Below are 288,358 nucleotides of genomic sequence, written 5' to 3'. Positions count from 1 at the left end.
TTTTACATCTATGTTCATTAAGAATATCAGCCTATAGATTTTTATTTTTTATTTATTTATTTTTTGTAATATCTTTGTCTGGTTTTCGAATCAAGGTAATGGTGGCCTCATAGAATGATCTAGGAAGGCTTCCTTCCTCTTGAATTTTTTGAATAGTTTAAAAAGAGTAGGCGTTAATTCTTTTTTGACTGTTTGGTAAAGTTCACCTGTGAAGCCATCTAACAGGATTTTTGATTACTGATTCAATTTTATTAGTAGTAATCGGTCAGTTCAGATTTTCTGTTTCTTTTTAATTCAGATTTGGAAGATCATATGCTTCTGGGAATTTATTCAGTTCTTCCATATTATCCAATTTGTTGGCATATAAATGCTCATAAGATTTTCTTATAATTTTTTGTACTTCTATGGTGTCTGTTTTCACTTCTCTTTGATTTCTGACTTTATGTATTTGGGTCCTCACTCTATTTTTTCCTTGATAAATCTGGTTAAAGGTTTATCAATTTTGTTTATCTTTTCAAAGAACCAGTTCTTGGTTTCATTGATCTTTTGTATTGTTTTTTTAGACTCTATTTTGTTTATTTCTGTTCTGATCTTTATTTCATTCCCTCTACTACATTTGGCTTTGTTTGCTGTTCTTTTTCTGGCTACGTTAAGTTTAGATTGTTTATTTGAGATTTTTCTTGTTTCTTGAAGTAGGCCTGTATTGCTGTAAATTTCCCTCTCAGGGCTGCTTTCATTGTGTCCCATAGATTTTGGGTCATTGTGTTTTCATTTTCATTTGTCTCAAGGAATCTTTTGATTTCTTCCTTGATCTTATTGTTAACCCACTCATTGTTCAGTAGCGTGTTATTTAGCCTCCATGTGTTTGTGTATTTTGTTTTTATTGATTTCTAATTTTATACCATTATGGTCAGAGAGGATGCTTAATATGATTTTAATCTTCTTGAATTTATTGAGACTTGTTTTCTGGCCTAACATGTGGTCTATTTTGGAAAACGTTCCATGTACACTTGAAAAGATTGTATATTCTGTTACTTTGGAGTGGAATGATCTAAAAATATGAATTAAATTCATCTTGTCCAGTGTGTCATTTAAGGCCGCTCTTGTTGATTTTCTGTCTGGAAGATCTTTCCATCGGTGTCAATGGAGTATTAAAGTCCCCTACTGTGACTGTATTACTGTCGAGCTCTCCCTTTATGTCAGTCAATATTTGCTTTATATATTTAGGTGCTTTTATGTTGGGTGCATAGATGTTTACTAGGGTTATATCGTCTTTTAGGATTGATCCCTTATTATTATGTAATGTCCTTCTTTGTCTCTTATAGTCTTCATTTTAAAGTTTATTTTGTCTGATGTAAGTATTGCTACCCTAGAATTTTTTCAGTTACATTTGCATGAAATATCTCTTTTCATCTCTTTACGTTTAGTCTCTGTGTGCCTTTCGATCTGTAGATAGCATATGTACAGGACTTGTTTTTTTATCCATTCAGCTAACCTATGGTTTTTGATTGCAGCACTTAATCCATTTACATTTACAGTGATTATTGACAGGCACATATAATAGTTATTCTCATTTTATTATTCATATTTTTTCTTTGTTTGTTTTCCCCCTTCTTTTTCTTAAAGAATTCGCTTTAATATTTCTTGCAATACTGGCTTGGTGGTCATGAATTCCTTTAGCTTTTTCTTGTCTGCAAAGCTCTTTATCTGTGCTCTAATTTTAAATGATAGACTTGCTGGGTAGAGTAGCTAATTGGACCTTCTGTTTCATCTAATCTGCTGTTGATTCCTTTTAGTAAATTCTTCATTGCATTAAATTATTGATTAAATATTTAAAAGGCTTTTCTATTTAAAAGTCTATTCAGCTTTTCTATTTCTTTTTGAATTATATTTTCTAGAAGTATTTCCATCTCATCTAAAATTTCAATGTTATTACAATGAAATCATATACAGTAGTTTCATGACTTTATAAATTTATATTATATCTACAGTTGTTATATATTTTTCTTTCCCAGTATGGTTCATTTGTACCATCTTTTTTTTTTCCTGATCTTTTGCCTTTGGTGGCCATCTCAATTGTTTTCTATTTCATTAATTTTTGCTCTTATCTGTATCTTTTTTTTCTTTGTTTCTTCTTGAGTTCACACAGTTAGTTTTCTCTAACTTCTTTCATTAGATGTGTTAATTAATATTCAATCTTTCTTCTTTTCAGATGTATATATATGTATGTAGTGTATCTGTTATTTTCCCTCTGAAGTACTACTACTTTTACTATATCTCACAATTTTGATATTCAGTTTTCACCTCATCATTCAACTTCAGATGTTTTTAAATTTCCATTATGATTTCTATTTTGACCCATTAATAATTCAGAAGTGTTTATATAATTTCCAAACATAGGTTCCTTTCCTTAAGTTACATTTTTGTAATTTGCTTCCAATTTAACAGCATTTTGAAAGGGAATGTGGTCTGTATGATATTGATTCATTTGTTACTTTTAGATACTTGCTTTGTGGCCAAGTATGTAGTCATTCAAGAATAAGTTCATTGTATATTCTCTATTTGTTACATACAGGAAATGCTATGTTCAAGTTATTAAAGGTGCTGTTTAAATCTTTTATATGTTTACTAATTAATTGTTTGCTCGACCTATTTATTATTGAGCATTGTGTTAAAATATCTCACTATGATTGTTAATTTCTAGATTTTTGTGTGTGTGTCCTGAGCAGGGAGACTGTAAACCATTTTTTCTGGTTTATTTTGTTTTTTATACTTTTTGGTTGAAAAAAATTTTAAAGAAAAAAACTGTAGCAAACAAAAGGCCTTATAGTATACCTATACTAATTCTCTAGAACTTATGTAACAAAGTACTACAAACTGGGTGGCTTAAACAATAGAAATTTATCATTTAGCTGTTCTGGTAGCTAGAAGGCTGAAATCAAGGTGTGGACAGGGTTGGTACTTTCAGAGGCCTGTGAGGACAAGATCTGTTTCAAGCCTCTCTCCTTGTGTCTCTTCACATCATCTTTCTTCTACGTGTGTTGCTATACCCAAACTTCCCCTTTAATAAGTCATATTGGAGAAGAGCCTACTCTACTAACCTCATTTAAACTTTATTACCTCTGTAGAGACTATCTCCAAAGAAATGGTAGGACTTCCAACACTTCTTTTTTTGTGAAAACACAATTAACCCCTAATAGCACTTAATACGACAGGATTTCATAGAAGTGGAAAAAACAAATGAATTAAATGGAGACAATTTCTGGAGGAGATGACATTGGACCTCATTCCTGAAAGATATAGTTATCCTTCATCCTTTGATAGGGAGAAGAACTAGTTAATTTTCCCATCCTCTTCCCACTTTCTCTGGAACAATATGGGGAAATGAACGGTCTGGATGGACCAGGATACTTAGGAGGTCTGTCTGCCTAGAAATAAATGTTTCATTCAATGCTGTGAATATACACTGGGATAGAACTGGTGAGGCCAGCTGAGGGAATAGATAAAACTTGAACACAAGGAAGAATTTGAAAATACTGAGAATTGTCCTATAACGAAAATAGGCCATTCCACAGGTGAGGGCATGCCTAGAAGAAATCCAGGCAGAAGCCACAGAAGGGTTCTCACTGGGGAGGTAGTTGTATTAGACCAATTCTAGTCCTTGTGTGAAGTTCAGCCTAGCACAGGTACACAGAAAGAAACCTTGCAGGGGAGGATGGGCAGGAATAAGGAAATTAGGAACTACAACACTCCCACTGGGGGAGAAATGAAACCCCAAACCCAGGAAGGGAAGTTCCTTTCTAAAATTCACGGGGGCACGGGGAGAAGACACTTCCTTTAATGGGGAGGGTTTGACTTTCCAGAGCAGCGCTTTGCAGCCATATTTCGTCAGAGTCACAAAGTCCAGGCCCAAAACATGGGGACAAGAGTATGAGAATTTTGGCCTAAGATGAATAAATCTGGCCTCAGCAGCTGCCACCACTCTGGAAATTTGTATGTTGAAAGAATGTGAGCACTTGAGACTATTTCTAGTTCCAGCTGCTCTGCGGTATTAATAAAGGTCTAATTGCTAAAACCATGTGCAGTGGACATGGTGTTCATTTTCTTGACACATGGAAAATGTGGTTTGGAGGCCGAGCTGTCAGGCCCAAATCACCTCCAGACCCCGCCTGTTGCAAGCAAGCACATTTCATTGCCAGGCAGTACTTGCTAAGCTTGGTCGATGGCCTCATTATGGCTATTTGTATCCAACGCTGAAGCCGAGGTGACAGGTTAGAATTCCTGTCAAAGAAGCATGGCACCAAGCTTCCTTCCAGCCCCATTTCCCAGGTAATGTGATGTGGAGAAAGTCCATCATATCGTCACACCTGCAGATGAAGGAGCCATTTGTCCAATGTTTAGATCAGGTTTATAAGACATCCCCTGATTCTCAGCTGGTTATTTAATAAAGAAGAAGCCATCTTATAACGTGGAGACTCTCTGTAGACAGTTAGGCTTCCTGTGCAAACGGAGGTGGTGAAGGAGGTGAGGCCGTAGCTACATGTCTCTGCATCTCGGCAGGGAGAGATCCGAGTAGGCGCCATGTTGGTTGGGGACAGTTCCATTCTTATGGCCCCACCCCCCACACCCACAAATAGTGGTGGCTATCTCTCCTCCAAATATAAACATATTTTGCTACCTTATTCCTTCATGGAACCACAATACATATTCACACTAGGTATTCATAAGTCGTCTCATGCAAAAAATACAAAATCCATACACTTATAGTTTAATACTAGCTCCATTTTTTTTTTATGGGGAATTCCCGTCCCTAAATTCATTCACATTTAATTCATTTTTCTGGCTTGTAAAAGGAGTTCCTGGCTTGGGCTTTGTTCCTTGTTGGGCTTTTCATGCAGGCCCTGGACTTTAGTACGTTAAACGACCCTTATGAGAGGTTCTGTGCAAATATTGCCTGCTGATTTATGGGCCCACCCCCTGAGTTTTAAGAAACCCTGGATATTGACAAACAGTATGACATAGTGATTAAGAATCTAAAAACTCCACGGTCAGACTCTCTAGGGTCAATACTGGTTCTACCGTTTTTACCTCATGTGATCTTGGGCAAGTGTCTTCAACTGTGCCTTGCTTTTATTATATGTAAGTCAGGAAAAAATAGCAGTACTTCTGCATAAGATAGTTGTGAAAATTAAGTTACCACGTGTAAAGTGCTTTGTAATAAACGCCAGGCATTATTATCTCCATAGAAAGAATGTGGTTAGATCAAGAAAAAATGGGGTCCTAGTAGCACCCTCTGGAACACGAGGATTTAGCTCAACATCCTCTCCCACAGGAGACCCAATAAACACATGCCAAATTTACGTAGGTGTTTCTCAAAGGGCCATCCTGTTTCCAGTGTAACCAGTGTATTGTGGGCACAAAGTTGTTAAACAGAAAAATCAAGTATGTTCCACTGCTTGAGGAGTGGATGTTTGATAATGCTCAACAGGAAGTCCAACCTGAAAGGCTATTTACCTTGGAAGGGTCCTGGCCCACTGAAGCCAGAGGCAGCTCAAAGAGAGACAGATAGCCTTGATTCATGGTGAGCTTGGCTAAGATCCAGCCCAGATGAGGAGACACTGTCTTTTGGTTAAGGTGGCAGCAGGAAGTTTGCAAAATTTTTTGTGTGTGTGAGGGAAAGAGGTGATTCGACAGTGCCCAAATCTACGCAGTAGCCAGCAGGGACAGCTAGAGCAGTTAGGGGTGAAGAATATGCTTTATCCCCAAGCTTAGCGGGCTTGCTAGCAGAGACAACTGGGGTAGTTCACAGGCCAAGCCAGTGATTGGTTTAAAGCCAGGATGATGAAAGAGGATTCAAATGTGATCTGTGCCGAGATATCTGCTTGGAAGAGAGCTGTGTGCTCACAGTGGGGGTGCTGTGATGAGCTCCCCAGACCCCCATCAGAGATATGAGAGGACTTATTATTCCCTCAGGTGTCTGTCCTCTCTGGAGTTGCCATAACTGAGCTGCCTCAGTCAGGGTCACACCCCTTCCCAGGACAGCCTGGTCCAGTGACTGAATGATGCAGGGCTACAAAGGTCCAGCCCTTTTGCCCCAACTCAGCACAGCCCTGAAATTATCTTGTCTTTAGAACTCCCCACAAAGGCAGCTAAGGCTCCTGGGGTGACTGTACTAAGGCTTGACCTGTCACTCTGCCCAATCCTGTTTCCGTACCCTCCTGTCCATAGATGTTGACTCCAGTAGTATTCCCTCAGAGATGCTCCTCTCCACCTTGGCATCTCCTTCCCTGCAGACCTGGGACTCTATTCCAATGAGCCAGGCATGGGCTCCCCTGCATTTCCTAGCCCGCAGTGGGGTCATGTGACAGGGTTCTGACCAATGGGAGATGGACAGAGTAAAGTGGCTCAGGGATTTTTCAAAGAGGTTGGAGGCAACAGGTGTATGGCGGCTCAGACTGCATGAAGATTGCCGTGAGTGGAAAGTAAACCATTGTGTTAAAGAGAGTTGGGGTTTGTTTTCGTTGGTGTGTTTGTTTCCTTAACAAACCCTAGCTTACGCTGTCTTATCTAATGCATTAGCCAAACTCTTTCAAAACTTTTCTAATTCCAGAAGGAGAAGCAACCACACGTTTGTACCTAAATACACTATAAATATTCCAGGTTTGCTGTACGTGTCTGCTTAAGTTCACTGTTACGGAAGCATGGCATGGTCCATCCCATGCTGTAGGTTTAGTTATTCTCCGTAATAATATTGCTAGTGAATTCTTTTGTTATGTTGATACATTTTAGTTATTCTCAGTGACAATATTTCCAATGAATCCTTTGTGTGTGTGTGTATTTATAAAGTCCTAAGTTAAATAAGCCATTTCGGTATTTTAACAAGTAAATCTGAACAGAGTGGATATAACTTGAGAATTGCATTCAATATCCTAAAACCCTAAAAAGAAAAAGAGTAAATGTAGACACAAGTAAACATATGCACACCCACTGATTGACTCTTTTAACCAACATTAATTAAGCATCTATTATGTGTACCATGTGCCTGAGTTTTGCTACATGGGAAAGTCTTCCTAGCCTCAGGGAGCTCATTAACCAGTGGGAGAGGCAGACCTGTACCCAACTGCCGTTGGGACTCAATGTGACAGGGACATGCCAGAGTGCACAGGTGGCTGGAGGGAGAGAGGGATCAGGGAAGGCGCCCCACAGATGACTCTTAAGCTGCAACTTGATGGAAGAGTTGGGGTTCACCAGGCACATGAATGGGGGAAAGGGATTCCAAGAAGAGACATTGGAAACAGTGTGGGACATTCAGGACGTGACAGACTAGGGCGACCTAGCAGGGCATGATAGGAGACATGGTAGGTAGGACATGAGGTTGAGGTTGGTGAAAAAGCACAGGCTGGTTTCTGGGAGGTCTGTATGTGATGCTGTGGGATTTGGACTTCTCCATTTAGTCTTTCGTTTATTTATTACCATTTTTGTTTTGACCCGTTTAATTGTTGCTCTTCTGTGCTCTAATGCAGACACAATGTACAAAGGGGTACGTCATACACAAGAGGTAGAGTTTGTGGAATCATAAACTTCAGGCAGCATCAAAAACGATTTCCCACAGTTCTTACCAGTAGAAATAAAACCCCAGTGGCACATCCAGACAATGGAATATTATTCAGCACTAAAAAGAAATGAGCTATCAAGCCATGAAAAGACATGGACGCACCTTAAATGCGTATTACTGAGTGAAAGAAGCCAATCTGAAAAGGCTGCATACTGTATGATTCCTGCTATACGATATTCTGAAAAAGGCAAAACTATGGACACAGTTCAAAGATCAGTGATTGATGGGGGTGGGGAGAGGGAGGGCTGACTAGGTGGAGGACAGAGGATGTTTAGGGCAGTGACACTACCGTGTGACGCCATAATGATTATACATTAGTCCGAAAATAGAATATACAGCACTGATTTGAACAGTAATGTAAACCATGGACTTGGAGTGATTATGGTGTCTAGGTGTAGGTTCATCAATTGTCACAAGTGTTTCCTTCCCTCTGGTGGGGCTTAATAATGGGGGAGGCTATGCATAAGTTGGGGCAGGGGGTCTATGGGGAATCTCTGCACCTTCCGCTCAATTTTGCCGTGAACCTAAAACGGCTCTAAGAAATAGTGTATGTATAAAAAAAGAAAAAAGAAAAAAAGGAAAAGACCCGAGTGACTCTGAGCCCCCAGCTCCACATGGCAGGCACTTGGCCCCCAGGCAAATTCGGAGGGTTCTACAAGATGCTTTCTTACATTTATTGTTAAGGTGATAAACACATTTCACTTTGCCTAGAACTTTCCTGGTTTTAGCTCTGAAAGTCCTGTGATCCAGGAAAACCCTCAGTCCAAGGCGAACGAGGGTGGTCATTCAAAGGTGTGTTTAGGAATATGCCTAAGCTGCTTTTATGCTCAGGTCCTCCGCTTAAGCTGCCAAGCCACAAGCCACTGCCAAACCTCTCGGGGGGCTCTGATGGCCTCTGGCAGCTTTGGGCAGCCAATCTCTGTCAGGCCACAGATGCCACCTTTCTAGTTCTGGGAAGGACATAGCCCTCCTACTGTCACTTAGTTCCAGGCATGAATGCCTCCCCACCCCCCCTTAATTTCCCAGAGCCCAACAGAAGATTAACAAAACTTCAGGGAAGGTTGAAGGATAATGGAAGGAAAGTTCAACCTCAAGAGTAATCTCAATTGTTGGCACACCTCGCAGAGTCATTCTCAGTGTTCCTGGTACCTCCCTTGGCTCCGTGCTTACACTCAGCACCAGAAAGTTCAGGCCCAGTCACCAAATGGCTTTGAGAGAGAAAGGACGTCTCTGTCCCTCTAGGTTCAGGCCTGCTTCCCAGACAGGCAGAGACTACTACTGCCCCCCCCCCCAATATTCGTTCTCCTGCCTCCTTAGTAATAAAATCCCCATTGAGTCAGGGTGGCAAAGTACCCAGGTAAAAGACTATTTCTCAACTCCTTAGCCAGCGTAGGAAGTGTTTGGGGGACTTCAGAAAGGCCGCTTAAAGGAGAATTAGCTGGGAGGCCTCACCTTAAAAGATTTACACTCACGTACACTATTTTTTCCTCTTCCACTTTTCTTCTTTCCAGGCTGAGATGTAGATATGATGGCTGGTACTGCAATAGCCATCCTATGACCCTAAGAACAAAAGCCGTTCATTAAGGCTAATTAAACAGAAGAATAGAAGGAAGCCTGACAGTCCCTGGGAACCAAGGAGCTACCCTAACAGCTCTGACTGCCTACTTCTAGACTTCCTTTTAGGAAGAGAAAACCCCTGTCTTTAAGCCACCTTTATTTGGCATTTAACCTAATCCTGAGGTAATTGTCTTTGGGATGACTGACAGTGGGCCTGTCTCCTTCCCTAAGGAGCAATCCCAACCCCTACCACTAGGGGGTAGCCTTGCCCTATATGGCTTAACATGACACCTAGTATATCATTACAGGAGTCAATCATCAGCACGTCTGTGTAATTCAGTCTTAACTAACAGCGTGCTTGGGACAGTATGACCCAGTATGGCCTGAGCTGTGCCAAACTCTCTCCAATTCCTCTAGCATGAGATTTGGATCTCATGTTTTTCTTCCGTTTTTCTCTCCCCAGATCCTCAGCTTCTGTAAGCAATCCCCAGAACAAAAGAAAGTACACAGAGAAGCAGTTCTGACTTAGGCAAACACAGTAATTTGTAGTTCCAAACTACAAGAAGAATGAGCTTCTAGTCTACACAACATTCAGGTTAATGGTAATTACAATTTTTCAACAAGAAGCAGTACGTAGGTACGTGCTTTACATTTGTGTAAAGATACTCAGCTAGTGGTTCTAATGAAGAGAGAATCTACTCCAAAAGGATCATTGAAATCTCCACTTGCTATAAGGTAGAAAATTGCACATAAGTGACTGTTTTTTCAGTTTGCATTCATCAAAGTTTCAAAAATCTCCAGGCAGAGAGTTTCAATCATTAATAATCTGATTTGAGGGGACTAATTTATTTAATTCTCACTCTGGCTAAAGGCAAGTTGCTTTCTCAAAATGAAAGTACAGTACAAGGGCTATAAAAAGCCCACTCACAATTAACCAACAAAAAGATTTGTGGTGTGAGAGGTGGTTGTAAAACAATCCTCTTTTGACAGTTTCAGATTACATCACCTTGGTATCATTTGTACCCTCCTTATTTACCTCTCGTTTACATCCAGATACTGTAGAACTAAGACTTGGGGGTTTTCACCGAGAACTAATAATCCTGCATTTCTCTTCTCAATTTCCTTACTAAACTGCTTGCCACATGAGGTAAAAACAAAAAATGTGCCGATAGAATTAAGAAATAGTCACTTATTTCTCTCCCATTTCCTTAAAAACCATGCAGAAAGTGTTCATGTGTAATAAAATCAGTGATCACTGGTCAATCTCAAAGTAGGAGAAAGGACCAAAAACAACTCTCACAGAAACCGAGTGTCTGCTCCCTTAGGGGTTTAGGGTTTAGCAAATCAAAATACAGGATGCCTTGTTAAATTTGAAATTTTTGCAATATTTGGGATATACTTATACTAAGAAGTTATTCATTATTTATCTGAAATTTAAAGTTAGTGGAGTGTCCTGACAACCTTACTTAGGGGGAAAGAACCTGCCCCTGAAGGTGGTGGGGGAGAGCAGTAAAAAAATGAGCTTGTTCTGGAATCTACCCAGGGGACTGCCCCAGGGAAAGTCACTGATTAAAAACAAAGCAGCCACAAACCACGAGGCCTGTGGGCTGGTTTCCCACACTCAAGCCCCAAGTCCCTGGCATCGTATGATCTGTGTTGGTCTGGGACACCATGAGTCCTCTTCTTAGAGACAAGGCAGTCAGTTTTTATCAGGTTGTCCAGCTTCCCCTGTTGTCTTTCAGGAGGCAACTTGTCCAAACTTTGAGGTCAACAAAGATCTGGTTTTACTCCCTCCTTGAGTTTGTCCGCTCTGGAGCGCTCCATCTACTAGCTCTGCCAGGCATCTCTTTTCCAAAGGTACAGCTTATTCAGAACTTGCAGTCAGAATCCACTGGGGAAAGAGAGGAAAAGATAGGCACCCTCTCCCCTGGATCCAGTGAGGATATAGGTGGGCAGTGCCTTTTTAGTCTCCACACCAGGCTTTGCAGACATAAACACACGAATGCACTGAACACTGAGTCCACTTCAGAAGGGAATTACGGGTAAGCATCCCTTCCTTCATTCTCATTTCCTTCTGACATTAACCCTTCCATTTAAAGATCTCACCAACTTTAAGTTTCTTGAGTTTCACAGGGAGATACCTGAAGACTTAGGTCTTTCTCTAGGATTAGGTCCTCTCTTCAATTCTCTCCCCCTGCTGACTTAGCTCACTTGCCCTCAGGTTTTAGCCTCCTCCCCAAGCACTTTCTTCCTTAGGTCTTTACCTAAATATTTACCCACCACCCCTAGAAAAACCCTACCCTTATTTACAGGGAGAAGTCTCACTCCCTGAATTTATCCTTCCTCCCCATGCAAGATCCCAACTCTGTTTTTTAGTCTAAAGTAGCACCACTAAATGGTCAGGGATGTCCATTGCCACCCAATCTTATTTTTAAAAAATCCAATTATCATAGGTAGTTGTCTGGTCACAATTCCCTTTCTTTTTCCAGTATGAACTGCCAGCACACCAGATCTTTGGCTCACACATCTGTTATATCAGGCCCATAGACTATCTCCGGGATAAATGGTCTGAATCCTCATTGAGAGAGACTTGCCTTCTCACTGGCAAGTCAGTGAGCAGAACAGACTTTCCACAGAGGGACCCCACTGTGCAGAACAGACTTTCCACCCAGGTACCAAACAGCGTGGAAGAAGGAACAAGGCCACCTATTAACAGATGCTCCCTCGAAAGGCCAGGAAGAACTCTAGCCTGGACTAAATTATTTAGGTTCAACATGTCTCCTTCTGGGGCAAAGGGAATGGGAATGAGTTTGGTTGGCAGTTCTTCTCATTATGCAGACAACACAAACGTTTGCTGGGGCTTAATTTGGGTCCTCATTTTCTTTGGAGAAGCTTCACTGATTTCGATTCTCTATAAATTTATGAAGTTGCTTTTATAACCAGGCTACTGTAAGATTAGTCATTCAAACTTAGCCTTATTATTTCTACCTCATCTTATTTTTATTATAACTGATAGAGGTAAGTTCTACCCCCTTCTAATTTCCCTTTGTTCCTTCATCTCTTACCACTCTGTTTCCCACATATTGATTACTGGTTTCTGCCATAAATCTGGCTTTCTAGGACTCTAGATCTTGACACATACTGTCCTTTTGGTCTAAAATAATTTTTTCCCACCCCTCTTGCATCTTACCTACTCATACTCATTTTTCCAGAGTAAGTGCTGTTTTCTTATCTAGGCCATGCAGACCTCCTTAGCAGGGCCTCTCAAACTTTAGTATGCGTAAGAATCATTGGGAGACTTTTTAAAAAAAAAAAAAATAGATTCCTTCTCATCTCTGTCCCCCTCTACCTAATTCTGATTCAATAGGTTTGGGATGGGAGTAATTGAAACATTTGTAGGTAATTCTGACAGTGCTGCAGAACACACTTTAGGGACCACTAACCCAGGCTAAATGAAATCCCCAGCTCTGTGGTCCTGGAGCTCCCACATGCACTCTATCAAAACACATTGCTGTAAATATCACTTTAGTGTGTGTGTCCTCCTCCCTAATAGGCGGAAACCACAGCGAAAGCAGATTGTCTCCATAACATTTACTGCTGAATCCTCATCAGTTAGCACGCGTATCCCCAGGGAGGTAGCTGGCGTGCCTTTCTTCTCCCCACAATTATTAATAACTAGGTTGCTTCAACTTCCCATTGTGCTCTTCCAGGCTTCCAACATCTGTGAAACAATTCCCTGTATTAAATCTCCTCTGTTCGAAATACATAGCATGGTTTCTATTTTCCTGACGATGCTGACTATCATAAGTATTAATTGTAAAAGCCTCTCTTTAAATGCAAATAAGAGAGTTAAGCATTCACACAGTCCTGTGAATTATATGCATCCACATCGTTTTATTTATTCCTCAGACACTTGTTGAGTATCTAGTTTGTGTCAGAGACTGTTCTCCCACCATTGATAAAAAGATGAAAAAGACAGTTCTTGTCATTGAGAAACTCAGAGTGGGGGCTGGGGCTGGGACAGCCGAAGAGACAGAGATCATAGTATAAGGGCTGTGGGAGCACATGCTAGAAGGGGGTACCTAACTCAGTCCAAGGCAGGTGATGTCAGGGAAGCCTTCTCGTGCTACCCTGCGTGCCCAGCCGTCGAGAAAAGGAGGATTAGGGGAAGACCTTCCACACAGAGTGAAGAGCAAATGCTGAGGCCCAGACCTAGAGAGCAGGGTCCTTTCAGGGTTCTTTCAATGAGGTGGGAGAAGAGGTGGAGGTTGACAACAGCTAAAGCTAGAATGGTAGGCAAGGAATCAGAACATGAAGGGCAGCATAGACCATACTGAGGAATTATGCGAGACTTTGTCCTTATACTGAGGTCACTGGAAACCGCTGAAAATAGTGACTTAATGAAATTGACAGTTAAGAAGATATCACTGGCTGAAAAGGGAGGACAGCAGATTTTCTAGAAGCTATGAAAAGACTGATACTGATTAACACAAGTTAAGGTGGTAACAATTCTTTCATTCACCACACATTTAATGAACACCTACTCATCCTGAAGTCTGAGTAGGAGCGTGTGATAGAAAAGAGCAGGGATATGCCTTTTCAATGAAAGGGAACACCATTTGCATCAACATGTGGACTCAACATTCCTGGCGTGCTTAGGAACTAGCAAAGGGTCTGATGTAACTAGGCTACAAGGTAAATGAACTGGTTGGAAATGAAGTCCTAAGGCCCAATTATAAAGGAACTCAGGAGCCATGTTGACAATGACACGTTTAGGCAACGGGGATGATTGAAGGTTTTTAAGGGGGGTAAGGGGTTCATGAAATAAGATTCACACTTTAGGAAACCATGTCTGGAGAAAAGAATGGAAGAAGAGAGACTAGCAGCAAAGAGACTAGTCATGAAGCTGAGGGAGTAGTAGGTCAGGTGGACGCTGACAAACACTTGAACTCTGGGAAGTGTAAGGATGGAGAGGAGCCAACTAATCCTGGGTCAATATACGCCATCCTACAAAACATTTTGTGTTACAGCATCCCTTAGTACCCAAAGGAAGCCGCGGAAATATGCTTTTAGTCATCTTCCTCAAAACTTTGCTGAAGTCTGTTTAACTGTGTTTTAAAATGCATGCCCTAGCAGAGCAGTCTTTTATCTTCCCAAATTCTTTTGGAAGGCGTCCTAGGGAACAGACTGCATCGCTAAGGGAAACGCGGAAAGGGGAAATGTGAGGGCTTGATACAAAGTGCAAGTAAAATTCTCCATGGGATGTAGGAAAATAGCTTTTCAAAGAAGAAATGGGAGGAGGGCTGGGGTGGAAAAGTGGAAAAGACTTGAGGCTGAGCGAGACAAGACACTTGAGGAGGATTATTTTTTTTTTCCCCTATTGATTGACAGGGAGAGAGAGGAAAACTCTGGAAATGGACAGTCAGAGGTTACAAAGGCAAACACCTCCAGGAGCCAGGCAGGTGACATAAATAGTGAAGCAGGCCTTGGTTTAAGAACACAGAGGCACGTGGTCTATGCAAGACGCAGATGTCCACAAGCTCCAGTCAGTTGTTGTCATGTGGAAATGCAATGTTGCCAGATCTTGTGATTTTTCAAGAGAAGTTAGAAATCTAGATGTTCCTGTAAAATCACCCACTGTCTTTAATGTGGGTAACTAATTCAAATTTTTTTTCTAAATACCATGCTTGCCAAGTAAAATACATTGTGGCTGCATTTGGCTCTTGGCTGGCCAATTTGTAACCTGATTTAGAGGGAATGGGAAGGTTGTTGCTGAAAAAAAATCTCACTAGCCATGACAGATAGAAAGCCTACTTCTGCTAGAACATACACAAGTCATGAGAGTATACCGCTTCCAAAATAAAAACCTATTAAATCTACTGGTTAAGTTTGGAAAGATAATATAGAATGTACTGATATGTAAGTGTGGTCTTGTTTTGGTGGAAAAAAATTTATAAAGCTGAAGTAGAAGGAAGGAAACCAGTCCTCTCTGAAGGAGTCTAACATATCTGAAAAAAGTGAGGGTTGAAGAGAATGACACATTAGAAAAGACATGGTCTAACATCTCTTCCAGGACCTAGTATGGCATTAAAGTCAATTATTTCAATACATACCACAGACAGTAAATAAAGGGTTCTCATGACTCAATAATGAGACAATATCCCAATGGAATATGGACAAAGAATGGGCACAATTTCGTAGAAAAGGAAATATTATAGGTTTTTCGCCTAAAAAAAAATGCTTTGCTTTACTTCACTTATGTGAGAAATCCAGATTATGACAATGTTTTTCACCCATAATATTGCACAAAGTTAAAAAGAAATTTGGATAATGTGCTGTGTATACAAAGGTATTGGGAAATGACACTATCATACATGGGTGGTGGTGTTTTAAATGAGCATGACGGCTAAGGAGAGCAAATTGGCAGGATCCATTAAAATTAAAGATATATATGTTTTCAATCCTCAAATTTCTAAATCTAGGAATTATACGTCTATTCACATCTTTGTGAAAGACATGCCTATAACAATATTCACTAAGCATCATTTATAACAGCAGAGGATTGGAAATAAACTAAATGTCCATCAATATGGAAGTAAAATAATTGATGGCACTCCCAAACAGCAAAAGACCCTGGAGTCATTAGAAAGAAGCATCTCCCTTATGTACTGAAAGGGACACATCTCTAATATACTCGTGTATTAAGTGGAAGAGGCAAGGTTAAAAAGTGTAAATAGTATAACATTTGGGACTGCGTAAATATGAGTCGTATATACTTATATATGCACAGAATATCTCTATCTAGAAGGTATGAAAAGCATCTTTTAAAAAGGGATGCTTCAGAGGAGTGCTGGCTGAGTGGAAATCAGACATGAAAGGGGTTGGCTTTTTGCTGTATACTCAGTTGTATATGCTGAATTTTTGTGACATATATACACACATAAAATATATATGCAATATATTATATATTGTATAATGTAACATGTATACTATAATGTATAGAATATATTATTTACTTTATATTACCTATTAAAAGCAATTTAAGAAAAAAAGTCCTCACTAAAAAAAAAAACAACTCACTAACTTATTGTCAATCCTCTCTAAAACCTCCTATTACATTTAAATCCCAACATCAACTTTGGATTCAAATTACTAGTAACTCTACCACAACTTTGGCTATTGAAATAATTGTAGTTATTTTTCTTTTGCTATCTTAGATTCACATTCAAATCATTAGCTTTTCTATCCAACATGCTGGTGAAAGTACATCCAAACCCACACATGTTAAAAAAAAAAAAAAAAAAAAAAAAAAACAACATTAGACCTCAAAATAGAACTCATCTGTGTAGAAGTTCTGGGTCAGTTTCTTTGCGGGAGTCCAGACGGCTCCTGAGCTTCTCTCTGACTCATTTCTCTAAGTGAAATAAAATGATAAGGCAGACATTTAAATAACAATGAGCAAAGCTTGGGTCTGGTGTACTAGAAGTGGAAAATTTTATGAACTTATTATTTCGCACTATGGAGGAGTGCAGATATCTTTCTCAGCCAGGCACAGAAACATATAGAGGACTTAGAAACCCATTAGTTTCAGAGTGTACTGCCAATAAATTTAATAAGAAGTGAAAACAAGCTTATTTATTTGTTTTACAGCATTCTCAAGACTGCACAGAAAGAAACTCTTAGAGGAGTTTATATCAGTCAAACATTATTCACCAAATCCTCGACGACTTCCCAATCACCTATTAAGTGCTAGGGCACTGGGCTAGGTGCCATGGTAGGGTTACAATGATGGGTAAGGAGTTTATAATCTAATTCCATGCTTCCCAAAGTCTCCTCTGAAGAGCACTGAATACTCAGGAAGATTAATATTGTTACAAGACAAAAAAAGCTTTTCTTGGTAATTAAGAATCAGAAAATAAATTAATCAGAAATTAAGCAGTTTCATTGGTATAAGATTTTTTAGATCTTTTAACATGCTAATGCGCAATGTGAATCTTCTAGAAAGGGGCATAGTATGCAGCCTTTCCCAAACTTATTTGAACACAAGTAGCTCTTTGGTTTGAGCAGCTGGAGGGACAAACGTCTATGAAACATTAGGAAAGCAATAGCTTTAATGGAGAGAAAAACATGAATGCATGTGAGAAAAGTTAAATAGCAAAACAGAACTTTCATAAGGCAAGCTGAGTTGACTGCCCAAATGTTTGGCATGGATAAAATAAACAGCTTGAGTTCCAAAAGGGAAAAGATAGTCGTGACCTAGAGTTGAAAGTCTGGTGGAATAGAAAAGAGTGAGGCTAAGCCTTAAAGAAGGAAAGTATCAGTCAAAGAGGAGAAGCAGCTGAAAGTGACAGCTATTCGGAAGAGGAAGGAGACCAGCTTGGCAGGAGCAGAGGGTTCATTATGTCGAACGGAAACGGAGTTATGTCTAGGTAGGACTGGATTGGACTGCCAGCTTAAGTAATCTGAACCTTGTCTTACAGGTAATAGGGAGCCTTGAATAGCCAGCTTATAAGCAGGACACTGAAATGTTTAAAGTAGTCTTCTAAGAAAATTACCCTGGTGCTCATTTGCAGAAAGGATTGGAGGTGGGTGGAATGGATTGGGAAGGAAAGAGATGGAAGCCAGGAGCTAACTGTGAGATCAAGGTCTGGAGTAGGGATAAATGCAGACTAAGAAAGGGGTTTTAATGAAGAATTGACAGAACCTGGTGGCTGTGTGTGAAAACTATATAAATGGCTATCAGTGAATTATGTAGGTTTGATAGTCTGGGTGATAAGGAGAATGGGACCATTCACATAGGCAGGATAGTTTTGTAGATATCAATTTGAGTTTTGCTTTCTTGAGTTTTTCCTAACTAACCTTGCCACCTCCAACCCCCACAATGTAGGCAGGCTTTTCATACTTCTTTGCTTGAAGGATTTTTGCCTGAAGAGCTGTCAGCTCTCCTTGTCTTTTATAAAGCTGAAGCGCACAGACAGATGATGTTGGATATCCTAGAATGACAAGCAATAATAGCAGAGAAAGAAATTCCTTCCAGGTCAGGAAGAGAGTGGGCAGCAGAAGTGGATTCCAAGGGACTAGGAAAAGGGTCCCTTCCTGGGAGAAGTGTGCACCTCGTTCAATTCAGTGGCCACCCTTCAGAAAGATGGCTAGCTTCAGAGAGGACGATTGCAAGATGTATCTAGGGAAATCAGAAGCTAGGTCCATCCAGAAGAGCTGAAAATGTCCATGCCCCACATTTAAAAGTGTGACGCAATCAAGTGTGGGTAAGGATGAGGAGAAATAAGAATGCTAATTGTTATGCGAGAGTAACCCACGTGGCTATGCCTAGTAAAACTGAAGATTCCCAGAAATCCCCTCAGTAAACACCCTAGCAAAGGTGATAGGTGCAAAAAATGTCAAAGAGCAACATTGTCGGTAAGAGAGGAAAATGTGGAAACAGCTTAAAACCCAAGAGGAGAATGTTTACATAGTATATAGTGTATATTCACAAAGTAGACCTCTAAACGAACAAACGAGAGCAACATGGATAGATTTCAAAAAACACAATGTTGAATATAAAGAACAAGTTTCAGAAAGAAATTACCATTTACATCAGGATTCCCAATATGCAAACCATACCAAAGTATATTCTGTGTTATTTATGGGTGTACATGCAAACAAAGCAAAAGGGTGAAGCCAGCATGGGCTTCACAATCATTCAAGTCAGCATGGTGATTGCACTTAGGGGGAGGGGGCGGAAGGGAAATTGGATTAGGAAGGGAGCATAGAAGCTTCCACTCTATCTGTAATTATTTATTTATTTCAAAAAAATGTGAAAGGAACTATGTTAAGATCTATTCAAATCTAGTGGTGGATATACAACATATACAAATGTTTGTTATATTATCCTTTGTGTTTGAATTTCTGAAATGTTTCACACAAAAATATTTTTAAATCATTTTCACAGCTTTATTGAGATATAACTAACTGCATAAGTTTTAAGTGAACAATCTGATGTTTTGACATCGGTATACATTCTTGAAACCATCACTCTAATAAAGAGAATGAATATATCTGTCATCCGCCAAATTGTCCTCCTGTTCCTCTGTAATCACTTTTTACCTCTCTCCACCCTCTACCCCCACTCTGGGGCAACTAATGATCAGCTTTCAGTCTCTATTAGTTCATTTCCATTGTATAGAGGTGTAAAGAATTATAAGCATACAGTACAAACTCTTCTTTGAGTGGCTTTTTTCATTCATCATAATTATATAGATATCCATCTATGTTGTTATATCCATAGTTTGTTCTTTTTTGTTGCTGAGCAGTATTCCATTGTATGGATATATCATAATTTGTTTACCCTTGAGGTCTGAAAATCTTTTATAAATTCTAGATAGAAGTCATTCATCAGATATGTGATTTGCAAACATTTTCCCCAGTCTGTGCGTTCTCTTTTCATTAGCTTATCAATGTTATTCAAAGAATAGTTTTAATTTGGTAAAGTCCAATTTATCAATGTGTTCTTTTGTGGACTGTGCTTTTAGTGTTGTAACTAACAAAATCTTAGTCTAAGCTGAGGTCACAAAGATTTTCTCCTATGTTTTTTCCTGCACATTGCATGGCTTTAGGTTTTGTATTTAGGTCTAGGATCCATTTTTTAGTTAATTTTTTTATATTTGTATGATACCAGCTATGGATTGAAGGTGGGGTATTTTTGGTCTTTTTTGTTATTTATTTATTTATTTGCATACAAGATGCCTTATTTTTCGAACATCATTTGTTGAACCTTTGTGGAGCATCAACTACCACATATGAATAGGTCTATTTCTGTTTTGTTTTTTAATTTTGTTCCATTTATTTATTCGTCTATCTTTATGCCAGCATGCACTATCTTGATTCCTAATAACTTTAAAATAAGTCCTGAGGTCTTGTACTGTAAGTCCTTCGACTTTATTCTTTTTTTTTTCCCCAAGGTGGTTTAACAATCCTAGGCTTTTGGCATTTCACTATGAATTTTAGAATCAGCTTGTTAATTTCTACAAAAATAAAAGCCAGCTATGACTTCTGTTGGATTACATTGAATCTATAGATAAATTTGGGGAGAACTGACATCTTTACAATATCAGATCAATGGTCCTATTATTTTGGCCCTCTTTAAATTTTTTCCAGCAATGTTTTTAGTGTACATACCTTGCACATCTTTTGTCATATTATATTTACCCCTAAGCATTTCATCTTTTTGATGCTATTATAAATGGTTTTGCTTTTGGAATTTCAAGTTCCAATTGTTTAGACAACCTTGCAAAACTCACATTACTTCTAATCGTGTTTTTATAGAAAGGCTATCGTACACAGAAAATCCTGTCCTCTGTGAATATTTATTGCTTCATTTGTGAAAATCTAGATACCATTTATTTCTTTTTCTTGCTTGATGGCACTGGCTAGAACTCCCAATACAATGTATTCTGGTGCTTTTATGTGATGGGCAGTCAGATGCAACCACAAGAGGAAACACAGGAGAGTCTCAGAAAAGCAAAAGTTTATTATACTTCCAGGTTCTGGAAACAGGAGGCCCGGCACACCAGGCAGGGCAGTGTGGGGAAGCCCCAGGTGGTCAGGACGCAGAAAGCAAGAGGGAGGAGAAAGCCAAGACTAGAGCTTTTATGGGGGTTTCTGCAGGAAAGACAAGGTAGGGAGGGGTGAACAGTTTAAGATTGGTTAGTTTGAATAATTCAGCGGACTTTGGGCTATAGGGGTGGTCTCTAACCGCCTGGTACCTGATCCTGGGATGATTAAGGCCGAAGAATAGTGCCTCCTGGCTGCCAGCCAGATAAAGGAGGTTTGGCTCTGAATTGGTTAGTTTGCATATCAAACGAATGCTTCCAACTGAACCTTTTGTTAGGTCTGAGAATTGGCTAGCCCCAGCAGGGGCAGTCTCTCATGGCCAGAACCAGTTTTTTAAGATGTCAAAACATCATAATCTACAAAATAAATAAATAAATAAAAGTTTAAAAATCTATATGATAAATGTTAATAAAAGTGGTGAGAGTAGACATCCTTGTATTTAGTCTTTCCCAATTAAGTATAATGTTATCTGTAGTTTTTTTTTGTAGGTTCCTTTTATAAGCCTGAGGAGGTTCCCTTCTATTGTTAGTTGGTTGGTAACCCTGGCTTATTTTAATGGAGAAAGGTACTTAGAATCCAAGATCTGGGCACTATAGTTGCTCACTGCTATTGGGATGTTGTTATTCTCAGGCCCAGGCGCTGGACAGAACTAGGAAACCTGCATAGGTACCATAGGTACATACATAAAATGGTGAGCTCACGCCAGCACCTCTCCACAGGGTCATTCTCATTTTCTCCTTCCTAACGCTGCTTGGGCTCAGACACCTTAGGTCTCCTTCTCAGGTGAACACCTTCCTTAACCCGCTGAAACTCTTGACTTCTCATGCCTGCCACCCCATTGGGCTCCCTCCTCTGAGGATGCCCTTGTCGTTCTCCTTGGCCTCTGACATCTTGCTGTGGGGCACGATGACACACACACACACACACACACACACACAGAGAGAGAGAGAGAGAGAGAGAGAGAGAGAGAGAGAGAGAGAGAGAGAGAGAGAGAGAGAGAGAGAGAGAGAATCCAATCTTGTTCTGCCCTATGAAATGCCTTTAGGATAGAATTCTTCAGGATGGGAATAAAGGGGATGGTTAAGAGGAAGAGCTAAAAATATCTTTTTAATTAAAAAAAAAAATTCCTGGGCCTCAAGTGTGACGTGGAAGTAGCAGAGTGGTTAGAGGTTAAGGGACCATGTAAGTTGAGATAAAGAACATCTTGGCGGTCACCTGAAGCTTCATCAACGCTTGAGCAATGGTTGAGAAACTAGGAGGGTTCTTGGCGTACATAACCTTTGAGGGGTACGGATTAGACCCTATAACACAAGAGACTGAATTTCCTGCCAGCCTGGGGGAATGGGATTCTAGAGTTAGATTCATATTGATTTAAAAAAAAAAGAAGTGTAATATTTCTTGACCTCTTGAGTTCATGATTGCAAAGTCACATTTGCTACAAACAGAAACAGAGAAATTGGGTCAAAGGAAGAGTTTGAAGGTAACAGTAGAAGAACGGAACAGGCAATTAGACATGGGGAACTAGACCTGCAAAGAGAAATCAGCCCTAGAGGTTGGAGGTTTGATGAACGAAGGGTTGCCTAGGGCGAATAGTTAAAGCCATGTGAATAAGTGAGCTCTTCAAGGGAGGGAGGGAAGACAAAGAACAGTCCTGGACATAGGTCCCTGCCTTGGCATGTGCAGTTGGGGTGGTTGGAGGAAAAGTAGACAGCAAATAAGATTTCGATGGGCTCGGATATGTGGGTGAATCAGTTTAGCCCAATTGTCAGGAAGCCAAGGGAAGAAAGGGGGAGGTTGATAGCATCACGTGGTCAGAGAGGGAAAGCAAACAGACTGAGAAATCATTAGACCCAGAGTCTGAGAGATGACCTATGTCCCTGTAAGTGCAAGTTCACTAAAATTGTGAAAACAGAAGCCCACTTCAGACACTTAAGGAGAAAGTAGGGATGAAGACGCCTCTGAATAAATATAGATCATTCTAAGAGTTTGGCGATGAAATGTAGGAAAATTGAACAGTGGTTTGAAGGGGGAACCTGAGGAATAAGTAAAAGGTTTTCCTGATAGGAAAGACATAGGCTATATGTTTAATAATAACCATTTTCCCCATCCTCAAACATTACCATCCTGAAACATTTGTTACAATTCCAAAACTTTAGAGAGTTGATTCACTTAATTCTCTTACCTAGTGCAACAATGAAGAAATCTGCATTTAAAATGTAAATGATACAAGCAATAGATGTCGTTTTCAAATCTTAAGTACAAGTGGAAAAATATGATTTTTTTTTTTCAAAATCAGTGGTTCTAGCAATTGACTCCTTTTTACTTATCAATTGCTAACGCAAGGGAGGAATGGGATTGGGTATTGGGTGAGAGAGCTGTGGAGACCAGAGTACGTGAGATCAACTAGCCAACAGCCCAGGGCCTGGGCAACTCAGCCTCTCTGAGGCCAACCTTTAGGATCTTCTGCTGCCATGCCATCCAGTGTTGGAGGAAACTTACTTGTTATCAGCTGTCTATAATTCACTGTTCTTCTCTTTCTGTAATGCAATATGTCTTGTGCACAAGACAGTTTCAGTAGGGTCCTGAGAAAATAATGCAAAGGAAATGATAGAAACCTGTGTGGGGGATGCCAATACCCCAGCTCAGATTTTCACCAATTGGAAGCTGGTTTGGAGAGAACAATCTGACTAGAAGCAAGAAAATTAAATCTTTTTTTTTTTAATTAAATCTTAATCAACTGCAGACAGATTAGTTTTTCTAGTCTTATATTTAAAGTAAAAAAATGAGACTATAAAGAAACTGGAGCAGATGGAGCAGGATAGGAGAGAAGTGCAAACGACTCATCCTATAAAACTTTGCTATTCAGAGCGTGGTCCATGGACCAGCAGCATCAGCATCACCTTGTTAGGAAAGCAGAATCTCAGGTCCCACGCCAGACCCCCTAAATCAGAATGTATATTCCCAAGTGATCTGTATGCATGTTAAAGTTTTAGAAAGACAGCTGTTGCAAACATTCAGGAATTGTGAGGTGGTGGGTACGTTGAGAAGTTCTTTGAGGATCAGGCAACTAAGAGGCAAAACTAGTCTATCTGGAAGGAGTCATCAGTGGATTAGTGAGACATCAATCAGGGACTAATCAACAAGGATTTGTAAGGGAATCTTAAAGAGAAGAGGAAGCGGGCAACTCAGGGAAACTGAATAAACGGCTGACTGTAAGAATTGAGCATAAATCCTGTCAGCTTATTTGGTTGGCAGAAGGAGGGATCAAGTTTATCTAGGACTGAAAGGCTGAACCCAGAACAATGAGGAATTTTGCTTAGGCTGAGGCCCCGAAGTTTCCTGGGTCTTTGAGGAGGAGAGTTTGAACAAGGGATAAGGCTGGAAAAGGAAGAAGTGACCGGAGGACAGTGCTTGGCGTGAGAGCAGCTGAGACAAGAACTGGGCCAGCTCTATAAACCCAGCTCGCTTGGTCTTCCCTTTTGTACTAAGAACCCCCGCCACACGCCTCCCCTACCCCACCCCCGCACAGGGCGAGAGTTATTTGGACCCTCCTTAACTGACTATCTCTAAGCAAAAGCAAGACAGACTGGAGTACGACGTTCCGGAACACACTGTTTCCTGGGAGTTTGTATCCTTCCTGGAGATCGCAGTAGATAGTTACTCGTAGTGAGACCAGGAGTCGGGGGCACTTGGCTGGCAGGAGGCCCCTTGGGGACTTTGCTGGCAGGAACCTCCCTTTGTGACAGATGTGTGTCGCAGTCATCTCAGGTCAGCGTCCACACTTGAGGCTTGTACCCACGACACCTCCTTTCTGACCCAACCTCTGCCCCATTATACCATACAGTCGGGCCTGCAGAATCTGTCTTAAATGCCCGACACAGCTGTATTCCTCCCTCCTCCTGGTTTTCAAATGTTTGGTAGCTTCAGGACTATCTGAGAACTCTTGTAAAAAATGCAGATTCCTGCCCTCCCACCCCCAGGGCCCTGAGAGATTCTGAAAATGCAGGTGATGGTTGGGGGGCGGGGGTGGGGGGTGACCCAGAAAATACATTGGTAACAAGCACCAGAAAGCGATTCGGATTCAGACCAGTTTTCAGAACATTGATTAACACCTTCCTTCGCCTTCACCTCTCCGCTGTTCAGGATCTGACCCCTTGGGGCGGTGGAGGTAGTGAGGATGCTGCGTCCTCTGCGATACAGAGGGTCCCCTCTTTTCCCCTCTCCTTTGCAACCTCAGTTTTTCCAGGCTGTGTTCTCCTTGCCCCCTCTCTTGTCACACCTTCCCTCTGCCCTTTCCGCCGTCCCAGTGACCTTCAGGCAGGTGCAGGCATCCCATCCTCAGATCTTCAGCCCTCAACAGCTCTCATCTGCTCTAAATTCTCCCAAATGTGTTCTCTTTCTTGCTATCTCCAATTCCACTTTTGGAATTCTCCTCTCAGTTCCGGCCAGCTTTTACCCATCTCTTCTACAGCTTCTTTAGGTCTCCAATTACATCTTCAAGGACATAGTCAAAAGCCTCTTTATACTCCCCCTCCTTGACCTCCCAGCTGCATCTGTCACTGCCAATCATCCTCTTCTCTGAACATTCTAGCACTGCTGGAGCAGTCATTTCAAGGCTACCCCATATTTTGCCTTTCCACGGAAGCAAGGAGCCCAGCTCCTCCACTGTGAACAGATCTCAGGACTTTGCCAGCATTCATACTTGTTGCTGTGTCATATGCTTCTTTTAATCCCCTGAAAATTGGAACAACACCGGGGAGCCTAAAAGAGGAACTTTCTCCACCATCGGTTGGCTTTATTCAGGAAAGCTCCAAGATCCTGTCTTACAGTCAGGACCAGCAACCTAATTTGTGGGGCCCAGTGCTACATGAAAATGTGGATCCCTTGTTTAAAAAATATTAAGAAATTTCGAGACAGCGACAGCAGAGCATTCAATTGAGGGCAGGGCCCTTTTAAGCACGAAGCCCTGTGCAACTGCAGAGGTCACGTGCTCAGGAAGCCAGCCCTGCTTACAGTGGACCCAGCCTATTAGCTTCCTGACTATCAAGACCAGATAAGTTGGGGAGAACGTGGTACTCATTCAGATAAAATCAGAGCTCGCATTCCCAAGTTATCGGTTACTTTTCCCAGGGAAACACCCCTGCATGTTCACAGTCTTCACTTCTCACGCCTGTCAGCTCTCCCAGAGGTCTTGCCATCAAGTACAGGGTGTGTGGGGGGGGATGGGGGTGGGGGAGTCGTGTGAATGACGCCACCAAGTTCCTCATCAGAAGGAGGTGGGAGCAGCAGCAGGGCAGATCCAGAGCACCATCATCCTCCTTGTTGGCACTTTAAGTTGGAATACGTGAAATTTCATCCCAAATGCTGTGCTCTGGCTCTTCCCCATTTCGAGCCCCTAAACCCCGTAAGACCAGACCGGCGATAGAAACTAGAATCCCAGCAGCAGCAAATCTCCCTGCTTTCTTTGGGGCAGCGCCAAAAAGAGATAAAGAAAGTGTTGTATTAGGCAGCGGGAAACAGGCAAGGGACAAGCACGCCTTTAATAAAACAGACCTTCACTGGGGCTAAAATGGTCCCGGGCTGACCCCACCCTAAATCCTGGCAGTGTCCAACAACAGGAATTCCGAGGAACAAAGAAGCTGGCATTGCCTGCTGCATCCCATTGCACTGCAGAAACCCGCAAGCAAGGAATACATAAATAATATTATCCAGCATTTCAGCCGAAACTTAATTTTTTCGTCCAGACTATGCTATTCTACCTTCTTTGCCTCAAATTTCTGTCCTGTGACTCACAGGGAGGGCCTCGGGGACAATGAAATATCCCAGAGACCTAAAATAGGTCCTTCTCCCTCCCTCCAACATCAGGATGCATTTCCTACAGCATTTGTGTGTGTTTTTTTTTCCCTTTATTAACCAAGCATGAATGATAATATTGCCTGGGCTTAAGAACTCATCTCTGTCACTGGTAAATATAAATAATGAGCCAGGGTCAGAGGAAAGCATGCCAGGATTTCATTGATTAACGTCCTGTGCCACAGCCTCTCTTTGAAATTAAAAAAAAACCACTTTCAATGACACTGTACAGAAAAGGCATCGCACGAAAAATATTTCGGAGACAAGGTTGTCATTAAAGTATGCCAAAAATAGAACTGTTTTTATTTAACCATCCTCTCTCCTCTCGTCCGGCCCCCACCCTTGCAGGCCGTGAGGCTGTGTGCAGTTAAATCACAAGAATTACAGAAAGTATTTCCACCCATCTGAATTTCATTTCAGAAGCTTCAAATGCCAACGTATAGATAATGATTAGTTAATGTGTCTCTTTTCTCCTCTGCAAGGATAATTAAGGAAGCGATATGGCCAGACTTAAAATCCAGCTGTTTTAGTAATCTACAGGAGAATTTAAAAATTTCTTATCGAGACATCAGACTCTGCCCCACTGCCGGTGTCTACTTCTGTCCTTCACCCCAGCCTCCTGATTGATCTCGTGGCTTCCAGCTTTGTGCCCCGTTTTCATTGGGATACGGCCCCCTAACCGAATTTGCAAACTGGTCATCCGAGGGCCACACTCACTGCAGGCTTGTCTAGCTTTGCAAGTGACTTTGCTTGGTGTGGATTTTCGATCCTGAATGCCTTTCGATGGGGTCTGTGCTCGCTGCACGGCACCCTCAGCGTTCCCTCTGACCTCATGCTCCGCCCTTGGGAGCCCCTTCCCCTACACACTCCTCCTTCTGCTTTGAGGCCTCGTGAGACATTGAAGTTGTTAACACTGGTCTATGGAATGAAGTCGAAGCTCCTCGATCTCGTACTCAAAATCCTCTACAATGTCACCCCTGTCAACGTGCCCATCTCTATGGCTCCCAATTCTTTTACCTCTCCTGACCCTGGTCTCCTGCCAGATTATCCACCTCTGCATTGGGCCAGGATGGCTCGTTAGCTCACCACAACCCCCTTGCTTCCAATTCCCAACTCTACTTGAAAATTTGACTCACATTTCAAGGCCCTGTTAAAAATGTCGTCTTCTCGGTGAAGTGCTTGTTGCTCTTTACAGTTAGTCTAGTGTTACAGAAAAAGCAAGGACTCTGGCGTCAGCTAGGTCTGAGTTCAAATCCCAGTCTTTCATTTACTAGATAGGAGAACTTAGCAATTTTCTTAATGTCTTTGAAGTTCGACCCACTGATCTGTACAATGACAATGATGTATACTCCATCATAGGCTTGTGTTGCGTATCAACAGAAATAATGTATAAGTGCCTATGTAACTCCTGGCACAGGTTCTTCTCCTTCTTCTTTTTCTTCCTCTTCTTCCTCTTCTTCCTCTTCTTCCCCTTCTTCTTCTTCTTCTTCTTCTTCTTCTTCTTCTTCTTCTTCTTCTTCTTCTGCTGCTTCTGCTTCTGCTTCTGCTTCTGCTTCTTCTGCTTCTTCTCTTCTTCTTCTTCTTCTCTTCTTCTTCTTCTGCTTCTTCTTCTTCTTCTTCTTCTGCTTCTTCTGCTTCTTCTGCTTCTTCTTCTGCTTCTTCTTCTGCTTCTTCTGCTTCTTCTTCTGCTTCTTCTTCTTCTTCTTCTTCTTCTGCTTCTGCTTCTGCTTCTGCTTCTGCTTCTGCTTCTGCTTCTGCTTCTGCTTCTTCTTCTTCTTCTTCTTCTTCTTCTTCTTCTTCTTCTTCTTCTTCTTCTTCTTCTCCTCCTCCTCCTTCTCCTTTTCCCTTCCCCTTCCCCTTCCTCTTCCTCTTCCTTTTCCTCTCCTCCTCCTTCTTCTTTGCTTTTCTATTTTCACAGAACATATAACACTTTCAACGTTTGTCTTTCAATGAAGGTATTTGTGCAAATAAATGTCTTTCCCTTCTGCTGAATCACAGAGCAGGAACCTCATCTGTTACAAGACTGCATTCCCGCAATGCACAGCACGGACCTCCCACCTTGACACTCAGAGAGCATTTATCAAATGTGTGCTTGCTCAGATTGTCTCTTCTGCTTTAATCAAACTGACAATCATTTGTTTAGTTAATACCGATGGGAGAAATGGAGTGAAAAACTTTCTTAACTCATATAATATTTAGAATGTCTTTCCTCATTTTTAGATTTCTATCTGGATTATTTAGATTTTAATCCCCCCAAATTATAATATAATGGTAATAACTTATTATATATAATATATATGTAATTTTTATGAATTTTATGGTGTTCCCCATGTGTCAGGACCAAGTCCAAGTGCTTTTCTTTTATTCCTTATGTAATCCTCACAGTAAACCTGGGAGGTAGATACCACTTTTATCCCCATTTTACAGATGAAGAAACTGAGGCTTGGAGAGATTAAGGTTATAACTTGACTAAAGTCATGCGGCTAGCACAAGGTGAGTTTGGATCCAAATCCTGGAAGTATGGCTCCAGAGAACAAGATCTTTAATCTTGTTCAGCCTAATACAGCCTCTAACATACTACCACCAGATAAATTGTAAAGCAGAAAGTAAATGGGATTGATCCACTTGTTACTTTTTCTCAAGCAGTAATTTAACTGATGTTTTGACTGACTAGACTAGGTGTCCATGGGTGAGCTTGTGGGTCATTGCAAATGAGTGACAGACGCTTTGTCCCCTAGCTATGCCTGTAGCCCCTGGCAGGTAGTGCTGGGTGTACTGGAGGCCACTTGTCACCTCTCCTGTTAATCCAGGTGTAACTTGCCAAGGAAAGCTGTAGTAAACCACAAAGTGTGTGGCAGCAGACGGCCACTCCATGAAGGGTTCACAGAGTTGATCGTGGCAGTCTCAGGCCTGCAGAGCTCGGGACCACCTAGGTTTCCTCCTTTGCTCCTGGGGCTCCAGACACACCCTCCACAGTATGCTGCTCTTTTTGTTCCAGAATCTATGATCACATACAACTGTTTTCTACATTGTAATCAGTAGCAGTACCTCTCAAATTTTAATGTGCTGACAAGTCATTTGGGAATCTTGTTTAAAATGCAGATTCTCAGTAGGTCCAGGGATGCCTGAGATTCTGCATTTCTAACCAGCTCCTGGGGGATGCTGATGCTGCTGATTTGTGGACCACACTCTGAGTTATAAGGGTCTATGGAACACTAGCCTCATGAATAAGGTTCACAAGAGATGCTATCATCCTTTATAGCGGATCTCTTCGAGCCTGTAATGTGCTAGAATGGATTGCAAACCTTTATGAAGTGTCTAGAAGATGTGTACAGAATTTCCAGAATTTATTTGCACAAGGAACCCTGTTTAGTAGAATGTCTATTATCATTTATAGTAGTTAAGATTAGGTTCAATTTCTAATAACAGAAAGTCCAAAATAACAATGACTCTTTTCCCTTCCACATTAAAGAAATGTAGATAGTCTAGGGTTGGCGTGGCCCTTAGCAATGTCAGAGACCCAGGCTTCTGCTTTCGTGGGGTTCTACCCGCCTCAGCATGTGGCTTTCACATCAAGGTCAAGATGGCTGCTCCAGGGATAGCCATCACAGATACATAAAAATGAGCAGGAAGAAGGAAGAGCAGGAGAAGGACATCCACACTCTCCTTTCCAAAGACATTTCCAAGAAATTGCACACTCTACCTGTGCTTTCATTTCACTGGCCAGAACTTTATCACATGGCAAAGACGCAAGGAAGGCCAGGAAATGTGGTCTCTATTTTGAGCAGCCACATTCACAACTAAAATGAAGGATGACATTGCCAAGAAGGGAGCAGTGGATATTGGGGGGAAACAAGCTATTTCAATTACAGTCTCCTAACGAACTGGTAAAAATAGTTTGGGAAATGATGCTCTACTCTGAGCCTGTTGTTTTCCATGAAGGGTTGATGGGTGAGCCAGGATTGGGTGAGCCAGGACCTCCATCTCTTGGATCTTATCCCAGGTTTTGCTCAATTACTCCATGGTTCCTTCCTGTCCCTTGTCGCAGAGAGGACACCCCCAGGAGTCCCTATCTTGGCTGCTGGAAGCTGTTAGGAGCACCCAGCTTCCTCTGGGCTCAGAGAATACATTAGTGTCACAGAAGAGAGGCCAGGGCAACTGGAAAATGAAATTATGGGTCATTATTTTGTCATTGGACAGATTTGCACCAACAGGCAGATGACAGCATCAACAATTATATTATTCATGCAATTTTATAGTGAAGGCTTCTCTGTGAATTTCTCAATACTCCGTCCTTCCATTTTTGCTTTACTGTCTTTAAATTTTGATGGCCTCCATGGAGGCAGCGAGGCGCATTCTCTAACACTGAATCATTGAGCAGCGTCAATTATGTCTTAATGCTGTGGTTCCTGGATTAAATAAGAAAGGAAGAGAAGGGGGCTGGGGAGAGGGGGATATAACATGTATTGACTGCCTACTGTGTGCCAGGTGCTAGATTAGATGTTTCTATATTTATCTTATTTAATGTTCTTTGCAGTTTATGACACAGACTGGAAATGACCAAGCTGGGAGTGGAGCCGGGTATCTATGCCTCTAAAACCCGTCTCTTTTTCACCAAGGACAAAACAGAGGAGCTTTCTGCATGTTGCCTCTACTCTCTTTGTCTCCCCTGCTCCACCCTTCCTCCTCCCACATTCTTTCACACATTAACTTTGTGTTCATCTTTTCCCAGTAATTAGTAAATTATAACCCCCGTGTCTCAAATTCTTGACATTCATTTGCTGTTTCCCAGTAATTCATTCCATTTGGTATTTGCTTTGACAAAGACGCAGAAGTGCCGGCTAACACGGCAGCACTGCCTTGCTTGGATGAGGCTCTTCACCTCATTTATCACGTTGCGCTGCTGGTCCTGAAGTCTGACAGGCAATTCAGGCTTTCTGAATGCAATTCAGGCATTGATTTTAATCTATAAAGCTTTGGCGGCTGGGTCCTGGCTGCCATGGAAATGAAATCGCTTCTTGGATACTTTTCTACATGCTGTTGCTCACTGTTCTGAAATGCGGGACTCCAAGAGACCTTTCTGTACTTGTTCTGATGTAAAAACGTCCAATAGGAATAGCTTCCCAATTTGAACCATTATTGTGAGCATGGAAGAGAAATCTCAAAGAAGGACAAAGACATGGACTATACTTACACTCGTGGACCCACACACTGACTATATTGATTGTATCTAGTTAAAAATAAATTTTAAAATACAGACTATGAGGTAGCCAACACATTTGGTTTTCCGACCGGAAACCTTGAAACCTGAATGGGACACTGGGTGCCAGGAAGCCAATGGGGAAGATGGATGTTTAGACTTCTGTATGTAATCTGATTTTCTCTCACCCGCACAGAGGAAATTGGTGGCGGGAAACTGATTCTAAGATGCTGCTTTGTCAGAGTGGGAACAGGAAGAGTGAAAGCTTAGTGTTTACACTAAAAGTGTGGTGGCAGGCAGCTTTTGTTCCAGGGAATATGACACCACCTTTGTTTCAGTGGCCACAGAGGCTGCAAAAGGGGGAAGAAGATCAGAACTGTAAAGGTGATGTAAAGGCGCTCCACCAGCGTTCTGCTTTCATTTTCTTCTCCAGAAGGTTCTGGCTCTCTGCCGTTACTGCTCAGGGTGCCATTCATTCCAAATGCCATTCCTTGCTTCAGCGTTTTAAATGCTGGTGATGTTGGCATTCGCGAAGAATGTGACGAGGCAGTTGACATGTTGACACATATCCCTAAAAGGACAGAGATTTAAACTTTCAAAATAAGAATGTGTCCAAAAGTCAGAAACTTGAATAAAAGTAGAAAAAGAAAAGGACGAACCTGAGGCATTTCGAAGTAACAAATGAGAGTTGAATGCATTTGGGTCGCTTTATTTTTCCATGGGAGAAGGCTGTAGACATGATTCATTATATAGAGTTGGAGGGAACGTGATTGAGTCCCCAAAACATCGCTTCATGTAAAGTGTTTGGTAGCACATGGAACTTAGGCAACAGATGCTAGTCTCCACTCCCACAAACAGAGAAAGATGAACTCACAGAGTTTTGCAGGGGCTTCAGTGTTACCCAGTGTTGTTTAGAAAGTCATTGTGGCAATTCTACCAGCACTCAGAATGACAAGTGCAATATGATAGCAGTTCTCTTAAGGTTTCCTTCCAGCAAAGCCAGGCCGGGCTGGGAGATGTAGCAGACATCAGATGGCAACAGATCAGGTAAATGCACACTGACTGTTTTTTCCAAACTACAAATTGTGACTCTGTTTGTCATATATCCAAACAGTTGTGTGATGAAGTCCATTCCATCAAGACTCTCTCAGGGCAGTTGCTTGGAGCATAAACACAGATTGGCTAGTCACTGCTTTTTGACTTTCCAAATGGGGCCTTAGGAGTCAACAATAGGCAGGAAAGAAAAACTCACTTTTTATTTTGCCAATTCAAGCCAGCCCTTGTAAAACCAATCAGGCCACTGTCGTGTCAGCGATGGAGGTGTGAAAACTTGGGATAATAAGTTCAGGCATGGAATGAGAACCTGACCACATCTAAGCACCACCACAGTCATGATTCCCTTGCTCTTAAGGGGTCTGGTACATGTTATTCCTGCGCCAGACCCCCCTTTGGCCTCAGCTCCTCCCCTGTTGTAAAGTATGCACAAAAGGCAGTTACCTGGATGCAGACTAAAGGTGTGCTCCTTGTCTGCACTTTATTGGATTGAGGTTGTGACAAGCTCCCTTCCAGCCCCCATTATAGAGTACCCACAAGTGCCCCGGATGTACCCGGAGGTGATGAAGGCATTGTCCTGGCCCTCAGGTACCCACAGTGATGCTTTTCTCCCAAGTCAACTACCTTAATATTGGGAACAGCATGGCAGGGTATTAAATACTGGGGCTACCAACCTACTTCCTCCCCAGAAAAGACTCTGCTCAAATTCCCATCCTGATTTTTGGATGCAACAGAAGGAAGGAACTTGCAGTGATCCTTCCTTCTCTGAGAACAGCTCTGACTCACAGGGATGGGACCGCAGCATCCTGTCTGTGTCACATGGCCCTGTTTACTGCATAACTGACAGATCTAGGGGAAATGAACCCAACATGGATCAGTTGGGACCACCTTGCTATCCACAGTCAATCACCCTAGGGCAGGTAAAAATGCTACCAGTTTGCCCACAACTAGTAACTGTCCTTTAATGTGGTCAGAACCTTAAATTGGGATGCCTGACCTAGGTATTTCTATAGAATTAGAACTAAAAGGAAGAGGGTCATCTGTCCTCTGGAGATGGATACCACAGAGCAGGACCTTAGCGCTGGGAATAATTCTGTTCCCCACCAAGCCAAATATTCGGGTCTGCAATTCAAGGCAGTGATGCCCTCTCTCTTCAGAGATAAGAGACAGAGACAGAGAGTCCTGGGGACATTTGATCCTTGGGGCCCAACTGCCCCTTCACCCTTCTGTTGGCAGTTATAGGAGGCACCTCCCTGGAGGAGAGCTTCCCACAAGCTCTCTTTTGCCTGAGCTAATTAGTGTTGGGTTTCTATCGCTTGCAGCCGAAGTGACACATTGCAAATTTTCTCATCCTGACACCTGGCCCTGACCCCAATTTAGATGACCCTTTCTGTGTATATTTGCCTCAGATCATCCATTTGTCCTCTTTCCTCAAAGATGCCTCTGAGTCACAACTTGCTGTATGTGGCACCCAGGTGTTCAAGATTTGTTGAGGACACCATTCCCTGTGGCCCAAAGCTCACCACGGCATTCCTCTCCGCTGCTGCTGGTCACGTCCGGACTTTCTCTCTGCGGGTGGAACTCTGTGGTCTCCTGCCTAAACACCTCCCCGTCCTTCTATTACACAGCTCCCCCCCCGCCCCCCCGCCCCCTGCCCCCCCGCCCCGCCGCCACCCTCCCCTCCCCTCCCCCCCCCCCCACCCCGCGTCCCGCACAGACACACAGCATGGTTGCTTGGGATTTATGGCAAATTCTGGTGAAAAATTGGCAACTGTGCTCCCCCTCCATCCAGGACTCTGAACTTTCCATAGCCCCAAGAATTTTAATCTGCGTTCTTTCTTCTTCCCTTTCCTCTGTCAGCGTTAGAGCCAAACCCTTGGACAACTGAAAATTATCTCCTTTAAAAAAACAAAAACAAAAACCTGAGGGATCCTTGGTGTAAGGCTTCATTAGGGAACATTGGACCTTGATTTCAAGACTCTTTGGGATCTTATTTTGAAGAGTATGTCGAGAGGCCTTGATATTCTCAGGTTTAATACGAACCATCTCTCCTGTGGCAGACATTATTTTGGCTGCAGAACATCTGAATTTCCTTCCTGTTTGTGAAATCGGGGGTCGGGGAGACGGCACACAGTTCATCCTAGAAGCTGAAAAGGGCCGATACCCACTCCCCCAGCCTCACTTGCAGCTGGAGCCTAAGCACCCACAGTAAGCATGGCCCATCAGATGCACGTGTCTAGGATTTAGAATCAGAAGCTAATTCAGGCCAAGAAGAGGAGATCATGGTGGTGACGGCAAAGGCAGCAGCCACATCCAGTCTTCAGGGGCGGTCATGGCCTTGGTGCCTCCTATGGGGTCCGATGCCCAGCAGCAGGGCAGCACTGTCCACGTTGGATAACTTCTGTGGCACTGACCTTGGCCGAGGACTGGCTGGCTGTCATCTTCACTTTGTGCCTGCTCATTTTCTAAACCCAGTTCTCCGGCCTTCCCCAAGGATTCTGTAACGTTCCCAGTGCCCTTTTATACTCAAGTTGCTCGCGTCTAGAAACCATGAATGATGCACCTGCAAAGCATTCATGAGAGGCAGTAATTACTTTTTTCCTTACGGCACAGATTTGAAATACGTAATCCGGAAGGCTGACGTGTAGGATCTAGTTGCTTCACTGGTGAGTGAGCCTAGTTGATTCCCAGTATCCAGGGCTCAACACAACTTTATTCTTTTCTTGTGAAATGGTAACAGACAAATTCTTTCTTTTTTGAGGGAAGGGAGATGGAGGCCCAGCTGCTCAATTAAAGCTGTGACAGAAGTGATAGACATGCAGAGAAAGGAAGAGACGGTTCTTACCTAGAAAATAGCTTTATAAATGACTTAAGCCTGTGCATAAAATATAATCAGTCATCGATCTAACAGAATCACTTCAGTGATGCTTCTCCAACCGTATGGGGGAAATTGTAGTCTGTAGTGATCATGTGACGATTTGAATTATCATCTAAACTGGGATGGCGTGGACGGTGAAAGGAGATGCTAATAATGGAAATGCTGAGACCAACGGACATAATGGTCATACTAAGTAGCAGAGTGGAGACGGGGAGACTCTTGAAGGTTGTGGGGTTTATCAGGCACTGAGATGTCTGTGGTGGTACCTACCCCCTCCGTCCATCTTCCTCAACCATGTTCTAGTTCTTTATGTAGTTCTAGTTCTTTATCTTCAGGTCCATAGCTGGAGACAAGCAAGTGTCAACACGCCAGTCACTTGTGCGCACCCCCCATTCATGCATCTGGCAATACAGTCTACATTGGTGTGCATTCTTACAGGGGTGATTTCCATAGCAACAGTAGGAATATAAAAAAGGCACCTGAATGATGCTCTAAAGATAAATCACTCTCTAAGAGTTCCTTTATCTAGGGAATTACAGGCTATTGCCACATAGAATTTCTTTTCTCCTTGTCACATATATACATTTCTAACTACAGCTCACTGCCTTCTGGTTTAATTAATTACAAACATTTTAACCTCCCTTTTAGGCCAGAAGATAAAGAGAGATCCTTGATGGACAGCTGTGGTTCACAAGTATTTTATGAACCAAGAAGGAAGGAGGAAGGAGGCTTACATGTTTTGAGTGCCTATTTGGCACTTGGCTCTTTTACTTATTTTATCTCATTTTCATAGAAACCCAGGCAGAGCAAGGGCACTTCTGCAGTGCAGGCTGAGCCTGATGTGAAATAGGCAAAATTTACATCCAACATCCTATTCCTGTGTCTCATCACTGAGAAAGTCAGAGAAGAAAGATCATGAAGTGGTTAGAAAGAGAGGATCTGGGTGAGGGTGGAGGTGGGAATGAGAGGGGTTGGGTGAGGGCACAGATGTAAGGGGGAGCGCTGAAAACCCAGGGCTCAGGCTGGCTGTTGTGTCTCCAGTCCTTCACCTCATCAGAGCAGAGGGGTCAGAGGGAGGAAAGAATCGTATTGATTCATTTTCTGATCTGAGAGGTGAGACCCTGCAAGCTAAGCGTATTAACAAATTGGGACTTGCTTCCTTGAAACCTACCTGTCTGCCTCAATGAGTTCTCTCTCTCTCTCTCTCTTAATTTAAAGAAATTTGGATGCAGTGCTGTATTTTTATATAAAACATCAGCTCCCTACAAGAATCTTTCCATTTTCTTGAGACTGTGTCACCATTTTTTTTTTCTTTTTCTTTTGCCCTTTGGAGCAGAGCCAAAAAAGGTTTGTCTCACCTTTCCTTGAAAATTCAATTCATTCATTCATGCATTCATTCACACAAGTATTTATTAGTCTCCTCCTTTGTGTCAGTCATGATGCTTTAGACTGAGAAATGTGAATAGACATGGGTCTTACCCTCTCAAAGCTTTTCCTCTAATTGAAAGAAATCAATGAGTTATAATGATAAATTATATAATTATAAATTGTGACAAGGACAATGAAACAAAAAGAGTACATGATAATGTTAGAAGTGCTAGGTATGGCCCTTGTTTCCCCTTAAGACTTATCTATTTGAAGGATGAATGAGTTAACACATAAAATCACGCGCCCTATAGCATGAATAAGTTCGGTGACATTGTTTTCCTCCAAACGTATGCATGAGATCCATGTTCTGAAGAAGTGGGAGGATTCATGGAATTGATGGAAAATAAAGGAATAATTTTGGAACATTGGACATTGTTTGGTGGGCAAACCTGGTCAGGGATCTCCAGGAACTTTATTTGCCGAAAGAAGGCACCAGATGCCAGAGAGGGAGGGAGAAGGGCACAGAATGGGAAGCTAAGAGCACAGAAAACAGATCTGTCCTAAGACGGCTTTAGCCAACAATGCACACACCTAGAGAAAGGATGAATGTAAGGTATAGGGTGTGACCTGAAATTTACTTGTCATTAGTACCTGAGCTTTTCAAAGCTAAGTTTCAATGACTTTATGGTTAATAATGGACACAGGTGTTTGGCATTCTCTCTGAAACCAAGTAGCATCTTTTTTATTAGAGGTTTTCCAGATGGCTGCATTTGATTCTGCCAACTACACCAGATGGGAAGGGTTCCCTTACCTGGACTAAGTCTGCATATCCCTCCAGTTATTACCTGTCAAACCTGGACTCCTGAATGAGATAACGCAGGATACTATTAATTTAAATGAATATTCTTTTCTTCTTAGTGATGACTTAATCCCTGGTTATGATTTATTCCTGGTTATGTCCCTAATCCCTCTTTGCTCCCATATCTTAGTAAATGGGATCAAACAACTCAAAGTCTCTCCCCCTTTTCCTTTATTGTAGTCTGAAGCACAAGCCAGGACTAATTATGAGAAATCAACCCTTTGGTTTGCTTTCCCCGGGGTTCCACTTGGCCTTGCATGTTCCCCAGGATAAAAATACCTCCTAAGATGACAGCTTAGCCCATGCTGTTTTATCATTCCAAAGTAGAAGAGAAAAGAGAGAGTTTCCCCAGGGTTACTTGTCATTCATTTACTCATTCCACTGGGGTCTCTAATGCCAAGTCTTAAGAAAGGAGTATGGACCAGACCCTCCACTAAGCTCATGTAGGGCGCCTCCCTGGATTTAGAGTGGGGGAAGAAATTATGCAAACACTTCCAATTTCGGGTCAGTTGGGGCAAATAAAGTTCCTGGAGCTCCCTGACCAGGTTTGCCCACCAAACAATGTCCAATGTTCCAAAATTATTCCTTTATTTTCCATGCAAGGGCTGTTATCGTCTGTGAAGAGCTAATGTGACTTTCCTCTAGAATTTCCCCTTTTCTGAACTCAAGCAAGTTAAGTTCTCTTGGAGTCTGAATCTCAATGGGATTTCACTTCATGTAGCTTGAAACCTTTGTTTTTCAACTTAATTTTAACTTAAGATGTGTCAAGGATCTCCTTCTATGTGCCTCAGATTGAGTGATTCTGGCAGTGTAGAACTATCTCTTATAACATTTTATCTGCCGTGTAGCCTATATGAGGTGCGATCAAAAAAATGCAGTCAATGTTTAAATAAAAAAAACTTGTTACGGTAAAAGACACGTTGCCATTAATCCCCCTTAAAATTCTCCCCCTTGCTTCACACACACTTATCCCATCGTTCTTACCACTTTCTGAAGCAGTTCTGGAAGTCCTCTTTCATGAGTGTCTTCCGTTGTACTGTCGTGGCTGCCTCAATGTCCTAAATCATTTTGACTTTGGGGAAGAGTCAGAAGTCATACGGCGCCAGATCCGGTGAATAAGGTGGATGAGGACACATCATAATGTTTTTATTTGACAGAAATTACTGTATACCAGAAGTGATGTGTGAAATGGAGCATTGTCATGATGGAGGAAAATTTTCAGCACACTTTCAAACATGCCCTCTTTCAACCGTAGCTCACACCCAAATGACTGTACGGAACATGTTGAAACTTGTCACATACTGTTACTAAGTTTCCAATATTGAAGACCCCTGCCTTTCCATTGGATGGCACTTGGCAGCAGCATTTACTTTATGTTCTGATCATACCTTGTAGCCTTTGCAAAATAAAAGTTGAATTAATCATTCAAGTATAAGGCAGCTTCCCTGCATTCAGGAAATTTATGATCTGGTGAGAAAGTCACACAACACATAAAAACGATATATAAAGCACAGTCATCCATCAGTATTCACAGAGGATTGATTCCAGGACCTCCATGGATGCCCAAATCCACTGATGCTCAAGTCCCTCACATAAAATGGCATAGTATTTGCATATAACCTACACACATCCTCCCATATGCTTCAAATCATCTCTAGATTACTTATAATACCTAATACAATGTAAATAGTTATTATACTGTATTATTTAGGGAATAATGAGAAGAAAACAAAAGTTTGTACATGTTCATCATAGACCTGACTACATGTAACATGTCAGCAACAATGGAACTTTTTTCCCCCAAATATTTTATATCTGTGCTTGGTTGAATCCACAATTACTGGGGGCCAACTGTAGTGTGGTACAAAGGGAAGTGTTCTAGACTGGAAGTCCAGAGCCCATGTCAGAGTGGCTCTGCATTTGTAGATGGTGACTCGACAGTACTTCTCTGAACGCCCGTTTCTTCATCTGTAACACAAAGGAGTTGGACTCGGGTAATATTGGATGACTCCCTGTTGACTACCTACAGGCCCAATTCCACTTGTCTCCCCATCCTCTACCACTCCTGTCCAAACTACCACCATCTCATTCCTCTACTATTGCGAAAGCTCCTGGTTTCCCTACTTCCAGTCTGACCATCCTATAATTCATTGTAACAGCCAGAGTAATCATTTTAAAACACAAATTGTATCTTGTCATATGCCCATTCCCTACTACTCCAAATCCTCCAACAGCTCCCAACCATATTTAGAATAAAACACAAGTCACACAACAGGTCTTCTATGCCCTCCATAGCCGGACCTCTGATTATCTCTCTGACTTTACCTTCTTGTGTTCTCTCCCGCATCCACAATGGGATTACGCCTTTCTTTGCACAAACCATTCCTATACTCATTCTGTCCTGTTCTTGCATCTAGAAAGTTCCCTTCCCTCATGTCTTCTGGGCTTTTTGCCCCATGCACACCTAATTTTCTCTCTATTCCTCAGCGTAGGACCAGGGAACCAATGAGATAAGCAGCAGAAATCAAAATTGGATTCTTGAGAAATTAAGCGGAGGATAACATCAAGGTTTCTAATTTGGGAGACTGACGGAGGCAAGAAAATAGAAGATGAAGAACAGGTTTGGGTCACGTTAAAGGAACTTCTGGTGGATAGTTCATTAAACCCTTGCCCTTCTTTCAATCCCTTTCCCTTATCTAGGCTACATACGCTTCTTTTTTTAAAAAAAGATGGAAAGCATAGTCATGGCTAAGCTGGTTGCTGTGTTCAGTGTCTGGTCTGATCAGTCAGTGCCCTGCTCTGATTGGGCAGTGTCTTGCTGATCTCACTCTTAACAATTTTTTAAAAATTTTTATTGGGGAATATTGGGGAATAGTGTGTTTTTCCAGGACCAATCAGCTCCAAATCAAGTCATTGTTTTCAATCTAGTTGTGGAGGGTGCAGCTCACTGGCTCATGTGGGAATCGAACGGATGACTTTGGTGTTACGAGCACTGTGCTCTAACCAACTGAGCCAACTGGCTGCCCCTGTTAGCATTTTTTAATATCACAGCTACCAGGGGTCTTTCAAGTACTCCACCCCTCTCTTTGAACCATGTCTTGCATTATATTAGAATGCCATTCCCAGACAGAGCTTCTCAAAGTTTTCCTCCCAGGGATCCCTAAAGGCAGAAATTCCTAGATTTGAGTTGTGGGGACACCCAAGAAACAGGCCAAATTTATTTGAAGACTCTTCCTTTCAAGGCTTACAATTCATCAAAATTTGCATTCTGCTTCATACGAAATCTGTATGTGTTTTAATATAAAAATATATCATGATTTGCAGTTTATAGAATGGGCTTTGAAGTCAGAATGGTAAGAGTTTGGGGTACTGTCCTGCCACTCATGATTTGTATGACCTTGAGCAACTTACTTAGCTTCTCTGAGTCTCCATATTTCTCATATGGTGGTTGAGCACATGGTAAATATTCTATGGATTTTGAGCATCCTGAAGGCCAGAGTCTGTGTTTTGTCCATCCTTGTATTCCTCACAGAGACTAGAAAAGTGTCCTGTCCATAGATGTCACTTTATATGTGTTCATTCCTCTACATCAGACATATGTGCACCTATGGTTATCTTGTTTTTACCACTAGATGGAGAGCATGTATCCTAGGATTTTTAATCCATTAATAAGTGAGAGAGCAAACATTTGTCTATAGTGTCTTAACCAGACCAATTTATTTATTAATGACAATATCATTAAAACTAGCCCTCAAAAAGTACAATTATAATATAACAATTATAATAGGACTATTTATTCTTAAAATAATTGAAAGCAAAAGAAAGGGAGAAACACCAACTTCAAGATAGTGGTTACCTCTGGGGACGAGATAAACTGGAATTGGGTGGGAGTGGGGAGCTCTAAATGTATCTAGCAGCTAATTTTTTATTTTAAAATAGAATGTAGCAAAAATATCCAAAGATGTTAACCTTGGAATTGGGTGGTAGTGGTAAATATAAATGTATCTCATTATTTTCTGTATTTCTCTGAAATTTTTCACAACTGCAGATTAAAAAAAAAAAGTCAGGGAAAAGCCTCATAGGTGAAATTTATGCTTACTGCTTCTATCTCTATACGTACTGTCTAATGAGCTTTTCAATGTTCTCCTGAGAGAGCTGCAGCTTGGAACAGAAAAGTATAGCAGAACAAAAATCACACAGGCTCTCTCTACTTGGTCTTTGATGTTGCCACCCTCCGACTGACCCTTACATTTTGCGCTGAAGTTAAGTCCTTCAAAGGCCATTGCTTAAACTCAGTTGCCTAATTAGTTCTTGTCTCCAAATTGGATTGTTTTTAATGAATCTGAAAGATGTAGAAAAACTGTTTTTGAGTTATCTGTTCTGGTTACTACTACTATATCACAAACTACCCCCAACCGTAGTGGCACAAAACATCCCTTTGATTATGTTCGTGAGCTCTGCAGGACAAGAATTTGAGCAGGGCACAGCAGGTGTACTTCAGCTCTGTGGGGCCCATGATATGTGGGGCCTCAAGTTGGAGGACTCAAGCTGGGGAGCATCTGACATGATGGTTGCGGGCAGAAATCGTTGAGCAGTGTCATTGTCGTTGATACTGGCTGTTGGCTGAGACTTCAGCTGGCTGTTGGCTGAGCCATGTACTGGTTATAAACAAGTCACTGTGTTTGGCCCAGATTCGGCAGAGACTCCTTGCCCTTGATGGGAGGGGTATCAAAGCATTTGCAGGCATATTGTAAAACTATCACACAGTCCTCTTACCTCTGCTGTTACAATGAAGTGGAATTCACAAACCTTGACCCTACTTCCTCTTTGTCCACTCAAGTGATCCACGTGGAGGAACATTTGAGTGTATCCACTAAATTTTTTAGGAACTTCGTCAATTTCCTTGACCATGTCTGGGCAGCTCAGGTACAAAGTAATACGGTAATTTATTTGATTAGTCCTATTCCTTTGGAAAGCTGGCTATTTTTTTATGACTATGAAACATATGTAAATGTATATATCATAAACAGCACATATAGTAAAATTTTTACCATAAATGAAATATCATCCAAGGAAAACTTTATTAACTATCTATTGCTGCATAATAAATTGCTCTAAAACTTAGTGGCTTGAAGCAACAAACATTTATTATCTCAGCTTCTGTGAGTCAGTAATTTGTGAACAGCTTAGCTCTGCCTCTGGCTCTCTCACAGGGCTGCAGTCAAGATACGTCATCTGGAGACTTCACTGGGGCTGAAGAATCTGCTTCCAGTGTGGCTCATTCATACGGCTCCTAGCAAGAGACCACAGTTCCTCATTGGTTGTTGGCAGTGATCTTAGTTCCTCATAACGTGGGACTCTCCATAGGCTTGCTTAAGTGTCCCATGACATGACAGGTGGCTTCTTGCAGAGTGAGTGATCCGAGAGAGAGCAAAGAGGAAGCCATAGTACCTTTTATGTTCCAGTCTTTGTAAGTGGCACAAGGTCACACCTGCCATATTCTATTCATTAGAAGTGAGTTACTAAGTCCAGCTCACACTCACGGGGAGGGGAACTAAGCCCCACCTCTTGAAGGGAGGGTATCAAAGACTTTGTGATTAGATAGTAAGACTACTACAGGGAGTATGAAGGAGTGGTTTCTCTCCCTCTTTCCGGAATGGATCTGCCTGAGGACACCTGTCCTTTTTAATGCAACCAAGGTAGGGAAACATGTGTAGTTTCCATACGGAAAATTAGAAATAAGTGTCTACTTTTCCATTCAGACGGGAAATACACCTAGACTTCTCTCTTCTACTCTGCTCTATCTTTATATAATGGGAGCTGTGACTCTTGCCCGTAGAAGCTTATGGAATGCTTTAAAACACTGTGTATTTTACCTTTCATGCAGAATTGCGGTAATGTTATGATGTGGACATTCTCGTGCCTATTCCGACATCTCATTGACTCTAGGGTAAAATTGGCCGTCCAAATTGCCTGGGCAGGTTTGTCTTTCCTCAGACTCCATTCTATTACCTATCTTTCAAATCTCCAAACTTGAATGGTCAGGATGACAGATGAGGCTGTGCTTCCAGCCAAGGTAGATCATAAGATGTAGAAAAGTTGCCATTTTCCAAAAGCAAAACCCAGTGAAGTAATGTGCAACCCTGAGCAACTGTTTCTCCTTCTTAATGCGATATAGCAGACAAGAGGCAGTTACTCATTCATCTGAGAAAGGGGCACTTAAATGGCACCCAATTCGGATATCTAAAAGGAAGATCTGCTGTGATTCCTCACTTGGGAAATGCCGGTCCTGAGGATGGCGTAGCCAGGGAGCAGGACGGTGGGGAGAGGGGGGTAACTTACTTCAAGGAAAAAGTTGAATTGTATCTGGTTCTGGATCTAATTCCATTTGACTACTTAGCAGCAAAGATAAATTGAACCCACAGAGAAAACTGAAAATAGCATTTTCCTGGCAAATCCTTCAATAGGCTCAGTGCGTTTAGATTTATGAGGGGGTGAATGACCTTCTCTGCCATGGTTTTCACATTTTCGTTTTTTCAGGACTGATTTTCCATCTTGCCTAACCAGAGCCTAAAGTTGCTGAATCAAACAGAGCCAGTAGGTCTGAGTTGAGCTGGCTGGAACATACATGCACAGAACCGGGAAAGACAAATAGGCTTCTTTCTGAAAAGACTACCATGCAGAAGCCTACTCCTCCTGCACTCTGCTTGCCTCAGATCGTAGCCCTGAAAGACCACATCCCGGTCTTCCAGTTCCAGAGACACCACTGCCGATAGAGCAATAGCAGGCCTGGGGGAGTTTCCATCCAAGAAGCTGGCTGTGTGAAGAGGAAGGACAGCATTATTAAGTGCAAGGACATTGTTGTACACACCTGGTTCCCATCTGCCAAGGCTTGAGAAGGCTTGTGTGGTCTACTGGTCTCCAGCAGCCCCAGAGGAAAACTCAAAGTGCAAGTTTCCATGCGCTCGGGAAGAATTCAGAAACAGGGGAGCACTGATTAACCTTGGGATGCTTTCTGGGGGTATCTGGCAGAATTGACAAGAGAACATTGAGGTGCAAAGCAGCAAGACCAAGTGAGGGTCTGAACACTCCTGGTATGTCAGTAACCAGAGGTGAGAAAGATCTCAGGAGAGGCAGGGCTTGCTGGAATGCCATGGAGGTCCCCCACAGTAGGGCTGAAGGAAGACGAGAGAAAATCCAGAATTAACTGAACTCTAAGATGAAAAGACTGAGGAAACACAGAGCCTTTGTTGAAATGATTAAGATTGTATGTTCTGACATTAAGCACATTAAGTTTCACTATGGAAAATAGTGTTATATTTTTTGTATACCCAAGTTTGTGGCTTAAGAAAATTCAAACCTGCTTATAAATATTCCATTCTCTGTCTCTTCCTATGCTTTCCCCTGTTTTTCACACCATGCAGAGGGAGAGGTCTGTTTGGGGTTAGTGTGTCTCTCAGCAAATGACTATAGCTATGCAGTGTGAGTGACAGCACCAGAAAATCTTCTAGACCAGAGGCCAAAAAATATTTTCTTTAAAGGGCCAGATAATAAATGTTTTAGGCTTTGCAGACTATACAGTCTCTGTTGCAACTCTCCAATTCTGCCATTGAAGCACAAAAGTAGCCACAGACAATACACAAATGAATGGGCATGGCTGTGTGCCAATAAAGCTTTATTATGGACATCGAAAACTGAGTTTTATATAGTTATCATGTATTACAACATATTGTTCTTCTTTTGATATTTTTCAAACATTTAAAAATATAAAAACTATTCTTAGCTCACAGGCAATACAAACTCAGGTTGTGGACTGGATTTGGCCCACAGGCAATCGTTTGTCAATCCTTATTTTAGATTAGCCCCTGCCCCCTACACCAGAGAAAGGATTAATTTATTCAGGTTCATGGCTCTGGGTAAAAAGGTCCAACTCCTTAGGAAAATGCCCAGGAGATGAAAAGTCTGCCTGGGAATCACAGAATTTTTTCCCATGGGATTTCCCTGGGAATGGCCCTTTTTACATGGCAAGTGGCAAATTTTACACCTAACTTAGAAAAGCCATAGCTCACATTCAAACTGCTACTGTGTTAGCAGAAGGTACCAGCTGGGCTCTCAGCCCCAGAAGACAGGGCCTGTGTCTGTTTTCCCTGCTAGTGTATTCCTGGGATCTAATGTAGTATCTGACACGGAGTAGGATGTTGATTGAATGATTGAGTGACTGAAAAATCCTCTTTAACGCTTTTCAAACTGTTTACTCCATCTTACATGAGTTACACCACTCTCACTTTGAAAATGCCTATTACAATGATTTTGAATCCTCATGCATAAATAAAAGATTTTCTTCAAAAGTTGGACCAAGATTCCATGTCAGTATGAAACTGCAAAACCATTCTTACCTTTCTTGAAATGGGGACCTGTTTGCAATAAGAAGCTAAAGAAACGTAACTGTGTGTATCAGAGACTATCCTTAGTAAGGAAGGTGCCACCCTGTGCCTCTTTCCTGACACTAATTTTGACCTGTGGGGGCCTCCACCATTATGCCCATGACATGCAAAACTACCTGGGTAACGTACCAGGGCCTGTGACATGATACTGAAAAGCCCTCTGCTTTGTGCTAAATTGGCAGTTCTCCCCTTTTAGGCCACACACCATCTAGGCAGAAGAGAGCAAATTCAGAGAAAATCACACAGCTTTTGGTTACCTTAATTCAGCAATTTAATATGAATAGGCTTCATAGCTCTCCTTTTAAAGTTTTCTTTTTTAACTCCTACATAAATTTGCAAAGCAAATCATGAGAATGTGGGAGACTTCAGGATGATAACTAATGTATGGTTACGAAGAAGAGGCAAAAGAAAAAGATCAAAGATTAGTTTCTCTGAGCTGGGTGGCACCTTGGCAGCGAATCCTGGGAACAGATGCCGGCTGATTTGAATAAAAAAGAGCAGAAGTAGCCAAAGATAAGAAATAATTGGCTAAAAGAAACAAAGCCATACTTTTGTGGGAACAATAAAGTTTTCCAAGCAGATGTTAGAATAACTGACTTTTAAAAAACAACCTCAAGGAAAACTAGGAAATGGGAAGCATTGCTAAATATTTTTCCCCACAGTTTGAATTAAAACATGGTCACAGAAGAAGAAACCCTTTCCAAAGCCTCAGCAGGATAAATCAATCTAGTGGAGGCCTTTGTGTTCCCGGAGAAGATGTCAGAACCCATCCCAGGAAGAAGAAAGAAATGTTTGCGCAGAAGGTCACTAGAGCACTGTAAAGATAAACGCTGTTTGTAATGACGTGAAAAGGCTTCCAGGAAGAAGGGGAGCCAACGCGCTGTTTTAGGACCAATGGAAAAGGAAAAACTCTTCTGACTGAAAACGTTCAGAGTCATTTAGACCTTCTAGAAACTCTGTGAAACTTTGAGGGGAAAGAACCCAGGAGTATGATTACGGAAAAACAGTTACGTTATTGAAGTGTTAAAAGTATGTTGTGGATTTACACAGGGCTTGGTCATAAAAAAAAAAAAAATAACTGAAAAGGTTTCTGACAGAAGCAGAAAGCAGGGACTAACAATCCCTCCACCTGTTTATCAGTTGACCCTAAAAGTCCCCAGGATAATCAGATAGTCAAGGCCAGTGAGGGTATCCAGGAGTAGAGAAGAAAGAAGCTACCCTGCAATTTGGAAAACCTGGGTTCACACTTCAGCTTCATCACCTTCTAACGCTGAGAACTGCTACTTATCATTTAACCTCCCAAAGCCTTAGTCCCCTTGCCAGTTAAGTGAAGATAATCCTTGTAGGGTTATTATTAAATAAAATTGAGTGGATACATAGTCCGTGCTCAGTGGATGGCCTTGATTCTGTTGGATTTATATCAATTTAGCAGCAAACTAAATCGAGCACTTACTATGTGTAAGTACTTTGTTCCCACTGTTTTGACCTTCTCAACCGCCCTATGACCAGAGGGAACTGTTATTCCCTTTATATAAACGAGGACACCGAGGCTTGGAAAGGTTAAGAAACTTGCTCATGGTACAACATTATTAGTAATCAAGCCAGGCAGCCTGGCTCCAAGCCCCCTCTCTTACCTGACCTAACGCAGGGGAGAGAGAGACAGTGACTGGACTTATACCATCCTCTCCCTCTTTGTGTCTGTTTTGACACTGGGAACGAGATGAGGAGGCTTTCCTCTATTAGTACAATAAATAGCTGCTGACCTCATTCCAATAACAAAAGTTAAAGGGAGTGTCCTTAGACATAAAAGATCCAGTAATAACCAACACTTCATAGTATAGGCAGTGTTCTAGATGCTTTGTTAAACGGATTCATTAATTTTCTCAACAACCTTGTGAGGTCGGTGCCACCATCATCTCCACTTTATAGAGGCTCGGAACAAATATGTGGTGGAGCTTGGCTTTGGGCCAGCCATTGAAGCACCAAGGCCACACTCAACCATTAGTGGCACAGCTCTCAACTCTGGGCTTTTAGCAGCAAGCCAACAAGTAATTGTTGGTGCTGCCCTCGCCAGGTATTGGAGGTGGGAGGAGCAACGTAGCCTCACAGAGAACTGTAAATTGAATGGGTAAGAAAAATGATATTTGTTGACGGCTTATAATTTAAGTGAGTAGGGACATTTTAAGTGAATAATGTCCTGCCTAGGGTTCCAAGACCTCAGACTTCACCAAAGATAATAACAAGGGTATCTGAGCTATTTTTAATATTTCAGGATGCCTATTAGTATGTCACTAATCATAAAAAGCACAGTCTTTGTATATGGTCATAAAGCCTTTAAAGAAGAAAACTTTCAGGGAAAAATTTCATTTCTAGAGTTGAGCAAGGCTGCAAGAATTCCTACCCCCAGCAATGAGTGAATTTTGTCCTGTTAGAATTGAAATGATCCTTATGCGTGTCAGATTTGCCCTAAAAGAGAAGATACTCCATTCTCAAAGATAATTCAACTAGACTCAAAAACTTCAACAAAGAAGTTGCCGGCAGACATGAAAGGCAATTTTAGCCATTTACTTGGAATCACCAGTCACCGTAGGAGCAGAAGAGGCATTTTTCTGCCAACTGGTTGAAGCTCGTGCCAGAATGATCCTGCTGTTTCTTAATTGTCCTAAAAGCTTGTAGCCAGCAATTTCCCTGCCAAGCCTGACCTCACTTTCATGTTTTTATAAAACGCAGATCACAAAGTGTCCCATTGAGAGTGGGAAAACGAGAAATTACTTCCTTGTCCTTCCTCTCTTTGAAACTCACCACCTAATCTGTATAATGTCTCCCTATAAAATAATACATCCGTGGCCATCACAAAACCTTGGGTACCATTTAAAAACAAATCCTTGAGTGCCTTCTAATGTGTGATTAATCCTCATGGAAAACTTATAAGATAAGGGAGGGGAAAGCAGTGTCACTCCTCTTTGAGTGATAAGCTGACAGAATTGTGACTGAGGGACATAAACATTTGGGTGTGATGTATTAAGTTGTAAATTACAGATGAAATATAGAGTATGCTCTCATTTTTGTGAAAAAGAAAAGCCATAACTTTTTCATACCATACCATAACTGTGTGTGTGTGTGTGTGCGTGTGTGCGCACATACGTACTTGTGTGTGTGGCAGGGGGGAGGGGAGCTGTGAAAGCGTGGCAAGACAGCGTGGCAGCATACACTCTAGTATCACCCATGGTTACCTCCTCAGGGGGGTGTGAAATGGGCTATAAATGAGAATGTTTGCTTTTATATCGATGTACCTTTGTGTCGTTTTAATGTTGTACAATAAACATATATTATTTTCATAAATTCAAAAATAATTTTTAAAAAGGTTTAAAGCAAATGATGAATGTCCCACCCAAAGGATAAACTTAGGTCTTGCCCTCTAAGAACTCATAGTCTTGTAAAATTACAGAAAACAGTCCCTCACCAGACGATCTAAGATTAAAATGTACTGATTTTTATCCTCATCAAATAGCTTCCCGGGAGAGTGTTCTTTGTGATGCTTCTACCATTAGCTGCCATGGAGTGCTTTCACATGAAAGAGAGCTCCACGTCTTATGGCAAACAATCAAAAAGAACTAAAAAAAGACCAAATGACCCTCTGTGAGACCATGATCCTGGAGCTGCAGCCCTTGCTTCTTTATTTCCCATCTCTCTTTCTGTAAGTTGACCTCTAGCAGCATTACAGTCAGGTCACTGATTGGGAGAAGGGACTTGATCACATCGTGAGGCATATTGGGACACATCTCAAGGAAGCCTGGGTTAGGAGTAAGGAAGTTTTCAAGTCCAGCCTTTCCTAGCGCAGATCTTTGTTTGTTTGATATCCTAAGTCTGAATTTTTCTTCCCAATTCCACTTGCTGCTACGTATCTCCAAAAAAGCTGAAGACTTTCTCTCCTTGTCCTGAGGCAGTTACATCATCTAATCTGCCCTTCAAGAACCTTTCCTAGGCCCTGAGAAAGTGGAGGTCCTGGGTCCTCTGAAAGTCACCAGGTGAATGTTGATACTTCCTGGTCAGCACACCCCGAAGTGCTCCCCTGAACCAGTTCCTCATGGCACCATCTTCCATACTTTCTCTTTTCACCCATAATGGCTGCCAGCACCTAAAGCCTGTATTCTATTTCAAAGTCTTTGCCCAGCCAGTCTGAGTTTAAATTACAGTATATTTACACGGACTAATAATCAGATTATTTGTGTTCTAGTGCTGTCTCTGGGCCACAGATGAGTGTCACTTCACCTCTCCAAGCTTCAGGTGACTGGATGGGGAAAAATCCATCACTGGGACAGATGTGATCACCAGGCATCCACATAAACACACTCATGTGTACACATTTTCAGAATGAGTTATGAAGGTACTTGCAATTCCAACTCCACTTTCTACTAGCATGTATAATCTTGGGCAAGTAAGTTCTTTAGTCTCAGTGTCCTCATCTGTGAAGTAGGGAAAATAATACCTCCTACAAGGGGTTCTAAAAGAATGAATGAAATCATTCCATTAGGACAGAGCCAGGCATAGAGGAAAAACTTGGTAAATGGCAGCGGCCATCACTTCCCTTCTCTCGTTCCCAGGATCTCGCCAGTGTGTACACATTCTCTCCTAAGGCACCCTCCCTGCATTCTTCTTTCCTTCCTTCTTTTCAACTATCTTAACTAAACATTGTTCAGTTTTTCCTTCCTTTTTTCCCCATTTGCACTGAAAGTGGTTAAGGGCTGGGAAGAGAGTAGAGCTGTGTCTTTTAAATGTGCCAACTTGCACTAATTAAGGAATCACAGTGGTTGTACCGACACTCTTCTAGCCTTGGTGATTAAAAGAGACAATATGATTAAGCTGTAGAACTGGTCCTGAGGTTAACTGGGATTGTCTAACTGTTTAAATCACAAGTTCGTGAAAAATGTTTTATTGCCATCACATCATACTCTTGCAAAGAAAAGCCAACATCAATATTAGATGACTTCCTGAAAATATTTTCTCAAGCTTCTTTTTTCGTGTGTGAAAATTACATTATAAGAAAAAATGCACAGTAGTATAATTTTAATATCCCTTTTATTTATTTTTTCTTAAAATTTATTTTTGTTTAGTTTTTCTGACTATATGCTTATTTTTTAAAATTTTCAAATTACAGAAAAATACTTGGAGGAAATTATAAGTAAAATTATCCATAATTACACCACCCAAATATTATTCTTTTTGTATTTTCTTCTTTGCAAAATACGTTTAAAGTTAAGAACATATTTCCATATATAGCTTTTTGTCCTCCGAACATTTTATGATGTCAATAAAATTTTCTTTTATATAAACAGAACATTTCAAAATATGTGATTGTCTCCAGATTTTACCAATTACCTATTGTGAGACATTTTGGTTGTTTGCAATTTTGTTAATTTTGTCTACCCTACATCCCTTCTCCTGTCTCCTCTTTGATTCTTAGTGATGCTAAACATTTTTATATGTTTATTCACCATTACTATTTGCAATTGTCAGTTCTGGCCAGTTTTCTAGAGATGGTGGTATCCCTGTCATTGCCCTCATCATAGCATTTGGGGCAAGAATGGTCAAGGCCAGGTTTGCTCAGAAAGTTCAGTAGAGAACTGCAGACTAGAACAGACTTCATCTTACTCCCAGCATTTACCTACCTGATACTGACATTCCCTGGGCCCAGGTGGTGTTGAAAAGAGTTGTTTTTGTTGCCAAGAAATCTATTAGAAATGGGTTTGCAAGGATATCCAGACCTGGCGTGGGGCCTGAAGCTGAACAGGAAGGTACCAAGTCATGAGCCTTCTCAAAACAGCTATCGGCTCAGCTAAGGGAATGAAATACTAGGAAGAACCATTAATGGGGGTGGGCAGGAGGAAACATGAAATCTTTCTTATCTCTAAACAAAAAAATTATTCCTCCAGGAAGTAATTAATTTTTTTCTAAATAGTTCCCCTTTTGCCTGAACCTTTACCTTTAGGATCAGCTGAACTTGGAAATCTACAGAAGACAGAGAAATGGAAATAGACACCCATGCTCCAAATTTGGGATTATGCATCAACCAGGACCTTTCAAAGGCCACCTGCCTGCCAAGCTCATTGATAACCAGATTAGGCAAGTCAGGGAAGCCAATCGCAGTTTGAAGACAAGTAGAAATGTTGGTTCCTTTTCCAAGGATAAAAACCAGTTATTTTACTTGTCACCCTAGAAAGACTGGACTTTCCTTTACCATACTTCCTGGGCTTGATGCTTGATGACCGTCACAATTTGGGCACAAGCATACACTTAGTCTCATCCCTAAGAATATAACACTCTTGAAGTCAGACATGAAATCCTCAGCTTCTTTGGAACTCTCACTGCACAGAGGCTGTTCAAAGCTGTCAGACTAGGAGTCATCTGGAAGATGTACTGCTTTGCTAGATGTCAGGTCCTGCAGGGCTCGGTGTTGTTTCCTGAAGCGGGGGAGTGGGCTGGACCAAAATCAGGGGCTAAGGATATCATCAAACATAAATCAATTTATATTACTGCCCACTCAACACCCTCCTCCCACTCCATGTTACTTTGAATACAAGCCAGTGTTCCCACAACGGTCTCCAAAGACCTCCATGATTTGGACCATGATCCCTTCCTTACCTCTTTCTTCTCCTTTTCCTACTACTACTCACTTCACTCTGTGCACATGTACAGTGCTGTTCCCCTTGCCTGGAAGAGCATGGCCTCAGCTTGAAAGCTAGAGCCAGTCCTGACAGCACTAACAGCTGGATGCTATCACATAACTGCACTCCCAGTAGCTGAACAGGAAATTCTTTCTTAAAGGGAAATCCAAGTGGTTTAATCCACGGTTGCCACTCTCTCCAAAGTAATTGTTTCCAGGAGGCATTCTCCATCACAACCCGCCAACCTGCCAACCATGTCTGGGCTGGAGGTCCCAGCCATGTGCTCTCGCAGCATCCTATACTCCTGCATCCCAGCACACCCACATTCAGTGCAAGTGCTCGTTCACTTGTCTCTATCTCCCACTGCACTGAGGACAGGGGCAGTGAAATTTTGGTCAGCACTGTATCCCCAACCCTACCAGGACTTGGCACATAGAAGACATTCAGCAGATGGCTGTTGAATGAAAATATAAATGAAATGTTTACCAGCTGCCTCCATTCCCTTAACCTGCTACAGAATTAATAAACTAATCGAGAATCTAGTGGATATATGAAAATAGTAGTACCATTGAGGACTATCAGGCCAGCCTTTCTCTATTGGTTGCTACATTCTGCTTGCTGATTTATGCTAATAATTACTGCCACTTTTGCTTTGGATGCAGATGCAAAACTATACTGTTACTTGAGGGTAAGCTCCCACATTTCTAAACATGGGATCCCTGCTGAGGACATAAAACTCAGAAGAAATGTTTCTCTCTCTCTCTCTCTCTCTCTCTCTCTCTCTCTCTCTCTCTCTCTCTCTCTCTCTCACACACACACACACACACACACACACACACACACACACACTCACAGACACACACACACACTACTTTGTAAACATCTAATAGGAAAATTCCATAATGCAAATTTTATCTCAAACCGATTAGCCTCAGACCTTCCAATGCCATGGCCAAGCCAGAGATGATACGGCATCCTTTCAAAGATCTGAAGGAAAATGTGAAAGGACTCATCCTTCCCCCCAGGCCAGAGTGTGTTTCTAAACCTTAACTCTGCGATAGGAACACCTGGTGAGATTTAAACAATGCCAATGCTCGGACAATACCGTCTTATAAGACCAGGTCTTATATTAATTTTTGCTCCAAAAGACGCATTAGGGCTTATGGTCAGGGGATGTCATCCTGAAAAATCATGTTGGAGCTTATTTTCCGGTTAGGTCTTATTTTCGGGGAAACACGGAAACAGTTACATCAGAATTTCTGGGGGCAGAAACCAGAGAATGATATTTTTCAAGTGTCCCACATGCTTCCAATGTACAACCAGGGCTGAGAACCACCGCTCTGGATTCTTCTTTTCATTGAATTCTCTCATGGAGCCCAACTGTGTGCCAGGCATGATAAGAGGCATTGTCTTTTCCCTTAAGTTGTTGATATAAAATGGTATTTTTTATATCTATTTTACATGGACTGGCCTGCATCCTGGAAAGGGACAAATTTTATAAGCCTTCATTATTCATACTGTCAGGGCACAAGGAGTATAAGAAAAATGTTTTTATATACTATTTTCTTAAACTATGCCCTTATTACCTTAAAAGAATTGTTTAGCTCAAATTTTTTATAAGAACATTAGCACTAAAGCCATTCCACAGATGAACTCTATAGAGTTTAATTTATATGCACGAATTTACATGTGATGGGATAAAAATTATTAATGTTTGCGAGTTCCCAGCATTTTCTCTCCACTTTGCTCACTCAGCTCTTTATTCCTCCCTTACTTTCTATGAAAACAAAAGTGGGGAGGGAATCTGCCTCTCATGAGAAAAGCGATTAGTATGGTATACATCCCTCAATTCTCAGGATGCTTTGTGGGATTAGGGGGGGCGTGATTCATGGGAAGCCTGTGTAGAATTTATACACAGACAGAGAAGAGAAGAGAACAAGGGACCAGGGCAGCAGAGACATGGCAGAAGAAAGAAAAACTCCAAGAAACGTACGGGTGCTGTGGAGAGAAGAGGACAGAGATTTTAATGAACTTCCTAGACTACATTTTCGGATCTGCTTACATGTTTTTGCGAGGGTGAAGTGTAAAAGTTAAAACTTCTGTATGGACCATGTTACCAAACACTAGCCTCCCTTCAGGCAGGGCTGCAAGGGTCATGCCTTTATGCAAGTTACAGGGATCTGCTGTGTGTGCAGTTCCATGACAGGGACGCTGGCTCCTAACACCCAGCGCCTCCACTGCAATACATTTTTTTTTTTTTACTTAAAAAAATACTTTTTAAAAAAATTTTTCAATTACAGTGACATGCAATATTATATTAGTTTCAGGTGTACAAATAGTGATTAGACATTTATATAATTTATGAAGTGATCACCCTAATAAGTCTAGTACCCATCTGACACCATACTTAATTATTACAATATTATTGACTACTGGTAGACCGAAGAGAGAAAGCTCTTTTTCACAAGGATGCACTAATTCTCCAACTGACATGCATCCACCCAGAAAATTTTAGGCGCTCTTGTTTGCAGAAGAAGTATGTATTTCAGTTACAAAGATTATATGAGATGGAATAGATGAAGTCCCAACAATCAGTCTTATTAGTTTACCTAAAAGCTTTACCTCTCTCTCTAGCATATTGAATGCTAGAACTACCATATTGAACTAGCATATTGAATTTTTCCTTGTTGAAAAGGTAACTCAATTCCACACACATGAACTGAGTTATAACTCCTCCATCCGGTAAGCAGTGTAATTGTTACCAGCTACGAATGTTGTGATTGACTTCCCAGTGCTCATCTTGTTCAGCTAAGTCTCTTGATGAATACCCTTTATCAATACTGGCCTTGCCGTTCTCTCAATATGCTGGGCTCTTGCCTGCCTCCGAGTCTTTGCACATGCTCTTTCCTCTACGTGAAACACTCTTCAGGTCTCAACGTATGCACCACTTCCTCAGAAATGTCATCTCCAACCCACCCCACCTGGTCCAGCTTAGATGAGTCCTTCCTGTTTTATGTTTTCACAGCACCCTGCTCTTCTCTTTCATAGCACTCTTCGTGGTTATAATTACTTAATTATTCGTGTAGTTATTGTTTACTTTTACCTTCTCTTCTGGATAGTTAGCTCCATAAAGTCAGATATTATAATCTGCCTTGTTCATCATGTCCTGAGTCAGCAGGGTCTGGTATGGGTCATGGCGAAGAGTAGATGCTCAATAAAAATCAAATAAATGTTCAGTTAGTGAATGAATGTATTTAAAATTTTTTTCACTTTAGATTTATTTGTCTAATACCTCCTTTCCTTCCACCTTGCTGTTTCATAAGCTATGCTATTATACAGTTCTAGACAATGGTAGACAACTCAAAAGAAACCCTAAACCCTGTGTGTAGCAGTTTAACTCTCATATTCCTTGTTCTGTTCCTCTTAAAATCTGGTAGATTATCTGGTCGTGAATCATTAGGTCACAGCAGCTATAAACATGTCCAGGCCCAGCATGAACCTCGTCTGACATGCAACCAGTCTTCTGGCTGTCACAGATGTGCCTCCATCTATTTTAGAAATGTGCTTACTACAGAAATAGTATTCTCAGTTTGTTATATTTATGAGATACTGAATTTCCAGGATGCCTTCAATCAATAGATAATAGACATCATACTTTACCTGACGGCAATATGATGTAACTGTGAATTTGGGAATGAGGAAAATAAGATGGCTCTCAGAGAATTATTTTGATATCGAGATGCACTAACTTACCTTAGGGACAATGGCTTACAGAACAATTAGGCTTGGTTGGTAACGAGAATTGTGGGGAAAAAATTAAATATATGTTGGTCTAAAGGGGATTAGTCAGTGATGGAGATGTAGACAGGAAGCCACAAACCCCAGCGAGGGAGGTCAGGGACAACCGATTCTGAGGAGCTAGGGTCACATTGGTAGGTCTTCTCCCTTGAGAAAGGGTTAATCAGGCTCTGTGTCTACTGAGATTTAACAGCCATTTCATCTAACTCCTTCTTTTGACTCTACACTCGCAAAGCTACCTTTGATTGTAATTTCGTTTCTTAAATATGTCTGTCTACTGGGAGAGTATATGTTCATCTTGACAATACGTGAGTCTGTTTTGGCCTAAGAGTTGTGGTTCTCATTGGAAAGACATACCTTGGCACGTCGGTCTTGGGAAGTTGGTTAACCTGAGTTTTCCCCCAAGAGAGACATCCCCCCGTCCCCAGGCTGCTGTGGAGAGTCGGGTGACAGAGCATGTACGGCTGAGGCCAGCCCCAAGGCTGCTGCATCCACCCTAAAGGTGGCCACGGCTGGCTTCCTGAGGAGTCGCCTGTCCTCTCCACTCTCCTGGCAAAATCCCAGCCTTGTTGGACACTGTTTCTGTCCAAATTTAAGAGGGAGACCAGTGCTGTTGAGTGTAAGTTAGATATACCCAAGCTTCAAATTGCACATTTTTCTTACTTATCCTTTGATGAACGTGATAGTCTACATGGAAGTTAATTTGGAGAACCACCAGTAATACAGTCGGCTCCCAATACACAGTCTCTCTGACACATGTTCATTTCCAGACATTTGGTGTCTGAGGCTTGCTCTGGGTTCAATTTATGTTTTCAACGCCCTTAGTCCTACATTTTCCTACATTCCAAATAAATAAGAATAACACATGGTAATAGTCAAGACGAAGAAACAGAATTTGAGCTACTTCAAATTTGCCATTCTATGTAATCACCTGGAGTTTTTGTTTCAAATTTAAAATGGTGAAATAGAGTATAAATTATGAAATACAACATTTTACTTTGGAATGGGTCAATTTTATTCCATACATGAACTATTATATTGAATAGTATTTTTAAACTGAAGGATGTTCTTTCTTTATACTTATTAACTATCTATAAAATAAAAATGAGTCAAAAATAATGTTATTACATATAACATTATTTGTTATTTTAACATATTATATATAACATATATTATATATAACATAACCTTTTGTTTAATGGATATGGCCTCTTTTTTTTAACTTTTATTTAATTTAAGTGTGTTTTTCCAGGACCCATCAGCTCCAAGTCAAGTAGTTGTTTCAATCTAGTTGTGGAAGGAGGAGCTCATACTGGCCCACGTGGGGAATGAACCGGCAATCCTGGTGTTATGAGTATCACACTCTAACCAACTGAGAACCAGCTGCCCTAACATAACTTTTATAATTTTATACACATATTCAGTTACTACTGATATTGGATAATTACTATTAAAATAATTTTGTCACAAAGAGGAAGGGGACGATTATCTGCTCCAAGTCTCAAATGTCTAGGTACTTCATTGGATCTAGAGGTCTTCACCTTTTAAAAGTTCCCCAGGTAATTCTCATACCACCTGCACCATGTGAGATCATTTACCCCGTCTGAGCCTCAGGAATAGTCAGTACCCCATAGGGTGGTTGTGACATTTAAATGAGATAATACTAGTGAAGTGCATTGCTTGTGCCTGAAACACAGTTAGCCTCAGCAGGTACTATTGTTCTATCTACCTTGATAAGTATTAATGTGATTACTCCCCCAGACTTTCCAGTTACCATGGAAATAAACAGCAGTAGTGCTGATGTTCACTGAGGTACATACTCAACCGGACTGAAAACAGATGCAGGATCTTTTCATACTGCTCAGTCCTTATGCTTATAATTATTTGCAAAGCATCGTTTAGAAGTAATCCTAATATATAATTTCTCAGCATTGCTTTGTATAAACAAAGTCTCAATCCTTAGTTCCTTCTTCTTATGACTTAACTGCTCATTTATTGTGCTTTGTTTTCTTAACTGTTTTGTGAAAACACAGGAGCCATGTCTTATTCATCAGCGAGCTCCTTCACAGCACTTAGCAGAGGGCCCAGTATGAAGTGGGTGTTCAGTAAATATTTGATTGACAACATTGTTTAAAGAAAAGGTTTGCACTGTACTTTTGTTTGCTTGCTTTGGTGCTATAAATCTGTAATAATTTCTTATTCTTGATTCCCAGGGAGTAAGGCCGGTGAACAAAGCGAATCACCTCCTTGTCCCCACAAAAGAAATACGTATCATTTATATTAATACAAAGTATATATGTACCGGGGGTGCCAAAAAAAATGTATACACATGACTTGTATTCATCTTTTGTTATTGGTATGCACTGAGTATTACGATTTTAATATAGTTTTTTTTTTCTTAAAATGTGTATACTTTTTTTGGTACTCTCTGTATGTGGACATGTTTAGTTAATAAAAACGTTATAAAGAATATAGTTTTATCATCAAAATGATAATAATGCATTAAGGATCTTCAGATCGTTGCATTTCTCTGTGCCTTGGTTAGAAACCCAGTGTCCCTCAAAGGGCACTTTGGGAGTTCACCCAGGCTGTGCCCGTGACTGTGCCATGCCCAGGTGTTCAACACCTGTCTGCCTCAAGACAGGTTTTGCCATCCTGTTCTCACAGTGGAACCAGGGACTGAGAAGGCTAAGGAAACTCCGGAGCCTTGGTCCCAGTTGCATGCACATGACTAGACAGAAGAGAGAGCCCTTGCTGAACTCTGAGTGGTAGGGGATAAAGGACAGGGAGTCATGGATGGAGACAGGTGTCTGATTTGAACCACGGGGAGGATGCAGTCTACGCAGGTGGAAAACTGGCAGAGAAATAGGTTCCAGAGGGAAGAAAGTAGTCTCGTTTTGGAAATGTTAAGTTTGAGACCTTTATAAGTCATCTATGTACAGAAGTCAGGAAGGAAACTGGACCTAAGAGACTAGAGCCCTAAAGGGTAGTCTGGGCTGGATACAGGTAAATTGAGGGGACATGAATACACAGATGCATTTGAAATAGGAGTGGATACATTCACCTGGGAATGGAAATGAGAAACTTCTGTTTAGAAAAGGCAGAGAGAAGAAAGCCTGAAAAGAAGCAGATAGGGACTGGCAGAGAAGTGGGAGAAAGACCAAGAAAAAGTGGAGTCACAGATGCCACAGGAGAAGCATTTGAAGAGAAAGGTGCCTCGGGTTCGTTTCCTCGGAAAGCAGACTGTGAGATAAAGTGGCACGGGAAATGAGGGAGAGCAAGGACAAAGCAGAACCCACGAGACAAATGGAACCCGGGAGGAGAAATTGAAATATACAAGGACAAACTACCTCAGCCTTGGTGACATGAGTGACCTGTGAGAAAAGCCCATGTCCTTCATCATGGAGCTGCACACACACCTGGCCCAGGCCTCAGGGAAGCTGGAGGGGAAAATCTAGTAGGAGATAGAGGAGCAGGGAGCCCGGGTGCTGCCCCATGCCAACACGGGGAGCCAGACGTCCAGAGACAATGTGTGGGAGCTGCCACTGTGTGTGATGTAGAAATAGCGGTTGCTTCATTTGTCTTCCAAATATCATCCAAATTTCTCTTGTGGCCCACCCTCCTCCCAAATCATACAGAGAAGTAATTTTGCTTCTCTAAATGTACACAGTAAAAAGCCACCAGAGAGCCCCAGATAACACAAGGGCTATAATTTCCTTGCAGAATTATTGTAAAGGACTGGAGATAATACGTGTGAATCTGACAGAGTGACAGGTTTATAGCTGGTCCTCAGTCGTGAGAAGGGAATGCTAATGTTGTTGATGTTAATAGCAAATTGTTAAAATGTTCATTTATGATTTCGTTTCTTTTTATTTTCCTTTATATTTTAAGCAGATAGCCCTAATCGTCCTTGATATAGAGCCTTTCCTTCTTCTTCTTAGTACTAGAATTCCATCCAGTACTGTATTCCTTTTGCAGCCAAGTATGGTCTTGTGAAAAAGTTCAGTGACTGGTTTTGGAATAAAAGTGACATGAGAACTTCTAGATCATCTCCTTAAAGACAAGTTACAGGTCCTGGCTTCCTCTCTCTTTCATTTCTGCGGGCTGGGTCACAGATGCGGAGGTGAGCTAGCTTTGGCCATGCAGATGAGGACAACACCCTGGGGACTAATGGAAGGGTAAAATGGAAGGCACCTCCACCCCTACAAGACCACATGGAGGAGATAAGCCGAGCCACCCTGACCGCCCACCTCCAGGCTGCTGTCCACTTGGGTTTCTTGTTATAGGAACTGAGCCTATGCCCAACTAAAACAATATACTATTTCCTAGCATCTAAGCTTTTCTTCTGATGGCCTAAAGCAGAAATTGCTTAAAGTCTCTCGTAGCTTTCAGTACCTAAGTTATTGCATAAATGTTCCTGGGAGGGGAAGAGAGAATGAGGAATGATTTGAGGACAAGAGGAAAGAGATCTTTATTCGAGACAGAGAAGAGGATTGAGGTCTTCAGGACCCATGAACCATGGGGACCCTTGCTCTGCTCACTGGCAGTAATATTAGGGTGAATGATTGCATGGTCCTTTGGGGAGGCTGGACCCTGGACCACTGGCTCCAAGTCTCATCATAGATTACCATGGTTGGCAACAGAGATACCAGATGTGAGGGACAATTTGAACTGGAACAAAGAATGTCTTAGCAATAACCAGTCAATCAGTTAGCAAAGAGGTCATGCTAATGCTCTGCCATTGGACGACCCAGGAACATTTTACCCAATGGCAACCAGGATGAAATTTTAGTAATAATTAAGCTGGATTTCCCATTCGTTTGGTAGGACGAGGACTCTGAGATAGACTTAATATTTAAGCAAATACAGAAATGGGACATTTTTGGCACTTCTGAGTTTGTGGATTTGGATTCAATCAGATACATCATCTGTTTTTAATCATCATCCAAGAGTCACACCAGATTTGTATGTACACCAGGGTAATCCCTGCTTGGCTCAGGCACTGGCTCAGGCTGATTGGCGGAGTGAAGGCGTTGGTGTCTATAGTGAGAAGGACTGGCAGAGGCAGGACAGGGGCCATCCTCATAGTCTCAAAGGACGGTGGTTCTAGGCTGGGTAGTTCACGTCTTAGTTCTTGTGCCTCTGTCACCCACCAGGTTACCCTTCTTTCTCCTCAGTGCTGAGCTTGACAAAAACAAACAAGGGCCGCTTGGGGACAGTGATGACCCAGAGTGTCCTCCATCTCAGGGTATCTGCACTATCAGGCAGGATGGGGTGCAGGGCCTTCCCTAGAATAACAGAAGAGCCACAGCAAGGAAGAATTCTGGAGACCCTATAGCACAACCTTTCCATTACCCAGATGAGCAAACTGGGGCTCAGGGCTCAGAGAGGAGAGACTTGCCCACGTTTACACAGCTAGTGGGAGGCAGAGATGAGACAGGGACCAATCAATGTGTAATAAACTAGGGACTATGATTCTCATTGATTTTATTGGGGACAATTACACATTGATTTTATTGGGGACAATTTGAAGGGAGATTAAATGCTTATATTCCACTTTCATAATCTTGCCAGGGTGCCATAAAATTTCACTATTCATTTCAGCCCTTGAAGCCTTAAGCCCATGAACTCTTATGTTGACATAGGCAGGAACAGAGCTCCATGTGAATGTAGAGGGGGATGTGGAAGCCAAAAGATGCTGACAGGTGGGTTTCCAGAGGACTCACAGGGAAGCCATCTTCCACCATCTCCCTCTCTCCCTCTCATGCACATATACACCATTCCCAAGAGGTCTTAGAAGTGACAGGATCAGAAGTCCAGCTGAGAAGGTAGTGATCCTTCTCCCTATTAAATTTTTCTAGTGGCCAATGCCACCTGGAAAACTTTGAGATGCTTTCGTAAGTTACAAAGAGCTAACAAACTGCGGAGAGGAGCACCATAAAGGCCTGACGTTTTATGTCCCCAAAGCAGGTGTAACAAACAGCTGGAGAAGACAAACAACATTGCTTCTTGGAAGCCAGGTGCCTGGAAAGTGGTTTGGCCATCCCAGCTGTCTGTTCTCAGGCCCTTCCTTTTTTCCTTCCTTCCTTCTTTCCTTCCATCCTTCCTTCCTTCCTTTGCTCTCTCCCTCTCTTCCTCCCTCCTTCTCTTTGTTCTTATTCCCTTTTTCTCCTCCTCCCTTCCTTTTATCTCTATTAACCAATCCAAAAACATGTATCTGAGTTCTTTCCATGTGCCAGGAACCCTGCTTAGATGCTATGGTTACAAAGACAAACTTTAGTCTCTGCCCTAAAGGACCGTGCACAATTTTTATAGATCATTCATTTATTAATTCATTCAATACACATTTATGAGTTGCTGGGTTAGGAAAAATACAGCCCCCTGGGGTTGGAGCTTACACTAATACATATCCTAGACAATTAGCAACTCCCTTCTACCATGCATGCAGAAGAAATGCACAGTTGTTCTAAAGACGATTACAGAATCATCTACCTTTCCGTTCCCCATCCCTTTCTCAATTCCTCTCTTCCTCTGTCCACTAATTTTTCTTCCCAAAAAGGGAAATAGTTTGTGCCTGAAATTCTAAACTCCTTGCTTTCAGACAAGGCCTGGAAGAGTATAAATAAGCATATGAATATTTAGCACAAATGACTGCTATGCAAAGCTCGAAGCACTGTTGTCATAATGCAGAGCCTGCTTTAATCACAGCCACAGGGAAAGCATTTGTCACTGTCTTATCACACAGGAATGATTTTCCCACTGGCAATGGCAGCCTGCCAGCTGGCTCTGGAGCTAGTGCCTTCTTAGTCCTTCGGGTCACAATATCAGTCGGCATGCTCCACCACCGCCAGGCACTGACATTTCTATTTTTGCAGGAGGCGCCAGGTCAGGGAACAAAACTGCAGAATCACAGACAAATTATTATTTACATTGAATGTGAATCTCATTTTGGCTCAGAAGCCTAGAAATTTCCAACCTTTATAGTTCAATATATCAGAGATGACTTAGAGCTTTGCTGATCGAAGTCAGCTGATAGTCTCTGGATCTTATCATTCCCTTTAAATTCCCAAGGTGGGTGGAGGAGAGTGTCTCTGTAAATCTATAATAATTTGCCATTTCTAAATAAAGCAGCAGCTCTGCTGGGCACCACTTTCATCCAAGCCCAGCTCAGAATGAGCACAACAGAGTGATGGCTTTTATAGGGAATCTGAGTCCTCTGGGAGAGATGTGGAACCATTATTTATTGCCTCCCTCAAAGAATGCTGCCAAGGGCTCCTTCAGACCTCTATGTGAGACAATTCATAGCCGTGTAGACTCCATGATAACTGCGTCCTGGAAATATTTTAACATTAGATTGACACTTTTGATTCTAGCCAAGATGGAGTAACAGAGACAAGATTTACTCTCCCACATAAAACAAAAACTGGACAAAGTATATGAAATAAGTTTTCAAGACCCTGAACGCCAGGCAGCAAAGGATCCCTGAGAGATAGGAAACAATCAAGGTGAGCATTATGACTGTCTCAGCTTACCGAGTTGAGAGACGTCACAGGTTGCAATTTAGGAGTGAGGAAAACACAAGTATAGTGCCGTGAACTCTCTGAGTTGAGGGATGGGGCTGAGGGTCTGAAAGATTAAGGCAGCTAGAGTTTGTAGGACAGAATACTGGGGAGGAGAAAGCAGCATGGGGAGAACACTCTGGAAATATCAAGAGAGTCTCCACTGGGTATTTAGCTGAGTAATGATCAGTGCATGCATGTGAGAAAAACTACATGAGGCTGGAGAAAGAAACCCCCGAAAGGATTAGAGGCAATAGTGCCAAACAATCACATACAGCTAGGAATAGTACCTGTTCCCACAAGACATACTGGAAAACGTCATAATTCATGGAGCATGGGATAAAGCACACAGAAGGGTCTTTCTTCTGTAGTGAGGAAAAATTAGCCATTCACTGAGCACTGCTTCAGTCTTGCCTAACAAGACTGGGTTAAGACCCAAGAGGATCAAAGTATTCCTAATAATTGGATTCCAAAGGGGGAAAAAAAAGCTCAAGAATATTTATGGGAACACAAAATTATCCAACACCCAACAAAGTAAAATTCAGTGTCTGGCATCCAGTAAAAATTACCACATATGAAAAGAAGCATGACAATACACTCATAATGAGGAGAAGAACAATAAATTAAAATCATTCTAGAGCTCACACAGACACAGACATTAAAACAGCTACTACAACTACATTCCGTATGTTCAAAAGGTTAAGTAGAGACATAAAAGATTTCTTTAAGACTCCAATTCAACTTCTAGAGATAAAAACTACAACATGTGAGATGAAAAATTCTTTGGATGGAATAAATGTCAGACCAGACATTACAGAAGAAAAGGTTAGTGAATTTGAAGATCGAACAACAGAAAGTATTTAAAATGAACCAGAGAAAAAAGAGAATTTTTAAAGTGAACAGAGCATCAGTGAGCTGTGACACACTTCAGATAGCTTAATATAAGTGTAATTGGAGTCCCCAAAGGAGGGGAGGGACAGAAAAGTATTTGCAGAAATAATGACCAAAATTTTCCAAACTTAATGAAATCTGTAAACCCACATCCAAGAAAGTCATAAAACCCTAAGCACAAGAAATATTTTCTTAAAGTACATCAAATGCTCAAAATCAGTGATGCAGAGAAAATCAGAGGAACAAAGGAAAGGATAACAGCAGATTTCTCATCAGAAACAATGTGAGTGAGAAGACAGTGAACAATATCTTTAAATTACTGGGGGGAGGGGGAAGAAGCATTTGAGCTAGAATTCTATACCCACAGAAATATCTTCCAAAAACAAAGTTGAAATTAAAGCTTTTCCAGAAATAGAAAAGCTGAAAAAATTCATCACCAGCACACCCACACTTCAAGAAAAATTATGGAACATTATACCAGATGGAAATATGGATGTACACAAAGGAGAGCTTCAGAAGTGGTAACTACATGGGTAAATATGTAAGGGTTTTTTTATTATTTAAATCTCTTTTAAAGGATAATTGTTTAAACAAAAAGTATGACAATGTGGTATGGGATTTAGTGTGTGTATGTGTGTGTGTGTGTGTGTGTGTGTGTGTGTGTGTTTGTGTGTGTGTTTAGGCATGTATATAAAATGTATGATAACTATTATCATAAAGTCTGGGAATGGAGAAATGAAAGTATATTGTTAGAAGATTCTTATATCTGCATGAAGTGGCATAATACTACTTAAATGTAGACTCTGATAAGTTAAAGATGAATTCTATAAACCCTAAAGCGGTCACTAAGCAAAACAGTTAAGCTAATAAGCCAACAAAGAAGATACAATGAAATCATAAAAAAATTGATTAATCCCCAAATTATATTGTCTAAATTACTAAAAATAAATCCTGTTAAAATTTGAGGTGGCAATTTTTAGTATATGAAAAGTGGCAGAGAGGTGGTGGGCTTTGAGAAAGAGTGGAATTAACTGAGAGAGGAGAGTCATGCTGAACAGAAGGGGAGGGTAAAGAAAGGTTGTAGGAAGAAAGCAAGGGAAAGCTGGGAAACAGAGGTCAAGAATTAGAAAGTTATTTGAGACATCGATTCTTTTCCATTTTAAAATGGTAAAGTCTTGCCTCTTTCCCCACCCTTGGATTTTACAAAAAATACAAATTAGTCACTACAACTTCCTTCCCTTCATAATATTCCTCTTCCCCTACATTCTGCTGATGACTTTATCTCATACTATATCGATAAAACTAGAAAACATTGGGTGGGAATTCTCTGATCTTCCCATGAGCAATTCTACCTTCCTGCTATGTCTATCCCTCACTTCTGATTCTTACCTCCTGGTGTAAAAGAAAAAATATCTCCCCTCCTCTTTCTCATCTTACTTGGCACTGGGCTCTTTCTTTTGCATCACTGTCTACCCCCTTCTCCCCCCCGCTAGATCATTCTTTGTATTGTGTGTTATTCTATTGTATTGTGTATTGTGTGGTATTGATGTGTGTTATTCCTATGCACCCTGCTTCTACCCCCTGACCATGGGGGCAAAACTCCTAACCCCTGCCAGGCTGACCCAATTTGGGGGGCAATTTTGAGTCTCGGTGTCCTTCTGTGAGTTTCCCTCAACCACTGGCAATTTTGACTATAGCTATGAATCTTGCCTACATCACACACATTCTCCCCACAGCCACACTCCTCTTCCTCATCTCCGTCATGTATTTATATTAAAATGATCCTATGATATAGGCAAAGAAAATAATAATACCCAAATTTACAGATAACAAAACTGAGTGAGATGGGATGATCTACCCAAGGTCACATGGTAAGTGGAAGAGCCGGGATTTAAGCCCAGGTACTCTGATTACAGACAATTTCATTATAAGAAACTCAGACCCCTCTTCAGATTGTACTGTATCTGGGAAATTTCTGGGAGGCTGATTCCCTTTTACAGTCAGGGCAGCTCTTCTGTCCCCTCTGCTATTTTTCTATTCCTTCAGCTGTCGGATATCCAGCCCTGGGGTGAGGAGGAATTCCTGTTTTGTCTTTGGCTATAGGTCATTTTGATCAGGGGTAGGGAAGTAAGGTATGGAAATCAGTATAGACCAAGTTCCTGCAAAATGTCCTAACCTGCATGAACTCACAGAATCATTACAACGATCTTGTGAGAAAGAGCGCAGATACCATTTATGTGTGTGTGTTCATGTGCCTCTGTACATCTATCACTTGAACTAAGATGCAATTCACTAGATATTTAATAAAAATTGAAAATAAGAGCAACTTGGGGGAATTACATTACCAGACATGAAGATGTATTCATAAGCTTAAAGTGATCAAAACAGTATGGCACTAACACAAAGACAAACAGAGCAAAGCAAAGCAAACAGTCAATTATACAGTGTAAGTTTCTACTTAGGCTTTAAACAGAAAGCATAAGGGCATTCTTCTTCCTACCACGTATCATGTAAAACAATATGAAGGACCTAGTTTCTAATGTATCAGTCATATCAACAATTGGAAATGGGCTAAAAATCATCTATTTAAAAAAAACCCACAATATTCAGTTTTACAAAATGAAAAGAGCTATGGACATGGATGATGGTGATGACGGCACAGTCTACCCTCGGCACCTAAACGCTCCCAAAGGCCCACCTCCTAATACCATCACAGGATTTTAACCTGTGAACTTTAGGGGAAGACAAAACATTCACACCATACTATCTTAGGGACAAGTCTAGGGTAGAGCAGTAAATTCAAGTCAACTCTGCTACCTTCACAGGCTACCGAGGGACACCATATAGCTTCCGCCCAGGTCTATTTAACACCTCAGGCTGGGTTCTTCTCCTTACTCCACTCTCTCTCCCAACCACCGGGTCTGTTGGATGTATCACAAGTACCCCCCACATGTGCTGGTATTACTCCAGGGTGGACATCACTACCTGATCACATCACCCTTTCATGTTGAGCCCATACAACCTCACTCTTCTTCAAGACAGACTGCAGGTACTTCAAAGAGGCAGCAACATTCACAAGCCCAGCCCAGGGTGGATCGAGGTCTTCCTCCACCTGTGTGGCATTTACCATGGAGTTCAGGCCCTTCATTCACCCCTCCCCAGAAGATTCTAGTTACACTTACAGTGCCATTTGCTCCAACTGGTGCCCTTCTAAGCTCATCACGCTTCCTATGTCAATGGAAAACAGTGAGGAACATGTTTTTATTTTATTTGTGCTCTGCCCCAGAGGAATCCTAAACTCTGCTGCTTACAGGGCCCCCATTAGGTTTCCGTTTTTGTAGGTATTTGGTCTGAACCAAAGTTAGCTTGGATTTATATTTGAAATTTCCTAAAATGTAGAGAAGAGGAAGAGGAGGGAAAAGGATGTTATTGTTGTTGAATGCCTATCCACTGAGAACAGCAGAAGGACCATTTTTGGTTTTGCCAAAATTAGCATTGCTAGATAAATTGGGAGACGTATATCCTGCTGGTTGCCAGGAGAGCATGCCAGCTAATTTTAGCCCACTGTGTAAATATAGCCGGCCCTGGTATGCACTGGCCTTTAACATTGATGGGGGTCAATCACGTCGTACAGCAGCTGAAGAAGTTTTTGCACGAACTCAGTATTGACCGGACTTCCTAGACCCTTAAACCCCTGCTCCTCCCACACATATTGATTTTCCACTTGGAAATGACCTTGGAGATCCCTTGGCCTGACCCCCTGCACTGCCCATGGCCTCTTCCACTTCTCTGAGCAGAAGATTCCCCCAGCAAAGGCAATTTTAATAAGGCAACATCCTTAATGAGTTAATACTTAAATGAGTTAATTAATACATGTAAAGCATTTAAAAGAGATCCTGAAAGATGATAAATGCTTGATAAGTGTTAACTATTGTGTTATTGTTGTGTGGATTGAAATCTCGGCTCCCCATTTTGTTAGTGCCGTGATTTCCTCGTCTGTAAAATGGGTATAAGAAAAAGCCCTACCTGATAGGATTGCTGTTAAGATCAAATAAGGTCTGACATATGAACATCCTTCCTGGCCTCTGCCTGGCACCTGTGTGTGCCCAGGATGTGACATCTGTTCTTGTTACTTTAGGCATTTGAGAGTATTTTCAGTCAGCAGTCACACTGACAAACCCCTCAACTTAGATTGTTCCAGAAACAATTTCAGAGTGGCTAAAGGAATTTAGAAAAGATGTGTGTATATTGTGTGTATGTGTTCATTTTCAATATTTTATTTCTTTATGGCTACTGAGATTAAGATAATGACAAAAGCAAATGGTTTTAAAATATGGAAATATATGAAATACATAAAAGTAATCATAGAACAGTATTCAAGAAAGAAAGAAAACATTTCTGGGTTGTTTTTTTTTTCCCCTCTTTACCTCGTTGTTTCTGGGTGAGTTTTATTTTATTTGTGTTTGTCTCAAAGTAAGAATAATAGTATGCGATCTGAAGAGAAACCATAATATCCCCCATTGTGGCTGTCTACAATTTGAAGGTTAGGCAGTTTATTAATGCTTAGAATTAAGCATTAAACTTAAATATTCCACTTAAATATTATATAACATTTCTAGTTATTGGAAGTGCTTTTACCGTAAATTTTATGGAACTTATTTACTTCTTTTTATTTTTTCCAGAAGCCCAGTTTTAAAGCCATTCTCATGGAGAATTATATGTTACTCCTAGTGTCTTTTCTCAAGTAGTTTTGAGACTCTGTTCATGAAAGTCTGTGGAAAAGTAAAAGCTACACTTCTGTTTCTTAGTTTTAAAACCTATAAAAGCTCTCCAATTCTTTTTAGAGTGCTCCGTAGAAAAGCAAGGTGATCGCTAGCCTTAGTCATGCAATATCATCAAGTATTATCTGCATTTATAGTTTTTATGCTTGTCGTCTATTATTTTTAAGTATGAGAATCAATGCATGGTTATATTAGAAACAGACTAAGGGAAATGTTTTATTCATTCATTTAAAATAAAAAAGAATAATAGTATGGTAGAGTTATTAACCAAAATGGACTAGCTCTGCTGCTGTCTGCTCCAGAGATGCTTGACAGCCGTAGATATTGACTGAGATAAGTAAAAATGGCCTATTACTTCTCTGTAGATTATGTGTACCTGAAGAAAGCCCTGAAGAGGTTAATATAAACTGGCGGATAATCCCCAAATTTTCCTCATTCGTTTAAGTATGCATCATGTGGTTTCTTCTTAGCAACCAGTTCATCTTGCTGGGTATGCTTTTGCTTAGGCCAATATTAGTTAGTTTGTATTTCCTGAGCCAGCCGAGCGATTAGTCTTATAAGATAGTGACATAGGGAGAGAGTTGGCTCAGAGTTTTAAAACTGTCAACAGAACAACTGCAAAGGAAATCATTTGGTATTTAAATGTGGAATATTGCTAGATTATTTCCTTTTCATGAAGAAGCATTTCTTTTAGGTCAACTATTTCTGGTGTTTAAAAAGTGTCCTCCCAGGAGGTTTCCCTCATTTATAGTTTCTTCTAGAGGAAAAGAATTACTATGTGTTGTCCTGCACACATCCTCCTACTGTAGCTCCTTCCTCCCTCCCAAGGACTCTGGGGGAGTTGTGGTCAAACTGTGCTCCTGTGCAGTGACAGGCTGTGACAAGTAGGGAGACATTTAACCCCAGTAGGAAGAGACATATCTTTATGGCTCTAGTGAAAAGAGCACAGGCCAGAAATCAGACAGACTGTGTTTAAAATCCCACTCTACAACTGGCAAGCTGTGTGACGTAAGGCAAGTTACTTAACCTCTCGGGACCTCTAAACAGGAACAGTAGTCCCTGTTTCACAAGCTTGCTTTTAGCTCAAATGTTAGCGCTTTGCATATGTAATTCTATTTAAACCTCACAATACCTCTGTGAGGTGGGTATTATTATTATTAGTCATATTTTATAGATGAGAAAAACAAAGCTAGTAAGTATTCAAAGTCATACCTTGCTACTTCCTATAAGGCTTCTGTAGGGCTGCTGGTGAACGCTGCACGTGCGTGACAAGTGCCCTCTCTGAGAGGCTGCTGCCATGCATGGGTATTGGGTTTAGATACTCCAAAATGCCCACACCCGTACTTGCCACTAGTGGGAGGCAGAAGGGAGAAAATGACGGTAGCCTCCCGCATGCGTCCTTTCTGCCGGCCTGTCTCCCTCCCCTTTTCCCACTCTATGTTGTCGACATTTTTTCTGAACTGAGGGTAACTTAGTTGACTAGAGTAGCTATTCCTTTTAGAAGAGCAACATTTTCATCTCATTTCTTCTGTTAACAGACCTTGCTGCTCTCTCCCCACCCCACACACACGTACACACACACACACACACACACACACACACGTGCGTGCACGCTCTCACCACTCGGTTCCATCTCCCCACATTCACACTCTGCCCTGGCCACAGGTGTAAGCGCAAGACTTTTCTTTACAATGATATTAAATTGGGTCTGATTAGGGAGGGCCCAGAACCTGACAGCTTGGAATAGACTTGTCTGCTGTAGGAGATTAAAAGGCCAACATACAAAGAAGCAGAGACCAGCAGAAATGAAAGACGCACAGAAGATAACTCAGGCCGAGTCAGCCAGTGGCACCTCTTACGGAAAGGCCAACGAGTCCCTGGGTGTGAGATCTCTGGTATCTCTGGGCCCGGTGCGTTTCCAGTATCCCTACCTCTCAGCTACCCGAGCCACTTTGAGAAAGCAACTCAGAGCTGTGTATCTGCAGCCGATGGTGTTCTATTTTCATATACTCGCGTCGAACATCAGAAAGTTAAGAAGAGAGAGAATCCTAAATGTAAATACACTTTTCATCTTCCTGAGGATGACTCTACGTTTATTCATTCAACAAACATTTACTGCATGCTCAGTGCAGGCACTGTGCTGGGAGCCGGCACCCAAGGATGAATAAGAAATGGTTCCTGCCCTGAAGGAGCTTCTAGTCTCAAAGAAAAAGATACACACTGAGTAAAAAGGCAATGAAATGTCACCAGGGCTAAGGGTCATGGGGAGCTGTACGTACAGGAAGAAAAAAAGTGTCAATTTTTCCTACATGGTTCAGAAAAGGTTACAGAGAGCTGATGTTCCTTCGCTGACATTTGAAAGACACCGGTGGTCTCGGCCTTTGCTATTCAGATCGTGGTCACTGGACCAGCAGCATCAGCCTCACCTATTAGAAATACAGACTCTGGGACCCCACTTTATACCTAATGAATCAACATCTTATCATCTTATCATCTTATCATCTTTATACCTAATGAATCAACATCTTATCATCCAGGTGATTGATACCACATGAACCTTTGAGAAGTGCTGATCTAGGCAACAGGAAGAGCAGAGGAAGAGGAATTTCAGCAGAGGGACCAGTTTGAGGGACGAGTAGAGAGAGCATGAGGTGTTCTTGAGACCGTAAGCCACCTCAGGGGTGTGTGTCGGAGGGGGAATGTAGCATGAATAGAGGCAGGTCCAGCCCACAGAGGGCCGTGTAATCCACGCAGAGAGGGCTGGGCGTTATCCTACTGGCAATGGGGAGTCAACAAAGCATGGAAAGTCAGGGTGTGACCTCATCAGAGTGCACACTTGAAAGCCGAGTAAGAAATCTTTCTGGCAAGCAGAGTAGTAGATGAAGTTGGACGCGATCCTGAAAGGAGGGGAGCCGCTCAGAGATTTAAGGAAAGAAAATAACATGATTTAATTGATTTGACTGAATGTGATTTATTTTAAAGTCTTAAAGCTAACTGTCTGACAAGAGTGTGGAAGATGGATTGGAGAGAGCACAATACAAAAGCAGTGGTGCAGACAGGGAGGCAGAGGTGGCTTTCGGAGAGAAAATGGGGTGGAATCGGCAGAACTTACTCAGTGGTTGGAAACTGCATACTGGATGGAGGTGGGTGGGGCAAGGATTTCTGGCTTCTGTAATAGAAGTGATGTGGTGGAAGAGTCAGGACTGGAATGAAAGATACTAAGTTCTGTTCAGAGTCTGCTGATCTGGGCCCTCTTTGGGACACACGTGGAGATAACCGACAGGACACAGCTCCAAATACCAACCTTCATCACAAGGTCTCTCTGAAATTCCTCAATTAGAACCTTCTTTACTTACTTAGGAAGCATTTAATTAACTCCATAAATAATTAACTCTGCTGGAGAGTTCGGTGGCTGTGAACTCAGACTCTACAGCGTAAAGCTGATCTTCCACCTGTCACCTCCGCTTCGTGCACCCACAGCACGGAAAGACATCGAGGGTCAGCCGAACTCAGAGTGTGATTCTGGGGACAGAAGGAGAACACTTCTTTCTGTCCTCCCTACATACCCCCAGATCCTTAGACCGTAAGTACAATTCAATTTAACAAGTAGAAACTGAGCATCTACCATGAGCCAAGCCCTGTGTTAGGCACTGGGGCCGCTCCATAAACAAGAGGGGCCGTTTCCTTATCTTCCCTGGACTTACATCTAGCAAGGGAGACACAGTTAAGCTGAAAACAGCTGTGGCAGACAGCTCAGTTCCCCCTTCAAGAAAGGACTTGCTGCTCAGCTACCAGGAGTGAGGTTAGCTGACAGCCTCCAGAACTTAGCACCCTCAGGTCTGCCTGCGCTTTCAGGGCCAAGTCCCACTGTTCTCAGAGTGGCTCCCAGACAATGGAGGAGTGAAGCAGTGGCAGCTGAGAGCATGTACCTCTTGGGGGTAACCCCCAACTAGAGTTGCCACATTTAACAAATAAAAACACAGGACGCCTAGTTCAAGTTGTATGTCAGATACACAATGAGTATTTTCTAGTATAAATATGTTCCAAATATTGCATGGGACATACTTAAAATATTTGCTTATCTGCAAATTTAACTGAGCGTCCCATATTTGATCCGGAAACCTTACTCCCCAGGCAATGACTGAGCAAGGCAGTGACACAAAGACCTCCCGTTTCCACTCAGCCTCCGTCTGCACGTGTTAATCAGCTATCTTTGCTCCAGAGCGCTTGTTGAGTTAGCAGAGACTTTGTCATGTCTTTACGCTGGTATGATGGCTCTCTCTCTATACAATCCTGATTTGCCCCCTTTTGCTTTCACAGGTATTACTCCCCAATGAATCTTTCGGATTTCTAACTCCATTTCGGCATCTGTTTCCCAGAGACCTCAACTTGCAAGAGTTGGTACCAAGAATGATCTGAGAAAGTAAGTGGTAAGACAAAGATTTGGTGACGGGGTCACTCGCTGCCTAGTTAGTTATGGGAACTCCCATCCCTAGTGGTAGGCGGTGTGCGTGTAGCCCTTCACATGAGATGTCAGTCCCGGTGTTGAAAGTTTTACCAATGAGGAGCTGGAGTGGTACGTAAGCAGAGGGGAACACACTGATTCAAGCATTTGAAACGTACATTGAGATTTGTACGTATAAAGATAATGGAATTGGACGATTACCACTAAGTTGCACTGATGTTCTACAGGAGGATAGAGAAACGCTGAGAACAGTTAACAATTGAAACTAAGCATGAAAGGACTCTCTACAATGATGCCCTGTTACTGTGTGGGGACAAACAAGTTGAAGATGAGGACAGGAGTTAATGGAGTTACTGAACTTTTCAAAGACGGTTGAATGCTCAACCAATGCTTTTGGCTGTTAGGCCACAGGCAGGCCCCAGTGGACAAAACTGGGACCATGACACATGGGCCTGGAACATTCAGGTGGATGTTCCCTAGATTTCTGTGAACCTTCTGAGCTTGCCGGGGTGGCTAGCACATTCCGTGTACAGGAAGACAGTCCAGAGGGTTTTCCACCAAAAGGCAACGGGTGACTCCTTCTTCCTTTCCTATGATCAGGCCTATGATCATGGTTAAGTCACAGCATGACCCAGCCAAGGCTCTGCTGGTCCTGATAAAGGAAGAACCTGGCCATAACCCCAAAGGAGCTGACAGATGAGATCAGGTCTTGATCAAGGGGGCTGGAGCATCAGTCAGGAAGAGAGAGTTTGTTTTTTTCCTTTCTCTCTTTCTTTCTTCCTTTTTTTTTAGCTTTGGTCACTCTCTTGGAAACACCCAGGAAACACCCAGGCAACAATACAAACTTGTTGTTAGGTAGCTCCTAGAAGCCTGGAGAAAATAATGGCCCATGCTGCAAGGTTGAAATATCTGATTGCCAATGCAGATGTAGTGGCAGAAATTAAAAGACCTAGGGAAGTGAGCTTGCAGGAATGGGGGTATTCGTGAGCTCAGAAGACCACATGGAGGACACGCCACTTACCACGGCCACTTGGGAATGTGCTGGCGACAGGAGAATGACCGGTATCGCTAAGTGATTTAGTATCGTTCTCCTCTGGGGCCAGTGCTGGCAATAGAAGAGTGTATCACAGAATTTGGCTCACCGATCACAATGAGAATGTCTCCTCCCTCTAGTGGGCTGAATGGTAGCCCCCAAATATATATGTCTGCCTCTAATTCCTGAATCTGTGAACGTTGCCTTATTTAGACAAAGTCTCTTTCATAACGTGAATAAGTTAAGGATCATAAGATGAGGAGACCATTCTGGATAATTGGGATGGGCCCTACATGTGTCCTGATAGAAGACAGAGACAGAAGAGAGGGACACTGAGAAGGCAGTATGAACATGGAGACAGACTTTAGAGTTATGCAGCCACAGCCAAGGATGTCTGGAGCCCCCAGCAGCTGGAAGAGGAAAGGAATGGATTCTACCCTAGAGCCTTCAGAGAGAACGCCTCCCTGCTAATACCTTGATTTTGGACATCTGGCCTCTAGAACTGTGAGAGAATACATTTCTGTTGTTTTAAGCTGCCAAGTTTGTGGCGATTTGTTGTGGCAGCCCTAGGAAACCAATACACTCCCCTTTTCTTTTCACAGATGTCTCTCCAATCTTTTTCAGTCCTAGCTGCAATTCTGCATATACTTCCTGGATAACCCTCCTGAAACAGCATCATCTAATACAGTGACATTATTATATGATTGGGAAGGATACATGGGAAGGGTACTTAGCCCAGTCTTGGGAGAGAGGAAGAGTAAGGAAGCATGGAGGGCTTTCTGGAAGAAGTGACATCTCAAGTGGCTGCAAGGATGGATAGAAGTCAGCCAAATAAACACATGCTAGTGAGAGTGTAACGTACCCAAGGAACCAAAAAAACATTGCGTGTGAGGGAAAGGACTGGTTTGGGGTGAGGCCAGATCAAACTGGGCTTTGTAAGTGATCTTATGTCTTTGTACTTAATCTTAAAAGGATTTTAAACAGAGGGTGCCATGGTCAGTGTTTCACCAATAAAGATTAATTCCTTTGGTTTAAAAAATTTGCCGGAATGCAACTATTTCTGAGAAAGATACCACAGTAAAACCTTCCCTTGTCTTGATGCCTTTGTGTGACCAGTTGTATCTAACACTATCCTAAGAATGTTTCCACTGGAGATATGGACACATTTTGATGGTCTCAGGCAGCCGTCTGTTCAAAATTTATAGCCTTTTCTCAATCTTAATACAATGAGCTATGCAAAGGCGGTTTCAAGACCCACCTTCCATCGAACCAGGTAGGCAACCCTAAATCCCTTCGAAATAGACATTCTGGAGCTGTCTTTGACCACGGCCTTGAGGACAAGAAAGGTTTTCAACCCCGGGAGGCAGAGAGGTGATGCAGAAAAAGGCACAACCATCTGCAACCTTGGCGTAATCCCCGGGGACTGACGCCGGGGGACTGCATGTGGTGGTTATCTCACAGGGCAGCTGGGAGATATGGCCAGCCCCAGCGAGGGAGAGGGAGAAACATCAGCACCCATTCTAGGAGGGCCCAGCCTCCACAGGAAATTGTTATCTTACCTCCCTTGGGGAACAAAGAGGAAGCTTTGTTTGATGCGGACATCAAAAATGAGTGGCCTTAGGGCCACATCTGCTGCATTTTCTTTGGTCCCTCAGTGCTGCTGTTGTTCTTGTTTGTAATTGAAACGACATTCAGATATTGGCAGAGTTCATGTAACAGCCCAGACTTCCAGGTTCTCTTGTCAAATCAGGACCCTGGCTTCCGTACACCTTCGTTCCTGCAATCACCAGAGTGCAGTAGCCACTTCTTTCACAAGGGACAAGCTGCTTCTCTCTACACTGTCCATACCCTCCCAATTTCCTCCTCAACACAGAGCCAAGTGTTTTGTTTTTCTAAGACAGGTTTAAGAAATATTTATCTGTAGCCATATTCCCAGCACAGGTGGGAAAATGAAGGCTCCCTTGAGAGGGCCAGAACCTGTATACAAGTAGGAAACACTTTTCCTCGGACACCAGCCAGCTTCATTCCTGTAATTCAGATGTCAGAATTTGTGACCCCTGATTGAAATGTTCTCAGGGCCCCAGCCCCTCACCCTCCTGGTTCAGTTCATTTTTTTCTGCCTGTAGCTTCCTCCTTTCATTCTCCCCACTGAGCCTTGCTTCCATGCCAGTGACTGAGCAAGCCTCATCACCGGGTGTAGCCAGGCTGGAGGTGCCACAAGGGAGACCGTTCCTGGGAACCTGAGGAAGTCCAGACTTCTGGGAAGAAGCCACAGACAGAAATACAGGTACAACTGTGGCAGAAAGGTTCTGCTCAAAAAATGAAATTACTGGGTTTCAGATGCCCCTCCCTTCCCCTTTCCCAAATGGTTAACACACTTGCACAGCCAGTCAAGATCATGTGTCACTGTGAAAGATACCAAGAAATGGAATTAGAGTCTGTTCTTGAATTACTCTTCCTTCTTGTTCAGAAGCACGGTGCATGGGGCTGGGGGGGACGGGGGGAAGAGGGTTAATGGTGACTGAGCTGAGGGGCTCTGCCGTGATGGCCTCATGGCAGGAGAGGTGCAGTTTCCTGTCTCTACTCCAACGAGCAGCAGCCCATTTGGGGTAGAGGTGAGAATCTGGAGGTGGCAGTTTCCTTTGCTAATTCTCCAGGTAGGTGGGATGGGACAGGGTGTGGAGGTGGAGCAGCTCTCCCTAGCAGGGATTTTTGTCACTAATATTATTTAGATTTGGCACACAATTCAGTATTGGCTAATTTGGTATTGGCAACAATGTTTTGTATTCCATTTCCATGCTGCCACTAGATTTCCCCAGGAGGATCTCCCTCCCACCTAATCTACCCTGGCCAGGATGGCCTCACATCTTGGTGTGTTTGAACAACATGAATGTGTGTGTGTGTGTGTGCGTGTGTGTGTGTGTGTGTGTGTGTGTAGATCTGTAGGTGTGGCATGGCATGGAGATGTGTGGGGTGGGGCAGTCCCCTTGGGACAGAGTAAGTAGGTAGATACAGGGAGGAACCTAGGAGAAACAGAGCTGCCTGGCAGCCCCTGCACACTGTATAAACATTGCTTCCACATAGATCTCCTGCCTGCAAGACCATTCCTTGACTCAGCCTTGCTTTTTCCTGCCTGATGCTACTCAGAACAATCGTTTTGCTTCTTGACCAACAATGCACTTCTCCCGATTAGCAAGATAATAAAGATGCACTCTTCCTTGGTCCTTCACTTAGTCCTCTCTCCCTGTCTCTCAGATCCAGGACTTTGGGACACAGGCTTGGGCACCTGTCCCTTCCGTGCTACCATACACAGAGGATGGCTTCTAGATCACCCGGAGTGACAATGTTCACATGTGAAAGAAGGAACTGGGATAAAGGTATATTTTAAATGAATAATGTCATTTCAATACTACAAAATGATTTTAGAAATGGATTTTAATTTCGTAAGTAATGCACATTCATTGAACAAATATTAGAAAATCTATTTATGCACAAATATAAAATCTCACCACACATACAGCGAATCATTGGCAATCTCTGCATATTTTCTGAGACTTTTCCCAGTAATATGGTTATGTGTGTATGTATGTGTATATGTGTTTTTATAACAAGCATGAAAAGTACATGTAATTTTATAAGCTTTTCTAAGGCATTATTATGGCTTGGTATAGTTCAACCACTTTCTAGAAATACAGCTTTTCCTATATTACACTATCTAACTTTTTGTAAATTAATGCATCATTTACCAAACTAGTGACTATCAGAGGGCCAGGAGCAAGAAGAATTAATTTTTTTAAGTTTATGTTTCTGACCAAAGTCAGCCTATTAAGTGTTGGGTGCTGTAAATGCATCGTCTCATTCAACCCTTCATTAAATTGATTTTATCACTCTCCTTGTATAGAAAAAGAAAACTGGGCTCAGAGAGGTTAATTAACCCTCCCAAGGTCACACAGCCGGGAATGGGCAGATCTACTCAGGTCTCTCTGATGACAAAATCAAGCTCTTTACAAACTACTGATCTTTCAATGAAACAGAACTTGGCTTGCTGCTGGCAGCAGAAGCATGTAGCCCAACCAATCATGGGAGGTAGATTGTAAAAGAAAGCATCCATTATTACCAGGGGGCCCTTTGCTAGCATTTGGTATGACTGTCTCTGATGGAGCCCCACAAGGAAAGGTCAACCTTAGTCTCTACCGATGACCCTTTTCTTAAGTATACCAGGGAAACTAAGGCAGCTAAGCAGGCTTATCAAAAGGCAGAACCAGCTTCGCCCTCTTGGTATAGAGAAAAGTAGGCAGACATTGTCATCAACTGGGGCTCTACTAACGAGTTGCCTGGCACCTGTACCTGCCCTATGATGGGCTCCAGGGAATCCTAGGCAAGCTCATCCAGGGTCTATTAAATTCAACTTCTTTGAAAAGTGATCCCTTCTGTTTCTTGTAAAAATTCAGGATAAAACAGGGACATTTCTCGATGGTCACACCTGGACATTGGCTGACCACATTCTGAAAGAGCAGGACGAATACTCCGTATCAGGAATCCTCTTTCCTCAGAGGATGAAACCCAAGAATGTGTGTACCAGTTGTGCAGAGCAGATTTTGGTATTTCTGCTGTAAAGGTCGGAGGATTGGCACCCTATAACTTTACCCTTTACTTGCAAGGGGAGTAATTTTTTGTTAGAATGACAGTCATTCGTTTCCTTCGATGCTATAGTCGTAACTCCAAACTATTTTAATGTGTTTGAAGAGAATTAATTAGCTCTTCTGTTAATATTTCTAAAGCACTTTAATGCAGGTCTGGTTTCTACTGAGCCTTTAAAAAAATTTCCATGGCAGCCATTTAACAGATAACAGACTGTTCAGGAAATGCCCAATGCTTTGTAGCATTTGAAAAGAATCATGTTTGATGGATATTTGTGCAATTAGGAAATGTAATTACTCAATGATAAAAGTGTGCCACTGATGAAAATTCCTTTAAAAATGAAAAGTCTATCTTATAATTGATTTTTTTCTTAGTTAGAAATTAATGCCATAGCCAATTTCTTAAATTATAAAGAAACTTTAAAATATAGGGTAATACTCAATGCCAGGAAAATTGCAAATTTTTTAAATCTCCAGAGTGAAATTTATTGTTTCTCCTGGTGGCAGATTCCTATGTCTGACTGATATTTTCATTCCAAATCTTTTTAGTTTATCTTGAAATCATATTTGTTGAAAGCCATTGAGCATGTGCTGTGTGCCAGGTTAATTTGGCAATCATTATTTTAAATAATTCCCAAAACCAATTCCACACAACAGGTAGTTGCAAAGTAGCAAAACACCCCCATTTTCCAGAAGATAAAATTAAAGTTTGGGAAAATCAATTGACATGGTTGGAATCACACAACTCTAAAGACCAGAACCAGAGTTTGAACCCAAGTCTTCAGCCTTCAGTGCCCATCAAACCGCACCTGCTTTGCTCAGGGACTATCGAGGAAATGTCACCCATTACAGTCACATGCACACCTGTCCCCAGGCCAGGGCTCAGGGGCCGCTTCCCAGAACCTACTGATTGAGACCCTTGGCTTGGACCCTGGGCAACTGTAGTTTTAAAGCTGTCCAAGTCATTTTCAGGTAGGAAGAGTTGAGAAATCTGCTTAAAATCTATGACTCCAATTCCTTTAGCCTCTGCTCACAAATCTCATTTTCTGCACACCATCTTCATTTTGCCTTGCCCCCGTTGGGACTCATCCCTCATAATTAACGTGGAGTAGCCCCGGAAGAGACTGCCAGCTCCAGGAGACAGTGAAGAACTTGTGGCCTGTAACTTGTGGCCTGCTTCCTTCCTGTCAGACCTCCTCATTGTCTTCTCATTCATTCAAAATTTAGGTAAAAAAATTCTTGCTTTGAAAAATATGACTTTTTTCGAAAGCTAAGAGAGATCTGTAGGTGTAGGTATAGAGGCAAAATATATCAGTTTAATTGAAAGGACATGAAAAGTCAACAGACTTTTCTTTCAAATCTTTATAAATTGATTTTGGCTAAGTTATTTTTTAACTCAGAATTTGTAAAATGGGGATAATCATAGGTACGTCCTGGAGCTGTTGGGAAATTATATATGGGTCTCAGATAATACTGGTCCTTCTTCCTCCCACCCTGCCTCGCCGGAGTGTCACCCTCAAAGGACACAGAAATCAATTCCAAAATGTCTTGAAAAGCAGTGTAGGAGGTCTTTTTAAAGATGACAAACAGGGTTACCAGTGGCAGTACACAAATGATTAAGCCATGGATTTGAGAGCTCGATCACGTAAGTTCAAATCCTGGTTGGTTCTCTCATTTCTTGGTTGTGTATCCTTGGGCAGGTTATTAGGTCATCTCTATGCCTCAATCTCTTCATCTGTGAAATAAAGTAATAATAGTATTTACCTCACAGGACTAGAAACTACAAGAAGTGGAGCATTCAAAGTAGAATGAATCTTTTTGATGCCTGCTGCCTTGTCTCTTAGAAACCTACCTTGATTGTAGATAGGCCAGAAAGAGCTTGCAGAATTTAGATGCAGGGCCTGTGCTTATCCCGGTTCTCCTTCCCATCATCCTAACCACCACCCCCACCTCTGCCATAACATCCCCTTCCAATGGTCTTGAACCTCTGGGGGCTCAGCTTCTCCTATAGCCAAGGCCTGGCATCTCCAGATTAAATGGGTTACTGGATGTAAAGAACCGTGCCTGGGATATAGTCTAGGAAGTGTTTGCCATGGTAATTATTATTGCAGCATGTAGCAGAGCAAAACGTCCTGAAAGTCCTTGACCCAAGGAAGTCCCCAAAGTCCCCTACTGTATGGCAGCTGCCCCAGTCTCTCGTCTTTCTCTCTGTAATACTCCTCCTGCCTCCCTGGCTAAGGCCCTGGACCTGCCTCTCAGACACCTTCTTCGCATTTCCCCGTCCCCTTTGGCTCCAGCTCTTTCCTAGGTAATGTGGTATACCTCTTCTCTCCTCTTGTTTCTTCAATCCAGCATCCCCAACCTTCACTCCTGTCAGCCTAGCAGACATTGTCAAGGGCCTAGGGAGGCAGAAGATGGCAGGATAGTTTTGTCACACCCTCATATAATATATTTATGATACTTGGTCCCTGGTCGACATTTAAATATGAGTTTCCTTCTCAATTACAGAACAACAAGGGCAAAGCAACCCATTTCAGATGTTTATGGAAAGTCTGATACCACCAATTCCTTCTCATTCACAGTGTGTTAATACACCTACCTGATGACTTTGAGACATAAACATGTCCACAGGCTCAGGGCATATGCAGTCTGAGAATCTAGAGTTGTGCTGTCCAATGTGGTAGCTATTAGCCATATGAACCTATTCCAATTTAAATTAATTAAAACTAAATAAAATTAAAAATTCAGCTCCTCAGCCACATTAGCCACAGCTCAAGTGCCCAGTTGACAGATATGATTAGTGGCTTCTACGAATGTTCATGGAACATTCCTGACATAGCAGGGAGTGCCGTTGGACGGCATTCATCTCTAGAGAGATAATCAGAACATGACTTGGGTACTCGCAGAACCTCATTTCAGTCCTTCCTGGGCCTCTAGCCTTGGCTGTAGCACAAGCTGAGCCTCCAGAGGTTCAAGACCGTTGAAACTGGGTGTTAGGGCAGAGGTAGGGGTGGTGGTCAGGACACTGGAAGGAGAAAGGGGATAGAGACAGGTCCTGCATCTAAACTCTGCAAGTTCTAGTGTGCTGAAGATCAAGGTAGGTTTTCAAGAAACTAAGCACCACACCTTGAATAGGTTCATTCTACTTCAGTCGGTCTACCTCTTATAACTGAATCTCTTGGGAAAGGAACCCTGAGGTGATTTCTTTCCTCTTAATATGAAGCAGAAAGTGAGAGCAATTATTGGGCCATTTCAAAGAGAGAGATGTCTACAATAAGTTATCAAAAGGTTGATGCGAAAGTACATTTTCTGTCCTGAGTTATCCAGATTATTGCTTTGGTTCTTAGGTAGACGTAGTCTGAGAATCTGTTGCCCACACTTCTTGTGATTTCTTCCCACTGTGAAGTGAGAGCCTCAGGGAATACGAATGGCAGCAAAAAGGACACCCTGGCAAACATGGGTCGGGCAGGTGGCCGAGTAGGCTGAGGAGATCTTTGCTATCAGTGGGTTCTTTAGAGGTTTGCAAGGCTGCTGAAACCCCGACTCTCAAAGGCTTTCTTTCCTTCCCAGGGCTCCCTGCCTGTGGGCCTCTCTTTGCCACTGTCTCTTTCCACATGTACAGCTGGTGTACAGGGGTCTCCAGCCTTTTTTAAAAGGTGTTTTTCATTGAAGACTTCTACTCAGGGAGGATCCGAGCTAGTGCTCTATGAGCATGGGTGACTTCTCAGGGTACTTCTGAGCTCGGATAGCAGCTGTCCAAAGTAGTCACGTATCTAAGGAAGGGTGGGGGGGTACGAGTATGTCCAGGCAGGACTGTGATGTACAAAGCAGGCCAGCAAACTCGTGGCATCTAGCAGCTTAGGGAGACTTCTGAAGCCCCCTATCTTTGTTTCCCTCCCCCTTCTGTTTCTATTCCAACTGACCCATAGGACCACACTCAGAGACACAGCCTGACTCTTACACAATGTGTGAGGTTTTATTAGCTTCCCAGTAAGTCCACCTCTGACCACAGACCTCAGGATTGTGGGTGGGATTGGAAGGTGACCCTGGGATTGGAGGGTGACCCTGGGATTGAAGGGAGACCCCAGGCATTCTCTCCCTTCATTTTTTCTTTTACAAATAAGATAATGACCCCAGAAAAGTAAGATAACTTCCTCGCTATCCCATAACTTTTGACATTAGGAATGAGAACCAGGTCTCCTGCTCCCCAGCCTGTGTTCTGGCCACTAAGCCACATCAGAGAAGAAGTAGCATCATGAATTGGTCAAAGCGTGAGCTTAGACCCAGAAAATTTCAGTTACAAATCTTTGACTGGCATCTCACCAGCAGTGAGATCTTGGGTCAAATCACACAGCTTCTCTGAACCTTAGCTGCTTTATCTCATATGAGCCTCGTGGGTGTGTTGTGTGTGTTCGGTGAAATAATGTAGAAAACGTGATCGGTGCTTAACAAGCACTAATGGCCTCCTTGTCGCTATGCCATCCCTTGGACTATGCCTTTCTACAGGAGCAGGAGAATGTGAAATTCAATGATATAACTAAAATGTCTTAAATTGTGTTCTGCAAGTCTAACTGAGAGGGAACCACACACCCTTATCTCATGTTTGCAATTCAAACAACCCAGGTGTTGGGTTCCTAGAGAAAAACAAAAAAGGCTATAAAATTAGCTCTAACCATCCAGGAAAATAAAATACAAAAGTAATTTACAATTAATATCTTCTCCATTCTGCTATGATACATACCTTCACGGCTAGTTTAGTGCATTTAAAAATGTGAATTTAAACCAGGATTTAAAATATGGGGTATTGATTCTACTTCCTATTTTACCTCATGACAAAAGAAATTTCATGCTGTCATATACACATTCAAGCAGAAAGCCATTTTGCTTTTTCCATTTGTTTTCATTATTTTTTTCTATATTTGTTCTTTGACACTGTTTGTATTGAAGCCAGAGTTTGCCTTCTTTTCACTTTATCTCTCCATGGCAACAGATAGATTGCAATGCCACACACAAAAATGCAGAATTACAACCTCCCTGCCAGATCAAGCAGAAAGAACTGTAGACAGTGTACCCAGCAGTGGAAACTTGAGATAGTTAATGAATAATCCAAATCTTTCTTTTTCAGATAGAATATAAATCACAATTCCTTTTTGAATCTTCTCTTTTCTCCCCAGGAACGATCCCTAGTAGACACTCAATCGATATGTGTAGAATGACTGACTGTCATCATTTCCTGTTCCGAGCGCTCCCCATTCATCTGGTTATTCATATATTTGAGGAATTGTAACTATGCTATTTATAGCTTATTGAATGTTTTCCATCTACTGTACACTGTACTGAATGCTTTACATGCATGAGTACATTACATCATCCTCACAGCCCTACGAGGTGATCATTGTCAACTCCTGTTTGCAGATGACGAACGTGAGGCTCAAAGAGGTTAAATGATATGCTCACAGCTAGAAAGTGGATGAACTGAGATTTGCTCCTTTACAGTCTGTCTGATGCTAGAGCTTGGGTTCTTAACCTCTCTGCTGCTGTGCTTGCCCAGAATTTTGCTAGGAGCTCAATGTCAATTCTATAGAAATATATTATTTCCATGAGCTCCTGCCCCACCTCTATTTGATTTTACTCATCTCTAATATGTTCCCCATGCCTTCTCAGAGGTATCTGACAGTGACTTTGTCAGAAATTACTACCCCAGTCTCCTAGACACTCCTACCCCAGTGTCTAGCATTTGTTCAGTACAGGCACCTGAATTCATCTGAAAATAGCTACATGCCCTATTTCTATATAGTGCTTGCTAGAGTTCTTCCAGAATCAATTCCAAGTTTTTTGCAGAAGATTATTTTCTTTGATGATTCATTCTCCTTAGGAGTACTCACAAAGTATCAACATGAGCACAGGATTTGAGCTCATGGTGTTGAATCTTGTGTGACCTTAGTCAGGTTGTTTAGTCTCCTGAACCTCAGTTTTCCTCTTCTGCAAAATGGGAATTAATAATATGGTATAAACCTTCTGGTGTTCTTCAGTGCTCAACAAATGTGATCTCCCTCTTTTTTCTTCTTAGAACAGAAAATAAGAAATTAAGCTCATCCTTCAGTCTCACATATCACCTAAATGAAAGATGTATCCTCACAATTTGTTCTAAGTAGAAGCCCCTCCCCTATTTATTCTCTGTCACTTCTCACTGTTTTTCCCTCGATAGTGCTTAGTTGCAACTTGTCTGTTTGTGTTACTTATTATCTTTCTCTATTCCTGGACCAAGCTCCATGAAGATGGCAAACAAAATCTGCTTTACTCACCAACTAATACAGTGACTAGCACATAGTGTTTGCCCAGTGAATACTTGTCAAATGGATTTAAAAGTGAATGATTGAATAAATGGATATATGAATGAATACTCTTGCCTCTCCACCAGTTCCTTATCAAAGAAAGCACTTTGTGGCACAGTGGCACTATGCTCTTAAGTCACCAAGCTCAGAACTCAGCTACCATATTTGTTCTTTCTTCTGTTCTTACTCCAAAGTCCTGTTGATTTTTTTCTCTGCACCTTCATTCAGACCTCTTTCTTTTCCAGTTCTGTAGCCTCTATCAAGTCAAGAAACTTCTATATCACCCCTAAATTATTGCAATAGCCCCTTGAACATCTGCCTTTAAGATCTCTATCCCACCCAGTTCTCCTGCTAAAGCATTTGGATGCTTCTGTTTAGGAATTTACTGCAGCTCTATGTCTCTTGAAGGATAGGTTCCAAGTCCCTTCACTGTTCCCGAACTAACCCATTTTCTCATTCTTCACAAGATCAGACCTACAATAGCAAATCTATAGGTCTCTAACATAAGGCATACTCATTTCTGCCTAACAACTTCCCCTGTACCACTCTTCCAGCTGAAGTTTCCTCTCCACTTTTTCCTGTCATAACTAATCCTTTCCTTATAAATCCCTAGCCTGAAGTTTACTTCCAGGATTTGAGACCTAGCTTCTCTCTAAACTCTATCATTAACTAGTTTGAGATTATAGATAAACCTCTTAAATTGCTATCTTTTTAGGCAATTAGCCAGAAATGCTTACATTGAAATGTTCCCCCAAAGATTGCCTGTCCTGGGTTTCATGGTGCCTTCATTAATTAGGGCTTCCTTTGGCTTGGTGCCCAAGAGATTTTACACCTTGAAGCAAGGCACCAAAGTAAGGTTTTAGGTTAATCAAGGACCATGTCTTCTTTTTGTAAACTGAGAAAATGAGCCACTTCTCAGGCAGATAAAAAGTTAATAAAAAGATCAAGTTTAATAATAGTATCAACAATAAGGATCTGAAAATAGATTCTCTTCAAATAGCCATACTTAAGTACCCCTTGAAAAATCTTCTCAATTGCCCTTGAAATACAAATGCTCCAGACTGAAGATCATGGGGACTAGAGGACACTTGAAGTCTTTTCCAGTGATAAGGTTCCATATAATTTGCATTTGCAAAAATTAATAAACAGAAACCTCATTTAAAATTAAGCTGGGAGGTGAGAGGAGAGGCTGTGATGCCCTTTGTCAATCTTGGAGCCCAGCAGGAAGAACTCTTCGTTTATGATAGCGATCCCAAATTCTCCTCTATTGAAGAGTTGCTTCTCTTTTGTTTCTCAGGACTTGCATGTGGCTCTCCGTTAGACTGCATGTCCCAATTTGCCATTCTTTGTTGTTCCTGAATAAACTGATTTGCTGGAGAAATATCTGGCTATTTGTTTAAGGTCAACACATTTAAGCTTCTATCTGGGCATCCTGTGAAGTGCAGATTCTGAAGCCAGTTGATCCACAGTCAGATTCCAGTGTGTTCTGTCACTTACGACCTGTGTGACCTTGGGCATGTTATCCATTCCTTAACTAAATGGAAATAATAATAGTACCTCTCTCACAGACATGTTGTGAAGAGGAAATGAGTAAGAGCAAGTCAAGCATTTAGTGTAGTGTCTGGAACATACATGAGCTGTTTAATAAATATTAACTACTACTACTATAACTAGAGAGATGCCTTAGCAAGAGTTTGAGAAGTCAGTCATAGCTGTATGGTTGAGGAGGTATCTGCACACAGGTGGTAATGTAAACTGTGTGCAATGATGCTTCTAAGGACATTCTTGCACTCAACAAATGTCTATGGATCACCCGCTAGTTCTGTGCTAACTGTTGAAGAACAAGTCAAAGCCCTCGCCCTCCAGGAGCTAAGAGCTTGAAAGGGAAAGTGAAGTCAGTACATGCTATTGTGCAATTAAGGGGCAGAGTGATTGGTAGACCATACTTGCTAGAGGAAGTCAGAAAAGGCGTAAGCAGTAAGGGCTAAGGTCTAAGGAACTGACTCTCCTTTCAAGGAGGTAAATGTAGAGGGGCTGAGCATTTTTCCCATGGCCAGAGTTAGTATAGGAAACTAGGTGGGTGAGAGAGGAAAAGAGCTCAGTCTGCCGAAATTGAATCTTAACGAAAAGGGGATAATGGTCCCAAGCCAACAAGATGGTAAGTGATAACCATAAATGCAAAGTCTTGTGTTTATGCCAAAAATGTCAACTCTACAAGCTCAGGAGTAGGTAATCCTAAACTGACAGTAGTTCATGTGAAAAATCCACAAAGAGGGAAATTAGTGACCAACTGACTGATTGTAACTTCAATATAAATGAGAACTTTTCAGCCTGGGCTGAAATTCCTAACCCAGCTTAGGTGGCTATGGCAAGACCATGGAGATCATTGCTCAATGTGAAGTTTTTTTGTCACCCTGGAAGTGACCTCTGAAAAGACTATTAGGAGGTTGATTTTGGTTTTAAATTTTAATATACAAAACTTTAACATAGACATTTTAAAAATCTAGTTCTTACGCTTTTAAGTTAAACTTACAAAACCTATCTATCATTCAACTCTAGTAAAATTAATAATTATTTTTAAAGGGCTTTTAACAATGCTTGGCCCTAATTATAAACTTGAAGACCTTAAAACATTGAAGCTATGTTTATAAATTTAATATAGCCCATTATATTTTTAAAAATATCTTTAATATCTGACTTAGTAGAAGACAACACTTCTCAAGTACTTAAGTAATTGTTATAAAAACAATAAATTGTATTTATAAACATGATGACTCAAATTCTCTCAAATGTTCCAATGTTGTACATACACTTAGTAATAGTATCACTTAAAGTCCTAAGTCTAAGTCATATGCTCAATTACACATTTTAAATTAGAGTAATAAGGTTGCCCCTCAAAAAATTTCTAATTACTGTTTCAAATCCACAAAATACTAAATATGTGTCAATTTCTTGATATAAAAATATTAATGTCCTGGGTTTTATTTTCTTAAAACATGTTATACAATTCTAAATCTTTTCAAGCTTGGAATGGGTTTAGCCCTTAAGTTAATTGTTTATTATATGGCACACTTTTGGGGATTACCTTCTCCGATAATGTGGGGAATTGCTTTACAAAAGGACCAGAGATTTCACGGGACGTGGGGGTGCTATCTGTATTTTCTTCTTTGGAAAGATTGATAGAAGAAACCAAATTAGTTTTTATGGAAATGACTTCATAACTTCAAAGTGTTTATGGGGTAGAAAAAGGGAAGAAAGGAAGACAAGTAACCCATTTCCCTGGACTCAAGTTTTATACATTACCTAGGCTTCAGTCTTCTCACACATGTTTGTAATGTCTTCCCCAATTGGCCATTTAACTGGATTTTGCATTTCTTTGGTTCTCAAGAGAAAAGAGTAGTTTTTTTCTTCTAACTCTAAAAGCCCTTGTATTTGTTCATGTATTTATGATGCGTTTGGATCACACAAGTCTTGCTACTAGTAATAAGCTATACAATTGATTCTGTGTATCTCTCTAGGTTTTGCCTTACTTTTCATCCCAACCTGCAAGACCACGCTAACAGAGCAAATCCACCATATTCGGTACTGGGCAGACCATATCAATTGTCTTTTGTCCAGTGCTGCTCTAGGTGATTTAAAAGATTATGACAACTCAATTAGCGCCTTCCAAGGACAGCCATCTGGACTGCATTGGGGCCTGGAAACCAACATTCAATGTAGAAAGGTAGAAGGGAGGGCTTAGAAAACATGATGACTGTGTGTAAATGACTATCCCATGGAAGAAGGAGTTACTTCTTTTACTTGACTCCTGACACTGCTGGATACATGTAACAGAGTAGCAAATTCAGTTCCGCATAAAGAAAACCTTTTAACAATCAGGGTTTTCACAAGGGAATAGATGACCTTGAAAGATGGTTAGCCCCTAGGCACTGAAAGTGTCCAAATGAACCTGGGTACCCATCTGTCAAGGGTGTACTAGAAGAGATTGTAACAATAGTCACAAGGTTGACTTAAATGATCTATAAACTCTCTTCCACCTTTAAGAATTTCTGATTAACAAAAAGAAACAGAGTTCACAAAGCTAGAGATGCCTCATAAAAGGCATCTAAATGTCAAAAATGTAGTGGTGTTATATTGTTCCACTTAGCAGCATGGACATGTCACACCTCCTGATGCTGAAAGCCTTCCTATTCCCTGGGACAGAAATCCTTTTGAGTTTTACAGAGAGATTAGAAATGAGATCAATCAGGGAAGTGGTGGAGGGCAGAGAAAAGGAAGGAGTTGCATCAACAGCTGGAAGAAATTAGAGCCACAATAGAAATCAAAAGGAACAGATACTCTGAAAGCAGAGAGGAAAATACCACTCTGCAGTTCGGGAGGTGGATATGCTGGGAAAAGCTTTATCTCAAGATAAAGCCATTGAAATAGAACCCTTAAAGATACAGGTATGCATATACCTGGGGTGCCAAAAGTATGTATACACATGACTTGTATTCATCTTTTGTTATGTGTATATATTGAGTATTACAATTTTAATACAGTTTTTTTCTTTTTTTTAAATGTGTATATATTTTTTTGGCACCCTCTGTATATTTATTTCTGTGTTTCAGTGTAGCATGTGTGCATGAAACAGGCAATGAGAATTTGACCTAAGAATAAGTTAACTAATTATAACTTATCAGGTATGGAACAAAATAAATCATTTGGATACTTCATTATTAATCATTATATTATATTTTCATAATAATATTAGCTAACATTTATTGAATGCCTGCTCAGGGACAGGGGCTATACCAGGCGCTTTCCATGTTTTTTCCTGCCTCACACCAGCTGCAAGTTTAGCATGATACAATGATCAGAGAAGACAGGATAACCTAAAGAACAATTGTAGAAAGATGTCCGTTGACACTCTTCAGATCACACAATTAAACTTCCAGATCATCTAGTCAGATATCTGCTTTGAAACTCAGTTCCACTGTTTTACCAGGTATGGAAAACTTAACTTCTTAAAACCTCAGTTTTCCTAGATATAAAATGTGTGTCGTGCAGGGCATCCGGTGGGGTCTCTGCTCCCGCTCCCCACATAAGAACGCAGGATATGGTGAGGCCAAAAAGGAACACCCACGGAGCCATAGGTAGGGGAGTCATACTACTATATTCTCGCTGGCGGCACTATACTCTCACTGGAGGCTGGATCCACACTGTCCGCAACCCACCATCCTAACTGCAATCTGCGCTTGCCAGCTCAGCCACCATCTTCTTGCTAGCCCCCTTTTTCCTGCTAGCGTAGCCACAGCAGTTATATTAGTGGCCAATGGCTCACTGGTACAGCTGACGGTCAACTAGCCACAGCTGATGGCCATTTGATCACAGTCGATGGCCATTTACTACCTGAGCCAGCACCTTTCTATGTGAGGCCGAGAGCCTGGAAACTGCTTTTTGGGGCTCTGTCCCCACAATGTGGGTAAATGATATATCCACTATCTTATAGTGTTAAAAACAAGACAACAGGCCCAAAATGGAGTCACTTATGCTAAGCCCCACCAAACCAAGACTTAATTATAGTTTCAGCTCTCCCAGAAATAGAATCTTAAACCAGTCTTGAGTTACCTGATCAACATGAATTAGGAAATCTGCCTGATAGACCCCTGCCATCTCCTAAAGGAAAGTAACCTTGCAATAACCAATCCACATTTGTGCCCAGTATAACTTCCTTATTCCCATTCTCTTCTGCCTATAAGTCTTTCATTTTGTACACCTCCTCGAGGTTCCTTTCTATCTACAAGATTGGATGTTGACCCATTTGAATAGTTTTTGCTCAAATAAACTCAAAATTTCAAAGTATTCCTCCAAACGGAGGAGTCTTTTAACAATAGCAGGAGTTATGAAAATTAAGTGAGGAAGTACATGTAAAATCATACCTATAGGATTTGGTATACAGTACATGATCAAGAAATGGAAGCTATTGTTCTTTCATGAGGTAGGCAAACTTTTTCTATAAAGGGCAGGATAGCAAATATTTTAGGTTTTATGGGCCATACGGTCTCTGTCACAACTACTCAACTGCCCAGTTACTTTATTTATGGACACTAAAATTTGAATCGTATAAAAGTTTTATGTATCATATAATAACCTTCTTTCATTTTTTTATAACTATTTAAAATACAGAACCGATTCTTCACTTGCAGTCTGTGGTTTGTAGTTCGCAGATCTCTGTTCCAGCACTCGGAACACCTTTGCTTCTGTTCCGCAGTAGCCATGAGCAAGGCTGCTAGGGCCTCAGACTGTGTCACCGTAAGAATACTCTTCTGTCTTGAATATCTCACCATTTCTTCTCAGTTACAAAATGAAACAAGTCTGTTCTAAGTGTCCACACTGTGCTAAATGTTGCAAGGGAAACAGTCTGCCCTGTGGTATTTCCAACTCTGGTAGAGAGAGGCGAAGAGTAAACTTATGGAAAGCTGATGGCCACTGACTCCTTACTCTCCCAACATATCCCTCAAAACCCATCAGCCTCCTTACTAGGGCGTCTTACACTCTACCTCTTTCTTTCTAGTGCTACAGATGCCCTTCCCAACCTAGATCCCATGACAACTACTTGAAGCTGAACTTTCAAGCAACTTGGGCTCCACTAAAGTTTTTTAAAAAATGTACATAGATCAATATAAGAAAGCACATAAGCCTGACTAAGTACCCTTTGTGGACTTTCATTACCACCTTTTTATAGGGACCATGTTAATGGTGACAGCTAAAATAAATTATCACTACTATCTTAATGCAAATTGAAAAGGGGACTTCAGAATTGCATTTTACAATGCATGAAGATATACATAAAGTTTTCCTGGAAAGTAACTTGGCAATTATCTATCAAGATATTTAATGTTACGAATTCTTTTGACTAGGTAGTTGACCTTCTAGGAGTGTGCCCTAAAGAAATAATCATACATATACACAAAAGTTTTATGAACAAGATGTTCATCACAGCTTGTGTCCCTCAGATGAAATTCTTGATATAGGCTAATTCATTGCTATAGTTGGACCTATGGCTTTTCCCCCTTGTGCCAGGATGCCTACATCTGGTCCAATCAGCTATGACTAAAAGGGTTGAGAGGTGAGCAGTATCATGTAGTAATTAGGTCTGTCCCTTTCAGGGACAGGGAGACAATACTTTTCATACAATATTTAATGACACAAGAAAACAGTCACAATATAATGGCAAGTGAAAAGAGCAGGATATTAACTGTGCATAAGATGGAGCTTAACTTTTAAAATACAAAATTATTCAAAACTAAATGGATACTTACAAAAATCAACTATTCAGTAACTTAGTTGTATGTGAACACATAATCAAAGCCTATTTATGGAGAAACTCTTAAAGTTATTTCTCTACTCCTACAAATGTTTAATATGGGCCCCTCATGCCACACTGCACCCATCAATTCTACAGTCTAACTCATCCTAGCATATCACCATGGGCAAAGTGACAGTCAAGGATTTGTTCCTTTATTTCTTTAAAGCTATGAAGAAAAGTGGTTCAAACGTGACGTTTTTGACATATGTCTACAGGACAAGTTGTACAGCATAATAAATGTAATTAATGTGTTCACTTATTTTTTAATCAAACTGTAAATGTGTAACACAAACACACATATACATTTTTGTATATGCCCACACAAACATACACACAGAAAGAAACCACTACAAGGATGGACGTACACCAAATTCAAACGGTTATTGCCTTTGTGTGGTGATTATCCTTCATCTTTGTTTCCTTCTTTATGTCTTTCTGTGTTGTTGTAGGTTTTCTGCAATAAACATGTATTTCTTTTATAATAATAAACAGTTTTTTTTAAAGATTTTAAAAAAACACTATTGAAGGGTAGCAGAATTTGCAACCCCAAAATATGACTGTAGGAGTTCAGAACACAGCACCCCTAAATATGCCACTTTGGTATATGAGGTCAGACAACTAAGTTCTCAAACTCATCCTAGAAACAGTGCTACATACCTCAGTGCTGAATATCACTATGGTCACCTTCGAAGTACTTCCCTTGGGAAGCTATGCACAGATGCTAGTGCCTAGTCCACCCTTCAAAGCAATTTTGGAACTCTTTTTCTGGAATGGCCATCAGAGCTGTCGTTGTATTACCCTTGATGTCCTGAATGTCATCAAAATGTCTTTCTTTCAATATTTCCTTTATCTTCAGGTAAAGAAAGAAGTCACTGGGGGCCAGATCAGGTGAGTAGGGAGGGTGTTCCAATACAGTTATTTGTTTACTGGCTAAAAACTCTCACAGACAGTGCCATGTGAACTGGTGCATTGTCGTGATGCAAGAGCCATGAATTGCTGGTGAAAAGTTTAGGTCATCTAACTTTTTCAAGCAGCTTTTTCAACACTTGCCAATAGTAAACTTGGTTAACTGTTTGTTCAGTTGGTACAAATTCATAATGAATAATCCCTCTGATATCAAACAAAGGTTAGCAACAGCATTGCAACAAGTCCGTGAACTTGATTGTCATACCTTGTGTTGATGATTTTGAGCTGTAGCCACTTGAAAAAGAATAAATGGAGGGAGAGGCTTCCTTTGAACTCCACTTATCTGCCTAAAGACAGATCCTCCAAAGGAAACTCAATTGTCATAAGTCCTCTCCCCAGGAGTTTCACTGACCAGAGACAATTAACTCTTATCACAGGAGAGGAAACTAGAAGCAGACACCATACCCAGACAAATTTTGTCACAAATTGTCATGCCTCCTATCTATTCCCCTAAGGGCCCATTTATCTTTCCTAAAAATAATTTACTCCCCCTTAAGTTACATATATTGCTCCTCCCCTTTCCCTATTAAGATGGTATTTAAGCCTGAATTCTAAGCCACCCCCAGGGAGTTAGTCATTTTTCTCTAAGTATCTCTCACGCATATCCAAGGTATACATGTTAATAAACTTCTGTATGTTTTTCTCTTGTTAATATATCCTTTATTACAAGTGTGTCAGCTAAGAACTCAGAAGGGTAGAGGGAAAATTGTTTTTTCTCCCATACAGTATTGTTTTTTATAAAATAATAAACAATGAAAGAAAGCAATATGGGGATTGCCGTCTAGGTGGACAACATGGGATACACACTGTGGAGTAACAGAGTATTAAAAAGGAAGCTTTCTAGCTAGATAGAGTAATTAAAAAAAAAGGATGGGTGTAGTGAGAAAGTTAAATAACAGAGTTTAGAAATAGTTTGAGAAGTTCCTTAGGGCAGGAGCTATACCCTCATTGCTAGGGCTCTCTCTACACAGTGCCTGGCCATAGTAGTAGCTACATAAATGTTAGTCGATTTAAAGCACAAGGAAGCCTCCAGAGGCGGCCCCACGGCCAGCTCCCCTGGGGTCTCACCATCTCCCTGTCTCTTCCTCACCAACTTAAGTCCCATCCCCATCTTCAGGAGTCACTTCCTTTCACCTGCTTTGGCTTCTTCCTTCACCACTTGTCTTAGTCCATTTGGACCGCTATAACAGATACATAGGCTGGATGGCTTACAATGCATTTATTTCTTGTAGTTCTAGAGGCTGAGAGATCAAGGCACCAGCAGATCAGAATCTGGTGAGAGCCTGGTTTCTGGTTCATAGATGGCCATCTTTTTGCTGTATCCTTCCATGGGAGAACAGAGCTCTAAGAAGGGAGCTCTTTGAGATATCTTATATAAGGGCACTAATCCCATTCATGAGGGCTCCACCCTCGTGATCGAATCACTGCCCCAAATCCCACCTTCAAATACTATCACATTGAAGGTGTGGTTTTTATTTATAAGTCTGGGGGAGACACAAGCATTCAGTTCATAGCAGCACCACGCCACTTGACATAACCCTGTCAATTTAAATGTTCAGGCTTTCACAAAAGTGAGGAAAAGAGTGTCACCTCAAGCAGCGTCCGAAGCCCAGACTTGCAAACACCCTAGAGGCCAGGAACACCAAGGAAAACAGCGGCAATTAACTCTAGTTAAGAGCTTCGTACATTACCCTGCTACCCCAGTCTGGAAAAAGCTCCTTTTATCCTGCTGGACTGAGAGCTCACTGGTGGCAGGACTGGGAGAGTGGGGTGGGGCTAGGTTCTTGGTGGTAGGACAGTGAGATACATCATGGGCCTAGGACTGGTGAGAAACACCCAAGGGTGCAGAGCCTTGACCGTTTGCACAGTTCATTTAGCTTTGGATCATATGTTGCCTTGTGGCAATTCTGATATTATTACCTTGTATCTCCATTTAATTCTTGAATTCTCATTTTCCTTATTACAGTTAGGTATCCTGCCTTGCCTACTGTATCTAATTCTTATAAGAGCAGGATACATGCAGGTTATATACCTCTTTCTATGACACTTAGAACTCTACTTCTGCTTGATAAATACCAATCAAATGAAATCCTGACATTAACCTTTAGACAAACCCCTTCTCTTTCCAAAATAAGATCATAATTACTTCAGCCTTCTCTTATAGGTAGTTCCTCCAATCCTGAATAATTATAGTTACTAATTTCCAAATAATCTTCCTTATGTGCAAAGAAAGGTATTTCCGCTACAGAAGAGTCATGTTTTTAGAGAAGTAGATATTTAAATTTTTAACGAAATACTTTGTATTTAATTTTCAGCTCCAGGTTGACAAGACAGAGCATTGTTTTGGCTATCTAAGACAAGGCAACATATTCAGGGATCAGCCTAAAAATGTGATTCTTAAAGTGTGGTCCACAAGCCCTGGTTCTCTGAGCCCTTCTCAGAGGGTCAGCAAAGTAAAAACTGTTTTCATAACAATACTGAGAAATTATTTGTATTTGTTACTGTGCTGGATTAGCATTGATGGCACAAAAGTAATGGTGCGTGAAACTGCTGCCACCTTAGCTCTATTGGTCATTGTATTCTTCAGCACTGTGCACTCAGTTTTTTTTTTTTTTTAAAGCGAATTTTGCTTAAGAATGTCCTTGATAAAGCAGTAAAAAATATTAATTTTATTAACTTTTAATTCTTGAGAACACATCTTTTTAATATCCTGTGTAACCAAACGAGAACTACTTAAGTAACTTCTGCTGCCTAAGTATGAAAGTTGTCTTGAGGAAGAAAACTCATGTAATTGAATTATGAGCTATACTCGTTGCTTTTTTCATGGAATACCAGTTTTACTTGAAAGAAGCCTGACAGAATATGGCTATGGTGTTTGGCAGATATTTTCTCCAAAATGAATGAAGCGAGCATGTCACTTCAAAGAAATAAAACCTATAGTATTTGTTGCCAATGATAAAATCTGCATTTATCAAGCAAAAATTAGAATTTGGGGGAATGTGTTATCCTTCACTGTGAATTGGACAGCTTCTAGAAGTCTAAAAACTTTTCTGATGAGATAGTGACATTAACAAATGCACTTTTTAATATTATAGAATGAAACATCAACATTTGGAAGATCCACAGAACTCGGTCAATAATTTCCAAATGCATAGTTCACTGTTACGTAAATTACACCGCGGTTTCAATAAGTGAAAAAAAAAACCATTCAAAGTGCAAGGTAAACCAATGGATTTTAATGTAACAGAACATGAAAAGATAATTGATATGGTTTCAGATTCCACATTGCAACTAACCTCGAAACAGCCTCCACTTGGTGAGTTTTAGTGTAGTATCAAAGAAGAATATTTAAGTTTATCTAAAAAAGGCTATGAAAATATATTTCTTTTCCAACTATATATCAGTGTGAGGTCAGATTTTCTTCATCTACTTCAATCAAAAAAGCATTGCAAAAGCTTAAATGCAGAGGAAAATACAATCATCCATTTTTTTCTCCTGTCATGCATTCAAGAGATTTTCAAAAATATAAAAACATTTCCATTCTTCTCACTCATTTTTTAATTTGGAAAATATAGTTAATTAAAATTATTTTATTTACATTGACATGTAATGGGTTTCTTGTAATTTTAAAATGAACTAGTAAAAGGCACTTTGCAGTCCTCAATAAATTTTGAGTTTTTGGTCCTGAGACCAAAGGTCTAGAATATCTCAAGTTGTAGGTCTTCTTTGTTGATCATAACTTACTAGCAGGGAGCAACCTCTTTATAGTATAAACCCAACATCTTTTAAGTATAAACTGGATCATTTTTTATCCCTGTGTCTCATCTGCCCCTTGCCTACACTAAGGCTCCTACTGGTGTTTATGGTGGCTCACATGGCATGATTGAAAATATCCTGTATTTCATTTCTCAGAGGAGCTTAGTGTTATCTGAATATTTGGAGGTTTTGCCTTTCCAGGTCATTCATAAAGATGCTGAGTAGTTCTCCCTCTGTATGTATTACCCCTAAAAAGGCACCCATTTAGCTTTATTTGTTTTCTGTCTCAAAGGCAACCATCTTCCCTTGACTAAACGTCACCCTCAGTTTCACAAAATCTCCACACTAGGATTGTCTGTGGGGAGCAATCTAGTGAAAGGCTGATAACAGTCAGTACCCACCACGTATGTTCCCTTCTCTATAGATAGATGTAATCTTTCAAGGATTCCGAGGGTATTTTGGGGGCATGATTTCAACTTACAGAACAATTTCCCCCCACATGGTTTATGTTTGATTCAGTATTACTTGATCTTGCAGTTCAACTGATTTATTCCATAGAGTCCGAGTGGAACTCTGAGATGGTTCCTGTTAAAATGGCGTTCCCTGTTCTGTGATTCTTGAATTTCTGCCTAACTTCTGATACAGATTTGATCTGACAGAAGTTATAAGCTTTTCTGTTTCTGTCATTTGTAGACTGTTTCCTTTCTCCCATGAAACCCTTTTACCTCCAGTGATTTTGTTTGCTGCTCCAGTGAATAATATATGATTCTTTCTCCAACATCTAATTTGTAAAATTGGTGACATTCATTTCTCAAGAAGGTATTTTTAAAGTTTTTGGATTATTTTTTTAAATGAACTACAGGTGTTTCTTTTACTCCAGCAATTTAGTCTTATTTCCTTTTGAAAATTAAGCATCTTGATGGATTTTTCTTACTTTTCCTCCCCCTCTAGATTCTGAATTCAATCATATCGTCACTGTTATGTAACAGTCCACAGCTATTCCTGATCACCACTCAGGACAAAATATATTTCTTTCTTTGTGCATTTATTTAAAGACTAACTTTTTAAAGAAATGATTTGTATTATTGCAAACTCCTTATTTCTGTATTTGGCCCTGACTCAAGAACTGCTACAATTTGTATAAATCTTTCGTTGGGTGTTATTTCCCTGGCTGTTACCATTTGGTTCAATTTTATAGCTTCCCTCCTTATTACAAATTGTCAGCCCAGGCTCATCATTCAGTTCAATAAACATGTGTTGAACACACTGGAATAAGTGCTATGAGGATACAAATATGAAAGACAATATTAAAATACTAGACACACTATGGTCTCTGACCTCCCTGGGGTCCAGGAGACCAAGGCTGACTCGAGCAACTCCAATTCTTGGGAGCACAGGAGGGGACAGCAGAAACTCCTGTTGCCATAACAGCATTATTAAAGGTGACTGTGCCTTAAGGTTCTCCTCACCCCGTTTGTGTAACCCTTGTTTCCCTGAGCTATACCAGTCTTGGCATCATGAGGCTTGGGTAACAAGTACAAGAGCATTTGTGACCCTCCATCTCAAGAGGTCATATTTGACACCCTGTACTGCCCAGTGTGTGCCCTTCTGGCAGGTTCTTTGACTGTTGTCACTCTGCACTGCTTCTTCCAGTGCCTGCCTGGAACCCCACTGCATCCTAACACTGTGCACACGCCTTCTAGTGCCTTTGGCTCTACTGCCCTCACTGACGTCATTGAAGAAGTGCTAGAAGCTGAGACAATATGTTTACCCAGTCTTTGAGGTCTGAGAGAGTGATCAATTACAGTTATTTTCAAGTTCTCAAGATGGCCTGTCTCTTTTGCTTAGCCGCTCAGGAGAGGGACACGGTAAAAGCTCTGCAGAGTAGGCATGGAAGTGGGAGGAACAACTTAAGAGTCCGCACCCTCCGTGTATTGAGCACTCACAAATATATTTTTTCTCCTCACAGTAACTGTTCCGCCTTCCTGGAGGCATACTGATCCCAGAGGTTGGACAATTCTCTGTCTCCTCTCTGGTGAGCTATATGACCCAAGTATCCTAGAAACTGACTGTCAGCCGCAACGTTCCTTCACCATTTATCCCAGGAATAGAGTCCCCCATGTAAACAGGAGTCTTGACAGACTGCACGACTATCCGAGCATTTCCGAGGTGGGCACTCAGATCAGGACCCCACTCTGATCCTCAATCTTTTTGCTGGTACTTTTCTAGCAAGACTTCTCAATTATCAAAGTGATACATATCCTTTTTCAAAAACTGAAAGTGTACACAAGAATATATATTAAGTAAAAAAGGTCCCCATCGTATCTTCCCACTCATCTCACTTCTGAGAGATAGTTACCATTTCAGATTTGGTGTTTGGTCTATTTTCACACACACACAATATCATGGAAAACTTGGGTTATCCCAAGAACACATGAAATGTGTCACATAGATTTTTCTATTAACAGAATAAAGGGAAAATGTTTCTAATTGTCTTAGTAGATGAAGAAAAAATATTCCATAAAATTCAACAGGAATTTCTAATAAAATGTTTAGCAAATAGGAACAGAAGCAAACTTTAGCCTGACAATGGTTATCTTCAAAAAAAAAAAAAAAAAAAAACCAACCACATCTAATATCATAGTTATGTTAAAATGTAGAATTTTCCCTTTAAAGTTAGGAACAAGATTGGGACATCTACCATGACTATTTCTATTCATTAACTTCTGGAAGTCCTAGTCAGTACAATAACATAAGAAAAATAATATGTAAAACAATTAGAAAGGACAAAATAAAAAATAAATAATGTCATTCACAAATAATATTGTATAATACAGAAAAATCCAAGAGCATCCAAAATACATTGTAAGTTTAAGAGATTTAAACGTGTTGGCAGGGTACAAGATCAATATATAGAAATCAATAAGATCTTCCTACATAACAGTAGTAACCAATTAAAAAATGAAAATTTAAAAAACAACAATCACTACAGTCAAAGCCCAGTCTACCCCTATCTGCTTACTCATCTCAGTTCAATATCCATGTGCTATGGATGAACTAATTGCCTATTTCTAAGTTTCATGAGGGCAGGTACAGTGTATGTTTTGCTCATCACTGTAACTCTAATATCTGACATATGGTAGGTACTCAAATATTTTTACCTAACAAACCTGATAGAGTGACCAACTGTGCTGGTTTGCCCAGGGCTGAGGAGTTTCTAAGGACATGGCATTTTCAGTGCTAAAACCAGGGCACTCCTGAGCAAACTGGGACAGTTGGTCACCCTACCTGTCAAAAAACCCAAATGGAAGAGAAAATTGGAGTGTCCATGTGTATTGAAAAATGCAGCTCAGTCTACCTCCTTTGTAAGGGAAAACCCACTTCTTCCCTACTGTGTTTCTTCCCTGTGAGTTTCCTTTACTACTCACAGAAAGCACTTCCTTTATGGTCACCAAAGGTGTGGAGGTTTTTCTCGACAGCAGGTAGTTTTCACCGACACCAGCTGGGTGTCCTACAATTTAACTCAATTCTGACACTATCTACGGGCAGATAACTCAGATCCCACAGGTTACGGGCTCAGTCCCACAAGATGGCCCTCTCCCCCTCCCCCATACACACACACTTTAGATATCAGTCACAAGGCCAGGTTATCACCTGTGCTTCTGACCAACAGGCTAGAAATCTGAAGTTCCCATGACCCCCTCCTTGGTTTGATTAATTTGCTAGAGTGTCTCACAGAACTCAGGGAAACACTTACTTATGTTTAGCAGTATATTAAAAGATATGATAAAAGATACAGATGAATAGCCAGATGAAGAGATATACAGAGCAAACTCTGGGAGGGTCTTCAGCACAAGATCTTCTGTCTCTATAGAGTTGGCTTGTGTCATCCTCCCAGTATATGGTTGTGTTCACCCACTTGGAAGCTCTCTGAACCCCGTACTTTTGGGATCTTATGGAGGCTTCCTCACGTAGCCATGATCAATTTTTAACTCCATTTCCAGCCCCTCTCCCCTCTCTGAAGGATGGGGGCCAGGGCAGTGCTGAAAATTCCAAGCTTCTAATCATGGCTTGGTTTTTCTGATGACCAGCCCCATCCAAGAGCCATCCAGGAGCCACCTAGAGTCACGTCATTAGAACAAAAGATGCTCCTACTGCTTTTATCACTTAGGAAATCACACGGGTTTTAGTAGTTCCGTGCCAGGAACTAGGGGCAGAGACCAATATGTATTTTCTATTATTCCACATCATGGTAAACCAAGGAAAAAGCTGTTGCTTTCAGGGTTAAAAAAGGAAATGAAAGAGTTTTCATTGAGTTTATTTTGGTAGGTGATTAACCAAATCAGGCTAAGTTAATGAAACAGTGCCTCTCCACAATAAAAAATTATACAGTGATATTTTAGACTCTATGACAACATTAAAACCACCAAGAGTTTGCAGAACTTATAAATATAAGATTCTTCCTATACCATGCCAACACAATCTAACAGCATCCTAAAGTGAGAAACCATAAAAGAATTTATTAAATTGCAAGTAACTGCAATGTCTTTTCTCCCAAAGGTAATCTGAAAATAATCAAAAGGCCCTGCTACTCTGGAAATGAAATGATAGTGAAAGAATACTCATCTGATAAAGCAACTACTTCTGATGAAAAATGTAAGTAATGAGTTTGCATTAAATTCAATACTTGACAATTAATTTTCTAAAGTACCCTGACAACCATACAGATTTTCTATTTCAAATTAATATTCATTACATTTAAAATGCAGGGGAGAGGAACAGCAGCATAGATTATTCAATAAGTAAATAATATCATTTACCAAAAAGTGTCCTGTCATTTTCCATGATTTACTAATCCACAAACAAACACAAATTCCTTCAGCTTTCCTATGTAAGTTATTACTTCCAACTGGAATCTTAGACTCCTATGTGGCTTCTGTCTCATTCTTCCTCTATGTCAGATTAGTTTTGATGATTCTGCCTTTATGACATTTTTTTCATTTTTTTTCTTCTGCCCAAGTTGATCCCAGGTTTAACATAATGGGAATGGAAATGGAAAGCAGACCAATTTATCGTACTTTGGATTGATTAGACAAGCAGTTGATTGAAAAAAAAGAGAAAATAACATATACTGAGTACCTACAATGTGCCAATAAATAAGTTTCCTCATTTCATCCTTAAAATAACTCTGAGAGATTATCCCTTTTTACTTATGAGAGAACTGAGGCTCAGAAAGTATGAATATACTGAACAAAGTCAGTCAGCTACTGAGCTGTAGAATCCAGATTCAATTCCAGTCAATCTCTCTCTAAAGGCTGTGTTCTCTCATTGTAACTCATCTGGGGGAACATACCTAGGTGGTTTGGATAGTCTATGATAAATGATAAGTGAATGAATACATTGGCTCCAGATAATTAGAAAGTGAATTTTCCTAGTTTTAACCAGTTAGAAATGTAAGAAAATTAACTTGTATAAATGTGTAACCCTACTTTTAGATTTTATTATGGACATTATTTTATAACTTTAAATTTTGATTAAGCTCAACTAATAACCCATATATATAATACATTTTGCTTGCCCCCTCTGAAATAATCAAACTCACCACTTTGTAGATAAACCTGTTCTGTTATTTAGGTTCAATCTATATTAGTAGTTTGAGTTGGGAATTTATATTATTTCAAACGTTCATCTAATTTAGGGTATCTCATTTTGGATCAAATTGTCTGATACAGGATGCAGTAGATCACCCATAAAGCTATAATTGCTAAATAATGTTTCTTTCATTCAAAAAAAAAATTAGCCTCAAGTGCTTAACTTTATTAAAATTTACTTTACCCTGTTCAAGTGATATTGTATTCTTTGTTATATTATTTAATAATCCTAATTTTATTTACTTTAAATTATTTTTAGATTATGAAATCTAAAATATATGTCATTATATCAATTAAACAATTATTTGTGTATAAAGAGAAATGTAATGAAACAGATGAGGTTAGAGAAAAGGGCAGACATCAGATAAAGAGAGTTTGGAACTTGCATTCAGTAGGAAGCCAATGGAAGATTTTAAGCAGGAGAATAACATGATATGATTTTTGTTTTAAGAAAAGATACTCTGGCTGCTGTATGAAGAGTGGATCATAAGGGAGGACAAGAGTGGAATCCAGAAGCCCAGTTGAGAGGTGCAGTCAAACAATGTTTGGGGGAAAGAGTGATAACTGGGAATGGAGGGGAAACAGTGGAAAGAGAGAGAAAGGTCATGTTTAGTACGGGTTTTGTGGTTTAGTTTGGAGGGTGGGCTGGCTAGAGAGAACAAAGAGTCAAAGATATCTCCTACATTTGAGGACTGAGCTACGGATAGTAGCATTTTCTGAAACGGAGACTAAGAGAGAAGCAGGATGCTTTCCTTGTTGCAAGGTTTATATGTGGGCATATTTTGGAGGTCGGGTGGCTCCTAGAATTCCACCCTACTCTACTGCTCACATACATTTTATAATTTTCTAATTGTGACAGATAGACTCTAGGGTGGTCCCCATGATCCCAACTTCCTGGTGCTCATGCTTTATGTGGGAAAAGGGATGCACACAGGGATACAGTGGATCAAACTTTAAGCAAGTGATGAAGTCACCCTCGCCACCCTTGCAGTTTGTAATTCCCCATAATTTTACTTTCAACAGTCTGTCATCCTATTTGATAAAGACCCTGATTAAAAAGAAAACAATGTTCAGCAGCGTGCAGAGAGTAACTGGAATGATTCATCAAAGAGAACACTTGCCCAACCTTGACCAGGAGTAGAAAGTGGCAGGAAGTTGCACCAATACAAATACTTTTGGATTTAGGCAAGAAGCCTGAGAAATGTTAGCAGGTAAACTGCAGAGTTGAGTATGCAAAACCTCATGTCTCTTCAGTTCTTTTTGGCAGACGTTTATTGAGTACCTACTCTGGATCAGACACTGGGGATGTGCAAATAAATATGATACAGACATTCGTAAAAAAGTGACCAGTACTTTGAAAAGTGTCAAGGTCATGAAACAAACAAACAAAAAAAACTTGAGGAACTTTCCCAGATTGGAGGAAATAAAGGAGACATGGCACTTAAGTGAAAGGTGGAATCCTTGGATTCTAGAACAGAAAAAGGACATTAGTGGGATGATCAGTAAATTTTGAATGAGCTCTATAGCTAGTTAATAGTAAAAAGTATTAAATCAATGTTAATTTTCAGGTTTCAATAATTGTAATAATTGTACTACGTGAATAAGTAGTTCAATGCTAAGTTCTCAGCATTTGTGGAAGCTGGGTGAAGAATTATACAGGAATTCTGTGTACTATTTTTGCAATATTTTTGTTAAGTCTCAAATTATTTCAAAATAAAATTTTTTTAAATAAGAAAGTTAGGCCAAGTGTAATGTGATCACATTTATAATTTTTTTTTTAAAGAGAGAAGAATACATAGAAGACTGTTAACAGCAGCAAATAATTTGTTGACATGCCAGACACTATTCTAGATACTGTGGGTATAGCAATTAACAACACAGAAAAATCTCTAGACTCTCCTGTAAGTAGACAAAATTATACAGGATAATTTCAGATGGTACTACATACTACATAGAAAATAAAACAGGGTACGGGAGTAGAAATGGATTGGGTGGGCTATTTCAGATTTGGTGGCCAGAAAAATATCTTTTCAAGGAAGTGTTATTTGAATGAGATCTGACTGACTTAAGGAGCTGACTTTGTAAAGATAGGGAAGGACATTCTAGGCAGGGAAAAGTAAAGCAAACACCCTGGGGGAGAAGCAAATATGAAGTATGCCAGGAAGAGAAAGGCTAGACTAGCTCAGGGTGGAATGTGACCAGATCAGACTAAAGCCTAGGCATCATCCAGAATAGGTAGGCCTGGGTAAGGAGTTTGTGTTTTATTCTATGTAAAAAAGGAAACCATTGAGTGGTTTTAAGAGGGGTGGAAAATGTCATTTCATGTTTTTGTGGAAAATAACCTCCAGGAGGACAAGAATCGAAGGAGGGAGGCCTGTTAGGAGGCGATAGTCTATAGAAGGAGGGATGGTGGTTTGAGTAGGGTGGTCAGTCGAGGTGGAAAGCAGTGAGGGATTCTGGATTTGTTTTGTTGGAGGTAGAGTTGACTAAATTTTGTAGGTGGATTGGATATAGGAGTTGAGGGAAAGCAAGGAATCTAGGCTAATTCCTTAATTTCTTGTGCAACTGGGGTGGATTTGGATGCCAATTACCAGGGAAGAGAGATGTAAGAACAGTTTTCTTGGGGGAAAAAAAATCAAGAATTCTGTTTTGGATATGTTAAATTTGAGACATTAAACTTTCGTTATTTCAGGGATTTGCAATGATTACGGTGTCTATGGTGTGTGTGTGTGTGTGTGTGTGTGTGTGTGTGTGTGTGTTTAAGGAAGAAAAGGTAGGTGTGAACTGTATTTTTATTAGGCTGAGATTACATACTTCTCCTGATAAAGACTTCCTCGTGACAGATTTCGCATTTTTAGGATCTTCTGAAATGAAGGTCTCATCTTCTGAAATGCAACATATGTCTTTAGCTTAGTCTATTCTGTTCAGACAGAAACAGTTCTGATAACCAGAGGACTGGATATTCAGCTCATTTTGTCACTGCATTTTTTTTTTCTGGTTCATGATTCTCTGGTTCATGATTCTGTGAGTACTTGATTCTCACAGACTAAAATAGAGATGGAACTTTTCCCATAAAACTGAAGGTTCTAAAAACAAGTATAATCAGAGAGTTTCCATACTTGAAAGCAACAAATACAAGACCACATAAAGCTAAATTTGAAAAACAAATGTTATCCAAAAAATCAGATTATACATTAGATTAGATCACAATTTAACACATCAGAAGAAAGAACTGACAAATGCAAGCTGGCTGAAAAGGAGAAGCTGTGGTTGTTAAGAAGTTATTGTTGTTTTACCCATAGTTCTTCAAAGAGCATTAGTTGCATAATTTGGTTAAAGTCATGTATACAACATATACAACAGGTGACTATATTCCTCTTCTTCCAGTTGGAAAGCCAAAAAGTTTGTGATTCCCCCATATTTGTCTGACATAGAGGGTGCCAAAAACTGTATACACATTTAAGAAAGGAAAAAAAACTATATTCAGATTGCAATGTTCAATATATACCGATAACACAAGATGAATACAAGTCATGTTTGACTTCTGCAATTACAAGAGGTGCTCAAAGTGGTTACCATCAGCATCCAGCCAGACACTTCTGATTACGGCGAACTACTGTTTGAGCAACACTGACCAAAGTGCCCACTTGTATTTTTTGACACGCCTGGTATTATTCCCTGATGCAAAGCATTCATACTGTGAACAGTTTTAGAAACAATCACCAAAAGAAGTGACCCTCCCTGTCCTGTTCAGGGAGAGTTCTGGCCTCTTAGCTTCTTATCCACCCACATTCATTTGAGGGCCTTGGGCTTACATGAGACTCCAAGCTGCCATCCATGGAAGTCAGGGTATATTTCCTCACTCCAGTGGGCACCTCGTTTCTCAGCCACAAGTTGAGTAAGTTGAGAGTAGCTGGCATAAAGCTTGATTTTATCATTAATGTTCACCCATTTTGCTTTCTTGACATCATCGCCAGCTTCCAGAGGAAGATGACCATTACTTCACCTTCGTCTGTCTCTATCCATGCATTATCCATGTTCCGAGGCTCATCCACATAGCCTTAGTAGACCACAAAGTGTTCCTGGCTGAATAGTATGTGGAATTGTTTCTCCAATTCCTGTATTTCTGCTCTGGATTTCTGTAAGGAGTTCAAGGATTCTTCACCAAATTCTCTCTTCTATGTGACACTGATCTTCTCTCCTGGATCCACCATCCTGCCTGGGATGGCCCATTTTCCACAGCCCTTCCTTTTGATGGCTACAAATTGCAGGATGTTTTTCCCCGAAACAGGGTGGATAATTTTATTTCCCTTACTATCCTTTTCCCACCTGGTTAAGATGAGATCTGCAACATGATTGGGGCCCCAATGCCCCCAAAGCCCTCAGCCAACCAGCTCTTGTCCGACCTGCAGGATTTCTAGGTCTACCATTTTCAACCTCCTACAAATCATTCTGGCTTTTCTCAACACGTCCATCCTTTTTGTTAAGGAACAGAAGTTTCTTTCACCTACCAGGGCATCTGCCCACATGAGATGGGCCAAGACAGAGCTGGCAGTGTATTCGACAGCCTTGTACTCTGGCCACGCAACCAGCCAGCTCACTTTCTCATGGGGGACCTGGCTTCACTCCACTTTAGAGCCTGGGTATGGAGATGTCCTGGCCTTCTTGTGAGGGTTCTCAGCAGTGCCATTCGAATCTGACATGATGAAATTTGGAGGAAACCCATGGGGTATTCGGGGGCAGCTGTGGGGCCTGCCTATCGCAAAGGCCACAGACACTTTTGCTAAAGCACTGTTAGCAGACACTGTTAGAGACACTGTTGCTAAAGCCTTTGCCAGGTGGTACCCAGCCATCCACTACGCAACAGCCCGCGAGGATTTCAGTTGCTCAGGTGCGGCTCTTCGACAGCTACCCCGGGGTGCCAAGACCCGGAGGGCCAATGGTGCAGTCCTGCGGGTGGGAGGCGCACCACAAACCCCGCCCAGCACCCCCATGGGAAGTCTTCGCGTTTTCATTTTACGTTGAAAGATTTCCACATCTGATACAGCTTTCAAAAGCAAAGTGCTTGGGTTGAGAAAATCGTCCAAACACAGCGAATAAAATTCATACACACCAACAAAAGTGATTTCTTCCTTACTGACCAAGGTTCCAGCTATTATGGATAGATTTAGTTCACTAGGTCTAGAACAGCTCTCTGGGAGAGGGCAGAATGAATGTGTGGGAGAAGACAAAAGTCTTTGTTTGGGACGCTCAAAGCCTCATGAGTGTGGCTAGAAGGGGAAGGAGTGCTCCCTTGGTGTACCGAGCATGGTCCTGGTGAGAAATCCATGAAGTGTAATGCGTGTGGTGTGGGAGATGGTTTCCAATCTTGGGCTCATCATTTAGTAGTTGAGTGGCTTAGACGAGTTATTTTATCTTTGTTTTCAAAGGAATACTGGCTACAGCATGACAGGTACTGTGTTAAGCACAGAATATTGGACTCAGGTCTGGCTCTTGTGGCCACTGCTCTTAAAGGATTCTGGTTGGGGAGGCAGTACTTCCATTAAAAAAATAGAACTAACACTGAAAGAGCAGTGCCAGGTAACCCTTAAGAGTTGAACACAATCAGGTTCAAATCCCAGCTTCCCAGCCTTAAATGGGACCTTCTTGGGCAGTTCCTTAAGGTCATTTCAGTGTCCTTTTGTGTGAAATGGAAATAGAAACATCTCTCTTTATAGGGTGTGGCAAGTGGGATGTAAAGCAGTTAGCACAATATCAGTATCAGTTAGTACACACTCAAAAATGCTAGCTGTCATTATTATAGTTACCGTTCGTTAACTTTTTGACCCCGCACCTCAAAAACCGTGTAGATTAGAACAGGATAGTTGAAATAATTATGGGCATTGAGTAGCTCACATAGGTCAAACAAACTATGATTTCTTTTTCTGGAGAAATTTAGGCTGAGAAATAACAGCATCTAGGTCCTGAAAAAATAAATAATGAGAAGAAGAGGTACAGGCTAAGTCATTGTATCTAAGAAAATAAACCCTAGGGAGAGGCATCTTAACATTTGAAATAGATAGTTTTAGAACAAATGGAGTGCTGTATACTCTAATTGAAACTCAAAGGGTATTTAACATTTCCCAAAATTTACTCCATGTTACACTAGTCCCATGAGAAAGATGTTTAAGGAATAAACGATTTGATGGTCAAATATATTTTGGGAAATTCTACATATTTCACCACCCTCCCTTAGAAATTCAGGATTCACATTAGTATTTTAAAGATCCTATGAATTCCAGTAAAAACAAAACTAATCAACCCTAAACTCTTTAATTTTGTTTTATCTGGTATTTTGCAAACTACCTGACCAGACAATGCTTTTATGCAGTAGCTGGTATTATTTTAGGAGCACACTTCCTGAAGTTTAGAAAAGTTTCAGAATGTGTGTATGTGCTCAGGGGTAGATCTCTAACCATTTGAAGTTATCACCTGCATCACAGTGGAAGGCAGGTACCCAATACCCCCTATCACCCTCATGAAGAACTCTAAGCTAAATGAGCCAGGCTTTCAGAAGGCTTGAAAACCCAGATATAGCTGGGACTATAGAGAACAAAGTGGTAGAAAAGAACTGGGAACAGAGAAATATGAGACCTGGTCATCATTAACCACCACCACCACCACCATCATCATCATCATCATCGTTGAGAATTTGCTGTGTGCACTGTACAAGGTACCACTGGAAAAGAAAGGTGATCATTAAGAGACACAGTCCCAGCTCTGTAATTCATGTCTTCTTATGGTGGCATTTTTGCAATCATGGAATTATTATTCCTCTGAGCTGCCCGGAAATGTATTAGGAAAATCACTGATGTGAAAACACAAACATTGTGGGAGAAAATACTTGTAAACCTCTCCTATTATTATTTCCAAGGATCATAATCTAACTCATAAGAAATAAATGAAGCAGAAATATTGGGTCTGCTTCTAGCCCCATCATCGGCTGTGTAGCTTTGCATCTGATAGTTGGCTTCTCTGGGTCTTGGTTCCTTACTATAAAAGGAATTGAATGGCCTCTGTTACCTGTTAAAGTCCTTCTGGCTTTAACATTTTATGATTCTAGGATCTATGAAAATCTCATTATTGGAAGGCAAAGGTCACTTTTTAGGTCTTGATGAATCAAAAAGACCAGATGTTCAAAAATAAACAACCAGATGCTCAGGGGGCAAAAGACACGTGAGGAAAACAAGAGAGCAGAGAAGGCATAGTGTGTCAAGTCCAATGCAAAAATACAGTGGGCCAAAGAATAATTCATAGAACTCCTGGAAAGGGACATCAAAATCAGTAATGAGGGGTTTTGTTTTGTGTTAGCATCATCAAAGGGAATGTGTCAGTTAAATCAGACCATTTGATGATCATGGTTCAAAAGATGCCCTAAGGGGAGGAATTGAAATGCTATAGTAGAGACCAAAAGAATTATTTTCTGGGATGCCATTGGGGAAATTCTTTTACCTAAATTGTCTTCTGAGGCAGAAATGTCTGAGGCAGACCCACAAATAGAGCTAGGCACAAAGAATGTTCTGGTCCCATCCATGAGAAAGCCGTAAAGAAACTATTCTATAAGCACAATCAGAGAAGAAATTTTTGGCCAGTGACAATGAACTATTCCTGGGTCATAGATCGCATATGTGATCCCCATTTTATCAAGCATATTGGAGGGCAGAGTGGGGATGGGGAGGACCAGGGTGATTGTAGGACCCCAGCAGTGCAAGAATCCCTAACCACCTTTTCAGCTTCTCTTTGGAAAGCAGAAACAAGTAGTTTCCAGCAAATTGGATTATCATGTATTATCCAGCTCTTCTTAAAATTATGCTAAGGTTCAACTTCTGAAAGAAATTTGGAAGGAAAGCAGAGAAAAGATTTTCTCCTCTCTTTAAGGTGATAATACTGATAACAAACAACAACAATAAAATAACTACCATTTATTAAGTGTTTTCCATGTATCAGTATGTGACAAATGAATTTGCCCAGGTTTGACTGCCCAGTTTTGAATTCTGGCTCAGCCACTTGGCTTATTGATCTTGGGAAAGTTTTTAAACTCCTTTGGGTCTCAGATGTCTCTTCTAGAAATAACAGTGAAATCTATGTTGTAGAATCGATATGAGATAATTCATTTAAAGAGCTTAGAATAATGCCTGGTCCACAGCAAGACCTCAACAAATATTAGCTATTACAATTATTATTATCAATCACTTTACATTTACTATTCTAATTCTCAAATGTCCTGTGAATTAGGCACATCTACTAATAATACCAATTAACAGACTGAGGACATTGTGGTTCACAGAAGTTAAATAATTTGCCCAAGGTCACACAGCTAGTTATTGGTATATGTTTCAGAATTAAAAAGGCTTGACAGTAATAAACTTATATTTTATTGATAGTCTAAATGCATGTTGAATTTTATTTTGTATGGCAAATGGCACCATTTTATAATAACTATAAAAAAATTGAGTTATATGAAGATGGTCGTGCCATAAGAGGAAGAGGTTAGAGAGAGACAACGAAACCATTAGCCACCTATTGTAGTAACACAGTTGTAAAGAGAAAATGCCCTGAACTGTGGACCAGTTCAGACTAGAAAGACAAGCTAGAAAGACACCCTGGACTGAAGAGGAGGCCTGAAGAGAAGAGAGAGTCAAAGATCACCCACTGAATCCTAACGGGCCCAAAAAGATGGTAGTGATGGGCAAAAATAGTGAGATCAGAAGGACAGTTGGCAACAAGGACTTCGCCCTTAGGGGCCGGGGCCTGGGATGAGTCCTTTGGGAGCTCGAGATTCTGCCACTGACATCTCTGTGCTTCAGGTTTTCCTTCTATAAAATGAGGAGTTGGTCTAGAATTAATCCTTTGGATTCCTCCCAGCTTCATAGAGGAAGCATGTAAATGAAATAGAGGAAATAGAAGGAAGATTTCAGGGATTTAAGAGTCAGTGAGGGATGAAAGTATTGGGTCATCATCTGGCTTTGAAGTAAAAGAGAAAGCTAGGACAAGGGTTGACTTTTTAAGATTTAAAGAAAACTGTGCCTTTTAAGAAATGATGTAGGCAGGATAATTAACACAGCCACATAGAATGGATGCCATCTACAAATTAATCTAAGACATCTAAAGTAAGACATCTAAAGTAAATGCGGGAGACCCTGCTTGCTGCGTCATGTGTAGTGCGGGGCGGCCTGCGGGGTCTCAGCTCCCGCTCCCCACATAAGAACGCAGGACATGGTGGGGCCAAAAAGGAACACCCACGGAGCCATAGATAGGGCAGTCACACCACTACATTCTCGCGGGTGGCTGGGTTGGAGACACAGGAGGCAAGAGCCACACTATCCGCAACCCGCCATCCACTTGTCTCTGCCAAACAATCTCACTTGCTAGCAATCCACTTCTCTGCAATACGCAATCCACACTCCGCCGCTTGCTAGCTCAGCCACCCATTTTTCTGCTAGCGTAGCCACAGCAGTTATATTAGTGGCCAATGGCTCACTGGTTACAGCTGATGGCCAACGAGTCACAGCTGATGGCCATCCAATCACACTTGATGGCCATTTACTACCTGAGCCAGCATCTTTCCACGTGAGGCTGAGAGCCTGGAAACTGCACTCCTGGCTCTGCCCCCACAGTAAAAATGTGAAACAATAAAAGTCAAATAGCCTTTATTGATAGAGGAGATAAACTTCAGTTTGTGGGGTGTGATGTGAAGACGTTAGGACAGTCCCGCTGCCCCCAAAATGTCTTCCTGACTTTCTTAAAATACTGCCTGGATTCACACCATTAAAATAAACCCCTTCAAATGTAGTTTGTATTGTAAAATGTACATTTATTTTACATTCAACTGCTGTCATGCTTTCCAGTGAATTAGTGTAGCAGGCTGACAATGAGATAAAGGATCCTTCTCTCCTCCCCCTTCAAATCTTCGTCTCCTCAGTTGACTGACAACTAGACAGTCAACTGAGGAGACGAAGATTTGAAGGGGGAGGGGAGAAGGATCCTTTTGGTATGTGTGGCATTGCTCAAATCAGGCAGTTCAACAACATGTGGGCACCTGTTCTGCTCCAGATACTGAGTTCTAGAGATAAAAAGATAAGTAAATTGTGGTTCATTGCCTCAAGAGGCTTATAGTTCCCAGAGCAGACTACACGAAGTTTTGAAAAGTGGGACCAGGGACTCAGAAAGGAAAGATGGAGGGACAAAGAAGATTCTCCTCCATCATAATTTTGTTGAAGGATTGGATGCTCAATTAGAGGAAGGCCTTTTCTTGGTCCCAGTGAGTTCCCCTAAGAAACTATCAAAATTTAAGCTGGTAGGTTTGATCCTCTGTAGGCTGAGGAATGACAAATACTTCAAATGTCTTTAATTCCACCATTTTTGGTCCTTTGAATTTAAATTAGTAATATTTGACTATATCAGAATTGTAAACTATGTTGTTGACTATGAAATATATGTCCATTGCTCATTTTTCATGTCCCCCTCCTGTCTCAGAACTTCAAAGTATGCACAGCAGGATTGCTGAGGCTGGTGGTAGAGCAGGAAATGTAGAGGAATGGGAGCTAGAAGGGTAACTGAGAACTTCTTTAAATAGCAGACCCGACGAGCACCATATTTTCACAGGTGGCATTCGACAAGCACCCTAAGACATAACTTCTAGTAATGGAGATTACTCTATTGTGGCTTAAAAGACTTTGGAGGACTATTTCTGGCTCTGGTCAGAAATAGTATATTCTGAATAGGCACAGGGAATCATAGTAATAGTCACTTATATTTATTGGAGACTGACTATACGCCAGGTACCATGCCACATGTCTTACATGTAAAAAAATTTGATTCTCACAACAATCTATTGAGGTGGATTCTATCATTTCCCCTATTTTATAGATAAGAAAACTTAAACACAAATAAGTTCAAGGTTATAGAGCCTAACATTTGTCAAAGCAGGAATTTGAATACAGGTAGTCAAACTCTAGTGTCCATGTTTAACTACCATGTTACTCTGGTAACCTTTTAGGCTTCAGTTCCCTCACTTAAAAACAGACAAGTTGGATCAGACAATGTCTAGATTTATTTCTGGCTTTAAAATGTTATGATTCTAATTGTATGAATTATATCTCTACTTAATAGAGTTAGTGTTAATCTGTGTTTTTGAGTAGTCTGTCTTAGAGACCTGGAATCTAAAAACAAATTTCTGAAATCTGGTCTTATTTTCTAGCCATCTCTTGTATTTCAGTCAAGTTGGATCATATTATTCACTGTTCTACCAAAACTGTACTTCCTCAATCTCCATTTATTAAAGTCCTACTCATTTTCAAAAGCCAGCTGAAATGCCACCTCCTCCAAATAGCCATTGTCAGTCATTGGAGATTTAGGGTGGAGATGTATTAGACTGTAGGGGGTTGGAATTTGGGAGAAATATCTGTGCTAATGAAAGGAAAACATGTAGGATAGAATGAAGAAAATGTGGAGGGAGACACTTATAGGAAAAGTAAGAGAACTGTCAGCAGCACTGTGGGTGACCTATACTAGCAAAATCTTCTCTGTGACAGGCAACAGTAAAGCCACCAAAGTTATAGTCAGTGGTGCCCAGCTAATAAGTGCGAGTTGAAAACTAAATGAGATAATGTGAAATATCTAGCACAGTGTCCAGATAGGCAATAATATACCATGTTTCCCCGAAAATAAGACCTAGCTGGACCAACAGCTCTAATGTGTCTTTTGGAGCAAAAAGTAATATAAGACCCGGTCTTATTTTAATATAATATAAAACCAGGCATAATATAATACAATACAATACAATACAATACAATACAATACAATACAATACAATACAATATAAAATATAAGACTGGGTCTTATATTAATGTTTGCTCCAAAAGACGCATTAAAGCTGATGTCCTGGCTAGGTCTTATTTTCGGGGAAACATGTTAGTTCCGAATTCCATTACCTACCATGGGAACCTCTCATCTCTGTCATGTTGAAGAAGGCTGCCATCCTGCCCAGGAAGGAATAAGACAAGCAGAGGTGAGAAGAGACTCAGTGGGAAAAAGATAAGTCAGGAGAAGGTATATGGGAACACAAAGAGAAAAAGGAGAGCCAGAGATAGAAAAGTAAGAGAGGAAAAGGAGATGGAAGGGAATCATGGGAGAGAAGAAGAAGAAAGGAGAAATGGAAGCAAAAGTGCCAAGAGGGAAAGAAAAAGGGAATTCTGAAAGAAAAAGTTTGTGCTGCCCCTGCAGAATCTGACCTTGGGAAAGAGTCCGAGAGGTAAACAGGTGTAGCACCCAAGCCCTAGTGCCAGTGACTTGCCACTATGCTCTCAGATCCATTCTCCTTCCCCTGCTCTGATCTGTATTGTAGGAGCTCTGACCCCTGCACTCTGTCATCTCATTCATTGGCTTCTTCTGCTTTCTACTGCTTTGTGGCCCTGGAGGGTTGGAGGAAGGAAGAAGCCAGGTGGTTTCTCCCTCTCTCTGCTTTAAAAGGCATCTCCAGCAGTAGTTGCACTTCCTTCTTGGCCCCAGCTCCCAGTGGGCAAGCCTTCCATGGTTCTGGCATCCTATTCCCCTTGTCCCTCCAGCCCTAGGGGAGGAGATGCATCCAGCAGTTGCTAATCTCAGGATTGCCTCACCTTCCCCTGGTTGTACTTCTAGTTCTTTCAACACCTTTGTAACTAAGTCATTGCATTAAATTATCATTATTGAATTATCTGGGAAAGAAAACTTTACTTTCATTTGGATACAACCTCAGAGTTCAAAGACAACTTTCCCAGTGGGACTGGAAGCAGTGCATCTAGAGAGAAAGAAATCCAACCATCCCAAGAGTCAGGAAGGGTCAGGGTCTATTTTTCCAGTGTTTGATTGGAGAGTGACACTAGTTGTCAGAGTTGAGGGACTCTTAGCTTAAAAATTATCTATAAAATGACTAGCATCACGGCCACTCATATTTATTCCTTCAGGATTTACTATATTGACAATGATCACCTTGAGCCTTAGCTTAAAGAACACCTGAGTTTTATTTCTTCCAGGGTTATTTATTATTTTTAATACTTTTTAATTTTTCAATTACAGTTGACTTGCAATTAGTTTCAAGCGTACAACATAGTGATTAGACATTTATATAACTTACGAGGTGATCACCTCGATAAGTCTAGTGCCCATCTGACACCATACAGTTCTTATAATATTATTGACTCTACTCCTTATGCTATACTTTACACCCTCATGATTATTTTGTAACGACCAGTTTGTACTTCTTAATCCCTTCCCTTTTTTACCCACCCTCCCAATCACCCTCCCATCTGGCAACCCTCCAAATGTTCTCTTTATCTATGAGTTTGCTTCTGTTTTGTTTGCTTGTTTATTTCGTTTTTTAGATTCCACATATAAGTGCAATCTTATGGCATTTGTCTTTCTCTGTCTGACTTACTCCACTCGGCATAATATCCTCTAGGTCCATCCATGTTGTTGCAGATGGCAAGATTTCATTCTTTTTTACTTCTGAGTAATATTCCAGTATATATATGTACTACCTCTTCTTTATCCATTCATCCATTGATGGTCAACCCAGGTTGCCTCCATATCTTGGCTATTGTAAATAATGCTGCAATGAAGGGTGCACGTGTCCCTTCAAAGTAGTGTTTTGGGTGATCTTTCTCCTTCTCCTTCTCCTCCTCCTCCTCCTCCTCTTCCTCCTCCTTTTTTCCCTCCTCCTCCCCCTTCTCCTCCTTCTCCTTCTTCAAGAAGTCCCTTTAATAATATCTCTTCTATTACTGGTTTGGTGGTGGTGAACTCCTTTAGCTTTTTGTTGTCTGGGAAGTTCTTTCTCTCTCCTTCAATTCTAAATGATAAGCTTTGTTGGGTAGAGTAATCATGGTTGCAGGTCCTTGGTTTTCATCACTGATATTTCATGTGTCCCTTCTGGCCTGTATAGTTTCTGTTGAGAAATCAGATGACAGTCTTACAGAGCTCCCTTGTAGGTAACTAACTGTTTTTCTCTTGCTGCTTTTAAGATTCTTTGTCTTTAACCTTGGCATTTTAATTATAATGTGTCTTGGTGGGCCTCTTTGGGTTCATCTTGTTTGGGACTGTCTGTACTTCCTGGGCTTGCATGTCTATTTCCTTCACCAGGTTAGGGAAGTTTTCAATCATTATTTCTTCAAATATGTTTTCAATTCCTTGCTCTCTCTCTTCTCCTTCTGATACCCCTATGATGAGAATATCGGTACACTTGACGTTGTCACAGAGGGCCTTAAACTCTCTTTATTTTTTTGGATTCTTTTTTCTTTTTGCTGTTCTGATTGGTAGTTTTCTGCTACCTTACCTTTGAAATCACCGATTCAGTCCTCTGCTTTATCTAATCTACTGTTGATTCCCTCTAATGTATTCTTCATTTCAGTTATTGTAGTCTTTTATTTATTTACTGGTTCTTTTTTTTATGTTTCCTATCTCTTTGTTGAAGTTATCATTGAGATAATTGAGCACCTTTATAACTAGTGTTTTTAACTCTGCATCGGTAGATTGCTTGTCTCCATTTTGTTTAGTTCTTTTTCTGGAACTTTGTTCTGTTCTTTTATTTGGGATATATTCCTTAGTTTCCCAATTTTGACTGCCTCCCTGTGTTTGTTTCTATGTATTAGGTAGAGCTGCTATATCTCCTGGTTTTAGGAGAGTGGCTTTGTATAGTAATTCCTGCATAGTCCAGGGGCTTAGTCTCCCATGTCACTTGAGCCAGGTACTCCAAGTATGTCCCTTGTGTGGGTTGTGTGTGCCCTCCTGTTGTAGCTGAGCCTTGGCTGCTGTTGGCAAGTCAGTGGGAGGGATTGAACCTCAGGCTGATTGATTTTGAAGACTGACCGTAAGTACAGTGAAGGAGCTGTTGTGTAGGGCCTGATCCTATAGGGAGCAGGATTCTCCCTAGTAGGGTTCTGGTGCTGCCCAGTCTGCTTTTTGGGTTTGTTGTCTGAGGAGGCAAATGGGTGGTGAATTGGCTCAGTCAAAGCCAGTTACTGTGCTGGTTCTGGGAGGGGTCCTGCCACAGACCAAATTCAGGTGCAACCGGTGCCCTCCCCAGGGCCATCTAGAATGAGCCACAAATCAATCTGCAGATGGTTACCACCTAAATTGGGCTTGGAGGTGCGTGGGAGAGGCCACACCTTGAACTGAGGCTAACCGCCACCAAGGCCAGTCTTGGGGCTATTCAACAAGAGGTATAGAGCATACTGAGGCCAGATGCCACTTGTTTGGAGTTTGTGAACCTTTGAGAGATTTTAGGAAAATCTGAAACATGAGCCAAGACAGGCTGTTTGTATGGAAAAGCCACTGGAAATGGTTTGGGTATCTGGAAGTTGGGTGGGGTAGGGTCGCAGGGAATCCCCAGGGCAGGGCAAACAGTGTTAGCCAGGTTGATGGAAACTCAGATACAGTGCCTACTTGCGTTTGTATGCTGGGAGCGGGGAGGGCTCAACAAGGAGCTATGGATTCCATCAGCACTTCTGTCTGGAAGGAAGCTGTCCCACCAGCCCTCACCCTGCAGCCCAACAATTCAGTTCCTCCCCATATGTCCTTTGCGCCTTTTAAGCTGCTTCCCCAGTGCTGGAGCTCAGAGCACGTGAGTCTGTCAGTGAGTAAGTCTGTGTGTGGGCCCTTTAAGAGAAATGTGTGGGTCTTTGGCAGCCCTCTGTTTCACTCAGCCACAATCTCTGCTGGTTTTCACAGCCAGAAGTTATGGGGACTTATCTTCTCAGCACGGGAACCCTGGGCTGGAGAAACTGTGTGGGGCTGAGATCCCTTTTCTCCTCAGGGGGACCACTGCAGCCGAGATATCCCTCGTGATTTTTAACTGCCACACAGAGGTTTGGGACCAGCCCGTTCCATGTCTCTGCCCCTTCTATCTGTTTCAAGGTGGCTTCGTCTATATGTCCTCAGTTGTATAGCTAGACTTCAAGCAATTCTCAGTGATGGTTATTCTGTAGTTTAGTTGTAATTTTGATGTGGACATGAGAGGATACAAGCACACTGTTTACCTACTCTGCCATCTTGGCCAGAAATCCCTCCCAGGGTTATTAAATGCCATTATGGGTATAGAGGGCATACAGCTAAGTGTGGTAGGGAGAAGACACAGAGACACCGGAGAAATAGAGGGCATTCTCAATTTTTGGAAGTGTTTGCTTTTTTGCATGATAAGGTTTGTGAACTATCCAGACTCTCTTGATAGAGACTCCAGACACTCAGAGACAACTTTATTCTTACAGAGTTCATCTCTTCCATCTCCAGAGCCCTGTTAAAACCAGGCTCCTGTTCTTACTTAAGGAATCCACACACACAGAGTAGGCACACCACTAACCTTCAAGCCAGACTGATGCCAGCCACAAGGGGCTATTCTGAGTGAGGATGGGGGAGGCTGCACAGAAATGGCAGACAAGCTGAGTCTATGAGGGTTTGGCAGGTGGAGGGAGCTATCGGGTTTTCTGGTTTCCTGGCAGAGAACAGAGCAGGATCAAAATCAGTTGTGAAAGGGCAGAGGCATCTAAGGTGTTGTCTGTAGACAAGGGTAATGCCGGTGACAGTGGGCAGTAGAGAGGAGACTGAAAGGTGGAGGCCCAGCCATGGAAGACTCCCCTACTAAGGAATTGGGGTTTGAGGACATGAGGAATCATCAGAGGATCTTGAGCATCATGTGGCACTGTCACTTCTGGGAGGGCAACTTTGAATGCTGAGCCAGGGACAGATTACTGTCCAGCAGAGAAGCTGGAGGCAGGGGAAGGAACTGTGAACTCTCTGGGATAGCTTATACAGGAAGAAGCATCGGTTTGACCATCGCCAAAGGGGCGTATTAACATTTGAGCTGCTTTTCTATCCGTTCAAGGGCAAGTTTCCTCTGCGAGGGGGGAAAAAGTGCCCCTTCTAAGTCTGAATGATACGAAGTCCCCAGCCTCAGAAGTTTCCAATGTCTCCTTGCCAAGGTCGGGCCACTACAGGTGGGTAATTGCGAGCCCAGGGCCAACGTGCGGCTCCACGACTACCTCCCCTCTCCTCCCGCCCCCGGCAGCCGCTGCGGGTCGTCCCCTCCAGGCCCGGGCTCTGCCGGTGGCCGTACCGGGCAGGGCGCTCCCGGAGTTGCGCGGCGGCTGTTCGAGGAGGCCGGGCAGGCGGCGGCTAGAGGCTGTGCCCCAGTTTGTGGCCAATCAGGGAGTGCGGGCTGTGCCCCGAGCCGGGCAGCAATGCGTAAACAAACCCACGGCAACTCCTCCGCCCCCTCGGCGCGCTCGCCTTGCGCCCGCCGCCGCCGCCGCCGCCTGCTCTGCTCTCCTCGCGCCCGCCCGCCCCGCCGGCCCAGCCCCCCGCCCCGCGCCACTCGCACCCCCGCTGCCCCGCCCCGCCCCCGCCGACGCGGGCTCCCTCACCTACCGCCCCACGCGCGCGCGCGCTCGCGCACCACGCGCCCCGCGCCGCCCGCCAGGATCGTGGCCTCTCGAGAGCAAGGTAAGGGCGATGCGCGGGGACCCGGGCGGCTTCCCCGCCCGGCGCGGCCCGGGGAAGTTTCTGGCGTCGCTGTTTTCCGCCGGGCCAGGGGAGGCCCCCGGCGCCGAGCAAGGCTAGTGGGCGGGAGGGGACGGCCCGGCTCACGGGGGTCACAAGTTGCCCAACCTGACATTGGTGCTGGCTGGCGGGCTGCGCGGCTGGGCGGGCGGCGCGCGGGGAGGGGCGGGCGGCGCGGCGGGGCCGGGCGCGGTGCGGACGAGGGAGGGCCTCGAGGAACTTTCTCCTCCCCAGAGGGGCTCCTTCCAGCCCTGGCCGCGGCCCCGCCACGGGAGCAGCCGGCTCCCTGGCTGGAGAAAGACCGTGAAATGTGTTTGAAGAAGCTGACGCAGTTGGTGACGCTCGCAGCTTCCAGACGGGGACCGGCCACAGCAGCGCCTTCTCCGAGTAGGGACGAGCCGAGTCGGCGCTCGGGCCCTTCCCCCCGCCCGGGAGCCGCGCGCCCCGGCGCCTAGTTCAGGGGCTGTGGGCTGGGGGCGCGAGCATCTGGTCCCGACTGGGGGACAGGCCCCGGCAGCGCGCGTCGCTTCCGTTTTGATTCGCTCGGGTTATTATATAAGATGTCACGGAGAGGAAAGGGGCTAGCGGGAGGCGCGTTGGCGAGCGAGCGTCGGCCTGCCGCGAGTGGCGGGAGGGGCAGGAGGCAGGGCTGGGCGGGGACCCACCTGTGCGCCCTCCGCGCCCCCTGCGGGCGCGACCAGGGCGCTTGCGGGGGTGAGATGGGGGTGGGGTCCGGAGGGTCAGACGGACGTGCCCGCCGCTCCCCTCCAGGACCCAGGAGCACTCGGGCAGCGGCCGAAACGTGCCTTTCCTCTCTGCCGCCTGGCCTGGGTCTACATGTTTCTGGCTGCAGGCGTTTGTACTTTGAAACATTTGTTTAATATTAAGGAAGCTGCGTGTGCGGCCGTCATAGTACGCCGGGAACGTGTGGCCGTGAGCTCCAGAGCGGTGAATGAATCATCGCCCCGCGGACCCAGCACCGGCACCGATGATTCATGCGGGGTACACATGCGCGCGTACTCGCCGCTTGCCTCTGACCCAGGGACAGCGGCCCTTCTGCAGCGATGACGCCTGGAGGGGCGGGGAAGAGTTAATGCAAAAGGGTGGCGGTTTATTTTTTTCGCCCCTTCTACGATTTGGGGGAACTTTAGGGGTGTCAGCCTCCCCAGATTTCCCGAAGCTTGTTTCACGTTCTTGGAAGGGTTACAATATTCCACCTGGCTGCATTAATGAGTCGGTGGAGAGCTCTGATTCGCTGCAGGGCTGGGTCCTGTCTCATTCAGAATTTGGGTGGTGTCAAGTGAGGTATTATTGGGCTCTGGAAAAAATCCTTCTAGTAATTGCCTCTGCGTAAGTACCGCTGAAGTAATTAGCAAAAACTTAAAAAGTAGTGGATCTTAAAAAAAAGTAAGTGGCTCCTAGGTAGAGGAATCTTACTTAAAGTTGTAGTTTGTTTTTTTTTTTCCCTTTAAGCCAAATCCTAATAAGAACCTGGTTCGCCATTAGTACAGAACTTTTGACCACTGTGACCACCCTGAAAGACTAACTTGACTCCTTCCCATGCCACCCCCAACTTGAAAGATTAAGAGTAAAGTTTTCTCATCACTTAGGACTCTGCTCAGCAAGGCCTTGATTGCCGTCAGTAGCTTTTCACCCCTCACTCCAAGAACCACCCCCAGTCCTATTTCATTTTCTTCATAGCATTTCATCACTATCCGAAATGATTTTATTTAGGTATCTTGTAAGTCCTGTCTCTCTGCACTAGAATGCAAGCTCCCCTCCGGCAGGGATTTTTGCCTGTTTTGTTCACTGCTGTAATTTTAGCACCTAAAACTATGCCTGACATATATTAGGCATTCAGTATTTGTTGACTAATGAATGAATAAATTCCCTTTTCCTGATTTCTTGGTAGGAATATCTTTGACAGTTGAAATTCACTGTCTTTTGTGGGCAAGGCACTAAGATGGTACAGGTGTCAGTTTTTTCTTCCGATTTTTTGATCAGTTGACTTCCTCTGTGCCGTTAACTTACAGCACAAGATGTGTTTGAACATCATGTCCTAAGATGCTGAGTATGAAGAAAGGTAATGTGGAGTTTTGTCAAGAAAAAGTATATTACTGTATAAGTCAATGGATAATTAAAAATATTATCTGTGCCAGTTGAAAAAAAAGTACAAGGTATTGAAATGGAATCAGCAAAGTCAATTTCCCACACACTATGTTTCCACTCATATTTAAAATACTGATATTTCTAGTCTTGTCTCCGTATTGTATGTGCACCAACCTCAAATTTAGCTGCAGTTTGGGAAGGTCCATAGTAGGTAACATTTAGTATGAAGTATTAATTTATCTAAATGAATACAAGATTTACATCCCTGCAGAGGCCTTAACTCTTCTTTGTTGTTGATAATATCGATAACTCCACAGAAGAGTAGATAGAAATTACTTAAAATTATATTTTAAACATACTAAATGCATTGTAAAGAATTACAGCTATACTAGTAAGCCAATGGTATAATGGAAGAACGATTTGAACGTAGTGCTTAATACTTCCTCTTGGAGGGTAAACGTTAGTAAACTTTATATTATTATAAATAATAAACTTTGGAGACATATTGGTCACCTTTAATCTTACAGCAGTATATTCAGAATTCTGTATCTCCGAAGTCACTGCTAAAGAGTGGGCATCCAGCAGTTTCCTTTCCATAACAGTAGCTGTGATCCCTTTCGAAGTATAGTCTCAAGAGTGAGTTCAGAGATAATAGAAATTTAAAGCTAAAAGGGACTTTGAAATTTCTTGGCATAGTTCATTCCTTTTTACCAATCCGTTTACTGAGAAAACTAAGGCATGGTGCGATTACTTGCCCAAGATGCAGGGTAGGGATGAAAAACAAGGGTCCTGACTTCTTGTTGGAAGTACCTGGATTAGCAAGAGCTCCCGTTGGTGAGGGAAGAGTGGCTCCTACCATTAGTTGGTTGTCTGCCTCTTGCTTGTGAAGGCTCAGAGAGTAAATCTATTATCTTATTTAACCTTATACCCTCCCCTGTGCCATGGGCATCTAGGGACTTAACAAATCCTTGTTGAATGTGGTTGGGCAAATGTATTTTAAATTGAACATATACTTGAGAATTGAAAACGCAGGAAAACATACCTGTTTTCCAGATTGAAGAAGCTTTCTGACGAGACTCAGAATGTTGGCAGTAATTAACCTTAAAACTTTAGTAATGAAGCTACTGTTTAGTTTTCATGCCTCCAGGATTTCAAATAAAATGGTTTACAACTTATAAGTGTATGTATTCTAGCTAGCATAATTATTCACTGGAGAAACAGTAGGAAAGACACCTGTCACAATGTCCAAGTAGAAAAGCATAAACTTTACAGCCAGATAGACTTGGGGCTGAAGCTCAGCTCTGCCCCTAACAAACAGGGTGGCTCTCTGTAGCAAGTTACCTAACTTTTTTGAGCATTCTCTCGTCTCTAAAGTGGGGGTAATACCGCTTACCCTGAAGGATGATTTGGGAGACTGGGATAACATATGTAAAGTGCCTGGTATACATTAGGTCCTTAATAAATGGTAACAGCTATAATTATGACTTCTGATTTATGTGACCATGGGAACAGCTTCATGTCTCCAAGCTTCAGTTTTCTCAACTGGAGAATAGGTGGTTGGGATGGAAGGGGAATTAAATGATCTCTAAGATTTTGTCTATCTCTGTAGCTTAAGGGACCAATAAAGAATGCACAATTCTGCTGCAATTTTAGTTTAAATAAAATGACTCATATTGATCTAACAAGAGGAATTGCAAAAATGGTTAGTTTCTAGGCCTTCCTAAGTATTTAATATAAAACGTTGATGATGTTAAGTACATTTTCATTATTTTATATACTGTATGAGGAATACAAAGTTAACGTGCATATTTCAACTTCTCAGTTTTTATGCCTATAGGCCATCCAGATGGATGAGAGCCATTAAAAATAGAGGAAGGTGTCAGGGCATCCTTATGAAGGGGGATGGTGAGAAGGGGTCAGAGTGTGGGGGAGAAGAATAAAACACCAGGGTAGGGCCTTAGAAAAACCAGTATTTGCCTGCTTGGAGGGAAAGATAGATAGAGGCTGATAGGATGCTGAGAAGAAAGAAGCAGAAGGAGAACAAGGAAAAGATCAAATTTTAAAAAGGTGAGAAAGGAGAATTTGGAGGAGGCTGATAGGGTAGAGGGGCCGAAAATGTCGTTAGATTTGTCAATGAGACCGTTGTCAGTCGCCTTTGAGGATCAGGGTCACTTGGGCAGTGGAGGCGGATGTCAGCCAGGTACCCGAGGAGTGTCAGAATGGGCAGGAAATGGAGAGAGTAAGTGTAAGCTGTGATTGGACTGTGGAAATCTAAGAGGACACGGACTTGAGCCAGTGAGAGTGCCAGTGAAACTTGCTTAAAAACAAAACCATAAAAAAAGCCCAAGAATGTTGTGGCTGTCAGTGGAGAGGAAGGAACTGAATATCAAGAGAGGAAGTGGGAGGGTAATTAATGGACCAGCCCCTCCACAAGTAGGAGGGATAGGAACAAGATAGCGTGACCGTACATCTGGATTGCCCAGGCCAGCCTCGCTTCACACCTGTTATCCCAGTTTAATTATGAGATGATATTTGAACAAATAGTTGGACACATAATGCCCATTTTTTTTATTTTAAAAGAAAGCCCCTTTTTGAATGATGAATTATTTGATGACCCTGGTCATCACACAGGTGTAGTTAGTTATTCATGAACTAACAGATGTGACATGGAGGGGAAAAGAAGTTAAATGAAGGCAAAGAGAAACGGAGATTTAGAGAAGAAAGTTCGAAGCGAGGAGGGAGGGTGGCTGCATATGAAATGGGTTGATTCCCTTCTGTTGGGGAAAAGCAAAATAACAGGAGGCCTGTTGATTTGCTGAAAGTAAGTTGGGAGTTAGGGGGAAAGTCGGGAGGTGGAGGAGAGTGGGAAGGGTTTGGAACAGCTATGGATCTGAGTGAGACACGGAGCCAGTCGTGATGAGGGCCCGACAGGTTGCTGAAAGGCCTTAGCCTTGTATAGAATGATCTTCCCTGTATTTATGACTTTCTCCAGCAATGCTCAGAAAGTTGGAAGTGGAGATGGTGTGAGTATCATGGAAACTGCCAACTCCATGTGGGTTCTCAGTTAAGTAGGAAGGCAAGTGAAACTAGAGTCTTGAGGGCCTGGGAGAAGGAGCAGGAGATGTGAGATTAGCACGTGTAGTGGCTGGTTCGGCAAGAACAAAGGAAAGAGAAATGGGAAGGTGGAGGGCTGGTTCTGGGGCTAGTGCAAAGGGTATGAAGAAATTTGGGAGTATCTTATCATCACTGAGGGATCAGTTATGAGTGATGATGTAAATTCAAAGTGTAGCTGAACTTGAGGTTTGTGAAGTGACACAGGCATGAGGTAGAAGCTCACTGATCTTCAGGAGCTATGAGGCCAAGGTGTTGAAATGATTATATATATCAATGTCAGTGTCTGTTTAAAACATGCTGGAATGTGTTTATTAAAGCTTTTCTAAGCTTTTAGTCCATAGAGTTAGAAAGTACCTTAAAGATAGGGAAGTTATTCCTTCATTTAAAAGATGAGGAAGCTAAAGTCTTTCAAAGATTTTCTAGAAAGATTCCAACTCACCCCGTTCATAAGACATGCGGCAGAGCTGGCTCTGGAAAGAACCAGAATCCCTAAATCTCGGGTCAGTATTGCCTTCCAAGGCAGACGAAGTAATTAGAGTACCCACTGAATAAAATCTTAGAAAGGTTCCTCACCGTATAGCTTGCCCACTGCTTTTAGCACACCAGGGTTTGTGAGCACAGAAATCCACTGTGGAGACTTGTGGAGTCGAAGCCATGTGCTCTGACTTCTTTCTAACCGAAAGGCAGGCGATGGCATCTTCGAGGAGGAACCATGAAAAGCACCAGTTCTTCCCCATCAATTAAAGAATATAAGAGTCAGCAGATTAAAAAAACACTAATTTCGTTATCGATGAAGCCTAGATTGGAAGATACAGCTTTAGTGGAAAGCCCAAAATGGTCTTGTGCAACCTCTATCCCTTAATCTATGCTTAGAACAACCTACTGGGTGGCAAGTTTAAGGCTGCAGAGCAGAAACGTCCAGGTGTCTGCCTTTCACTGTCCAGGTAGTGAGAAAGAGGCCAAATCTCTCATGCCTGATATGTTTGATAGAAAAACTGCATCCATTTGAGAACTGAGAAACAGCCATGGCTGTCACACACAAACCACCTAAATTGCTCCACCTCTGTGAGGAAGAATATGGTGTAGAGCAAGAAGACATGAGTGGATTGGGAATTTCCCTCCTTTGGGAACTTAGTGGGAAAGAGGCATTTGTCCCCCCTTGAACATAATGTTATTGAACACTCGTAACTTTGCTTGCATTTGAATTAAACTAACTTGTGAGGCAGCAAGTACATTTTTATGTTAACTAGAAGTGAGTGTAATGACTCAGAATGTTTTGAACATAGGTCCTTATTTAATCGATTTCACAGTCATACCCAGTGGATCTTTCCTTCCTTCTGAAAGTCTCAGGAAACTCATAGATATCAGAGCAGAAACCACCAGCTTTGATACCGTGTTTTTTAATTCAGCACTTTGGAAGACTGCGAAGTTCTTTCTCCTCATAAAATGTTTAAGGATCCCTTAATTGGAATATATGACACTTGGAATTAGTCCTGATTCTGTCACTATTAGTGATCCTCCCAATTAACTATTAAGTACCTCAGTTTCCTCATATGCAGCATGGGAGAAAATAGTATCTGCTCTGTTTTGCAGGCATTTGATATGAAAGCTCTTTGCAAATAAATAGTGTTATGCAAAGGTGTCAGTATTACCATAGGGATGCAAGGTAAACTAAAAAGTTTAAGAACTTTTCTTTTAATAAAGGGTTTCAAATAAAATAACTAAGATGACTGTTGGAATTTGATGGGACTCTGGTTTAGGCACATAAGGTAAATCACAATTATTTTTCTCCCGTTACCCATGTCAGTGTGTATAATAATTCTGGCCAAGTGAGATTAAAGCGCCATGTTTCATGACAAATAAAATTTCTGTCTTTTTATTTATTTCTTTTTTAACTGTTAAAAGTCTTTTTATTGTAATATATAACACATATACAACTTTCGAAATGTAAATGTACAATTCAATGAATTATAAAAAGTGAACATCCATGTAACTACCATCCAGCTCAAAAAAATAGAACAGTTTTAGTTTTTTCCCCCTTAGGAATCATTTTTCTTTGTTAGATGCTTGAATTTCTTTCAGGGAAGTCATGAGTAGTAGCAGGAGGCAATAAAAAGTAATGATAGTCCAGAAGATGTGCTGCTCTTGAGTGGAATTAGATCAAAGGTGTAATATTAATTTTTTCTTATTTTGACTCAAGTTATTTCTTATTTCTATAACCATGAATTTAGTGTTCAGGGCAAGTCTTAGGTTTTCAGCCTCAACTATCAAAATCTTCAGGCTAAGAGTCTTCAGATTTGTGTCCTTTGGATAGAATGGAAAAGTTGTGAACCTTTGGATGAGAGAAAAGTCCTCATGCTTCATTTTTTTTAACATTCTTATCATCCCTCCTTTGCTGATCTTTAGAAGCAAAACAGCTAAGACTCCAGTATTGATGATGACTTTGTGCCGTAGTCAGGGGTCTTCCCGGAAAGAACTTGACCACTACTGAGGGCAAATGCCTTTCGGTTCAGGCCACCATTGGCTAGATTTGAAGTGGCAAGAAGGAGTCAAAGGAAACAGCTTAAAGCTTGAAAAATCTGTATTTTCTTGGTTTAATTATAATGTAGTGTTCTAAATTCTACCATCTTTTAGGACTAAATTAATGAGTCAATAAGTCAAAAGTCTTTTGCGGTATCCAGAAAAGGATTTTCTTGAATAAATTTTATTTTGTGACTAAAAAAGAAAATGATGATAAACATTAAAATAATTGGGAAAGTATCTTAATCAGGTATGTCTATAAAAACAGAAAAATGAGAGTGTTTAAAAAATTGAAAAGGCTCATCTTTTGGGGCAGGTTCTGTGTTGTAAGATTTAGTTATTGGGGCTTCGGATTAGAATTTGGTAGACTGAACATGTGTTTACTGTCAATCCCTCCCAAAACACCACTATTGTGATAGTAAACTTGAGAAGGGCCAACAGAAGATGGGACATACCGACCAATTTTTGGAAGATGAAATGCAAACAGACCTGTACCAACTGACTTAGTATAGTGGAGAAAGTTGATACGTTAGTGCCCTTAAAAGAGGTTGGAAGTAGACCCTGGGAAGAAACAGCCAATTTATCCTCCAGAATCCCCCAAAAGCTCTGGAATTAGAGGCTTTGGAGAGGGTCATGGGGCTGACAATAAGGGATTGATTGAAAATCTATAAAAGGAGCCAGACTCTTAGTTCACTTCCTCCATCTCATACAGTAAGATGAAGTCCGCCAGAGGCTGGACATTTTTTCCTCTGGAGAAATTGAAGTAAATGAATGGTTCTGGATTTAGGGATACCAGGATAAAAATAAGAGAAGGATGAAATGCTCAACTGAAAACAGAGGAATGGAATGAAATCACACAAACCAAACAGTAAGGACCTAGGCTCTTTTCACCCACCCCAATCCTGGGGTAGTCGTATTACCAACCCAGGCAGAATATTGAAGGACTCTTCTTTGGGTAGAATGAACAGCTCTAGAGAAAAGTTCTGTAGATACTGACATTTGAGGTCCCACAATGAAAACATTGACTTACTGCCCATTCTTCCTCCAGTGAACCCACTAGGCAACGACCCTACTTCCTCTACTCCATGAACATGAACTTGCAGTCAGCTTTCTAGTGCTTTGCTCTTAAATACAAACAGATAGCCAGTGAATCTGAGACATTTAAAGAAAGCATTCAATAAAAAAAGCAGAAACCAGAACACATGAGGAAAAAAATGGAGGAAACATAAGTGCAAGGAGAAGAAGAAAAATGAAAATAAAACCAACCCACATGTAATTAGTGCAATAAGATGGAGCTGTAAAAAAAAGTGATAATTGGAGAATAAGATAAAGATCTTGGAAATTTATGATGGCAAACAAAAAAAAAAAGCATTGGAAGGACCAGAAGATAAAGTAGAAATAAAAGCAAAAATAGAGAAAAGAGAAAAGAAACAGAATTAGAAGATCAGTTCAGCAGGCATTATATTATATAATAATAAGAGTTCCAGAAAGAAACTACGAAGCAAAGTAAAGGAAATTACCGAATAAGTAACAAGAACTTTCCCAGAGCTGAAGAATCTACATTTGTAGATTAAAACATTTCACAAAATAGGAGAATGAATGAAAAAAGATCTACATGACCAATGTATAAGACATATCATTATAAAATATCAAGATACTAAGGAAAATGGGAATATTTTAAATCCTGTAGGGGGTGGGAAACCCAGATCATAGGCAGAAAGATTGGGACTTGGAATGGCACCAGATTTATTAACAGCGGCCCGGGAACCTGGACAATGGATTAATTCCTTCACAATTCTGAGGGAAATGATTCTCAATCTAGAATTTCCAACACAAAATATCAAGTGGGCATAAACCAAGAAAGAAGAATATATGGGATTCTGGAAATGGCATCAAACACAGAAGAAAAGCAAAAGAAAGTTCTAGGATGACAGTGAAGAAAAATTTCAAGATGACAGCAGTGCAGCAGGCCTAGAGAGAAGCCAGCCCACATCAGAACGGGGAAGATCCACTTCGGGAATTTCCAAATGAAAACAAAAGCAGAACTGATAGATGACCTGAAACATTTGACCAAGTATAAAATATTTTTCAGAGGGGCTTTCCATTTCTTGTGAAGTATGTGGGATGAATTATTGATGGAAAAAAAAAAAAAACCTGGTCAATAAAAAAGGGCAGTTGTAAACTCCAGAAAGATAAATAGCACAGGAAAAGACACATAGAGTGAAATTGGCTCAGCAGATAATAATATTAACATAGGTCATAATAATATGAATCCCTAGTATCCTTTGTGTCAGACTAAGCTGCTATAATAGAGATTCCACAGGACTATGACTTAAAGAAATTTATTTTTTTACCTCGTGACAGTTCAAAGATGGGTATTTCAAGTGAGTTGATGTCTCTGATCCTTGCAGCTGTTTAGGAACCCAGATTCCTTCCATCTTGCTGCTCTGCCACCTCTAAGACATTGTTCTGATCTGTTTGGTTAAAACCTGGTGGCAGCATATCTGTGTTCCAGCTCATGAGAAAGGGATGGAACAATGAGAAGCAAAGGTTTAAAGCCCAAGCCTGGAAGGGGCACACATCACTTTCACTCCCATTTCAGTGGCAAAAGTTGAATCACATGGCCACAACAAGGGACAATATTCCAAATGTTTAACAAGTGGAAGCCCAGACACTGACCAATCAGGGCACAGGTCTGCTATAGAGTGGGCGTGCTCTGGAAGCTCCCTGCTATATCAAATGTTAGCCCTTTGTCTGCAAGATTATGAGAAATGGATGCAGGGAAGGTCCCTAGGAGGGTTTGGGGTCACCTGGTGTGGAAGTATTTTAATAACAATTGGTACAACAGTACTAAACCATACAGACTAAGTATCAATGCTAACCATACATGAGAGGCTGGGGAAAAAATGGTGACATATTAGGAAACTGGAAGAGGATAAGCTAGTACATAATAGGACATCAGTAATTATATGAATTACTACATTAAAGTTGAAAAGGAATAAATCAAGAAATATCAGTGTATACTATTTAGGAATATATAATTAAATATCAAAAGTGATAGTTAAATGTCTTTAAAGCAGTTTGCCTTTGGGAAGTGGGTTTGGGGGTAAGTGGAGAGGTGACACAGGTGACTGCTGTGTTTTCATTTTATTCCTGGTAGTACTGTGAGTTTTAAATAATTTGCCTGGGTTGTGTTGGTAAAAATAAAATTAGTAGGGAAAAAAGGTAATGCAGTACTAATAAGTGGATTAGGGAATGATTTACATGGATCCAGAGCTTTAAAATATACATATATTAGAAGTTAAGAAATATTTTGAAGTTAGACTCCTCCCTCACAACTGTGATTCCAGCCATACTCTGTCTCAGAATCGTTTGAGGGAGCTTTGAAAAAGTTTAAATGACTCCCTCCACCCCAGTATTCTAACTTACTAAGCTTTAGGTGGGCCCCAGGGAATCAGTAATTTTTAAAAGAACCCCATCTGCTTCTGATGTATAGGTAGGGCTAACTCCTCGCCAAGGAGTTCAGACACCTTTGCTTCTGCTTCTTAAATGTTTCTTGTATTCTTTCTATCCTCTCTGACTGCTTTTGCTTCACGTCAGAAATTCTCTGTCTCTGTTTTGAAGGTATATATGGTCTATTTCGGGTCAGAAGAGTAGGAGGAGAGAAAGGGGGAGACGTGAGAGAGGTCATTTGGATGGCTGTGAATAATGAGAACAGAATGGCTGTACAGAGAGCCAATATTTGTTTCCTATTGTTTTGCAGAAACTAATTGATGACCTCATCTTTAACTTCTGATGGAGTAATTTTAAAGCTCAAGTTCCAGGACATTTGAACTTAATAACATTTCGTTTCTTTACCATCCCTGTTGCTGCTTGGGACTAAATCAGTTGCACCTTCAAGTTGTCCTCAAGTGCTTTTATCTCCTATGACACCTCTAGCTGTGGTCTACCAAATGTTCACCAATAGCAGCATTTCCATTTTGCACCTGAGATCATCAACAGTTTTCATAGCTCTCTAGTTTTCTGTGAGGGAATTCTTAGAAAGGTGATTAGCACGCAAGAGATGAAAGAATGTAAGAATTGTGTAATTTCCCAAGGTTAGAGGTCTTGTTGCCTTGACCTTTGATTAAAGAGATTTTGTATACCTCAAAGGAGAAATGTTTGTTATGTGGATGAGGGAAACATTTCAGACCTCATGGAAAAACTACATCAAAAAAAGATCTACCTAACTTTAGATTTTTAAAAATATCAATAATAAAAAATATATATCAATAATGACAGACATAGTTCAAGTTGCCCTTGAACCTTTCCCCAGTCCCATTTCCTGCCTCCCTAGCTTCAACGGCTCTGGCAAATGGGGTGTGTCAGTGACCTCCTTGTAACTTTTCGTATCAAGCCGATGCCCTGCTGTGTGCAGTGATAGGACTTACCTCTAGCTTTCTGTCCAGTATACAGGGAGCTGTCCTGACTGGTTTCTGAGGGATTACTTTACCCCTCATACATTTATACAGCTAGGCCAAAGTGTGATCTTTAAGGTGAGGGATTGATACATCTCAGCCGTACGTCTTCTTTAGAGCTTGCCCGCGTAGTGCCAGCCTCTGCCAGGCCAGTGCATCTCACACTTGAATGTGCACACAAATCACTGGGGATGGCATTACATTGCAGATTCAAATTCACTTGGCCTCAGATGGGACCTGAGAGTCTGCATTTCTAATAAGTTCCCAGAGGATGCTACTCGTCTTAAAGAAGCAAGATTCTAGCTGATGGTTCTAACCCTGGTTGCTCTGTAGAATCATTTGGCAGCTTCTCGGACCTGTCGCTAATGATGTTGGTTTAATTGGTCTAGAGTGGGGGCCAGACGTGTGTGTGTGTGTGTGTGTGTGTGTGTGTGTGTGTGTGTGTATGTTAACTCCCCAAGTGATACTAACGTGCAAATAGGATTGAGAACCACTGTTAGGAGCTCTGCACACTTTTGCCGTGACTCCTGTGTAAAGCTGTTCATATGTGGATGTTTTTAGCCACCTGGGAAGCACCTTATAGAGCCTTTATGATACAGATACACTTGCTTTATGGATACAGTCCATGGAGAAGGGAATCATCTTGGATTTCTGGATTCCTGGAGATGGGGTGGAGGTGGCTATCAGAGGGGGCATACCTGAGCAAAAAAATGGCCTTTTCATTGAAATCCAGATGTCATCTGATATTTGAAGTGATGAGCACATACAAAGTTGGTATCTATTTAGGGGATCCTTTTGTTTTCTATCCTCTTTTAGTAAGAGACCATAGGAAAATTTATTATTTTATTTTATTTAAAATTTTATTATTTTCTCCAGAGAAGTCTATAAATTTACTTCTTACTATCCCTATGTATGTATTTACCTATAAATATGTGCCCTTGCAAAGTTTCTGCATAGCCAGGATTCTAGTATTTGTATTTTTCATTTGCCAATTATTTAGAAAACTTCAGAGTATTTTCTATACATTTACTTTTGGGTCCCAACTTGTCCTAAAAATTGAGTGACTTATTATCCTGATGAAGGGACAGTTGCTGTTCTCAGGAGTTTCAATGCTAATGGCAGATTGATGATTAGATTTGCTCAAAAATCATAGGCCCTTAGCTCAGTTCAGATGTTACTGTTTTGCTATTATAAGCATGATCCTAGAAGCAGATAATGCAATTTGATTTATATTAAAACCATGTTAATTATAATTTCTTGGAGACAAGCTTTAAAACCAGCAGATTAAAATTAAATATAATTGTGCTGCTAAGAGGTTGGAATCCTCTCCTCCACCTCCCCACCATTCAATCACAAAATAGGCCTTTGATTTTATTTCCTTAACATTATCATGTCTACCTCATGGCCGCTGGCTTCAGTTAATTCTCATTCACATTAATTTCCTCACTGGACCTTGCTCCCTCCGGCCTTATCCCTTACAGTCCTTCTGCCAGAATCCTCTCCGGTAGAGGTAAATCTGCCTGAGGATAAAGTCCAGATCTCCAGAGTGTCATGCAGAACCTTCTAATCCGGCCCTCCCTTTTCTCCACTCCACCACCTGTCACTTCCCTAGATAGCAGTTTATTCCTTTCTTAGCTGAGGTTGAGGACTGGGGAGGAAATATTGGAGGCTTGAAAGAAAGGGAAAGGCATGAAAGAATGGTTTAGGAGAGTGGGAGAGCAGGCAGCCCAAGGGACTTGAAGTATGAGTGCTGGGCAGCAGTGGAAGGTGCTGAGCTAGGTGAGGAGGAGTGTAAAGTGAGACCGCCTAGCATTGGCTGCAGCGATACAGGTGTGGAGGAGATGGGGCCTTGCATTCTGCCCGCCGCCTGACTAAGCCATTCCGCGTCGGGTCTCTATTTTTGCACCTGCGGGGTCCTCCATCTAAGACGCATCCCTTGTCTTTGCCTGGAACAATCCTTGTCTGTCTTTAAGAAACTCTGTTGATAATTTTCTCCTCTCTCTAGACATTCTCTTGTCACCCCGGTGGTATTTGGTCATCTCCTTCCATTCTGTCCCCGTCGTTCCATTAACCAGCCACTATTATTGCACGTACCAAGCCATGACAAGTATCCGTCCATACCTGCCTCTACTAGACTGTGAACGCAGCCAGGGCAGGGGTGGGTCTTTTGGTGTCCCAGTTCATAACACAAGGCCTGGCATGTAGCAGACACCCAGAATAAATGCTGGACGGATCGATGCAAGATCTCTCGGAAGTGTTGGGAATCTGTTCTTGCAGGGTAAGTGTCATTTTAAAAGCGAATTCCACATAGTATATGACATGAAAAATTCTATTGCTTTTAATTTTTCGTCTGATCTACTCCTACCAAATATCCAAGTTAATAAGATCTTTCCAGGTATACATACGTATGTGCATGTGTGTATACATACATATATACATACATATCTACATGAAAATGGGAGACAGTTAAAGAGATCAAAGAGTATGCCTATAAAATGTCTGGGATAACAAACATCAGAAAGCCCTGCACAGTGCACATGCTTTATCTGTTCTCTTTCAGGTGGGCCTCCTTGCCTAGTAGGAAACAGGGTTAAACCTTGAGAAACATCTGAGTCAGTATTGAACACATCTATATTTTCAAGTTGTATTGAAGTTATGAGTATACAAATGTAATTTTCAAAGGTTTTTCCCAAACATGTAGAAACATACGGAGATTTTAACTGCTCAAACAATTTCACATAGTTGACAAATGACTAAAACCCAGAGAGAAATTAAGGGGTACCTTTTTTTCCTGAGGTAATGATTTTTCCTTAAGAGTGAGGAGACTTGAGTTCTATCGTGATGTGTCATGAAGGACTGTGGTATCAGACAGTCTTTCCCACCTCTCTCAGCTTTAGTTTCCCCATGTATAAAAGACAAGATTTGGTCTCAATTATGACCAAGGTCATTTTGAATCATCTGTGATTCGGGAAAGTTATGAAACACAGTTGGTAACCATGGTGAGGGAAGTTGATTGGTGACTCCAAAAATAGACTTATTTTCTCCTTTTGCATAACATTGATGCTCGCCCATTGAGTAAATCACTGTGCACACTGCCTTCATAAACCAATTTCATTTTTTTTTTTTCTGGAATGCCAAGTGTTCAAAGTGAGTGAAAGATTGTCCGAAGAAATACCAAACAAACAAGCTCTTGTCTCTTGTTGTAAATATAGATCTGGATTATTGTGCTCTTTTTCATTCCTGTTGTAGGTACTCAAAAAGCAGAAGGTGGTGATTTGGTAAATTTAGAAACGATTTTGCATTAGTTCCTGCTGTCTTTGTGTTTGTGCGAGATCCCATTCAAAATATGTCTTATTTCTTCTTCCCTTAGAATACGCTTTCCTTCATTTTTGCCTTTCTGTGGGCAACAAGTCCATATCTATAAATACTTACAGATTTTGTCAAGATTCTCAGGTAACAGTTATTTTTCTCTATTGATATACAGGTAAATTAGTCAGACATTATTACATTGTATCCCTAAGCCCTTTGATTTCTTGATGTGTTGCATCATAAGCCTGTCTTCAGTGCAGTGATGTCCTAAGGGGTCCTCCTCGAATCATTCTGAGGTTACAAGGTCTGTGGCCGTGCCATGCCCCTCAGGGACTGTCCCCTGTCTGAAATGAGATGTCTTGACTGAGTTGGGCAGAGTTCAGTGCTGGTAGGCAGAGTCTCCCTGTCTGAGCACCCGTGCTGGATCCAACCCTTTGAAATGCTTACAGAAATTGAATTTTCACTCTCTTTATTTTGTAATAATACATATCCATAGTATCATATCACTGACTAGCTGTGGGAGATTAGACAAGTCACTTGCCCTCTCTGAGCCTCAGCTTCCTCCTCTATACAGTTTGGATTTGATTTCTAAAATGCTTTTGGTTCCAAAATTCTTTTATTTATTTTACCCCTTTCTAGCTTTGCCATCCTCTCTCCAGCCCTAAACTGACTGATGGCAATCTTAAGTCTCAAACTTCAACAAGTCTCAGTCTTTTCTCCTGGTACTTCCTGAAACCAGTATGGTTCATTTTCCATCCCACAAGCATTTATAGAGATTTTTTTAAAAAGCTTTTACAATGATTTTAGTCCATTTATTTTTTTGTGCATTTTGAGACCAGATTGACTCAACAACTCAATTTGTTTTGCTTGTATACTTGCATACAAATAAAGTGTCCTTATTTTGTAGAAATAATAATTAAACTTTTTCTCCAGCCAGAATTATTGTGTGTCTTTATTAATGAGAACTAAGTTAAGTTAGATTCTAAGTTGATCTTAGCTATGGGGCAATATAGATGTTTTTGATATTTACCCATATTCCTTATCAGTTAAGAATCTGTGTTCCGAATAGTGTTTTCAAACTATTGACGCTAAAAGCAATCTGTGGAACTCGGGTTGGAGAATGTTCTTGGATAGGATAAGTTTATTTATTCATTCAAGAGGCAAAAGGGACTTTCCAGCTTGAAGTTACAGACCTTCCTATATGGAGATGATCCTGGATTATCCATGTGGCCCAATCTAATCAATGTTCCCTTAAAAGTAGTGGTGTGAGTCAGACAGATGTGGCTGAAGTTGGAGTGGTTCAAAATGTGGGAGAGACTCAACCCACCAGTGCTGGAGGGGGTCCATGTGGAAAGCATGAGAAGGACGAGGGCAGCCTCTTGGAGCAAAGACCAGCCTCTGACTGTCAGCCAGCAAAGAAACAGGACTTCAGTCCTGTAGCTGCAAGAAACTGAATCCAGTCAACAACCTGAATGAGCCTGGAAGCAGATTTATCCCCAAAGCCCCCAAAGAGGAACGCAGTCCTGCTGACACCTTGATTTTGGCCTTCTGAGATGCTAAGCTGTGGACTAGCCGAGCCATGCTGTAACTAGACATCTGACCTACAGAACTATGAGAAATTAAATGGGTGTTGTTTTAAGCCACTGAGTCTGTAGTAATTGCTCATGGCAGCAACAGAAGTCTAATATAGGGTGTGAGGAAGTTAGCTGAGGGTATCAGGGAAAGAGTATTGCAGGCAGAGAGAACAAGAAGAACCACGTCCTAAAGTGAGGTCCACCTGGAGTGTTAGAGGGATAGCACATGGCCAGTGTGGCTGGAATGGAGAGAGCAAGGGGTTGAGTGTTAGGAGGTGAGGTCAGACAGGCAACTAGGGTGGAGGGTGGAGACATAGCTTTGGCTTTTATTCCAAATGAGCTGGGGAGGCATCACAACATTTTGATCACCAAAGCAATATAATTTGACTTAATTTTTAAAAGGATCGTGCTGGCCGCTCTGAAAATAGACTGTTGGGCAGAAGCTGGGAGACCAATTAGGAAGTGATAACAGAAATCCTGACACAACACGGTGGTGGCTTAGACCAGTGGTGGTGGAGATGATAAATGGTTACATTCTAGACATATTTTGAAGGTAAAGTCTATAGCATTGTGACTCAGAGGTGGGATATGAGAGGGAGGAGTCAAAGATGATTCTATAGTGTGGGGCTGGAAAGATGAAGTTACTGTCAACTCAGATGTGGAAAGCTGTGAGTGGAGCAGATCTGGGGTGGGGGGGACATTGGAGTTTGATTTGGACATACCAAGGATGAGGTATCTGTTAGAAATCCATTTGGAGATGCAGAGTGGGGTAGACAGAGTAGTGGCCCCCAAGATGCCCACGTCCTAATCTCCAGAACCTGTGACTATGTTATCTTAGGTAGCAAGAAGGACTTGCTCAATGTGATTAAGTTAAGGATCTTGAGATGGACAGAATATCTTGGATTATTTGGGTGGACCCAACCTCATCACATGAGTCCTGAAAAGTGGAGAACCTTTCCTGTGCTGGTCAGAGGGAGATGTGACCGTAGAAGAATGGTCAGAGAGATGCAGTGTTGCTGGCTTTGAAGTTAGAGGAAGGGGACCATGGGCCGAGGAATGTAGGTGGCCTCTAGAAGCTGGACGTGGCAAAAAAAAAAAAAAAAGGAATCCTCCCCTAGAGTCTTGAGAAAGAAACACAACCCAGCCAACATCTGATTTTAGCTCAGCGAGACCCGTATCTGACCTACAGGACTGTACGGTAAAATCTTTGTGTTGTCTTAAGCCGTTAAATTTGTGGTAATTTGTTATAACAGCCATAGAAAACTAATACACAGATTAAGCAGTTGGATATGAGTCTGGAGGTGAGGAGAGAGAGGTCTGGATGTTGAATGCATAGAGGTGGTATTTAAAGCCATGGGACTGAATGAGATCAGATAGAATGGTTGAGATAGAGAAGAGGACAAAGCATTAAATCGTTTGGCACTCAACTTCAGGAGGTCAGAGAGAAAGAAGGAAATAGCAAAGCACACCACAAATGATTAGGCAATTGGTAGGGGGCAAACGAAGTTAGGGTGGTGTCCTGGAAGGCAAGGGAGGAAAGCATATCAAGGAAGCGGGAGCGATGGCATGTGACAAATGCTGCTGACAGGGTAAGTAAGATGCACACAGAGGGCACCACTAAGAATCACCTAGGTCAGTGATTTTCAAAGGAAATTCTCCAGACTGACAAAGAGGGAACTAGAGTAGTTTGCAGACGCTCCCCCACCACACACTTCTTCCCTCCTGCCTTGAGAATGGCCTGCTTATAGCACCCAGAAAGGCAGTAGCTGTGAAATCGTATTCATTTTAAACCTCATTATGGAGCATCTCGTAGACAGTTGTTGCTCAATATGTGTTTAATGGATCAATTAATAAATGTAAACCTTCTAAACTGCTGATGCTTCTGTGGTTTTCCTCTGCATCAAGGTATGCAGTTTGTAGAAATTAGAAACGTTTGGTTTTCTGGCCTCTCCTAGGTGCCTGAAAGAGGATCATTCATAAGTAAGGATTTGTTGTTTAAGCTTCACAACACTGATGGAAGCACAGACCTTCCAAGGAAGCAGAAACATTCTTCTCTTTGTCCACGTTCATGTTACCATTTGGAAAATAATTTTCAGGTTCCTCTCAAGATCATTCATTCATTCATTCATTCATTCAATAAATGTTGATTATCTACTAAGTGCCAGACATTGGGGAAATCTATAGCAGTGAACAGGACAGGCAAAAAATGTCTACCCTCACGGAGCTTGTATTCCAGTAGGTTGAGGCAGTCAGTAAATATATAACGTGTAATTTGTCAGATGGTGAGAAATGCTATGGAAACAAATCAATGTAGAGAAGGGGAATAGAAGCGTCAGGTCATATCAGTCTACCCATTTATGTTCCCCTGGCTTCCCATCTTCTCCAGGTAGATGCCACAGTCCTTACAATACCCTCATCTCCCTGACCTCAGTGCCCCCTCAGCCACGCTGGCACGCTTGCTGTTCCTTGGGCATCCTCATCGCTCCTGCCGTGGCACTTTCATTTCTCTCTACATAGCCACCCTTCCTCCAGATAACCCCAGGACTAACGCCTCATCCCTCTTTGGTCTTTGCCCAGATGTCACCTTCTCAGTGATGCCTTTCCTAACCTCCTTATTTTGAATTCCACTTACCCTCCTCTCCAGGAGAGGAGATGACAGCCCAGCAGAAGAGATGACCAGATAGCACCCCTGGCAGATCACCACCACTGGCTCTCCCTCCAGGGGACAGGTCTGCCTGTGGGTGGGAGAGCCGTCTTTCAGTATTGTTGGGACAGTTCTCAGGAAAGGCTTTGCCTAATGAGAGCACGGGGGAGTCTCCCCAGCCTCTTCGGTAGTACGACCCACTCCTGAGCTTAATTAGTGGGAATTCCCAGGACGGCATGTGCCTTTGTCATACCAAGGCATAATCCCTCTTAGAGATTGGATGTAGTCCCTCGAAATAAAGGGTCCTCTTTCAGATGGGTTGTTTCAATCCTGTGATTTTTGAACTGGGTGTGTTTGGTATGTTTAGTCTGCTTCTCCTTGGCAAGGCCATTCTTGTTTTCCTTCTCCGTGAGAGATTTCTCTTTTTCCTCACCCTCTGTGACTGCCTCATCTGAGTTCTCAGCTTTCAGTTTCACTGACTATGCTGACCTTTTATGTATTTCTTGTTTTTATTCAGAAACCGAAACTGCATCTCATACATAGCTAGTTTACATCTGCCTCATTCCTATTTTATTAAAAACTTAGCCCCTTTTCCTCATCTCTACCACTTTCTGGTCTTACAGCCTTAAAAGGAACAGCCCTGCTTCCACAGGCAAAGTTCCTGAGTCTATAACTTTCATGACATAATAAACAAAATTTTGAATGTAATTGTTACAGGTTGGGTTCCCTGGGCAGCAGAGGCTGAGGTGGAGTTTAGCACTCAGGATGTTTATTAGGGAGTCGTCTTCAAAGGGTGGGAAGGAAGCAGGAGGCAGGAGGCAGGAGGCAAAGCTGAGTGGCGTAGAGGCCCAACGGCGACCTTGGTTGGCCCCACGGGAGCTCTGGAGCTAGAATGGCTCTTCAGAGTTGTCTTGACTTGGGCCGAGATGGCTGGGCCTTTACACTCCAGTATCCCTCAGTCATTGAATGTTGGCCACCTTGGGAAAGTGGATAGCCTTGGGCAAAAGGATCTCTACAGCTGAGGCCATCCTTGCAGAGGCCGACAGCACCCCCACCACGTGCTTCCTCAGGGAAGCAGTGCACGTCCTTTAGAGTTCTTTAGAGTTCTCTTTAGAGTTCTCCTACCCAAAGGGCGAGGAAGCTGGGATACTTCCCCATCCATCCTTGACTGAGGGCTGTTTCCTGCAGGCATTAACTGCCCTGCGTCCCCAGCTATGTCTTAGTGGGCCCGGCCTGCTTGCAGAGCCAGAGGAAAAGCACAGGTGTTCACCTATGAGGTGAGCCTTGAGGACACAGGAGGGAGTGGGAGACAATGGCAGTGTCTTCTAAAAGTTATTGCCCAAAACTGGACTAGAACTCAGGTGTCCTGTACCTGCCAGGGCTCTTTTCGCTGATGATTGAACATCTGTCTACACTGTGCCCAAACCTGTTCTAAGTAATCCCGTGAGGAGAGTGAGGCTGTAGAAAGAGCAGGGCACCCAGTCCCTCTTTTTGAGAAAAAGTCTAGTTGGAGGGCCAAGCACACATACATATCTGAAAGAATATAAAGGAAAATTTCATAAACATTCCCAGCAACTGTGTGGATGAGTTTGTGTCGAAAGCTACATGTTGCATATCTCAATACTAAGGGGCTGCTATAAAGAGCTGCTCCAGAAGGAAAGGTGTTACTTGTTTTGTTTTTCAAAGATTGAGTCTGGAACAGAGTCTCAGTGGAAGTTTGAACATGGATCCATGTGGACTGAGGCAGAATAGCATACTGGTTATGAATTGGGGGCCTTCGGCGTGAGCATCTAGTTTTTCGTGCTACTTCCTTCACTCAGAGATCATTGGATAGTGGGCAAATTAAGCCTCAGTTTCCTCCTCCTCTGTAAATTAGGGCCAGTAGTAGAAACCAGGTCATAGGGGTTGAGTGCATTCCGTGAGGTAATTGATGTAAAAACATTTGACCTAGAGCCTGCTGTGTAGAAGGAGTTTGATAAACGTTAGCTGTGGTCATGACTATTGTTGACAGAGGAGAACGGAAAGGTAAGGTCCAGTGAGAGAAAGATTAGGGCATGGGATTCGAGAAGCAAGAGAAGTGCTGTGAATTACTACCCTGGAGTACTGGGTAAGGGTGGGGGAGGCTTCATAAAGCTGAGAAGGGCTGCCCACTCAGACCAAGTTCTCAGGGGAGCCTAGGTTCCATCAAAGTGAAAGTTTATGGGGAAACCCAGTATGTAAAAAATATAAACAGAGCTACTCATTTGAAAGTGGAGTGGGTCCTATCTTCTCCTCTCCTCCCTCAACCACCCACAGCCCCAGAGGGATTCTGAGAAACCCCAAAGCTTCAAGAACAAAAACAATTTCTATAGAAGGATTTTTGAAAGCTACTGTAACACCTCGTTTCTTCTATGTTGAGTTAGTTTTCCAGAAAAACGTTTTTTTAGAAACTCGTCTTGGATGAAATTTTGCTGAAGTGTGTTACTTTTTTGCCTTCGTAACAAGGCTGAATGAAAACCTTTTAATCTGTTCTTGATGATTTTTTGATTATAGTAATGAACACTTAGTTACGGTTCTGTGCTTTAATGTGGTGATTTCCAACCTCAGAGATTCTGAGGAGTTAGGACTGTTTACTTACACTGTGCTTTTTAGTTACAAGAAGCAGCGTGGTGTCAAGGAAGGTCCAGGACTTGGGAGCCAGACTGTCCAGGTTTGTATCCCAGCCTTGCATCTTATTAGCATTGTGACCTTGAGCAAGTACTTAACCAGTCTTTACCTCAGTTTCTTCTTCTGTAAATTGGGAATAATAATTGTACTTACTAACTCATAGGATTATCATGACAAATAAATAAGTTTGTATCTTCATTGCTTAGATAGTGCCTGCACATAAAAAAATGCCATACAAGTGCCATTAGTAGTAGTAGTAGTTGTATGTCAGTTTTTATAATTCTTCTGTTTTCTCCTTTGATGTAGCACAGTGGATAAACCTATGGGCTCTGAAGCTAAATAACCTGGATTTGAATACCACCACCATTGTGAACTTGGGAAAGTTAATTTAATTCTCTGTGATTTAGTTTATTCATTGAAAAATGGGGCTAATAATACAAACTCATAAGACCAGGTCTTATATTAATTTTTGCTCCAAAAGATGCATTAGAGCTGATTGTCTGGCTAGGTCTTATTTTCGGGGAAACATGGTAAGAATTTTAAGGGCTAATTTAGGTCTCTGGAGCATGCCATTATCAAGACTAACGCATGCAGGAGTGTTTTGTGTAGCTGAGGTTTTGGGTAGCTGTTTATTAGTGTTTATTAGTGTTAAGAAAAATTACCCAATCCTTGGGAATCAGGCACAAGAGTGATTGCATATCCTTTTAGTGTTAATACTGGAGCGTTGTCAGACATACCCAGCCAAGGATCGCATAATTCTCTAGGGAAATGTACTTTCATTTAATTTACTATTGATTAGGACTCAGATTCTGTGCAGTTAGATGTTAATTGTAGATTGATAACTTGCAAGTGATTTCTGTCTAATAAAGAAGATGACCCCCAAAGTTTAGAATTTCATTGACCTATTTAGTACACTAACCAGTGTTATATCTAAATTAGCAATCTTATTTCAGTATTCTGTCATTCATTGACTATATATACTTCAGTCTTTCCTGTACTACACTAATCAGATGTATCATCCTGCTGGTTTCCTTCTTAGTGATTTAAATACATTTTTGACACATACTCAGTTTATATGTGTATAAGAGTCACATTTTTAACTTGCTGAAAACTGTATCCCTATGAACCAACTGCCTGTCAAAGGAAATTTCCTTTCTTACTGTTTTCTCATTTCTCTAAAAACGTTGTTTGCTTTCCATTGTGATTTCAACATTGAAAGATATTTTATGTAGGTCTTTTCTTATTTTGATGTAGGCATTCTATGAAGAACAGAAGCAGTTATAGGTAGTTAAAAGTTTTAAACGTGATTGTTTTAGGCTAGGTGTAATTACGCACCTAATGATTTCAGCAAAACTCACATTTCTAAAATGTGTGTTATGTCAGTGTAAGTTAATGTAACACTTTTATAGAGTTTTTCATAATGTGATTATACAGCTAGTTGCTGTTTATTGTAGTTGAATTTGTAGAAGCATGGCCTCAAAAATTGTGAAAATGTTCTATTTCATGCAACCAGAACTACAAATGAGATAACGATAAAATTTAAACATATTTTTGAATAGTTATTTGCTTTTATAAAGAAATTGTTTAGAGGAATTTCCAGTCAAGATGGCGAAGTAGGTAAACGCTGTGCTTGCCTCATCTCACAACCACATCAAAATTAAAACTAAGCTGTAGAACAACCATCATTGAGAATCACCTGAAGTCTAACTGAACAAAAGCCGTACAACTAAGAACATACAGATGAAGCCACCTTGAGACTGGTAGGAGGGGCAGAGACATGGAATGGGCTGGTCACACAGCCCCGTGTGACCAGTAAAAATCGGGAGGGGTATCAGCTGCAGAGGTCCCTCTTGGAGGAGCGAGGGGTCCCAGCCCCACACCAGGCTCCCAGTCCTGGATTCCAGTGCTGGGGAGAGAAATCCCCATAACTTCTGGCTGTGAAATCCAGTGGAGATTGTGGCTGAGTGAGATGAGGGCAGCTGCAGTCCCAGGTACTCCTCTTAAAGGGCCCCCACAGGGATGTACTGATGGACTCTCTCACTCTGAGTTCCTGCTCTGGGGCAGCAACTGGAAAGGCACCAGGGATATACAGGGAGGAACTGACTTGTCTGGCTGCAGGATGAGACCTGGAGAGGTAGCTTTGTTCCTGATGGAGGAAGCCATTTTTTTCTTTGTTGAGCCCTCCCTGCTCCTGGCATGCAGACGCAGGTGACCACTATATTTGAGTCTCCATCAAGCTGGCTAATGCCATTTATCTGCCCCACTCTGGTGATTCCGTGAGACCCTTTCCCACCCAACTTTGAGGCATACCCAAGCTGCTTCCCGTAGCTTTTTCATACAAATGGCCAGTCTTGGTTCATGCTTGCAGACTCTCCTAAAATCTCTCATAGGTTCACAAAAGCCAAAACATTATCTGGCTTTGTCATGTCCTGTACCTCTGAGTGAGCAACCCTAAGTTCGGCACTAGTGGCATCCGCCCTTAGTTTGTGACTTGGCTTCTCTCAGACACCTCCAAACCCAGTGCAGGTTGCATGCCATCTGCAAATTGTTTTGTGGTTCATCCCAGGTGGCCCTGCAGCACAGGCTGCAGCTGCATTTAGCTTGAGACAAGGCCCCTGCCAGGATGTCCTGGGGATGGAACACTTGGTGGCCAGCTTTGGATCAAGCTAAGCGGAACAATCACCCAGCCACCTCCAAGGATAACGCACCCAAAGGGCAGACTGGGCAGGCACCAGAGCCTCACTAAAGCAAATCCTGCTATTTAGGGTCAGGCACTACACAACAGCTCCTCCACTGTAGTCAATGGCCAGTCCTTACAACCAATCAGCCTGAGGGTCAAGCCCTCCCATTGATATGCCAATAGCAACCAAGGGTCAACTACAACAGGAGGGCACACACAACCCACACAAGAGACACACCTGGAGCACATGGCACTGGGCCCTACAAGACACCTACTGCATAAGGCCACTCTACTAAAACCAGGAGACATAGCAGCTCTACTTAATAATAGAATGAAACACAGGGAGGCAGCCAAAAATGGGGAGATACAGAAATGTGTCCCAAATAAAAGAACAGAACAAAGTTCTAGAAAATGAACTAAACAAAATGGAGACAAGCAATGTATTAGATTCAGAGTTCAAAATACTTGTCATTAGGATGCTCAATGATCTCAGGGAAAACTTCAACAAGGGAGTTCCCATAGGACTATCAGCTGATTTCTCAACAGAAACTTTTTAGGCCAGAAGGGAATGGTGTGAAATATTCAGTGATGAAAAGAAAGGACGTACAACCAAGATTACTCTACCCAGCAATGCTATCATTTAGAATTGAAGGACAAATAGTTTCCCAGACAAGAAAAAGCTAAAGGAATTATCACCAAACCAGCATTACAAAGAATCTTAGAGAGACTTCTTTAAGAAGACAAAGAAAAAAAAGATCAAAAATATGAATAACAAAATGGCAATAACTACATATCTATCAACAATTACTTTCAGTGTAAATGTATTAAATACCCCAATCAAAAGATAGGGTGACTGAATGGATAAGAAAACTTCTACATGTGCTGCCTACAAGAGACTTACTTCAGATTGAAAGAAACACACAGACTGAAAGTAAAGGGATGGGAAAAAGATATTTCATGAAAATGGACATAAAAAAAAAAAAACTGGGATAGCAACACTTATACCAGACAAAATAGACTTTAAAACAAAGACTGTAACAAGAGACAAAGAACCACCCAGTAATCCCACTTCTGGGTATTTATTCGAAGAAGCCCAACACACTACTTTGGGGGAATGTGTGCATCCATAGATTCATTGCAGCATTGTTTACAATGGCCAAGATGTGGAGGTAGCCTGGGTGTCTGTCAGTGGTTGAATGGGTAAAGAGTAGGTGGTACATATATACAATGGAATATTGTTCAACCAGGGAAGATGGATTCTTGCCATCTGCAGTGGATGGACCTGGAGGGTATTGTGCTGAGTTAAGTATGTCAGACAGAGAAAGACAGATGCAATGTGATTTTGCTTATATGTGGAATCTAAAGAACAAAACAAACTCATAGATACAGAGAACATTTTGGTGGTTGCCAGATGAGAAGGGTGAAGGGGGCGGGGGGGGTGAAAGGGACGGGATTAAGAAGTACAGATTGGCTGTTACACAGTAGTCGAGATGTAGAGGATAGAATAAGGAATATGGTCAATAATACTGTAATGATTATGTATGGTGTCAGATGGGTACTAGATTTATTGGGGTGATAGATGCGAGGTGTTGGGGGGTAGGGTGAGAAAGGTGAAGGGATTAAGAAGTACAATTTGGTAGTTACAAAATACTCATGGGGATATAAATTAGGGCATATAGTCAATATGGTAAAAACTATTTATAGTGCTAGGTGAGCACCAGACTAGTCACTAGGATCATTTCTTAAATTGTATAAATATTTAACCACTATGATGTACACCTGAAATTAATATAAAATAATATTGAATGTTAACTGTAGTTGAGAAATTAAAAGGGGGGGAATAAGAGGTTCAAATTTTCAGGTATAAAGTAAATAAGTCGTAGGGATGTAATATATAGCATAGGGAATATCATCAATAATATTGTGAGAATGTGTACAGTGTCAGATGGTTGCTGGACTTACCATGGTGTCACTTCCTTAGGTATATAAATGCTGAATAACTGTGATGTATACCTGAAAGTAGTATGATACTGTATGTTAGTTATATTTTAATAAAAACCTTAAAAAAATTTTCTTAGCATTATGAATATAATGTTTAATTTGTTTACATTTCTGTCCACTCTTCACTCATTAAATCTTCTGACAAGCCTTGCAATGGGAAAGAAAACTATTTGTTAGTGTCATCTTAGGATACCAGTGTTGGGTAATAAATGGAACTTAAGACCCTAAAGTCAATTGGATTGTTAAAGTTATGTGATCCTGAAACTTTCATAAAGAACTTTTTTTATTAGTCCCTCTTCCTTTTATTAGAAGTTTGCTTTCAACTGTTTTAGATAGCCTTAACTTACATTTCCTCGATAATTTAATATAATTGATATTTAGTTCTCCTAGAATGTAAACTCCTCGAGGACAGAGTCATGTCTGCTTAACTCACCACTGTGTTCCAGAAACCTGGCAAAATACCTGATACATGATAAGACCTCAACAAATATTTCTGGGGTGACTGAATCACTGCACGCTCACTTTCACTCCATTAGAAAACAAAGAACACCTTTAGAACCTGACAATAGACAGATAATTCTAAATGCCGAGAGTGCTGAATGTGGTTGGATGTTTCATCCTGGGCTTTGCAAAACATACATAACATACCCTTTAGGTTCTCTTACTAGTCACCTGTATCACACTCTTCATTCTCTCTACTGCATTTTGTTTCAGTTAGCCCGTTTGGAAATTACCAAAATGGGAAATAAATTGATATGAAATGGTAGCGCGATTTCTATCCAGACAAACTTTTGGTTCTCAGAAGCCTTGGAAGATGCCAAAATGCAGGAACCCAGAAATTGCTAAGAGGGATAGCTCAGAGGATAAAACCAATTAGTTGTACACAGCCAAAGCTCCACCACTCCCAGTTCACTGTTGCTCTGCCCTTTCTCGCTCTCAAATTCGTACCCCTTTTACTGTCTCAGCTTCTTTTTCTGAAAATGAGTACTTTTGGTATTGATTTGATATTGTGTAGGTCACCAAATTTAAGAAACGTGTGTGTGTGTGTGTGTGCGTGTGTGTACAATCTAGTAAATTTATAATTTTTATCCATATCAACAACTTTAAAAATTTATGGGTCAACCAAACTGTATGTCATACAGATTTAGAATCCTAGTCCTTCCACTCCAGTGACATTAGATTTATAAATATAATTATTTTTAAATCACCAAATATATTTCTACCTCTCATTAGAGTCACTAAGTTGGGCAAAAATTTTCATTTCTTTGATTCTCCACGTCATTCATCCTTGAGCACAGTTGCTCCCAAATAGTTTGAAAGCACATTATTGAATTAATTTTCTTTTTTCTGAGTTTCCAAATTGCTAGAAAATTTTCATCTCTATACATTCGGCTTAGTTCACCCCTCCCCAACCCAGTCATGGCTCTCTAAATCCCTCACAAATAGTTTATGAGTAAAACCATATTTACCGTCTCAGATAGTCAATATTACAAATGACAAAGTTGTATCCCAAAGTCCATTTATAAACTAGTTGTTATGAACCAAGCTCAAGGTACATTTTTTTCCCCCTCTACAAAGAATGTTATAAATGATGAGTTTATAAATGATGAGTTTCACAAGCCGGCCCACATAACTCCTGTTGGATTCATGGTCAGTCATCCATCTAACCCTTCCGCCGTCCATCAAATACCTAGCCAGCTCCCACTATGTGCTAAATAGCACGCCCTGCATCAGACGGAGTCTGAATCATTCATGATGTCTTTGCAGTTAATAGGGATGAAAGCCACGGTTTATAAACATTTGGCAACCCTCATCAGCTAATCAAGAAGTTAGCTTTTTAATCTTTACAAAATAGTCCCACAAGTATTTATTGAAGAACTACTACATGCCAGGCTCTGTGCTTGTCACTAGGAATAAAAGTCTGAACAGGATGACCCGTGCCTTTAGGGAGCTCAACAGCAGAACATGAAGAAATGTGAGTTTGATTGAAGGAGAATGGAGAGGTAGGTAGAGTTGTTTCCTGAAGCACTTTCTGGGCATTTTCAAAGACTTTTTTTATGCTTATTGCGCTAATGCTTTATTGTGCTTCAATCCCCTTCAAAGTTAATATCCAGAATGGATAATGATTTCTGTGAAAACCAGCACTGGATGTTATCAGTATAACTCTTAGGGCTCATATTTTCCTAACCTCCCAAACCAAAGAGAACATTTTTGAGACCTTTGAGGGTTAAGAAAGAGTGGAAGGAAGAAAAGAGTTAGAGAGTGTGTTCCCTAGGATGTGCAAGAAGTAGCCTGAGATGGAGTTAGCAGAAAGGAGAAGCCTGCACAGCCTTTACACACTTGCATAGCAAACTTGGCTGTTTTCCCTCAGTGGTCCCTTTGTTATGGGACTGCAGAGTTGGCTGTCCAGAGCAAGCGGGACTTCGGACAGACAGAAAAGCTGGGACACAGCAAACAGCTTTTTGGAGGAAACAAGAAAGTTTTGATAATGGCCTGCATGACCTCATCTCCTAACCTCTCTTCCCTAGCCTGAGGAGGATCCTGCCTCAGTGCCTTTGCACCTGCTATGTCTTCTGCCTAGTATATTCTTTCCCCAGTTATCTGCATAGTTTAGCCCCTCATCTCCTTCAGGCCACTGTCACCTGACTATGGACTTCCTCTGATCACCCTGTTTTAAATAGCACTCCCCTGCAGTCCCACTCAGCTTTATTTTTTTCCTTATAGTACTTAACTACATGACATTATTTATTTGTTCATTGTTTTCTTCTCCTATAATAGAATATAAGCTCCATGAGAACAGGGTCTCTGGCTGCTTTATTGCTGTGATAACATGTCATGGAGCATTATAGAAGGAATTAGAAGGTAACGTTTTCAAAGAAGGGGCTTTTAGCCTAGAAAGTGCTTTTTCCTAAAAAATCTTTTAATTAAAGAGGAATTTTTTTCAGCCTGTCATTTACTTGTATTCAATTTCAAGACCACTTTGGGTTGGGACAGAGTGCAGTTGGTGATAGTATTTTGTATTTTACTAGGAGGTTGTGGGGTGGGGGCCATTTGTGATCGTATTACTTTTTGATCTTTTACTATTTTTTTGTTTTGTTTTTTTCTATTTCTAACTTGCTATTTTGATAAACTCAAAATCTACAGAAAAGTTGCTGGAATAATGAACATCCACATACCTTTCCCTTAGATTTATCATTTGTTAACATTTTGCCACATTTGCTTTCTCTCTCTAGGTATGCATATTATTACAGTTCTCACTGAACTATTTATGTTGCAGGTATGACCCTTCACCTCTAAATACCTAAAAAGGTGATACAATTATCATATTCAGGAAATGTAACATTAATACAATAGACCTATCTCATAGATATCTTTTATAACAATAATATACATGTAACAACAGGAAGGAAATCTCAATCCAGGAAACAGTCCAGGATCACACTGCATTTAGTTATCAAGCCTCTTTAATCTTTCTCAGTTTTTCTTTGTCTTTCATGACATTAACATTTTTTGAAAAACACAGGCCATTTATTTTGTAAAATGTCCCTCAGTGTGGGCTTATTTTATATTTCCTCATGATTAGAGTTAGGTTATGCATTTTTAGCAGAAATATTACATAGATGACAGCCTATCCTCCTAAGTTCATCACCTCAGCAGGTGGTGATGTCAGGTGGTCATGTTAGTAACGACATTAGATTTGCTCACTTGGTTTAGATGGTGTCCAACAGATTTCTTCACTGTAAAAGTACCTTTTTCCCTTTGTAACTCAGAAGTACTCTGTTGAGAGATACTACACAACTATGTAACTATCCTATTCCCCAGCACACTTTCACCTAATGGTTTTAGGATCTCTGGAGATTCTTGCCTGAATCCATTATAACAATGGTGGTTGCAAAATGATGATTTTCTAACACTTTCATTCCTTATATATTTATACGTTGGCATTCTATTGTAAAGAAGAGCTTTCTCTTTACCCATTTGTTTATTTCCTTATTATAAATGGGGCTCATGGATTCTTTTCTGTAAGATCAGTGGGTTATGATCCATTACCATCATTCACTTTGATGCTCATATCGTCAGGTTGACCTATCTGACTGCACCGATCCCTAGCAGCTGGGAAGAGAAATATGTAATCCCAGGAGTAAGAAATATTTTCAGTACGTCCACAGTGCTTCTGAGATTTTAATCGCGTAGGAATCACCTGGGGCCCCAGGTGCTGTGTTCCTAACAAGCTCCCTGGCAATGCTGGTGCCGATGGTCTGGGGACTGCAGTTGAAGTAGCAAAGGTGTAGGAGTCTGTAGGCTGAGCTGAAAGACTTAAAGCATGTCTCGCTCTCCCCGTGTTAGGATGAATACTTTGCCTCATTAACATAGAAGACACTGATTTTTTGAAGTGTGTATGAGTTCTGTGGGGTCGGGGGAGGGGAAAAGAGCCACACGCCAGCTCCTTGATTCTCAGAAATCCTGGTAAGGGGAATGCTGTGTTTCCCTCACTCATGCCTGCATTTCTCTAGAAGTCCTGACTTCTGAGGGAGCTGACTTCAACTCCTGATACCTGGGACGGGGAAATAGTGACAGCCTCAGTGGAGGATGTGTCCCTACCAGCATTCTCCATGAGTCAGATGGAACTTGATTGGTACGAAGGCAAGTTAGGCAATTTGAGCTCTCCTCATTAGAAAAAATAAATAAGCATTCTGTATTTTTTTTGTCTGCAGGAATAATGAGCTTCCTGTCGTTGGCTTTTGGTCATATAATTTTCTTTTTCCCTTTTAAAGCCATTTCTAGACAGATTGTTGTTGCCACTCTGGCCATCTGCAGTTTGCGACCACTACATTCATAAAAATTCCAAATGTATGTGGTATTTTGTATTGCTTAGTAGTCGTGTTGAATCTATTTACATTTTTATCAGTAATCCTTTTTTTTTTCCCTGACATAATGTCATTTACCCATCTGTCATCTGAGTTTTACATTCCCCCTTCGTTTTATTAAGAATGGATGGGATCCACAAGCAAAAGCATCCCTCTGTGGAAGTCTTAGAGGACGCATCAGAAATCAGAGGGCACCTAATATTATGGACTGTTTGTGACTCCCCAAATTCATATGTTGATATCTTACCGCCTAATAGGATGGTATCAGGAGGTGGGCCTTAGGGAGGTAATTAGGATTAAGTGAAGTCGTGAGGGTGGAGTCCTCATGAAATGGATTAGTGCCCTTAGAATTCACAGAGACCTTGCTTCCTCTGCACTGCCCTTGGCCGTATGAGGATACAACAGCAGTCTGCTGTCTGCAACTTGGAGGCAGACAGGTTCTCTCACGAGAACCCAACTGTGCTGGCACCCTGATCTCCAACTTCCAGCCTCCAGAACTGGGAAAAATACATTTCTGTTGTTTATAAGCCTCCCAGTGTATGGTATTTTGTTAGAACAGCTTGAACAGACTAAGACACTTGTTGATATAAAATTATATAGTCATCCTAGTTTAGCAGCTACTAATAAGCACTGGGGAATGAATGAGTGTGGAACCAGTGTGCACGTACCAACTTACTTAACAGAATCTGGAAAATTCCAAAATGAATGTTCTGGTTTGGTGTGTTGTTTGTTTTGATCTCTACTATCTGTATCTTTTGCTGTTTCTGGCATTTAGGTAGATACCGTGTTTCCCCGGAAGTAAGACCTCGCCGGACCATCAGCTCAAATGCGTCTTTTGGAGCAAACATTAATATAAGACTGGGTATAATATAATACTGGGTCTTATATTAATTTTTGCTCCAAAAAACGCATTAGAGCTGATGGTCCGGCTAGGTCTTACTTCCGGGGAAACACGTTAGTATTAGACTTGGGTAAAGCTTGGGTGATTTCTGACTTATGCAAGATTCACAACTTCATACGTCCCAGTACTGTCTCTTAGCTTCTTCTTTCCAGAAGTTGGCTGGCCCCAACTTCCCTGCTGAGAGATGCGAGGCACTCTGCCCCTCTTTGCAAAGGAATCTACCTGCCGCTAGAGCCTTCTGCTCTACCAGAAAGTGCTGTAGCTCTTGGGATCCCTTTCTTGGTTCCAGCACATGCTTATGGAACTATGTGGAGTTAGCAGGGATTTTATTCCCCTTTTCTGAGTAACGTGTTACAGAGGGTGTTTATATAGCCACGCTATGAAAACATTACCTCTAAAAAGCTAACCTGGAAATCTCCTAGTTAGATACCTAAACAAGTAGATACATTTTATATTTTCTTTGTTAGAGGGTGCCACCTTTGTTAGAGGATGATATTGAGATTTCTAATATCAAACTGCATAATTGGCTTAGCCTTGTACGAGGTGATTGTGCCATGGAGGTTCCATAGTTGCTGTAGAAGCATGGGGCTGGCAGGACCTATGGTCTTACAGGACACTATTAGGATATGCAGGAGCTTGGCCATGGGTGGAGACCAAGTCCCTATGGAAAAGAGAAGGACTGTTTCAGCACGTTGAGTGCTAGACACCTGGTACCAAGTAGATCACACCTGCTTTCTGTTATTTGGTCTCTCCTGTAATCTCTTTAAAAAAAAAAAAAAAGTTACTGAAAATCAGAAATGTTTCAGATTCTGACCCAGATCTCTATGTATCTTTATAACGTCTCAAAACCGTGTGTGAATTTTGGTGATCGTAATAAATAGGCGAGCAAGTTTCACTTATTCTCGCTTTCCGATGTAGAAGAATATCTCATTCTGACATTGACAAATTCTCAGACAGGTGAGCGTCTTCACAAAAGCAACTTAGGAGGACTATGTCAGCATCCTTCACAGCGACCCAAACAGTGTTTAACACGGGAGTACTAGGAAGTGTTGGTTAAATAAATGATCCAAAGCAAAAAGGAATGGCAACTGGTGCATTTTATTTTCATTTCCCATCTTACCAGCTTTTTCAAAACATCATTTTGATTCCAACAAACTTGGATCCCTCATTATATTTCCAGTGCTGTGTTTGAAGACTGCTCGAATGTCAGTCCCTGGCTGTTTATGCACGCACATATGCATAGACTGACTTGCTGTATCCAAACACAGAAGTGCCTACCTCGTTGACGTGATCAACTGGGGGAATTAGTTGTTAGGTTGAAGAATACTCTGGAAGGTATGTGCACCTTCAATTTTACCCAAAACATTTTGAGATGATTTCTTAGACATGACCGCATGCTGCATTAATTTTACTCATTGTATTGCTAAGAGGGTATTATAAATTCAGCCAGCATTTATTATTGAGCATCTGCTGGGTTCACCTGTGCTGGGACCTCTCTGTCTCTGCCTTGAGGTTGTTTACTCTCTGACCTGATAGACTGCAGAAACACGAAACATCAATACTACACTAGTTAAATAACAGGTGCATGGACCTCCAGCAGAAAGGAGAGACTCAGATGAGGTGGAAAGGCTGGAGGAAGGAACAGTTTGGGAAGATGTAGAATCGCAGTTGGTCTTAATGGATGGTGAGATGGAGAGAGAGCATTCCATTTAGTGGGGAGCAGTATAAGCAAAGGCTAGAGGTTGGGGTTCACATTGTGTTTGCGAAATGGGGAGAAGCCTGGTCCATTTGTGGAGTAGAGGTTTTGTGTTGGAAAGAATGGAGAGAAGGAGGCAAAGTTTGTGTGGTGCCAGAGGCATTCTCCTACTGCACATCCCAGTGGCCTGGAGGCTGGTCAGGCAGCAGCACAGGGAGGGGCCTTCAGCCGGGGTGCTGGGTTCCGCTCCCGCCTGCATTCTCCCTGAGCTGTGTGGTCCTGGGTGTCAGGCAAACTCTCTACGCCACGGTTTCCTCATCTGTAAAGTGAGGACAGTGATTTTATTTACGTCACAGGGTTGCTATAAGGAGTAAAAGAAATAATCACATGAAGTGGTTAGCACGGTGCTGGGTCCTTGGGAGAACTCACTACACCATTAGTTGTTTGGTAAGGGGGAGGGAAAAGTAGGGGCAGCTTTGCTGTAGGAAGCTAACATTGATTTGCAACATAGCTTTTCCTTTGTTGAAAGCATCATGGGTGGAAGCTTGAAGAGGCTTTGTGGAGTTGCCTTTTGCCTGGATGGAGTTGAAGATGGGAAATTAGAGGTGTCACCACTGTCTCCAGCCTCTACAGGAAGGGATGGGAAAGTGTACAGGGTGATGTGTTGAGCTAAGCCATTCTGGTTTCACTCCATCTCCATTTCACAGATTTTAGGAATGATCATTCTTGGTCACAGTGATTGGCAATGTCCCCTAATAGCAAAAGAGAACTCTTATGCTGGTCAGTTAGAGGAAGTGAATTATTGGGCCAGAAGTAACTGGAAGTTTGTTTGCTTGCCTTTTTGTTTCTTGGTTAATACTTTATATTGTGTACCCAGAAGCGGCTGTGCTGACCAGCATGAAATAGAGAATTTTATCTGAATAAATCAAAATGGAAAATAACTATGAATATCCCTACAATAATTGTGGTGCCTGACTTAGGTAACTGATTCATGCTAATTCTGTTTGTTGTGTTTACACTTTGGGTGGATAAGAAAATGGAAGGCAGTGCTCTCTGTATAAAAGCAGGAATTCTTTTCATACAGTTCCTTGAAGCTTTCTTTTTTTGACTGTAAGATTTTTTTAGCTGAAAGTACGGTAAGTTTGATTTATCTAATCAGAAATTTGAATTTTCACTAAGCTTGTCTTTGTAAAGATATGAATAAGTTGTACTTCAGCCCTGTCTTCATGGTGGAAAATGTATGAAAATTTTTACTGCACGAGCATTCCACTACATGAAGAAACAGCATCTTCAAAGGGTAACATTACAAAACACAGTTTTGTTTATCACAGTGAGTTTGACTTTGGTAAGTGCTACTCGCCTATGTTTTGATTCTGAATATTATAGATGTTTCTGTATATGGTATAGAGTGTCCTTATGTGCAGTTTAAGTGGTTTCAAGGGTCAAGGCTTATAAATGCTAATAGTGCTGGTATAGTGCTCCAAATATAATGCCATGTGTTTACCGACACCAACAGTTCTTCTTTAGTCTTGATGATATCTGGGTCTTATAAAACAGAAAAGAGACAATCAGTTAAAAGTGAGTGTGCTGTATGAAGAAATACCTCTCTGTAGTTCTTAGTCCATGCAGTCTTTAAAATATACTATGCATATGTGTGTACATACAAGATATATGTATATACATATGTACGTATGTATGTATCAAGTAATCTCTGACTATTCAGCTATATGTAACACAAATTAGTTCAGTACCTAGTGATGTCAGTATTAATCTATATCAGATTCCTTTGAACTGATCCAAAAGAATATCTGGAATTAAGTGCGTCCGAAATTGCATTTATTCCCCTCCCCTGCAACACGCAGTTCTGGTGCTGCTGCTCCAGTCTCTGTCTGTGTCGTCATATGGTCATCTTCTCTCTGTGCCTCTGTGTCTTCACACGGCATTCTCCCTGTCTGTCTGTCTCCTGCTCTCATAAGGACACTAGTCCTATTGGGTTAGGAGCCCAGCTGCTATGGCATGACCTCATTGTACCTTGATTATACCTTCACAGTCCCTATTTCCGAATAAGGTCATATTCACAGGTACCAGGGATTAGGACTTCAACATCATGTCTTTTAGGGGAGGACACAATTCAACTCTTAACAGGCATTTAGAATAAATCTATGCTATCTTTAACACTTAATACTTAACGTGTGTGAAATGTGTGTGTTTAATGTGGCGTGTTGAAATAATGACATTAATAAACAAAGTACAGAAGTGTGAAACGTTGGGTATGGGTATTATAAATGTTAACTTAAAAGCGAAGTTCTATTTATACAGTTTTATTACTGACTAGTATATTATTGGATACTTCTAGGGTGAATTAACTTACACGACCTAAAGCCTTCATACAGATATTCATGCCTGTGTTTATAAGTTCAGTTTCTAATTACAGAAATTCTTTCCTTTCCCAGTATAAATGAATACTCCACTTAAAACTTCAGACTTCATTGGTAAAATAGGATTAAAGAATAAATTGTTCAGGAAATACTGTAAAGGAAATGGTAATCTACAAATTTGTAATCATCAAATTCCAATTAGCTTCTTTGTCAGTATAGGTGACAAGCATCATGCTAAAATTTTTAGGAAGTGTGGTATCATTGTAAGCTGTGTAAATCAAGAACAACAATTCTTGACAAAACTCATCTTTTAAAAGCATAAGTGAATACATGTAATTACTTTTCTTCCTTGGATTTTTCTGCAGTTTTCTTAATTTAGTAAATTAAAATGCTGGTGTTTAAATGCTCAAATATCAAAGCCTCCCCTTTTGTAATTCAACAATATAGGTAGTGAATGGAATTCAGTCTTGAGGACTTGTTTGAAAAGTACTTTGAGACTGTTTTACCCTGTTCACAGATTCTTCTTGATTTGCATATAACAGTCATCCAAAAAGCTAGAAGGGGAGAATATCATCAGTACCTGTCAGCTGCATGAATTCCTTTGTTTAGCATCAGAGAATTAGAAGCATCCTTTTTTCTCCTTAGGCTATCCGGCCAAATCTAGTTCCCAGGGCTGCAGTATCCTTATTTCAAACGTGCCTTTCCTTATTGCAGCTGCTGTCCTTTAGAGGACATGGGATGGTGAATTCTCACCACCCTGTCGTTCAGGCCTCTTCTCAGACCAGGCTGCAAGCTGGCCACAGGGAAGCTGGAGTGGACATATACACACCATCCAGCATGACTTGCCCAGATCAGGCCAGCTGGCAGTGCTATCTCTACGTACGTAAGCAGGTACTTTACTCTGCGAAACACTGTGTTTTCTTAGATCAGCATTCTAGAATCCCAGATAGAATGGGAAAATACCTTCTCTTTAAGTGCCACTAGGACTGTTTGGACTGTTTAGTATCTTGAAGTCAGAGGAGTCTAAGTCTGCTAACAGAAGAGAATGTTTTTGTTTAATATTCCTTTTCTCTTTGTTGGTAGACTTTCTTCATTGTCACATAGGAGAAAGATCAGATTATGGCAAACCCCTCCCCCCAGTCCCTGATACCACCATTCTATTTTCTGTCTCTATGAATTCAACTACTCTAAGTACCTCATATAAGTGGAATCATGTAATAGCTGTCCTTTTGTGACTAGCTTATCCATCATTTTTTCAGTTGAAGGAAACGTGCTTTCCAGAAGTAGGAAGAGTCCAGCTTTGTTCCTGACTGATTCACCACTTGACTTGGTCCAGGGTAAGCTGATCAACTCTTTTTAATGTTCTCAACTCTAAAATGGTACATCTTTCTCTGAAGAGTACAGGATAACATCATGATATTAGTAAATTAAAACTCAAAAGCAAGATCTTAAAATTTACAGTGGAATAGCAGTCACAAAAAATATTAACATTGCAGTTCAGGTATTGACTTCCAGTATTTTGGTGTAAGAGAACACAATTAATACTCAGAAAGTGACTTTGTGGGCATTAGAGTTAGAGCCAAAGATGAAGGATGATGATTCAGGCCTCTGATCCACTCCTGGTAGGACCAGGCACACTTCTCTGGTAATTAGTTCAGAGTTTGCCAACTTCAGTGTCTCCCTGTCCGAGACGGTGTTGCCTACACACTGCCCACATCTTGCCCTCTGCACTTCCCTTTTGTGTGCTTTTTGCTCATCATTCTTTTCCTATTTACACAAAGTTATTTCAGACAGGATGCAATGTAATTGATTAGGTTTTAGTTTACTAAATATAGTCACATTTCAGTCCTGAATCCCTAAGACTGTAGCCAGGTCACTTAGTTAGAGTTTTGAGTGTTCACACAACTCTTTAGACATCTGTGTACGTGCTATTTCTTTATTTCATCTTGAGATGAGTAATTTAAGCCATGATTTTCATATTTTACTCATTTACCACTTAGAGAGAAATGTTATTTTAAAATTCTTGTAGGGGGAGGAAGGGCACCTGGCAAGAAAGTTAGGTGACTAACTGTTGCCTCCATGAACGTCCTAAAAGCAAACAAATTGTACTCAGGCATTTGTTCTAAGTATTTGTCATCAGGCCTTCAATTATGTCCTAATTTTTCATTGTTTTGTCCAAATAGCAGGAGAGGGTATAGATAGGAAATTCTTAAAATTAATTCAGCAAGCATTTGCTTGCTTACTATGTACTAAGTGCATAATTTGTATTGTTTCATATAATCCTCTTAAAAACTCCTGAGATATGTACTTTTATTATATCCATTTAAGTGATGAGAAAACTGAGACACAGAATAGTTCTTTGCCTATGACACAGCCAGGAAGAGAGATTGTGCCAGGATTTGAAAGTGAGCAGTCTTGACTGTAGAGTGAGATTTCATTTATTTGCTGGTTCATTCCTTCATTCAACAAATATTTAAAAACAGCCTATTGTGTTTTAGACTTGTTTCAAGGGATATAGCAGTAATGCTAAAAGCCTTGCCCTCACGGAGTTTGTGCTCTGTTAACCACTTTTCTATGAAGCCATCTTGTATTCTCGTCATCCTCTAAGATGCTTTGATACTGGTGCGTTTTTCAGCTTCTCATGAAGAAGTTACCAAAGGAAGGTTTGCTAAGTGGTGGGAGCTTTTCCAGTACGCTAGGATAACCTCTTTCAGCAGACATAGTTGAAGAAACCGTTGAAGACAATACTGTTTTTTTCTTCCTAAACTATCAAGGACAAGTTATCACAGCTTCTGAGACTGTTGTACAGCTGATCACCTTGAAAGTTAAGAATTAAGAATGTCTATCTTACATAGTAGCTAATGTCCCCTGCTTTGATTAAGGTCAGTTTTCTCTTAGCTTTTCTGCAAACCTACACAAAAATCAACCAGTATCTTAGTCATTAAGTCTTTGAATAGTTGAAGACAACACTCATATGCCTTTTGTTTTCAAGAGTGGTTTTGTTGTTGTTGTTGTGTTTGATGCAAGACAGAATTGTGAAGTACAAGAGAGAACGTCGTCTTTGGTGGTTTGCCATCCTCTTTCAGATAGTCTTCCTTTCCTCCTGCTGGCTCTCCAGCGTCCCTCCCAGCCAGCAAAGTGTTGCAGTTAATATCCTGGTAAAGTGTTAATTCATAACTAAAGCCTCCTGTCCTTCCCTGGTCTTTCTTCTATTTTATGGACTAAGAAGTCTACTAATCCTTGCCAGCTGGGAACCAATAGCTCAAGAGATAGCTCACAGGACTAAATGATGACCCTGCCTGTAGAATTTGCATTTTAATGGAAAACATTTCTGCTACCTCTTCATTTGAGGGGAGTGAATAGAGATTGAACACACCACTTCTGCAATGTTGAACTAACCCCAATTATTAAGCATTTGGGGGGGACTGGTTTTCTTTGTATAATTTTGAATTTCCCCATCTTGATTTTTAAAATGGGGTGTGATAAATATTGAATGCAGAGGAAGAAGTACTTTCAGACCATTGCATGCCTTCTTTTCTTCTGTGTCCTAGCTCCACTACCATGCCTGGTGTGTCTTATTCATTCCACAGACATTCCTTGGATACATCTTCGTATCAGGACCTCTACTGGGTGGTACAGGATTACTAGTTAGTATTCAACTGCTGGTGGTCCACAAATTACGACTTATACCTTATGTGGTTTATTTACAGTTTTTACAGTTTACAATTTATAAAACAATTGCCTTGTCTCATTTAATCTTCTATATGCTCATTCTAATAGCACATAAGTAAATATAGAGAATCTTCCCTGTAGACCAGTGATTAAGAAGATAATCTCAATTTTCATAGGAAGAAAATGAAGCCAAAGGAAGTTAAGTGACTTGCTCTGACTAAAAACTAGGTTCTCTTGACTCTGAGTCTAGTGTCCTTTCTTCTACACTATAGCTACCTGTAAAATCAGGACTTTTTCAATTCATGTGCCTAATCTCCTCTGGTATTTGAATGTTTATGTTACTAAGTTTCAGTAATGCATTTGCCCCAATTAAATTTCATATCTTCTTTTTGGTAGGGCTTTTTTTCCTCCTAACATCTCTACAATCACTCCTAATTTAGAAATCATCTACATTCAGATTTAACGGAATACATAGTCTTAGTTTCTGCATTTCAGTTATTTGTTCATTTATGATCCTCAGAGATTTCATCTGACCTCCCAGAATAACAGCTGTGGTTCTGTAATGTTTTAAAATATCATAGCCCTGATGACTGGAGTAAGTCTAGTTTTTCCTTATAGTCTGTACCTAGCTTTTCAGTTACAGTTTTTGTTCTGAGGAAGTAAAAATGGAACTTGCTCCAGCCAACTGTTGACATCACAGTAAAGAAAATGCAGCTAGTTTTTCTGCTTCTCAAAGGAAAAGAAAAAAATTGTCAGTCTGTTTCTTTAGCATAATGTATTTAAAGCATTTTAAAATATTTAACTGGTTGCAGTCTTTCACAGAGTAATCTTGTCCTTATGCCTAAGGCTATTTATCTGTACTCACTTTTAGTATATTGACTTAATTTCTTTTTTTTCTGGCTTTCTCATTTATTTTTCTTCATCATAGCTTTTGGTCTTTTGCCTTGCTGCCTTTGTAACTGGCAGTCTTAAGCATATAGGACTAATTTCTTGACCACCCATGGTACTCCATCTTTCCAACTCGAATTTTTGTCATTTGATCATGTTCCATTTAACACTTTATTAATAAATTTGGTGTATTGCTCCATAATTATTTCTTGTGGATAAGTCTCTACTCCCTGGTGTGATTTTAATTAGTTGTCCTAGAGGGCAGGGATTATGCCTTAACACATCTTTTGTAAAGATCCCCCCGAGAAGAAACCAAAGAAAGAATACACAGGATGTGTCTTAGAGTGTGTGCAATTATTCAGCTTTTCAGTCAATATTTATTTAAATGCTTACCGTTTGCCATCCGCTCTGCTAGGGAAGCACAGGCAAGTGATGCATCCTCAGGGCTTACACACTAGTAAGAGGTTCCGACAAGTAAACCAGGTAACCCAATGCAATGTGATGGGGGCCTTGAGAGAATTAGTGCAAGTTGTTATGTGTGTGGTGTATGTATATTGAGGAATCTTGTGCAGCTTTGGGGTGTCCAGGAAGGTGGCCTTTGAAAGCAGTTGATACTGAAACAATAAATAAGAGTTGGCCAGATTTAGCAAGGGGGAGGAGAGGTGAGAGATTCGGGACAGGGTGCTTATTTGAAAGAAGACCCATCTCTCTAGCCAGAGGGTAAAAAGTTTCGTAAGGGCTGCAGCATAGAGTTCAAGGGAGAGGCTGTAGAAGTGACAAGGACCTGGGACAGGCTTAAGTGTTTGGCTTTATCCTAAGAACGGGAGATTTTTTAAGTGAGGGAGCAGCATGATCACATTTGTAGTTAGAGTCCTCGGGCTGTGCTGTGGAGAATGGTTTGGCAGTGAAGAGCTGTAGGGAGACTCTGCTGAAGAGTTCATTGAAGTAATGGAGGGTAGAGACGATAGTAATCTGAACCAGGGCAGGTTAAGTGGAAGGATTCAAGAGACATTTAGTAGAGAGAGTCCTTGGGAATTATTGATTGCAGAGGAGGGGTGCATTAAGAGAAAAAGAGACATGGTCCAGGGTGATTGGAAGTACTTCAGCTCTCTGTTTCCCGCTCATTCCTCCATCATTGATTTTAGGCAGTCATAGATTTTGAGCTGTAATATCCATGGCCTTAAAATAAATACATCTGGGCCCAGTAGGACACTTGAACTTTTAATATATTCTAAAATCTCTGTAAGAAGACTTTTAGATTACAGAGGGTAGTTTCATGTTAGAGATATTCCATGTTAAAAGATTAAATAGCATACTTAGATATATAAAATAATTTACAATATTGAAAAAGTCATCTTATTTAATTTTTCAGGGCAATGTAAAGATACCACCTTATTTTAGAAGTGTTATGCCATCAAACAACAGTTCATTGAAGATATGTTTATTAAACAAGGAAGTAATGTGAACTTTTCAGTATAGAATTACCCATCCATTGCCCAGCCTTAACTGAAATAAAAATCTAGACATAAAATGTAAAGTAATGAAAACATTTGTTAGGTACACAGGTAGCTCCAAATAGTTTTGAGGGTTATCAAGAGCCATTTGTGGTTCCCTGGAGGAATCTCAGTCAATAATCAAGTGAAATAAGTCATCTCTTTGGGATTATGCTTCTTTGATAGGAAATTACCAGTGGCCACTTCACTACTAAATACCACCTAGGCGATTATTTCCCTCCATTCGTCTCTCCCTTTGTTAATTGTTTCTATACAGAGCTCCCTTAAATTCTTGGACTTGCTAAGTTCTCTTGAGAGGTATAAATAATATTGAACTGGCACCTTTGTTTTGGTCTTGGCTGTACCATAATCAGCTTTGTAATTATGAATTTGCCACTTCTTGGGATCTTGGTTTCTACATCTGTAAAATGAGAAAGCTGAAGTAGATTAGTGATAAGGGGACTCCCAGCTATGATTCTTTTATCTGTCTTTTCTTTTTCCTGGTCTTGTATATCAAGTTGCTTCCAGGCTTTTGTTTACTTGAGGGTCTCACTGGTACTTGAGATTTGTTATCAGAGCCTCCCCCTCATATGAGGCTACTGTGGTTTGTTCCAGGCCCCACAGTCAGAACCAAGGGACTAATGGGTGAGTTACTGGAAAGCAGTCCCAGGGGAGGAGAGGCAACACAGCAGCTGAATGAAAGTCTTATGTTTGATTGCTTAGAATTTAAACCTAGGTCAGATAACTTCCCCCTTTGTAACATTCTCTCTTGCCTTTTATTATTATTTTTAACCAGACAGGTGTTGAGTTTTTTATTTGTTTGTGTTTTTTTGGTGTGTGTGTTTGTGCATTTTTTTTTTTTCCTTGCAATGGGAAAGGTAGGGTGGTTGCTGAAATGGGGAAAGGAAAAACCACTGAACATTTTTTACAAACCATGCTGCCTCTAGAGACACAAAGCACAGATTTCCTTACAAAGGTTGTAATTCTCTCCAAGTCCACCATTAGCACTTGTGATTATGGCCGCCCACCTCCACCTTTCTCTTCAGATACTGCTCTATAGCATATTCATGGCTTCCCTACCTCCATTGCTAGTAAGTCTTTCTAATATCCATCCTCAAACTCATTTCCTCAGGGAATGCTAATTAACCCCCCTTACAATGTTGATCACCAATCACAGGTAAGCCCCCTGGACTTCAGTATTATTCTTTAAGAATATATTTATAATAAGATCACATGCAAAATAGGAAAATACTGAGTCATACTGTATGTGTTGCATATATGTATATGTAGTATATACAGTAGTATCTTCCAGTCCATATATTAAATACACTAGAAATAGGGTGACTTTTCACATATTCATCCGTTTAGTCTCCAAGATGAAAGATCTGAAGAAATCCTTCAGTTATAAAGTCATTTATAACAAGTCATTGACTTGTTTTCTGTGCTCAGTGTGATGGCTGTGACTTATTGAAGTTGACCCACGTTGGAAATTGGCATGAGTACTTTTGCCTTAAAAATGTGGTCATGGAAAGCTGTGTCAGAAAATGTATCGCTCCTGCTATATTAAAAATGGTCATTTTAAATGTTATGTCCACTCTATGTAAGTTTAATTATAAATTGGATATTTTAAAAAGCTGTCCTGGTCTCCTTTTTGGTGTATTTTAAATTTGAGATGGATTGCTGAACACCAGTACAGCTGCTGGACTAGTGGTCATTGGGTTCATTGGTTTGCCACTAGAGCCATCTTCACAATCTATCACTCTGGTAACAAGGAAGACCAGGTGACTCCTGTCAACTGGAGCTAAGGCAGGTTACAGTTGCATTAATTCCCACCCCCCACTCAGGAGCCATCACTGCTCTCACTTCTATAAAAGCAAAGATGATGTAATTGCAACACCTTTTTCTCTTTCTAATACTACACAAGATTGAAAGCTGCTCTTTCCTGATTCCCTTTAGGATGTTAGTTTTAACTTTTGCTTTACCAGTGAAGACCACACTGATTTGCCTGCTACCATAGGATTACTGGATTACAGTTTTCTAAGAAGCAAAGAACCAGGTCTAATTTATGTTTAGCAAAATAGTGGCTGCGGTAGAAATTTGTAAGTTTGTGGAATGCAGGATAGGATTGAATGACTTTGAGGAATCCTTTTAATATATGATTTGAATACACTTTTTGCAATGCATAGTCTTTTGTAGATCTCAAAGTCCATTGGGTTTTTGTTTTGACTCTTGCAAAGTCATAAATGTTTACCTTTCCTCTAAAAACCCGCACCCTCACTGCAGTCCTGCTTGCTTACAGTTGTCAACAATCATGCTCTCAGGACCCACCCCACAGTGATAAGTTTGTTAGTGATTTTTAAATAAGGTGCAAATCAAGGGCCGCGCCCAACACAGGTGGAATTGGCTTGGGGAAGACGCACGCAGCCCAGTAGACAATTTCTTAGGGTGACTCATTCTCAACATTGACCATTGTTTTTAAATCTGCCAGGGAACATATCCCAGACATTGTTACGATGAAAACAACCGGGAGGGGTTGCTGGTGGAGAGAAGAACCGAGATAAAATTTGGCTAAAGCTACGTGTCGCACTGGAGCTGCGGCTGCAGGGCGGGAGGGGCGGCCGCGGCACCTGCGAGGAGCGCGGGCTGGCGGGCGTGGCCTGCGGGCGTGGCGCCGGGGGCGTGGCCAGCCAGCGGCGCCGGCGGTTGAAAGGGGGTGGAGTTGCCCTTGGAGGCGGCACCGGCCCTGGGCCCTGAGGCCCGCCGCGCCCTATCGGGCCCTAGCCTAGTGGCCCCGCGGAGCCGGCGCGCTCCCGCCTGCAGGGGGAGGGCGGTCGGGGCGCCGGGACCGGCCAGGCCGCGGCGGGCGCTGTTTCTCTTTCACTTTCCTTCCCTGTGAGGCCGGCGCGCTGGCGGGTGAGGAGCAGCGGCGGCCGCTGGGTAGGTACCGGGCGGGCTTGAGAGCGGCCGAGGGGCCGGGACCCCAGCCGCCCCCGCGCTCCCCGCCCAAGTTTGCGCCGGGAGCCGGAGCGGCATCTCCAGGCACCTGCCGAGGTCGGCCCGGTCTGGAACCGGGAGAGTCCTTCGGAGGCGGGGGTGGGCGGCCGGACTTTGGGGGCTTCGGGGCGCGGCCTCCTCTCGGGGGCGGAGAAGGCGGCGGGCTGCGGGCGCCCGGCCGCGGGAGAGGCGGAGCGTCCGGCCCGGCCTGAACGGCGCGTCCGCGGGGCCCGGGCACCTGCGGGGCGGGCGGGGCGGACTTGTGCTTGGACCGCCCAGGGAGGTATCGCAGGGTCCCGCCGCCGCAGGACGCGGAAAAGTTCCCTGCCGCCCCTGGCCAGGCACTGCACACACTTGCTTCCTTTCTGTCTTGGTGACAGGGCTCTGTGGTTTACGACCTTAATACCCACCCCAGGTCGGGGACCGTGCGTTTCTTCTTTTAGAGAACTTTCTCTCACTTGGGGCTTCCTGGCAAACCTGTGGGAAAGGCAGGGCCGTTAATCCCGGTGTCTAAGGAAGGAGGCCGAGACCCGGGCACGGATATTAAATGCTTTGCTGAAGGTCAAACAGGGCTAAGGACCAGAGCCCAGACCCCTGTCTGTGAATCATGCTCTCTTTCTGTTACACCATCCACACGATTTCCCCAGCGGACAGGATGATAAACACGCAGAACGTATTACGTGCACATTCTCAATGGTGATGTGTGAATGGAATGATTCCTTCAGTTAGACTTACCTATGAGTGAATAGCTAAGATAGAAAAGTTTCGTTTTTCAGAATGAGCTTAGGAAATCAACTCCTTTTTCATGTCATGTTTTCTAAGAGGACACGTTTGTTACATGAAATGTTTAAAACTTTTTTTAAATAACTTTATGTACAAGCCAACTACCTATGCTAAACTTTTCTGGAAAAAAGTTACAGTTTTTACTGTGTGCTAGCTCTATATATATTGTCTGATTTAATCTTCACCACTTTAGGAGGCTGGCCCTCTTTTCATTTTACAATTAAAAAAAAACAAAGAGGATAAGTTACATTGCCCAGGTTGTACATTTACTAAATCTATCAAAATCTATCAAAGATTTTTGCGGTCTAATAGAGGAGATAAAGACTATGTAACTATAAATCAAAATATGTTTTAAAAAAGTGTAACAGGAATAAGGGTTAAACACCGTGGAAAGATTACTCTGAGGATAGCACTAGAGAAGGGTTTTGAAGGATAGGTAGGATCTAGACAGAGAAGAGGAAGGGCTTGTTGAATACTGGGCATAGAGCTTGCAGAGCGGACTGTGGGCGAGAGTGAGTGATCCTTCAGTTTTCCTGAATGTTGAAGGGTATGCTAAGGTCAGCCTGAGGAGAGTCTTATGCGTAGATGACAAGCTAAGAAATTTAAACATTAAGATGAGACACTGGCATTCTTTGTCATTCTTTCTTTGACATTCTTTCCTAACCTGGTAGCAGAATATAAGATGGACTGAAGGTGGAGAGGTAATATACTAGTAGGGTGGCTGGGGATGGAGTGGAAAAGGACATCAACTTGATTTGACTACTGACTGGATGTGGGGCATAAAATGGAAATAGGGAACATTTTAATAGGCACAATAATGACCTCAATTTTGAATCCTTTAACTTGTATTCACAGGAACTCCTAATAGAGCAGTCAAGCAGATAGTTAAAATGTATTATGAAGAAGTAGAGATACCAAAATTGGAGTTAATAGCCTTGGATATCATTTGTGCAGAAGTGCTAGTTGAGGCTCCAGGATTGGATGAGTTTGTCATTGTTCTGAATTAAATTGTAGCAGGTTTCAAATTAATGTTACAGTGAGGGAAATGTTCTATTCACTTGTTCATCCAGTTTGGAACATGTAACACTTGCTGCTAATATAATGATACTACTACAGTGTGAAGAATTTGACACCTTTTTCTTGTCTTTTACGTTATTGTGGAAACAGATATGGGAAAGCAGAACCACCAAAAGGAGTGATGACCAACGATCTCATGATAGATCTGGATGATAGTTCTCATGCCTCAGGATATCCAGTTGGGAACTCTCCAGCTCCTGGGATCAGACTTTCATCCACTTAAAACCCTTCTTTGCCTGAACTACTAAAACCAGTCCTAGCTAACTACGAATGGCTACCCAAAGGAAACACTTGGTGAAAGATTTCAATCCTTACATCACCTGTTATATCTGTAAAGGGTACCTGATCAAGCCAACTACAGTGACGGAATGCCTCCATACCTGTAAGTAATCTTTATGTCATGTACCCATCACACTTGGTTGGGTCACACTTGCTGTTTTAAAACTACCACATTTGTTTTTATCTAGATTTTAACTTTTAAAACGATGAGTATTCTAAGAATTTCTTTAAATATATTTTCAGGATTGAATTTGTCATTGGGATACAAGTGGCATGAAGTTATTCTTGTATTATTTAAATTGTGATAGTTGATTTATCTGATTTTAAAATGTACTAAAAATCATAAGCATATTATCGGTTATAGTTTTTCAAAAAGTAAACTACTTTTTATTTTAAAAATTGTACTGAAGGAATTAATCTACTCGGGTTTTATTAGAATATGCATACTTTCAATTGTTTTTTTTTTAATCACTTTATTGAGGTATGGTTGACACACAAAAAGCTGTACATATTTGTGCTCACTTCTGCAGCACATATACTAAAAAGCTGTGCGTATTTAATGTATACAACTTGATGAGTTTAGAGATATGTGTACACCCTTGAAACCTTCACCACATCTGTGCCATATACCTACTTATCACCTCCAAAAGTTTCCTCCCATGCTCTTACTTATTATTATTATTTTTGCGATAAGAACACTTAACATTAAATATATCCTGTTAGAAAATTTTAAATATACAACACAGTATTGTTAACTATAGACACTGTGCTGTACAGTAGCTCTCTAGGACTTACTTATCTTGTATACCCGAACTTTATAACCTTTGACTAATAAGCAGCAGCCTCAGCATCACCTGGGAACTCAGGGCCCCCCCCCCCCAAATGACTGAATCAGAAACTATGGGAGTGGGACCAGTGGTCTGTGTTTTTAACAAGCTCTCCAGGTGATTCTGAAGTACTCTCAAGTTTGAGAACTGTTCTAATATGATCATATCTGTGGAACTCCTAACAAGTTTCTTTTTCTCACCTGTCCTTTCAGTAGAGGAAGAGAAACTTTTATAGCCACTTATGCCAGGATTTCACATACTTTTTGTTTTTTTGCTATTATGAATTTATTTTTCTATTTTAATGAAATTAATTCCAGTAAGTTCTAACTTAATATCTATTATGTGTACAAAAGTACATACTTCATATATATATATATATATACACACATATATACACATATGTGTATATATATATGTATATATATATTTGCTTTTATTTTTAGTTTTACAGTAACTTTGAAGCAGTTTGAAGTGGTTGTGGGGAGAGAAAGAGGATATGGAGATTATCTTCATTTTGTGGGAATAGAAACTAAGAGCGAAATACCTTGCCAAGTCCCACATCTAATGAGTGGTAGATCTGTATTTAACTCCAAAGCCTGTGCTCTTTCTAAGATAAAATGGTGCCCTTTTTAAAAAAAAAAAATCCTCTTTTTCAGCTCTGCTGAACTACTTATTTTAAATAGGAGTGCAAAACAGAATCAATACCCATTAGGGCTTTAGATAAGGCAATACCTGGAAATGGTTAACATGGCAAATTTTATGTTATATGTATTTTACAATAATAATGATGATGATAATAATAATAATAATAATAATAATAATAATAATAAATGGAATCACCTAGGAAGCTGTTTAAACATACACATGCGCTCAGAACTCCACCTGGAAAGGTTTGGTGCGTAGTGTGGTGCGGTTTGGGCAGGTGTATTTTGGAAAACCTCTCCAGGTGATACTGGTATACACTCCTTTGGGGTATTATTGGCCCATGCTATTCAATTGGCAATTAACTATGGGCAACTAATATACTTTTGCCCAGTATCATTATTTAACTTGAACAATTACCAGTTAAATATCATCTAACAGATGTGTGGATGTGTGCCATGCACCATTCTAGGCACAGAGGATACAGCAGTGAACCAGATAGTAAAATCTTTGCTCTTACGAAGTTTTAGGGGAAACTAATAATAAATACGAGTATGTGCCATGTTAGTGATAAATGCTATGAAGAGGAACAAAGAAGGCCGGTAGACAGGAGAGATGGGGTTGTTTTATGTAGAGTGTCAGGAGCAGCCTCTTTGATGTGATGACATTGAACAGAAACCTGAAGGGATTGAGCTCTGTGAATATGTGGAAAGAGCATTCTAGGCAAAGGGAAAATGAAGTATAAGGCCTTGAGGTGGGCATGCCCTTGGCAGGTTCAAGGAAGAGCAAATCAGTTAGAAGGCTATTGCTGCAGGTCAGCTGAAAGGTGATAGGGCCTTCACCCAGGGTAGTGAGGTGTGAGATGGAGGTGGGGAAGAGTGATTGGATTGGGGATGTTTTCTGGAGGAAGAGTGGACAGGATGTGGCTACTCTAGAGTGGGGACTTTGTCTTACACTTCCATGTTTCCCACTGTACCAAGCATGGTACCTGGACATGGTCTGTAGACTGTTTTGCTGCTTCTAACATTTGTACATTGTTGTTATATTTGAATGTGTCCAACAATAACTGCCAATTGTTTGGGAGATGCGAAGAAAGCACAAATTCTCTTTCTACCTGTATAATGCAGATTTTATATCTCTTTTTCTGAAAGAAAAATTTTATTTGGAACACAATGAAGTCCCAACTTAAGTGTCACTTTTTAGGAGGGAAAACAAAAGATTCTGCAAGTATAAGCAATCAGTGTATAAGCAAGGGTTATGTTTGTTTGCAACAGCAATTTAAGATCTAAAGGGGTAAATGACAGTCTGCATAAGTCATTCTGGCCTGAAAAACCCCTTGGCAGTCATCCGGCCCCTTTACTGAGAGAGAATGAACATGGCAGAAGTGTGATTAAAAGACCGTGTAAAATCATAAATGTGGCTTTTTATCATCAACCGAGAACACAGAACAGAATAAAAGATGAAGGAGTCAGCTACCTCAACACAGTGTCTGAGGAGACCCAAGGATTGTGTAGTGTGGATCTTTATGTACTTTCCAGTCCATCGATTTCTATGTGGTTTTTTGTTATTGTTGTTTGTAGTTATATTAGGGCTTATAATAAGGCAAAAACTATCCCACTTGCAAAATATCCCCTAATTTTTATTGATAAAAATTAGTACCACAAAGCAGAGTTCCTTAGTCATTGGCTTGTCTTTGATGTTACTTGGTTTTCTAATATACGAGGTGTGATCAAACAATACAGTGAATGTTTAAATTTTAAAAAGTTATTACAGTAAAAGACACATTGCCATTAATCCCCCTCGAAATACTCCCCCTCGCTTCGAACACACTTATCCCATCGTTCTTCCCACTTTCTGAAGCAGTTTTGAAAGTCCTCTTTCATGAGTGTCTTTAGTCGTGCTGTCGTGGCTGCCTCAACGTCCTGCATCGTTGTGACTTTGGAGAAGTGTCAGAAGTCTCATGGTGCCAGATCTCGTGAATAAGGTGGATGAGGACACACTGTAATGTTTTTATTTGACAGAAATTGCCATACCAGAAGCGATGTGTGACATGGAGCCTTTCCCGTTGTGATTTCCCGTTGTGAAATACGGTAAATGCTGCTGCTGAGTGCCATCCACCAGAAAGGCAGGGATCTTCAAGACAGGAAGTGATATGTTGAATCTTAGTAACAGTGTGTGATAAGTTTCACCTTGATTGGTGCAGTCAGTCAGATGTGAGCCAAGGTTGAGAGAAGGTGTGTTTAAAAGTGTGCTGTAAGTCGTGGATCATGAACAATGCATTAACATGAAATGGACAAATGGTTTGATCCTCCATCATGACAGCGCTCATGTCACACATTGCTTCTGGTACAACAATTTCTGTCAAATAAATACATTATGGTGTGTCCTCATCTACCTTATTCACGGGATCTGGCACCATGCGACTTCTGACTCTTCCCCGAAGTCAAAATGACCATGAAAGACAAACACTTTGAATCGATTCAGGACATCGAGGCAGCCACGACAGCACAACTAAAGAGGACTTCCAGAACTGCTTCAGAAAGGGGCAAAAATGATGTAGTAAGTTTGAAGCAAGGGGGAGTATTTTAAGAGGAATGGCAATGTGTCTTTCACTGTAATTTTTTTTTTTTAATTTAAACACTATTTTTTAATCACACCTCGTATAATGTGGGACAGATATAGTGGTATTGTGGTTTGGTATCAGTATAAAATAGAAAAGTAAGATGGCCAAATGGGACAGGAGGAAAGTAAGAAGTGTTAAGTGACATTGTGGTAACCTGTGTTATTTTCAATCTTGACTTAGTCATATAGAAAGAAAATCTTATGAAGATAACTTTGTACAAAGACTATACAGTTTTATGATTATACAATAAATATGAGTAAATAATGGTTCTTAGTATAAAAACTAATAATAAATATAAAGATTTTGGTCTTGTTCAAATTTGAAATACGTAAATAGAGCTTTATTATTGGTGAGCAAAACCAGGCATGGAATCTGCCCTTCTGGACTTTCTGGTCAAGTGAGGAAAGAGTAATCAAGTTAAGCAATTTTATCCAAAATAAAATTGGATGCTGATAATTATGATGAAAATCATGAAACAGAATGATATAATAGGTACGTGTCAGGATATTGTAGCAGAATGGAATGCAAGAGAAGAAACTAAAGTGTTTTCTGAAATTCCTAAAGCCATAGGCCCTAGGCCTTACCAGGCAGGGACGTTAGTTTTGGGGCCGGGCTGCAGCAGAGGTGCATTGGGGTGGGAAGTAGGGATCATGAGTGGCTCTTCATGCTTTGATACGGATAATATGTGAAGTACCTTTACTCTTCTTTCAAAATACTCTGCAAACGCAATTTGGCTCTTTCTCCTCAAATCAGATCGGTGGTTGCTGTCCCATTCTCCCATTGAGAAAGTCTGGAACTAACACTGCCTGGCTTCCCTGTAGATGTAGAAAGAAGGACCAAAAGCACCCGCTGGGTGGCTGAGTGCAGCAGCCTTTGATGTTCTCAGTACTCCAGCTGGGTGGAAGGAGGAGAAGGAGGCAAGCCCCCGGAAAGGCAGGGGGAGGCAGAGATGGCCAGGCAGACTGTGTCCCAGTCTCCTGGCAAAGAGTTGGGGGGAAAAGGCTTATAAAAGGGAAGGCTTAGCCTTCCCTTCAGTAGGCTAAGGACAGTTGATGAAAAGATACAATTTTAAAATAAGGTAAAAATTTACAACAAATGAGTTTTTAGCTTTAAATGATCACTTAATGCTGGAGGAATGAAATCTACATTAATATGGTTATAGGCCAAAGCGATAATTTTAACAACCCAACAAACCTAAGGAAATCAACATATTCACACAAATAATTATTGAATTATTTAAAATAATTAGATGTTGGGCACTTTGCTAGCCACTGGGGTAGAGTGGTAAAACACAAAGTAAATTTGGAACTTCTTTCAAGAAAATTTTCTTGTAAGCTTTCTACATGTGTATTTGGATCTATCTTTTCCTTTTCTGTATGAACTCATGTACTCTGAGACATCAGCTATCTGTACTGATATCTCCCAAATCTTTATTTCTGGCATATCCCTTTCCTCTAAGCTTCAGAATCCTACTGGATGTCCACTTGGAACTCATCATACCTTAAAATGAATGAATGGAATTCCAATACTCAGTTGTCCAAACAAGAAATGTGCTCTACACTTGACTCTCTTTACCCTCACTAGCAAAACAGGGACAAGGTCCTGTCTGCTTTCTCTCTATAATATCTCTTCAGTCTGTCCCTTAATTCCCATCCGCCTATGACTGTTCTTATTCAGGCCCTCATTACTTCTCACCAAAGTCACTGCAACCCACTCCTAACCTATGTCATAGTGGTGGTCCTTTAAACAGCTTACTGTCTTCATCACTCTTCAGCTGACCCAAAATTTCCTAAAAATACCATTTCCCTCAGGAGAAATTAAAGCTGCTTAGGTGTGACTGATTTCTGTGCCACCACCCAACACACATACATGCGCGCACACGCAAATACTCGGTTCAGCAGCTTGCTCTGCTTGGAATGCACTTCTCCTGTATGTCTGGCTAGCAGTTACCCATCCTTCAAAACTCATCTCCTCCAAGATATGCCACCCATCTGCTATTACAGATAGATTTGAGTTAAGTGTATCCTTAGTACAGGTACTAAGGTACTTGAGGGCTCAATAAAAATTTAAATGAATAAATAAATTAGCCCATCAGTTGATCATTTTGTGTGTTTTTGCTTTCAAAGATTCAAATGCAGTGATATGTAGATTGAAAGGTATGTAGGCAGTGTTGGTTAGGAATTAGGAATTTTGACAAACTGTCTTCCAAAATAATAAGTGCGAGTCTCGTTCGGTCTTAAGTAGGGAGACGCTGGAATGGGGACTAGAGATGGGTGGCTCTAGATTAAGGGATGCTCTGTGTCTTGCGCCAGGGTCCTGAGAAACTTTGAGGTTGCTTACAGTGTATTTCCTGGTGGTTGTATAAGTCAGTAACCTTATTGACTTAAAATGAAAACTTTTCATTTAAACTAAGAACAAAGGAGCTTTGTTACAGCAATTAAAATGTGAAGAATACAGTGCATTGGTTCTTTTGTGGTTAAATTTCTTTTTAAGAATCTAATGATTCTTTCTTCAGAAAAAAGGGAACGTTATAGACATAGAATTCTGTGGTACAAGACAGGAAAGTTTTCTTCCTTTTGCCCTTAAATATAATTGATGTGACCATTAAGGGACTTAATGATTTTATGTGGTAATATGTAAGAATGAGGGAATAACTTAATCATAACGTGGTAAAATTTAAGTACTACCGGCCACTTATTGTTTTTGAATAACTATCATAAATACACAAGTAATTAACTAAGGTATAGGGAAGTTTTGCTATATTGATACTCAATGTTTAAAAATATTATTCAAAGTGCAGTCTCCAGACTAGCAGCATCCACCAGCAGCATCACCTGGGAACTTGTTAGAAATTTGTGGACCTTACTGTAGAACCACTGAATCAGAATCTGGGGAGAAGGCCAGAAATCTGTAGGATAATGAGCTCTTCAGGTGATTCTCTGGTGCACTCAAGTTTGAGAAGCACTGCTCTGTACCAGACATTTAAACATCTGTTGAACTAGGCAGTTTGTACTTGTAATCATACAGTAATTAAAATAAATGCTAACAAAAATTAAACTAATAGCTTTGATTTATTGAATGTTTGTCCTATTTGGGGTCATGAGCTTTACATTCATTGTCTATTTAATCTTCCCAGGACCCTTCTAGTTAGATGGTATTACTTAATCATTGAAATGTTTATTAGCACCTACATTGTGACAATCTTTATTTTAGACAGTGGGAACACAGCAGTGAACAAGACAGGCATAGTCTGTGTCCTCCTAGAATTTATATTCTAGTAGGAGACAGGCAATAGCAAGTGAACAGTATAATTTCAGGTGCTATGTGTAATATGCTATGAAGAAAAAGAAAAAAAGGTCTTTCTTGGGAGTTACCATTTGAGCAGAGACCAAAATAATAGAAAGGAGCAAGCTATGAAAAGGTTTGAGGACAGAGCATTTCAGATTCTTAGTCCAGTGTTTGTCACAGAGACAAGACACAGAAAGGTTAGGTAATACAGCTAATAAATGCTAGAGCTGGGTTCTGAATCTTGGATAGCTGACTGAAGCACATCTCCATAATAAATTGCCATTTTCCCAATTTTATTTTTTCTTCTTTCTGCTTGGCTATATTTTCTAAAATTTCTTTAACATGTGAATTTAAAATGCATATATAACAAGACTCTTCTGTTTTCATGATTGTATACCTGTCGTTATGTACCCAGTCAGGATCTGAATTTATCATTGATTCTGAATAAATAACCATTATAACAAAGAAAAGATATAAGTTGAACTTTCTAAAACTGTATTCTTTATAAAATTTGATTTTTAGCATCAAGACTTGTTTATAGAATAAAAATCAAAGGCCTATGGAATAAAAAACTGTTAGAACTAACAAATTAATTCAGTAATGTTGCAGGATACAAAATCAATACATAATTATCTGTTGCATTTCTATATACTAACACCAAACTATCAGAAAGAGAAATGAAGAAAACAATTCCATTTAAAATTGCATCAAAAAGAATAAACTGGGAAAAATTTAACCAAGGAGGTAAAAGGACTGTGTGTTGAAAACTACAGACATTAATACAAGAATTGAAGAGAAAACAAATAAATGGAAAGATATTCCATGCTCATGGATTGGAAGAATTAATATTGTTAAAATTTCCATACTACCCAAAGCAATCTACAGATTAAGTGCAATCCCTATTGAAATCCCAATGGCATTTTTCAGAGAAATGGAACAAACAATCCTAAAATTTGTATGGAACCATAAAAGAAGCCAAATAGCCAAAGCAATCTTGAGAAAGAAAAACAAAGCTGGAGGCATCATGCTCCCTGATTCCAAACTATATTACAAAAGTATAGTAATTAAAACAGCATGGGACTGGCATAAAAACAGACACATAGATCAATGAAACAGAATAGAGGGCCCAGAAGTAAACACACATGTAGGGTCAATTTACAACAAAGAAGCCAAGAACATAAAATGGGAAAAGGACAGTTTCTTCAATAAATTGTGTTAGGAAAATTGTACAGCCTCATGCCAAAGAATGAAACTGGACCACTGCTTTTTTTACATCATACACAAAAATTAACTCAAAATGAATTAAAGACTTGAATGTAAGATCTGAAACCATAAAACTCTGTAGAAGAGGACATAGGCAGTAAGTTTCTTGATGTAGGTCTTGCAGATGATTTTTTGAATCTTAACACCAAAAGCAAAAGGAAACAAGCAAAGATAAACGTAGGACTACATCAAACTAAAAAGCTTCTTTTGCACAGCATAGGAAACCAACAAAATGAAAAGGCAACCTACTGAATGGGAGAAAACAATTGCAAATTATATATCTGATAAGGGGCTAACATCCAAAATATATAAAGAACACATACAACTCAATAGCAAAAAATAAATAAATAAAAAAATAAAAAAATCTGATTAAAAAATGGGCAGATGATCTGAATAAACATTTTTCCAAAGAAGACATATAGATGGCCAACAGATACATTAAAAAGTGCTCAACATCACTAATCATCAGGGAAATGAAAATCAAAATGGTTATGCAATATCACCTCCCACCTGTTAGAATGGCTATTATCAAAAACAAGAAATAAGTGTTGGCAAGGATGTGGAGAAAAGGGAACCCTTGTGCACTTCTTGGTGGGATTGTAAATTGTTGTAGCTACTATGGAAAACAGTATGGAGTTTCCTTAAAATACTAAAAATTGAACTACCCTTTGATCCAGCAATTCTATTTCTGGGTATTTATCTTAAAAAAAAAAAAGCCATTAGCTCAAAAAGATATATATGTACACTCATATTTGTTGCAGCATTATTTACAGTAGCCAAGATACGGAAACACCCTAAGTGTCCATCAATGAATAAAGAATAAAGAAAAAATACACACACACCGTGTTTCCTCGAAAATAAGACCGGGTCTTATATTAATTTTTGCTCCATTAGGGCTTATTTTCAGGGAATATCTTATTTTTTCATGTACAAAAATCTACATTTATTCAAATACAGTCATGTCATTTCTTCTGGAACATTGTCATAACATACTAAATGCGTCTGTCTGGTTGATGATCTTAACGGGCTTATTTTTGGGGTAGGTCTTATTTTCGGGGAAACATGATATATATATATACACACACACACACACACACACACGCACACCCACCCAACCCCCCTCACACACACACCTACATACATATATATATATATATATATGTACACATATATACACAATGGAATATTCACTTACAAGAATGAAATCTTGCCATTTATGACAACATAGATGAACATTATGCTAAATGAAATACATTGGAAAAAGAAAAATACCATATGATCTCTCTTTTAAGTGGAACCTAAAAAAAAATTATTTTTTTAAACCCAAGCTGATACAGATAACAGATTGGTCGTTACCAGAGGCGGGGGAGAAATGGATGAACTGTTTTGTGTTTGTTTAAATAAATTATCTTTTTAAAAGGAAAAATGAAAAAAAATCAAAGACCTAAATAGAAGTTCTATTTAAAGTCTCACTGGGTGCAAATAATAACGTTTTAGGTTGTACTAGAAATGAGGTCATTTGTTACTGATGTTACATGTTTCAAATAGTATTTTGGCAGAAACTAGTCTCGCATTCATGAAAGTAATTATGATGATTCTCTTTAAATAAAGTATAATTCTTAACCAATCTAGGTGTCATCTATTACTATGATGTTATAGAAGAATTATATGAAATATGTGGTTCTTTTAGCTTAGGAAAAGATGCATTAGATAGTAAAGAATGTTTAAACAGCTGAAAGCATAGTGGGCACTAAAAGAAAACTAGGGGATAACAAATGAAAAATGAAATTGTTTTTCATATTGGCTCCTGAGAATAAATTATATCTAGGTCAGAATGAGTTGGAACTGATACCACTGACAGATTTTTAAAAATGTAATATAAAATACTCAAGTATTCAGAGTTAGAAATCATGGTCACTGTACAGGTATGTTTAAGAGTCTAGCAAAAATGTAAACATTAAGAACAAGTATAGTCTGTCTTGTAGAGAAGACAAAAGATAGTTTCTGTTTCGATTCTTTGAAGACTTCTCATAAGTATGGATGCTTCATAATATATTGGTTTTTCCCAGACTAATATATTGTATCAGAAATTTAAAAACCAGTGAACAAAAGCTGTATTCCCTCAGAAGGCTCAACTACTGACATTTCTTTACTCTGTTAATAGAAATTGATCATTGTATTTTAGAAAACTAAAGTAGATTTTAGTTTATATTAAATTAACTCATTTTAGTTGTCAAAAAAAAAATTACTGGTAAACTCAGAATCTCTCCCCTCGCTTTATTTTGAAAATGTAGGCCGATTTCTGATTTGACTACAGTAGTACACTTGTAAGCCCTAGAATCTTGGCTCCCTTTACTATTCCTAACCCTTGTGTCCTGATTATTCTACAAATATATACTGAGCAGCTCCTCCTCCAGGTACTGTTCTGGGCACCTGGGGTACATTAGGCAACATAGAAGGCAATAAAGTGAATTATAGTGTATGTTAGATGGTGGTAAATGCTATAAAAAAGGGAAGAGTCAATGCTGAGTACGGGGAATCCACAGCCAGTGGGAAAGTATTCACATTTAAAATAAGTCTGTGTTCAGGGTAGGCCTCATTAAGAAGATGACATTTGAACAAATGTAAGGAGGTAAAGGCGTGAGCCTATCACGTGTCTGAGGGAAGGGTATTTCAGGTAGAGGGAATAGCAAGAGCAAAGGCTGTAAGGCAGGTGTGCCTGACATGTTGAGAAATGGCCAGGAGGCCAGTATGGCCGGACAGCAGTGAGTGGAGGAGTGTATAGAGAGGTGATGGGGGTGGACGTGGGCCACAGGCACAGCGCAGTTCTCATAAGGCCGTTTTAAAGGTTTGGGCTTTTCCTCGGAGAGAAACGCCCATGTCAGGCAGAAGTTTGAGTAGAGGAATGACATGGTTGGATTTATATTTAAAAGCATCATTCAGACTACTATTGAAAACAGACCTGTAAAGAGTCCGTTATAATCAGACAAGAGGTGGTGATGGTTTGCACCAAGGTGGTGGTAGTGGTAAAAATGGTCAGATTCTGGTTATACCGTGTTTCCCCGAAAATAAGTCCTAGCATGATTTTTCAGGATGACATCCCCTGAACATAAGCCCTAATGCGTCTTTTGGAGCAAAACTTAACATAAGACCTGGTCTTATTTTGGGAGAAACACGGTATTTTGAAGGTAAAGCCATATTTGCTAATGAAATATGTGGGGGTCCTAAAAGAAAAAGGAGTCAAGTCAATCTTAAAGATTTGGGGCCTGAGAAACTTGAGGGATAAAGATGTCATCTAATCATATAGGGAAGGCTGGGGGTGGAATATCAGGAGGCTTATTTTTGGAAATTGCACATAAGGTACAAGACAGCCAATTGGAGGTGCCCAGTTGGGAGTTGGACATATGAGTCTGGAGAGTATCAGCATATAGGCCATATGGAAACCGTGAGAACACCAAGGGAGTGAGTGTAGAGAGAGAAGAGGACCGAGGACTGAGCTCTGGGGCACTGAGAAGGAGGAGTCAGTGAGGCAGGAAGAAAACTAAGTGTGGGATCCTGGGAAGCATAGTACACACACAGTGAAGAAGGAGGAGGAGTAGCTGGGTCCGCTGTGTTGAGTAAGATGGGACTAGAATAGAGCAGTAGACTTAGTTAGCAACACGGAGGTCATGGGCAATCTCGTGGAGCGTTTCCATGGAGTGGTAGGGAATGAAAGTCTGCATAGGTGTGAGAGGATGGAAATTTTTAATTTCCTGGTTTTGATAATTGTACTATGATTATGTAAGTATTTCATCTTGATAAAGGTAAAAAGAAAGTGAAAAAAAAGAATGGGAACAGAGGAATTGTAGAGAATGAGCATAGGCAGCCCTGAAATGGAGTGATAGCTGACAGAAGTAGGGTCAACAGAAGTTTCGTTTTGGTTTTTAAAGATGGTGAATATGGTTGAATGTTGATGGGAATCTTCAGTAGATAGCAAAAGACTAACATAGGTGAAAGGCGGGAATACTGGAGCAGTGTTCTTAGGTCATGGGGAGCGGATCTAGTGCACAGAACAGATTATCTTTAGATAGGCACAGGAAAATTCTGGAAACAGGCAAGAGCACAAAGTACACATGGTAGTGAGTAGGTGTGGTGGTACGAATTCTCTTTAGTTTTTTTCCTCTTGTTTTCAGTAAAAGGCAAAGCAAGATCATCAGTGGAGAGAGAGGTCGGGGAGGATGTTGGGGATTTGAGGAGAGAGGAGAAGGTATGAAGTGGTGATGAAGAGCATAATGCACTTGGTGCATTGAGTGTGACCGCCTGGCAGACGAAGGACCTGCTTGAGGTTCATGGTCATGAACTTCAGGTGAGAGATCAACCAGCATGGTGCATGTTTTTCTCCCACACTGTTCAGTTGTAATCTTGTAGAAGCAGAGTATGTTGGATTTAGCCAGGGTTAATAGTTCAACTGAGTAAGTGCGGTGAAAGAGGAGAGAGGTAGAAAAGAGCAGAGCTATTGAGAGTGTGTATGAGGAAGGGATTATTCTGATTGATCACGGAATTTATATTGATGGGTGTGGAAGGGGGCATGAGTGCATTGCTGCCCTCACTGAGCTACCGGACTACCCTGACCTTGGAGTCTTGCTTAACTCCATAAGCCTGTCTATTGAAGTCCAGCCTTCCTGGATCTTTTGGTCTCCTGGCCTGCTTGATCTAAGATCCCCCTACCATATTTAAATCCCACAACTCTGTCCTGACCCTCTTCAGCAAGTTCTGCTTTGCTGCCTGTTCCTCTGTCATGGCAAAACAAGAGTAAAGCGGTCTTCTCAGTAGAAAGTAATGCTTAGTGGTCTTCATGAAATTGCAACTCATGTAAGCCTTTGAAAGAAATGTGTCATTTATAACATAACAAAAAAAATGTTCACAAGTGTCTTGTATAAGTAAAACCAGGAGATACTGTCTCATGGAAGCGCATTACAGCTATTCTGGAAAACTTTTAAAAAAATATTGTCAGTCTCACATGTAAGAATATGTATCAAAATCAGGAAACTGATGCCTCTTCTCTTTGCAGATGACCACAGTTTACTTTTAAACTATTAGCAGATCAATAGATAAAAGTTTTCAATAAAGTTATCAAATGAGTGTTAATCAAGAAGGGCACATAAAAATAGTGATGTGTTAAGGAAAGAAGAAAAAACATGCTTCTGTATTGACAGAAAACCAACACATTAGGATGATTTTAACAAAAGAAGTCAGCATTTGATCACTTTTAATAACCAGAACATTACTCATGAATGACAACACCAAGAACAGGAGAGAAAAGACTATTACTGGTTTATTGTCAGTAATAGCAGAATCAGTGCTCAAGAAGAGAAATTTGTGTAGGTTACTTTGTGTCATCAAAGCTGGGAAGCTAGCTCTCCACGATACATGTAGATGTGGGTGGACCATACATCCAAGATAGCAACAACAAATGGTTCTTGTACCTGTTGTGACAAACCCTCCTCCCTTCAAAAATTTGAAAACAAAGAAGAGTGATAGCCCTCTATTAATTAAATATGAAATCAGCATATAATAGTGCTTCAGGTTAGGTATGTGCAAAGTGATCAAGAAGAGACAGAACAAGGTAGCTCCTAGACCAGTGGTGGAATTATATTAAACGTATAAAGTTAAGGAATGTATAATGGAGAAGTGTAGTCAATCCTGCGCTTTCTACCCCAGAAAAAGAAGTATCATACATGCAAAGATTGGCAGTTCTCATTCAGGTGAAGAAATGTGTTGAAAATACCATACTTGAGTTGCAAGACTATCTGTAAGGTAGACATAGCTGCAGAAGATTAATACCAATACATGATAGACATTTCAGGTTCTCTTAGCAAGATCATCTGTTATTTAGGATGGATGTAGCAAATTAATCATAGTCTGATGCCATTCAGTATTCTGTTACTCTGATTCTCCTGGTTATGATTTTATGCTCATCTAGTGATCTAATTTATAGTTATAGCTTACATTTATTGAATATTTACAAGTTACAAGATACTCATGTACATATTTTACATATATTTCATTTAATCCTCATAACGCTGTGAGATAGGTACTCTTCTCTCCCTTGTACCTAGAAGCACAGAGTAAGTAATGTGCCTAATAGCAGAACTGGGGTTCAGATCCAGGCGCTCTGCCTGAAGATTGAACTAGTGTGCCGCCGTACGTACTACCTTGGCTTCTCATGTAAATCTGCGTTTTAGGGAGAAGGTACGTTAATCCCGTATTCTTTTGATTATGTTTTGTCCTGTGATAGTGATTTTCTAAAGGTGAATAGTAAATTGACTTCTGATTATGATTTGGCAGAGGGCCAAATCCTGGAATGGGGCCACCTAAGAGAGGTACCAGCTAATAAGGACTTTTTGGTCAGCTTCTGGCCTCCTTTGGCCAGAACTTCCCAGTTATCTTTTGGCTGCGTCAGTGGAGAGCTTTGCAAAGTCCTGGTGCTAATCTCCCAGATTCTGTTTTAATTTGTTTGGGATGGGGCCCATGAATAAGTTATTTAAAAAAAATTCTTCCTGATTGTGGTGCCCATTTCCACTTGAGAGCCACTGCTTTAGATGACACAATGACTCTTTCTCTATTAATTTGTGCAACAACCTAGTTCAAATCTAAGAAGTGGTATAAGGAAAGATTTCACTTAGTAAGCTTTAGGCAGAAGTTTCATGATGTTTGCCATGGGTTAATTATAAAGATGAGTTAAAAACATGAAATCTTGATGCCCGGGACAAAATGTTACTGACTTTATGATGCCTTGCATAATGGTTTGGATTTTAAGCCTGTTGCGGCACAGCCTGGGGATGGATGCCATCTCTGCTACACAGCTGGGCAGCTATGGGCAGCTATGGGCAGCCTGCTCAGGCTCTCTAGTATAGCCACGTTCCTCATTTGCCAAAGGCGGGTAGTAATAGTCCAGACTGTTTTATAAAGCCATACCAAGCCTGAGCCCAGAGCCTATATTTGGTTAAGAGCTCAGTAAATTTTAGCACTTGTTGCTATTTAAGTGTTTTTTCAACCGGGGATATCTTGGGTGAGCCTAGCTCCCTGCCTGACCCATGTGTTTCTTGTGGCTACAGAATCTGTCTGTAGAGTGACTGGTGAGCATGAAGATCCTAATTAGTTTCCATATAGTCTTAACCCAGACTGGGACCTTTGTATCTTGGACCAGTTGAGTTAACCAGTACAGCAGTTGAGCATTTAGAGAGCTTGGCGTTAAATCTTTAAGATTTTTTAAAAATGTGTTTTACAGCTGGTATAAACCAAATTATAAACTAAGAATAAAGGTTTGGTTTTGTAGTAATGAGTTTTTTAAACATCTGAGGGAAAGCAAATCCTCATTTTACTTTTTTCAGTTTCCCTGAACTTCTGGCATGGGTTTTCTCAGGTTCTAACTTGTATAAGGTGCTTTATTTAACAGCTTTTGAATGCGTGTGAGAGATGTATTCTACGGGTCTTTTAAAGGAATGAATAAGCTACTTTAAATGGCTATTTTGTGCAAAATGCCCAGTTTAAAAGGAGATCTGATTCTAGAAGTAGACATATTAATATTTAAGGTTTCCAAATTAAGGGGTAAGGCATTTTTTTCTATATATTGTAGACCTATAGAAATAAAATTAGAAGACAGTGTATCATAGAGGCATGCATTGTTTAAGAAAATGGCCTCTTGATTCAAATCCTGGTTTTCACCACTTACTGACTCCATGATTTTTGGCAAATTCCTGAAGTTCTGTACTTACTTTCTCCATCTATAAGAGGCCTAATAATATTACCTAACTAATAGCATTGTAATGAAGATTAAATTATTGTGTTGAATTAAATACATGTTGAAGCATTAGGGTGATGCCTGCTACGTAAACCCTGTCACTGTTAGTTATCATGACGACATCTGCCACCGAATCTTTTGAACAAAAATGAAAACGAGTAAAAATATTATATTTCAACATTTTTCTCTTCCTAAAACTATTTGAAAAAATATTAAGAACAATTTCTTGACCTTTGCCTCTGAAAAATAAAGTTTTAAAGTTCCTTTAATATAACACTTAGTGTAATAAGGTAAATTCCTATGCCCTATGGGATGGCTCATCTGTCATGTTTATGTGGTCATTAGATTTAATAGAGATGCTAAAAATGTTTGGGGGAAATGGTATTTCCATTATTTGTAAAGTTAAAAAAAAAAAAGTCTTCAAATTTTGGTACAAAACTTGTGTTTTCATATCAGAAAACCTAGATTCAAGTCTCTCTGCTGCCATTCATCAGAGTAGACGGTTACCTGGCCTGTGGGAACCTCTTCTTCATCTGCAAAAGTAGAATAACAGCTGTATCTGAAATGGTGTGAAATATAAATTCACCTCCAGATGGTGGGACTTTCTCTCTCTCTCTGTCTCTCTCTCTCTCTCAGAGCACTGTTCAGTAGAAATAAAGTGTGAGCCACCTAATTTAAAATGTTCTAGTAGCCACTTTTTAAAAAAGTAACAAATGAAAACAATTTTAATATTTAATCCAATATGTCTAAAATATTCTCATTTCAACATGTAATTAATATAAAAAATTATTGAGATTTTTTTCAGGCAAAGCCTTTGAAATCTGCTTTATTTTACACTTCTAGCACATCTCAACTTGAACTACCAATATTTCAAGAGCTCAGGAGCCACATGTGGCTAGTGGCTACCATATTGGACAGTTTAGATCTAGAATATAGAGTAATAGTCCCCATCGGCACCCTTGGGCGCTGATGCTGCCTTGGCCTTAAGCAATTAACACAGCCGTATTCTTGAAACTGGGAGTACCTCTGGATGAATGAGCTTTACATTTCTTTCTCAGCAACCTAGATTAGTATCTTTGCCCCCAGGAGGAAAGGCTTCTACCCGGAGCCTGTTGGCTGACCCAGATGAGAGCTTGCTCTGGGTGCGGCATGTGCCTCTCTGTGTGGCCAAGACTGATAGATAGACCACCAGGAATTGCTGAACCCCTTGAGTATGACAGACCTTTTGAATAACAAAGATGAGAACCCAGGACAGGATCAGGGTTTGTAAAACCTCTTCATTCCTGCCCCTAATCTGTCCTTTTTGCCTTTTTCCCCAAATTTCGGAGACTTACCTAGTGTCCCTGGGAAAGAGCAAATACCAGCAATGTTCTAAAAGAATTCCGCTTCTCTGTCCTCCACTTCGTTACGGCTTAACAAAGCAGCCCTCCCTTCCCGAACATTAGTTTGACTTTTTAAAACACTTTTTAGAACCTTTTTTGGGCTAAGAGATTTGGAGGACAGAAGTCTAACTAAGCCTTTTTATTTTTAAGGTTTTCTGATACTCTTTCATCCAAATTTTGGGAGAATTGTAGTGAAGAGGTGTTACCCCAATAGCTGTATGTAATGGTAAAAAGTGGGAGAGAATATGGGATTCAGATGTACTTAAACAACCAAAAAATATGGTCAGGTATCACCTTCTTAGAAAGTCCTACCCTGATCACTCTATCTAAAATAGCTGCCAGCCCCAGTGCACTCTTTTTTTTTTATATATATCTCACTTATTACTAATGAAATTCTTTGTTTGCTTTCCCGAATAGAATATAAACTCCATAAGGGTATGGACTTTGTTTTGTTTCTTTCTGCAATTCTTGCATCCCAACTCCTAGTACAGTGTCTGGCCCTCAGTAAATGTGTTGACTCAGTGAAAGAAAATACCAAGACACTATTCTCTATATGTATTAATGGTTTTAAAATTAGATACCTAGAATTCTTCTCTGATCATTGTTGTTCTTACAAGTATATGTGATATGCTTGAATTTTCTGACCTAATCTCAGTGATAGGAATCCTTTAGTGTTTACTCTTGCTCAGTCATTTAGAAAAATTTTACTTCTTCTAGATAGTGTGGGGCATCAGGAGTGGGAAAGAAATAGTTTGTCATGGAGTTGTCAGAGGGCTTGGTGGAGCTGATCTGTAGTTTCAGATTATACAGGGTAATGAAATGGAGGCGGTATTGGTATAGAGAACTGGACTGAAACTTTTTTTATAGCTCAGGTGCTGTAAATATTTCTAAGGTTTTTGTGCCAGACAGTTGGCATTATAGGTAGTAGAAGCTTATGGGAAAAGTGACAGAGATTCATAGCCAGAAAGATTAGTATTATTTGGAGGAAATGTAGGCGACATAGATTGTTGCCAAAAAATCCATAAATCCTGTTTCTGTTATCTTTGTTTAGAATCTTTATTTAAAATATTAATGTTTCTGTGTCAGTTTCTCAGTCGTTCTTTCAGTTTACTACCTCTTGTGCCTTTGTGTACCATCTTGATGCCACTACCATACTTTGTGCTTCATGGAATCATGGGACCTGCAAGCACAGACCCTTCTTACACTGCAAAGGACAGAAGTTCCATTGTAGTGCCTGGTTTGTCCCAGGAGCACCCCGCCAATAAATAGTAATCCAGACATGTTGAAAGCTCTCAAGTTCTTTTAAGAACTATTTATTTTTCATTCAAATAAATTTCTAGCAAAAGAAAAGTAGACTTAAATGTTTTTACATTTTTGGGTCCTGCTTATTTCCATGAAAAAACCTGTTTTGTGTAAATGAACTAGCTTTTTTATAGTAGTATGAATAAATTATTTGGTTTGTGACTGTATTTAAGAAAAACAATAAGCAAAATGGTATATACTTTTTATTGTGGCAGTAGGCTTTATTTCAGTTGGGTTTTTTATTTTCAGTGTTACAATTTTAAGGTTTTATACAGTTTGATTAAAGAATGGTGCTCTACATAGTAGGTAATTTTTAAGGACTATTTCTAATTACATCCAGTTTAAGTTCAAATGATGCATTTTAACCTAACACCTTCTTTCTTCTTAGTCTGTAAGACTTGTATTGTCCAGCACTTTGAAGATAGCAATGATTGTCCAAGGTGTGGCAACCAAGTTCATGAGACAAATCCATTAGAAATGTTGAGGTAAGTAAATGTATTTTACAGCTCATCTAACTTAAATCATATAAACACTTAATAATTTTTATTATACATATTTGTATAATAACTTGTTTGTTATATAACATGTTATAATATATATAATATATAATATATATAATATATATAATATATGTTATATAATAACATATTTGTTAACTTGACTCAGTTAATTTAGGTTTTATGAATTTTATCATTTTCATTTTTAAGTATTTTATTTCACTTTAGAGTTTCAATATTCTACACAACACACTACTTTCGTTGAGCTGCATGGTAGTGGACAGAGCAGACTAATAGTGAGGGAGACTATTCTTGGTGCTATTAATTTTTTTTTAATTAATCATATATTCAAAAAAGTACACAAACATTTATGTAAAACTTAGATTTTTTTTTAAATGACTGCCATTTACTTAAGTCTATTCATATGTTTCTAAAGCCAGAAGTAGTCTGTAAGATCCTAATCCAAACCCTTTTTTCCAGATTAGGAAACTGACATTTACCATGATCTTGTCTAAGGTCTCAGCAAACTTAAATTTCACTTCCCAGCTTCCAGCCAGGTGTCCTCACCCCTGAACCTATCTATTTTCTTCCCACTGTTCCTACCGTAGCTCTATCACAGATCAGCTATGGGATCTTACGGAAGTCCACATCTGAAAACGGTAGATTTTCTCTAGGTAGCCTTATATATAACACATTTCTGTGTGATGTTTGCCATTGTTCTGTAAATCTGGATTTGCAAGTCTTACATTTCAGATTTTTTCCTTCTGTTTTAGTGCTTATAGTTAAGAGTAATTTATCTACAGATAAATAAAGGTCCAGCCCCTGATTTTCACAGTGTGGTCCCTACACTATTAGTATCTTCTTTGAAATGACAGTTCTGAGACCTGCTGAATCAAAAACTCAGAGTGGAGCCTATCTTGTTTAGCAGGACCCCCAGATAATTCTGATATGTGCTAACATTGAGAGCCATTGGTCTACTGTAGTCTGTAGTCCTGAGGAAGGCTTCTGCTAGTTGGATTTATATCAGTACATCTCACCCAGGGGTGATTTTTCTCCCCTCTGCCCCCCATGTACATTTAGCAATGTCTGGAGGCATTTTTGATTGTCAGCACTGGGTAAGTGCTGCTGGCATCTAGTCGGTAGAGGCTGCGGATGCTGGATGCTACTGAGCATCCTACAATTCACAGGACAGTCCTCCCTTCCCCAAGATCCAGCCCAAAATGTCAGTAGTGCTGAGGGCGAGTCACCCTGATATAAGTAATTTAGAGAATAAGCAAACTTTTCCTGTCAAATCTTTTCCTGATGCTTCTATCAAAAACTGTAATGAATAGTAGTTTTTACCTACTCCTTTTTACAGTGCTGTATTGTAACAATTTAACTTTTTGGTTTTGACTGTTAGATACTTGAAGGAATCCAATCACTGTTTAATCAAATCTAATCCCTTAGCTAAAGTATATCATAATTTTTAAAACTTTTTATTTGGAAATAATTAAAAACTACAAAGATAGTGTAAGGAACACTTATGTTCTCTTTACCCAGATTAGTCTGTTGTTAACATTTAATTGCATTTGTTTTGTCATATGCTTGCATGTTTACTCTATATATTTTTTCTAAACCATTTGAGGGTAAGTTACATACATCATTGCCCTTAGAGGGAATGACTAAATGGTCTAAATTTCTCAGAAGAGAGGAATGGAGATTATTTCATTTATAGGAAAAAGCCAGAGTTGTAGTAGAGATTTTGACAGTCGGTGTATCAGTTATTGCTGCATAATAACCAGCCTCCCCTAAAAGTCATGCTTTAAACAATAGTAAAAGCATTTCTTACTCCTCACAAGTCTTGAGTGGTTCACAGATCTAGGTGGTGGTTCTGGTCTTGGCTGGGCTCACTCACGTGACTGCAGTGAGCTGCTGGTTGGGCAGGACACTCTGCTGATCCATCTCCCCTGGGTTCTGTCGTGTTGGAGATGGGCTGTCAGTGAGCTAGTCTAGGATGGCCTCAGCAGGGCAGCTTGGTTCTCGTGTACATGGGGCCAGACTTGTTCTCGTGGTTGGCAGGAGAACACCGAGGTACTACTGTACAGGAAATTAGACTTTGGGAAGAGAGAAAAAGGAGATAAAACAGAAAACTGACTACTGATTATACAATATTTGCTGGAGAGCTAAAGGAAACCGAAGGAGAGAGAGCACAGCAAAGCCTGTAAAAAGAAGAGGATGAAAGGGGATCAAATATATGGTGATGGAAGGAGAACTGACTCTGGGTGGTGGGCACACGATGGGATTCATAGATGATGTATTATAGAAATGTACTCTTGAAACCTATGTCACTTTACTAACCATTGTCACCCCAATAAGTTTAATAAAAAAAAACCATGTAATGCTTCTTAAGGCTTAGGCTTTGAACTAAGCACTATATCACTTGTGCCACATTCTGTTGGCCTAAGCACGTTTCAAAACTAACCCATATTCTTGAGGTAGGGAAAAGATAGACTCCATCCCTGAATCAAGGGAAGAATTCAAAATCATCTTCAGAGGGTGTAGATATAGGGAGAGCTGGGGACTCGGACCATTTTTGTAATCAATCTACCACTGTGAGAAGGGCTAGAAATAGGTGTGCTCTGCCTACAGAGGAGTTTGTACAGTAGATATGCTGAAACTGTGTCTGTTCTATATTTTGTAATACATATAAGATAAAGAGCTCAGACTCTATATATCGGATTTTGATGTCTTCATTGTTAGCATATTCTCTTTTCCCCTTTGGAAGGTTGGATAATACATTAGAGGAAATCATATTTAAACTGGTTCCTGGACTACGAGAACGTAAGTTGCTTCTTGCAGATTTCTGTTTTATGAAATCAACGTTTCTATTAAAGATTTCATGATTATTTCTATTATTTTTAAATATTTTTTCTTTTAAATTAGAAGAACTTGAGCGTGAATCTGAATTTTGGAAGAAAAACAAGCCTCAAGAAAATGGACAAGGTGACTTTTTTTTATATCTGTATCTGACAGCATCTCTCAAATTGGTTAGTTTTTTTGTAGTTTTGATGAACTAATCTCTCTCTTCAAGCTCAAATTTCTCCTGTAGAAAATTCATGTACCCCTTTATTTATATTATGAAGCTTTCTCTTATTATGTACCTTTTATGTAAATGTTTGTAAATCTGGAGTCACTCCAATTGAAGGTAATTGGAAATACAGTGGTAGCTCGGTTTTCGAACGTAATCCATTCCAGAAGACGGTTCGAGTTCTGAAACGTTCGAAAACAGCCAACCGCTAGGCCTCAGGATCTTGCACTCAGCAGAAGCCACATGATATGTTCGACTTCCGAGGCATATTTGAAAACTGAAGTACTTCCAGGTTTATGGTGTTCATAAACCAAAATGTTTGTCAACGGAGACATTCGAAAACCGAGGTACTACTGTACAGGAAATTAGACTTTGGGAAGAGAGAAAAAGGAGATAAAACAGAAAACTGACTACTGATTATACAATATTTGCTGGAGAGCTAAAGGAAACCAAAGTAAGAAATAGCCATAGCCTGCAACTAAACAGTGAGGGGTTTTGTTTTATTTATTTTATTTTGCATGTTTGTTTGAATAGGAGAGGGAACTGAGATGTGGCTAAGAGCATAGCAAGGGGATCTTGGAATGAAGTTTTCTTAGGTGGAGCCCAAATGATACAAATTTTTATATATCCTGGAATTTTAAAGGTAGTTCTAGATGCTTATGGGAATTTTTCCCATCACCAATGCTAAGTATTCAAATTTCACTTCTGGGCCCCGAGAGACTCAGCAGTCAGTAAATGTTTAATAATTTCAGCAAAGTGGCAAACCTCACTGAGCAAAGAAAAGGCTTTTTGTAAGTACATAGTTCACACAAAGGGAAAAAAAAGTACAACATACTATCTCCCACCCCTGGTTTTCCCATAAGATCATAGGATTGTCAATTATACACCATTAAGATGGGTGAGAAAATGTGTCTCTTTTCATCTGGAAAATGGGGATCATAGTTTTATTTGTTCGACTTAACTATGCAGAGCTGGCTTCCTGTAGTAGGGGAGGGTTTGAGAATGGTTTCGACTGACTGGGATGAGGTAATACGGGATTATTTTTGATGTATATCAACAAGATGGTCAAAGAATGCAAGCCTGGCAAAAAGTGACTTAACTAAAGGCTTACTTTACTCAAGTGTAAATTATAATTTAGACAGTAGTGCTATAACAAAAATATAGATAATATAAAGTTGACTAAATATTCTGATTTTTGACTACCTTTTCAAGAGGACGGGCCCAGGGGATCGTCATTAGAAGCTATATGGTGGGTTTAGTCCATGACCCTGTGCATCTTATAGACTGACTTGTGAAGGACTATAGCCTCCTTTATGTTTCTCTCCCTTTTCCCATTATTTTTCTCCCTTTTTAAAAGTATTATAATATTTGGTCTTTAGTTTCAGTGGAGAATTAGGATCTTTTCTCGGAGCTGGGAGTTTGGTTCATAAAAGGCAGCTATGATGTATGTGGGTCCCATGTAAATATGTAGAAGAAATGCAGAAGAAAGGAACCCACCTGCTTTTTATGATATAACCATAATGCTTATATGCTACAGTCATTAGAGAGGAGCTAACCTGTTAATTTTTCTGGGCTTTTCTATAATGTTTAGCTGGCTAATTCTTTCAAGTTTCAGCTTAGAGATATTTTATCTGGAAACTTTCCCTGAATACTTCACCCAAAGTTTGAGTTTATTACCTCTTCTATGTGCCCACATGGTCTGTTTTATCTCTTCCATCAAAGGCCTTACCCTACTTCTCCATCTGTTTGTTTTCTTTAGTTGCCTGTATCTCCTCGTATATCCTGACGGTATGAGGATGAGGACGAGAACACTCTAGCTTCAGTATTATTCCCTCAAGCTTTGCACAATGTATATCTAACATAGAGTTAAAGGCACTCAAATGAATGAGCCAACAAATATAGTTGCATTATATGTAGGCTGCAGGTATTTATAGGTTAAATATGTGTGGATATAAAGTATACTATTCTGATTTCTTTAATGGAGTTTTAACAGGTTATATAGGTACCGTGTTTTCCCAAAAATAAGACCGGGTCTTATATTAATTTTTGCTCCAAAAGACTCATTAGGGCTTATGTTCAGGGGCTGTCATCCTGAAAAATCATGGCTTGGGCTTATTTTCCGGTTAAGTCTTATTTTCTTGGAAACATGGCATGTACATGTTTAAAAAGCTAATTCATTGTAATCATATTTCACTAGCTGATTTTATAAATATTACTAATTTGAAATTTTGTGAACCTAAAGAGAGAATATTTTATAGTTTGAAAAGAGTACTTGGTTTTAAATTTGAATATATATAGAATTTGGAGGTATTTTTATATCCTGTCTACTTTCTAAGTGATCTAATCACTAATTGCAATTATTTTTGTGACCAAATATAGCTAGTCCTGAATCTTTCATTTGGGTATCTGAGTGAGCCTAACCATCTTAGGCTATGTTCATAAGTCACTGATGGTTTTTAAAATATTTCCATTGTTGAGTTGGGTGGAACATTTTAAAGGTATTAAAATTTTCAGTTATTCTTCATCAAAAACTGTTAAATGTTTTTTAAAGTTGATTTTTGTTCCGGTGATTAATGTACTGCTGCTTAACTTTATCAACTTCGAGTAATATATAACTTAGTTTTGTTTAAATTTTGCAGATGACACTTCAAAAGTTGACAAACCTAAAGTAGATGAAGAAGGTGATGAAAATCAAGATGATAAAGACTATCACAGAAGTGACCCACAAATTGCTATATGTCTAGATTGTTTACGAAATAATGGACAATCAGGGGACAATGTAGTAAAGGTGAGTGGACAAGTACAGTTGTACATTTTATAATCATTTTATATAATTTGCTGTTGAATTTTCCTAATGTTTCAAAATGTTTGCTTCCAAAGTTTTTATTAATCAAGTAGAATGAATTCTCTGACAGTAGGTCCCATACCTACAAATGGCCAAGCAATCGCTTACTCCAGGCACCTGATTTCCAACCCCCTGCAACTGGGACAATGCCACCACCTAGTGGCTCATGCAGAGAATCACACCTCTATTTCTCCTCTCCACCTCCTTTTACACCTTTGTTGGGAGTTCATGTACATTGTTTTTCCCTTTTAAGTGTGGTAACCAACTCGGATCATTTCTTGGCAGCCTTGTCTCCAACCCTTTAATCATCCTCTTCTAAATTCCTCCTTTATTTCTGTATTTTTATTTGCAACTCAAAAAAAACTATTTCTGTCTTATGGCTTACACATTTTATCAATAATATAATTAATTGGTTATGAGTAAAATTGGATGTCATAAAGTGCACGCGAGCTTCTAAAGTCCTTGAAGGCTCTAAGGTATTTCCTATAGAATCTCCATTTCTAATCCTGTTTATCTATTAATTGAACCTTTTTGTCAAGGATCACTATAATAGAGAGTTTAAAACACCCTACTCACTTTTTTTATTGATTTTCCTTGGTCTTTAAATGGTGCTATTTAAATAATGTCTTCCAATTTTTTATTGCAAGTAACTTTTGTTTTCATTATAAATGTTCACTGCTTTACCTCTTAAATTTTTGTCACTTTGTCCTAGCAAAGGTTAGCCATTGAAAATATTGTTTCTCTCTTTGTATTCCATGTTTTGTTCATGGAATTGTCACCTTTTACTTTCTCTGTAATCTGTGGGCCAATGGGTTGAATTTTTACTAATACATTTAATGACGTTTTCCTATTAGGAAATTAAAAACAAATAATTTTCAAGTCAAGTGTTCCCAGCATCTTGCAACAAAAAAAATATATGAGCATAGTGGTTCAGTGAATATTTATCCATTATGTGGATATTAGTGAAGATATCAGTAATAAAAAAATTTTTTCATTCAAGGAAATTTGATGAGGTCTTAAACAGTTATAATACAGTAAAATAATTGATTTAGTTAATAGGGGTTGGTTGGACATGACATGTAATAAAGTACAGCAATCTTTAGAGAAGTGGCCATTGTATCTATTTTTCTTCCCAGGCTTCTTTTTGTTTTTTATGCTTTGGTGGAACACCCTTTCTTTTTTGTCTTTGATTCATCAGGTTTTTAATAACCTTAATTTTTCTCTTACTGCCAATCATTTCTGTAATCCCCCTTTTGGGAGGCTCTTCTTAATAGAGATTGTGATCATCATCTCTAATACATGAGTTATTTTGTAAAAATTAATAGGAAGGCTGAATATCTTTATAAATAAATGTAAAGTTGACTCCTCTGTGGGATTTCTAGTTTGAAAGTTATAAAGCAATGAATTTTAGAAAATTGTCTGAAAAATTACTCTCCACCTTGATATTCTTCTCTTTTTGACATCTTTATTCACCATTACAGTTGACCTTTTATCCATTTACTCTTTCCTTTATAGACTTTTCTTCATCCTTGTGCCTTCATGCTTAAAACAGCTTTCATAGCTTATGTGACTTCTGCTATGCTAATCTGATTCTCACCTTTTCTCTCTGGCCATTCTTACACTGTTTCCACTGGCTCTACTTTTTCCTGTCTCCTAGTTGATATATGTGATGAGTATATCCTAATATCTAGTCCTTCATTCAGTTATGCTTTCTCTTTATTTATCCTGGGAGGTCACTTCCATTTTTTTGTGGCTTTAACTATGTGAAGAACGTTTAAATCCCCATTTCCAACCCTACCATTTCTCCCAAGTTGAAGTATTATATCTCTGCTTTTAAGTATCCCAGTTGGGAGTTTCCCAACACCTGAAACTTCACATGTTTGAAGACATATTCATTATACTTTCACCTAACTTTACTCCAAATATGCAGTTTCAGTTATCAGTACCGTCTTTCAACCAATCGTGTACATGTTCAAAATCTTGGAGTCATCTTTGACCTTTTATTCTTTCCCTTCAACCTGTCATAAATCCTGCGAAATTTCCTTGAGTGCAGTACTGTTCACCTTTTATGCAGATTTTTAAAAGTAGTCTCTTAAGTGTTCTTTTTTATTATGGAAGGCTGAGGCCACAACCTGAGAGTGTCCAAGGCAGAGGGTGAGGGCCAAAATCAAAGCCAATATTAGGGTCAGGCAGTAAATAACTTTAGGCTCTGTTGCAACTACTCAACTTACTCATTGTAGCCCTAAAGCAGCCATAGATGAGAGCAAATGAACTGGCATGGTTGTGTTCCAATAAAACTTGATTTACGTAAGTAGATGGCCATCCAGATTTGGTTTGAAGGCTGTGGCCATAGTTTGCCACCTTCTGGCTTACTGAATGTCTTAACTCCTTATGTTAGCATTCAAGACCTTTCACTAACTAGCCTCTGTCTTGATTCGATTATCTCCCATTATACCCACCAGTAAACCCTCCTCTCAAAACAAATGTTTATTGCTTTATGTGAGTACCAACATGTATGTCAGCACTAATATCTGACAGAGTACTTGCATCCAGAATATATAAAGGCTTGTATTAACAATATTTAAAACTCTCTAGAACTTTGAGTAACTTTTTCTTTTTGGCATGTTCTTCCCTCTTCTCACCACTGTCCTGTGCATCTGTCAAGACCCAAGCAGAGACCACTATTTTTTTTTGCTGTTATCTTGTCCTTGATCCATGATTATTAACCCCTCAGTGGCAGTGAAACAATGTCTATGTTCCTTTATAGTCTCCTCAGTCATCTCATTCCCCTGCAGTAGAATGTGATTCTTGAATGTGGAGGTGGAGTAGTTGCATGTATAGTTTATTGCAGCATACGTACTGCTTTTGTAATTCAAGTCAAAGCCAAGGGCAGGAAGGCAGTGAAGATAGAGTAAGGACCTCCAAAAATTTGCTCCTCCATAAAAGCAATGAAATATACTGTCAACAATTTTCAGAATCAACATTTTTAGAATTCTAATAATTAACCAAAGGCTTATAGAAACCTATGGAGCATTTAATCAAGAAAAATGGCTGACTTTTTGGCATTTTAACTTGCCTTAGTCCCAATCCTTCACCCTGGAATAAACTTGGAAAAATAACAGCCCACTTTCCCACTGCAGCCTTTCAGGAACCAAAGGGACAGAAGAGTGGTAGAGCTCTTTCAAAACCTAATTGACAAATAATTTTCATTGTTTGACCTGTCTGTTGGTTCCTGGAATACCCCATTTACAAGGCTATTTATAGTAGAGCTGATTTGGAGCTTGCCTAGTGAAAAAAACTTTCTCTTTGGGCTGATGGAGAGTGCGGGGATGAGCATTTGTTAAAACCAATTACAGACAAATGTTTTAATTTCATGACTGCTGGAGGTAATAACATTTTGGACAAACAATAGATATAACCAAAAAGCTTAAGAGGAAAAACGGCAGGATGAGCTGTCTATAGATATCAAAGTCTATAGGATAGGAGCTTTGAAAAGCTCTGACATATTCCTGGGAATCTAGAAGTACACAGGACTGTGTACATGCTCAGGAAAGACATGAATTGGTGCTAAGCTGTCACCTCTGGGTGACCTTGAGGCTCTGCACAAACAACAAGTGAAAACTAAGCCACAGTTTTTAACAACCTGATTTAGTGTTGGAGGTGTGTCCCCAAACACATACAGAGTCCCTTAGCAAAGACTGGGAGACTTATTGGTTCCAAGTGTATAAGGAAATCTCTGTTCAATCATTAGCCAGATGGAAACTTCAATGGCCACATACTGTAAAGAATACAAAAGACTTCACAGGTAAGTCATTAAACAAAGAGAAACAGGAAGGCTTGGCCACAAAAACAAACCCTGAAGGGTCAGAGAGAATCTGATTTTCCAAAGTTATCATATTATATTAATTAAAACATTCAGTTTTCAACGAACCATTAAGACAAATAGAAACAGGAGAGCATAGTCCATGTACAGGAAAAATAGTAGTCAATAGAACTGTCCCTGAAAAAGTGCAGACATTGAACTTACTAGACACAGGTTTTAAATCATCCATTTTTAAATACATGCAAAGAAGTAAAAGAAACCACGTCTAAACATCTAAACAAAAGTACAGGAACAATCTCACCAAATAATAAATATTAATAAGGAGATAGAAATTATTTTTTAAATATTCTGGAGTTGAAAAGTAACTGAAATAAAAAAAAAATGCAGTGGAGAGGCTCAACAGATTTGTGTCATAGAAAAAGAACCCAAAACTTGAAGATTGAGATTATTCAGTTTGAGTAACAGAAAAAAAAGAATGAAGAAAAAGCAACAGATCCTGAGAAACTGTAGGACACCATCAAGCTTACCAACCTACACATAATGGAAGTCCCAAAAGGAGGGAGAGAGAGAGAGAGAAAGGGGCAGAAAGTACAACTGAAGAAATAATGGCCAAATACTTCCCAAATTTGATAAAAACATGAACCATTTAAGAAGCTCAACAAACTTCAGGTATGATAAATTCATAGCAAGACACATCATAAATTATTGAAAGACAGAATTTTGAAAGCAAAAATGAAGTGACTCATCAATATTAGCAGTTGATTTGTCATCAGAAGCTAGAGGCCAGAAGGAAGTATGATGACATATGTAGAGTACTGAAAGAAGAACAAAACAAAACAGAAAAACTGTCAACCAAGTATTCTATGTCCATCAAAAATCTATATCCTTAAAAAAGGGATGGAAAATTAAGATAATCCCAGACAAACAAAAGCTAACAATGTGACACTAGCAGACCTTCTTTGCAAAAAATAATGAAGGGCATCTTTCAGGCCTAAATGAAAGGACAATAGGCTGTACCTCAAATCCACCTTAATAAATAAAGAGCAGTGGTAAAGGTAACGACACAGGTAAATATAAAAGACAAAATGAATGTATTTGTTTTTAACTGTTTTCAAGGCAGGTGGCAGAATAGAGCTATATAGGAGCAAATTTTTGTGTACTATTGAAATTAAGATAGTATTAATCCAAACTAGATTGTTATAAATTTAGATTAATTGTAATTAATTACAGTCCTCAGGGAACTTATTAATTGTATCCTTGTTAATTGTAATCCTCAGGGAACTCATAAATTGAAAATATGGGCGGACTGGTGGCTTAGTTGGTTAGAGCGTGAGCTCTGGGCAACGGGGCTGCCGGTTCGATTCCCACATGGGCCAGCAAGCTGCGCCCTCTGCAACTAGAATGAAGTCAATGAGCTGCCACTGAGCTCCTGGGTGGCCAGATGGCTCAGTTGGTTGGAGCGCGGGCTCTCAACCACAAGGTTGCCAGTTTGACTCCCGCAAGGGATGGTGGGCTGCGCCCCTGGCAACTAGAAAACGGCAACTGGACCCGGAGCTGAGCTGCGCCCTCCACAACTAAGATTGAAAGGACAACAACTTGACTTGGATGGAGCTGATGAGTCCTGGGAAAAACACACTACTGTTCCCCAATAAAAAGTCCTGGAAATACACACTGTTCCCCAATAAAAGTCTTGTTCCCCTTCCCCAATAAAATCTTTAAAATAAATAAATTGAAAATATATAGGAAAAGAAACTTATGAGGCCATTAAAATGATATATTAGAAAATATCTCTAACACAAAATAAAGTAGTAATTGAAAAATAGAAGAACAAAAAGACCTAAAACATACAGAATACAAATAGCAAAATGGCAGATATAAATTCTACCATATCAGTAATTACATTCAATGAAAAACGGATTAAACTCTCCAGTTAAAGGTGGAGATTAACAGAATGGATAAAAATACATGATACCACTGTATACTATCTACAAGAGACATACATTCAATTCAAAGACACAAATAGGTTGAAAGTAGGAGATTGGAGAAAGAAATACCATACACACAGTAACCAAAAGAGCAGGAGTGGCAGGCAAAATAGACTTTCAGACAAAAATTATCAGAAACAGAAGGAAATTTTTTAATGACAAAAGTGAACCCATGAAGAAAACAGTTAGAAATATAAATACACCTAACAACAGAGCCCCAAAATATGTGAAGCAAAACCTGACCGAATTGAAGGGAGAAATAGACAATTCGATTATATACCACCTTTCAATAATAGACAGAACTAGACAAAAAGGTAAGTAATGAAATAGATTTGAATAGCACTAAAACTAGACCTAACAAACAACTATAGAATTTTCTACCCAACAACAATAGAATACACATTTTTCTCAAGTGCATATGGAACATTCTTCAGGATAGACCATATTTTAGGACACAAAATAAGTTTCAATAAATTTAAAAGGATTAAAATTATACAAAGTATATTCTCCAACCCTAATGGAATAAAATTAGAAATCAGTAATGGTAGGAAACCTGACAAAATTAGCAAATGTGTGGAAATTAAGCAAGACACTTCTAAATAAGCAATATGTCAAAGGAATCACAAAGGAAATTAGAAAATGCTTTGGGATGCATGAAACTGAAAGCGGGATGTAGTAAAAGCAGTGTTCAAAGGGAAATTTACACCTACCTTAAAACAGAATAAAGATCTCAAATTAAAAACCTAATCTACCTTAAACTACAAAAGAACAAACTGAAAGTAGAAAGGAATTAATAAAGATTAGATTAAAAAATGAAATAGAATAGATAAGCAACAGAAAATTAATGAAACCAAAACATTGTTCTTTGTGAAGATCAACAAAATTGGCAAACCTTGTGCTAGATAAACTGAGGGGAAAAAGGACTCACTAAAATCAGGAATGAAAGAAGATATTTCTAGTAACTTTACAAAAATAGAAAAGATAAGGGAATGCTATAAACAACTGTATTCCAAAAATTTAAATAAAATGGAAAATTCCTAGAAAGACAAACTTCCAAAACTGAGAAGAATTAGAGAAATCTGAATAGACCTATAACAAGCAAATTGATGAAATTAGTAATTTAAAATTTTTACAAGTTCTCACAAAGAAAAGCCCAAATGTTTCAAGAAGAATTAACACCATCAATCTTTCATAAACTCTTCCAAATGATAGAAGAAGAAGGAACACTTCCCAACTCATTCTGTGAGACCAATATTACCCAGATACCAAAACCAAAGACATCACAATAAAAACTTTCATGAATCAAAGGACACAATCAACAGACTGAAAAGGCAACGTACAGAGTGGGAGAAAATATTTTCAAATCATGTACTGATAAGGGGTTAATATCCAGAATATATAAAGAACTACAATTCAGCAACAAAAATAATCCAATAATCCAAATAAAAATAGGACAAAGGAGTTAAATAGGCATTTCTCCAAAGATGATATAAAAATGTCTAACAAGCATACAAAAAGATGCTCAACATCACTAATCACCAGAGAAATGCACATCAAAACCACAATAACACTGCTTCACACCCATTAGGATGGGTGTGAAAAAGGCAAGTGTTAGGATATAGAGAGATAGGAACCCTTGTGCACTGTTGTTAGATTGTAAAATGTGCAACCTCTGTGGAAAACAGCATGGAGCTTCCTTGAAAAATTAAAAACAGAACTACCCTGTGATCTAGCAATCTCATTTCTGGATATATATCCAAAAGAATTGAAAGCAGAATCTTGAAAAGATATTTGGACACCCATATGTTTATAGCTGCACTATTCACAATAAGAGGTAGAAGCAATCCAAATGTCCAACAACATAAATGGATAAACAAAATGTGGCAGATACAATAGAATGTTACTCAGCCTTAAAAAGGAAGGAAATCCTTCACATCCTACAACATGGATGAACTTGACATTATGCTAAGTGAAATAAGCCAGTCACAAAAAAAGACAAGTGATTCCACTTGAGGTATTTAGTCAAATTCATAGAAACAGAAAGTAGAATGATGGTTACCAGGGGCTGGGAGAGGGGGAAAAGGGAGTTATTTAATCAGTGTAAAGTTTCAGTTTGTCACAGTGAAAACATTCTGAAGATGTTTCACAACATGTGAACATACATGACTACTGAACTATACTGAACTACTGAATTATGCACTTAAAAATGGTTAAGATGATAAATTTTATGTTACATGGTTTTTTCCACAATAAAAATTGCAAAATAGAGTTTTTAAAAAAAATGTGACCAGTTTTCTTCATGAATACAGATGCAAAAAATCCTCAAAAAATACTAGCAAACTGAATGTAGCAGCTTATTTACACACCATGACTAACATACAAAAACTAATCAGTGGTGATATACCACCCTATTAATTTTTTTAAAAAGGGCTGAAAGACCACATGGTTATCTCAGTAGATAAAGAGAAAGCATTTGACAAAAATCCAACGCTTTTTGGTTAAAAAACACTCAAATTAGGAATAAAAGGGAACTTCCTCAACCTGATAAAAGGCATCTTCAAAAAAACCCACAGCTATCATTATTAATGGTGAAAGACTGAAAGCTTTTCCCCTAATATCAGGGACAAGGCAAAGATGTATGCTCTCAACCACTTCTATTTAAACATTGTACTGGAGGTTCTAGCTGGAGCGATTAGACAAGAAAAAAAATTAAATCATCCAGACTGGAAAAGAAGTGAAACTGTATTTGTATTTGTAGATGTATTTGTAGATCTATATATATATATATAGAGAAAATCCTTAGGAATACACAGAAAAGCTATTATAGCTAATAAACAAGCCAAGCAAGGCTGCAGGACATAAGAATTAAAAATTAATCTGGGGAACGTAATTTGGTGGTTACCAGAGCGTAAGGGGGTTGGGGGGGGGATGAGGGTGAGGGGGATCAAATGTATGGTGATGGAAGGGGAGCTGACTCTGGGTGGTGAACACACAGTGTGACTTATGGATGATATGATACAGAATTGCACACCTGAAATCTATGTAATTATACTAACAATTGTCACCCCAATAAATTAAAAATAAATTAAAAAAAAAATACTTAAAAAAAAAATGAAAAAAAAATAAATAAACTTGGAATGACAATCCAAAAATGAAATTAAAGTAATTCCATTTATAATAGTATCAAAAAGAATAAAATACTTAGTAATATATTTAACCAAGAAAAAGTGTAGTATTTATACACTGAAAACTACAAAATGTTGAAAGAAATTAATAAGGCCTAAATAAATGAGACATCCCATCTTCATGGATTAGAAAACTTAATATTGTTAAAATAGTAATCCTATACAAATTACTCTTCAAATTCAATAAAAACCCTAACCAAAGTTCTGCAAAACAGATTCTTTTTTTTTGCAGAAATTGACAGGCCTATCTTAAAAGTCTTAAAGAAATCCAAGGGACCTGGAATAGTCAAAACATTAATTATTATAAACTAGAATTTGTTGAATTGTATCCTAGAACTGGAAGCCCGTCTAACTTGCAATATGGACCACTGTCTAATATCAGATCTAGAACAGAGGGATAAAGAGTACTCTAGGATAACCACATTAAAGCAGAAAGACTTTTTTGAACCACTTCTTCTGGTCTGAGTTGGAAGGAGCAGGTTAGAAGGCAAGGGGATTATCTCATAAAAGGGAAAGGTTAACATTCTCGAAACACAAAACAAATCTTTTTCCATATAATATTTCTTCAAATATACAGAATATACTGAAATGTTCTTCCCCTCAGGGCAGCTCAACAGGGCCTGGGCTACACATCCACTGCCCCAGGCATCAGCCTCCCTTTACCTTCCTGTGTGTAGTACAGATTTTTCCCCTTTTCCAGGGGTGTTATGAAGTAAAATGGTAAGGCAAAAGCACTGCTCTTAGGGTCCTCTCTTTAAGGTTCTTTCCGTCATCCTCCTCATGTTCTAGTGAACACTCTTATTTGTCATTGTTCCTTTTAAAATGTGTCAGTTACTTTTCAGAGATCTGTAGAGCAATTCCCAAGTATACTTAGCTAGAAAACAAGGGTAATTTGGTATAATTATAAAGTGTTCCTATAGAGAGAGAATGCATAGTTGTTATATTTTTCTTTTCTAAGTACTTACAAATTAAATATTAAATTCCAGGCTAGAATTTTGTTAAGAGATTGATTTCAAACTTACTGAATTATGAATTCCAGAAACAAGCTTTTGCCTAATTTCTAAAATCTTAACTCTTCTGACATTTCTATAATTATTAATACTTTCTGAAAGATTGTTTCATGGTCATTTCTGCAGTTTCTTTCAACAACCTGAGATTTCTCTGCAGTTGAGAATACACTTAGAGGGTCTTCCAGTTCCCTCACATTATTCTTTAACTTAACTGGGACCTATAAAATGCCATTTGGAGCAAGAAAATAGATAGGAAACCTTGGTGTGGTTGAGATGTGAACAAATAACAGAGAAGATCTACATGTATATGTATCCCTTTGTTTTCATGCTGTTTAGAATGTCCGTCTCCAGTTTGAAACGGATGTATGTTTTGCTTTAGAGGTAACTTTTAACTACTACTTTCAATGGATACTTTACCATCTGAACTGTGACAAAGTATCATTCGTAGATTTATTACTATTGGTCTTTGCTAGGAAATACGGGTATTTTTCTGGAAATACATTTGCTAAGAAATACATATTGACTGGATAGTTCTACTTTTGACTTAGTTAATTTAAGACCGTTTTCAATTGTTGACCTAATTTCCTCTGCATACAAGTAGAAGTAATAGTTATATCTTTAAAAGATCCAATCCTGGTTTTTGTTTTAGTATTGATAACTTCTGAGGTATGGGAATGTCAATTTGTCTCTCACAAATTGGTTAGTGTTTATCGTGTCTGGAACCTCATTTTGACTCATTTTCAGTTTGGGTATCCATTCTGGACTGGTTCTTACATGTTAGTGATGTTCAAGCTTAAAGAGTGAATTACTGCTGCTGATGAAATGAGAAAAATCAAGGCACATAGAACATGATTTTGTTTTTTTAGTAAAGTGCCACAGCCCATCCAACACTGGGCATGTTTCTTCCCAACCAAGAGTCCGTTCCACATGACTTAGCTGCTGGGCCTCTTGTGGCCTAACTGGCCTCTATTGACCCCTGGGGCTCCTTAAAGCCACGTTTGAAATCACTGCTCCCTTTTAAAATATTTAGAAGTTATGAGACTTTTTCAAAATGTCCCTAATGCGTTCAGAAATGACATTGTATAATATTTTATATGTTTTTTGTGATCTTTGTTTTCAGTTAAATTCATGATGTGTTCTTTATCAAGGTGTCTAGGGGTGTGCAGATCGTGGATTTGCCAGGATTTTCCTAGTACACATGATAGTACATTCTTGAAGAATGTCGTGTATTTAAGAATTGGGGAAATTTTTACTCAGAAGTACTAAAGAGCTGTAAATTGGAACATTTTCAGAATACATTTTGAAAACACTCAAAATGATAGTGGAAATGACCCCTTTGGTTTCTTTAAAACAAGGTTGAATATTTTAATTAGTAATCTTTATTTCTTTTAGGGTTTAATGAAGAAATTCATTCGATGTTCTACACGAGTAACTGTGGGAACTATTAAAAAATTTCTGAGTTTAAAACTAAAGCTTCCAAGTTCTTATGAGGTAAGTTGATAGTCCAACCTTGATCATTTTGGTAATTCTGATCTGACGTAAAATTCTAACAAAATAAGTAAAAATTAACTGGGAATAAAAATTAACTGGGAATATATTCAAACTAAAATTTGTGGAACTGGTTTTCATGTTAAAAAATTAATTTTTAGAATATTATATTTTATCTATGTAATCTTTATTTTTGAATTTAACATCCTGACTAAAACATGATACTAATGCATTTACTGTTTTATAATTAGAGGAGATATTTAAATAACTAAGTATTCTCAAAATAAATAGCTCAGTTCAATGGATTCTTTTTGTTTGTTTTTTATGCCAACATGCTTTAAGGTGTATCTTTGTTTTTTCAATCTGAGACCTTTGCAATACCTTTTTACCAATTCTTTATAGACGTCTTTTTTAGAATATAAAACACCCTTTTTCCAAAAGGGATTTTGTAATGCTCCTTTCATTCCATGATATGCAAAAGTAGTATTGCTTAGCACTAGGTAAAAGCTAGTTTTTGCCAATTTCTTTACAGGAGAAATAAATTGCCCTGATGTTGATCACAGTACAACCTGTAATGTGTTCAATAGCTAGAGAATGTTTATGATCCTAGGAGTATGATTATAACATAATGAAACATGGCTGTTATTTCTCATCTGCACAAATGGCAATCTTAGAATTTGTGTAAATTACCTCTTCCTCCCCTTTGGGTTCTGATAATAGCATCCAAAAAAACTAAAGATCAAGACTAGTTTTCTAACAAAAATATCAAAGGCAACATAGTTTTTCAGGCTTATGTACAGCAATATTAATATGAACAGTCATCATAGCAGAAATAAAAGAGAATTTGAACATAAGCATTGATAGGTAGCAAAGCTATATTTTTGAAGAAGCCTCTGATCCTGAACTTAACTTTAAAAAATGCTCCCAAATCACTAATTAATCTGTGGATTAAAAATTCTTACTACGGTTTAGTCCTACATATATTTAAAAAACTTCCAGAAACATCAATTTTACATTAGGAAAAAATTTGTGAAAGTCAAAGCCCTATGTACTTGGTAAAAGTAAAAGGTAATAACAGTTTATAGAAACTGCAATGAAAATAAAAAATGCAATTGTTTTTATCGTTTGGTTTTGTGTTTTATTCCATTCTTTGAAGATACCACATGCAATTTTATTTGCTTACTTTTAAGTGTGACTCACTGAGTTACTTTTCCAGTTTTCAGGAAGTTATTAGAGCTTAAAGAACTACTACCCTCATACAGTCTTACTGCTGGCACATATTATATTTCTCTATAGGAAAAGATGGAAGGAGAAGAGACTCAATCCACTGACATCTCCTTATCTAGCCCAATGCAAAGAACTTTTCCTATAATTTTTGGTATACTTTTTAGTATACTGGTCCCCCCTTATTTGCTGCCCAACATGTAGCAGGGATAATTTAATGAAATATTTGATAGCTAAAGATTCTGTTAACAACAGTGCTGATTGGGGCAGGATACTTTAGTTTTTAAATAACAATAATAGAAGCAGTATACCTGATTAGGAATTGCATCCTAAGTAAGTCCCATTACTTCTTTGTTTATGAATTTATTTTATGGACAAGATGAAGAAAATGAAATTGTTTGTGTTAGTGTTAAAAGAATTTAAAAATATAAAATGTCTGAAAAATTTTGAGGTACATGTAAGTCACCATAAATCATCAAAAAAACTCATATAATTTAGCTAATAATTTGTCCAACATAATTAGAAGTATATTTATTTTAGACTTAAAGTTCAAAACTCTATTCTCTGTTTAGCCAAACACAGAGCTGTTCCAAACCTATTTTTCTCCCTTTCCAGCCTTTACATTAAATCCTGTCAGTTTGCTTTTAATAGCTAGAGAACCAAAATGTTGTTTTTTTTCCATAGGGATCTGTGATAAACCTTTAATTATGCTTTTTTAAATTAGTAAATCGGAACCACAAGTCCCGTGGCCTTCTTAAGGATTTGGGGGGTTGTTTGGTTCCTGCAACACTAGACAAAGAGTGAGCATTGATATAAGTACAGCCCTTTTTTGAAGTTCCGTGGTAGATGAGAAGGGGGTCCTGTAATTATTCATACAAGTTACCAAGCAGAGCCCTAGGAGAGCCCTAGGAGACATAGGCTGGTGGCATGGGGCTAACTGGGCTGTCAACTTAGCTCTAGGTAATTTCTGGAAAGTCTCATATGCCTCAAAGGCCCCATAAGTCGTGTGTCCACATTCATTCATTCGCCCTCTCCAAATACAAACAATGAAAGAAAAGTAACTCCTTCAAATCTTGGGAAGGTGCAGGGATTCTGAGGCATAAATCCATAAGGCAAAAGTGCTGTGAGGAACTGTGAGGTTTCCACAGTTTCCTCTGATTCAGTAATAGGCAATCTCGGAAATATGTCTAAAATCTCAAAGGTTGCAGAGAGAGACGTGGACTAAGAAAGTTTATACTGCATTTCAAAATTATGTGTGTGAACCTGAGATACAGGTATGTGGGACAAGCAAACACTGCTTCATGGTACTTATCCCTGAATTAATACATATGAGATGGACGAGTGCTTTAATAAAACTACTGTGTTCTTTTTAAGTAATGGCTAATACATCTTTTTTATTATAACTATTTGAATGTTTTTTGAAATTGGAAAAAAATCATGCAAAACAGTTATGAATTCAAAATTACTTATGTTAATGTGTCTGTAACTATTGTTTTTAAAGTTGGATGTGCTGTGCAATGGTGAAATTATGGGGAAGGATCATACGATGGAATTCATCTACATGACAAGATGGCGACTAAGAGGCGAAAACGTAAATTGCTTTTCTATTTACCTATGTGTATATTTAGTTACATATTATTACGTTACTCAAGTTTAACAGTATTACTTAGAAACTGAAAACAAACTAGCTTGGGGAGAGAAGAAACTGGTTCCTCTTAATATTTCTCCTAGCTACTCCATGATACTTGATCTCAAGTACAAGACCAAGCCAAGGTCTGTGTTAAATGTGGTTTTGTTCTGTTTAAGGTGAGTTTAAAACCCCATCTAAACATGTTTAGAACTCTATTAACCTCAAGACAGAGAAGACGGCACTCACATTTTGTAAAAAGCCCAATAAAAATACCAGAACTTTTAACTATATGGAATGGGAGTAGATATTTTTTAGTCATGGTAGAGGGGACAGACAGAGTAGAATCTTGATGATTTTTTTTTTCAGGTACCTCCTTTGCTTTGAAAGTATAACATTGGACTGAAGGGTGAGTTTACAGTGGTTTCTGATGCCAGATTAGATTATTGTGCCTTACTATTACAGGTCTTAGACAATATGGGAGAATGATTAAAAGGAGAAAACCTAAGAAAATCCAGAAAATCCAAAAGGAGTATTTTATGTTTTGAACTGTACCTTTGATTAGAGTTATTTAGAAGATTCAAGCGTGTCTTATCTGAGTTATATGTAATGTTGATTTTAGGGAAATGTCAGGGGCTACGGATTATAAAGCTAATATATAGCAGTGAGGAATATAGTAATAATGCTACCAGAAACTTTCTTCATAATCTGATTACATGAATTACGTTAAGATTGACTAGAAAGTTGGACTAAATGACCTCCTGGGTCCTTTCAGACATTACGATTTTGTGGTGTTTAGGTTACTTATATCAAATGTAAACATCTATAGAACTGTTACGAAACAAACCTCAATCCTTTTTTTTATGTGTGCTCCATTTAGTGGGTAGGATATTTGGCTATTTTTCAGTAGAAATAGCTTGGTATGATACAATAATAAATGATGCACCTAGCTTCTTAGTCATTATTTTTTTCTATTTGAATCCCAGTTGGGTAAAGCCTTATTTGTGAGTCTGAATTTTCATGACCAGGAAGAAGAAAATGTTCTAGTACTAGGTAGTCACCAACTAGCTATGTGCCCTTGAAGAGCTCATTAAACCTCGCTTGGGCTTTTTTTTTTTTTTTTTTTTTTTTTTAAATCTAATTTTGTATTTGGTGAATTTCTAGCCTTTCTGTGACATTTTCCAATTTTTTAAATGGTTTTGCATATATCATCCTCATTTAATTCTTCCAACCAAAATGTTTCAGGTGTCAGGTACAGATTACAGAGATAGTCAATTCTCTCTTACCCAGCACTGTTGGGGCTTAGATATTGGGGTATTACACATAATGTTAATATCATGTTGATATAATTTTAGCTCTTTTTGATAGTATTTCAGTGTGTATTTGAAACCATCATTATGAATAGGTTTGCCTTAAGGTTGAAGAGATATAAGTAGTCATCTGCTGCACGACCTGTCTGGTACTCACTCGTCCTTCGCAAGATAAGATCCCTCCCCAAAGGTCACCCACACTGCCAGTTATTTTAATGTCAAAAATGAAAGAGCTGATTCATAGAAATTATTAATAGACCATCAGTTAAATCAGTCTTCGCTACAAGTATGTTTCTGAATATACATTTCTGAATAGTTTAAATTCCTTAGCTGTTTAAAGCATGTTTTAATCAAAGTTGGTTCAAAAATGGTTCAGTATTATTGATTTTCAGTTAAAAACTAAACCAATAATAGAAAAATTGCCACGTTATATTTAGTGCAACAGTAAAGTAATATATTAGCCAGTTTCATTTTTTTTTGGCATGACAAACCTGTTTCTTATTTGTTACCCTCTTCCAACCTGTTTTTCCCTCAGTCTTCACAATCTCAATAGTTCTAAGATTAATAGTTCCATTTTCCAGTATCTCAGACCAAAATCCCTGAAGCCAGTTCTGATTAATTTTTCTTTTATTCATCCTTAGCAAATTTTGTGACCTCTCTACCGTACGTATACCATAGACTATACAAAATACTATACTCGGAATCCTGGCATGTCTTACTGCGCTCTGATCCAGGCCATGGTCACTGTTCTGCAGGTTTCTATCAGTCCACCTGTGCTCCATGCTCCCACTCCTGCTGCCACCCACCTCCTTCCCACCTTCACCCAGCACAGCAGCCAGAGTGATCTTAAAACAAGTCAGAACATGTCAGTTCTCCATCTTGAGCCCTCCAGTAACACCTGATATCATTTAGATAAAAGCCAAAGCCCTTCCAGGGACCTATAAACACAGACCCCACGTGATTTTCCCCGGACACCTCTCTGATCTTACCCTTTCCTCTCTCCTCTGGCTCACTGCACTCTGGCCTCACTGGCCTTTGTTTCTTCTAGCATGCCAGACTTGCTTTGGCCTCCCTAAGTATCCACCTAATTTGCTCTTTTTACCCCCTTTACTCAAAGAATTTTGATTCTACATCACCTTCTCAGTGAGGCCTCTGATCTGGTTTAGTAATACAATCCCCTCCCACTCCAGCTTGGCACTCTTTTCATGCCTTTCTGTTTTCCGTAGTATTTTATACCGTCTGATGTACTACGCCTCTTATTTGTTTATTGTTTGTCTCCCCAGTTAAAATGTAATCTGAGAGCAGATTATATTTGTTCACTGCTGAGTTTCAGCATTGAGAGCAGTGCCTAGTGCAGATAACTATAAATGTTTGAAGAGTAAAATGAATGAAAAATTTTTTATAAGGTAATAGTTACACAAAATATATCCTAAAGATTATTTCGTTTATTTGATTTTTAATTTTTCAATTGTTTTCTGTTAAATTAAAATTTTTTGCATTTATTCTAATTATGAGTTATTATAATATAGTAATTGATTAATTCTGACAGAGTGAATGGACAAATTAGCAATAAAGCAATCATTTCTGGATTATGCCCCTACTAGCATATTTATTGCAATCACATATCTTTCCCATCTCTACCCTGCATTGCCAGCAAGATGCCAGGAGGTCTGTAAAACTCCCATTACTCTACTTCCTGGCATTGCTAATGGGCTCTGTCTGCCTTGGCCTGAGGTCAGCTTAGTTCCTAAACTAAAGTCTGCTTTGTGGTTCTTTCACTTGTTCTAGTACATTTTTATGTTAAACATTTTAATCCACCCTGGATTTGTTTATTTAAACACATATACCTATAGCAAGGCTAAGACTTAATCTAAATTGGGTTTTTTTTGTGTGTTTTTTTGCCAGAAATACAATTTATTGAATATTTCATACTTTACCTTATTGTTTTGAGATGTATATATGTATCTATACATATGTGTATGTGTGTGTATACACATCTGTAAAAACATATACGTATGTGTGCATGTATGTATATATATAATACATATATAGTATACACACACACACATATATATGTATGTATATATGTTTCTGGACATTGTTTTGTTCCTCTGAGCAGGTCTTATCCCTGCACTATCATTACACATTATGTAGCTTTTATAAAAATCTGATCATATAACACCCTTGTCTAGAACCCCTCAGTTGTCCATTTTCTTTGGGATAAATTGGAATAAAGTCCAAACTAACTACAAGGCAAATAATTGGGCCTCCTAGGTTGCTTTATGATATATATTAGTATCTGTTAGGGAAAAACTGCATATTATCGTTTCCAAAATTTTGTTGGTTGGTTTTACCTATTTATTTTTTCAAATGAGCTTGAGACTAGGATTGTGATTTGGCATTGAATTAAATTTCTAGGTTGATTTGCCTGGAATTCGCATCCTTGCAGGTTTTTATTCTGTTCAGTGCTGTGGGGTATCTCGTGTTCACCCTTCTGGGTCTCTGAGTAAAGTCTGGTTTTCTTTTTCCTCATGTTGGATGCCACCTCGGCCTCTCTGGGTCTTCTGCCTCAGGCATGCTGCATATTCCATATTCTAGTCACCTGTTTACCTTGTCCTGTTTGTAGACTCCTAGGAGGAATCTCAGGAAAGTCGATTTTGTGTCCATTTCGTAAGAGCGTGCCATTGCTCCCTGTCCCACAGCATCTGTGCCACTCCTTTCCTTTAGCCCGGGCCAGGCTCAGCCTGTTTTCTGTGTCCCTCCTATTTCTGGGTCCTTGTCTTCATTGAGATGCATTGTTGAAAGATTTTTATCTTTAGGAATCAAACTTATCTTGTCAAACTTAGCTAACTCTTAGAAATTTTCCAGTTCATAACAATATTGCCGCCTCAAGATTGTTATCCTCAAGATTGGCTTATTAATGTTGGTTCATCTTTTGCTCATTAGTGGGAGAAAATGTACTTTTTATTTAAACCAATGCTTCTCAATCTTTAATGTGAGTACAGATCACCTGGGGATCTTGGTGAAACACAGATCCTGACTCAGTAGATCTGGGGTGGGGCCCAAGATTCTGCATTTCTAACAAGCTCCCAGGGGATGCCTGTGCATCTGAGCGTTGGCCCATCCTTTGGGTAATAGCATTGAGGAGATGTGATCCATGACCACTGACTTGCCCTGTGGCTCCCACAACTATAAACTGAGAATGTAGAATTTACAGAATCAGTTACCTAGGACTAAACCAGCAATCTAATACACAGATCCTGTTTATAATGTCCACGCAGCGTTCATCCCATTTTTTGAAACATAAATGGAATCCTATGTGTTCTACAACTTCTCTTTCTCACTTGATGTCTTGTGGAGAATCAGTAAATTTTGAAATAATTATTTGTAACAAGTGGCTGTGCCATTTATGTGGCTGTACCATAATTTGATTAACACATTCTTTTAGTGGACATTTAGATTTCTTTCAAATTGTTTGACATTACAAGCAGTGAGATACAATCCCAGTGCATAGATCTTTTTGCATCTGTGCAAGCATATTCATTGACTGGATTACAGATGTGGATTTACAGAATATGCATGTTTTAAATTTTGATAGATACTAACAAATTGTCCTCTAAAAAGATTTAGCAATTTATATGCACACCGATAATGTATGAAAGTACCCATTTTCTGACATCCTTACCACACTGCATATTGTCAGTTTTGTATTTCTTCTGTGAAGTTTCTTTTTATATTCATTGCTTTGGTTTTTCTCCCATGTGATGTTTGTCTTTTTCTTATTGACTTCTAGGAGCTCTTTTTGTATTCTGGATACTAATCTTTCATTATATGTGTTGTGGCTATTTCCTCCCAGTTGTGTCCTGCTTCCTAATTTTGCCTCACCTTTTTTTTTTTTTTTTTTTTTTTTTTTTTTTTTTTTATTGGGGCAGGGGGACTGGACTTTATTGGGGAACAGTGTGTACTTCCAGGACTTTTTTCCAAGTCAAGTTGTTGTCCTTTCAATCTTAGTGGTGGAGGGTGCTGTTCAGCTTCAAGTCGTTGTCCTTTCAGTCTTAGTTGTGGAGGGCACAGCTCAGCTCCAGGTCCAGTTGCCGTTGCTAGTTGCAGGGGGCGCTGCCCACCATCCCCTGCGGGACTCGAGGAATTGAACTGGCAACCTTGTGGTTGAGAGCCGTACTCCAACCAACTGAGCCATCTGGGAGGCAGCTCAGCTCAAGGTGCCGTGTTCAATTTTAGTTGCAGGGGGCAGAGCCCACCATCCCTTGCGGGACTCGAGGAATTGAACTGGCAACCATGTGGTTGAGAGCCCACTGGTCCATGTGGCAATCGAACCAGCAGCCTTCGGAGTTTAGGAGCATGGAGTTGTAACCGCCTGAGCCACCGGGCCAGCCCCTTGCCTCAGCTATTTGATCCTTAAGATTTGGGTAACAATACCTGCCTTGAAAATTTTTAGTAAGCATTAACCAAATAATATATAATAAAGTACTTAGTGGAATGCCTGCCATGATAATTGTTAGTTATTTTATTAATAGCTTATCTATGTTAGCTTTTATTATTGTTATCACTCCTCCTGCACTTAGGCTCACCTGAGAGCTTACTGTTAATGTCTCTTGCGGTTCAGTGTCAGCTGTCATCATGAACTCATGCTCTTCCTGCTCACCTTTTCTTGGATAGGCTGAGTACCTGCTCTCAGTACAGAACCTCTTTCCCAGACAATCCTGGTTGGTTTTATCTTTCATCCATCCCTGCCAGTCCATATTTAAAACTGCTTCACCACGTTTGCTTTGCTTTACTTTCTTTGAATTGTCAAGTAGTTTTAGGAAAAGCAAAACAGCTCTCTTGACTGATAGAGATGAATGGGGGAAAACATCACTTAATGGAATTGCCTGTTTCCACCTTAACTGTTTATTCTTGTGAAATGCCATTTAGGACGTGCATAGTTAGGGAAAGTCTACTAGGCAGAGCTTGGGGACTCTTCAGAGTTTAGAAAGGGGGAAGTTGCCAAAGATAGTGCTGGGCACGTCTCGCGGCATGTAGTTGAGCCCTGTACAGAACTTCAGGACTAACTTCTAGGAAAAGATGTTAGACTCAAGTCTCTGGGAAAATTGAAAATGTCTAACATTTTATTTAAAAGGCTGCCAATATATTTGTTTTAATCATTGCTTAAGTATTCTTCCAAAGTATATTTTTTTAAAAACCACTCTGGGATGTTAGATTTATCCTTGTTAATTTACACCTCATATTTTTATGTGGGCTTTTTTTCATTCTGTAGAGGCATGCAGTGTTGAATTCATATATGCCTAATTATGTTGGATATAATATTGAAATTTATTTTTAGCATAATATTGAGAAATCAAGATTTGGGAATGATTTTTTAAAAATATTTGAATAGTCAAACTGTTAAAAGTTGGTGAGTTTACAAATGAACCAACTCAGTAGTTTTAAAATATGTTCATTCATTGATTTACTCAAAACATTTTTTGAGTGGTTGCCATATGCCAATTCTGGGCATTAGCTATTAAGATTGAAAATATGAATAAGATGTGTGGACTCAAGGAGCTCACAATCTGATGCTATTAAAATAGATATGAAGACTAAGAATCTAATCTGAGCAATATTAAGAACCTAATCTAAAACAGAAAATGGACCCACTCCAGGTTGAGGCAGGTTCAATGCCCCTCTCAGAGTTCTGAGCTCCTTAAACAGTGTTACCTCAGAAGGTATTTGAGGAGGAGATCTAGAACAGATTAATTTAATCACAGGAAGGGATGGAGGAAAGAGGATACACCGCCTGTATTGAAGGGTTTTCTCAGGAATTAGCATTTGAAGAGGAGATGGAACAGATAGGCCCATTTTGGTATAATATTTGCAGAATATTAACAAAACTTATATTTAGATGCTAAAATTATTTCAAGCTAAATTTTACCAATCACTAAGTTATTAAAATCATTTTTTTACAAAAAGCAACTACCATATTTTGGAAAGTGTTTACTTAAAATTAATGTTAACTCATGTTTGACGTTAAAATATTTAAATAATCAGTTTTAAATATGTGTCCAGTTGTGGATGCCTCTTATCTGATGAGTTCATCTCCTCCGCAGTTTCGGTGTCTGAACTGCTCAGCCTTGCAAGTCTGCTCTCAGGATGGCCCTTTATATCAGGTAAGAGGCACTCACGACTGTACATATGACCCTAATGATGCCACCACAAAAGGGATGGCTTTCATCCCAAACTCAAGTGCTTAAGACATGTAACTTTGCAAAACTAATACTAATTTGAGCTACAGAACTTCCTCTTTTCAAATTATGTCCCCAAAGTTTTCTGTTATTTTAGTTCTCTTGAAATATATCTAATTTTATTACACTAAAACTAAAATTATAAATGTTAAGGCCATTTTTTAATGAGTCGAGAATTTCTAATAATTACCAGTTTCAGCTCTTGAGAAATCTCTGCTCCCTATTGGATCTCAGTTCCATACTTAACACCTCTTTGTGTGTTACTTTTTAAAATTAATCATTCGCCCACAAGTGAAAGATAAAATGCCAGATGAGGTGAAACTAAATAACAGCAACAGCTGAGCACAATTGTGAGCTTCCTTTCTAGCCCCTGCCCTAAGTTCTTTACTTGGGTTACCTCTTTTAATACAGAAATGATAGTGAACTAATTTAATAATGCACTGATATACTTGAATGTGGATCTGAGGAAAGTTTATCTAATAAAAATACATTTTAAAACTTTGGGAAATAGAAGAGACTAAGGGTAGTATAATAAGGATTGCTGTTGAGTATAGAGATGATCTATGATCAGCCTTAATCCATGGATTAATCGTAACATTTCTTAAAAATCCCCGTTGTTGTTTTATTCCAGAATTTAGTCTTCATTCTTATTTTCTTGGAGCCAAGAAAGGAAAATTGTAATTATTATAAAACTCCACTAGCTATCTTACCTCTAATGTTTTCGGGTTGGGACAAATGAATGTATGTGAATTATTAAAAGTACCTCTTCAAATCGCTAATCAAAAATGTTACATTGGCAGTTTCTCTAGAGTTTCCCTCAATTTTTATTGTTAGTGCTGTGATACAGAATCCCCCCAGTCATTACAATGCATGCTTTTTAATACACACTGGTTAAGTACTGTTTTTTTAGTAATGGGGTAAGCAATTTAACAACTATAAAGGCCAAGAGAAAATCATTTTGGGGGAAAAATCATCTTTCTCCTTACATTATGCAGTTAAGGGTGAGGGGTGAGTAAATACTGTAACTGAGCTGAGAGATTTGTATGTATCTGCAGTGTGCAGATATTTTAGCTTCGCAGCTGATTTGGAATGATGCATTGCAGAGTAGTGATGCCCCACCTGTAGCTGTAATTCATATGTACTTGGCTTTTTGCTTTTACTCTTGGCATTGATGTCTGTTTATTTCCTTAGAAATAAAGATGTTCTTAAACTCTAATGTAAAGTATTAGAAAACAAGTGGAGCAAGACCAAATTTTCAATAATCCACACAAATTTCCTTTTCTTTCTTAAGCACTTCATTATGGATTTATACTCCTGTCAGAAAGTTGTAATTAATAGGATGCACCTTTAGCCAAAATTCAGCTAGAAAATTTCAAGGAAAAAATGAATTACTTTTTAATTATAAGCAAATACGTGTGTATAGCTTTGTACTGTTAAAATTTTTAAGTTTTGTGAAAATTCCCTGACATGGACAATTTTCTAGGAAAGCTACAAGTAGATCAAAATTTACCCAAGAAGAAAGGAAACTTAAATCACTAAGTCATGAAAGACAAAAAAATTACTAAAGAATTACTTTCTCAAAGGAGACCTAAATACTTTTATGGTCACAATCTCTCAACTTTTCAAGTAAATAGACCATTCCCATTCTAAATTGTTTTAAATCATTGAAAAAAATTGAATTCTTCCAAATTCGTTTTACAGAGGTAACATAATCATGATAGCAAAAACTGACAGAGAACCCCAATTAGAAAACTAGTATCAAATTTCATTTTGAATATAAATATAAAGATGATAGATATTATACTAAATATACTAGAATATTATACTAAAAGAAGAAACCAAAACCAAATATTAATAGTAGTTTTATCAGAAATGCAAGAATTAGCTTAATATTAGGGGAGAGAAATTATATATTATATATTGGAAATATCTTATATATATACACACGGTCAAATAAAAATCATCAGTAGATGCTGAAAAGGCATTTGATAAAATTCAATGTTAAGAACTGCTTTTCCTATCAGTTTCTTATTTTGGAAATTTTCAAAACAACGAAAAGTTAAAATAATACAAAGGAATTTACCTTTATGCAGGTCTACCAGTATTAACATTTTGCTACATTTTCTGCGCCCCTTTTTCCCCTCTCCTTATCTTATTAATCTCTTTATTAATATATCTACAGTTTCTTTGTGGAACCATTTGAAAGTAAAATGGCAAGTATCATGACAGTAGACCACTAAATACTTCAGCATATATTTCCTAAGATTAAAGACCACCTCATACATAACCAAAATACCACTTCACACAGGAAATTTAAATAGTATACAAAATATTAGAGATGTCATTTCTCCCCATAATTAAATTATGAAATTTAACAAGATTCTAAACCCATTTCTTGTTTAACTTGAGAAAATCAGTCATTCTAAAGTTCATCAGCAAATATAAACCAGTGCTTCCGGTCAGTCACATTTTTAAATGAGTAATCAGAGGGCATGTGCACTTCTACATACTAAAATATATTTTCAAGCTGAAGTCATTAAAATAGAGTACTTACTTAAACATAGCATACGAATAAAAAGAATAGCTCAGGAACAGACTTTAGTATGTCTGAATTTATAAGAGTATTTCAAATTAGTGAAAGAAGATTCATTTAACAAATACCTATCGAGCACTGAACTGGGCATTCTATTAGGCCCTGGGGACACAGAAGTAAACATGAGAAAAATCCTTTTCTCTTATAGAGTTACACTCTAATGATGGTAACAGACAAAAAATAAGCAAGTAAAATTTATAGTGTTAGAAGAAAGAGTAAATAAATAGAATAATTTAGATAAGATTACCAAGAGAAGACCTCTTTAAGGTGGTGATTTTTTTATCAAAAAATGAGAGAAGTAGCCATGTGTACACCTGGGGTAGGGCACTCCAGGCTGAGGCAACTTAGTCCAAAGACCCAGAGAACTGATCATGTCTGGTTGTTTGAGGATTGTAAGGAGACCAGTGGGGCCAGAGCAGAGACAGTAGCTGGCAGTGGGCAAGGGTGATTGGTGAACTTAGAACGTAGTTGTTGGGGGTGAGGTGTGATCCAGTAGGGTTTGTTTTCAATGAATTGTACTAAGACTATTGATGGTGGTGATGGAGGGCAGGATTCAATCCATACGTCACTTTATACTCGTATGAGTTTCTTGTGATTTACAGTGGTGAATATTAAAAATGATACCATCAAAGATAAAGAAGAAAATACAGTTGAATGACAAATCTCAGACTGGGGATGGCCTTTCTCATTATACGTGTAAAAGGAAAAAAAAGACAAACCAAGTTGACAATGTTGAAAAGTACATATGGCAAATATTCTATAAGGAAATGTTAGCAATATATGATAGACAGGTTTAATGTCCTTAATACATACAGAATTTATACCAATCTGTTCAACTTTCCATAAAAAACTGAACAAAGGACATGATTAGGCAAGTCACAAAAGAAGGAAACAAAACTGTCTAATAAGCATACAAAAATGGCTTATTTCTTTAGAAGTCAAGAGATGAAAGAAGAAATAAAGTACTATTTTATGCTTATCGAATTGCCAGATTAAGAGGGGGAAAGGATAGTACTTATTACTGATGAGGCTATTTGAAGAATGAGCACTGACATTTCTTTTGGAAATGTAAAAATAGAACAGCTTTCCTGAAGTCCACTTTCTTGTGTGACAGTATTTATTTATCAAGAAGCCTTTTAAAATGTGTATGCTGTTTGAACCAGCAGTTCCACTTCTAGGAACCTACCCAGGGCTCGGGGATAAAGTGGCGAGCATAGATCATTTAGTTAGGATTAATTTGTATTAGCAAAAAAAAAATCAAAAAATAAAAAAAAAAGTAAAGTAAAATGTCCAGCTGTATTTTCCAAATCTACTGTAAAGCCAGTACTTTTATGATGAAAGGTTTTTTTTGTTTTTGTTTTTTTTTTTAAGAAAATACATCAGTCAAAGTTAATTTTATCATTTTCTAACATTATCATATTTGAAATATATACTTTGGAACTATCTATTCTTTGTTAGTACGTGATGAGGCTGAGGACTAGCAGCTATGAAATGTAGGTCCATTCGGTGCAATCACTTAACGCTAAGGAGTGTTATGCCCTATTTCATTATAAGAAAGCAAACTGAAGCACAAATAGACCTGGAAGCTTAATTTCCAGCACTGTTTAACACGTTTCAATAAAATTGTTAAACTACATATGTTGTCATAGAACAAAACAAACACATGGTTACTTGGAGAGGAAAACAAAGCCATTTTTAGCCCAAAACAGAAAATCCTGACCACTTACAACTAAACCATTTTATTTCCCTTTCTACCTTCATCCTGGTAAAATTGGTGATGGATTTTTCTATATATTATGACCTATATACACAAGTGACTTAATTATCTGAAGAAAGTGTGCAGATTCAAAAAGTCAGAAATAGAAGGCAGAGCAGGAAGGATGATGATGATGAGGGCCAGACGTGGCTGGGCTTGGGTAGAAGGGGAAGCAGTAGAGTGAGGGTTGGGTGTGTGGGAAGTGGTCTCCAAATCTGGCTGGCTTGAAGAAACCCAGGAAGTTTTATAAGATGCAGATTTCTGTGCTCCCTTCCCAGATACTCTCATTCAGAAGGAACAGAATAAAGTTTAAAATAAAAACAAACAAAATTTAGACCAAAATCGATTTCATCCATGGAAACTCTAGAGAGCCTGTCTGCGGCTTTTACTCCAGCCCTTACATAACTGGTAGTGGCATCGCCTTACTTCACCTGGGAGGAGCGAGACTTAGGAATTCTCATTTCCACCTCCCATCCTATCCTGAGCTAATGGTAAAAGGGATTTCCACACTGTGTCTTAGAATGTATCACAGCTGTGATCAGTACGCAGTGATCATTTTCAGGGTTACAGAATCCCAGTCTATGCCTTTAATCTACATGAAAGAAAACACAGTTCTCTGTAATGGATTTTTGCATTCACCCACACTGAGATGAAGGGGTAATCAGTAGTTTTATAAAAGTAGCTCCTCAAAATTCATTTTAAAGGGAATCTATAGCTTTGAAAAAAACAAAAACCATTGGTCCTCCATGGTGTAGAGGGCAAATAGAGGGTAAAAACAGACTCAGGAGTAGCAGCGTGGCATACACCATTTATCTGCAGGAAGCTGTTTCTTCTCTACTGTCAGTTGATGTATGGTACCTTTTCTACATAGAGCACCACGAAGGACAGTCTGAACCATTCAATTATGTAGTAGTCAAGTCCAAATATTTCATAGTATCAACTGACTATTGGAAGGAGGCAGTAAACCTAAGTGTTTCATGTAACAAATTAGCTACTTATTCTTCAACATTTTTAAATGCTAAAAAAGGCATCAAACTCACTTTTAAAAAAGCAGTTTATAAGAACGACCCCAGTTTCATAGACTCATAGCAGGGGTTGTCTGTTCATTTGTGACTCAGTGGGCACTCAGGCATAGCTCTGTGGGAATGCAGCCTTCGGACTTGTCTGGTTCAGGCCCACAAGGTTAAATCCCACAAGGTCAATGATTGAATGCCGTTGAGGGAAGCTATAGCTTTCAATCCTCCACAGGCCCTGTGTCTCCCTAATGTTATGTTAGCACTATTCACATATGCAACTAGTACGACATCTGTAGGGCTTTGAACTTGACCTTTGCTGGATATGGTGGAAAACTTAACTGATTCTAGAAAAATAATAGCAGTTAAAAAATACAGACTTTTCAGAGATATGGACAACAGAATGGTTGTTACCAAAGGGGAAGGGGCGAGGGCAAATTGGGTAAAGGGGAAACTAGACTTAGGGTATTAAGCACACAATAGACTATACAGATAGAAATTACAATGTTGTACTACTGAAATGTATATAATATTACCTCAATAAGTTTAATTAAAATGTATAGCAAGTTTTAATGTCATCTTGTTATACTCACTAGTATCAGCAAAAACTGGAAATTATTTCCGCATTCTTAAAATCTTTATCCAGTCATCTATCAAAGGACACTTTGGTTGTTTCCAACTTTACTAACAATCGTCACCCCAATAAACTTTAATTAAAAAAAAAATCTTTTGTATATAATCTATATTGTTTTTATATAAACACAGCCTTATTCATTGTCTGTTTTTATTTTATAGTCATATCCCATGGTATTGCAATATCGACCAAGAATTGATTTCGGTTAGACCAAGGGGCCTAGATCCCACTGAGATGAATCCTGCACTATTTGTTTACTCATCAACAGATTGCACAGCGAACGGTGTGTGGACTAGAGGGACACAACAAGATTTTCCGCATGCAAATAAGGCCATTGTCTGTCTCTACATTGTCAGTTGCATTTATGTTGTTTCTATTAAGAGCAAACCAAGTGCCATTCTGCTACTGAACCATCTGCGTAAGTTATTTGTGCTGTCTCACAATGTACAATACAAGTCATGGTTGAGATCAGTTAGGTGTGCAGCCATGATTCAGCCTTCTGAATATTTTGCTTGCTTGTTCCAAGATTGTTCTAATGTTTGATTACACTAGTAATATGGCTCAATTTTTGTGGTGTTACAGTTTTCACATATTTACTATTTCATTAATTCTTGTTTAAATAGAGTATTGCACAAGAAACTAATAATTATTCTATCTCGAAATTATTTTGTATGGGAAATATATTTAGAAAAGTGATTTTTGAGCCACTGTCCTGTTCTCTGTAAGCTTTTTATGTGCAAGATAGTTCAATCATTTGGGGAAGAATTCCAGTTATTCTTTAACATGTAGAGCACACTGTAATCGTAGGCATTTAAGTCATCTGTCAGTGTCATCTACCACTTGGCGCAAGGAGGGCATGTGAGCCCCCCCAGATTGAAAACGGATGTGACTTCTTGGAGAACTGAAATTGGATTCACAACCATTCGAAATGTTGGCAGCTGATCACATTATTTCTAATAAAATTAATGTGTAAGGTTAATCATCTTCATAATGCCTTATGACAAGCGGGTGCTGCTTCATGAAATATTATTGTAACACCCATTTTATGGATGCATCATTACATTGTTGCTCTCATTTGATAAGTACATTGTTTCTCTCTTTAAGTTGGCCTTAGGTGTGTGTCATTGTGGCATGCAGAGGGTGATGACGATTTTAAATACTAGATTCTTTAGAGCAGATAACATTAGCTATTTTATGGATTTCAAAAATCTCAAAGCATTTTTAGATTAAAACTGTTAGTTACTTATCACATTTCCAAACCATTTGCATAAAATAGAATAAATGCAGTATAGTAGATAAATATGCTAACCAAAATTAATGGTTTGAGGATATTTCATTTTAGATCCTACAGCAATCGGGGAAATGGGATTACTGTTTTATACGTAAATTCATTATGGTCAGAGCTATGATAATGTCCTCGATTTTGCAGTTTTGTTAAGTCTTCCATTCATTTTGAGATTAGTCTACAAGTCAAAGACAGTCTTGTTACCTTAAATTATATAAAGAACTTCATTTTAAACATTTTAAAATTTATAGTTGTTTTCAGAAAACTTATTTGGAAATTGTTTTATTAATGTTTCAAAACAGGTTAACCTCTGAAACTTGGGAAGAAACTTTCAAAGTTAGGAAAAATATTTGTTCCAGAAATCTGACATGAGCACAATCTGTGTGTTACACACATAGTTTTTATACTGTATACATGGTAGATGTGCTACATTTTCCAGTAAAATGTATCACAGATTAATGCCTTCTGAATCTCAAAATGCTTCTTAGAAATAAAACACTGTACAACTCTGAGAAACATACAAAATACAGCTAAATCTGGATGCATTTCACAATATAAAAAGCTGAAATATGATTCTCTTCCAAATATCTTTGTTTCAAGTCAAAAAATCTATATTAAAGTTTTCTGTTGGTTTTGTTCTGACTTTTGTAAAAAAGATTATGGCAGTACTTTAATTTTCATTTTGTTAGATTGTGTTTGTGCTTAGAAGGGCTCACAAGCAAAATTTAAAAGGCAGATTTTTGTGAACTCTTTTTAAATGGTTGGAACAGACCATTACACTCAACCAAAAACAATTACTCTTTAGCTACAGAAATTATTTTGTTATGCTGTGAAATCCAATTCACTGACATCCCTAAGAAAATTTAAAATTTATTATAAATTTGTCACATCCAGGTCAGTGATTGAAGTAGTGTTTTACATATGGAAGTCAATTTTAATTGACTCAATGCAAAATGCGTTGAGAGTGCATTTTAAAAAACCACAAAGGAGACCTGCATGTTTTGGGGTCCTCAGCCAAAACTTACAACCTTATATAAGTTTTATATACATGATCTCTTTAAATTTGTCCTGTTGCTTCACCATATGTAATTTCACTATTTTCCAAGGAAATAGTATTGGAAGCAATTAGGAGTTCAGAATAGTTTAGTGCATTAACATTTTTACTGAAATGCAATGGAATATGTGCCAAAAACATATAAAAACCTTATATAAAGAAGGACATCAGTTGTCATTTGGAGGAAGGTACACATTTTATGATGGTCCTGAGTAATACGGTATTACTATTAGAACCACAAACTTCTTCAACCAACCTCTTTTGATATATTTAACTATGATTTTCTAAGTATGGGACTACTTTCATATCTAGTAATACACTAAATCCCCAGTTAATCATTCCCTAAGCCAGGTTGTGGAATTTGCAAGAAAACAGGTATAGAAAAAAAATACACAGACAACTTTTATGGCTAGTTTTATAAACTTAGGGTGCTAGTAAAATAAACTCTACGTAAATAGGCTATAGGAATAATCACGTGAATTTACAAAATTGGAGACTACATAAAATTAAGTTTTTCTTTAATCTGTTGTTTCTTAAGCAGCAAGCTGAAAGAACTTTTCTTCCATAAAAGATTTTGTAATCTGTTTTCTCTGCCTCAGGTATCATACTTGTAAAAAAGGGTCAAGGAACCTTGGATATAAAGGCTTGTGGTTTATAGACATCACTTTAACTGAAGTAATCACATCAGTTAATAGAAATATCAGAATATGTCCTTTTTTCTAAATTAACAAAATACTTTTAAGAAGTAAAAAAAGTAAACTAGAAAGCTCATTGATGAGGTAATATTAGCTCATTCAATCTGGGGCGCAGGTACCTTGGGTAATGTCTTTTACCAACTTTTAGAAAAGTATATTATTTCTTTATTCATTGAAAATCTGTCCCATACTAATATGCCACATTTTATAAATGTAATGAGTTTGCTCAAGTATATTATATACTCAAATGTAATCTAAATTTAAATGATTCTTTAAGAGAAAAAAAAGGATATGTTATATAATATTGTGAACTGTTTAGCTTTATTGAAATATTTAAGAGAAAGTGCCTCATTGCAACTGTGCATTTTTGTTTTAGATTTACTACATAAAATTTGAGTTATATGTACCTGTCTCTTATGAATGATTTCATATTTAAATAGGCGCTCGTAAGTTAATCTCTTTTTTAAAGATTTTCGTAAGAAAATACATATCACCAAAGACATTTTACTGGTAATTAATAACCATGTTGGAGAGACAGTTTTAACAGTTTGGAGGTTGGAAATTTTTAGATTGCAGTTTAATTTTATATTAGGTAATAACCTTGAATAATTGCTAAACTGTCACCAAAGAAAGGTTTTAAACTGAATTTTCATAGTGAGCTCAATCAAGTGCAGTTCTTGCAATAATCAGAGCATTCTTTGTTTCAAATATCTTCCTCGTTTTTCCAGCACATTTGACAGATCTTAGGAAATCCTCAAAGGTGAGAAAGAGATAAACACAACAAACAGCCTCCCTCTGGATGAAAAGTGGGAGAAATCTATACTTTGAAAAGAAAGTTGAAATTGAGATTTTAAATTCTAATTTGAGAAGCTTTTTATTCCATGGAGGCAACGTTAACAAAAATTATGCTTATTTAAGGTTCCTGGGTTCTTAGTAATATGAAAAACGTTATTAAAGACAGACTGGTGAAAGTGCTGACAGGCTTGTGTAGAAAACAGTACCTACTGTTGCACTCAAATGTCAATGCCTTTTCTGTATTCGAAAGCAAAATTTTCATAATGGCCTATTTTTTTCCTTGAAAAAGTAACTCCTTGTCTTGTTTCTCAGCAATTACTTTGTTATTCATATTTAGCCATACAGCCAGATTTGGCAAAATGCGTCTCAGATCCTGAGCATATACCTGTAGTTAAGCACTGTGCTTACATCATTTTCCCTGGGAGCTCCTCTCAGGGGCCACCTTAGAGGTAAGGCTCCCACTGTGACACCTTTCTGATAGGCCACCTGGCTAAACCTCCTCGGGGAGGGTAAGAATGGACGCACTGAAGTAATTACATCCTCTGAAGTAATTTTCTAGTAGGTTAAGCTTTATACATTCAGGTGTTGGTTGTAGGGGAATTGCAGAAATGAATGAGTTTGCTATAACTGTAATTTCCTGGATTAGAAACACAAAAACGTGAAATGATATTACTAAGATATATATCCCTACAATAAGGAACATAACATGTCTGCTAGATCTGGCTTATGAAAGATTAAAAAATGTTAAATATTCTAGAGACTCTTTGAAAACGCAAAATAGCTAAGCAATTCTGGATATATTTGATACATATAATTCAGTAATGTTTTGATGGAAAAACATCAGATTGAAAGTTCATTAAAATACACTTAAATATACATTACAAGATTTTCATAATTTTTTTTCCTACAGCAATGGCATTTTCCCAATAATTTGAAAGTGATTCTCTTCCTAGTGTAATGTGGTTTTCACAAATAGTGTGTTGACTTGCTATTCTATGTTTTCAAACAATTAAAATGCTTGAGCACTTCCTTTTCAGAAAGTTACGAAATTAAACTTAAAAATAATTTATTTTAAATGCTCATTAAAATGTGTCTGTATACCTGTTATACCCCTTTTCTAGAATTCCACACTGAGACATTGCTCAGAAATGCTTTTTTAATTTTAATTATCTTTAAATCTAGAATCGAGTGAAACTGATACATGTTAAATACTAGGCCTAGTTTTCTTCCATCTTTCAGAGCTTCATGGAATAAGAAATTAACCTAGTAGTATAAATGAGATGAACTATTTCTGGGCAACATAGAGATAGTAAGCAGATTATTCACAGACTTCACATCGGTCCACTGAGCAGGAGCTGTACATATTAGAAATGTAATGGGATCAGCCTACTATTGTTTGGGGTCAGTTTTCTTTTGCTGTATTTTTTAGAATGGGGATGGGGGCCTAAGTGTCCTTATGAGCTGTGGTCCACGACAGGAGCCTGTGAGGAGAACACCGGGGCTCTGCTGCTTTCCTGCGTCTGGCAACACAACCGCAAGCACCAGTTCTTCCTAGAGTAGCCCTCACGTTCCATAAAACCGTCATAGGATACACTGTACAGTTAGGTTGCTCATTTTCCTTTGAAATATAAAATATTTTAAGCTTTTTTTGTCAAAAGTGGTAACATCTTAATACAAAGAAAAACCTTTTTGTGGTTGTAAGATTTAGCTTATAAATCATTCAAATTGAAGTGAAAGATTACAGGTCATTGTTAATGACTTAGTCTATTAAGAATATATGTATTTTTGTAAAGGAAAAGCACTTGTAGATATTTAATCAGTACAAGATATATGTCTGTTTTGCAGAAATAAAATGCTGCTTAGAGATTCTCTAAATATTTTTTATTTTTGTGCTCAAATGTATTTTCTGTTGATCTATGGAATGTTCTGTACAAAGCTGTATGGTCGTACTGTTGGGCTAGATACTTTTGTTTTTTAAAATCTGGACTTAGCCAAGTATATTTGACCATGTTAAAAATAGTATCTTTGTTATTAAAAACTTGATTGCATAATTTATTGTCTGTGATCCTTAATATTAGTAGTTGTAGATGGCAACCTCAGTTTAAAAGTATCCATTGAGTACTATCTTGGTAAATTGTATTGAAATTTGTTGAGTGTTTGAGATCATAAGCATTTTCTAAAGCTTCTTGAGCTATTTAGCTTTAAGATGGCAGACTGCCCCTCAAAATACTTGAAGTATATACACACGTACACTTTAGAACAATTTCTTATTTTGTTAAATCCAAATAATCCTTCGAATGTAATTGAGAATCCAAGAAAGGCCCAAGTGAACTACAAGACTGCTTTCTTCAGCCAGTTAGATAATAGCTTTGTTTCATTAATACCTTTGTGTATACTTGTCTCAGGAAATCTAGTTACGCTACAGTAAGACTTTCAAGTCAGGAAGGTTGCAATGATCCCTACCTCTGCATCCTTGTTACTTTGATGCCTGAAGCTTGTCCTACTTAGTGATGCCATAGAGGTGGCTAGAAACCCCAGGCATTCAGTGAGAGATGGAAAGTAGCTGTCCTCTGACTTAGCAAGATTTGATTCCTTTCATCTTTTACCTTCATCCTCTCCAAAGGCTGTTGCAAAATGGGCAAGAACACTGAAGATTGTGCAGGGGAAGTGCTCAAGATGTACCACATTATTTTATCACATGCCAACGCACTTACTGGCCTGTACCTGAGGTGAAGGCCTCAGGGAAGCCTGAAGGACATACTCAAGCCCCCAGGAGAAGAGAAAACAGTTTTGTGACCTGCTAATCAATCTCTGCCACACTTCCACTGAGGAAAGGGGTCCAGTTCACCAGTTCTTAGGAGTTTTGTCAACACATGCTCAGCTCTGATCTTCCCACTAGTTTACAAAGGTAGGGAGGAGTCTTGTACTCCAGCTAGGCCTGAGAAGGGAGGAAGCCAGCCTCTGCTTTTTATGTGGCCAGGGAATGTGCAGACAGTATTGCTGGAAGCCACGTGGAACCCTGCAGGACACCCAGAACCCTGCCATGGGATTTGGGGTGCCAGGATTGCCACCGTAACCATCAAACGGACAATCAAGCCCAGAAAGGAGAAATGGCCAGCAAATGATTATCCCAGCTCCCACCAGTCAAAGCCCTACTCCTACGAAACCCAATTCAGGTCCCATCAACTCAAGCAGGCTTGTCCAGACTCTTTCACTCTCCTGTAACACTTAGCACTTCTATCGCAACGATCGTAATTGATGTTTGTCCTCCCATTAGATTATGAGCTTTGAGAGGCATGCTGACAGTGTGATATAGCCCCAGCCTCACACAACACATCTGCATAGTAACTGGCACCCATGAAACCATAGTGAAAGAATCCAAATTTCAGAAAGCAGAGGCAATGCTAGCAGTAGTCTCCAACAGTCTCCTGGTGTCATTCCTCTTTCTATAAGGGCGTCAGTCATACGGGAGTAGAGCCTGGCCCTGATGACCTCATCTGACCTCAGTTACCTCTTTAAAGGCATATCTCAAATGCAGGTGCATTCTAAGATACTAGAGGTTAGGGCTTCAACACACGAATTCAGGAGGACACGATTCAGTTCATGACAGTCATGTGGTGTTCCACGTGCAGATTCAACTGCAGGGTCATTCTGTCGGGAAACTTGGGGCCATGGACTTAACCTAGCTGAGTCTTGTTTCCTCACTGGTAAAGCAGGAACAATAACAACTTATCCCATGGGTTTGTGGAGGAATGAGAAGCCATAGCCAGTGCTCAGAGAAACGCTGGAGGAAACACTAAAGCACGGCACGCTTGTCTGCCATCTCCTATCTGATCATCTGCAGATTGCAATCCAAGGTTACATCAGTGTTCTCCGATTTGCTGTGAGCCAAAAGACTGTCAGATAACACGAAACTTGCTTACCTAGAGCTAGTCCAATCACATGCTGGCTCATAAAACTCAATCCCGTTTAATGTGCTCATACAGAAAGGACCCAGCACAGGGTTAGCACAAAGCAGTCACTTTACAAGTGTCTTCCCTTTCCTTTCTCTCACTCCCACTTAATCATCACAACAACCTATGAGCTAGGCATGCATACATAGCCCAATTTTAATGGCATGAAAGTGAATCTAAACTCACAGTCACCAGAGATGTATTTGGGTCTCCAACACAGGTCTTTCTTTTAACAAGGGGGATTGTGTTCTCCGGGCCACGGGCTTTCTGGCTCTTGAGAGAGCGAGAAGATTGTGCTCAGGCCCTCCTGGCCCCTCCGGGATGGATCAGATAGCAGATAAACACTTGGCAGCCACGGTGTGCCCAAGATGACACAGCATGTATGTTCTTCCTGTGGTCAACACACTGTTCGGAGCACCTACCCTATACCAGGCACTGTGGTAGGATCTGGGGATACAGTTGTTGAACCAAACAGACTCTACCCTTATTCTAATGAAGCTTCCAGGATGGCAAAGGACTCGACATTACATACAATAAATACGTAATAAAAGAGCAGTAAGGGTTCTGAAGAAAATAAATTCTAGGAGAAAGAATGGGAGGTCCAGACCTTTCTGAGAAAATCACATTTAAGTGGATACGTGAAAGAGAAGCTGGAGCTAGACAGGCAAAGAGCAGTGGAAAGAATGTCCCTGAGGAGAAAGTAAGAGTAGTTAGAGCTCTGTGGAGCCCAGCCACCTGCAGAAAGCCAGTGTGGCCAGAGGGAGTGACAGGAAGAGTAATGGGAGAGGATTCTGGAGAAGAAGGCAGGGCCTGGCTCTATTTACAAAGTTGTATTTTATTCTGACCACAATAGGAGGGTTTTAATCAGGATATTGACATAATCTTGTTTACGTTTTTAAATGATCACTCTGGGAGCTTTGTGAAGAATAGATTGTAAAGGGGTAGGGCCGAGAATAGAAATGGAAACGGAGCAGTTGTCCCAGTAAGAACACCCAAACCAGTGTCAAATGAATGTAAACAGCCATGGAGAAATGTCGATTTCTTTGCACAAATCCTCCCCTACCCCAGCCACAATGTGCCTAAATTCAGTGTAACAAATGTTTAGGTCATGGGAGAAGCTCTAGATGGCGGTGGGGAATTCAGACCAATCTGGTGGGAAGAAGCCGTGGAACTGGAGAGGAGAGCCCCACATCCAAACCCCCACCCCTTCCTTAGGAAGCCTGGAGCACTGAGGCTGGCAGGAGCAGGGGGAGGGAGGTGGGCTCTGTTTAGAGTGGGTGGGAGAAATGATCCTGAAAAGCCTTCTCCAGCAGCCCCGTCCAGGGCCTGGTAACCAGGGCTCCCCACAGAACCTGCAGCCCTGCCCCTACTCTTCTCTCAGGCCTGCCTGGTCTCCAGCTCTGCCCAGGGTGCCTTCTGCAGCAGCTGCCCGCTGTCCGCCGTCCTCAGACCTTGTCCTGGCCCGCCCTTTCCCCAAAGCCCTTTCCGCAGCCCTGTCGTAGGGTAGGCACTAGAGTGATAATACCCCAGTTCCAGCTTGGGCCCCACCACTGATGAACAGAAGGATGGGTAAATCACATAGTCTCACCTCAACAGTGAATGAGACCCTAATGTAAATGTGACACTAGACCAGCAGAACTCACGAGATGTAATCAAAACAGCTGCTTATTTAATTTGTGTCTCTCACAGTCCCCTTCCACTGGATAAAAATGTCAGCATTCCTGGGACTTTTTCAGCACAAAACATGGTCTCAATTCAGAAATTAGAATGTCTGGTTCAGTATATTAATCAATGCTTCAATATTCATTGCAAGGTTATCCTGCTCCTAAGTAGGGCCTGGTAAAGGGTCACTTTCCTTCCAAAAATAGAGGGAGGTGGTTTCCCTCCCTCTCCTCCCCTCTCTGGTTTGAGTGAGGTGGGGGTGGAGGGGAAATCAAATACAGCAGAGCAAATGTGAGCAGCTCCGAGCAATCTGGACCTGACTGATATCGAGAGGTCCTTCTCTCAGTAATCCTTCCAGGGTCTTTGGTGGGTCCCCTCTTGGACATCTCAACCACCACTCACCTTACAGGGACCATGCCTCTATTTGAGTGGGCTATTTCTGGTGAATCTTCTGTTCCATGACTACAGACCACAGTCTCTTACTAGGGGGGATTTCTCTTCCCACAGGCTGCCATCTCATGCAGGATCCTTTTTAAGTGGCTCCTAGCTGACATTCTTACTGCAGATCCCTCATAGGGCCCCCCAAGAGTTATGCAGCAATGACCCACTATCAAAGACGAGTCTGTTTCTTATCAGCCTGGTAGCAACTCTCTCTCCCTCTGCTCGCCCTGACACCTGGGGCTGAGAGGCACAGCTTCCGGCCTTTACATTCCTCTGGCTGTGTCAACACATGCAATTTGTCCCCATAGCCACAGTAACATATATATCAAGTCCTCCTGGGGTGCTGTTGAAGTGAGATGGAAATAGCCCAAGGACAGTGTCTTGTTCTGGTTCTTAAAAATGTGTTTACTGAAAAATGTCTTAGATCTGCCACTGGGGGCTTCCATCTGAGGCAGCCCCAGAGCTCTGGGTTGAGTGTGGTGGTGATGGGGGAAAGAAGCAGAGATCCAGGAGTCGGACCAAGGAGAGCCGACGTCGGTCCTAGTTCAGCCACTCACTAGCTGTGTGACCTTGGGCAAGTCACTACCCCTCTCTGGTCACTGCCTTGGCTACTTCACCCTGTACCTCCCTTCTTGTAATACTCATCTCAGTTGCAGTGACTTGTGTAGCATCTGTCTTCCCAGCCAGGCTGCAAGCTTCCTGAGCACACACCAGTCTGTGTAGTTCAGCATACGTCCCAGCCCCTAGCACAGCGCCTTGCCCATTGTAGTGCTCAAGAAAAAAAAAACAAACCTTAGTGAATAATGTAAACACTGACCCTCCTATGCTATGAACTCACAGATACTGTTCTTAACGAGGAAATGGTTATACGACCACCACCACCACCACCACCACCACCACCACCACCACCACCACCACCACCACCACCGCTGTCCCTCGCCTGGGGCAAGAGGACTCCCTGCGTGCGCCTGCCTTTTAGAAGGCCCTGCATATCACAAGCTCCATGACACATTCTGTTTTTTTCCGTTTTGGTGTTTTAAGAAACTTCTTTGAAAGTTCAATAACCGATCAAAAGAACAGTAACAAGAGAGGAGGGACAGGTCATCCAATGGAGGCCCTCAGGACGTTAGGAAGAGGGGAAGTGGAGGTTCACGGCCTCTGGCCTGGGGAACCTCAGAACTGGGTGCTCCTTTGGTTAAGGTCACATACCTCTAATCACCCCGAGTGAGTGTCCAGGCAGAAAGAGAGCTGCACCCTCTCCCTCATCTTTGCTTGGGTGTGATAGTTACGGGAAGCCCTGGCTCCCTGGGGATCTTCACAAGTCAGTCTCCATTCTGCATTCAGGTGGGTTCCAGTGGGTCCAGGTAACCTGGGCACATGTGCCAAGGCCCAGCTCCTGCCACCGGTCCATGAAACCACTCAAGCTCACAGGGAGCAGGGCTGCCCAGGGGAAGAAGGTCACTGCTCTGTCCTCTGGGGATCAGGCCGCAGGGCCCTCCCTGGGTAAGAACAGAGGATGGCCGTGGGTGTGACTTTATATGTAACTCTGAAATATTTAGGTTTGGTGGCCTCCATTTGTATTCTTGATTCAAGCCCTCAGATTTAGGGGAGTGTCTGCATGGCTGCTCAATGCTCAGGCTGAATTAGTCATGAGCTATTAGTCCTTTATGCCTTTAATAAACTCTTTTTTTTTTTGTCTCCTACTATGTGCTAGGTATTGTGTTGGTACCATGTCCTTCAAGGATTTTGTTGTCCAGGGAAGCTGATACATGGACAAGTAAATTATAATGCTGTGTGCTCAGAGCAGTGACAGAAATATGTACAGTCTGCCAGGGAGCACAGAGAAAAGTGTCTAAAGCAGGAAGATGTCAGGTTATTTTAGACATAAGTGCCTCCCTCACCCACAGATCTAGGACAAATTAGGCTGTCAATCTGGAATTCAAGTACTTCCTGGAAAAACTAGAAGAACCAACAACAACAAAAATTCTAATAAAAATAATAACAGCTGCAGAAACTGCTGCTATGATTCTTAAGGGTTTAATATTTGCCAGACACTGTGCTAAACCCCTTACATGTATCATCTCATTTAATACTCATAAATAACCTTATGAGGTTTCACTATGGTCTTCATTTTGCAGATGAGGAAACTGGCTCAGAGAGGTTAAGTGATTTGCCTAAAGTCATATAGCTAGCGACTTTTAGAGCTGAGATTGGAACCCAGGTCTGTCAGATTCCAGAGCCTATGCCTTTCACCACCATGGCTTCTAATAAGCAACAATTGTGTTCCTTCTATGGGCCAGGTACTGTTCCGGGCCATGTATGCAAAGGGATCTTCCTGGCATTCATTATTCTAAAAAGGAGAGCCCTGTATATACCACAGACTTCTCAGCTACTAAAATCTATCAAGCATATTCAAAAGCGGCAGGGGTGTACTTGTGACAAAGTAAATGAAGAACACCTCTCAGAAAATGGAAGATAATATGAACAAGGTGTCAAATGAACGTAAACAGTCACGGAGAAATGTCAACTTCTTTGTACAAATCCTCCCCTACCCCAGCCACAATGTGCCTAAATTCAGTGTAACAAATTTTTAGGTCATGGGTGGGGAATTCAGACCAATCTGGTGGGAAGAAGCGATGGAACTGGAGAGGAGCCCCCACATCCAAACCCCCACCCCTTCCTTAGGAAGCCTGGAGCACTGAGGGTGGCAGGAGCAGGCGGAGGGAGGTGGGCTCTGTTTGGAGTGGGTGGGAGATGACCAGGAGGAGGGATGCAAGCACTCGGGGCTTCTCAGTCTGGAATCGTGAGGGAAGAGAAGGGCACGGGGGAATCTCTAAAATAGTGTAAGGCCAAGATCACGATGAGGTCATCTCCAACATATCCATCTCTCCACCTACTACAAAATGCCGAGCCTGGGCACACAGGTAATTCCAAACACGTTTTTCAGTGCCCAACTTGTCCCCATTGCAGGTTTCAATAATGGTGACCATTGCTTCCTTGTTGAAAATTTTCTCTTCTCTTGGCTTTCATGATGCAACACTTTTCTGATTCTCATTCTTCCTCTCTGGCCAGGGAAGGAACTAGGTGCAAGTAAGTAAAAGGTTTAGGGTGCAAATTTTCAGGAGGCATTTACATTCAGGGTCATGCAAATGCCTCCCTTCTTCTGCTGGGGCTTTAATTGTGGGGGGTCTTCCAGACTTGGCCCTGGATTCCCTTCTGACTCTATACTCTCTTCCCAGCATGATCTCACCTAGGCCCTCAGCTTCAAGAACCACATCTATTCAGAGGACTTGCAGAATGGTCTCTCCACATCCTGTCACTCCTCTGAGCTCCAGAGCCTAATATCCAACAGCCCACTGGGAAGCTCCTCTTGGATCTTTCAAAGACATCTTAAACTAAACATTTTCAAAGCAGAAGTTAAGATTCTCTCTCCCCAAACAGTCTTTTCCCAGTGCTCTCAGCCTCAGGGAATGGTTCCACCATCTGTCCAGTTCCCCATCCCTGAAACCTGGGCACCGTCTTTGACACAGTCCTCTTCCTAACCCTTCATCCCATCCACCAAGCACTGTCTCTTTACCTTCTTAATGTCTCTGCACGTGGCCTACATCTGGTCTACCACCTGCCTGGTCTAATCTACAGTGTTCTGTTAACTGGATTGCCGTAAAAGCCTTTTATCTGGGCCCCATATGGTCTCTCACCAACACTCCCCCTTATACACATTCTGTGTTTCCAGAACAATGTTTTCAAATTGCAAATCTGATTATATCACGCCATCCTCTACCTCCCTCTACCCCTTGCTCAGAGCCTTTTAAAGGCTTCCCATTGGTCTTAGGATAAATCAACATCCTTAACATGGCCTATGGGGACCTTCACGTGCTGCTCCCTGCCCACCTCTCCAGCCTCATCTTGCCTCATGCCTGGTCATTAACAATTCTGTGCCCAATTCCAGTGAGAGTGTTGGTGGGGGGGGAAGTCCCCAGAGCAACAAATTCTCTGTGATGCCAGCTGGATGTCCTATAATTCAACATAACTGTGACACTACCTACCTGGAGATAGTGTCAGATTCCCACAGGTTAAGGGCTCTGTCCTACAAGACTGCCCCCACCCCTTCAGATGCCAATCACAAGTCCAAGTTGCCATCTGTGCTTCTGACTGACCGGCTATAGGTTGGAGGTTCCAATAACCCTCCCTCGGGTTTGATTAATTTGCTAGTGCAACTCACAGAAATTAGAAAAACATGTTACTTACTCAATTACTGGTTTATTATAAAAGGATAAAACTTAGGAACAGCCAGATGGAAGAGATGTATAGGGCAAGGTATGGGGGACAGAGTGAAGAGCTTCCGTGTCATCTTCAAGCCTGCCACCTCCCGGCATCTTCGTGCATTTACCAACCCAGAAGCTATCCGAGGCTTGTCCTTTGGGCTTTGATGGAGGCTCCATTACATAGGCTGATTGATCAAATCATTGACCATTGGTGATCAATACAACCTGCAGCCCCTCTCCCCTCCTGGGGGCTCAGGGGTGGGACTGAAGTTCCAATCACATGATTGGTTTCCCTGACAACCAGCCTCCATCTTTTCCAAAAGTCACTTCATTAAGATAAACTCAGGGGTGTGGTTGAAAGGGGTTTGTTATGAGTATCACGACACCTTTGTCGTTGCTCTAATCGCTTAGGAAATGCCAAGGGTTTTAGGAACTCGGTGCCAGAAACAGAGATGAAGACCAAAAATATATTTCTTATTATACATCACAATATCATAGTCAAAATCTACAAGGTCCATGCAGACACACTTGGCTCTCTTGTGTCTCTTATCCTTACTGGTTTCTCCCCATTATTGAGCTTTTGCTTATACTGCCCCTCTGCTTTACCTAAGTAACTCCAAACAACCCTCTTCAGCTTAGTCATCATTACCTAATGAGTCAACCCTTCCCATCTCAACTCCGGAGCCCCTTCTTCAGGGAAACCTTTCCAGCCCTCCCTGATGGGGTTAGAGGCTTTGAAAGGATTCAGCTACTCCTCATGTCACAGTGCAACTTTAGGCATGTGGGATTGGATTCATAGCTAGCTCCCATGCTGATGTCTGTTGGATTCACTGCTGAATCTGCAGGGCCCACCACAGGGCCTGACTCACAGCAGGGACATTTACTGAATGAAAGACAGTCAGTGTAATGTATAGAAGAGCTGGATACATGTCTGACGGTTTGACTTTGGCAATGCTTACTGGGCTTTCATAAAACAGAGTCTGAGTGAGGGCAAATAGCATCAAGTAAGAACCATCTGACACTAATTTCATAGGCTAAGATCAGATAAATTGGTCCAACTGTGTAATTTATGGGGAGGGGTTCATGAGAGGCTAACAAAGAGATTGGACAACGACATCCTGTGGTCAGTCATTCCCTTATCTTGTTCTGTTTGCACTCTTCCCTAAGAGCTGCTTTTCCTGACATTTTGTTTTTACAACTCTTCACTGATCCTTCCTTTTTTCTCCTATGTGATTTTCAAATGACTTCGCCATCAGAAAATCAATCTACTATCCATGCCCTTGGATCCAGACATCCAGGCTGAAGGATTCTAGCTGATAGAAATACTATTATTATTGCAAATGACAGAATACAAAAGACTATTTATGGCCACATGTTTTGTAATGGCGAGAAAATAGAAACAATGTAAATAAACGTCCACCAACAAAGGAAAGGATTAATTAATCCTACTATGACATTGTAGAGAACACAGTAGATCTATATGATCTGATGAGGAAGGTTGCATATATAATATCTTGATAAGGAAGAAAAAAGAACGTTGAGGCACAATATCTACATTATGATGCCCCCACACCCACACACAATAAACATGAGTATACAAACAGTATTTGTATAAGCCTGGTAAAAGTCCGGAAGAATAAACATTCAATTTTAATAGTGGTTACCTGTGAGAAAGGAGATGGAGGGAGTTTTGGAAGGTGACCTCATTTTTTGCTTTGTATTCCTCTGCATTTTCTGAACTTGTGACAAGAGCATGTTGTATTTCAAACTTTAAAACTCCAACACTGTCGGTAATAAATTTATTTGTTTGTTTATTATCTGTCTCTCCTCACCTGGAAGTAAATTTCCTGTGGTCCAGAACTTTGCCCATCTTTTCTCATGGTTCTGCCCCCTGTGCTTAGAACAGTGCCTGAGACACAAGTGCTCAATGCATATTTTTTATGAAGGATGAATCTATTTTTCAAAAAGAAAATGCCATTTTAATAAAATCTGGCTTCCACATCTCCCACGGCATGTTCTTATGTGCAACTGGGTGCTGAGGACTCTGAAATTCTCTGTATCTGTCTGGTAGCCCTGAATCAAGGTTCCCTACATTGTTGGTTCTCACGGCAAATGAGTGGCAAACCCGCAAGTCCCCACCCCCCCCCCCCGCCCCATACGAGTGTAGAAAAGCCTGACAGGCTCAAAATTCTCAGCTGATCAAGCTTCAAGTAACAAACAAATAAACAAACAAACAAACAAATGGGGCTTTCTAAGAGAAACCTTGATATTGGAATAAAGTTTATCAATTCAAAAATCGGAGCTAAACAAGAATGCATTGAGTAACAAACAAGGAAGATTGTGCTGTCACATTACATGCTGAGTAACTGAAGAGTCACAACTGTTTAACCACCAAATAGTTTAGGCCAGTTGGAAGAATTGCATAAAACCACAAAAGTATAATAGATTATAGCTTAGGGAAAGATCTGCAAAAATGTGCCCTCCACTGTATTCTGTGGTTACTGTTTATTTTTAACTTTCTTTTTGCTTTACTGTAGAACCAATGAACAGCAGTGCAAAGGAGACACAAAATCCAAGAACACACAGGCTGACTCCCCTTTTCTTCATGGAGGTACTTCTAAATTTGAGGCCCACAGCAGAGAGAAATTGGTCAGGTCAAAGGACCCCAAAACTTAGGGGTTTCCACTTTTGGGGCCAGCAGAGAAGGAAAGGAGGGAGCATGTTTGTCCCTATCTCCTGGACCAAACCTGGCTCCAGGTTTGGGGAGCCTCAGTTCTTGATGTCAAGTTACATAATATACGACTTATGTGGTTTTGCTCTTTTCCTTCCTGCACCAACAGGCTACGGGCAATGGCCAACTAGAAAGATACTCAATGAACTCTTAATGGAAGAAGGCAGGCGCACTTGATTCTTATCAAGATCCATGAAAAAATGTAATTTGCTAATTTAACTTCCAGAAGCTAATGGAAATCAAAGGCTAACAGCCTAAACAATTTCCAACTCAATCTCTGATTATAAAATCAGAGATCGTACCTGTCATCTTTATTTATAAAAGAGGAATCTGTCATCTTTCCCTTGTCTTTTCCTGTGATGACAGCTCAATGTGATTTCATCCGATGTGGATGAAAGTTAAATGTTCTTTAAAAAACAAGTTCATAAGAACAAGCCTAGCAGGTAGAAAAGGATGTGATTGAATTTTATTTTAAGAAGAATATTTACAAAAAATTAAATGAGGCATGTGATTCGAGGTGGGGAGGAAGCAAGAGAGAGAAACTTTCACTTTTAGCTTCATTCTGTTCTGAATTGTTTGAATGTATGTCAAGGATCAGGAAATCAACACAAAGGGATAAAAAGTGAATTCAGAAAGGATAAAATCTAGATAGTTTTCTCTAAGTGCTGTAGCTAACACGGCCCCATGCAGCACTCGGGGTCTCTCTCAGGAAGTCATATCCTTGCCCCATCAGGGCCAACCAGCACTTGTGAATTCTCTCCATTGGTCCCCCCATAAGAATCAGCTCAAGTTACAACTGTTGCTTAAGTCTGAGTTCCCCTGGTGGACTGGGAAATTTACAGAGGAAATTTGTACTTTATCAGAGAACAAAATTCTAAGCCACAGAAAAGAAACGGGTGGCGGGGGGACATAAATTGTAGACTATGGAAAAATTACTGGAATGAGAGTTGGGGGATATGCTTATAAAATTTCAAGCAATGTGTTGTTTTTGTAAGATAAGAGATTTTATGCAAAACAAATCAAATATGTGTGGTTAAAAACACAGGCTTTGTGGTCAGAGAGACCTGGGTACAAATGTTTCTCTGCCTTTTGCTTTGGGCAAGTTATTTGCCTCTCTAAGACACGGTTTTCTTACCTACCCATTAGGTACAATAAAAAGACAGCATTGTTCTGAGAAGTATATGAAAGTGCTCAAGAAAAGTAGCCATTAATCCAAAGCAATCTATAGATTCAGTGCAATACCTATCAAAATTCCAAGCCATTTTTTCCCACATAAATAAAACTAACAATCCTGAAATTTGTTTGTACGAAACCAAAAAAGACCACAAATAGCCAAAGCAATCTTAAGAAAGAAGAACAAAGCTAGAAGCATCACATTTCCTAATTTCAAACTATATTACAAAGCTATAGTAATCAAAATAGCGTGGGATTGGCATGAAAACAGACACATAGATCAATGGAACAGAATAGAGACCCCAGAAATAAACCCATGCACAGATAGTCAATTAATTAATGACAAAGAGTACACAGGAATATATGTTGGGGATTGTATATTTAAAAATATACATGTATAAGCCAAGAAAACACAAAAGGGAAGGAGCAGTCTCTTCAATAAATGATTATGAGAAAACTGGACAGCCACATGCAACAGAATGACAATGAACCTTACACCATACACATAAACTCAAAATGTTTTAAAGGCTTGAACATAAGACCTGAAACCATTAAACTCCTAGAAGAATACACAGACAGTAAGCTCACTGACATCAATCTTGGTGATGATTTTTTGAATTTGACACCACAGAGGCAACAAAAGCACACATAAACAAGTAGGACTATATCAGACTAAAAAGTTTCTGCACAGCAAAGGAAACCATCAACAAAATGAAAAGGCAATCTACTGAGTTGGAGAGAATATTGACAAATCATATATCTGATAAGTTGTTAATATCCAAAATACATTAAAAAAACTAATACAACTCAATAGCAAAGCAACAATCCATTTGAAAAATGGGCAGGGGATCTGAATAGACATTTTTCTAAAAACATACAGATGGTCAATAGGTATATGAAAAATTGCTCAATGTCACTAATCATCAGGGAAATGCAAATTAAAACCAGAAGGTGCTATTACCTCACAGCTGTTAGAATGGCTACTATCAAAAGAATAAGAAATAACAAGTGTTGGTGAGGATGTGGAGAAAAGGAAACCCTTGTGCACTATTGGTGGGAATGTAAATTTGTGCAGCTACTATGGAAAACAGTACGGAGGTTCCTCAAAAATTTAAAAATAGAATTACCATGTGATCCAGCAACTCTACTCCTGGGTATTTGTCCAGTGAAAACAAAAACACTAACAAAAAAATATAGGTACCCCATGTACATTGCAACATTATTTACAATAGCCAAGACATGGAAGGAACCTAAGTGCCCATCAATGGATGAATGAACAAAGAAAATGTCACACACACACACACACACACACACACGAATATTATTCAGTAATTCAGAAAAGGAAATCTTGCCGTTTGCAACAACATGGATGGGTCTTGAGGGTATTATGCTAAGAGTGGGAGGAGTGAGGGGGTGAGAGATGGGGGGAAAGGGGGGAGCTGGGGGAGAGGGGGACCGAGGGAGAGAGGGGGAGATGGGGGAGAGGGGGATGGATAGAGAGAGTGTGTGTGGGAGGGAGATAGAGTGGAAGTAGGGAGGGAGAAGGAGAGAGACAGAGACAGAGACAGAGACAGAGACAGAGACAGAGACACACTCTGGAAGAGACGGCAGAGGCAGGGGAGTCTGACCTGGGCAGTAGCCTGTGTAAGGTGGAGAGAAGGGGCAAGTCGTTGCCAGGATGAGTCACACTTCACCACACTAGCCTCCAGGGGGTGTCATCAGCCTGCAATATATCTGTTGCCTTTGCTGGCAAGTCGGCAGGAAGCCGGTGGACCTTGAAGGTGAAGACTGAGAGGATGCACGCCCCCACCATGGGCTGTGCAAGAATGAGGTGTTCCCAGTCAGAGCGGTGCCCGAATTTCCTGCTAACTAACCCTAGCTGAGGTAAGAACCTCCGCCTCCTAAGACTGAAGCGCTTTCATTCCTGCTTTAACTTTGCTGACCTCTTTTACTTTGGAAAGAATGACAGAACCTCATTCCAGCAATCGCTCAGGGATTGAAACCCTCAAGAGGAAGAACTCTGAAAGGCTGTTTACAGCAGGTAATCGTGAGGCCAGCCTCCCACACAGTGTCCCTGTCACCTGGCTGTCTTCACAGGGCACAGGGCCTCTTGGTCACCAGCTTGCATGAATAGGGAACTGATTGCTGAGTGCCACAAATATATATATATATATATTTGATTTATATTTGATTTGAAAAGTTCTGAGGAAAGAACTGTTACTTAAAAGGAGAGATTGGTGTGAGCACAGTGAACATCAGGGCCAGATTCCAAAACCACTAGGGGCTCGGCCTTTTCTCTACCTAAGAATGTGCCACAGAAAGCAGAAGGGGGGAGGGGGAGGGGACATCACCTGGTAGTGTAGGAACACCTGTGGAAAAGGGCCCGGCCTAGTCTTCTTGTCCCAAATCAGTGGGGATTGTTAAAAACCAACAACAACAACAACAACAACAACAACAACAACAGGCTCCAAATGGACTTGCTTATGCTAAATCCCAGGTCACCACACAGCGTGGACTCAGAGTTTCAGCTCTCCCAGACATGGAGTCTTAAACCAGTCCATCAGGAATCACCTCCCCAGCGCGAATTAGGTAACCTGCCCGACAGACCCCAGCATCCGCCACAGGAAAGCAACCCTGCAATCACCAGCCTGCTTTCTTTGCCCCATATTAACTTCTTTGTTCCCGCTCCCTTCTACCTATAAAAGGGTTTTGTTTTTATACAGATCCTCAGTGCTCCTTTCTCTCTGCTAGATTGGATGTTACCTTACTCAAATCGATGTTTGCTCAAATAAACTCTTAAAATTTTTAATATGCCTCCGTTTATCTTTTCACAGAATCAAAATGCATAGAAGTTGGCCCAGAGCTATTAATAGTTCTGGTGTTGCCCCTGGTGACCGCTTTGTGAACCAAGGTCCAAGGAAATCTGGACCTTGGTTTCCTAAGTTGTGACAGGATGACGCTGGGCTGTATCCAAAGTCCCTCCAGGCTGACACGTCAGGAGGGTGACAGTCACCACAGAGGCAGTACCAGTTCTCAAACTTTTTGCCCTCGGGACCCCCGTCACAATGCTTACAAGTGTTGAGAACTCCAAGCTTGTGTTTATATGGGTTATATCTTTCAATATTTACCAGAGGAGAAATTACAACTGAGAACATTTTAAAACACAGGACTACACAGGTACATATACAGAGTGATGATTTCATCACACATCACATATTCGCTGGAAATTTCCTCTTTGAGAATGAGAGTGAAATGTAATGACATCTTAGTCTGAGAATGAAATAGTTTTGATCCTCTAGAGCCCCCTTAAGGATCTCTAAAACCCTTGGGGTCCCCCAGACTGCACCATTGTGAGCACTACTGGGATAGTGAAAGCCCCTGGAGCCAGACCCAGCGTTGGAATCTTGGTTTTGCTACTTGCTGAGTATGTGTGTGACCTTGGGCCTATTACCCACTTTGGACCTCCATTTCCTGTAAAACTGCAATAATAAGAGTCTGTAACTCACAGGATTTTAGAAGGGTTAAGTAAAATAATGCATGAACAATACCTCAAAAAATGTAAGTGCTGCATACACATAGGCTATTATTAATCAACTAGAGATAAATTTTCATCAAAGTACATTTGGAAACTTAACAGAAAAAGAAGAAATAAAAGAGCACTTACTGAGAAACAAAACTGTGACGTTTTCCGGTGTCACCTGGAAAAGCAGGCTTGTGCGGGGAATTTCATGGGCCGTGAGGTTGACCTTCTGGGTCTCTGCGCTCGAGCTGTCCCTGCTTTTGTAGAGTCCACAGTGAGCGCCCTGGGCCTGGCCAGAACGTCATCTTAACTGACATTCAGAGTAACTGCTGCCCACCCAGGAGTTTCCCATTTATGCTGAAGGCTCTTCATTGGTAGTTTCCTCCACAGCCGCATGCGCCTAATTGAAAAATTTCCTTGTTTCAACACCTAAGCATCCCTCCCATAACTATGTGGGGCTTCTTTTGCTATTTGGCAGTCAGCACTGGTCATGACTGAGTGCCTGACATATAGGAATTTGGCGTCACACTCCATAGGTCTAAGGGTCTCGCCCAGACCCTTATCTCTGCCCCTTGATTTTTTCATTTGTCTTGGTTGACACAATGTGGTGGTTATGAAATCTGGATGAAAATTGGAATCATCTGGAGAGCTGAATAGCCCGGCTGGAACTATGTTGGTCCACTGAAACGCAGAATTTTAAAAACCACATATAAGTGGACTTATGCAATTCAAACCCATGTTGTTCAAGGGTCAACCCCACAGCCTGAGGCCCACTCCTCAGAGATTAGGATTTCACTCTCTCTGCTGGAGCTACCTGGTGATTCTGAAGTGGAGTAGGGCGTGAGAAGCAATGCTCCAATTGCCCGGTGTTTTTCAAAGGATCGTCCCAGGCCAGCATCACCAGCATCACCTGGAAACTTGTTAGAAATGCAAATTCTCAGGCCCACTCCAAATCTACTGAGGTGGGACCCAGGAATCTGTGTTTTACCAAACCCTCTAGGTGATTCTAAAGCACGCTGAACTTAGAGGCCGCGTGCTCTGGATTGCCGCACCTCCAGGACTTCCAACTTCTACCATCACCTCCATCAATTAGGTAAGCCTGTGAAAACAAAGTTTCAGGTTTCTGTCTTCCCAGGTGCAGATTGGGTGACATCATTTGCATGCAAAGTCGGTCTTCAGAGCTGCTGGTTCTTGAGTGAGCGAATAAACCAAAGGTCAGTAAATGTCACACCCACACACACACACACACACACACATTTAATTCAGCAAACATTTATTGCACACACATTTATTGAGGCATCAGGCTACTGCTGAGGGCATTACAGAAATAGGGAAGTCTCAGCCCTGCCTTGAAGAGCACCTAGTCTAACAGGCCCAAGGCACGGATACAAACAAGAAGGCAGGATCCCAGGGCCTTCAGAGAGATGTGGAGTTAGAGCAACGCTGAGATCACATGGTAGCTAATATAGATGGAGCACTTTCTGTGTGCCAAGCTGAGTGCAGGAAGCTGTGTGTGTAAATCTTCACAACCTCACTTACTCCTCACACTTAATCCTCACAACAACCTGTGGTGTAGGTTCCAGTACTATTCCCACGTTACAGATGAGGAAATGGGTTTACAAAGAGTGAATACATTGCAAGGTGGCACAGTTAGTAAGTGGGGAACCTGGATTTAAAGCCATGTCCGTCTGACTCCCAGCCCTCGTAAACATGTCTCTTCGTGTGCCACTTTCAGCATGCAAAGGGCATGATAAAGATTTTGGAACCATTTCCTAGCTAATTCTGAGAAAAGAAAACTTTCTTAAAAATTAGAGTTTGTGTAAATGGGTTGAGGTGATGGCAGAATTCAAACAGCTTCCGGTTAGACTAAGAGAAAACCAGAGGAAGAAAGCAGGTCTTGAATGTTCATACCCTTATCACCTGCAGAGGGCTTGGTGCCTAGAAGATGCTTCAGAACTCCTGGCTGAATGAATCCCCAGGACACAGTTTGCAGCCATTTTTCATGGCGTGTAGGAATCAAGCATCATGCCTGTTCTATCCCCATCTTTGACATGTAGACGAGGCTCTGATCCTCAGGAATCCTCAAGAACAAGCATCCTTCTGGGACAAACACCAAAAAGAAAATCAACCATACTAGCCTGCGCTAGCCTCCTCAACAAAGTTGCTAAAAAGAATGGAAAATATTTGCAAATATGTAAGATTATTTGAAAATTGGATTGGGTGAACCTAATTCTGTATTCTTAGTTTTTCTTACAGAAATTCTATTTTACTTTGGAAACAATAGGCGAATGTTTATAGTGAAGATCTATAGGATTGTCTGCCCAACACTCACCATATTTGTTTTTCTAGAAAGTGGCACCCATCCCACCCATGTTTCTCATGGGACGTGACATATAAGAGTTGACAAGAGTTGACACCCAATTCAAAGTGGGCTATTGACTTCTTTGCTTGGGATTCGACACTGAGAGTCTCCCTCTGATGACTGAAGCTAGAAGGTACACAGCACAAAGCTTGGTGCAAATGTTTCTGGCCACATGAAGTGATACAGTCTGTAATGAAAGAAAAGATGGCCGACGACACATAGACAGAGCGCCAGAGACGAGGAAGAGGGTTCTCCATGCTTTTGGAGAAACTGGCTTTAGTTATTCCTGAGACCCGTCTGCATCATCCCTGTTCTTTCCCAGGCTTGGGTTTTTCAGTATTTCCTTAGATTTTTAACTCAGCCAAGTCCTCTTTGAGATGAAGCTCTTTGGAATTCTGGCTCTGTCCCTTGTAACCACAGCCCTGACCAAAACAGGTGTTTGAGCAGCTTTAGAGTGATTAAAATGAACACAAAAAAGAAAACAAGCAATAGTTCTAACTTCTCATTTTTTGCCACCCTGGGTCTTTCTTAGCAGATGAAGTTCCATAGATATCCTCTAAGGGTCAGTTACGTAATTTTTTAAGCAAACTTTTAATCGAATTATAGCATTCAAAAAATATAAAACCCAAAGCACTGAGCAATCATGACTTTTCAGAAAATACACACACCTCTGTCACCTATACCAGCTCAAGAATCAGAGCATTTCCAGCAACCCAGAAGAGTATCCCCAGAATATCCTCTGTCAGCAGTATATCCCCACCTCCAGGTAGCCACTCTCCTGACTTCTGACATAAGTTTAGTTTTGCCTCTTTTTGTACTTGAAGGAATCATACAGCATGTTCTGTTTTGTGTCCGCCTTCTTTTTCATGTGTGAGACAAACCCATGTTGTTCATGTGGTTGTAGTTCGTTGTCATTGCTGAGTAGTATCCCCAGCTTTGTCTCCTAAATCTTATTTTTACTGACGGAAAGCAGGCTGGAGATCAGTACTGGGGACCTTGTATGAGGAGCTGTTTGTTCTCCCGATGATATATGGATCATGATGGTGAAAGATCTAATTCAGCAAGCTGCCTGGAACTTTGCAGGAGACAGAAATTGCACATAACAAAGTTGGAAGTTTTATTGAGATTATTATACTGCTCAGCTCAAGTGAAGACACAGGCTGCTTCTTTCCTATGAAGGAGGAAAAACAACGAAATGACCTGCCTCCTATCCTTGTTCAGAATAGAGCTTCTGAAAGAAAAACATGGCACAGCTCTCCTCAAAAGTGACCCTTCCAAAAACCTAATCAGACCGTGTATTGTTTATTTCAGCAAATAGCATTCAGTGACTCTACAGATAAATAACTCTTTAGTGCAATTTATGTCATGATTTCTGGAAGACAACACCATTCATCTAATTTTTTACCAAGCAGGCAAACAGTAATTTATCCACAGGACTCTTCTATCAGACCTTTCCTCACCAGCCCCTGAGATACAGATTCTGAATAAAATTTCCATCAATACCTGTAGTTTTCCTTCTTCTTCCTTTTTTTTTTTTATGAATTTCAGGTGTAGAAAACAATGTAATAGTTAGACATTTACACCCCTCACCAAGTTATTACACCCCCAATCTACTACCCATCTGACACCGTATATAGCATTTACAATTCCATTGACTATATTCCCAATGCTGTACTCCACATCCCATGACTATATTTATATGCATATGTTTAATTATAGTTGACATTCAATATTATTCAACTTCAGCTTCAGCGCAGTGGTCAGGCACCTACACAGTCTATGAAATGGTCTCCCTAATAAGACCAGTGCCCATCTGGCACACTACGTAATCTTTACAATATTATTGATGAGAAGATATTTGCCAACGATACGTCTGATAAGAAGTTAATATCCAAAATTCATAAAAAGTTTATATAACTCAATACCAAAAACAAAACAAAACAAAAAAGCCCAATTAAAAAACGGGCAGTGGACATGAACAGACATCTCTCTAAAGAGGATATACAGATGGCCAACAGACATATGAAAAAATGCTCAATACCACTAATCATTGGAGAAATGCAAACAAAAACCACAATGAGATACTATCTCACCCTGGTCAGAATGGCTATTATTAATAAATCCACAAACAAGTACTGGTGAGGATGTGGAGAAAAGGTAATCCTTGTGCACTTTTGGTGGGATAGCAGATTGGTTTAGCCACTATGGAAACAGTAGGAGGTTCCTCAAAAAAATGAAAATGGAACTACCTGATGACCCAGCAATTCTAATCCTGGGTGTTTATCCAAAGAAATCCAAAACACTAATTCAAAAAAATATATGTATCCCTATGTTTATTGCAGCACTATACACAATAGCTGAGACATGGAAACAATGGAAACACCCATCAATAGATGATTGGATAAAGAAACTGTGCTATGTTTATAAAATAGAGTATTACTTGGCCATAAAGAATGAAATCTTACCATTTGCAATGACATAGATGGATCTAGAAAATATTATGCTAAGTGAAATAAGTCAGATGGAGACAGACAAATACCATATGATCTTATATGTGGACTCTAAAGAACAGATTAAACAAACAAACAAGACAGAAATAGACTCAAAGATATAGCGAAGGTAAATGGATTAGAAAGCACAAAGCGAAGGTAAATGGATTAGAAAGCACAAATTAGTAGTTACAATATTGTCACAGGGATGTGAAAGATAATTTGAGGAATGTAGTTTTCCTTCTTTATACTCCATGGGAATTAAAATGCAAATAATTACAAGCCCAAATCAACCGGTTTAAACAATAATGAAAACATTCTTTTTCATCACAAGAAGTTTGGAGATGGGTTAACTTGGTTCAATGACATCAACAAGGACTGGATTCTTTCCGTATCAAACTGCCCATAGGAGAATACCCCAGGGATCCAAGGAGTCTGAAGCCATTCCAGGAGTCATATCCAGAAATAATACAGAAATGACAACTTCCTGCATAAAAGAAGATGTCTTCCCTTTCTCTCTCTCCCTCTCTCTCTCTCTCTCTCTCTCTCTCTCTCTCTCTCTCTCTCTCTCTCTCTCGTTCTCACTCTCGCTCTCTCTCCCTGGAAAATTTCTTTAGAAACCCAACACTTCTCATCAGCCAGAATGACATTCAAATCCACTGATAAAACCAACCAATGGCAGGGGGAGTGGGATTACCACACTTCACACAAAACAACAGCAATTGTCCCTAAAATTAGGAATAGAGTCCCCTTGCCTGAGTCACTTTCAAACAACATAATGGCTCTGCTGGGAAAGAAAAAAGGGAGAAAAATCACTGGGATGAAAACTACCCAACCACTGTTTTACGCAGTTCACCTCTTTGGCTTTCCAACATCCCTCCAGACACACTCATGCTCAACACATGTTCAAAGCACATTCATACTTTTACAAAATACACATGGTCCCTCCATGAGTGAAAATAAGCAGAAGTCTCACCAAGAAGAAATAAGATAAATCCAAAAAAACTCCCATTCAGAAAAGTGACCGGCGTCACTGGTCCACAGCACATACTATTTCCTGCAGAATAGGAATAGCAAGTACTATGCCCATGACACAGCCAATCTGGCTATCCTGGGTTCTGCTCTCCGGGAGGACCTCCCTTGCCTCCTGGCCTCCATGGCCACCTCTGAGGTGAGCATTGGAGAAGATGCCCCCTAGAGACTGCAGGGTTTAGCAGCCTACTTCCTGCTGGAACAAATGCTCTAGTCTCAGGACCACCTTAGGGCTTGAATGGTCCCAGACTTTTGTCAGTTAGGTTTGGAATTCACTTCTGGTCGATTCTAGGGACCCATAATGGCCAATAATCTTGTCTGAGTGAGATCTGTGGGTCCCACAATCCCTGACTCCTCACCATGCTTCTTTATGCTCTGCTCACTCTCAAGCCCAAAGTTTAATGGCCTCTACCTTGAGGCAATTGATACAAGAGCCATGTGGTGGAAGAAGGAGCCGAGCCAAGGAGGGGAAGCACCGCCTGGAAGCCCAGCCTTCCCAGGTGCATCTAAGCCAGACTGTGCCTCTTTTCTTGTGAAGAATGTTTGATGAGAGGTATTAAAGGGATTTAAGTAGGGAATCAGATTTTCATTTATCTCAATCCTATCAGTCTTACCTCCTGCTAAATATCTTTCTTTTCTACCTCTTTTTTTTTTAATCAATTTTGTACAAAATTTGGATTTCTAACCTTGAAAATCTCCAAAGTATGGGACTTTAAGTCAACTTACATTGCAGGTTATAGGCAGAAAGAGTCTGTATTGCAAAACTCTATTTTCTTCCCTTTCTGCATTCAGTCATGCCACTTTTCATCCAAACTTGCTCCTTAGACTATTCCTTTCTGGAAAGCTGCCAGAAATAACCAGCATGTGCCAATACCCCCAGTTTTCCTACGATTATCTCTAATCCAACAGTGTCTGCAGGCACGTGATTGGGGGCCTGAAATCCAGCAAGTGATGACTTGCCAAATGCCACAGACTCAGAAATTTTGAAATATGGCTTTTGCCATTACAAAATGCATAAGAGCTGCATATAGGAAGAAATGAGTGAGTTGACCACCAGCAGAAGCCAGGAACTATTATACCTCAGTTCTCGGAATAGCAGGTTTACATTTTCTTCTCATACATGAGTACGCTCCAGTTTCCCCTGCCCACTGTACCTTTCCAGAAATTGTTTTACAATCTACAGCAAAGGGAAGCTCTTCTACTCACAAGCAAACACATATTTGAAAAGGGATTGGGATACACATTTTGAAAACAAGGTGAATCACAGCAGTCGATGTAAAATAGGTATCTGAAAATAGATTAAGAAACACTTCTTACCAAAGGAGAGGGACCATATTTTAATCAGAAGGACGAAAAGAAATGTAACAGTGAGAATTTCTTTGTTCATGAGACTTTTCACTTTTAGAAAACGTGACATGATGTTCTGTCCATCACGGACGGTCCCAATTACCGTTTGTTTTAAGAAGGATGCTTGTCTTCATCAGGATTCCACTAATGGCCAATTGACTTTCCTCCATGCTCCCTGGGAGAAATATTAGTGTCGATGCACCATTGAGCCTTCTTATCTTTACACCGTTATTCAACACTTTAACCTGGCAACACGCTGCACCAACAAGGAAATCACACCGAATCCCAGAGATCTGGGAAGTCTTGGCAGTCCCAGCATTAACACAAGCACCCCAGGACTTAACACCTGGTTCTGGCAGTACAATTCTCACCATGCAAGAGTTGGACATTTTTTTACGTTATGTAAGCCAAATCAAATTTCTTTTCAGAAGTGACTACTCCTGTTTGGTTCTGGATTGAATGTTAACCAACTCCCTTTATACAAGTTCAGCACATTTGATCAACACAGAGCTATGTTCCAAAAACAAGGTTGATATGATATATCATGTTCACCGAGTCATCTCTTATGGTTAGCGTGTTCCTGGCACATGGTAGGTACTCAATAAATACTTAGTGCACACATGAATAGATGAAAAAAGACATGCCCACTCAGTGGCTCGAACAGCATTGGCTTTGAACATTTCATTGGTCACGCTGAGTTGTTCACAGTTCACTAACAACGAGGAGAGGAGCCAGACATAGAGAAGTCAGATTCTTATACATTGGAAATCGTTTATCATTTCATTCCATTTCTGAGTCTTGCTTTTCTTGTCAAATAGTGTCCGTCAACATCTATTCCCTCCTGGGTAGAGCTGTAGGCAAAGAGCAGAAAATTAACATTTCTAGAATGAATCTCTTTCTACATTTTTCTTCCTCCACCCCAAATATCTGAATCTGAGCCAGGTGGCCGTTGCTACTGCAATGATTGGCCCCAGTGAGGCTCTTTAAATTCTGCCTCTCCTTCCTCCTCCAATCTCAGAAATAACTCCAATTCCACAGCATTGATCTTACCACAGGTATAGTTGTTAGTATTACCAGTTGCACACACACAGCTGTAGAATTACTAAAAACACATGGCTCGCTTTCTCATTTTGCCTCATCATGAGTTCCTTGCAGGCGGGCAACCATTTGCAGTCCTAGCTTCTGGTATAGTGCCAAGTCCATAATACACATCTGTCAAATGAAATAATAAATGAGTAAACAGCAGAGGTACATTTTTTTACTCCTCTGTGAACTGAGAATTTAAAAAGGTAAACAAGGAAAACTGGATAAAATTTCTTTCCTCAGTATAGAACAAAGAAGAGAAAAGAAAGGGAAAAGTCAGTACTTAATTAGCTAGAAAACCAATGACGGGAAGAAGTCTAATTGTCTTTGGGGTTTATCATTCTGGAGAATGTGTTTAGCAAATGAAAATTCCTTCTCATTAAGACACAATGTCTCTGTCCCTTCCCTGTGAATCTGGGCTTATCTGAGTGACTCAGCTGTCACCAGTAGAATGCAGTGATGCAGCGTAACGTCTGAGGCTAAGTCAGAAAAAGCCATAATGCTTCCACCTGGTCCTCTTAGGACACTCCTTCTGGGGAAGCCTGCCCCTGCCACCATGGAAGAAGTCCAAGGGGACACTGCACTGGAGAAGCCACATATAGGCTTCTGGTCAGCCCCAACTAAGTTCCCAAGCAACAGCCAGCCTCAGCTGCTGGTCATGTGCGTGAGTCACCTGGTGGACATCCAGCTCAGTTGAGCCTTTGGATGACTGCAGTCCCAGACAACATGTGAAGGCAACAGCTTGAAAGTGCTCTGTGAGAACTGCTGACTTGCTTCTAAATCTGACTCAAAATCATAAGCAAAATGAAATGGTTGTTTTAAACAGCTGAATGTGGGGGCAATTCATTATCCATTAATAGTAACTGGACCAGTTGCCTCTGGGGATTATTACTATAGCAAATCCTTGCATTTTTCTCTCATATTTCTAAAGGGGGTAGTTGAGCCCTCTGTCAATTTTTAGAGCAAGCATACACACAGACATAGAAGCACACCATTTATGAGTGAGTATAAACAGCATCTGAGTTGGGAGCATGAGTGAAAAAGGTGAAGGGATTAAGTATAAATTTCCAGTTATAAAAACAGTCATGGGATGCATACAGCATAGGGTACATAGTCAATAATATTGTAATAACTATGAGTGGTGTCAGATGCGTACTAGACTTCTCGGGGTCAGCGCCTTGTAAGTCATATAAATGTCTAGTCACTGTATACCTGAAACTAATATAATGTTGTATGTCAACTGTAAGTGAAAAGTAAAGTTATAAAAAAAATATCTGAGCTTGTGCATGCAGAACCCATCAAAATGCAAATTAAAATCACAGAGGACTTCTGGAATGGAAGCAGTCTTTCCTTAATTAGGGCAAGAAATGCAAAACCTGTTTAAGATGAGAGTCAAAAGAGTAATTATTAGAGGCTTAAACGAAGTGATGTTTCTTAGTTACTGAACAAAGACTTGGTTACTAGAAAGGCTCAGAAATTATTCTCCCCTGAAAGGAAATGAAGATGAAAAAACATTCTCAGAAAACATCTTGTGTCTGAAGCCAGCTCTGCCCCCATGTAGGGCCGAGATGCTGACTTCATCCCCTGTAACAGCCCCATGACTAATCTCTGACAATTAGTGCAAACTCACAGATATTCTCTCCATCCAAAGCAACAGTAGGAAACCTTTCCATATGGCCAAATCTTTCCACAGTCAGGAGGCTTTGCAGGATTCATAAATTAAAGCTTTCACTAGCACAAAAGGAAAGAATCACACATGTGACTGGTTGTTCTTCCTTTTTTTGTTCCCCTTGCCATTAGAAACGTGCCCCATCCACGTGCAGCTGAGGAGGCAGCTTCCTGAGGCTGTGGCCTTCCTTGTCTGCCGTTTTCTGTTCAACCTTCAGCAGTCCCCACATTTGGGAAGGATTGGCCCAGCCTGGCCTGAGGGGCAGTTAAAAGAGGCCTGAGCTGTCCTCACATATCTGTCCTCCCAGCCTGGTATGCCCAAAACCAGAGCAGCTCCAGGCCAAGAGCATAGGAGGCAGGGGTTTGGTTTCCGGGAATAGCTCCTGCTCAGCAAGCAGCTTCCTGTAGCTGTTTCGGGGATGGATAACTGAGAACTGTAACCCATTTCTTGGTAGCCCCCCACTTGAGCAACCTCCTTGCGAAGATTCCTTAGCCATTCATAGAGGCAGTTACTTACAAATTGTGCTCTAAAAAGCCACACTGGACATGCCTAGGGGTCACCACAGAGAATGGAGGCTAGGAGAATGAGGTGAGTGGAACTCTGAGCCCCCCGCCCCCCGCCCACATGACAACCAGAGCACCTCAACTGTTTTTTCTGTTTTCCATATTTAGCTTGAAATATTTCATTTTTAGAAAGAAAAAAAAAAGGTGCTACCCCTGAAAATTATTTGGAAACCACTGCAGAGTAGAAGGAGGATAAGCTTTGGAATCAGAAGGGCTTAAATCCCAGCTCTATCCCTTACTGACACTCACTGAATGTCTCTGACCTCAATTCTTCTGTAAAATGGGGATAACAATGCCAAACTCCCAGACAAAGGGAGGATCCAAAGAGATGATGTGTTTGGAGATTCTGGTGTACAGTAGTTGCTCAATAAATAATGAAGGTTGAGACTTTAAAGAGTCAGTAAATATTACTCTCTTTTTCTCTGTGTAAGTTCTGATTAAATTGAGAAAAAGACACAAGAATCAGACAGATAAAAGCCAAAAGGAAGGAGATGTTTGGAGAATGAGTTTTAGCTCTGTGGCAACAGAGGGCTTTCTCATACTGTATCCCAGAATTAAACTTACCCATGAATCACATGTAGAGCTGGAAATCTGCAGGCTTCCAGGGGGAGGGTAGGCTCTTTTGTATAATTTACAACATAGAGAATTTCACTGCAGAAAGGCGGACCTCAAATAAATAAATAGGAGGAAGAGGCTGAGTCACACATACTCAGTTCTCCCGAACTCACTAACAGATAAATCACCCAGGGCCATCATGTACAGTTGTACATGAGAAATATGAATATGTAAAAGCTACAGGTTCCCATTGGTTTCTTCATCTGGGATGATTGCTCTAGGACTTGACAGATTTCACACAAATACTGGTCCATATGACATAAGTCCTGCCACATTTGTTGTCAGGGTAACCTTTGGAATAATTTTCCAGGGGTGCTTTTTCATTATTATTAGTGATATTAGTGGGTACATCTAACTTCTGTGGTCACACAAAGATTTACCACTCTCTGTCCCCTGAATCAGAGTATTTCTATCCACCCCCAGGATGTATCTTGCTGGAATCTATACATTTTTAAAAAAGGCTTTACAATAAGTCCTCAACCTCTTCTAATATGAAGGCTAATGTTGGGAGACTACTACCAGCCCATCCTAACGTCACAATGTTTAACGTGTATATACCTTACTGAGATGAACATTTCAACTCAGTGTAACGATAAGCGTTTCCCCCATCTCTCTGAATACACTCAGTATAACTAGTATTAACACTAGTCTCAAGTTCCCAGAAATACTTGGAAAAGGGACAAAGGTTGTTTCATTTATTTTGGTCTCATTCCCTTTCACACCCTCTTCCTAGCTTTCTGCTGGAGGCAGTTTTGCCATATTTGGTTTCAAGAAATAGACAAGGGTCTTATTTGGGGAGACAAGTGAGAAGAGACAACTGAAACTGTTCATAAAACAGTAAGGCCTTAATAGAAATATCAGTATTTCTGAGCTCAGAGGTTTAAAAAATTTGGTGATGGTTCTCTGTAACTACAGAATTCTTCTGAACTTTTTTTTTTAATCTCCAAAAACTCAATGGATTTAAACAAGAAGCCAAATAGAGTGAAAACGATAGCTACCATTTATTGGGCTTTGAGCTGTGGCCTTACTTTCAGTATTCCTTTGAATCCTTACCACACCTCTATGAAATTGGTTCTATTATAATCCCCATTTTGTAGAGGAGGAAACAAAAGAGATTAAGTAACTCACCACAAGGACACAGAGCTCGTAAATTCCAGAGATGTACTTGGATGCAGACAGCAGGACTCCTGAGGTTGTGAGAATAGGTAGAAAGTACCGTATTACTGCTCCTGAAAAGAGTCAAACAAATATAATGTGTGTTGATTTTTCTATAGAAAGGCTATCTGGTTTCAACTGGAGTTGAGGGATTTAACCAACAATAGAACTCCATGGAAAATTTCTTTTCCTTATTACGAGAAGCAAAGGCTCCTGATTTATGGAATAAACCGGATTGAAAGGTATGCTCAGCAAGGAGCTCTGTGAAAGAAAACAGCTCCTATCAAGGGAGCTTATAATGAATTATGAACAACAGCAAAATAGCCTCTGCATTGCTATGCTAAAAAGAGCCCATCCCTGAGTTTCTTCCTCAATTCTAAACTGGGAAGATATTTTATACAGTCAGGCTTGGGGTAAACCCCTGGTCTCAATTAAAACTGCAAAATACCTGAGAGGGTGGAAATAACCCAATTCCTAATAGTCTTTATGAATGAAGGATCTGAGAATAAAAGAATAGAATAAAACTCTGGGTGAATTTGTATGGAAATAAAACAAAACTGAAGAATTCTCTTGAAAACTTCAAGACAAAAAATTTCTTAATGCATTTTTATTAGGACTGTTTATCTTCCAAAGGAACTGGAATGCTGTGGTGAGAAAGCCTTTTGTAATCATTTTAAGTTGCACTGGATTGATTTTCTGGTTAAGTTTTAATGGCAACAATAATACATTTTTCTGTGTTTCCCCCAAAATAAGACCAGGTCTTATATTAAGTTTTGCTCCAAAAGATGCATCAGGGCTTTTATTCAGGGGATGTCATCCTGAAAAATCATGCTAGGGCTTATTTTCCGATTAGGTCTTATTTTCGGGGAAACACGTTTTTTTTTTGTTTTGTTTTGTTTTGTTTTGTTTTATTTTTAACCAAACAAGATTTGAAGCCATCATTATGCAAGGATTCAACTAGTTGGCAGCTTTTAGTTCTCTGGATACAAATCTTTCCAAATAAGACTCAAGTGTTTGGAAATTGCTTATGACTTCATCAAAACAATTTTCCCATGTGAGGTTCAGGGAAGATGGGAGATTGGCTTTGGAAACAATGTAGGAAGTATCTTATGGGCAGATGAAACCCATGGCTCTGCCTTATGTCCCATTAGAATAGAAAACTATCCTAGAGCTCAAAGGAACTCAGGAAGAATTCTTTGTTTGACTCAACTAGAATCAGCTTGTCGATCCTATGGAGCTAATTCTATATATTATCCATCAATGCCAGTCATCACCATTATCATTCACCATTACCATTATCATTTAAAACTCATTGAACTATGGGGCACGATGCTAGGAAGTGGGGTGTAAAGATGAACACAATTGGCTCCTATAACATGGAGCTCACAGTAAAATTGAGGAACCGGCACATCCATATAGATCAAGATAGATCATGATTGAAACCAGCATTTGACAGTTGATACGTAATGATCCAGAAAAAAAAAAAATACTTTAGTGATTTAAATGAGCAAAAGCCTGGGCCTGGGAGGCAACTAGGTCTCTAAGAGGAGGTAAGGATTCTAGAAAAGTGGGAGAAAAAAGGCTTTCAAAGTCTAGGTGCTCCATCTTGAATCTGGTTTAAAAATTACCGTAGTTTGAATTATTAGGTTGCTGCAAAAGTAATTGCAACTTAAACAGTTAAAAATAATTGCAAAAACTGCAATTACTTTTGCACCAACCTAATAACATAAACTCTAGAATTTATTCATGTGAATTTATTGAGCTGTAGATAATGATTTGTGCACTTCTCTGCATATATTTTATACTTCAATACAAACCTTAATTTAAAATTTTTTAACTTCAATGAAAAAAAATATTTTAAAGGAATACCTACTCGTAAGATAGTCCAGTAGCACAGAAAATTTTAAAATAGAAAGTGAAAGCTTGTCAGATCATTCTCCCTCACCCCCCTCTCTGACTCGCATTGTTCTTCCCCATCCCCGCAGCTGGAAACTCACCTGCCCTCAGGCCAATGTGGAATCGGTCAGTGGCTCTCTTACCTCCACCACAGCTTCAGTGGACAACTGAGACTTTCTCTGAGAACTTTCCCAGAGGCCTACAACTTAAGTGGGGAAGGCTTTCCTGTTCCTTGCAGTTCTAGAATTTGTATTGCTTGTGGGTAGAGTTGCAATATTTGGCAAAAATTAACAAACAAACAAAAACTAGAATTCTCAGTTATATTTGAATTACGCAACAATGATATTTTGGGTATAATTCTGTCCCATTCAATATTTGGGATATATTTATATGAAAATATTATTTGCATTTATCTGAAATTCAATTCTACCTGGGAATCCTGTATTTTACCTGGAAACCCTATGCTTAGGACACATGGACCTACAGCTGTCTTTCCAGGGATTAGTGTTGTTTCCTACCCCAAAGTTACATAGAAAGAGAGACAATGCTTATAAAGTTCTAGAACTTGGCCAGCATATATTTTATGTTTTTATTCACTTTATTTTATGCATGGTTTTTATTTTAAAATTTATAAATGCTTATGGATTAAAAACAAAAAAACTTTTAAAAAACAATATGGAGGGCTACCTTAACAGGAATGGTAGAGCAAGAAGCTCCCCAAAATTTCCTTCTCCATAAAAGCAACAAGAATACCAGAAAAAATTGTCAAAATTAACATTTTCAAAACTCTAAAAATTAACCAAAAACTGGCAACAATCCAAGGAGTATAAGGTTTGCTGTATTTTAATTTGTCCTATTCCTTTCACTTTCTGACAAGCTCCATAGGAGTCTTAAAGAGGAAGAGCCCCTAAAACACAGTGAAAACTAGCAGCTTGACAACTCCTGGAGGGGATAGAATGAGTTTGGACCTCCCCAAAACACTTTTCTTAGAAAGCTGTCACTATTTGACCTGTCTGGAAATACTCTAGAAATGCACAATTGCAAGTCTTGTCTTTATTTGATATGACTCATACCTCTCTCATTTCAAATAGCCTTTTTCCCTGGGAGTCTTTGTTGAAAAACATCAGTCACAATTGTTTAACATCACAGTTGCCTGAGGCAGTAATAGCAGTTGGGAGCTAACAAAAAGCTGATCAAAAAAGTTAAAAATTAAAAGGTGGGGAATGAGGTGTCCAAAGGGGGCTTTGAAAAGCTCCAACACATTCCTGGGAATCAAGAAAACCATGCACATATGTAAAGTTGCATACATGCCAGGTTTGTATAAATGCCTAGGAAAGACCTGAGAAGGCCTCATCCTAAAGTCTCACCACTAGCTGATCTTCAGGGTCTGTGTAAGCAGGAAGTGAAGGCTAAAGCAGAGTTGTAAATTACCTGCCTGGGCATTTAAAGTGTTCTTCAAAATACACACGGACCCCACTGGCAAAAGTCTGGAGACTTAGCTCCAGCAGTTTTAGGAAATTTCTGTTTAATCATTAGCAACCAAAGGGAGCCTTCATGAGATAAAGTTGACAAAGAATAATGACTTTACAGAATTAATTGGGAAAGTTACTAAACAAACAAATAGACACAACAACAAACAGCTACAACAACACACCCTGGAGCAGAGGGAAATATGATTTAAAGTATTGCCACATTATATTATTTAAAATGTCCAGTTTTAGACAGGAAAATCACTAGCCATCCAAAGAAATAAGAAAGTTTGGCCTATATCCAGGGGAAAAAAGCATTTCACATAAACTGTTGCTAAATAGGCCCAGGTGTTAGGACAAAGAATTTAAGTCAGCTACTTAAAATATGTTCCAAAATTTGAAGGAAATCATGTTTAAAGTGCTAAAGGAAAGCACAAGAAGGATGCCTCAGTAAATATCAAAACAGAATATCAATAAAAACATTGAGATGAGTCAAAAGAAACACATAGATATTCTGGCATTAAAAAATACAATAAGTGAAATGAAAATTTTATTAGAGAGGTCTAACAAGAGCTTTGAGCTGTCAGAAGAAAGAATTAACAAATGTGAAAATAGGACTATGGATGATGCAGTCTGAGTAACAGACAGAAAAGAAAAGAAAAAACTTAAGCGCCTCGTAGACCTGTGAAACATCATCAAGCACACCAACATGTGTAAAGGAAAATCCCAGAAGGAGGGGAGAAAAAGAAAAGGGCAGAAAGAATATCTAAGAGAAAAATAGCCCAAACTTCCTAAATTTAAATGAAAAATATTAATCTATATATCCAAGAAGGAAGAGCTCTACCTCGATACATCATAAACTGTTGAAAGACAAATAGAATCTCGCAAACAGCAAGAGGGAAGTGACTCAACACATATAAGGAATCCTCGATGACATTAAAAGTTGATTTCTCATCAGAAACCATGGAGGTCAAAAGGCAGTGGCATGACATTTTAAAAGTGCTGAAAAAGAATGTTGCCCCAAAATTCTGTATCTAACAAAATGATCCGTCAAAAATGGAGAATATAGGGTCAGCCCAGTGGCTCAGGCGGTTAGAGCTCCATGTTCCTAACTCCGAAGGCTGCTGGATCTATTCCCACCTGGGCCAGTGGGCTCTCAACCACAAGGTTGCCAGTTCAATTCCTTGACTCCCGCAAGGGATGGTGGGCAGCACCCCCTGCAACTAGCAATGGCAACTGGATCTGGAGCTGAGCTGTGCCCTCCACAACTAAGACCGAAAGGACAACAACTTGACTTGGAAAAAAAAGTCCTGAAAGTACACACTGTTCCCCAATAAAGTCCTGTTCCCCTTCCCCAATAAAATCTTTAAAAAAAAAAAATGGAGAATATAAAATGGTTCACCTGCTTTGGAAAACAGTTATCATAATACCCCACAATTCCATTCCCAAGAGCTATATACCCAAGAGAATTGAAAACATATGTCCATACAAAACTTTGCCCACAAATATTCATAGTAATATTATTTATCATAGACAAAGAATGGAAACAACCCAAACATCCATCTATTGAAGACTGCATAAATATGAAGTGGTATATAAACATACAATAAAATATTATTCAGCTATTAAAAGAAATAAAATACTGATAATACTACAACATGAATGAACATTGAAAACATTATTCTAAGTGAAAGAAGCAAGATACAAAAGGCCACATATTGTTTGATTCCATTTATATAAAATGTCTAGAATACGAATATCCTTAGAGACAAAAAGTAAATAAGTGGTTGCCAGGATTAGGGATATATGAGAATGGGGAGTAAGTACTAATGGGTATGGGATCTCTTTTGGGGGTGATAAAATGTTCTGGAATTAACATTAAGTAAGTGTTAATGGTTTCACAACCTTGTGAATATGTGTAACTAAAACCAAGTACACTGCATATGCGTGAATTTTATGATGTGTGAAATATACATCAAAAAAAGAGGAAAAATTCATAAAAGTATTTACAGTGAGAAGTCAGTGCACCCTGACCACCACTTCTTCCACCACCTAAAATTAACCTTTATTAAGTTTTCCTTTTTTCTACAGAAATGTTCTATGTATGTGTAAACATATACTTTTGAAATTTACCCAAACAGGAACACACTATACATGCTGTTCTGTTATGTACTTTTTTTTTTCACTTTCAATTTATCTTAGGTTTTTTTCCTCCCCTTTTAAAAAAATTGCTGTAAAGTATTTTGCTCTGTGGATATGCCACAATTTATTTAATTATTTCTGCGTTGAAGAACATTTGAGTCACTTTTAATTTTTTCCACTAAAAATGTGCTGCAGCAAATATCCTGCTAGATATATCTTTGTGCACTTACGGTGGTATATTGTTAAATTCCTAGTAATAGAATTGCACACAAACATTTTAAAATGTAACAAGAGGCAGAGTGTAACAAGTGAAAAGTTGGTGGTCAACTGAACCTTGATTCCTAGTTCTGCCACTTAGTATTAAATGCATGATGCTGGCCAAATTATTTAACATTTCTGAGCCTCATTTTCTTCATCTATAAAACTGAGCTATGTTTGGGAAACACTTCCCCACTCTTGAAGTTTCCTTCCTAATTGGAGGAGCTCAAATAGGGATGTGTGTCTGGCCTTTCTCCACTCCTTTAATCACTCTACCCAAGATGAGGTGAAGAGACTTATCTAATGGGTAAGTTTAGTAAGCATAAACGAAGTGTTCTTGGCTCAGATTTTCCATGTTCCTTCTTGGGAGTGAACTCCTCCGTGTTGTACATCTTTCTTGGACAGCTCCCACGTTGAGAGATCTGCACGAACCCAACATTCCAGTGACTAGACAGCTTCAGTGGAGGAGACATTCAGCTCGCCTGTTGATCTAAATCATCTGACTTAGTCTTTTACAGTAAGAAAAGTGATAGTTTCCTCTTTGTTGTTTTTGTCTTATTTCTCAGGTTATTTAGAACTTAGGTGAAGACAGGTAGTATTTATTAACTGACTCAAGGTCCTAACCAACTATTACTACTTAGAGTATGGTTTTGAGGATTGAAAAGATACAATGTTTGAAAAGTATTTGGCATATTAGGAGCTTAAAAATTATAATTATTAATATTATTTCAGAAACAAATAATGGTTTACATTATCTTCTTACTCTCTATAATGTGCATTCCCACTAACCAGGATTTTTTTTTTAGCTCTACTTTCTGTGTTTTGCACTACACACAAAAAAAATACATATGTTGACTATGCCATTTCAAATTACATGTGCCCTTTTTACACTCTTGTCAAAATACTTGTTCACCCTCTCTATTGGTCAGACTCTTTCACATGCAAGGGACAGAAACAAAATTCCAAGTACTATCTTTAGCAAAAGGGAAAATTTAATGACCTTCTATAATTGGTGAAGACAGAATAGATGTGATCTCAGGTAGGGCTGGATCTAAGATCTCAGTCAGCGTCACCTGGGCTTTCTCTGTCTTTATTCATCATCAAGTATGCTTCTCTTCGCTTGTTGAGCACTGCATTTCCAACACCTAGGCCAGTAACTGACACAGAGTAAGGATGCATGAAATACATATACAATGTACACAAATGATTCTTCCCTAAGGACCTTCGGCTTCCTCACAGTCAAAGCTTGGATTATACAACAAAGCTATTGATCCCCAGAAGTTTTAGGTAATTTGTTTTCTATTTGTCCTATGTGTTTTTTGTATCTTTCTCTTCTTTTCCTGTCTTCCTTTTGGCTTATTTGTGTATTTGACAACTATTACTTGAGATCCTTTCTTGAATTATTAACTATAATTATTTGTTGTGGTTTTAGTGGTTTCTTTGGGGTTTATAGTATACATATTTAACATAACGTCTATCATCAAGTGATATACCACTTCATGTACAATCTAAGACTTTACAACATTAGACATTTTCCCCTCCCAGTATTTGTACTGTTATTGTCTTACATTTTTCTGCTACATATGTTACAAACCCCACCATACATTGTTATATTTTTTCTTTAAACAGCAGATTATTTTTAAAGATTTTAAATAATAATAAAAAATCTTTACATTTACCAACTTAGTTATTTCCAGTGCTTTTCACAGATCCAGATTTTTATCTCATATCATTTCCTTTCTGTCTGAAGGACTACCTTTAACATTTCTTATAGTACTGGATTTATAATAGTCTGCTGGTGATGAATTCTTTCAGTTTTTTTTATATATATACCTATACCTGAAAAGTTGTTATTTTGCCTTCATTTTTGGAAGGTATTTTTACTGAGTAAAGAATTCTACTTTTAAAGCCTTTCCTCCTTCAGTACTTAAAGATATTGCTCCGCTGTTTTGCCGCATGCATTTTTCCAACAAGAAATGTATTTTCATCTTTATCTGTTTCTCTGTATGTATATGATAGGTCTTTTTTTCCCTCTGACAGCTTTTAAGACTTTTTTTCTTTATCACTGTTTTTAAGCTGTTTGATTTAGTATGCTTTTGGTGTAATTTTCTTCATATTTATTGTACTTGAAATTCACCTTTTGAATCTAAGGGTTTATTGTTTCATCAAATTTGGAAAATTTGGGGGCATTATTTCTTCAAATACTTTTCCTGTCTTCCCTCCTTTGGAGCTGTTTGATTTTGGCTGTTTGATTTTGTCCCATAGTTCACTCATTTTCTGCTCATTTTTACAGTCTATCTCTATGTTTGATTTTGGGTATTTCTATTGCTATGTCTTCATGTCTACTAATCTATGTCTAATCTGCCACTATTACCATACAGTGCATTTTTCACCTCAGACATAATTTTCATGTCTAAAATTTTGATTCGGACATTTTTTTATCTTCTATTTCTCTATTTATGTTCAATATTTCCTCTAATTTCTTCATCACATGGAATACAGTTATAATAAGTGTTTTAATGTTATTGTTTACTAATTCTATCATGCATACCATTTCTATGTCATTTCTGAGTGCCTACATTACCTGAAAGTTTAGCCCCAACCGCAGGCTAGCCTGAAGTTTCTAGGAGAAAGCAGGTGGGTAAACAAGTCTGCTTTTGCCCTCTGCTGGAAGCCTTAGGAAGAAATCCTACTGGAGAGGATGGTACCCTGGCTCATTAAACTGGCAGCTTCGATGGAAACACAGGTAGGATGGGAAGAAGACTTCCCCATGGCCTTTGAAAACTGACTAGTTGGATGCATGTAGTTTCCTTCTTTGATCAACCAAAATGCGTGTATCTGAGTTGAGACCTCTGATATGTATACGTATACTTGGAACAACCTCAAAAATCATCTAGGGATTTTGCCAACCAGAGACTGGCAAATTATTACCTGGGAGCCAAATCCAGTCACACCCATTTGTTTAAGTACTGTCTACAGCAGTTTTAATCCTATGATGGCAGAGTTGAGTAATTGTAACAAAGATGATACTGTACCTAAAACCAAAAATATATATTACATAGCCCTTTACAGAAAAAGTTTGCTGACCTCTGATCTGGACCAGTGGTTTCCCCAATGTCGCCCTTTACAGTTGGAGCACTTCTATAGAATGCTCTGGGGTTTCAACGGGGAGTGAAGGAAAGGGGATGGCACCCAGCATTACAACCACGACCTCCATTTGAACATAGCAGCTCTCTTTTAATCTATTAGGTTGCCTTTTAAAGCTTCTTTGGAAGACAGCATGTTAGAACATTTAAAGCTACTATTCTATTTTGCATCTTTATTTTTCAGATGTGAAAAATGAAGACTGGAGAGGGAAAGTAAATTTATTCCTCAACGTAACATAGCTCCTGAAAGCCCACATTTCATGACTCCCAGGTCTAAGAGTTCTTCACGCCATCCTGAATTAATATCCTGTCCTAAAGGATCTCGAACAACAAAACAAACAAAACAAAACAAAAAACAAAAAAGCAGAGTGAAGAGGACAGTGCCCAAACTCTGACGGGAGGAAGTCTGCCTTGGGCTACACTTCCCATGAACGCATCACCCTCCACCAGCGGTCACACTCCTTGATTTGTGGGACTCTTTGTGGCGCTCTCCCATTCATGAAAAGAGTTGTTGTTTTTTCAGCTCCACGTGCAGGGTGACAGGAAACAGTAATATGAACCAGAAAGAGTTGAGACATCCAGAAAGACAGAGGGTACCAAAAAAATGTATACACATTTTAAGAAAGGAAAGAACTGTATTAAAATTGTAATACTCAATATATACTGATAACAAAAGACGAATACAAGTCATTTGTATACAATTTTTGGCAACCCCGGTAGAGACCAGAGAGTGATAAAAACCAGAAGAGAAGCAAATGTGGACATCATAAACAGATTAGCTGGGAACATGAGGAATGGCCTGTGCCAGGATAAATTTACTATCCAAACAAACATAGATAGAAACATGTGGATTCTCCTGACAGGCTAAAAAATACTTGGTGCCACTTTAAACTCTACTTTCCTGTAGAGGGAAGGCTGAGGAAAATATGAGAGAAAGGCAGGGAAAGACCAGCAGGGTAGCTCTTAGTCTCTCTTCTGCTCTAACCCTAAACCTATAAACTCGGCTCAACAAAAATAATGTATGTTAATACCCTCCGAAAAGGCAGTTTAGTATGTAATTTATTCTTCCACAAGCATGAACTTTGGGGTCCCAGAGTCTGCATTCCAAAGGGCATATTGTTAGGGACTCAATGTTTGTACTACCCCACAAATTCACATTTTGAAGCCCTAACCCCCAATGTCATGGTGGAGGTGGGGCCTTGGGAGATAATTAGGTTTAGATGAGGTCAGGAGGCTGAAGCCCTCGTGATGGGATTGCTGCCCTTTACAAAAACAGGAAGAGACACCAGAGTTTCCTCTGCACTTCATGTGAAGATAGAGGGAGAAGAAGGCAGCCCTCAGGAAGACAGGAATGAAAAGAACTGAATCTGCTAGCCCCTTGATCTTAGGCTTCCCGGCCTCCAGAACTGTGAGAAAGAAATGTCTGTTATCAAAGCCACTCTGTCTGAGGTATTTTGCTATACCCGCTTGAGTTGACTAAGACAAATATCAAAGTATTTGTTTCAACTTACCCCTCACATAAACTCTCCTTAGTAGCGCCACAAGCTTCAGTTGAGCCACTTTACTTGTTTTTCTCTCTCAGCCACTGTGAAATGGGTAACTAACTATGTTTTCCTCTTAGACTGGCTGTTGGAAATCTTAATTTCCTCCCATAGCAAGTGTATAAGGACTTCTTAGTATGCCTTCTTGTAATAACCTCATTCCCAGCCCTCATTTTATGTCTCTGACTCTTTTCTTCTTCCCTGTTTTAAGGGAAGGGTGTGTGTCCACATGTCCCACAGAGAGGCACAGATGATAGCAACCACCCCCTAAATCAGCTTGGTGGTAGCAACCATTCCTAGCAAAGGGAATGGAAACTATTGGGATTTTAATTAGAAGGTTCCAGATTCCCTCCCCATCTGGAGTATTTTCCCCTCCTGCTTAACACTGGAAAATGTGAGTTTGACTGCTCTGGCTATTACTGACTACAACTGAGTCAGCATCTCCCAAAACAGTGACTAGAAACAAGCTTTAAAATGGAAGTCAAGGTTGAAAATCAAGGTCTATCTGCGTGATACAATCCTATGTTATAACAACAGGAGAGGCATGGAACTTATAAAAATCCATGGAGGATGACTGGCAAATTAAACCTTACAGTAACAGATCTGAGTTCTGTTTGTTTATACTGAGGGATAATTTTAAACGCCTATGTGTATAGGACATGAAGAGGGAACTGGAATCATGCCTCTGACCAAAAAAAAAGAATAGCTGAGAATTTTGAAAAGCTATCCCATCCATGACATGGGACTAGAAGAACCACCATCCACTGCGAAAGTCCGTGTCAATAGATCTTGACGGTGACCAGGGCCCTAAGTAGAAAAAAATTCATGTAAGTCATGAAAAATGAAAGCCCATACCATAGAAGGCTATAAGGCCCAGTTTTTCACTATCCTCAAAGTGATATGATAATATGAAAAATGGATGCAGGATTTGTGAAACTACTAGGACTGGAACAGAAGCAAACTCAAAATAGGTCTGTAGGAATACTGCAATTCAGAGTGCACAGGAATCACCACTTCATCAGCTTATAATGAGGAATGTGTCATGAAAAGGAAGAGAATCTGGGGTTTTACAGAGGCAGGTAAATAAGAGAGGCATGGAGAGTCTTATGGAAGCCATGAGGAAGGATGGAAATGGGCCTTATTTCAGAAGATCCAGGGCAGAGTGGTCCTTTGAGGTTAGCTGCTTCCAGAACACAAAAGAACTGTATGTGTGGTGGTGGTGGTGGTGGGGTGTGTGTGTGTGTGGGGGGGGGAGTGTTCTTAACTATCCTGCTTTCCAGAAACACACATCTCAAATAAAGTTCAACATTGTCAAATAGGACTTCCAGAAGGGCAAAGTAGGAAAAAAAAAAAAAAAAAAAAAAAAAAAAAAAAAAAAAAAAAAAAAACAGGAGATAATAGAAGGGATTTGAAAAAGATAGAGTCCAAGAAGTTTTCAGAATTAAAGAAAGACATAAGTCTCAGAATGATGAAGCACATTGGGCCCCACACACAGATAAACAAAACAAAAGCCATCCCCTAAACACATGGTAGCAAAACTGCAACTATGAAGAACTGTTGTGAATTAGGAACGTTTTTCTTGCTCTTGGTTTTTTTTCATCTTCCCACATTTCAGATATTACTAGTTTTATACAGTTAAAGTTATACTTTTTATTGATTGCTTTCTGACATTGAGAACTTAAGCAAAATCAGTTATTAAAGAAGAAGACTTAGATTGCCTTTCTCTGCCACACGGACTTCCTCCTTAGAACATACCTTGCCACCCTGTTGGCTCACTCCTCTTCTCTCCTTACATTTCTCTCTTTTCACCAATCTGAGCCATTTGCCATCCCTCTCCTTAATTGCCCTTGAGAAACCCCACAATTTCCTTAATTTATTTTGCAGAGCAACTCAACTTCTGTGTGTGTGTGTGTGTTTGCACACGTGCATTCCTCTCTCTCTTTCTCTGCCTCCTTTCAGACCAAGCCCACTTCCAAAGAAGTCTTCAATACATTTCCCTAAACAAAACATCTCCCCTGATACAAACTATATCACTATCTGGGTATATGGAAGTTGCCGCTATTGGTTTTTTTGTATTTATAGAATTTTCCTCCCCAGAAACAATGATTCCCCTAATTGTCAAGTTCTATTTGTAGTAGACATCACTGGCTTGTAATACATCTTTGACTCCTAGTTTTCCATGGCGGGCCAGGCTTCGAGTGGGATACATAAATGAGGTAGGGATTCTCATATACACATTGCTTTAAAACAAAAAATAACTTAAAAGTGTAAAGAATTTGTTATATTTTTAAGCTGCAGGAGAATGGTTAAGCCAAAGCAGCTACATCAAAACTATTTTATCAAAATGTCACATACACACATCATAATAATATTTCTATCTTACAGATAAGGAAACTGAAGCTCCAAGCATTCATCCAATTTACTTCTCCAAGCTGACCTAGCTGGAAGGTGGTTTAGCTGGTTCCCATCTTCTGATTCAGAATATCATTCTCTCTTTTTGTGACACCTTGTAACCTATAGAGTTTCCTTCTCAATTTAATAAGTTTCATTTTGGCCTAAGGAAAAAAATTGAAGGTTATTGCAACTACGTATGCTTTATATTTCTTCCTATATGTCACGACTGAGTACAACTGGGAGTTCAATTCCTCTCTACAATAGAAGTTCCCAGAGGGTAAACAGGAAAAGAACACATGCAATTCTTCTAGCGGAGCTTTATTTTTTTTCCCTTATAAATCAGCATGTAAAATCCCATACTAATGCTGTGACTATAATGCTTATGGAAATTAGATTGGCTTCCTCCACTGAAAATAAAGTGGGTATCTTGATGGCCTGTATTTTTTCCTGCAGAGGGTATTCCAGCTATGTTGTCAGCCAACAGCACCACCGTATTAGGACCCAAGAGTGTCTTTCTAAATGCATTGCCCTAAAATCTGCTGCTGCTACACCCACTATCCCCCAACCATCAGCCTCCTAATGTGCCCTGGGCACCTTGGGCAAAGGGACAAAGAAACATTGTTTTTCAGACTTCAGTTCAGCTGGGAATCAAAAGTTGTATGGAGCCATAGAGTGGCGTCACTTGTGTGTACATCCAACACATATTTGAACACCTACTATGGGCCAAGATTGTGCTAGGCACAGAGGATGTGCTAACAAGAAGTATAATTCCTCTCCTCATGTAGCTCAGCCATCAGGCAAGGAGGAACAGGCATTGAACAAATACTATAATTACACAAATAACTCAGACCTCACTGTCCTGCAAGCAGCCTCTGTTTTCATCTCTTGCTAACTTTGATGCAGGACATAGCATCTCTCTTCTTTCCAATAAATAAATAGACATCTTGCTCTGTACCAAAAGCATTCATGAGCAACACAGGTCTTCACCAAGATTCTGTATAGGAGGTGGAGGAAGGGGTTTGGTTTCCATTGTACACACCCCAGTGAAATACGCTAAATTCTCTCAGGAAGTATCGGATCCCCAACCTGGAAGCTTCTCTTCCCTTTGCTGAAGCAGTTCTGAACCTCACTGTCTTGTGTCTCCGCCATCCTGTATTTCCCCCGTAGGACTCTAGTTTTCCTGTCCCGCACCGCCACCCCCATCATGGTGAGTAATTCAGCTCTGCTTCTGAGTCTGCCGCCAGCCTTGCTTGCTGGCAGCATCTCAGGGTTCAGCAAAAAAAAAAAAAAAAAAAAGAAAAAAAAAAAAAAAAAAAAAAAAAACCCTCCAGTGGCTGGAAGCCACCTCCTCAGAAGCGAGCGTGTGTGTCGGGGTTGAGAGGAGATAACACCAAAAACTGGGTGTGCTACACTTAACTAAGCAGTAATGATCATTGTGAACATTTGCTTAAGGGAGGAATACCGGTGCCAGGCGACTGAAGAAGCGGCCAGCCTGGTGTGATGGCCAAGAGCAGCTGTGCTGCTGCTCGTCCGCCGCATCAGGTCCCAGCCTCCCGAGCCAGCCTGCGTCTAATTAGGAGCAGCACAGTCGCTGTCTGAATAATTCTCTGGGACAGAGTTTCTTCCTGGATGACTCGATTCACACGGGATGAGAAACTGTCTCTCTCCACTAGGAAGTGGAATAAAACAACTGACTCACATTTCACGCTTCCATTTTTGCCAAGCAGCGATGATAATGTCTGTTACTCAGAAGTGGGCTAGAGCTGAATGTGCTTTGTGTCACTGACTGACTCGGCTAGGAAGTTGAAATCCAGGTAGCAGGCAACCAAGGGAAGCATACGGAGTTACGTTCCCGGCTCCTAGACTCCAGTCGAGTCCTGGAGTGTGGCCATTCCTCCCTCTGGCGGTCTGGAGTCATTCAGGGCAAGGCCTGAGGTGATCCAAACCTCATCCTCCCTGGATGTCTCCCGGGGCAGGTACACATCCCAGATGTCCCCCGAACATGTCTGATACCCCAGACCCAGAGCATGGAGCATGAAGCTTCAGGAGCCAATGGTGGATGCCATTTGGTGACACTAGAGAAGTCTGTGTGGAGAAAATATGGTAGAGACCAAGTTCAGGGACTGAGCGGGAAGCAAACCTGACCATCGTGGCCAAAAGCAAGCATAGCGCCCCGATCTAGAGTACCGGACAGACACCAGTAGGGAAAGAGGCAGGGACTCTGACCTGAATTTACATGCCTCCTAATCGTTGATAGTAAGGGAGTCACCTGGGAGGACCCACTTTGTTTCTTCTTTTAACATGATTTCCTAAACATTTCCTCACGTCATTTCAGATGGAGATATGGTAGTTCTGCTAACTATTGCAAAAAAGGACCTATGATTTATATGCGCACTGTTATGCCAGAGGGGATGTTGCTCACTGTGGTCTGAGATATGGCCTCACAATACAGAACGTCGTGGTAAGTACGTTGTGCTGTGCTGGGGTGACACATTTTCTTCCTCGCCACTTGGGAGTTTGTTCACACATTCTCCCCACCCACGTGGTTGCCAGAAATGATCCTATTGTTTTAAAGACCAGCTTGCCAATGAAAACACAATCCCTTTTGAGCCTTTCCCTTGATACTCACAAAACTAAGGATTGAGAAATGAAGCTATTGTGTAGACTCTGTAAACTTATAGAGCCAGCCCTCTGACGTTCACTGAGCTTCGCACACATCTTAATACACCCTCACACTAACCATGTAATATGAGCACCGTCATTATCCCTGTTTTACAGAGAAGGAAACTAAACCTGAAAAAAGTTAAGTAACTTAGCCAGAGTCATTCAATAAATACAGTTTTGAAAGTCATCCAATGCACAGAATCATTCAGTAAACCAGGACTCCACCCAAAGTCTGTCTGGTGCCACGTCCATGGGCACAACCACTCTGCCCTTCCCAGGGAAAGCATGTCAGATACCTATGCAAACCTTTTCTGATGTCTCCAGGGTTCACAGTGTGTTGCTACTGCACCTCGGCTCCTTTGCCCTCCACAGAATGCTCTGCTCGTACCCATTCTCCCCATAGTTGAGAGACTCTAAATTGGTCTAATGTTATCATGACCACTCTCTTCCCTGACCCTTCGTTCCTTGATCAGGTCAAGGTAGATTACCAAACAGGGGTATTTGGATTTTAAATTTATCATTTTCAGGAAATGGGAAACTACCAATCAGATTAGATGATCCTTTTGAAAACACAGTCTGCGCAAGCCTGACCCAATCTGAACCTGAGTTAGGTGGATGTGCCAGCCAGTCAGCTTCCCGAAACAGCAATCACGGAGAGTCACAATGGCATTACTAGAGTTAATCAGAAGTCTGTGTCAGGAACTCAGGTTTGCCACTGAAGTCAAAAGTGTCCTTGTGTGGAAAAAAGAAAAACAATTACCTCACAAGAGGCCTATCTTTGTTGGTTACCTTTGTGATATTCTCTGGAACTTGAATAATTATAGCTGTGCCACCAAATCTGGGACCTGCCAGATAAACCCTGTGGGTCAGCAGAAATTCTTAAACTAGAGAGTGGTTTCTTTTATTACCTAAATTGTAAACCATTTATACACATTCTGAGAAGTGGTCTCGCCTCTTCCCCCAAAAAAATCAAAATAACACCGGAAATTATGGAAACGCAGAAAATGTTTTGGCGACACAAAGTCCCAAAAAGAAATTTTAAACATGATTTGATCAGGATTTTGTAATTGTATGCATATAAATTATCCTTATTCACAAAGACTGTGAATGACTTATGATACTGAGCTGTAAGTGATGGGAAAATGGTGACACGAAGGACCATCTAAAATAGGTTAAAATGTCATATCAGATCACGGAAGCTAGGTTTTTCAATGATTGAAGACAGGAGTTAAAAAATGGAAATAGGAAAGACTACAATCAAGACTGAAGTTCTTAGGGTTGAGAAGGTAATCTCAAAGTATCTCCCCCTACAAATTACTTATTCATTACGCAGGGGAAATAGTCACTGTACAGAAGATTAAAATCACCAGTAATGAAACAAGCTAACTTTGTGTGCCTTCTGATGTGATGCACAGAGCAGGACATTATATCACATCCATGTTGTTTCTGCCAAAAATGCATAACTGGAATCGAATCATGAGGAAACTTCAGATAAAGCAAAATTGAAAAATACCCTATAAAATAACTACAACATCCTATAAAATAGCTCTTTACAATTGTCAAAAACATGAAAGATAAGGGAAGATGACAAAACTGTTCCAGGTAACAAGAACCTAAGGAGACGTGACAACTAAAGGCAATGTGTGCTCCTGGATTAGATCCTGGACCAGGGAAACTAATAACTATGGAAAAACACAACTGGGACCATTGGAGCCATTTAGATATGAATTTTGGGTAATAATATTATGTCAAAGTTACAGTTTATGATTTGGATTATTGTAATATGATTATGTAAAAGAAGTCCCCGGTTTTAGGAAATGCACGCTGAAGAGTTTATGGATAGAGAATCATAATATCAGCAAGGTACTTCCAAATGGTTCAAAAAAATAGAGTGACAGTAAATGATAAAGCAAATGAAGCAAAATATTAACAAGTGGTGAATCTGAGTAAAGAGAATACAGGTGTTTCTTATACTATTCTTTTGATGTTTGTGAAAGTTTGAAATTGTATTAAAATAAAAATGTTTAGATACCCGATTACATTTAAAGAATTCAGTAAATCTTTTTTAAACCATGAATAAAGAGTTTATTACTTTCCTATTGCTGCTGTAACAAATTACCACAAACTCAGTGACTTAAAACAACACAAATTTATGATCTTACGTGTGTTTTCCAGCTTCTAAAAGCTGTCTCCATTCCTTGACATGTGGCCCTTCCTCTCATCGCTCCAACATCATTAGTACATCTCCTTTCCTGATGCTGACCCTCCTGCCTTCTTCTCATAAGGGCCTTCATCATTACATTGGAAACCCGCCCCCCCACCCCCACCCGAGATAGTCCAGGATAACCTCCCCATCTCAGGCCTTTCATTTAATCATGTCTGCAAAGTCCCTTTTGTCACAAGTCCCAGGGGTTAGGAATGTGAACTACTTTGGGGATCCATTATTCTATTCACCAGAATAATTCAGTTTTTAATATAAAGAGAAATAATTCCATCCTTCTTCCAAACAAGTCTTAAACTATATTCAAAAAAGTTTGGTTCAAAGGGACACATTCAGGTTTGGAAGGGTGATGCCATCAAGGATGAAAACACAGTGCATCAAAAAGTACTGTAATACTGTAATGTTAAGCTGGGGAATGAGTATAAGGGCATTTGTTTATTATTCTTAAACGATACTTACACATTCATCTGTTATACGATTTAGTTCATAATTGTTTTTAAAAACAGATGGGATTACATATAATGTTAGCATATTCTACGCTCATAAGGGTTGCCTTTCAGAAGGACTGAAGTATTTTGAAAGCTATTGTACTTAAATGTTTTTGAAAAATATTTTTAAATAGTTTATCTTTTCGTTAGGGTTAATTACGTGGAAACATGATTAGTTGTTAGCAGACCCAGCAACTAATGTCTTGAACCTATTGACAAAGTAATCATTATTTTGTCAATCAATCAAACTGAACAAATTACCTTTACAAATTATGCCAGAACTGATCAGTGGTTGTCAGGGGTAATAGATAGCAGGAAGAGGGCAAATATAAAGAGATATCATGAGAAAGTTTTTTGGGGGGTGATGGAGTATTCTGTATCCTGATTATAGTGGTGACTACAGGAATGTATACATGTGTTAAAATTCATAGAACCGTATACCAAAATGAAAAAGGCAATTTTACTTTATGGTAATGTAAAAAAAAGTTTAGTTTGTAATAATATACCAAGTAACTTTTTAAATCATGCTAATCTATTTTGACTCAACATTTTTAAATCTAGGAATTTAGCCCATGAAACATATTCACACACACACACACACACACACACACACACACACACACACACTCACGTGTTTCCCAAATTAGTAAGAGGATGCTATTGAAGCCATAGCTGGACCCTACCCAACTGTTTATCAGCAGAAGACTAGTTAAACAAATTATGTTTTCATACTATGCAAGTCATTAAAATAGATTTTAAATAAACTGATTTGTGTCAAATGCTGTTCCAGAATTGACAGGAGATTGAGGCGATAAGTAACCCACATTCAAAAGGGAGCCTAATGCAATTGGGGCCAAGTACCTCTTCAGGGCAGGTAAGAAACAGCTGGGTTGGCTCAGTTACCCAGCTATCAGTACATAATTCCCTTCAGTCTATACATATATATGCAGACCACTTTGGGAAACAAAATTCAAGGAGAATTTTCAGTCTTGAGATGTCAGACTTGTAGAGAGTGCTATGGTTTCCCTTTCTTTCCTCATGAGGAGACTATTTCTCAGAAGAGTTAAACAAGGGGAAGCACACAGAGATTAGAGGTGTAAGCAAGAAGGGGGTCCTCACATTTTATTCCCTGCTTGGATAACTGTTTATTCAGTAGAACTGTTCATGTGTCCTCTATTTAAGTAGGGGAAAAAAGAGATTGAGCAAAGAGGCCATAGTCCTGGAGCAATCTGCCTGTCCACTCCAGAGAGTAAAATAATGTTCAGAATGTAGCTGGACGCCAGACACTTTGCTAGGTACCCTACCCAAGAGGCTTGGTCACCAGAACAGAGACACCTCGTCCCCCCCAAAACCTCCGCCCGGAACAAGAGACTGTGGGATGAACTGCCTTGGATGGGAGCTGAGAGGGATTGGATAAAGTTGAACTTCAGGGTATTTACCATGCCCAAGAGCTATGCTCTGAGGAGAACTTTCTGAGTCCCCTGAAGAAGCCACGTACTATGTGTCCCATGAACAAGGCAGACTTTAAAGTACGACAAGCACCATCAGAACACCCCCAGCAATGGTCATGGCATCTGTTTGCTCAGGGTGATATAACAAAATACCACAGACCGAGTGGCTTAGACAACAGAAATGTATTCTCTCACAGTTATGGAGGCTGGAAGTTCCAGATGAAGGAACCTGCAGGGTTGCTTTCTTCTGAGGCTGCTCTCCTCGGCATAGTTGTCCCTCTGCGCAAAAGAGCCCCTAGTGTCTCTTTGTGTGTCCAAATTTCCTTTTTTTATAAGGACACCAGTCAGTTTGGATTAGGGCCCACCCTAATGGTGTCATATTAACTTAATCACTGCTTTCAAGACCATATCCCCATATACAATCACACTCTGAGGGACTGGGTGTTAGGGTTTCAACATATGAATTTTAGGGAACCATAATTCAGCCAATAATGATCACATAAATAAGAGACACTGTCTCTCTTATTTTCCCTCCTTCTCACCCCAACCACAGAAGAGGGAGAGAAGAAATAGTGAAAAGGTAACCCATACCCTTCTCTTCTCCAAAGCACCATACTGAAGTCTGCCCGGCACTGGCAGCTGTGAGGAAGAGAATAAGTATGAAATTGGATGCGAGATTTAGTTTTAACTACCCTAGACAGGACAGAACATTTTACTAATAAAAAGTGACCAGAAAGCTATGAGCTCTGTCCAAGATATCATGAAGGGTCAGAACGGGAGATTCCATGGAATATGGTTGAAAGAAGTGATTAGAGAGAAAATGAAAACAGTTCCCTATTTTTGTTCTATTGAGTGTAGACTGTTTAATTAGCTGATAACAATATATATTGTTATGGAAAGAAGTTCACAATACATAATTTACTGATTAAAACAAATTGGAGAACAATACGCATATTATGATTCTACTTGGATTAATAAAGGTGGGATAGATGCCTAACAGTCTTGGCTGCCCGGCATCCTTTCCCCTACTTTTTCTACTCACAGACATATTCTCCAGCAATGGGTTGATCATGTGACTCTAGCTAAGCTTCTCATGATACCTCATGCCCCTGGCAATCAACAGATTACACCAATCAGAAACATGCCCTGGAATTTTTCAAGCCAGAAGGACAATGTCCCTTTCCTCTCTGGTCACAAAGTTGTAAGGCTCAGAGCTTGGCACTGTTAGTGGTCACATGGAGTATCCAGTGCGGAAGAATGAAGCAACATGCAGAGAGACACGGAGAAGAGAGAGAAAAAGAGTGATTCCTGATGATGCTCTCTAGTCCTGGTTTCAATCATCTCCAAGGCCAAATCTACTTCTTCCAAAATTTGGGGTTTCTGAGCTAATTAAGCCTTTCTTTTTGTTTAAAAAGCCAGTTTGCTTTTGTTTATCCCTTGAAACCAAAGAATCTCAAAAATATATGTATCTATGTGGTACACTTATATCTTCAGAAGATACCTGGAAAGATACATCAAAAATTGTTAATGGTGGTTAATTCTGGTAAATGACCTATTTTTTCTTTATGCCTTCTGTTTTAATTTCTTTATAGCAATTATTTGTTGCATTTGCAATAAAACACATTTAGGAAAAGGAGAACACAAAATTGCAGAGCACTGATGATAGCCAAAAAATGGCTATTAAATAATGCATCAAATAAAATTGGAAAATGAATTTAGAGACCAGGTATGCTGCTCAACATCCTAAAATACACAAGACAGCCCCCCCCCCCCAAATGACAGAGAATTATCTGGCTAAAATGTCAAAAGTGCTGAGGTTGAGAAACCTTGACCTTGAGGGCTAAATGTTTGCAAAGCATTTCATGTACATTTTTTTACGCATATTATTTTAATCCTCCAACAACCTTATAAGATAAGCGTTGTTATCTCTCCATTCTTTTGTTGAGGAAACTGAGGTTTACAGAAGGCCACCTGACAAGCATATAGGGAGGCTGGATCTGAAGACGGGTTGGTCTCACTCCATTACCAGGCCCTTACACTGTGAAACAGGAGCAGAAAAAGGTACAAACGAGAACAAGGTCTGGGAGTGGGAGGAGATAAATGCCTCTCTGCCAGGAAATGTTACAGATGCCACTCTTATCACCTCATTTGAAATTTGAACGGGGCAAGAACATGAACCTGAGCAGACTGTTCTCTGGGAAAGGACAGTTTGGCAATGTCCCGTTGTGCGTCAGAGTCGAGCTGGAGCTGTGGGTCTCTGTGGTCCTGAGAACCTGCAGTGCTCAGTCTGGCTGCAGTTTCTCCCTGCTGCCTGGGGCCCCAGCTGTGCCCACCGCTGAATCACTGATGACTGCTCAGAAAGCCATGCCACGCCCCCCTCCATTCTGCTTTCAATATGGTGGGCCCAGAGACACACCACCAATTAGATCACATTGTGAAAACTCCTGACAGATTTTACATTCTTTTCTGTCTAATTGTATTTCCCACCCCACTCTCCTTTTAATACTTTAGGACTTATTTCCTCCTGATTCCGTCAGTCAGAACTTGAACATTTCATTTTCCAAATGATCATATCATCCTGAGATAAATTATTCGTCTTAATTGTGCCCTCTCAAAGTGCCTTTCCCTTTGAGGAGTCAGCCCTTACTAGTTATGCTCTTTATTTTAATAGGTCTTATTCCTTCTGGGATGGAAACCTGCAAATCCAGTCTGCAGTGACTCTCACACAATAGTGAGAGACTGTTAGTGCCACAAAGTTTTAGAGGATTTGAATTAAAAATTTCCAGGTGTGTAGGCATTATGAAAGCTCACAGCTCTTATTTAAAGTTTCATATTAAAAAAATTTGGCAAGGGAGAAATTTTTTTCTCTACCCTGGGGATGCTAAAAGAGATGCACCTTTCATCACCTGAGAATTTGTAGTTCTATGCCTGCTGGAACCAAAGGGCACACATTCTTTGGCCAAACATGGCCTTGGCATATAGCCAACCTTGTAGGAGCATCAGTGTTGCTTCAGTCTGTGGTTAAGTGACTAATGTCCTCTGACTTTGTTCTTACCATAACCTCAACTGTGTGGGGGGGAGGGGGCTGCATAGCATTCTTCGTGTGGATGCCTGGTAGACCAACCGCAAATTTATAGCCTTACTCATTCTCCTCCTATCAGCTGATATTACACCAGCTGCATCTAGAGACAGACAAATGCCAGTTACCAAGTGACAAATATGCATACGGCTTTTAAAATCAACAGAAAAACATAGTAAGCAAAACCACCCAAAAACAACAACAAATCAGGTGACACCTAGTAGCCTGCTTCTTCTGTCAGGTTATTTCTGATTTCCGACTGGTTGGCACGGTTTAGCTTTAGTTCTCGAATTCAGGTGACCAGTTACTGGGAATTTGGTTAGAAAGAAATTTTCATTCAAACTTATCTTGACTTTCCCTCTTGAACCTTTTTGTTATTTGATTATCGTATACACAAATTCATAACCAAGGGGTTTTCAAATCTTTTTAGGAAGGACAAACCACAAAAATTAGTTTTATATTGTGACAGAGCATACGTGCACGTGTGTACACACACACACATACACACACGCATTCAAAAAACTAACAGTTCTACAAAAAATATATTCACTCTTACTATGTATGTTCACTTTAATAGTTTAATTCTATTCCATTTTATCCTCATCTAGTCCATTAAAAATGAGTTTTGTTCCCCATTAACTTAATTTCACAACTCATTAAAGGAACATGACCCACAGTTTGAAAAATATCACATTCTTTAAACTGTGGTTTAAAGAGTAACAATTTAATTTAATTTAGTGAATTTAATTTAATTTTTTCCCCCAGGAATTCTTTTTCTGTGGGATCAGTACATTGTTCATCCAACTCTGGTGGAATTGTAATGTACCCGTAATTTCACACTTTTCTCTTCCAATTCTGATGATCGGTTGTGAAAACTGTACCATTGTATCCAACTCTTTTCTATATCCTCAAACAGAGAAGGTCTTTGGGAGCTCCTTTCGAAGTGTTAAACCCATGAGGTTTAGCAAGGTTGGGAGACATCACCTGTGTGTGGTGATGGTGTGTGTAGACATGAAGGAGTCCATCCTGGAAATGGCATGCCAAGAAAATGCCAGGACTTAACCAGACCCCTCCCCTGGAGTCAGCACCAGGGAAAGAGAGGGAACCAGGTAGAAGTCAAGTAAGATGGAAGCTGTAAAAGTGATAGAGGATAAAGGGAACAGGGCATAAGGCAATTCCCAAACTAAAGAGTAAAAAGCTCTGAGGGCTCCTGATCCTGTTCTTGTGACTTTGGTTAGGAGCGTGCTTCAAACACTTAGAGAGGAAGCTCCAAAACTATTACCCAAAGTGACACGCTAAAGTAAAAGTTCGGATTCATTCATAATCCTTCATTCCATGACCAATTTTCCCTTAAGAATCTGATATTAAGTGAAGCCAAAATTTACTTTTCTTCATCCATATTATATAGTGGCAAATGCCAGACATTTTATCATTTCATCCATAAATACGTGTGGATGTATATAAAAACTATTTTTAAAAACAAAACCCAAATTCCATCATCACACTTACAATTTTTTAATAATGATTTCTTAACATCATTCAATATACAGTTAGTATCCACATTTCCCTACTTGTCCTATAATTTTTTGTTCGTTTTTATATTTTGTTTATATTCTAATCAGGGTCCAAATAATTAGGGCCATGTATTTAAATTGGTTAACTTGTCTCATAGGACTCTCTTCAATTGTAAGTTTCCCCATTGTTTTTTTTGAGTGGTAACAAGGTAAGAGCCAAGATTTCTTTAAATATTGGGATATCCAAGAAAATATAAATTGTTTACTTCAACTTGTTTATCATCGAGAAAAATAGCTGCAGGCCTCCTCCGCATATAGGAGGAAAGAAAGCTTGCTTCAGGTGATATGGCACCAAAGGTGATGAAAACTGGGCTACCTCACTGGTCTCCATCATTCCTGAAATCTCCTTCATTAGACTCACTCCTTTATACATTTAAAAGACCTCTTTTACAACACTGCTGCATTAAATTCCCTTGTATATCACATTCTGTAAACAGGAAATCTGCTAATCTCTGATATTAATCTCTCCATTCTTTGCCAGCACAATGTTTATAAATGAGGTCCAGGGGATGGCAGCCTGGTGAGTCATCAAAGAGTCAACTCTACTCAGCGGAGTTTTAGTATGGTGTGCCTTTAGATGCCTTCTAATTCTTAGAAAAATTGATAATCCATGTATTTATTGCTTTTGAGTAAAGGTACATGCCAGGATAGGATGCTAGTTTTTCTATTTCCAGAGTGAGTTTTCTTACACTCACTTGAGTAAACTAACTTTCTCATCACCATTCAATGGCTATTTCCTACCTTTCAAAAAGTATAAAACATATCATTGTATTTTTAAGCTAATAAGTATTTAGAGACCACGAACTTTAGTTTTTCTTTTTTTCCTTTTCCCTTGTTGCTACTCCTTTACCTTTGCTTGAATTTCTGGGTGACAAGAGTACTGAAGGATGTGCCCAAGGGTAGAAATGCCATGAGACAGCAACCCACAATAGGGCTCCCATGCCACTTTCTAAATCAACTTTATTGAGGTATAATTTACATAACATAAACTGCACCCATATCAGGAGTCTAATTCAATGATATTTGACAAATGTACACACTATGTAAACTTCACACCAGTCAAGACATAGAGAAAGAACATTTTTATCGCCCCCAAAAGTTCTGTTATGTCTCTTTGCAGTCATCCATCCACCCCTTTCCAGGTCCCCAGACAACCACCGATCTGTTTTCTATCAATGGAGATTAATGATATAAATTTCATATAAATGGAATATACAGGATAGATTGTTTTGTGCTTGGCTTCTTTAGCTCAGTTTACGTTTTTGAGATTCATTCATGCTTTTGCATGGATCAATACTTGTTCTTTTTTATTGCTGTAAAGGAGACTATGATATGGCTACACCATAATTTGTTTCTCCATTACCCTTTTGATGAACATTTGGATCATTTCCAGCTTTTGGCTATTTTGAATAGAGCTGTTAAAACAAATGTATACAAGTCTGTGGACATAAGCTTTCAGTTCTCATTGGTAAATACCTAGGAGAGGAATTGTTGGTAAGTGTAAGAATAACTTTATAAGAAACTGCCAAAGTGTTTCTCAAAAAAGTTGTGTCATTTTACATTCCCACCGGAGGTACATGAAAATTCCAGTTGCTCTAGATTCCTCACCAACATTTGCTGTTGTCAATCTTCTTAACTACAGTCATTCTAGTGTGTCTGTTAAAGGAGCTCATCGTAGTTGTAATTTGCATTTCCCTCATGATGTAAGATGTTGAGCAAGTTTTCATGTGCTTATTGGCTTATTTGTATATCTTCTTTCATGAAGTATCCAAATTTTTTGCTAATTTTTATTGGGTTGCTTTCTTATTATTGGCCTGTAAGAGTTCTTAATATATTCTAGATATAATCTTTTGTCAGATGCATGTATTATGAATTTTTTTCTCCCAGTCTGTGGCTTGCCTCTTCATTTTCGTAATGGAATCTTTCAAAGGGCATATTTTTGAAATTTTGATGAAACTCAACATATTGGTTTTTGTTGTTGTTGTTATTTTTTTTTATTTATTTATTTTTTTAGTTTTACAGTTTGTTCTTTTCATATCCTATTTAAGAAATCTTGGTCTCCACCAACATCAGGAAGATGGTCTTTTATGTCTTCTGTTAGAAATTTATAGTTTTAGCTTTTATGTTTAGATATATAATCCATTTAAAATAAATGTTTGTGTATGGTATGAGGTAACAGTGGTAGTTCATTTTTGTCCATATGAATATTCCAGTTGTTTCAGCACCATTTGTTGAAAAGACTATTCTTTCTTCACCTTTGGTGAAAACCATTGTACTCGTATGTGTGGATCTGTTTCTGGTTCGTGCTTCTATTCCATTGATTAAAATGTTTATGCCAACACCATGCTTCCTTGATTATAGTAGCTTTGTAAGTGAGTCTTGAAACCAAGTAGTGTAAGTCCTCCAACTTTGCTGTTTGTCTAAACAAATTTGACAATTTTAGCTTATGTGCATTTCCATATAAATTTTAGAACTACTTGTGTACAAAGAATGCTTCCCAGTAATAAAAAAAATGAAATATTGATACATGTAAGAACATGGAGACAATAAAAATTATGCTAAGTGAGACAAACCAAGCAAAAAAAAGAGTGCATACTATTTGAGTCCATTTATGTAAAATTCTAGAAAATGCAAAACGATCTGTACTGATAGGACTCAGATTAGTGGTCATGTCATGGGAAGTGGGTAACAGATATGAGAGATTACACAAGGGCACAAGAAAACTTTGGATGTTCCAAACTGATGGATGTGTCTAAATTATGGTGATAATATCATGGGTGTACATATGTAATAAAGCATCGAATTGTACACTTTTAATTTTGCAGTTCATTGCACTTCAATAAAGTTGTTTTTCTTTTTTAAAAAATAGACATGCCCCCCCCAAAAAAAGAGCTAAAGAAAGTTTTCAAAGACTATAAACAAGTATTGAAGAATTACCATGGTTTGGGGCCTCTCAACACTGGAGACTAGAGTCGTTAGAGAAATACCTCAAAAATCTAATTGAAAATGGTTTCCAACTTAAAATTCTATATCCTGCTAAGCAATGAGCAAGAAGATAGACTAAAGTTTTTAGATAGGTGTATCTAAACATAATTAATTTACTTATGATTCATTCTTTCTCCAGAAGAGTGGCGTTTCTACACCATCAAAACAACATAGCAAATGAAGGAAGAGGATTATATGAGATTTGAAATTTTTTAGGATCCAACACACAGAGAGGTGAGAGGAATTCTCTGGGTGATAGTAAAGGGAAACCCAAGAATGGTAGCATTGAGTGCAGCATTCTAAAGAGCAGGAGTTGCAAATAAACAGAAGCTCCAGGAGAGAATTTTTTTTTTTTAATGAAACTAATAGGAGACTATCTCATATGTTTTATTATATGGGAAATTGTATGGCGAGGCTGTTGGAGCAAGTGGGAAGCATTAGCAAAAGATACAGAGAAAACTAAGCAAATGATAAGAATCAAGCAATTATTAATGCAAGAACTAACAAAAAGTTTTAGAAGAAAGGAAACATAAACATAGTATACTATGATTATGGTTCAGCAGTAAATGATACTTACTTAGTCATAACATTATAAAAATTGAATACTGATTTTTTAAAACATTGTGATACCCCTCTACTGGAAGGAGAAGGGGAAGCAACAGGCAGTGAACTACATGTGCTAAATCCTACTGTACCATAATAGAAAATGTACAGATAATGTATGAAATTGATATATTAAGAAATAGAGCTAAATGCTTAATTTTAAATTATGCAGTAAACACTAGAGAAAAAAATCAAGTACAGTGCTGGCCTCTGGGAAGCAGAGGTAGGGGTGCAAAGGCTGGGACATGGTACATGGGACTCTTTCTTTATAAATTATTTACTATGCTTTGACTTTTAAAACTATTAGCATGCATTTTTGTTAAAAATAACGGTTAGTTAAATAAATTTTATTTCTTATAACTTTCTCTATTGTTTGTATTCTATTTCATCGATTTCTGTTTTTATTATTATTATTTCCTTCTTTCTAATTAATCTACTCTTCTTTTTCTAGCTTCTTAATGTGGAAATTTAGATCATTGATTTAAAATTTTTTTCTTTTCTAAAATAAGCATTTAAATCTCTAAATTTCCATCTAAGTACTATTTTTGCTATGTACCAAAATCTTATAAGTTATGTTTTTATTATAATTAAATTCAAAATATTTTCTAATTTCCCCTGTGATTTTTTTTCACTGAGTGTGGATTATTGATAACTGTGTTTTTTCAATATCTAAATATTTGGGAGATTTTCTAGATAGCTTATTGTTATTAATTTCTAACTTAATTCCATGTTGGTCAGAGAATATACTCTATATGATTTCAATTCTTTTAAATGTATTGAGATTTATTTTGTGGCTCAGCAGATGGCTATTTTAGTAAATGTTCCATGTGTGCTTAAGAATGGGTATTCTGTAGTTGGGTAAAGTGCTTGGTAAATGTCAATTATGTATATTTAATTGATAGTGTCATTAAGATTTTTATGCAACTACTGATTTTTTACCTACTTACCCTATCAATTATGAAAAGAGGGATGTTGAGATATATATATTTCATTTCTCTGTTGAAATTCCCTAGCTATTTACTTAGACATAATTTTTTTAATTAAAAGGTTGATAATGATTAGTAAAGTTACGTAAGTTTCAAGTGTACAATTCTGTAATACGTCATCTATATATCACATTGTGTGTTCACCACCCAGAGTCAGTTCTCCTTCCATTACCATATATTTGATCCTATTTACCCTCATCTACTAGACATAATTTTTAAAACTCTTTCGTATTTTTCATCTTTTCTCTTAAAATATTTATAATAGCTGCTCTAAAGATTGTACCTCATAAATCTAGAATCATTGGAGCCATCTTGGGGTTGGTTTTCATTGACTTTTGTTCTTGATTATGGGTCATGTCTTCCTGTTTCTTTGCATATCTGGTAATTTTTTATTGTGTATTAGGTACTGTTCATGACACATTCTAGAGGTTCTAGATTCTATTATCTTCCTTTAAAAAGGGTTTATTTTTATGCTAGTAGGCAGATTAATCACTGATTGATCACCGTGAACTTGTATAGTTCTGCCTTTTCACTTAGTTGGAGTGGCTGTCTGGTAAGCCCTTCGATTTAGCTTCTTCTGGAGGATTGGTGCTAGGCTTTCTGAGATTACGTTGAGAGAGTCAGCCTTACTCTACAGCATGGATCTTAGGCCTAAGATGTGGTCTTTCTTGTCTCAAAGATGGATGCCTCAGGCATTAACAAGGTTGATGGTGTGTCTCCATTCTTGCTGTGCAGTGTGTCCAACTCCTCCTAGCCCTACTCAAGCTTTATTTCCATTCCATATCCAGTTGTGCAGCAGTATTCTCTAGTAAGCCTTGTATAGTCTTGCCCTGCACATATGCAGCCCAGCCATTTCAAAAACCCCAAACTCTGATCTATGGCTCCTCAGCTCACCAGAACTACTGCATGTTGCTTAGATCCCAGCTCTTCACACCATGGTTGGGAAAATATGCCCAAACAGAAAGCTGCAACAATGTGGGGTTTACCACATGGGTTTCTCTCAGGGAACAGCCTTTGCATTGACTGTTTTCCAATGTCTAACAATAATTGCTTCATGTTTTTTCCAGTTTTAATGATTACTTATCACTAGAGGGATACTCCCAGTTGTTCCATCATAACCCCAAAGCAAAAGCTAGCCAGGATTTGAACCAAAAACCAAAAATGAAAACATTTTGTGAGTCGCTTACATATTCTATACCAACTCTATAATATTCATATTTATGAAACATAATAAGAATTTAAATGCTTTACTCCATTAAAGAGTTTAATATATTAAACTTGGTAAATGAATCCAGTTAGACCAACTTGGCCATTTGCAAACACTATACTGCTCTGAGATGGGCCCTTAAGGCTGAGTGATTGCAGTCAATAAGCCCTCCTCCACCACTGCCCCTACAGTCCATTTGAATCTGGGCCTTAGCTAATTGGACGGTTTATAGGGTCTGTTTTCAACTTTGAATAATGGAGGAGTGTGGATAGAAAAAGAAATAATATTTGCCTCTATAAGAGGCTACACATAGAGTTGCACAACATCAAACAGCCTACTATTTTTGTAAGGCAGAATAGTTAACGGTCTATCAAAATGTCAGAGAGAATAAACAAAAGAATAATACCATTTCATACCTGAATATTGAATTCCTTAATTGGGCCTGTCACTAACCCTCTAAAAAAGGCAATAAGCTGCTATCATTCCCATTTTACAGATGAGTTAACTAAGAATCAAATCAGTTATTTGACTTGTTCAACATCACATAGGTAGATGATAACAGAACTCAGAAAGTAAATTTAGCAGTTGTGCCCGTTACATGAGCAGCTCAGACCAGCCCTGGGACTACAGGGCTAACTATGAAGTTCAGTTTGAGAGATGCCAAATTATTCACCCCTAGTTTAACACGGGGCCTAAACTTCAGCATTAGACATTCATTTTAGCTTAAGACATTGACGAAGTGTTAAAGTGGAAACCTAATTACCTTACATTTGTACAACAATTCACATTTTTCCAAATGTGTTTTACATTTAATAATAATACTTAACAGTTATTATGAGCACTTTCTATGTGGCAGGCACTATTTTAAGTGTTTTGCATAAGTGTATTGGCTATTTTTAATCTATATAATATTCTAAGAGAGGGGTACTATAAATATCTCCATTTATATATGAAGAAACTAATGCATAAAAAGGTTAAATATC

General features: G+C 40.0%; 1 protein-coding gene, 1 long non-coding RNA gene and 1 pseudogene across 7 annotated transcripts; 1 reads left to right on the top strand and 2 right to left on the bottom strand.

Annotated features, from left to right (window-relative positions):
• Positions 1-108,120: 108,120 nt before the first annotated feature.
• LOC117035852 (ADP-ribose pyrophosphatase, mitochondrial-like) lies at positions 108,121-109,031 on the bottom strand (annotated as a pseudogene).
• A 12,698-nt stretch (positions 109,032-121,729) lies between these two features.
• On the top strand, positions 121,730-229,254 carry PCGF5 (polycomb group ring finger 5). 6 transcript variants are annotated; one of them, XM_033130441.1, is made up of 11 exons: positions 121,745-121,836; positions 160,056-160,127; positions 169,788-170,079; positions 189,475-189,571; positions 192,348-192,403; positions 192,506-192,565; positions 195,290-195,438; positions 206,891-206,989; positions 209,712-209,801; positions 217,252-217,311; positions 223,544-229,254. In XM_033130441.1, exons 3-11 carry the CDS (start codon positions 169,968-169,970, stop codon positions 223,589-223,591), a joined length of 771 nt encoding a protein of 256 aa, XP_032986332.1. In that variant the 5' UTR covers positions 121,745-121,836; positions 160,056-160,127; positions 169,788-169,967; the 3' UTR covers positions 223,592-229,254. The 6 variants fall into 6 exon arrangements, with proteins under 6 accessions (XP_032986334.1, XP_032986332.1, XP_032986333.1 ...); XM_033130442.1 differs by lacking the exon at positions 121,745-121,836 and adding an exon at positions 159,419-159,681; XM_033130443.1 differs by lacking the exon at positions 160,056-160,127 and having other exon boundaries at positions 121,730-121,836.
• A 23,165-nt stretch (positions 229,255-252,419) lies between these two features.
• Positions 252,420-256,161, bottom strand: LOC117036373 (uncharacterized). Its single transcript, XR_004425360.1, has 3 exons — positions 256,066-256,161; positions 253,237-253,398; positions 252,420-253,037 (listed from the first exon to the last, which is right to left on the bottom strand). It is a non-coding gene; the product is annotated as an uncharacterized LOC117036373 (long non-coding RNA).
• Positions 256,162-288,358: the final 32,197 nt, after the last annotated feature.

Source organism: Rhinolophus ferrumequinum, chromosome 16, assembly GCF_004115265.2.
Source record: "Rhinolophus ferrumequinum isolate MPI-CBG mRhiFer1 chromosome 16, mRhiFer1_v1.p, whole genome shotgun sequence".
Lineage (NCBI taxonomy): Eukaryota > Metazoa > Chordata > Mammalia > Chiroptera > Rhinolophidae > Rhinolophus > Rhinolophus ferrumequinum.
The sequence above is the reverse complement of the archived record's forward strand: the minus strand, read 5'-3'. Positions and strand labels throughout refer to the sequence as shown.

Coding starts and splice junctions, on each gene's coding strand:
- PCGF5 (XM_033130443.1), top strand. CDS start 169,968: ATGGCTACCCAAAGGAAACACTTGGTGAAAGATTTCAATCCTTACATC. Junction 170,080..189,474: donor GACGGAATGCCTCCATACCT/GTAAGTAATCTT, acceptor CTTTCTTCTTAG/TCTGTAAGACTTGTATTGTC. Junction 192,404..192,505: donor GGTTCCTGGACTACGAGAAC/GTAAGTTGCTTC, acceptor CTTTTAAATTAG/AAGAACTTGAGCGTGAATCT.